The 246,432-nt window shown below is 40.0% G+C and overlaps 3 protein-coding genes across 8 annotated transcripts in view; all 3 read right to left on the bottom strand.

Moving 5' to 3' along the window:
• Positions 1–568, bottom strand: part of rasgrp3 (RAS guanyl releasing protein 3 (calcium and DAG-regulated)) — a 32,150-nt gene extending 31,582 nt beyond the window's left edge. Inside the window, exon 1 of the mRNA XM_076891940.1 lies at positions 502–568. The gene's annotated coding sequence lies outside the window, so the exon portion shown is untranslated. The remainder of the gene's footprint in view (positions 1–501) is intronic.
• Positions 569–1,457: 889 nt separating this feature from the next.
• Positions 1,458–133,511, bottom strand: ltbp1 (latent transforming growth factor beta binding protein 1). Of its 6 annotated transcripts, none has more exons than XM_012915745.5 (29): positions 132,805–133,510; positions 123,514–123,584; positions 106,728–107,112; positions 82,107–82,258; positions 68,503–68,667; positions 58,424–58,621; positions 57,728–58,005; positions 57,212–57,314; positions 51,813–51,872; positions 47,945–48,067; positions 44,380–44,544; positions 42,387–42,548; positions 38,747–38,769; positions 36,858–36,960; positions 33,039–33,125; positions 30,777–30,902; positions 28,769–28,888; positions 25,194–25,316; positions 22,605–22,730; positions 22,397–22,525; positions 19,550–19,678; positions 11,268–11,405; positions 10,258–10,419; positions 9,721–9,810; positions 9,265–9,393; positions 6,815–6,988; positions 5,643–5,795; positions 5,208–5,357; positions 1,458–5,118 (listed from the first exon to the last, which is right to left on the bottom strand). In XM_012915745.5, the coding sequence occupies exons 1-29, from the start codon at positions 133,146–133,148 to the stop codon at positions 4,946–4,948; spliced, it is 4,341 nt and encodes a 1,446-aa protein (XP_012771199.1). In that variant the 5' UTR covers positions 133,149–133,510; the 3' UTR covers positions 1,458–4,945. The 6 variants fall into 6 exon arrangements, with proteins under 6 accessions (XP_012771199.1, XP_023010626.1, XP_023010625.1 ...); XM_023154858.3 differs by having other exon boundaries at positions 38,747–38,766; positions 68,503–68,670; XM_023154857.3 differs by having other exon boundaries at positions 68,503–68,670.
• Positions 133,512–141,575: 8,064 nt separating this feature from the next.
• ttc27 (tetratricopeptide repeat domain 27) lies at positions 141,576–231,704 on the bottom strand. The gene is made up of 20 exons (XM_004574407.6): positions 231,386–231,704; positions 223,227–223,410; positions 220,745–220,868; positions 217,867–218,010; positions 213,685–213,787; positions 209,613–209,771; positions 208,220–208,359; positions 202,260–202,372; positions 194,225–194,291; positions 185,777–185,890; positions 181,171–181,266; positions 175,643–175,765; positions 169,338–169,565; positions 168,296–168,394; positions 167,154–167,206; positions 160,339–160,504; positions 154,222–154,419; positions 150,467–150,578; positions 145,744–145,844; positions 141,576–144,820 (listed from the first exon to the last, which is right to left on the bottom strand). The coding sequence occupies exons 1-20, from the start codon at positions 231,477–231,479 to the stop codon at positions 144,695–144,697; spliced, it is 2,544 nt and encodes an 847-aa protein (XP_004574464.1). The 5' UTR covers positions 231,480–231,704; the 3' UTR covers positions 141,576–144,694.
• Positions 231,705–246,432: the final 14,728 nt, after the last annotated feature.

Genomic DNA, 246,432 nt, shown 5'->3' on the forward strand with positions numbered 1-246,432 from the left:
AATTAAAAGAAATGTAAAAGTCTACACTACATCATATCTTCAATATTTCTAAGCTAAATAGCTATTTCCAAGCTGCTGATTTCTGTGTCACGTGAAGTAACGGAATATTCAATTAAATGTCTTTTTGAAATCAAAAGGACAGCTTTTAATGTGCTAGATGGAGGTCTAATGTGAAGTCACTAAGTTCCATCACAAACTACAAATAAGTGAAATAATCCAAATGGAGTCCAGATGTTTCTTTAAATCATCTGTTAAAGCAACCATGACCTGTCAGGTGCTTTGGTCATTCAAGCTCAAACTTTACCCTTGCAGAGCACAGTATGACCCCTGATTGGTGGGAAGTACTGTGTAGGAATAAAAGAAAATGTTTCAAATATGCCACATTATCCCAGAGCAAAACAATAACCTGCAATAAGACTACTTCCTAAACTAACTGCAAGCTGTATATGCGTGGTTTAAAGTAATAACCAATTATACTCACATCTTAAAATATGCACCTACCTTACTGTGAACACTGCCAGCTTACATCTGCTACAGAAATCATGATCCTATTGTTGTACTCATCAGGATAACCAGCAATATGCAGAAAACTCAAACTGCTGCAGGTTATCTTGCTACCCAAAGATTCCCCTCCCATCCTGGCTTTTTTTTTTTTTCACACACTCAGTCCAGAAATAGATTCAGAATTTACTGAAAACAAAGGGTGGTGTGCAAGACAACTCTGTCTCTATCTGTACCAAGACTACTCACTGATATTTGCAGAGGGGAGGAGCAGACTTTATCTATAAGCAAAGTGAACAGATTCTTTTGTAGCTGATTCATCAGTTTTTATTTTCTATAAAGTGTCTCATTCTGGCTTTAACTCCCTTATAGGCAGACTACAGAACCACCACTGGCAGCAATAAATAATTAAAGTAATTGTTTTCTGTATGACTTTATCAGTCTTTTTCATTTGCTTAGCAGTACCTACTAAGATGTATAAGGATGGTACTGTGACTAGTTGGCTAATCGCTAATCATCTGTTGCAGTGTTCCTATAGTTTCATTACTGAGTTTCATCAGTGATGCTATGCCCAACTTACACGGTCCATAACAGCATTCGACATGTTTCTCATTCAAAAGTTGAACAACTTGAGCAAGATGGTGTTTAACAATACACTGGAAGAAATAGATTTAGATGCAAGGTTTAATGCTAAACGATTTTTAAGTAGTGAGGTCCAGGGCTCCATCACAGACACATGCACAGGAATCTCTTTCTGTGCAAGTCAGTTTCCACTTTCAGGTCCCAGCACAGGACAAAAAAGTCTTGGAGCAGCAACAGAGCTGCTCTATGTTAAGTTCAACATGTATTATTTATTTGTATGTATGTATGTATATAAATAATACATGTTGAACTGAACATAGATATAAAATCATCTAAAAAAATTTCAACTAGTAAAAACAGACAAGCAGCTGGTGTTAAATATCACAATTTGTGGTTTATTATCAAGGGGTTTAATGTACATTGTATTATGAATTCATAGAAAAAGCTATTTATTCATGTACATATTACAAATACATCAGCTGTCTTTTGTTTAAATGTACACAAGGTTCTTCTCTCCGATCACTGCCTCATAGCAGCTTTGCAACCTGGCAAGACTTTGCAGTGAAATACAGTTAAGAGAAGTAGGAAACAAAACACATGTGAATTCAGTCCCTTCAAGACACTGAGGGAAGTACTACCAGGTAACACAACAACCTGCTTGTAAGAAACAACATATTTGTAAGAGACATGGAAGGTGGCTTTGGCTATGTTTCAGACAACCAGTAGTTCTCTAACTGCATCTGAACACCCTTACAAAAGCTTATTTCAAAGACATTAGCTACTTTCTTTAAAACAACAAGTGCATATTACATATCTGGTGATGCTGTGGTGTAGAGACAAGCTCGTTTTTTTTCAACAGATAAAGGCATGGCAATGGAGGAAGCAAAGGATTGGACAGCTGGCTTCTTCACAGAATTAAATATCCACAATCAGTTTGATTGGGTACAAAATACAACTTGATCCCCCAGCACGAGTCCATAGGGTTTGTCAGTACGATAAATGAGCAAAATGGTCTGCTATGATATACACAAAACCCCACTTAAACACAGAATTAAGCACCAGACAAGACATAGATTTTATACAGTTATGTAGTTTCTCCCCTCCACGTAGGCACCATGTTGTACATTAGGCTGAATCTTCATCTCAAGTAAATTACTGTTTGTTTCATTTAGTGTGTGTCATATACAGTGCAGAATATATGGGCTTTGATTAATGACGAGTGTGTGAGTACTTGTATTTCTATACTTTTAAGGACCAAGCATCCTCTCTGAAATCAGAAAGCGTTTTGGCAGAAGACACACTGGCTGACGTGCATTTTGTTTAAGGTTGCAAGTATGGGCTTTATCAATTGTTGGCATCAGATGTTGAGCTGGATAGAGAAATAACGGATGGCTTTTTCAAAAAAATCAATCAAACACAAAGCAGTGACAGATCAGTGACACAGCACAATAAATATGGCGGTTAAAAAAATCCGAGGGTTACTTGATGCATGTATTAGACATGCTAGCAGCAGGAGCCGAGGAAAGGAGCCACACTGTTCGCTCAGGTAACCAACTTTGGTCCAGCTTTGGGAAATACCAAAGCTACGAGATCATTTGTTGTAAAATTTGGTACAGGAATGAATTTTCTGTGCATCATGTTCCTGCTGATTTCAGTGAAGTCTTCTTTGGGTTGACCACACAGTTTGGAGTATTAGCATCTCCACACCAGAGGCCAGATTTACTAAGCACTAAATTGGTAGTCAATTTTTAGTGAACTGATAACAAAAGAAGTGCAGGTGTCACAAATTTATCGCTCCCTGGAAAGAGAATGGCCATTCAGTCCAAATGAAAGGCAGCTAAAAGAGGATCTCGATGTTCTTCTGCGAGAAGCTGATGGAAACTGCGTCGAGTTTTGGAGGCGGATCAGTACATTAATGAAGTTAGTGTGCCACATGTCTTAATGTGCAAACAGTTTTTTTTAATCTGCATATTATACGAGGCTGCAGCAATTTATTCAAGTCAAAGGAAGGGATCTGACTCTCAGACAATTCCTGCAACAATCACAAAATCCATCCTGTGATACCTGATCAACATATCAGTTTTGACTTGCTCTTATACACTTCAGCTCTGAGTTGTATTTATAGCTTTATGTGGACAGACATTTTAGCATGTTATGTAACACATGATATGGGAAAAAAGAGGCAAAACATTTGAAAGTGAAACATGTAAAGGCTTCTGTGTTCACTGTTTAGAAAAAACCCCCAATAACACCTTTACCAGAAACATCCGAGGACCGTCTCTGAACATTTGGGCTGAAGAGCTACAGGTCGAAGCTTTGCTACATCTCAGGGCACTAAACACTTACTCTGATAACTCACTTGTATCCCAGATGAACTGGCAACTACCACATCAACAAATCACAGACACATGTTAAACAGCAATGCAATTAATTGCCTGTAACCTTCCTCAAATTCCATTTACTTTACCTCTTTATTAGTAAATCTACTGGTACTGGTGCGCTGTAAATGAATGCGTGTGAAAGACAGTCCAACCCCTGGCACATGTGCCAGTCACACTGAATGTTTAGATCTTCTGGAGCTTTTCCAAACTCAGTGTTGCTGATTAGTCAAACACAATGACATTTTCAACAGTGCTAATCCAGTTAGCAAACTGGCACTGTTACACAACTGTTACATTTATGTTTTTGGAAAACCACTGGAAGTTTGGACCAGTTGGAACAGCAAAAGAGATTTTGTACAACTCTGTTTCCGTGCAACAATGAGTTTTTGCACATCAAGTTTTCAGTTATTTAATACAGAGCAGCAGAAAAGAAGCACAATTTGCCACTATCAGACTTTCTTTCTCCAGTAAAAATGATCTGTGTGTAATGGTTGTTTAGGTGTTTTTACAGCACATAACGTTTTTTGTAAATAGCAGTTTGTGTTTGTCCATATCTATCGTTTTATACATCTGGAAACTAGCTAAAAAAAACCCACCCACAATGATGCTTTAGATGATGTGTAAAAAACATTTCCCCGTAGGCTTTCTTTAAAAGATACATCTGTTCAAAACCAAAACTCAAATTCAATATTTGTGCTGGTGTTGGTAAATATTCATTAAAAACAATGGATAATAATAGGCCCTGCATTTATACCACTTACATACAATGTATAGGAGGGCTTTATTTAACAAAAACACACAAAAACAAACAGCACTAAATGAAGAAAGCCCAACAAAATGAAATGTGAGAGGAAGTGAACCATAAGGCTGTAAAGCAGGAGTGAAAAAAGATGCTGGTACAAAGCATATGACCATCATTTTGGCAGCTCAGCTGATGGCTTAGCTGACACCCATCTACTCATCCAGTTTGCTAATCACTCGGGCTTTGCCATTTCTGCTTTTTACCCCACTCACAGTTGCTATGCATCTGTAAGCTGCTTTGCAACCCACTTCCAGGCCAGCTGCTCTTTCCATGCCGTCTCTGGCTTGACCAGTGTCTTATTTGTTTTGAGTGATGTCTGCTTGGTGCTATTGATTTTGCTGCCTCTGGCTTTTCACTTTCCACGAGGAAGAGTGACAGGTTCCACACGCTGCCACAAAAAAAATTACTGCATTTCTAATTATAGTGCCCTTAAAAGAATTATGCCTCCAGAAATGTATAAAAGAAATAAAGGTACACTAACCAACACTAACTTATTCTAACTTTTGTTACTTTGGGATTGTTGCTGTATGCTACAACCAAGGCCAGCAGTTCAAATTAAGATTGCTGTTGACATTTTGAGAATGAGTGAAAGTGGTGTGAGGACGTCCTCACAAGTATAGTAATACAAGATTATGCATGTGGTTTTGGTGTCTCTTGTCGCCTCCTGGTCAGTCCACGCTCACTGTGTGTGTGTGGATGTCTGGTGTTTTTCCGCCTCCACGCAGTAGTTGGGTTTGTCAGAGGCCTTAAAGCCTGGAAGACACACACACTGGTAGGAGCCCACATTATTGATGCACCTGGCGTTTTTACACAGTGACATCCGGTTGTTTAGTTCTAAACACTCGTTAACATCTGTGGACAGATGTGACAGAAAAAGAAGGTTGGATCAAAATGTTTTCTTTGTGTTACAGTTTAGGCTGTATGCGTGTTTGCTCTCCTACCAATGCAGGTCATGCGGGACAGGTCCAGCGTATATCCATCAAAGCAGTCACACGTGTAACCCTCCTGAACCCGGACACACCGACCGTTCTCGCAGCCGTTCAGTATTCCGCACTCCTCTGCTCGCAAACCCTCAAAAGCTCTGTATGGGTCTGAGCCACGTAAAACACAGTGTTTCACTTAATATCAGAGAAGACACCATTCCTGGATGAAAGCAGCTGCCCTCTATGGCACAGGTCATACACTATATGGATGAAAGCACTGGGCTCACAATTACATTTTTTTGAAGTATGATAAAAGTGAACTTCTGGGCTTTTCAATTGCAAATGGAAGAACTTATTTGTGAAGATGTCATGAAAGTGAATATTGATAAAACAATCCTTTCTTGTAGCACTATTCTGTACTTCTGTTAACATCAAAACTGCAGAAATACTCACACTCTTCAATATCATAGTGGGGACGTGCTTCAAGTGATAGAGAATAGTCTGGTGTCACAGCATATTCATGAACTGGACCTGCAACAAGAGCGTCACGACCGTACGGCCGCCGCCCACCACTCAGAGGAAGGTTACACATGGAGGCGTAGTCCTCTGAGACGAGAGAGAGAGAGTGAGAAAAACGACAAATCACTGAGTAAGAAATGCCAGGACCTGGAGCTGTTCAATGACGCAATGATCCCTACAGACACTATTTAAGACCTTTTTTTTGCCTGGAAACAAATCCCTGTTCTTAAAAACTTTGTATTTCCCTTTAAGTCTTAAATGTAAGCTTTACTCCCATATTACAGCTCCTCCTTTACCTGGAACTCTACAAAAAACAATAAATAGGGCAAAGTCTAATATGATGGGGAAAGTAAGCAACAAACAATGCAGTTCTTTCTAAACACTCGGTACATTTGACAGAACCAATTCTTGAGTTACAACATCAGAATTCCTCAACACAAGGTCTGGAAATAATCTGGTTTCTTGGAGCTAAATCTACCACCTCTTGTATGAGAGAAACAGCACTTTTATTTTGAGTTTCCAACTTCTGTAGATCCACTAATGTAGTTGGAATATATGTAGACTTAAAGCTTATACTTCTATGTAGGTCAGGAATCTGCACCTGCAGTTTCCATTACATACATTATGTGTACATATGAATCAGGTAAATCTTATGGCAGGTACTGTTTTACCTGGGCGTTATCAGCTGACATGATGATGAAGGATTCATAACTGCATGTAAGTGATGCTAACAGTGAGATAAGCAGGCCTTGTGGAACAGTTTTTTCCAACACGTTCACATTTCAAACACATGAATTATTTAATACCCGAAGGCATTTTGTTTAAATCGCTTTGTTTTATCAGTTCTGAATTTCCACAGAAATAAACGGTAATTTAATTAAACGCCCCTACACTGAAACATTGTCAGAGATGTTGTGTAACCTAGTAATTCACAAAAACCACAAAGATAAAATGAATGTTTAAAATATTCATCTCACTTGTCATTTTTTAATTCAATGGAACAGTTGTTTGTGTCAGTTCTCATAAAGCTCCAACAGTCCCACAAAACTGACATCACTGACATATCATCTGATTTATAAATGCAACGTGTGTGTGGGTGGGTGTACCTGTGTCTCTGGAAGGACACAGGGCACATTGCATGCCCCAGGCATATCCGTGCAGACAGCAGCACTCGGTGTACGTGGTCTTCTGGTTAGGACCAAGTGGATTGATGCACATCATATTTCTGACCTCTTGCCAGCAGATGTCCCCATAGTCTATCTCCTCCGTTTCACGTTGGTCTGCAAACACACACATTGTCACCTATAAACTTTGATAAGCTTGGTGTACTTTCTAACATAAGGATAAATGTCTTGCAGCACATGGAATTTAAAATGGAAAACACACGCCACGCACAAAGTGGGGGAGAAGATGTGCTGAAAAAATGTATAAAAATAAAAATCAAGAGATTAAATGGATCTGATGAGGAGTAGGTATACGCAAAACATCACACACTTTGCTTTATCAATCTTCAGGTAATATCTACAGACTTCATGTAAAGTCTATCAGTACACATAACTGCATGTCGACACCCAGAAAGTGTTTGCAAAGCTCCTTTACAGACACTTTAAGACATTAACCCAGGGAATATTCATATTGAATTCTGTTTTTTATATACAGTATTATTTACAGTTATAGAGCTCATTTAAAAAAGATAAACAGCTGTTTTGTTTTTACTTCTAGTTGTAAGTCCACGTGAACATTAAGGAATATATTGTGTAGAATGATGTAGAGCAGTGTTTCCCAAGTGCTGTGCCGCAGGCGTGTCGTGAGAAATGATCAGGTGTGCCGTGGAAGCTTATCTGGTTCCACCTGATTGGTACTCTAAGCAATCAGCGTGAGTAATGGGCAGAACAATTACATTCTCTTCCACTAGAGGGCAGTACAACTTCCTGCTCTAAATAAATGGGTCGCCAACAGCCAATAACACAGAAGAAGATGAAGAAGAAATTACATAATAGTCATGCTATGAATTAGACAGCACAGTGTAATAACAATAGATACATTTTTGAAAGAAAAAGTGGTCAGTCTGACCCGGGTCCGGGAGAAATTCCCACCCAGATGAAGGCCCGAACATGAGTAGTGGTTAGAAGAAGCAAAAAAGGTATACTGGGGACAAACCAAGCCAATTCCACTATACCTGATGCGTGGAGAAAAATAATCAATGTGCTTTTTGTGATATTTTTTTTGGTGGTGTGCCGTGTGATTTTTCTATTGTGAAATATGTGCCGTGGCTACAGGAGGTTAAGCCGAAATGTGGCAGTAGGAAAATATGTTGTTCTCACTCAGAGAGACAAGTCAGTCATATGTCTACCACATGGATATGAAGCTGGACAACGATCCCTCATGTAGTTGTTTGTTTTCCCAACATTAAGCAACTTGAGTTAATAACATACAGTATAATACCGGTAAGAGTGCATCCTAGGAAAAAGTTCAAAGTAAATACATAACATAACATTAACACCGTTAGATAGAAAAACATTTTACAGTTTAAATAATGTCATATTAAAAATTAATATATTGTTTTGAGAAAAAAAATATGGGAAGACAAACAGGATTCTGAGTCATGATTTTTCATTCTTGAATACAGGGAGTAATCTGCAGTTTTATGTCAGTGCCAGCAGGGGTCACAATAGGACTTTAAAAAAAAATCAAAAGCTGGCTCCTGAATCAAAAGATGAGACGATGCATTCCCAAAACGGTGTGCTTTCTATTTCATGACACTGTCATTCAAAAAATGCTTTAAAGAAGTGAACAATTACATTTAATTGTGCGATAAACTGAAATGATTTTACATCAGTAGCTAAAAGTTAGTTTTGGCACTGGCGGTTAGGTTTCATAGATGACCACATGAAGAAGAATGGCGACATTTAGATTTGAAAAAACGTGACTTTTTTTTTTTTATGTAATTATGTGGTCTTGAAATGGCGAACAGAAAACTTTCCAGCCACCTCAGGATGGAAGATGCGGCGGTTCCCAATGGGGAATCGTGGGGCTTATACACAAACACATGTATGAGCCATCTGTGTTCAAACACTTCCCATCAACACACAGCGACTCATCCAGACACTCATCGACGTCTACAGTAAAGACAGGCAGAGAAAAACACCACAACTTAGAGGATGTTATGCCACGACGTGGAACAAATGCTAAATGCTGCAAATTGATTCCAGGTTCTTTTGACCTTTCATCATACAATGAAACATTTCTACAACCCTAACCCTTCAGTGCTTCTCAACCGTGTTGGTGGAGAAGGTGTATTTAGTAAGTCAGGGTGCATGAAACTGCGTCACTCTGTCAGGACTTTGTGAGCCCTTCAGCTAAATCAAGCAGAGTATAAAACACGGGACATGTAATCACACCATCCCAGGATCAAATGTGACTATGGACACACACTGCCTGTGATTTACTCTCTGTAAACTGATACTGTTAGTTGTGTCAGTAAATACCGTATTATCTGAGCAACGATAACACTTGGCTCCTTTCTCTGTGTGCACATCTGTCTGTTTTTCCTCACCTCTGCACTCCAGTTTGATGGGGTCGTAGTCCTGTCCGGTCTTGCAGTAACACTCGTAGCTACCCTCAGTATTCATGCAGAAGCCTCCTTTACACACCTCCTGACCAAACAGTGAACATTCATCTCCATCTGAAAACACACACAGTATTAATACAGTCTCCTTAATACAGGCCTTAGCCACTACACAGTACTATCTGTACAGTGAGTGCCATAAAATACTATATTAACATGTTTTACAGCTAAACTAAAGCCTGATTTGGCCTCTGCTAAGAGAAATGCATCTTTCTGCAGCATAACTACACACTGTTTCAAAGCTGTGTGAACAAGACAAAAAAATCCATTCAGTTGATTTAAAAATCTTTGCTCAGCATACTATAAAACGTTTCCTATGACTGAGTAAAAATAATCTGTGTTAGGTTTATATGCATGACATGAATGGCTGTAGACTTTTCTTACCCCTGTAGACATCAGAAGTGGGTACTCCATACAGGAAGTCTCCATTGGGAATAAAACCTCTTCCAGATGGACACATCTGGTTAAACTGGTCTGTAAGAGGACAGACACATGTTTGCAACAATCCTGTATGCACACTGGGTAAGATATAAACCCAGTATGTGTTGTGTTGTGGTTTTCATGTCAAGAAAACAGTTTCGGTGCAACTTTTTTGCACTGAAAATTGAATTGAATTTTTTCAAAGTGGGTTGTAGTATACAGCACTTTAATTGGTCAGTAAGACTAAAAAGCACTCTATAAAGCTTTCCATTTACCTCAGGACCACGAGGAGATAATATACTGAGAGGAGCTATAGGGAGACATAATGTGAAAAAAGGTGAGGAGGTTGTGTTTTTCATCCTAGTCACCTTGCTTTGGATAATGAAAAGCAACCTTTTTGTTCAAATGTGGTATGCTGGGATTTTTAAACCCTCTCAGAATACTGTGTAGGTGCCTCTGGTGAGAACACTATGTATATTTCATTATCCTCCTTGAGCTTACCTGTGCCATTGACAGGACAGGGATGCACCTCACAGTTATCACCCCAGCCAGCTCCCAGCGTGCAGCAGCACTCCTGCAGTGTAACATGGCTGGTCAGTACACTCTCACACAGGTTCTCGTCATTCAGACGGTAGTAGCACTCCTTCCGCTCCACCAACGGTGCTGAAAGACAAATGAAGGAGTTCAGTCAGCCCTACTATTCTTTTACTTTTCTGTCAAAGCACTTTGCAAACTTCATTCTTAAAGCTACAATATAAATAAAATGAGCATTATTATTATATATGTACTTGTAGTGTTGCAATGAAAAAAGCCTCCCAAAAAGCTCATGAGCATGTGCAGTGGACTGCACAACGCGACAGAAAACCTGGAGGCGAGAAAACTGTTTTGGCTTATATACTGTATATAAACTGGGCAATCTAAGAAATAAGAAAGCAACTACAAATCAGTACAATTTCTCCATTTCAAGATTTGGTACTAAGTTGGAGAAATATATAACGTATAAAGATTTCCTGCCTGTACCGTCACCAGTGCAGGAGCTATTTAAGGAGAGGAGGTTGTTCTTCTTTATCAGTGTTTAAACATTTAAACATTTAAACAGCACAATACAGACTGCTGAATGCAGACAAATAACTGTAAGAAGAACAATATCAGCTCCTGCAACATTTATGTTTCTAGCAATGAAGTTAAATGCAACTAATCGCCTCCATGATATCACAACTGGAGCAGGTCTTGGGGATTAATACATTTTAAGGATCGCTTTACTTACTTTGGTTTGACAAAAGCTTCACTGATCAGATTATTCAATAAGATGCCAGAAAAAACACAGTTGTTTATATGAAAATAAATTCTACACTTGTACAGTAATGTCTGGACGTAGTTATGGAGCCTCGTCGTTCTTTCATGTGTTGAAAGGAACCCACTGTTATTTTCATGGGACGGTGTCAATGGCAGTGTAATGAAACCAGCTGTGCATTGGTCTATCTTCAACTTATTTGTCAATCTGAAGTCACCTGTGGGAATCGGCTCGCACTTGGCGATCATGCCGTTGTATTCTTGGCCACTAGGACACTCGCACTGGAATTTACCATCCCTGTTTACGCACTGCGCCTCTCCACAGACATTGCCCAGCAGCGCACACTCATCCACATCTGTGGAAAAGTCAAAGAATGTATTAATAGAAGATTTGTTCATATTTGAATGAAGTTCATTTGCTTTGATAGTTAAGCTAAGTAGCTGATAAACACAAAACAGAAAAAAAAACCTAAATACGAAATATGTTAATCGATTGTATATAAGTGACTCAAATTTTATGTTTGAAAAGGAGTAGGAAGAGGAAGAGACTTATATGATACTACCCATTCTTCCTATATCAGGGTGGGGAACTCCAGGCCTCAAGGATCGGTGTCCTGCAGGGTTTAGATCTCACCCTAGGTCACCACACCTGAATCAAATGATTAGTTCATCACCAGGCCTCTGGAGAACTTCAAGACATGTTGAGGAGGTCATTTAGCCATTTAAATCAGCTGTGTTGGATCAAGGACACATCTGAAACCTGCAGGACACCGGCCCTTGAGGCCTGGAGTTGCCCACCCCTGGTGTATATCATTAGTGTGTTATCTGTTGAAGTTGCACAGTGAGCTGTGATCCTGCTAGCTTTAGTGATTTTTAAATACAGGCTGATTCATCTTCTGTCATTTTACATCTATTTGGATTTTAAAAAATATCTATACTCACAAATAGAGCATAGACACATTTAGACACTATTATTTACACTATTTTGCCAACTGTCTGGCACACTGCCACATGTGGAAACTGTTTCAGATAATTAGTTCACTTTGCAATCAGCCTAAGCACTATAAATAAGCTACAGGTAAGCTGTCCGTGTGGAGTACAATGGAGTGAGCAGGAAGAGTGAGAAGAGTGAGAATTAGAGGAGGCCGAGGAAGAGGACGTGGAGGTGAAGAAGTAGGACGAAGAGGATGGCAAGGACAAGGAGGTGAAGTTAGAGAAAGAGGACAAGGAGGAGCAAGAGGAGGATGAGGAGGGGGAAGATGAAGGGTAAGAAGAGTAAGAAATAGAATTACTGATGACATCAGAGCTACAATAGTGGACCATGTAATCAACCGTGGAATGACCCTGAGGGAAGCTGGCCAACGGGTTCAGCCTAACTCGAGCCGCTACACTGTAGCGAGCATCATAAGGACATCTTGAAATGAGAATCGGTGAGCACAGTCACTTTGCACTAGGATTTGTAGCACTGCCGTATGCTAATGAGGAACACGACAATACCATAGATGTAAAAATACTGAAATTGTTACTTTACAGAATTGCTAGACGAGCAGATGCTGGGGGCAGAGGAAGCATGTTCACTGCAGACCAAGAAACTCATATAGTCAATACGGTGATTGCAAATAATTCCATAAGGCTACGCAAAATTCAGCAGCGCATAATTGAGGATGATTCCACCTTCCAAAACATACAAAATGTGAGCATTTCTGTATGAGGTCGTGTACTTGCCCGCAACAGAATCCGAATGAAACAAATCTACAGAGCACCTTTTGAAAGAAACAGTGAACGTGTAAAACAGCTGCGATATGTGCAGGTAAGCTATAGTATCACTGGTACTGAATCTGGAAGTGCACACTGTAGTGCTGTGCATGTGCCTGCTGTGCTGAATTTGTTTTGTCTTGTCTAGAGAGCGATGGAGCTAGAGGCAGATGGGTCGTGAGCAGTTTTTTGTGGATGAGGCTGGTTTTCACCTCACTAAGACAAGGAGACGTGGCAGGAACATTATTGGACACCGTGCCATAATCATGTCCCAGGACAACGTGGTGGTAACACAACTATGTGTGCAGCTATAAGTCAAAATAGTGTTGCTCACCATCATGCAACCATGGGCCCATATAACAATACACACATTACATTCCTGGACACCTTACAGGACATGCTCACTAATGTTCAGAGACCAGAGCAGACCAGATACGTTATCATATGGGACAATGTTAGTTTCCATAGGGCTGCTTTGGTCCGCAACCGGTTTACAGATCACCCACTCTTCACTGTACTCAACCTCCACCCATACTCTCCATTCTTGAATCCAATTGAAGAGTTCTTCTCTGCCTGGCGCTGGAAGGTCTGTGACCGTCATCCCCATCAACGCATAGCCCTTTTACAGGCAATGGAGGAGGCATGTGGGGATATTGACCAGGCATCATGTCAGGCCTGGATGCGCCATTCCACAAGATAATTTCCCCGGTGCCTTGGACTAGAGGACATTGCATGTGATGTAGACACAATTTTGTGGCCGGACCCAGAGAGACGACACGATGTAGACTGATTTCTTTTCTTTCCTCAGTGAAATTACTATTTTGTTTTGACTTGGAAATAAACACTTGTGTTTATTTTGATGTGTGTGAATAAACACCAGTACTTGAAGTTTGGATCCCTCCATGTTTACGGACCTATGACAAAAGTATGACCTCAAACTGACATGGCCTACTTTGTGCACAGAGAAAGCAAAGGCCAGACGTGTTTTCTATTCATACCTTCAGTGTGTAGTTGGTGCATTATGTGCTTATTAATGTGATAGCTTGTGTTAACTGTTTGATACGAAAACACCATTTTTACGAAGGTTTGGAGAGTTAAGCAAGGGTTATTAGCTTTTGTAAGAAAACTTCAATGTTTTGCTGATTTGGTGAAGGGTTTTCTTATTTCTGTGTAGAGTTTTGCAAAAATAGTCAATAGTTACAAAAAATGAGCTTAAGCCATCAGAAAAAACTGTAATTCTTCAAAAACTGAATTCCTGGCAGTGTCTGCATTTCGCTGAAAATAAACTGTGTCATTCAAATACACAGTTTATTTTCTTTCTAATTCATTTATTTTCTTGTTTTAGGAGGACAGTTTCTTTTTTGGGGGGTTACAAATGTCATTATTGTTGCTGGTTTGTCACACTTTTTTTCTGTGGTGATAAAGCCTGATGTTGTTTATATACTAAAGGAATCCTGTCACCTCGACTCACTGGGTTCCCTCCATTTTCAACAAGTGGGGTTTAACTTCCAACCCTGCAATAATGATTTCATTCATCCTAGTGTCGTTTTTCCAAGTCCTCTGTTCTCTTTTCTAGGAGGTAAATTTGCTTATCCTTCTCAGCAATCTGTATCAGTAGATCCACCAATTCCAACATACTTTTCTGTTAGAGATGGACCTCTTTATGCTTCATATAGCTGATACACCTGATGGGTGCTCTTGGGACGACTTTGAGGATTTCAGTAGCTGAAGTCCAGTCTAATGGTAAATTGACTGGTTCTCTTATAGCACTTTATTCAACTTCACCCATATTCACACAAGCACTTTTTTCTCTACAGGCAAGTGCTTTCACACCCCGATGAAAGCATCACAGAGGATCTTGGGATTTAGTATTTTGTCCAAGGAAACGTCGGCATGCAGCCTGGGATGGATCCACCAATCTCCCACTTAGGAGATGGCCTACACTACATCCTAACACACAGCAACCAGAGGAGCAAATAGTCTATTCATTCAAGACAAGTATCAAGCTCTTGTGCTTGCATATTCTGATCTCCAAGGAAACAAAGTAACCTTTATTTAAAGCTTCCTTCCACTTGGAAGGTACAGTATAGTCGTGGTTAAGGGGAAGCCCCTTTTGAAAAAATGTAAACTAACTGCCAAATTCATAAGTCAGAAATAAACACATAAACTTTCTTTTAATATTCACTCTTCACTCAAGTTGCTTGATGAGTTGCTCAGGGTTTAACAGAAATATTACAGAGATTACGACAGGTATCGACAGGCCAAGCGGAATGCGGCTCGGGCAGTGGCTGAAGCAAAAACTCGGGTGTGGGAGGAGTTCGGAGAGGCCATGGAAAAAGACTTTCGGGCTGCCTCGAAGAGATTCTGGCAAACCGTCAGACGTCTCAGGAGGGGAAAGCGGTGCTCTACCTGCACTGTGTATAGTGCTGGCGGAGCGCTGCTGATGTCGACTGAGAAAATAGTCAGGCGGTGGAAGGAATACTTCGAGGACCTCCTTAATCCCACTGACACGTCTTCCGAGGAGGAAGCAGAGTCTGGGGATGAGGGGAATGACCCGCCAATTTCCGGGGGCGAGGTCACTGAGGCAGTTAAACAACTCCTTGGTGGCAGAGCCCCTGGTGTTGATGAGGTCCGCCCCGAGTTCCTGAAGGCTCTGGACGTTGTAGGGCTGTCCTGGTTGACACGCCTCTGCAATGTTGCGTGGAGATCAGGGGCAGTACCTGTGGACTGGCAGACCGGGGTGGTGGTCCCCATCTTCAAGAAAGGGGACCGGAGGGTGTGTTCCAACTACAGGGGGATCACACTCCTCAGCCTCCCTGGGAAAGTCTATGCCAGGGTGCTGGAAAGGAGAGTTCGTCCGTTAGTCGAACCTCAGATACAGGAGGAACAATGCGGTTTTCGTCCTGGTCGCGGAACACTGGACCAGCTCTTTATCCTCTCCAGGATACTTGAGGGTGCATGGGAGTTTGCCCAACCAGTCTACATGTGTTTTGTGGACTTGGAGAAGGCATTCGACCGTGTCCCTCGGGGTGTCCTGTGGGAGGTGTTGCGGGAATATGGGGTGTCTGGCCCATTGCTACGGGCCATTCGATCCCTATACAACCGTTGCAAGAGCTTGGTTCGCATTGCCGGCAATAAGTCGGACTCGTTCCCGGTGGGTGATGGGCTCCGCCAGGGCTGCCCTTTGTCTCCGGTTCATAATTTTTATGGACAGGATTTCTAGGCGCAGCCAAGTGGCGGAGGGCTTTCGCTTTGGTGGCCTCAGAATCTCATCTCTGATTTTTGCAGATGATGTGGTTCTGTTGGCTTCATCGGGTGAGGGCCTCCAGCTCGCACTGGAGCGGTTCGCAGCCGAGTGTGAAGCAGCGGGAATGAGGATCAGCACCTCCAAATCTGAGGCCATGGTTCTCAGCCGGAAAAGGGTGGAGTGCCCACTCCGGGTCGGGGATGAGTTCCTGCCCCAAGTGGAGGAGTTCAAGTATCTCGGGGTCTTGTTCGCGAGTGATGGGAGAAGGGAGCCGGAGATCGACAGACGGATTGGGGCTGCAGCTGCAGTAATGCGGACGCTGCACCGGTCCGTCGTGGTGAAGAGGGAGCTGAGTGTAAAAGCGAAGCTCTCAATTTACCGGTCGATCTACGTCCCTACCCTCACCTATGGCCACGAGCTGTGGGTAGTGACCGAAAGAACGAGATCGCGGATACAAGCGGCAGAAATGAGCTTCCTCCGAAGGGTGGCTGGCCTCTCCCTTAGAGATAGGGTGAGAAGTTCGGCCATCCGGGAGGGGCTCAGAGTAGAGCAGCTGCTGCTCCACATCGAAAGGAGCCAGCTGAGGTGGTTCGGGCATCTGACAAGGATGCCCCCTGGGCACCTCCTGGGTGAGGTGTTCCAGGCATGTCCCACCGGGAGGAGGCCCCGGGGCAGACCCAGGACACGCTGGAGAGATTATATCTCTCGGCTGGCCTGGGAACGCCTTGGTATTCCCCCGGATAAGCTGGAGGAGGTGGCTGGGGAGAGGGAGGTCTGGGCCTCTTTGCTTAGGCTGCTGCCCCCGCGACCCGGCCCCGGACAAAGCGGAAGAAGATGGATGGATGGATGGATTACAGAGATATTAAGCTCTTAGGAAAGATGACATACTAGTAATATTACAGGGAGTGCAGAATTATTAGGCAAGTTGTATTTTGAGGAATAATTTTATTATTGAACAACAACCATGTTCTCAATGAACCCAAAAAACTCATTAATATCAAAGCTGAATGTTTTTGGAAGTAGTTTTTAGTTTGTTTTTAGTTTGAGCTATTTTAGGGGGATATCTGTGTGTGCAGGTGACTATTACTGTGCATAATTATTAGGCAACTTAACAAACAACAATATATACCCATTTCAATTATTTATTTTTACCAGTGAAACCAATATAACATCTCCACATTCACAAATACACATTTCTGACATTCAAAAACAAAACAAAAACAAATCAGCGACCAATATAGCCACCTTTCTTTGCAAGGACACTCAAAAGCCTGCCATCCATGGATCCTGTCAGTGTTTTGATCTGTTCACCATCAACATTGCGTGCAGCAGCAACCACAGCCTCCCAGACACTGTTCAGAGAGGTGTACTGTTTTCCCTCCTTGTAAATCTCACATTTGATGATGGACCACAGGTTCTCAATGGGGTTCAGATCAGGTGAACAAGGAGGCCATGTCATTAGTTTTTCTTCTTTTATACCCTTTCTTGCCAGCCACGCTGTGGAGGACATGGACGCGTGTGATGGAGCATTGTCCTGCATGAAAATCATGTTTTTCTTGAAGGATGCAGACTTCTTCCTGTACCACTGCTTGAAGAAGGCGTCTTCCAGAAACTGGCAGTAGGACTGGGAGTTGAGCTTGACTCCATCCTCGACCCGAAAAGGCCCCACAAGCTCATCTTTGATGATACCAGCCCAAACCAGTACTCCACCTCCACCTTGCTGGCGTCTGAGTCGGACTGGAGCTCTCTGCCCTTTACCAATCCAGCCACGGGCCCATCCATCTGGCCCATCAAGACTCACTCTCATTTCATCAGTCCATAAAACCTTAGAAAAACCAGTCTTGAGATATTTCTTGGCCCAGTCTTGACGTTTCAGCTTGTGTGTCTTGTTCAGTGGTGGTCGTCTTTAGCCTTTCTTACCATGGCCATGTCTCTGAGTATTGCACACCTTGTGCTTTTGGGCACTCCAGTGATGTTGCAGCTCTGAAATATGGCCAAACTGGTGGCAAGTGGCATCTTGGCAGCTGCACGCTTGACTTTTCTCAGTTCATGGGCAGTTATTTTGCGCCTTGGTTTTTCCACACGCTTCTTGCGACCCTGTTGAGTATTTTGAATGAAACGCTTGATTGTTCGATGATCACGCTTCAGAAGCTTTGCAATTTTGAGACTGCTGCATCCCTCTGCAAGATATCTCACTATTTTTGACTTTTCTGAGCCTGTCAAGTCCTTCTTTTGACCCATTTTGCCAAAGGAAAGGACGTTGCCTAATAATTATGCACACCTGATATAGGGTGTTGATGTCATTAGACCACACCCCTTCTCATTACAGAGATGCACATCACCTAATATGCTTAATTGGTAGTAGGCTTTCGAGCCTCTACAGCTTGGAGTAAGACAACATGCATGAAGAGGATGATGTGGACAAAATACTCATTTGCCTAATAATTCTGCACTCCCTGTACTTCTGTAAAGTTTCCAGAATAAAAGTGATCGAAGGTTGTATATGAAAATTAAAGAAGGTGACTGTTGTTGTCATTTGACCCTGAATAAATAACTATGAATTGAACTAACTGAATTTAACATAAGAAGACAAGAGGAGAAGGAAGCCAGAGAGGAGACACACATTCTGAATGGTTAGCGGTAAACCATCACCGTTGGTTTTTAAGGAGTGTGTGTGTGTGTGTGTGTGTGTGTGTGTGTGTGTGTGTGTGTGTGTGTGTGTGTGTGTGTGTGTGTGTGTGTGTGTGTGTGTGTGTGTGTGTGTGTGTGTGAGTCCATCTTTGCTAGCCACAGCACAGTGATGGTTTGGCAGGAAAGAGGAGGCAGCTGGCCGGACTGAAAGGGTGGGACCGAGCAGTAGTGCCAAAGGACAGACGAGAAGTGTGTTTAAGTGTGTATAAAGCACATACTGTACTTTGGTAGTTCTGCTACTGTATTTTATGTTTGCTGTGCATTGGGGTTTTTATGTACCTGTATGTGAATCTTTCTGCCAGGGTTATGATAGTGGAAGTCACCTTTAACAGTAACGAGTTTGGAGTTGCATGGGCCCAGTTAGTCCTGAGAAACAACCAGCACCCATCAACACTCATGTATTTCTCATTGTGAAACACAACTAAGGCCAATAAGGGCAAGTTTTCAGTGCAAAAACAAGCAAAATCATTTATGCAAAATCTTGGTAGAAATGTGGCGCATGGGCAAATCAAGGCCCCATTACATTTTGGTCACTTCTTTCAAAAATCTGTTGAGGTGCTCTTGTAGTAAATTTGTCAGTCAAATTTGTGTTCTTGAAGGTTTTTTTCTGTTCAGTGTCTCCTTTGTATTTTCGTGATCCTTTGTATTTGACATAGTCATTATGACATATTAAGATATCTAAATCAGTTGCACAGTTTTGGATGGCAGCTTCCCATCATAGCACGTTATTAATATACAACTTGCAATCAGTATCAGCTCTAAAAGCCTTATCGATTGATTGATATACACCAAAGCTCACACACTTACCCACACAGCCTTCGCCATCCCATGACTCCTGGTAGCCCTGCTCACAGAGGCATTGGTAAGAACCCAGTCCATTCTCACAGAAGCTGTGGGGGCCACATATTGTCTCATTGAGTCCACACTCATCAATATCTGAAAACCAAATAAACAACATCAATTTTTTATTTCTTTTTCGTGACTTTCTCCAGCCTTGACTCTACATCACTCCATAAAATATTATCTTTGCTTTCTGACATCTTACTGTAGAGGCAATCATCTCATTGCAGAACAACTCCATTGTAGTTTTATGAAAATCAAATATTTCTACAATGTTTGCACTCTGACACACACACACACACACACACACACACACACACACATACACACACACACACACACACACACACACACACACACACACACACTGGCTTCATAAAAGCAGACACCCAGACACTTGAGTCTGAGCCCCCTGCATAAATCATGAGGCAAGAAGCAACACATTTCCCTCCTAGTCTAGACAGCAGGCTCAACAGCTTCCGTCTTCCGTCCACTTTTTCTCTCATGTTTCTCTTTTCTCTCTGTTTTTCTATAAGACAGCAGAAGGCATTTAAACCTCATGACCACAGAGGCCATGACTCCTGCCCCGGTGCAGAAAGTATGAAAACATGAAAAAAATTCCTCAGAGACATGGAGTTATGGACACACATAAAGAGAGCATACTTAACAACAATGGCAGTAACACTTTGAACATTGTATGTAGTTCAGTGTTGATACTGAAGCAAAGACTGAGAAGCCCACTTTAATAAACAGTCATCTGAAAGTAATGACAGCTTTGGAATTGGCTGATCTACTGTAACTGAGCAAGAAACGCATATTACAAATGTAGGTGAACAAAGGAAAATATTTATTTAACCTTTTCTCAAGTTCACAAGTACCCACCTCTCAGTTAAAGCAGGGAATACACAATCCACAACATACAACAACAGCATGTCATCTTTCATTTATCGTGTCAGGGAGACCCTCTCGCTAACAGTAGAGTTGAACTATGCAACAAGATTCATCTGTACCAGAGGAAAATACTAAAATAGACAGACTTCTAAATTATTTAAAAAAATGTAAATGCAAAATTATTCAAATGTTTACAGAACAGAAGTTAGAGGGCAGACAAGATAAAAAAATAAGCTCAGGCAGTATTACTTATTGGAGTATAGCAGGGTAGAAGCTAACAACAGTGCATCAAGTCAAGTCGGTCCAGAAAAGTTCCAGAACGTTTCTTCACGGTTAAAAACTATTGAACGCTGAAACTAGCTCACTGAAGCACATAAAAGAAAGATAAGACTGCCACCTCATACATGACCTAGGGTCCATTAGATAGATTTTGGTTGAGTTGGACTGTAGAATGAAGGAAAAGCCATCCACATATGCTCAGCATATGTGGGAACTGTAGGACATGTGTTCTGTTTGGAAACTGTTGGAAAGCCTGCATTTGATGATCTCATGAAGCTGGTTCACAGACACACACACAATATGAAAAAAGAAATGAAAGCAAAACCATGTTTGATTTTAAATTTGGCCTTTAATGGCACTTCCTTACATACTTCTAGACCGCTCCTAGATCTGTTGCTACTTTTAGAATACTTCACAGAAGTCCTATTCTGAGCACATTTGCAATTTCACCATAGACCTCAAAGTTGGACATAAAGCAAAAACCATCTGCTGGGTCAAATTAAAACACAGTATCCAAGCACAAAGGTAAGGTCAGGAGCACAATTGGAAGTGTCCTCGTTGCTTTTTACCTCCAAATTTATCCCCTGCAAGCTGACTGTCAACAAAGAGTTCAAATGCAGATACAAATTGTGTCAAATGTATCTGCAGTTTGTGTCATTGCGCTACTTGCGAGCAGATCATGCACACAGTGATCCAAATGAAGCGCAGCAGTGTGGAGGTGCACACGGAGATGATCTTGATGGGTAGATTTTGAAATCATGAAACTCTGATTCCTACAGTGACTAGAATTTGTGTGTTATGCTGGCATGGTGTGGGTCCATGTACCATTTCTGTCCCGATGGGAGTGGCTTCTTCCAGGAAAACATGGCCCCCAACCAGAGGGCATGAGTGCTCACATGAAATGTAAGATGTAAATATTATTCTATGGCCTCTACAGTCACTGGATGTAGGACTAAAAACACCTTTGGGAGTGCTGTCCACCGCCATCACCAAAACACTAAATAAGGGGAATTTATCTTTACATTTTTTTTTATAATAAAAGTATTCGGGGGCGATTGTGGCTCAAGAGTTGGGAGTTCGCCTTGTAATCGGAAGGTTGCCGGTTCGAGCCCCGGCTTGGACAGCCTTGGTCGTTGTGTCCTTGGGCAAGACACTTCACCCACTGCCTACTGGTGGTGGTCAGAGGGCCCGGTGGCGCCAGTGTCCGGCAGCCTCGCCTCTGTCAGTGCGCCCCAGGGTGGCTGTGGCTACAATGTAGCTTGCCATCACCAGTGTGTGAATGTGTGTGTGAATGGGTGGATGACTGGATATGTAAAGCGCTTTGGGGTCCTTAGGGACTAGTAAAGCGCTATATAAATACAGGCCATTTACCATTTTTACCATTATTCATTCATCACATGCCATCAGCAGCCCAACACCTAAAACATTTAATTCTGGTAATTTGGGGAAGTATGGAGAATTTACATAGGAAAACTACACTTAAACATTTATATGGAAGATATTAGTCATGGTGAATGGACTGGTTCTACCTGGGCATTTAGAGCGCTTTATGCAACAATAATCACATTCATTAAACATCTGGTTGCTTGGAAACAGCATGTTTACATCGTATATGTGTGCCTTGTCAGTGCCATTGCATCTTACCATCACAGGATGGCATGTGGAGGCTAGCAGTGAATCCACTGTCGCACACACACAGATACGATCCTTCTGTGTTGAGACATTTGCCATGAGGGGAACACAGCTCTGTGTCGTCGGCACACTCATCGACATCTGCGAACACACAGCGTGAACAGAGTTTGTGTCATTCCATACAACGAGTCTACATCCTTTGTTTAAAGAAGCAGCTTACCACTGCAGATGGTGCCATTGATCTGCCGGTACCCCTGTGGGCAGGTACAGGTGTAGGAGCCCAGATTGTTGACGCACTCTCCCACTTCCTTACATGGCCTGACTTCCTCTGTGCACTCATTCACATCTAAAACATCAATAACACAACACAGGTTTTTTGATTAAAGTGATATGTTCTGATTATTTTGACAGATTTGATCAAATCCTTATTATACATCCGTCCCGACCCGGACAGCTTATCCCTGTCAAGGTCGTGGGGGGGAGGGTGGAGCCTACCCCAGCTACCACAGGGCAATAGGCAGATTACACCCTGGACAGGTTGCCAGTCTGTCACAGAGCTAACACATAGAGACAGACAACCATTCACACTCACGGGCAATTAAGAGTTACCAATAAACCTAACCCTACTGACTGCATGACTTTGGACTGTGGGAGGAAGCCAGAGACAACCCAGGCAAGCACGCAGAGAACATGCAAACTCCACACATAAAGACCACGGTGAGGCAACAGTGCTAATCACCGCACCACCGTGCTGCCCATTGTCTATTTGAATGTTGCAGCAGCAAGTGGTAGCAGAACGGTGAACAAGCTGCCCACAGGCCAGGGCAAGAACAAAACTTTCAGGTAAATAAATCATTGTAATGATGTCTTGATGCATTCTCAATCATCCAGGAAAGTAAATCTCCAAAAGTTGAATCTGTTCATCTGGACGTAGCGTTTTGTGGGAGAAATGTTTCGTCACTCATCCAGGTGACTTCTTCAGTCTCAGCTGACTGCAGGTTTCAATCTTATAAACAGTACATTTGCATGATGACTGAAACCAGCCCACTGAAGGAACAATGGGCTGGGAGGTCAGAGAGAAGGACAACCGCTGCCCAAGCGACCCCTGTAGTGATCCCATATGTGTCAGGAGTATCGGAGCAGTTGAGACACATTTTTTCTAAACACCGGGTCTCTGTGGCTTTTAAACCCCAAAACATGCTGCACCAAAAATTGGTCCAGCCCAAGGATCAGGTCCCCCGACACAAACAGAGTAACATAGTGTACGCTGTTAAGTGCCAGGAGGATTGTCAGGATTTATACATCAGGGAAACCAAACAACCTCTGGCGAAGCGGACGGCACAACACAGAAGAGCTACCTCGTCAGGCTAGTGGACACTCTTTCAAAGATGAGGATGTACACATCCTGGACAGGGAGGAACGCTGGTTTGAGCGCGGAGTCAAGGAGGCCATTTACGTGAAAAGGGAAAGACCATCTCTGAATCGAGGAGGGGACTTAAGGGTACATCTTTCACCATCTTACAATGCTGTGATTGCAGCCATTCACCAACTCTCTGTGAATGGTACTCATGGCCATTGATCAGTGGTCTTTGATCAGTGGGTTTTGGTTAGTGGTTGTTGATCAATGGTCATGAGAATTTGCATATTAAGATTAAGGAACTGACCTCCCAGCCCATTGTTCCTTCAGTGGGCTGGGTTCAGTCATTATGCAAATGTACTGTTTATAAGATTGGGGAAACCTGCAGTCAGCTGAGACTGAAGAAGTCACTTGAATGAGTGACGAAACATTTCTCCCACAAAACGCTACGTCCAACTTTTGGAGACATTGTGATGATGTGTTCTTCAGCCATGTTATGAGACATCGAAGACAGAGTATTTATACAAAGGATCTGAAATGCTGCCAGAAGGTGGCTGGATGTTCTATCACGACAATTTCCATGACCTACCAGCTCTTTCTGTCAAATCTGGACACCTGTGACTTCTATCGTTTCCCTAAAACGAAATTAAAGCTTAAAAGATACTTTTTCAACATGGTCTAGAAGAAGCACATGCACTAAAAGTTATCACTGCACAAAGCGTCGTCAAGGGTAACGGGGGTGAAGTTTTAATCAAAAAATCAAGTAAGTACTTGGTATAACAATTTTGACCTCTATGGATAGATTCTCCATGTATAACAACTCTGCAGTTGATGATTAATAAGTCGCCCATTCGGATATTGTTATGCTATAAAGGCTCCCTTGATTGACAGTTGTGGGTCACTAATTAGCAGACATTTATGCCTCCATGTTGCATCCATACAGTTTAAGGATTCAAGGCTAACTAAGCTTGCTACTGAAAACTGTATCCTCTGATCTCTACACCAACTTCTGCCTCAAAATAAAACATCAAATCAGATTCCAAAACTACAGTACTAATGCAGAATGCATATAGTTTCACCTTATTTATTCTCCCATGAAATGGAGGGAATATGTAACTGCTTCCATTTGTTTGTCTGTCTGATTGTTAGAGGTCCTCAAAATATCATATTTAAATTTTGTTGTTATATCAGCTTGAGCTGATATATTTTTGGTGAAAATTGGGAGAAGGTCAAAAAATCAATAAAAACTTTATGTTACCCACCTGCATGCACAGATTGATATCTACAAACTTTGCAACAACATAGTAGGACTTTGGGGACCTCGGAAAAAAATCTGAAGAAACCATATTAAGCAATATAGCTTAATATCTTAAAAATCTACAGCTTATAGATGACAAAGATTTCAGCCATTTCTGCTCCAATTATATGGGTAAAGATAACAAAATATCATACCATCACACTGGTCTCCAGCTGGCGATAGTCTGAAGCCTGGCCCACACACACAGAAAAAGGAGCCTTCAGTATTCTGGCAGTGGCCTCTGACACAGACTCTCTGATCCTGGCACTCATCTATATCTGAAACAACACAAACAACAGGGTTAAACTTGCATGGATTTCTCACACAGCAGATGAACAGTGTGCTGAGGGGCTTCTCTCAATGAATAATTATTTAAGCAAACAAACTGGTTGAGACCGACTGTCTGCAGTGTTTCTTCACATACAGTGAAAACAGTGAGCGCACTGATTTATACAGGGAGTGCAGAATTATTAGGCAAGTTGTATTTTTGAGGAATAATGTTATTATTGAACAACAACCATGTTCTCAATGAACCCAAAAAACTCATTAATATCAAAGCTGAATGTTTTTGGAAGTAGTTTTTAGTTTGTTTTTAGTTTGAGCTATTTTAGGGGGATATCTGTGTGTGCAGGTGACTATTACTGTGCATAATTATTAGGCAACTTAACAGAAAACAAATATATACCCATTTCAATGATTTATTTTTACCAGTGAAACCAATATAACATCTCCACATTCACAAATATACATTTCTGACATTCAAAAACAAAACAAAAACAAATCAGCGACCAATATAGCCACCTTTCTTTGCAAGGACACTCAAAAGCCTGCCATCCATGGATTCTGTCAGTGTTTTGATCTGTTCACCATCAACATTGCGTGCAGCAGCAACCACAGCCTCCCAGACACTGTTCAGAGAGGTGTACTGTTTTCCCTCCTTGTAAATCTCACATTTGATGATGGACCACAGGTTCTCAATGGGGTTCAGATCAGGTGAACAAGGAGGCCATGTCATTAGTTTTTCTTCTTTTATACCCTTTCTTGCCAGCCACGCTGTGGAGTACTTGGACGCGTGTGATGGAGCATTGTCCTGCATGAAAATCATGTTTTTCTTGAAGGATGCAGACTTCTTCCTGTACCACTGCTTGAAGAAGGTGTCTTCCAGAAACTGGCAGTAGGACTGGGAGTTGAGCTTGACTCCATCCTCAACCCGAAAAGGCCCCACAAGCTCATCTTTGATGATACCAGCCCAAACCAGTACTCCACCTCCACCTTGCTGGCGTCTGAGTCGGACTGGAGCTCTCTGCCCTTTACCAATCCAGCCACGGGCCCATCCATCTGGCCCATCAAGACTCACTCTCATTTCATCAGTCCATAAAACCTTAGAAAAAACAGTCTTGAGATATTTCTTGGCCCAGTCTTGACGTTTCAGCTTGTGTGTCTTGTTCAGTGGTGGTCGTCTTTCAGCCTTTCTTACCTTGGCCATGTCTCTGAGTATTGCACACCTTGTGCTTTTGGGCACTCCAGTGATGTTGCAGCTCTGAAATATGGCCAAACTGGTGGCAAGTGGCATCTTGGCAGCTGCACGCTTGACTTTTCTCAGTTCATGGGCAGTTATTTTGCGCCTTGGTTTTTCCACACGCTTCTTGCGACCCTGTTGACTATTTTGAATGAAACGCTTGATTGTTCGATGATCACGCTTCAGAAGCTTTGCAATTTTGAGACTGCTGCATCCCTCTGCAAGATATCTCACTATTTTTGACTTTTCTGAGCCTGTCAAGTCCTTCTTTTGACCCATTTTGTCAAAGGAAAGGAAGTTGCCTAATAATTATGCACACCTGATAGAGGGTGTTGATGTCATTAGACCACACCCCTTCTCATTACAGAGATGCACATCACCTAATATGCTTAATTGGTAGTAGGCTTTCGAGCCTATACAGCTTGGAGTAAGACAACATGCATGAAGAGGATGATGTGGACGAAATACTCATTTGCCTAATAATTCTGCACTCCCTGTAGTGTGAGTGTTACACTAAACTTATCTGAACACTGGAACAAACACAGGCACAGTATTGGGAGTGGCCTATTATAACTAATGCATTGTTATACAATGGAAGCACGGCTTTAAATTATTAAATATGATTTTAATCATTTTTATTTACGAAAATGTCATCATTGGTTGATAAGCAGGTAATGACATCTAAATCATGCAAGCACTGGCCAAACCTAATGCATGATTAGAGGGTAAAACCTCTTTTAATGGCTCTTCTGACTGTATTTTTATAGACTTTTGGTGACCACCACAGACTAGTGCCCACCAGCTAAATCATTGTCGGTTTAAGTAAGTCGGTCTGAGTCGGATTCCATTCCAGGCTCTTCAGCATTCTGAAGCATAATGCCCAAGAAGTCAGGAATCAGCACACAAGTCCTTAATGATTATGCTCAACCGTATCTCGAAAACATCCTCCCATCATCCCGGCCGAGAACGTTGCTCTCACACTGCAGGTTCACTTGTGGTTCCTAGAGATGTATAATGGGAGGCAGAGCCAACAGCCATCAGGCCCTGTCTTGTGGAAACAGCTACCAGTTTGAGCTCAGGGGACAGACACCTTCTTTACTTTAACGTTGACTTCATACTTTCTTTTTTGATAAAGGGCTGTCTGTGGCTCAGTCTGTTAAAAGACCTCCCATGATGCACTCAGCACTCCCCTCTTTTCACTCCTGTTATTTATATATAATTTTCACTGTTGCCTTTCATGTCATTAACTTTCGTTTATTCTCTCCTGTAGTCCAAAAATGCCCTCGAACTCATGGACACACACACACATAATCTAGTTGATGTGAGTTTGGCAGTCACATGCAAACACTTGTGGCATGGTTTATTAACTTCTATGAAGGATTCTGCTCCACAGCCTAATTCTTTTCTCTCGCTGCTACCACCATTCTCTGTTGTGGCTTGGCTTGGCTGACATGGTGTGTCAAAACTTCACAGCTAACCTCGAGTCGCATTGGATACAGGAGTGGCAAAGTGCTAAAAGAGTAGAGATGGGCACACCTTTTGTGCCTGCTAGAAATAATAGCATTACCAGGAAAGCATGGGGAAATGTTGTGTATTCTTTGGCATGGTTTGCAATTTTATTTCTTGACTGGTACAGGTGTACAACTTTGCATCTGTTTCCTGGGTTGATCCCTTAATGTTTTGACCGCCAGACATACGCACTATGAGGTTAAGGGTTATCCTGAAAAATATAAGTGTTCTCTAGGCCATTAATGGCTTATACTGGAAGTTGGCGCACACAACGGTTTCCTGTTGGTTTTCTGATGATCATAGAGATTTTCATGCATCGCCAAGCTTTGCTAGCAACCAAGTGCAATATTTTAACTATGTGATCAGATGATTAAAAGAAATTTGTTAAAAATGAAAAATCAGAAACAGATGAAAACCTCCCTTGGTCTTTCTCCATGTGTTTTCAGGCAGTCACTGTAACTGTAACTCCTCCAGTCCATGATTGTGCGCCAGGCTCAAAGTAACACAACCTTTACTCTGCACTGATCAGCAACCTAGGTACAACTCAGACTTGTATTAATGCTGCACTAATATCATACATGTATTATATTACACACTGTTTAGTTTAGGCACATTATTAATTAAAACTGATTTAAAGGAGCCTTGCACTGCAGTAAGGTCCAAATACAGAGACATGTACATGTTAACAGTGTAAGGACCTACCCACACACTGGCCTCCTTGACCCAAGAAGCCAGACGGACAGGAGCCGCAGCTATAGCTACCAGGCTCATTGTAGCAGATACCAGAAGGACACACTAGCCTGTTTTCACATTCATCGACATCTGAGAACACACAAATAAGCTGTCACAACAAACATGTTCAAAAACAGTCATTCAGTATTCACTCTTCTTTTAGCTCTAGCTTTAGTCTCTACCAGCGCTCTCTGGCTCTGTAGCTGCTGAATCCTTCTCTGCATGTCTGTCTGTGGTTTGGCAGACATTCATCAGCTTCACTGTAAACAGCTGAGTCCATAAAGAGCAACATTTCTAAAGCTGGTTCAACAAAACTCAATTTTTTCCACATTACCAGCTGTTTTTCAAAGAAAAAGCATTAAAAAGCAGACAGACAGAAACTGTTTAACACTCAGAGTTCTAAGTCATCACAGGTGACACACCTAATGTTAGATTTTTGTGAAAGACAAAACTGACCTGGTAGAGACTAAAAACAACGCTAAAAGACTGCAACAAGGATCTCACGCTTGGGCAGTATCAATATCACAGGGCATTTAAAAATCACAACAAATACATTTTGTTAAAAAACAAACAAAAACATCTCCCTTAGAACAGAGTTGAGGGTGGTTGTTGCAATGTAAAAAGTACCCGTGTACAAAAGTTCACCAGTCAAATATGCATCGTAGGAAATTTTATACACCGCGGTGTCACGATTTTTACTAGAACATCTAAAACCAATACTCCTGTTTTTGTCTGCTTTGCATCAATCTTGTTAATAGACACTATGGTTGCAAACCCACATGCATATAAACCTCTCAAAGAAGTCATAATCTGATCCACGAGCCTCTGCAGCTAAGCAGAAGAGATTTTATTGCGGCTATGGAGAAATCATCATCACGCCTGTTTGCCCTCTGAGCCCTAATTCAATATCATTTTGGTGGGTGGGGAGAGCTGCATTGAAACGGCAGGAAACCACGTAATGACAGTGCATCATATTCATATCCCAATAAGGCCGATGAGCCGGGAGGAGGGTGGCGCTGATGTCGGTAACAGTGTGGTTGTTGGTCTCATCCGAGATTCCACCAGCTTAGAATTCCATTAGAATGCACTTGTTAGTTTGACCAATGCCAGATGTTATAGATGTGCACAGCATAAATACTGTCCCAGTGCCTGATTTACTTTGACTGTAAATGTTCCTCCATGTCTCACTTTTATTCCAGAACAGGATACAGCATATGGTGAATACGTTTTAAATATTTATTTGCTCTGGGGCTCCAGCCTAACAAACATATTAGTCTATAATAAATTATAGTCTAGGTTCTTAGCTCACTGACTATATTAACAAGTAGGCAGTAAGTCAGAGTAACTAAGAAGTAAGAACATAATTCATGATAACTCACAAACTTCTCTTCAGTCAAACGTACTGGTCCCTGAACTAAGATTCTTGGGTCCTGGGTCCAATCCAGCAAACCCACGCAGTGCCTACGGCTTTTAACGCAGTGGTTCTAAAACGTTTCCTTTTTTTATGCCCTAACTCGGACGCCAAAAAAAAGCTCACACTCTACACAAAAAAACTCAGGAAAAAATACAATTGTTATAAAGAAAGTAAATAAAATTTTCTAATGTGTTTGCCTTTATTCCACTAATAATTAACTTCCTTTTTCTGACAGAAGCTGGTGGAAAGATGCTGATTTGTTAGACTGTATCTAAGTCCCATGAACATTCAGACCTCATGGCTGTCTGTGATGAGGATTAAACCTTCGGACAGTAAATGAGGAAGCTGGAAACAGGTCACAAGGGAAAAAAAGAGTGCTTTAAGTTGAGAAAACAGCCATTTGCTGTTCATGTCTTTTGGACATGGGCCATTCATTTCACCTATCATATCTCAACTGCAGGACACTGATTCCATGAGCTTTGCTAAAATCATGTTGCTTTTGCTCGCACTACACATGGCGTACAAAGCTTGTTTAACTTCAACTCTGACCAATACATTCCTTACCTATGCAGGTGGTTTGGGTCTCATCCAGGTGGTATCCTTCATCACAGTGGCAGATATAGCTCTCAGCTGTGTTGTAACAAATCCCGTGGCCGCAAATATAAGGGTTGATCTGGCACTCATCTACCTCTGGGCCAGAAGAGAAACAGGAGAGCACTAATGTAGCAGCACTTTTAAGAGCTAATAATGGGTCCCATAAGTTACTATAAAGAGCTGCAAGGAACCACAGCCTACCATTAATGTACCACAAGTTAACAGCTTAATAAAAAAGCATCACAAGTTCACATAATCTACCACAAAGTAGCCGAAAGCAACTGACTGCGGAGCAGGTGACGGAATTAAAACCATATCAAACCAGACAAAGTGTTTTATTACTGGCAGTTATTCTCAGCATATTGTGAAGAAGGTCAAATAAATACCTTTTAGTACTTTGCAGTTATCCTTGTGAGCTGCTTTTCATAGTAAATCCTTTTTAGTTCATTAGTAAATGATTCGAGATGTGAGTTTGCACCACAGCAAACATCTTTGACAGTTAGCGATGTAGTTATTTTCCAACTGCGAAAGCTAAGATGTAGATTAGTTCTGCGCTAACAAGTGTTACTGGACATCAGGCAACCGTTCGAGAAGTTTCTCCAAGTTCTAAGAAGACTCTATGGACAACAACATACACACTATATATAACACGGAGTGCATCCACAAAGTGCGGAGACACATGCAGTCAGAAGTATTTGGACAGTGAAGCAATTTTGCTTCAAACAAAAGAAATCAAGATCTGATTGCAGAACTTCAGCAACATTAAACACTTTTGGAATTCCAGTCCTTTTTTTCAAAAACCTGCAAAAATCTGACTGTAGTACTAAACACAATTCTTATATTTAAAACAATTTTAACTCGTCAGTTACTTTTGAGCCTCAGAAAATGGAATATGTATAAAATGGCTGAAAGGTATAAATATTTTTCACCTGAATCACATTTATCAGATACATTTGCCTCTTCATAGATTCGTCTATATTTTAATTCTATGTACAATTTGAAAAAAAAATATAAATTTATTCTCTCAATGACTTCATGAAGTCTGGAGCCTTTCCAGCACACTTGGAACATAAAGTTCTTGGAGAAAGTCTTTTTCAAACTTTAATCTTTTAGTTCAGCATTTCACTCAATTTGAGGGAAACGTCCCCGCGCAGAACCTGTGGAACTACATAATTAAACTTCATGGGAGAAGATGATTCCTTATTTAGATAAAGAAATTGGAGTCAAGACAGATGAGCCTAGAGAAGACTTTTTAAGTAATATTTTAATTACTGCCACTCTAAGGTGGAGAGCGAAGCATCAATTAATACTAGGATTTCTTTGAGCAGTCTTGCAGAGAAGATTTGGTGAGTTTATCATGGGCACAACCCACATATATAACTCTGCTGCTCATTTTCCTTACAAACGCGGCACTGCTTCAGAGGAAATAAACAGGCTTTCAACAGTATAGGATTAATTGCCAGTAATAATTGTTACAATAAAGAAATAATCGACCCAACACAAGTTTCCTTACTTTCTGTGCTAAGTTTAGTTAGGCTAAAGGAATGCTTGGCTCAACACAGCTCTGACTTTCTGCCAGCCTGGCCACTGTGCTGAAGAGAACCCTGGGGTTTTCTTATTTTCTTCAATCAGTATAATAAGATGTCTCTGTAGATTTATGGATTGCATTTGGATTGCATCCAGGTTAAATGAAAATCTACTGAGACACTTTGTGCTCTAGCTTATGGGTTATCTACATTAAGGTCCATATTTGGGAATTGTACCAGGGAGTCAAACACTGGGCTTTCTTTGTCAGGGGAGCTGACGTACGTCAACCTGCCAGTACAAAAATTGAACAGCAACATTTAAAAGCAAGATTTAAAAATCTAGTTGGTTTTGGTATGACGAGTAACCTTCAGTAATAGTAATAAATCACACAGCAATAGTACATTCAAGTAGTTGTAAAAAGCATGATAATATATTAAGTAATCCAAATACGTTACAAAATACACTTTGGGGCATGTATTCTGTAACCTGTAGTGGAATACATTTTAAAAAGTAATCTTCCCAACATTGTTTGCAAATTACTCGAATCTTTCCTAAATTGAAATGGTTCATCTCTTACGAGGTAGACACCAACTAGCATTTACACAATTACAAAAAGCTGGTGCGAAGAAAAAGAGAAAACAGAAAAAACACACAAAAGAACAAAAAAAGTTTGCAAAGAAAGAGTGAAGAATGTTTCAGCCCTACCTGCTGCCTGAGTAGGTGCGATGTCCTGGCCTGCATTAGTTGGAAGAATCTCTACTGGTGCAGGAGGAGAAATCCTCTCAACCACTTCTGTTGAACCAAAAAAGAAAACCACAACACAAGCCATTAGTTCTAGTATGTATGTAGTTTATTCTTAATTCATTCTATTTCAACATATTCATTTTAAAAACATTCACAATTTACTTATAGCTTAACACTGAACTGTAATTAACTGTTAAACTAGACTGCCAGACTGGTGTGTCTAAGCAACAGAACACCAAAATCATATAGCAAAGTGGTACCTTGGGTTTGTATAAGAGTCTTCACAGATGGACATGCGACAGACAAAATATAATTCTCATTGTTTGGCAAGGAAAGACAATGCAGTTTACAGCAACTTTGGGTGTATTCATACAAAGCTGAAGTTATAATGAGAGGTCACAGAGGACCAGACCAAATCACACCCACAGATATGCACAGACCTCAGTATGATAGCAATGCTTAGAAATGCAACTCTGAATGCATATCTCTAATCCGATGGTTAAGACCACAGGCACTGGGGAAAACAGTTTGGAGACTGCTCCACAACATGTGTAATCAATAATCAAATGCAATCTCCTTGTAATTGAAATGGTCCCTTCAAAGATGGGAACCAAATCTAAGATGACTCACAGTCAATTGTTGTCTTTAAAACACCTTTAAGAGTGTGAGAAAAGAGAGACACAACAATTGTTAAGACTGAGGCAGTCTGCGATCAGTTTTAATTACACGGGGTCAAGTTGGCAGTGCTCTGCATGCAATAAAATCATGATTAACTCTAAAAAAGTTAGATTTGTTGTTGTCTGTTGCAAATCTGGTGCTGTCTACATTAGAGGTATACAGGTGGATCACAAACAATCTACACATCAGGCACAGACTGGGCCGGAAGTAAACACGGTAAATTTATATACTTTATACATTTATAAATAAACAGATACAACTAGTTAATTTCATTAATGGCCAGCACTGTACCAACAGCAGTGCAGATTTGCAGCTCAAAAATCAGGGAGTGAGTAATGTACTGACAGAATAAAACAGTGTAAGCATAGTTGCATTGCTCTCTGAAGACAGCATGGTAGCTCAGCTCAATCAGGCTGAAGATCAATATGTTTATGACCTAAGGGTGAATGGTTATGTTAAAATTACTCTAGATGTTTGTGGACCTCACAAATGAGTCTAAAACCTATCACAATCCCATTAATGCATGCATTTTGACAGGCATGTGTTTTGTAATAGCACCAATCAAACCAAATAAATGAATGAAAGACACGAATGTTGATATGAAATGTTTACAATGAGTACAAATGTGACTAAAACCCTGAAACACTTTAACCCACTCGGCTCACAGTAAAAAAGAGCACGAGACGCATCGTCTTATCATCTCAGGATTCTCCTTCTCCCTCCCTCTCATAGTCCATTAAGTTTATTTCAAGTCTGTTTCATTTCAATAAATGCCAGGATTACTGTGGAAAAGCAAAATGTGAAGCTCTAAACAGTGAAAAGACTTAGCCAACATTCTGGCACTGCGCTCACAACGTCCCTCCTGTTTAAATAAATCAACACTGGTAGCAGCAACCATCACACACGTCTTGCAAAACAAGAGATGCTCTTCAGTGTTGATAATCTGTCTGCTTTCATAAATTAGACGGTGCTTAATTGCAAACTTTCCCCAATCTATTTGAGAGTGAGTGCAGTCAGTCGGACAGAGAAACGTTGCCTCCAATGTGGCGACCTGCAAAAAAGTGGCTGCCCAGAGGTTGATGGTACAGCACCCTCAACCATTGGGCAACTGCTTTTTGTTGCAAGACGACTTTGTTTCAAGTACTCGTATTTGGCCCCAGACAGCCAAAAAATTCTGTGCAATCACTTGCCAACCATTTTTTCCCCTGGTTGCATGGAGGTTGTCATCCTGCTTCTACTCGTGTGTGACTGACACCTAGAAAAAGAGAGATGGGGGAACCACCAGTGGCAGGAAATACAACACTAGAGTGACTAGATTATCCACACTAGGTAACATATAAGGACAATGGAAAGGATAATATCACCTGATCTTATATTCTGCACAAATGTACTGAAGCTTTTGGTACAAACATCATGAATGACAGAATTTGATTTTTTTTTTTTTTTTTTACTAACAGAAAGGGCTCCTGCACAGGCACATTTATTTTTTGTCATAACCATCACTCATCACCTCAACCTGCTCCTGCAAAAATGTGATCATATGACCTCAACTGTTACCACTTCTTAATGTCCCAGGGAGTACCTTTGGCAAGAAGTTTAACAGGTTTAGAAAGGACAGCCTTGTGACTTTACAGAAGAGAAATTTCAGAAAACAAACAATTATTCTTGGTAAAAAGGCAGTAAACCCAGCAAAATTTACAATCAATATTACATTATAATGATTACTGCAGGCCAATACAAAAAATAAATAACCCACCCCCAACGAGCTTCTGTGGCCTACCCTCCCTGTGGAGGTATTCGATCATCATCATCTGAACAACTCTCATGTCAGCTGTCTTATACGTGGTTGTGGTTGTGTGCAGTGAAGTGCACCGAGACAGTATTCAAACGGTACAGTTTTTGAATAGTAATTAACTCAAACTTGAAATATTCCAAATAACTTACTGGTATTTATGAGATATAAGCAAAAAAAAGAAAAGATTTTAATTATTCACTTTGTATAATGAATATACAGTATACGGACAAAAATACTAGTCCAACTACACATGTGCCATGTACCTCAGCACTTAACCATCCTACTCTGTTCCTATATGGCTTTATGGCTAATTTGCTATGGTTCCTAAATAATTTCCAACAGCTCCGTCTATACTCTTTTACTTTACCCTATGATGCAAAACATATAGTTTCAACATTTTATGAGCATGAATTATAAAGGAAATTTACAGTAATGCTTTATATATATATATATATATATATATATATATATATATATATATAGCCTTATTAAGGGTTTGCTGTAGACTTTGTGACAAGATGCTACTGAAGAGCATGCTGTCAGATGTAGCCCTTGCTTGTAACATGTGGTTTAAAAAACTTCTGATATTGATGGTAAAAATGTACAAGTTGTGCCATCAAAATAGGACTTTACTCACCAATCGGTGACATTTCCGTCGCTACAACAAAACTACAGTACAATAAAACCTGTGTGCAGTTAAGACTAACAAAGTGATCTAATACTGGGTTTAGATGAGGCAATATCAAACTGATGATGCCTATCCATACCATAAATAGACATCAGGGACATAACTGATGGTTTATTTTGTGTAATCTGTGGATACCAGATGACTCGAGCAGATTGTAAGATAATGTGTTGTTAGCACTGATCTTCTGTGCCCTTCTTTTAAATTCTTACTACCTCGGTCTTATCCCTCTGTGCATCCACAGCACAGAGAATATTTTTAAAAAACAACAACAACTCACTTTTAATGTTCTGTTTGTAGGCTTTTTGGAACCCAGTACAATTAGTACCATACATACTGCTTGGGATACCACTTTGTTTCCAGTAATTACCTAGTACCTCTTTTACAGTGATATTGTGTGTTGTGAAAAACAACAAGCTATATTTATATATATAACATATCATTGTCATGTCAATAACAAGTTTTAAAATGACTCAGTAATCACCCTCACTGAAACAGCACTCTTTTCAGACCACTGGATCATATTAAACCCAAGGATTAAAAATCGCTTTGTCTGAGCCCATCATAAGCTCGATGAGCTGAGTCTGAAACTGCTTTGAAGTTTAAAGGGCAAAGCAGGAACCTGGGTAAGGTGCCTCCATCTTGATAGTGGAAACACCCGGAGATAGCTGGGGCTGGATAGGTTCAACTACTGGACTAATGCTACCCACAGGAATTACCAGCTCCTTCAATGAAAAGACACAGACAACACCAAAGACATAAAATCAACATAGCACTGTATACATATACTGCTCAAAAATATTAAAGGAACACTTCAGCGTATATAATCAAGTCAATTAACCTTGGGATATTGATCTGGTGGTTAATCAGTTTCAGCTACTTTGGCATTAATGACTTTAACTACAGGCGCACTAGAGGGGCAACAACGAAACCAACCACAAAACAGGAATGGTTTTACAACTGGAGGCCACTGACATTCATCTATTCTGACTGTTTTTTCATTTGCCTAGGGTCAGTGTCACTACCAGTAGCACAAATAGTCCGACTCCTCCAGGATGGAACATCAATACAATGCTGGACGGTTTGCAGTGTTTCCTAGCACAGTCTCAAGAGCACAGAGGAGGCCCCAGGAGACAGGCAGTTATTCTAGGAGAGCTGGACAGGGCCATAGAAGGTCCTTAACCCATCAGCAGGACCGGTATTTGCTCTTTTGTGCAAGGAGGAACAGAGCTCTACAAAATGATTTGTGTGAATGTCTCTGACAAAACAATCAGAACAATCAGACTTATGAGGATGGACTGAGGGTCTGACATCCTCTAGTGTGTCCTGTTTTCACTCCCCGACACCATGGGGTGAGACTAAAGGGTTGGCATTTGCCATAGAATACCAGAAAGTACAGTTCTAATACCAGTGAACTCTAATATCAGTGAACCAGTGAAAGGGTTACATCCAGATTAACCCTGAGCGTATGTGACAGGAGAAGCCATAGAGAATGTTATGCTGCCTGTAACATCATTCAGAATCACTGGTTTGGCTGTGGGTTAGTGATGTCCATGGAGTCATATCCATGAAGGAACGCACAGGCCCCTACATGCTAGGCAACAGCACCCTGACTGCCATTAGGTAATGGGATAAAAATCCCTCCTGGTGCACGACAATGCCCGGCCTCATGTGGCAAGAGCAGAAATTGATACCATAGACTGGCCTTGAGTTCCAGTCTTGCCTGACCTAAATCCAATAGAACACCTCTGGGAGATGATCTTTCTGTCAGGCCGATAGCATCAGCCTGTGCCTTAGACTGTTCAGTAGCTCAGTGATATCCTGATATCCTGAAATCACCTGTTATCTCATTAGGAGCATCGAGTACCACTTCAAATTGTTCAAATGAAATGTTGGCAAAACGGATTAGCCTGCCACATCCTTCTTTCACGTTGATTATGGAGGGTGTCTTTGAATTAAGTTCTCTGTCATTTTCATTTGCATCAAACAATGTGGCATCCTTTCATTCCTAACACATTACCCAGTCCATATCTGTATTGATATCCGGCAAGACTTTTCCCCCACTGAGCTCTGATGTGTTTTCAAAGTGTTCCTTTATTTTTTTGGAGCAGTGCATCTTTAGCCAAGACTCATCATTTAAGCCTCCTACTACTTACGTCATGCAATGCAGGTACTGTGCTGAGAAGCAGATTAGCATTTAGCTTGCATGGCAACTGGCTGCAATTTAATCACAGAGCAAGAATAAACAGCTTGGCAAAAGGGAGCTAGAAAAGCGTGGAGTATCCAGATCTGGGGCCATGTCAAAGATTTCAGTCTGGTTCTTAAAGTCACATCAAAGATGTAGAAATTGACTTGCTGTTCAACTGACCAGCCAAAGTCATGCAGCAATGTTGCTGATTTCATGCAAATGTGGCTTTGAAACTCTTTTGAAGGTAAGTGTATTTGCTAAGCGTATGCAGGCAAACTGCTTTTGCATTTTCACTCTAAAGAGTGAAAAGGTACCAAACCTACCTGCTCTGGTGAACTGGTTGCTACTGACCAAAAAAAAAAATACAAACAAAAACTTTGAGTGAAGGTTTGTGATAATGTAGCGTAGCTCAAACTTTTTTTTTTAAATGTCATCTGACATTTTAAAAAAAAGTTTAAAAAAAAAACTGATTAGCTTGAGTGTCTTAAATCTTTAAGACACTCAAGCTAATCAGTCAAAAACTGTTTTGACATCATAAACACTGAATACCTTCAGACTTTGCTTACTGCTTATTAGCTGTTGAAATGTAAATTCTTACCAATACTGCAAGAAAAGTAACAATTGCTTCCCCAATCACAGCATTTTGGTAACACTTTATATGAACAACACACGTATTCAGCATTAGTACGGTATTAGTTAATACTTTATTCATTAATTATAAAGCTATATGCACCTTATTTATTCTCCTTGTCATCCATCATCATCTGTCGGTCAGAAATTCACAAGAATTGTTACTTTTCTTGCAGTATTGGTAAGAATTTACAGCATTTCAACACCTAATAGGTCTTCATACAAATTATGTTCAAGGTCACATAATCACAAGAATTCCCCTTATCCAGAACAAGATTCTTCTTATTACCCTTCAAAAATAAGGCAATTGTTTTATGTGAAAAGCCTCAATTTCATCAACATCCAACCTTTGTTTAAGTAAATGCTTAGCGACATATATACAGGTCCATGTTTGATGTTGTGAAAAGATCATAAACAGCACACACCACATTTCCAGGTCTCAAGATGACAAAAGTAAAGATTTAGAAAAAAAGCAAAATATCTCCTTCTTCCACCCAGCACAGCTTTTGCTGCTTCAAAGTACCAATATGTATGGCTGCCAGGTGCCTCATTACTTTCTGGTGGTATCCAAACACTAATCTGCACAGGTTTAGGGTGGTGGAATTTTGTCCGATTGTTTTTTGCGCCCTGTCCTCTGTGCCTGGAAAACTCTGTACTCTGCTCCAGCAAAGCTAAACAGTAATTTGGTTTCTGTCTGGCTTTGGCTAAGATGTTGCAAAGTTTCTCCTTCCCTTGGTGGCTGCCAAGCATGTCCTGAATAATAACAGGAGAGGATGAGGCTCTTCTCTCAGGCAGGTTTATCTCCCCTTTGCTCTCTTTTTGATGGCTTGCGGGCTGGGCTTTTAACAGGGAATGAGCGCTCAGTCAAAGCACTTTAATCCATGTCCTCTACAAACAAATGTCACAAGAGGGATGTGTTTCTCAAAATCTGGCTTCCTAATCACATGCAAGAAGATCATAAATCAGAGTTTTTAATGTTACTTTAGAGTTTTAATTTGCAAACGTGAGATTCCCGTTTATCCCACCGTCTCGGCATTTTTCACCACGACACTGATAAATTAATACCACACTTCAAACAGGAGCAAGTGGGTGTAATTTGTTACACAGCTTGATCTTTTTCACATTTTCGGCATTCAATAAAGTGCAAAAAACATTTTCTCTCTGCTGCACTGCATAAATGCAATCCATCAGATATATTTGTTGCTTTGACAGCACATTGAGTTCAGACACTTTAAAGTGTGCCAAATAAAATACAGCTGTGGAGTATTCACATCTTAATATCTCAAGTATCTAACTGCTGCACCGCAAATTCTGCAACAGAGGGCAAGTTGATGTCTTTCTGAGAAAGACGGTGGGTTTTTTCGCCCCAGATAGAGACTATAAACACTGCATAATATTCTGTACAAACAAGTCGCACTAGGTCCATATAATGATTTATTCAAAAGTAGCAAATCAAATGTCATAAGCCACCACTTCTGTTCAACAATGGTTGTTCATAGAAGAAACCAAAGAGTCACTCCACAAACACACGGCACCTCATAGGAGAGCCACCTCAAAAGGAAAAGGCTGAATCTGCACTCAGAGGACAAAGGGCCGATTTTGGACCGAGAAGACAAAAGGTTGGAAAAATAAGTAAATGAGGCCATCTGCATCTACTGAGAACAGCCATTGTTGAACACAGACGGTGACCAGAGGTGGGACACTTCATTACCGTACTTAGAATTTTAAGCTGTCTGTAGTTTACTCCAATATTTATTTTTCTGATGACTTTTTTTCTCCGTACATTTTTACACAAATATCAATGTCACTGAGAACATGCAAACTGCACGCAGAAAGACAAACATCAGCAAACACACAAACTGTTTGTGTGCAGTTTGTCTCACAGTGTGTCTGACGGTCCAACTGCTGCATTTCACAGGAAGAGAAACGAGTGAGCAACTTTATTTAGAGATGGAGAAAGTTTAAGACAGACAGGACAGCAGAGGAGAGGAAAAAGTTGTATTTAAAGGTAAGCGCTCAGATATTGGATGTGTTTTGATAAATTAAAATAAAATAAAATAGTTTTATACTGTGTAGCATCCTGCAAGCAACAGTTTAGTGCACAAATTTGAATTTAACCTAGTGATAATTAAATTCATTTACTGAATTCCACCTATATATCAATTATATATGATCTAGTATAAAGACAGCATAAATAGAATACTGTTAGTTAGGGATGGGTACCGGTGTCCGGTGCCATGATGGCACCGGTTCTGACATAAACGGTAGTAACCAGACCGAAAAGCAGCGCACATTTCGGTGCTTTATTTCGGTGCTTTTTTTTTTCCTGAGCTGTGATACACTTTAGATTCTAGCCAATCATTTTACGTTTCCCAGGATAGTAGGCGGGGCCAGGTACGTACGTTCTGTTAGAGCAGAGCTACAGATTAAAAATGTCCAAGGCGAAGCGGTCAAAAGTCTGGCTGTACTTCACAGCAAAATATGCAAACTCAGCAGCCTGCAACAAGTGCTTTAAGCTGATACTGTGATACTGTCAAAGGAGGTAACACCTCAAATCCGATTAAACAGCTGGCGACGCATAGCATTTTTTTAAAAGCCGAGAAATGCGCCGTATTTGATAGCTTGCTGCGAGACCTCACACTGTGCACGTCGGGTCCAGTTATCGGACCCGGAGCAACATCCCCCAAAAACCCGAAGAATAGAGTCCTGGCCCCTAGCCCTGCCAGTGTAGCAGAAATGATGACAGATGATGATGGCAGCAGCAGCCGTTCTTCTCTGCGTGAGTAGCTTCATGTTGTTCGTGTATAATTTACGTTGAGTAGAGTAAACATGATCATAGCTACATGCGGCTGTCCTCTTGTTTGATGGCAGATACTCCCTTCACCCTGGACAAAAAGGCTAAAATGACCAAAGAAAAAGTGGGAAACAGTTAAACATGAGAGGTTTTTGGACAAAGTTTGTGTTTTTTCCATTGTTTAAGCACTGCTTCCAGCCAAGAGTGATGCCATATATGCCCCATAGCTGCAGAAAAGGCTAACATTGTTATATTTTTACAAAAAAAAAAAAAAGACAGCTGAACATGAGAGGTTTTTGGACAGTTTGTGTTCTCCATTCTTTAAGCACCGGTTTGAGCACCGTTTAAGCACCGGCACCGTTTCAAAAGTACCGATTTGGCACCGGTATCGGATAAAACCTAAACGATACCCATCCCTACTGTTAGTGATACAAATCAGTCAAGATACCTCAATTATTGTGGTCCCAGACACATAAAATAAATAGACTAAATCAACTAAACATGCACTGGTAATTAGCTATTAATATTGCAAGACTCACCTGGTATAATCTCTTCCGGTGTTCCAAACGCCTCCACAGGTCTCTCTGGTGTTGGTAGGGGTTGTGGTGGGTCAATGGGCTCCTGATAAATTGGCTTATTGACAGGAGGATTTGGCAGAACAGTGTAGCCCATTCCACCAGGACAGATTTCTTTGAACTTAGCTGCATGACAACACATGACATGAGTAGTTAACTCTATATCTGTATTCTTAGAATGAATACAAAAGCACCAGAATAAAAACTCAAATAAAATCCACCATTTACCAAGTAGAGGGTACTTTGAACACATCTCTGGTGAAGAGAAAAAAGCATTTTATGCTCTACCTTCACACAACTTTCCATTTTTGCTCCTTCAAATCTATATTAAGTAAATGTCCTAGTCTTATCAAGATAACTTCCACCCTTCTCTTGTATAACAATATAAAAAGAGAAATGGAATGAGATATTACAAAAAGAGGAAAAAGTGATATTTAACTAACTAAGAATAACTAAATACTATTAAGCAGTCAGTTCCCACGATGAGATAACAGAGAACCCACCGTAAAAACTGTGGACTTTTCTTTTTCACTGAATAAAACACCTTAAAATTAGTAGAAAAAACAATTTAGAAATAGAAATGCATGACAGATTTTGATTGGAGTTACACACTCAGTAATGTTTCAGAAATGAGGAAAATCCCAGGCTGGGACATGTCCATATCCAGCCGATGTATTTTAGAATCCTAACTATTTTTTAAAACAACAGTCCATCTAATATGAGTTGTATGTGTTGAAAAGAAAGGTTGAGCCTGTTTTGCGGCATCACAGGCTTCAGATTCAAGTCAGATTTGAATCCCAGCTTAAGATGTGCAGAAATTTCAGTTCCAACTTCGATTAAGTTTGATCACATGTGTGATCCTTGTACAAGGAAAGACGTTTTTACATAAACATCTTCACAGTTCATTTTTCAATCTAATGTTTCTCTTCATCTTAATTAGTAAAACACATGTGTAGCGCCTGCATAATGATATTATTTCTTAGTGTTGGTATCAGAATCCATTTGTACAACACTGCAGAGTGACGTATCACATGAATGAATAACCCTGACTCTTCTAACAGCGGACCTTGCAGCATGCAATTAAAACCGCCAGCAACGTGGCAAGACGTGTAACACGTGAAAGACACAGAGCAGCAATTTCTAGTTATTTTGTGAGCTTTGTATGACAAAATATCTGTTTTTTTCTGTAACTCGTGTTTGTTGCTTAGTTGAATATTCAAGATATAACCAGGAAAACACGCAGGACCATCACAAGGACGTCATTCTACCTGTGTAGCCTTGTTTAAATAAAGGATGTATTTGGAATGTTTCCGCATTTTGTTTGTTTCTTTTTTTGGTAAATTTACATAAAGTAAAGGTGGTCGAATGAATGAAGACAGACTTGTTTGTTACGCATGCTTTTAGACAATAGCGTGACGCTTTTCATAATTCTCAGTACAGATACATAATAGATAATCTTGAGTCATCGTCACAAAACATGAGAATTGAAAGCAACCTGAGACAGCTGTCGGATTAGTGCTATATAAACAAACTGAAATGAAAAATGAGATGTGGGTGCCTTCAACAACATAAGGGAATGCAACTACCTAGAAATACCAACCATCACTTTGTAATTAAATTCCACGAACATACTGAGATGTGTCGAAACAAAGACAAACAGGCAGGTGACATAAAACAAATTACTGCAAAAGGTTTTTCTATTCTAATCTAAAAGCAGCTATTCAGCCAAGCTGTGAAACCCATGCAGACAGAGAGTGGCAGGATAACAGACTGGGACATAAGTTCAAGCTCATCCCAAAGGACGGAGCTTTAGAGTTTGCTGATTTGCAAGGCGTAAAAGTAAATTATAAGACGGCTGAATAGTGTTTTTCATCGTGTTTCCTCCATAGAAGTCACAACAGAAGGTTTGGGGCCTTATTGGGACAGGACAACTATCTGACATTTCTCGGGACCTTACCTGTTCCTGGAGGGGGGCATTTGTCACAACGAGGGCCCCAGGCTTTGCCCACACTGCAGCAGCAAAGCTGTTTGCTCAGCTGGGCAGACACTGGGTGCAAACATTGCCTCCCCGAGCTGACCAAACGGAAGCAAGCCCCCTTCTCCTCTTGGATGGGTGTTTTGGCTGAAGAGGAGCACAGAAGGAGGGCAAAGAGGAGGGAGGAGGCGCGGGAAGTGGCACACCAAAGTGCAGGAGACCCAAACATGGAGGAAAGAGAGGATAAAGAGTAAAGAAGTCCCCTTCACCAGAGCAACCTCCCCCCCCCCCCGTCACAAACGCAGTCTAAATATATGTCTAAAACAAAACCAGAGTACATTAAAGAGAGTACATGTTTTACAACAAGAGGCTCGGCAACCACATTTTGGTACTGGTACAAATAGCTATACACACATTAAACACCAGAAAGCAAAGACCACATGATGAAGGAAAAACTTGGGGGAAAAAAATGAACATTTTCATGCCAGTGCTTCATGCACTACCAAAGTGCTGGCTGAGATGAAGGCATGCAGAGAGTTTGGCTTGGTTTAAATGTTCTACGGCAAAAATTAAACTCCACAAATAAATGCTGGAAACAGTTCTGACTGGAAAAGAGACAAACTAACGACCCCCACGGGGAACCCAGGCTGATTTCCTTTTTGCCAGAAACATTACCTGAAGTAAATCATTTCACTTAAGGGTTAAATACTTGACCTATTTTCCCAACAAATACCTTGATTAAAAACATCAGGAATGACTGAAGTAAAAGTCAGAATCAGGTTTGCACAGTTCATTCTCAAAGCTAGAAAAAGGTTTGTTTGATTTTAATATTTTTAATGCTACTTTTGATGCCATTTGAAAATTTGCACAAACCTTTAAATGACATGTATCATAGTAACATTTAACAAATAGTTTGAAGAATATGTGAGGTTGAGACTACTCGTGCCTGTGTGTGGAAATATCAAGCTGAAGTCATTTAGAAAGATGAATTCTAAGGTTTTATCTATCAGGACATAATAAACCTAATCTTCTCCTGAGCAGCTCTTAATACAGGTGAATACAAACTACATATTACACCATGTTCTTCATCAAAACTAAGCCAAAATGCTTCAAGCACAAGTGCACTATTACAACTTCAAGATGCGTCCAGGTGCTGCTAATCAAATGCACTCGACTGGCCATCAGCAAATCAGAGCACCTCTACAGAGAACACGTACGCTCCGTTTACCATGATGAGGTTAAAAAAACAACAAAGCCCTTCAGACAGGAACTGTGTCTAGGCGAAGTGTTCAGGAAAATTTCAACATTTAAAGTTCCCCGGAGCAAAATAAAATCAATTCGAATGAAATGGAAGAAGTCTGAAACCACTAAGATTCTTGCTACAGTAGGCCATCTGACCGAAATGACTTAATAGGCAAGGAGGGCCTTGGCCAGGACGGTAACTAGGAAATCAACAGCCACTGTGGGCTTTGTCTACAGAAATATTACGACCTGCCAGAATGAAAACTAACCCTGCTGCACTGCGCCGGTCTTGCCTTTATGGCAGAGTGAGCAAACGGAGCCCCTCCTCAGCAAAACGCAGATGTCACCCAAAATGCTCAAAGGGCTGTGAGAGCGTGAGAAAAATCTTTCTGTGGTTTGAGGAGACAGAAATTGGGCTATTTTGTCTAAATGGTCTGAACAGTGTTTGCCAAGAAATAGCGTGCTTGGTTCAGCATCTATTCATCATGAATATATTAGTGTGTATTCAGGATTTAGATAACAGAAGTCACAAAGCCCCGGACAACTGAGAATCTCACAGTTTAGGATACCGTATGCTTCAAACATATTGCCCACCTGTCCCCCTTACACTAAAGCAATGTAAGAATAAGTGTGAAGAAAAAGATACAGCATGAAAAACATGTAAATCATTGGGGTACTCTTTCAGTGGAGTGTAGGTTTGAGGAGCCCTCTGCTGTGCCTTTAACTCAATGAGTAGCAGTAACGAATGGACACGTGACTTTCATTAGCCACAGGAGGAAAAAAGGCACAGTCCCATGCACCAACCTATCTATCCTGGGGCTGTCAAAAAATTGATTGATTGTCAGATATTAACCGATACTGAAAGTTAATATCGATGCATCAGTATCATCATCAGTGTCATCTTTGCCTCCTCCAGTTCACACACAACTTCAGGTCCTCCCCTCACTACCAGCCTAAGTAGCTCACATTCACAATGCTAAACAACACTGTAGGAGGAATTTCAAGAGAGGTCTGTAAAGCTCCCATTTCACAATACTTAAATACTACAGTAGTAGTTACCATAAATATTAACCCGGCCCCATTTAACGATTAGCAGTTACCCAATAGCCAAATTAGCTGTCTGTTATCATCAACATAGCGGATGTAGTTAAAGATGAATAATTAATGAATCAATAATAAAGCTGAATGGGTTGCAAATGAAATATTTAGTCATGGCAGAGCGCATTACAGACACATGGAGAACTGGGTGGGTTACTGATTGCGTAGCGCGGCGGGGGAAACGTAGCTGAGTTGAGCAGAGAGTCCGGAGTGTGGAGAACTAATCCGAGCACATAAACAGCACATTTTGGAGCAGAGCAGCCAAATCAGATGGGTGTCAGGGCTGAAGAGCAGAGCTGAGGATGTACAAGCTACAGACTGAGGCAGAGCAGTGTGAATAGGTGATGAGAAAGAAAGGCTGCAGGCAGATGTGGACAACATGATAAAGTTGAACTTTTCTACCTCTACAATCGTTTATTAAAATGTCCTTCTTATCTTGTGAAAGCCAGTTGTGAGGTCAGTTGTAAAAAGCAGGCAGTAACTAGTTCAATATTTCATGGTGAGTTATTTTAGCATACCTAATACCGCACAAAACACACTGTTAATTTTTCCGCAATGTGTTTCCTCCACAAGAATCAAATAATTCTGATGTCTTTGTTTATTAGTAAGATCTAAAATACATTGAAATTATCTAAATAATTTATTAAATGAATAGAACTTATAAACTTGATATTAAATACTTATTTTGTTAAATCTAACTATATTTGGAAAAACTGGTGGAAAATACTCAATAATTGAATGTTATCAGTTATCAAGTATTTTCCTAAGTATCTGTATTGAGTTGGATAGTCTAGTTTTGTTTTCATGCTAATTTATATTACACTGCAAAAGAAAGGCAATACATGCTCATGGCATGTTTTAAAATAATAACTTTAATAATTGTGCTCAAGAAATTGCCCAACTGGCTACAATTCCCAGCATTTACCGACCTGTAATGAGATATTTCGGTTTTGGCTGTGTGTAACTCTCAGTACATGCTTTATATAACTTGAATACCATGCTTGCATGAAGATCTGAATGAAAATCTTCATGCAAGCATGGTATTCAAGTTATCTGAAGATCTGAATGTGCAAATCTGCATATCTAAGACCAGCATGCAAATGTAATGCAAGAATCTTTTGCTCAGTCTGACGCAGCTCCATTAGATCTTCTCTGTCTAGAATTATTGAACGAGCAACTGTGATGAAAAACTGATTGGAGGACTTACGTATGCACATGATGAACGTGGGGTCAGGGACATATCCAGGTTTACATGTGCACCTGTAGCTGCCCAGAGTGTTCACACAGTTTCCATTTGGACACACACCCTGTAGCTGGCACTCATCTAGATCTGTGAATTATTGAAGAGTTGACAGTTAATGAAAAGGTTTTTCAAACAATTTCTTCACCTTGCAGAACTAAACCCCCCCAAAAACACAATTAACCACACTTGTTATACCTGAATTCATATACTTCCATTAGTGCATCAAGTACTATTCATTATTACTTTTCTAGTACATGAGTTTAGAATTGCAGTGCCTAAAAAATCTGCTGCTGTTAGTCAGCTGGCATTGATGAAACTATCAGTGCTGTTTGGTGGTCCTGGCTTTTAAGGCGAGAAGGGCACAGTACACATATACACATTGTGAAAACACGTTTGGACAGTATGAATAGCAAGGGTAAGTCTGGAGGTCTGCACAGCTTTGGTAACTATTGGTGGTTCAGTGGTTAGTATTTTCCACCCTCAGCATGCCTTCAGGTTCCAGGTTCAAATCCTGGCTGGGGCCTTGCTGTGTCCCCGCAGGAGTTTCTGCTTGCTACCCAAGCTTCCTCCTACAGCCCATGTCTGTATTGGCCACGGATGGTGAGGTTTGAATGCATGGTTAAAACGTGACCTCTAAAAAAGTGAGTACATTACAACTAAAATGTCAAATGTTGTAGAACTGTGTTCTTTCCTATGCAGCTCACTGTTAAAACTTTCCTTTTTGCTAAAGCATATAGTTAGGGCTGGACCAGGTGACCCTGAATCCTCCCTTAGTTATGCTGCAATAGACGTAGGCTGCCGGGGATTCCCATGATGCATTGAGTTTTTCCTTTCCAGTCACCTTTCTCACTCACTATGTGTTAACAGACCTCTCTGCATTGAATCTGTTATTGTTATTAACCTCTGTCTCTCTTCCACAGCATGTCTTTTATCCTGTCTTCCTTCTCTCACCCCAACCGGTCGCAGCAGATGGCCCCGCCCCTCCCTGAGCCTGGTTCTGCCGGAGGTTTCTTCCTGTTAAAAGGGAGTTTTTCCTTCCCACTGTTGCCAAAGTGCTGCTCATAGGGGGTCATATGATTGTTGGGTTTTTCTCTGTATCTATGAAGCGCCTTGAGGCGACTTATGTTGTGATTTGGCGCTATATAAATAAAATTGAATTGAATTGAATTGAATTAATGCTTTAATTTCCAAGTGTGTGAGTGATTATGGTCAGTGACACCAGTGTTGGTCAAGTTACTAGTAATTAGTAACTTGCATTTTTCGATGACTTCTCCAAGAAAGTAATCCCATTACTTTACTGATTACTTATTTTCAAAAGTAACTAGTTACTCTAATACTTTATTACTTTTCAAAAACGTAATATACAAACTGAATATCTAATAAAGCAAAAGACCCCAATTCTAGATTTTCTGTTTAATCCATCATATAAAATTGAAAAAGTCTTGTTTTATCAGTTTGACTTTTTTAACTTTATGCACAATTAATTATATGCAACAGTCTCTGGCTGGAAGAAACATTTAAACCAATTTTCTGCATATTCCAGCACATCCTCTTTCAAATGGATGCAAGTAAAACACAGCAAAAAAGAAATCAAATCAAAGAATCAGCGGCACAAAGTCCCGTCACTCTTAAATCTATTTTCACCTGTTTAGCAGGAGTGGGGCGGGTGGAGGTTTGCCCGGTGCCGCACAGATCTGAAGTTTAATTTTGTACTGCAGAAAGAAATTTTCTTCCCATGCAGAGTGTACAGCGGACACAAATGCTTTTGTCACTTTTTACGGACTCAAACTAAACGATGCATAATCGTACTCTCTCCCACGCTCCATATTATCCACTGTTGATCTGCACACGTCTGTTGCTGCCATGGACGTCGCATGCGCTTACGTCATTGTCATGAGACACGGTTTAGTAATGCAGTAACGCAGCGTGCTTACGGGAAAGTGACAGTAATGTAATTACTTTTTTTGCAATAGTAATTCCTTACTTTACTCTTGAAAAAGTAATTGGATTACAGTAACGCATCAACACGTTTTCCAGTTTAATGGTGAAAAGGAGCTGTTTCAGGTAGCATGTTTTGACAGCCTTCTCGGTTGATCTTTTTACTCCTGAGGTCCTTCATGCTCCGACTAAAACAACCTTTATGCAACAACAACCTTTTATGGAAAAGGAACGGAAACATTTGCGAGTCAGCTGTTACTGATGCTAAATCTCTGTCAACTGTAATTATTTTTAAACAGGAAATCCAGATGAACTCAACTGCCACCACTACACGGGACTATTATTGAAAAACTACTATGCTTCTTGCAAACATACAAACCACATCATTACTACTAGATCAATCGTTTTTAGAAAGTCTTACCAGTGCGTGGTATCTGCAATGTACTGCAGTAGTCTGTGGTTGTGAAGAGAGGGCTCAGCATGAAGGGAACACTGTTAATTTAGCGTAGGTAGCATAGAGGCTAAGAGCTGTACGTAGTGACTAGACCCATAAGCAGTGGTATTTAGCCAGGATGACTCCTGGTTGTCTCTTTTGGTATCCCCACATGACCAGACATATAAAATGGGTGGATGGTTCAGACTGTTTGTTCTTCAGCATTCGAAGCAGATGCTTGTGAATGTGTTTGTGTCTTTATTTTATATTTTGTGCAGTACCACACTTTGAATGTCATGGAAAAAAATGACTTCCTCTCCATGTTCTGAGCAGCCAAGCAGAACAGTCTGCTGGAAAAGGTCACGCTCCTCTTTTGTGGGTTCTTGTAAAAGAGTTGGTGCCACCAAACACTGGCCCACTTCCACTTTGCAGTTAGTGGTTTCTAGACTGTCATCAGTCAGGAAACACCCTGAACAATCAATGATTAAATTTAGCCTCAGATTAACACCACCCCTACACAGCTGTAACCTAATTTAAAGTGCATGCTGCATGTGTGTCTGCGATTCTGCTTAGCCCCAGTTTAGAGTCACTGACTCGTGGTTTTTGTGGATATCATTTCAGTAGGTTCTTTTTTAACTTAGACACTGGTGGGAAGTTGCTTTGGAAGGGCCAGTTTCTTAATTTGAATATAACATAGAGATAATACTTCTCAGCTCTATTCACACTTTTTGATGCAAACTCAATCGCAGAGTTTTAGAGTATCTTTAACACTTGTCACTTACATAAACTGCTTTAAATATTTTTACAACATTTAAAAATGCTGTTCCTGCCTAGTTGTAACCACATATAGGAGGCTTCCTGTCTAAAATAAAAGTTCCCATCAAGAGGCACAGAAGGGTAAGGAGAGGCATAACTCACAAGTTTGTGGCAATTTGTGGTATTTGGTCTTAAGCATCGGTCATACTGAAATGTTGATGTTTTTAAAAGTAGTACTGCAATCGTTTTCACAGTACACCGAGAGGCGTAATGTTAGTACATTTTGTGACACCACACCCGACAGTTAAAACAGAGAAACTTAGAGAAACATAATAGTCAGGTGATCACGTTAAATAATTACACCATAAGGATGGTTTGTTTTTCTGTTACTTAAAAGAGGTAGCAGTTTATTTGCTACCTGCAATTTATTGACATTTACTTTAATTTGTTTAATTGTTTACAAAAGGTTTGAGGTGTGAAATAAACTGCACTGGAGTTAGAAAACAAAACAAGGGTGTGTGTGGTTGGACGATGTGTTTGTGCCGGGGAGGGGGGGCACAAAGAGTTTCTTGTAAAACAAAGGGGGGGTCTAGGAAAAAAAAAGTTTGTGAACCACTGAACTACAGGGAATCACACGTGTCTTTACCACATTATTATAAGCTATATAAGCATTAGGATGTTAAAAACAATAGCATCAATTCTTACCTTGGCAATGAGAACTGTTGACTCTTATGTAACCCTGAGGGCAATCTATCAGGGGGAAAGCTGATGACGGGAGCATGTGAAGAGCAAAACAAAGAGAAGGAGCACATGTTAGTCACAGTTTTGAGAGCAAATGTCTGGGTTCTTATTCTGTAATAATTCCAAAATACATTTATGAGTGTTCATTTAAAGTCTCATAAAGCAAAAAAGCATAAATCATGTTCCTGAAGGAAAGAAACGTATTCACTCTAAAATTGTAAAAAATGTTAATTATGGTCAAGTTAACAGCGTACCTTTACCGTGGTTTAAGTGAAGGTACTGTATTGCATTTTTTTATATTTATGTATTTTATTTTATTTTTTTCTATGTAACCTCAGGTTGATAGTCAAATTCAAACAGACTGTCATTGAGAATGAGAACCCAGTCAATATAAATATGTTTGTCACTATGCGAGCTGTTTTGCGTATAACTGAATTACATATTTAATCTCTGTAGTTTCAGCGTATTGCTGTAAAATGAATATAAACTATTTGTATCTTTAAACAAACAGGAGTGGTTGAAGAGTAGATACGATTTAGTTCTAAACCAAACAGACAGAAGAAAGAAAAAAATTAATCATATTAAATTATATAGAGAGATGAGCTGAGATAAAAATACATTTATTTGAGCTTCTTCACGCAATAAGATGAGCAGCAAAGCCTCTATTATCTGTAAAAATACAATGGATTCATTCATTGAAAAATGACTAAATTAAGGTAATGATAGTTAGTTAAGACAGGATACAGTGTTCAAAAAGAGTTATTAATGGAACCATGAAGGGTTGCAGGGAAGGAGGTGGACGTAGCTGCTAGAAGCTACTTAAGCAGCAACATTAGTACACAGGAAGTCAGTCTCACTGCAGTACAGCTGGACAAAGGAACCAGTGGGTAGGTGGTACCCAAATACTCAAAAGAAGATTGATATTTTGTTCTAGAACAAAACAAGGCAATGATTGTTTGACCAAGAAAGCCAGTCTATTTACCAGTTACCACAGTCTCCATCGCACAATGGACTATTTCACACCTAAATGTTTAAAAAAAGAAAAAACACCTCATGCCTCCACCATTCCTGAGGAGAGGACAGAGAGTGCAAATCTCTGGCCCTTTGGTGACTCCCACTAAAATGCTGGATATGAAAAGACTTAATCTTCCCTGTCCTGGTGTCTTATTGCATGTGTGCTAAAAGCAAGCACACATGCAATAAAAGCAAGTGTTTCAGTTCTGTTCTCTCCTATACGCTAAGAACTATATCCTGAGCAGCTCAGGTGTGCAATCAGTCTTTTTAGACTACAGATTCCGTGGTGTCCCTAACAGCTGTGTTTTACGACAAAAAAACTGCTCCTCGCTGTTTAACCAGATGTGTATGCGAGGCCCTGACAGATTAAAGGATGGATCAAAGACCTATTGTTTCTGAAACTGTTGTTTCCCTTGGTTCAATAAAAACTTCATTGCTGTTTTGTATACTTTTTTAAGACTGAACAATTAGTCAAAAGCTGCAGCAGGGAGTTCATCTTTGCAGTTTTGTATTAATATTTCCCTAAAAATAGGGAAGGCCAAGTACAGAAGAGCAGGACAGAAATCCTTTGACAATGACAAAGCTGAGGGAATGGATTGGACTGGAGTCACTGATTAATGCTGAAACTGAATCAACTCTGAAATGGGGACACAGGGAGAAGACAGGCTCAGATTTCTGATACAAGTGTAAGTTGAATACAAAAGAATGAGTGTGCACCGAGCTGAGCTACAGCGTGAGTTAAAAGACCTTTACAATACTATAACCTCAAATCTACTGAAGCAGTACATATATTTTTTGTGTCAATAACCAAAAATTTACAGAGAAATTACTTCTGCTCAGGAGAAAGGAGAAAACTTAACGTGGGCACTCCAAAAACTCAGGCTGCTCTGGACGTCTCACTGGTTTGGAAAGGTCATTTATTCAAAGAGAGTGAAAAGACTTCAAATAGAAAAATAAATAAATAAAATAAAGAGCCTAAATTCTTCAGTGGGGGACAGTGATCATGTCATCAGCTGTAAAGTATTGTAATCTTAGAAACTTTCTGAAACTTGTCACTGTTTGGACACTACAGGAGATATCAAAAATGAAGAACAGCTGAAAACGTAAAGTCTTGGGACTGATTTCAATGTTGACTTTTTTTCTCTACCTTCTGAAACAGCTGAACATTTTGATGGCTTCTGCAGCACAAAGAATACATTTTTAATGTATACTGAGTACTGTGAATTCTTAAATAGCATTCACGTTAATAATGTTCAAATTCGTGGCTCTCTAGCTTTCAAATCAGCGTTTTCGGATCTATGCTCTGCTATTAGATACTAGTTTAAATACGAATAATTAGTATCGAAATTAATTCAGCATTAGATTCGAGGAAGGACCTAATTCTTTGGGAGGGGCTCAGGTACATTATAACTTTCTGGTAATATACTGCCCCCTTCTGTTGACAGTTAAGGTTGTGTTTTTCAATCTAACAAACTGCAATAAGGTGTGAAAATCCACAATGTTTAAAACACTTACTCACAGCTATATTCCTTGCAAACACTGGATATGGATTAGGATGCTGTGAATAATACTCAATTTGCTGTTGCACACAATAACCAACATGTTGCTATCGTAACGATGAGTTTGCAAAGTGTGTTTTCACATATGGGTATTGATGGATTTACACAAAAGTACTACAGTACCACCCCTTTCCTCAGTTCAGCTGGGGATAATACACTAGAGAGCGTCTTTTCATGCTCTACATACAACAGCGCTGGCTTCAAAGACAAGTTCCACAGTTCTATAAAGGGAGTAGTGTTGAGTAGCCAGCTACTACATAAAAAGGCTGGCAATTCCATCCTCACCTCCCCCACACACTCAGTTTAGCTGGTACCACTTTAAACAGAGCTAAGAGGCAAGGGCCAGCACCACATGCTGCCTTGGCATTTAGTGCTTTTCCTCTCTGGAAGTAGCTGTTTGGGTGAAAGTCACCTGTTTGTTAAATCGACCCAGTACAAGACTCATAATGTTTCCTAGCTGCATTTTTATTTTGCTTGTCACTAGCTGAAAGTTATGGCTGCAAAAGACACATTGAGCTGTGTTGAAACATTTTTAGAGTGTGGGTTTCAAGCCAGCTGGATATTTTGCTTTGACTGCTTTTAAGGAAGCCCAGTCTGAAATTTTACACTACTTTGAAAAAATGTCTTGAGGCATCCCTCATTTCTATATATTTTGCTTCTGAGGAGCCAGACTTCGTTGTCATTTTTTTGAAAGCGGTCTCACTTTGACCGCCAGTTACTTTGGAAATTGGCTGCTTTTTCATTCATTTTGAGTCCAGTCATCAAACCTGAACATTTTCCAAGAACAGGCCTTTTGTTATCGTTTGCTTGTTTTTTAAGCGACTTAACATTGACCTTTCAAACAGCTAAGCATAAAAATCAAGGCTCAAGGTAGCTCAAGGGCTGAATAAGTGTACTGTGTAAACACAACTTAGCAAAGAACCAGTTGTGTACCAGTTTCATCTGCGTTTGCTGCCAACATTCAAAAAAGAGCTTTCAAATGTTCTTAAAGAAGCCTGGAGATCCACTCCTGAAGACAACTTAAGGAAATTACAAGAAAGCAACTATTGACTTTCCAGGTGGGATTCTGTTTTTTGTTATATACTCTATTTTCGCTGAGGTTTACACATATTATAACCGCTACAGCTATTTGCTGTTTACCTAGAAAAATATAACAAAATGAGTGTTAATTCAAGATTTTTGTGCAGTATTATATTTGAAGACAAACTAGTCTTTGCAGAATTACACTGATTATATTCTCATTAAAATATCATCTTACATGTCCTAAGACATGATATGCTGTCAGTGAGGATCTGCTGCCAAACACACAGCATGTAATATAAAAGGTTAATGAGGTTGCTAAGAAAGTTGATACAGCATTATCTCAATACCACAGTGTGAAAGGGCACTGAGATGCTCCTCCACATGTTGCTGTAAAGGTTTAGAAAAGCAGGGCATTAATATCAGGCGAGTCAGCTGGATCGTCTTTCTCATGAACTGAACTGAACCAGTGCTCTTATTTATTCATAAAACACTGCCCTCATAAGTGTCAGCGCATCACGTGTAAGCGGCTGACTTTACCAGCTCTTAAAAACCAAGTGATTGTGTATCATGTCAGTGCAAGCAGCAGCTGCCAAGGTTTCCTGGGTCACGCTAGAGAAACATCCAATCCAACGCATTTCAGTTTGACTCAATTCAGTTTTATTTACATAGCACCAAATCACTGCAACAGCAAACTCAAGACGTTTTATACTGTAAGGTAAAGACCCTAAAACAGTCAGAGACAACTTCTCTGAGCAAGCACTTTGTGACAGTGGGAAGGAAAAACTCCCTTTTGACAGGAAGAAAGAGATTAGCCAGAGATTTTTAATAACTAATGATTAAATGCAGAGTGGTGTGTAAGCACACAGAGAGTGTAATGGAAAAGTGATTCTTGCTCATTCACAGCTTTTTACACATCCTTCAATCAACACATTTTTTCTAACCCCAACAGCACAAACACAGCAGAGACAGTTGCAGACAGGGTAGAGACGTCTATCAGTTACTGCTGCCTGTGTTGATATTCACCAGTCAGCCAAAGGTGCCGCGCCATTAACACAAGAATCCAGACGAATGCGTCATAAAAAATCCAACCCCCTAAGCTGTATAAATGTTTATGTGTTAAGTGGGGAATGACTCACTTTTGGAGCTATTCTAAGTGGCCGTTAGAAGAACTGAAGTTTTTGACGCTGCATTGGATTCAGTTTGTAAAAATCTGAGGGCTGCCACTTAATTCACGCACACCATTATGTTTATTTGTGTGAGGCGCTTTCTGTGTTTGTGCTGGAGACATTGTAGCAACGACTCTAATTTTTGCTTGCTTCAAAAGCTTTTATGGTGTATAGGGCTTCTTTTTTGTTTTCAGCAATCATTATTAGAATGAAACAAATATTATTACTCTTATTAAGATATACTGTCTGTGGTTTTTCCAACTCATGGGGTACGCTCAGTAGGTGGTCAAAATCAGAGTCAAAAACTGTACTTTTCCACTATGCCATTACTTTCAAAATGCATTAAGAAGTGAAAAACTAGAAAAAATATTCTATTGGCAGCTCTGTGTTAAATTCTGTTGTTGATGGAACACAACTTAAAATACATAAACAATACCTTTAATGTTAATGATTTTCATATTTAGATTTCCATTCAAGATATGAAAGTGGGCACTGGGACTGCAGAGCCCAGACCACCTGCCGGCATTTCTTCCCCTCAACGTTAATTCCATGGCTATGAATTCACTACCACTTTTAGAAAAACATCTAGACCTGGACTTACATGGTTTCTTCGGACACTTTTGGCATTTGTGGAATCCCCACGAGGTCCCAATGGTCCCACAGCACTGCTCCAGCTTAGTTAGAATGGGCAGAGCCTTTCCACACTAACACATCGAGATGGAGAGAACAGAGAAAAGGACAAAACAGTGAGGATTAATATTTTTGCTTCTGTGTATCCTCAGAGGACAAAAATAAATGCAAACCTCCTCATAAAATATGATCTGGTAATGCAGAGAATATTAATTTTAAACTTTGAGCTATACTAACTAACAGGCATTATTTCTGTTCTGTATTTTACATCCATCGTCTTCTATAAATGTGTCTTTGGGATTAATACCACCGGTGTCATGTTTTGTAGTCTTTGTGCCTCTTATTGTTGTCCATATCTAATCAAAATATTTCCCAGACTTTTTGATTGATTGCTTTAGATTACTGAAACTGAAAGGCTTACTTGATCTAACAGATGTGTTATGACTGTAATTAAGCTCACAAACAGCAGACATGTCTGACATTGTACCTGACTGCCTGCTGTCTCCTGGAAGCAGCGGCCCAGTGCATTCTTAGAGGTGACAGGCTGGTACTGAGGAAACTGGTAGCTGTGCTGGCCCGGATAGACTATGTTGTAGCCATGGTGCTGGATCTTCTGGCTGCTTTCGCTGTGATGGTAGCTATAACTAGTGGATGAGGAGGAGCCTTTTGTTTGCTGTCCATTGTTGTTGTAATTGTCCAACTGAGACACCTGGTGGAACTGAACTGAGGCCTCTGGGGGGTGATTGATGTGGATGTTGACGATGCCTGGGCCGTACAGGAAGAAAAACACATACTGTATACAAGCATGACACTGATGTGGTGCATCACAGTAGATGATTAAGATTAACCATCTTTGTTAGGTTTATGATGTCACTAGTAAGGAGTCCAACTCTCCCCAAAAGCAAGAGACAAACAAAAATGACTTTCCTGACAAAAAAAGTAACAAATTGTGATATGCCTCAGTTACAATAAATCCTATTAATAAGTAAATAAATAAACCCAAAGCCTAATCCTATTTTGAAGAAGAGAAAAACTGATATTTTAGGAGAAGATGCACATATTTATTGATGTGCATCAACTGGATTGTTTCTCTTTGTTTCTTGATTGCCAAGGCCCGAGAGACCAATCTAATTGGATAAAACACATATGATGATTGTCTAGGCCAATGTCACATTTCACTCACCAGGTGTCTGGCCGTTGCTATAGGTCAGAGGCAGGGTGTGTGTGGAGTGGACCTGATTCTGGCTGTAGCCTCCTGATGTCTGCTGGTGTCCGTTCTGAACCGCCATCTGGCAGAACTTTCCGGTGAAGTTTGGAGGGCATTGGCATTTGTCCCTGGTGCTGCACTTACCGCCATTTATACAGGGCAGGTGACACACCACTAAGCAGAGGAAAGACCAAGCGAAAGGTGTTAATGCGCTACTGGCTCCACTTCAACACACACAAACACTCGCCAATAATGAGTTTGAAATGATCAACAAATCAGCGAGTCAGCCCAGATTTTCATTTGTGTGACTGGTTAGCACATGTCACCACGAAACAAGTAAAATGCAAGCTATTCAAGGGAAAATATTATTCTTAGAGAAGTCTACTGTTCTCACAGACCATGAACACACAGCACAGAGCAGGTTGCAGATCTGTACACATAACTTTAAGAGTGGATAGGTACAAACATCAGCGTGTACGGGTGAAGTGAGGGATACCACAAATTCACTGTTTTTCAGGCAAAAGGTTCACACTGACAGTAAACCAGGTGATACAATATATATGTAAGGACTGTTTCCTGTTTAACTGTGTAATGTAGTAGAAATTAAATACAAGATCCAAGACAAAATAAAAATGTGTTGTCAAGCTTTGACATCTCTTTCAGCTCTGACTGATTATTTTCTTGTCTCAGAGCCTGATAAAGTCAAACCAGAGGTCATCCATGAACAGGAAAATCATGTCACTCACATCTAAAAACTCCAGCCCACCACAGCAGCCGTTAATCATCACTGTCAAACATCTTTCCACACAATCACTCTACATACCTCATCAGCACAGGGCACACCACATGGAAAACGTCCTGTATACGAGCTAGTATGAAATTCACCAGTGTGTGAGCACATGTTTACACGTGCTTAATCCCTGCTTATTCCACTTTTCATTTTACTCAGTATGACTCTCAGTGACATGTATAAACTCTATAAAAGAAGTGGATGCAACTACTGCCATCTCTTAGTGTGTACATTATTATTTACAAGCCTTTTGGACTGAGAATTAACCACATTGTTGGTAACAAGGGTAGAGCAGGCTAGGACTGAGGGGTTATGTGACTGAAAGAGCAGAAGACACTTTGCACAACCATGTGGTAGTCAATCACAAAATAGCCCGACTTTAGAGTATACCACTTTTACGTTGTCTTTTTTTTGTTTTCAAACATAAACTGCTGGACAATTTAAAGTGAGATGTTTGCTAATAGAAACTATGATGCTTTTCCTTATTTTTGTCATACACTGTTGCAATGGCCAAACGCATCATTCAATCAGAGTTTCCTGACCTGCTGTCCATCTACACCAAGCGGTGCAAGACTAAAGCCAGGAATATTACGATGGACCTCTCCCATCCCAACAATGGACTCTACTCACTGTTGAGGTCTGGGAAGCGCTTCCGCTCCCTTAAGGCCAAAACAGAGAGAATGAGGAGGAGCTTCATCCCCCAGGCTAGTCGGGCCCTGAACCAGGTGCAGGACTGGACTCTCCCACACACATCGCATCACCGCACGCACTCTGTTTGCACACTTCTTATAATTTATAATTTCCTTTTCTTCATAATTTCTTTCATAAATCATTATTTCCACATTCTTTTTACTGTAAAATTAAAAGTTAAAATCTGTAAATGTTGTAGTAACCTGTAAATCTGTAAATCTTACTGTCATTTAATGGTCGGGCATTGCACAGCAATAAGCATTTCACCACATGTCACACTGTGTATGGTGCTGTGTGTGACAGATAAAATTTGAATTTGAATGTCCCGTGGGCTAAAAGCTTCAGACTGCTCTACATACTTGGGTTTTAGACAGTTTTTTTCTATTCTTGGACCTGTATGATGTCAGTAACGATGGCCCTTTAGCCCTTCGTCTCAGATAAACAGCTATAGTAATGAACACAGTTTAAAATACTTGCTGTCCAGACCTTCTGTTTCTGTGGCCCATCCAATCAGAAGGCCTTGGCTTGAAGGGAGAGGAATTAAAATAACTTCTTTCAGACAGACAGTGATCTTCGGTCCAGTATAAGATGAATATAAACAATATTTTGAATTATGGAAATCCAGTGTAGTGGAATCTAAGAATAAAAATTTGGACTTGGAAATGAGCAGAACAGGGTTTCAGTGTCCAGCTGACTCGACGCTAAAACCTTACGCGTGTTCTGTCATTGTTCTGTTACACAGCGGTTCTGTGTTTGATTTGTTGCACTATATTTAGACTTTGTTTACTGATGTTGGGCCCCAATATGCCCAAATGTCAAAGAGAAATTAAAAATGCATGGCGTGGAAGAGTTCGGGTCTTAGGAGGTTAAAGTAAAGAGTTTTAGTACAGAAGCACAGATGATATCACTGATGTGTGTCCAGAGTGAGTCACTGCTCACTATAAAATAATCAGTATAACGGTAATGTGAGTGTATTGCAGCGAGACTTTGTGTACATGAACATGAAATTTATTCTAATCAGCCAGACAGAATTGGAAATTAAAGCTGGTGTCTATTACAAACCTGTTTCAAATAAAGGCCTACTACCTTCCACAGTCGAGGTACTGTAAATACAGGGAGTCATCACTGTTTGATGAAACATTTTGTTTGTTACTCTAAATATGATTATATTTAACAAAATAAACAGCCTATACTTAACTAGCTGCTATTCCCATAAACTCCACTTCTAACTGGAGACGGTGTAGTTGCCACCTGCTGGCATACAAATAGTTTGGTATACCCAAATGTAAAAGCTTGAGAAAGAAGAAACTGCAAGACCAAAATTCAAAAATGTGTTCTCAGACCTCAGCAGACAACCTGCTGAATTTAATGTTATTATTAGAGTGAGAACTGAGGAAGACTCAAGACATCATAAACCAGAAATTATCCTTTCGAGAAGGAAGGATAATTCTTATGTGCAGAATGAGCACAAGCAAGTGTGCACACACTGTGATTTTCAAAAGCACCTCTTTGAAAATGAAATGTTGAGATCTAAGACCTCTGTTTTTCCCGTTCTCCATTTTTATACTCAGCTGACATAATAGGACAGTCACTCTCAGTGTTGGGGTTTTATATAGTAAACCTGAGTCTCATTGCTTGTGTTCTTAAAAGATTATTCACTCTCAAAGGAATTCCATTTAGCACAACACATGTACTGTATACATACCCTCTCCACAGAAGTCAACAAAGTGAATATTAAAGAGGCTATTCGCTCCAGCTTTCAGTTTCTGTAAATGGCAGTTTTAGCTAAGATCACTATAGTCAAAAGATCATTATTTCCACTTGTGGTGATTTATATTTTTTGTTATATTGAGCAGAGAGCACACCTTTCCACACTTCAAAATACAAACATGGACATCCAGCAGGACCCCCAGACCCCTCAGAAAAGGGTATGACAGCAAATAATATATTAGAGTCAGTACAAAAAGAGGAGTTGGAATGAAGGGGGTTTGCACAGTAAACAGCTTGCAGAGCATGCTCTATGTGGTATTTGACAGTTGAGTCCATGGAAGGATATCAACTGGGTACTTAAAGCACCACAGTCAAAATATTTTTTATATATTTTTAAAATAGTTTTAACATTCTATGCACTCAAACAATTTGTCTCTGACAATGTCCTCATGAAAAGCAGAGCCTAGGGACAAAGATAACAAAAGGTCCAAAGGTCAAAAACTGAATGTCCAGTTAGCATCCCCAGAAAATTTAGGACTGGTGATGAATTTCATGAAGATCCCTCAGCTGCCACAACCCTGCTTCTATACACACAAAAGTAGTTTTCCAGGATGAAATTTCAAAGTGTGAAGCCAGAGGTTTTTACCAAGTCTTCTGGAAAACGCAGGTTTTCAGCTGATGTGACTGCGAGTGGAGAAAAGGAAAGAGGAGGCACGTATTCCAAAAGCTGATGAATGTTCTGAGAGTCTTTGTCCAGAATCAGAAAGACTTCTGCTGAAAAACTCCCCATAATAACTCTGGAGATGTCGCTTCTGTTCATACATATGTGATTGATGATAAAACTGCGCACTTTGGACAATAACCACTCTGTAATAACCATGTGACTGTGTGAAGGCTAAGACAATAAAAACATGAATGATATCTGTACTGATACATGAAAGATAATTAAACTCCTGGAGGATTGTGTCCCAGCACTGTTCCAAGTGGCACCTTCACATTTAGGGAGACCGTCTGTGTCATATTTGGTTTTGGAAAGGAGCAGTGCCTGTGCAGAGAGTGCAGGATGTTTGCACACTTCTGAAAATCACCTGCTTCTGTCAGATGGTTTCAATTATAAAGAGTTTGTGCTAGGGAGCACTTCTTCAAAGATTTGTCTTCTTGTGCCTTAGAAAGATTGTGTCTATGTGGTCTCTCCAGTTATTGCAGCCTCCTTCAACTGGACATGCATGGTGTCAGGTTAACTGGTGATTCTAAACTGGACGTGAACTCTGTGTGTGTGTGTGTGTGTGTGTGTGTGTGTGTGTGTGTGTGTGTGTGTGTGTGTGTGTGTGTGTCCATCCATCCAGGGTGTACCGCCTCACAATATAACAGCTGGGATAGGCTCCAGCTCAACCATGACTGTGACTTGGACATGTGGAAACGGATGGTTGGACGGATGGATGGACTAGCTAAGAATAGCTAAACTGACTTGAACATGAAAAGTGAAACTAAATTAAAGCTGAGACTTGCTAACATGTGGTACCAGTTATTTCATTTAAAACTGAATGTGAGAATGAGCATAGCCTGAAGAACAAAAAATGTAAGTGTCTAGACTGTTTATGCAGGATTCATTGCATATAAAATGAAAGTAATGCTGAAAGAAAATGAAAGCTACTTTCCTCACCATGAACTGGTACACCTGTGTTTCTCCTTTAGGCCCTGCTGCTTTGCCTTACACACTCACACCTCCCACCAAAACTTTATTTTTTGTTAAATCCAACTGTAAGTGATTCGATGTTGTCTGGACTGCAACAAATGAGCTGGCAGCCACAGGCACCTTTAATAAAGGGAAGCAGAAGCTGAGGGCCAGAAAGCTCTTAGCACTTGGAAAGACACTGGACTCACCTGGGAGAAAATATGCCAGAGGAGCTGGAAAAACACCACTTAATTCCACTCTCCAGGGGCTGCAGTGGGCCAAATGGGATGCACATTGAAAAGACTGAACCAGAGATTTTTTTTTTTAAAACATATCCTGCTGTTTGCTATGACGTTATTGCCTGAATACTGTTGTCTATCACCAAACCCTAAGTAGCTTTTATCTAACATTTTGCCACAAATCACTAATTTTCCAATATTTGCTAAATTGACCACATTAGGGCTAAAAAATTGATTACATGGACTAACCTCACCTCTTAATCTTTGTGTTTTGGTGTTTTCTGTCCCATTGCAACAGGTGTATAAAACTAAGCATCAAACCATACAGTCTGCCTCTACTAAAAATTATAAAAGAATGGATTCTTCTAAAGAGGTGAATGAGTTTGAGTGTTGTACTACGCGTTACTCTTAATCTGTTCATCCCTCTGTGATCAGCTGTAGGTGGAAACAACCATCAAATGCTTGATATTTACCAGAGAGCCTCATGTCGCAGTTACAAACGTTCTAAATGTTGCAATCTTTGATTATTGTTGCACATGTTCAGAATTATTTCGTTTCATTACTCATCCAAGTGGCTTCTTCAGTCTCAGCTGATTGCAGGTTTCTCCAACCTTATAAACAGAACATCACATCATGAAGGCCCTGAGTAAATGTGGTTATCTCAGCTGGACTTTTGTCAGCCTATCAAATTGCTGCCATGAGCTTGGTGTCCACATTCTCACCTACAAAATGTTCAAATCAAACTGTTTAAATCTGCATTTCATCCTTTTATAAATCATTTAGCAAATCTTATCAACGCCTTCATGTGCTGTAACCACAGCGCTGTGACACTGCTGTCACAGCAGTAACAAGACTGGCCTACCGCAAATGTTTTGAACCTTCATCACCACAATAATTAGTGTGTAGCCCCAGTGGATGGAAAAATAAAATCACAAATTATTTACATCATTTCTATGTACAATATTATTACTATAGGGAAGAACCATGAACTGCAGCCAGTGAGGCTGAGACATTCACACAGATGGATGACAGACTGGGCTGATGTCCCAGTGAACATTTTTCTGCTGATTAGCTTGTGAAAAGTCTTGAGGCAGCTAAGTTATAACCAGATAGCATTTGACTGAAAATAAAGTTTATTCCACTGGGATTATTCTAAAGAGGTAATAAATTCTCCAGAACACAAGAGAATCCAAAATGGCAGGAGATGTTTAAACTTTGTAGAGCTTTAAAGTTTCTATTTTCCTCTGTTTACATGAAACTTGCTGATAAATGCATCATCAAGTTGCATCTTCTGGACATGAGATCTCAGTTAACTGGCATGAGTATAAAAACAGTATAAACACATCCACAGTTTAGGGAATCAGCGCTCGTCCCTCAACATCTATCTCATGAGGTAAGTATGATAAACAAGACGAGCATGATTTATTCGGTCTCAGTTCTTGAAGCTCACTATGGTGTGCAAGTAACTTTCATCTAGGCTCTGCCCTGCACACTGTTGCTGGAATGAGAAAGACAGAGAAAGGAAGCGCTTGAACTTTAAGGGGAGGACGAAGCAAGCTTGGACAAGCATGTGAGCTCATAGCAAATGTTACGACTGTAAACATGTTTGTGCCTGGTGCTGCCTTTTGGAGCATTTTTAATGCTCTGTGCAGTTTTGGTGTGTGAAGTTCTACTTTATTATTGGCCTGTTATTGAGCATGAGGTAGCCAATATTAGTTTCTACCAATGCATCATCCTAATCAAGTTTACTCACATTACATGATAACTGAGCACGCCACCATTCTCAACTAAATAGGCACACTTCTGGTTGCCAAAAATGGCAATTTTATCAAACAAAACAGCAAATGGTGCGTATTAAAAGTGACAGATGGACTGGTGCAGTAGTTACAGTACTGTGGATGCTATACTGGTCTCCTGTGGTGAGAGCTGGGCATGAAAGTGAAGCTGTTGATTTACTGTTTGATCTGCATTCAAACCCATAACTACAGCCACAAGCTGCACGTAGTGCCCGAAATGGAGTGTGACAACTCTAAAATCGTTGAAAGATTTAGCAACTGCAGAAGACCCATTTTGATGGATGCCTTTTTAACATATAAGAAAGCATGCAAGTTAGCTGCCACGTTAACTCTCATTTCTCTCAATCCTATGGTGGGAAGTGGTCTGATCACAGTAGGCAGAGACAGCATACCCACAATATGCCCAGATTCTATGTGTGGGACCCACATGTGGCCACACATGCATATTAGTGTATTACCACCACTAATTGATATTGAGTGAGCAGTAGATTATTGCTTAAAAAAAGCTAGTTTTATCCACTCCCTTATTCACATTATATTACACCAGATACTCTTCCTGACACAACCCTCAAGTGATTTAAGGCTCCTCCCAAGGACAAACCTTGCTCTTTTGCTTCATAGTCAGACATGTAAGGACAGGACAGGTTCCATAGGGAATCACCTGTCCTAACAAACAAACAAACAAACAAACAAACAAACAAACAAAAACACAATTCAAATCCTATCCCACTAGTCAGTCTACAGTCGTTTGCAGTTCACTTCCAAAGTTCTTTTGCAACAAGATAAGATCCAATTTAACTTCCATTTTATTGAGGTTATAAATCAGTCACCTTCTCTCAGCTTCATATATGTTCTGTGGTTTCACCAGAATATTTCCCTGTATGCTGGTTCCCTATTATAAATACAGCATACACACACATACAGGTATGGATGAATTGTGGGACTGTATGGGCAGGGCAAACCAACACTTATCCCACACAGGCCCTAAGTGAGCGTCCGGACATAGGTCTTACAGCAGATGAGTTTTCTCTATATAAAACCCATATAGAAGCCCCTACCAGCTGGGTGCAGGCACACCCAACTGAGGCCCATGTGGGATAAATGTAGGTTTGGCCTGCCCAAACAACCCCACAGTTCATCCACAGCTACCCAGTGTGGGCCCGCATGGACATGTTTGCTAGCCAATCATATGATTACTGGATTATTTAAGTAATATTCATCTCCTTTATATCTCCACTTCAGCCTCTTCAGTGCATCCCCAACCCCTCTTGAAGTTTTTCACTTTTACCACTTTTTGGTTATTGGTTACTGGCTCCAATACTAATGTCAAAGACTGGAAACATTCACCTAAAGTTATATTTATCCAATAGCCAGAAGGGAGTTCAGGCATCACTGTTAATCCATCCCAGTGCAAAAAAGAAAACCATCCTTCCGGGTCATTCACAGTTAACAGTCTGAGGCTCTTTTTCCGTGAGCTGGTGTTACTCCAGTCATACTAATTTGTTCAGCTGCGTCAGACAGGAATTCAGTGAGTTCGACTCCCCATGTTTATTCATGTGTCGCAGCCAGATACACTCATCTGCTTCTTGTAAGCACTCAGGCGGGTTAAGACACAGTCTGCTGGCTCTGTGAAACACCAAACAACACCCATGCCATGTGCTCTGTTACACAGGAGCAGTTCATGACATTCTCCAGTTTTAATCTAACTGTCTACACTAATCTTGAGGTCATTAACGCTACCTTTGGTTTTACCGTTCCCTTTTGGTTTGATTTTTTTCTCTGTATTTTGTAAATGTTGTTATGATCTGTGTAAATGTGCTTATCCATATCTTAAAAGTTGGTGGTCAAAAATCTAAATTCAAGATCACATCGCAAAAGATGTCCTTAGCTTTAATTAAAACCACCAAACATCAGATACCCATGGAGATTATTCAGGGATAAATCTGGTCAGCCAGTCATGGACTTTAAAACCTTTTGTCTCTAAATTTAGTTGAAAAGCTAAAGATGAAAAACATCAGTCTTTAAGTCCACCTAATTTCAACCATTCACCAATTAATATCACAGATTTTGCCTTTTTTTGGCCATTCATCAATAACTTTTATCAATTCATCATCAGCTGATATAGCTAACCGCTGTCTGGTCACAGTTGGCTGAATGAGACTAAGGCTGCTCTCTGATTGGTTTCTTCCATATCTACTATTAACTTGATGTTTCAGCAGCTTTTACTTGACTATGCTGTAGAAGAGTCCAGTTCTAGCGGAGATACAATAAATAACTTTTGTTGGTGTGTTGGTTACAGCTAGCACCCGAAGCACTGTATATGATACTGACTGTATATGATACTGACTGTATATGATACTGACTGTATATGATACTGACTGTATATGATACTGACTGTATATGATACTGACTATCTTTCAGATTTGTAAAATCTTTCTGTTGATACCAAGACGTGTCTCAGACATAGTGTTAGTTATCATCCGTTTATGGTCACAACAGCAGTTGCCTCAAGGCACTTTTTATTGTAAGGTAAAGATCCCACATTATGCAAAATAACATTATTAGATTTGCATAGTACATTTGTTCTAAGCTCCTTAGGCTGTGCACAGTGCTCTTTCATGTTGATATTTCCACCCAGTGACGCAAACGCAATCTGTCCAGTGCTGATTAAAAAGTTAGACAAGGTACTGGTGACAATGTGCCACTCTCATCAACTGTGTAACTGTTCTTTTTTGACATCACACATCAGCAGTTAATGACAAATAAATCACCAGAATTATTTAAGAAAATACACAACTGGAAAAATTTGGATTTGTGCATTGCTGGTCAAAAACTGCCATTAGAAAAATATATGACTGTTTAGCTATGTTCACCATGTACGTTTGTCATGAGAGTCATAAGGGACAGTAAAATTATCATCCTTAAAATCAGCATAATCATGTTAAAATACAGCAGACTCTTTTCATTACGGCACAATAATTTCACACCTGTGTACTGTTGTGAAGGAACGTGGTGATAAAATGCAAAAGATTTTCATGTCAACAACATGTTTTTCCACCAGCAGCTCTAATATGCCAGATTTGAGGCTTGTTAGTAGTAATACCACCCATCGAGATTGGTGATGTGCGCAACCAACAAAAGCCAGGATCACTTACCCACTCTGAAGTTGGGTGCTGTCAGGGTATCTGTGGCATGACCATTCTCACTGATGATGGTGGTGGTGTTTCCCCGCTCACAGTTGTTGTGACACCTGCCACCTATGCAGGTCAGTTTGCAGACAGTGGGCGTGAAGACCACCTTGATTCTTCCCGTATGGTTGCCTGCTGCCGCCAAAAATATGGCACAAAGCAAGACAAGAGGGAGGGAGAGCAGAGGAACTTCGGTTATTCTTTGAGCCACTGGAAGTGAAATTACTTTCATGTTGAAGCTTGTCTCAATCATCTGCTAAGGCTTCAGTCAAAACAACGACTAAAAAAAACAAAAAAACAAAAAATACAGCTACTATGTAATTTTCAATTTCTCAAAAACTTGTGTCTCGGCCCAACACTTCAAACTGCCTGCCTATCTATTCCTCCTCCTTCTCCAGTGCTCCTAGATCCAGGGGCGCCTCTGAAATATGAGCAGGAATAAAGAAAAAAAAATTGTGGGAGCGGGAGAAGTCAGCAAACAAAACTCTGGGATTCCTTCCAATTCGTCATCAGAAGTCTCTGAGAGGTGGATATCGGCATATCTTCCAAAACAGACAAACAGCAATTATGCCACCTTCAGCTCCAGTACAAGCATTCCTTGTGCTTCGCCTTTCTTTTCCTTCTCTCTTTCCCCTTGATTTTTACTCTTAAGGAACACTAGCACCTCAAATAAACAGCAAAATCTCCAAAAATACTTTACTATGAAGGCACCAAATCCGTAAAAAAGTTGCCCCAGTCTTACAGAGGAATGAAAGAAAAAAGCTTATCTCCCCATTCCTAAGTTCGCTAAATATTCCTTCTCCACCCTCATGAAATCCAGCCCTCAGTTATTACTGACAGGAAAAAAAGAAGGCTTCAAAGTACACAGCATGTGTAACCTACTGTTTAACACATACACCTCTTTAGTTACATGAAGCTTTTTTTCTTTAATCCATTCAATTTTCTTCGTCCCCCCACCCACCCACCCACACACACACCCACCCACACACACACACACCCACACCCACACACACAGACCCACACACACACCCACACACACAGACCCACACACACACCCACACACACAGACCCACACACACACACACACTCTTTTAATATCTCTTCCCTATGCAGTGGTTCTTGGCATCCCTGTGTCAGGTCCAAACCCCTGTCTCCAGCACTCAGTGCTTTGTCTAAGACTGTCAGCTGTTCATGCCAGCGAGTGCAGACTCGTGGAGTAAATCCAAGGAGCTGAAAAAGAGGAATCTTTTTTTTAAAACCCGAGAGCAGTGAAAACCACTGGATAAAACGCCCCAGGCTACCTAAACATTCACTAATAGGTGCAAAAATTAACTATTAAACAGGGACTTAATGTGATGTAGCGGTTACTACCCAAAGCCAATGGAAACTGGTTTTAAAAATAGTGCCAGGAGTATATATAGACGTCCAAAATTTAAAGTCCACACATGGTTTGTCCAATTCCCCTTGGAGGGAAGATTATTTCCAAAAGGAAATAAACAAGGAAAGGAGAATGGCAAAGTAACTGTGGGCAGGGGGAATGTGGGACTTCGCTTCACTAAAGGAACAAAAATATAAACAAAAGGTTCCAAAACATCCACCTGGAAACCTCCAATCTGCAAACAATTTTGAAGCTTTTTTAAAACAAACCTTCGTCTAAAGAAAATCAAACGTTAAGGTTTACTGAGCCACTGTGCTGATATATAGTATTCACCCAATTTTGTCTTTATTTTGGCTTTTTTTTTTTTTTTTTTTTTTTTTCCTACACCATATTGCTCAGAAGAAGAGTCAAATTCAAATCAGTTCAATTGTCACCACAAGACGCTTTATATTTTAAGGTAGACCCTACAATAATACATACAGAGAAACCCAACAATATTATGACCCCCTATGAGCAAGCACTTTGGCGACAGTGGGAAGAAAAAACTCCCTTTTAACAGGAAGAAACCTCCGGCAGAACCAGGCTCAGGGAGGGGAAAATGCAAATGCATCAGTTTCCCTCTTTAAATGAGAACATAAAGAGAGTCTGCTGCTGAAGATAACCTGGATAAAAAATTCAAAAGGTTGAAAGCTATGGCGTTATTTTTGTGCCACTATTCTGAGCGCACGTAAAAAAGATTTGAGCGCACGTAAAAAAATTCGCAAGTGCAAGTGTTGCATTTTGAGGAGAAATTTATTTTGAGCAAAGAAAAGCTAAATTTGAGTGAACAAAATTCATTGCTGCGTGCAAAAAATGTATTTCAGTGTTTGCTATTATCCACACACACAACAGCAGCCGCTCTCGCTCAGTTTTTGCATTTGCGCAATGTGTCGCTCGCGCTCTAAACATTTCTGCCCGTGCACGTATAAACCATTATATTTGTGCCACAAAACCAGCAAATCACAGACTTGGATGCAAAAAATCTGATTGGCTGTTTTGGTCTCCAATCAGCTTGAAATGACGAAATGCAATATCCCAGAATCCATTTCATCCAAAACTCAAACGAGGCAGTGGCGGAGTTTGAAATATTACTCTTTCTGGGTCACAAAATAAACTTTTAAGATATTTTCATGCGAGAATGGTGCTGCGTAAACTTCAAATATCTGCTTGATTTATCAAGACATCACATATTTGCATAAGTGCTCTAATGTTTTTGGAGATGCCTGTTACCCACCAGCTGACCAGGTGGTCACTCGGGTTAAACATAATATATAAGGCTGAACTGACAAAAGATCGTCCCAACTACACCGCCAGGTATTATAGGAAAAAACATAAAGCCTAAAACAAACGCTGTTGTGACAGTGATGTACACTGTCTTGTATATATTTATGATTTGTATCATCTTCATGTTTCCCTCTCACCACATATCCAAACCGATATCATGACCAGCAGCTTTTACAGCTGTGGCTCCAGCAAACATCAGCTGATACTAGAAAGTAATATTAAATAAATTCTAACAACAGCTTTTCAAGCTTGAACGTCATTTTATTTCATTTCATTGCATTTATTTATTTCACACTTGGTACAACAGTTTCCACAGTTAGTTCTTTCAGACAAACCAACCACACTTTCTATCAGTAAAGCACTGCAACCATGTGTGAAAAGGAGCAGGAAGAAGAAAATATTCTTATTAAACCCTGCCCCCTATCTACAATCCAACTTATATTGCAAGTGGGCACCAAAAATCAAGGAACAAACTAACATTAACATTTATCTCCGGTCCTAACTCAAACCAAACAACAAATTTACAATCAGAATATACCACCCCACATAGTAACAAGGAGAAAAGATAAGTAAATAAAATAAATGAGGCAAAAAAATAATGGATCCTTTTTCAATTAACTCCAATTTCATTCACATTCTTCATGTTGAGTTATTGTTTTAGACATGTAACACTTTTTAAAACAATGCAAATTTATACAAGTCTTTAAATTATAATGAAGAGAGTTCCACAGTCGTATACCCCTAACCGTTGCACTCATTAATCTTTGTGTAGTCCTAGCTAGCTGATGCTTAATATAAAATTTCCTTCTGCTGTCTTCTCCCCCCGAACACATTAAAAATACTCTTTGTAACTTAAAAGGCAAAATATTATTTTTAGCCTTAAACATAATTAATAGTATGTGTAGTTTCACTAAATCTCCTAATTTTAATTTATTTATTTATTTTTATGTTCTCTATATTTAACGTTATGAATCCTTCGTATAACTTCCTTCTGTAATAAGTTTAGAGGTTTTTTAGTATTCTCATATGTATTCCCCCAAACTTCGACACAGTAACTAAAGTATGAGGAAAACAATGAAAAATATAAAATGCGCATTGTTTTGTAGTCTAATAAATCTCTTACATTTCCCAAAATATAAATGTTTTTAACCATCTTCTTTCTAATATACTCAATATGAGATTTCCACATCAAATTTTCATCTACTATTACACCCCAAAAGTGAAATTCAGTAACTCTTTCAATCAATTCTCCATTAATTAATTGACATAATGACTTCTTCCTCCTTTTCACAATTGCCAAATATCATGAATTTCGTTTTTGTCAGATTCAAAGATAATTTATTTACATCAAACCATTTTTTTAATCTCAGAAATCCTATTTTCAACCAAATCTTTCAAATTCTCTCCAGAGCAATAAAAATTTGTGTCATCTGCAAATAAAATAAAATTTAACCTTTTTGATACGTCACAGATATCATTAATATATAAATTAAAAAGTTTAGGTCCCAAAATAGAACCTTGAGGAACGCCACATACAATCTTCAATCTTTCAGAGGTATTGCCGAGATAATGTACATATTGCGACCTATTGAACGTGCTGCTGTTGTTTAGCGCAACATCCGCTGGTTTCCTCTTTCTGGTGCAAAGTGGGCGATAAACAAACAAGAGAGACAATCAGCTGATCATTGATCAGTTTCATGATTGAAGTAGCAACAGGAGAGGGAGGGGGGAGAATGAGAGAAGAAGAGGGTTTTTGTTGATCGTGTCGAGCATATGGAAACAGAGGTAAAGGAGCATCTCTTACACAACACAGACATAATCATCTTGAAGAGAGAAAAGGTTCAGGGCGTGATTCATCCGGGCAACAAAGAAGCTGTGGCATAGCAGAGAGGAATGAGCGAGTACAGAAAGGGGGATAGTTGTTTTTCTTTCTGATGTTTTCCTTTAAGGCACAGAGGCTTTATGTGAGCCATCAAAGGGCATACAACTGTAGAGGCTTCAAAAGAAAAGTCAGGGTTCATGGAACGCATTTTTAGAGTCATCTGCAATGTTTTTGCAAACAAATGGTAAATGGCCTGCATTTGTATAGTGCTTTTCTAGTCCCTAAGGACCCCAAAGCGCTTCACACTACATTCAGTCATTCACCCACACATTCACGCACTGGCGATGGCAAGCTACATTGTAGCCACAGCTGCCCTGGGGCGCACTGACAGAGGCGAGGCTGCCACCAGGCCCTCTGACCACCTGGGTCAAACATGGGGTTAGTATCTTGCCCAAGGATATTTGGCAGCCAAGAGGCAGCCTGGGATCGAACCACCGACTTTCTGATTAGTGGCTGACCTGCTCTGCCACCTGAGCTACAGCCACCCACAAGGAACAGTAATTATTTAAAAAGAATTAATACGTACACCGATGAGCCAAACCATTAAGACCCACTGAAAGCTGAAAATTAAGGTCTGCAAAGTTGTGAGACGGAACTGCTGCCATGAAGCTCAATTGTTTCGGCACATCTGACGGCACATCCATCTAAATCCTGGTGCAGGTTTATATTCTGGGTAAGTCTATGGGAAAATGGCCCCCAGCTGCCTTGTTCTATGACCTCAATAAACACGTTCCTGGTCAGTTTTAGGGTCTCAGCCACTAGTGTCAAGTTTTAAATACAACATGATGTTCATTTTGCACATTAGTGACCCCAAGTAGAATAAAGACAAGTGGATGGATGGATAACACTGGCAAACATGTCATGTAGTTACATCTATATAGGGCTTCTTAAGTCTTCTTTCTTCTTCTTCTTTTGTCCCTAGCTGGCAGTTGGCGGGGGAGGTCATCCATGAAGCCAATACGTCGCTGTGGGTGTCGTAGGGTTTCCGTCTTGGTCAACGATGTACACCCATCGTGGGAGCAACCATCATGGCAGGCGATGGTTGCTCATGCTGCAGACGTGGCCAAACCATTGCAGTCATCGCTTCTAGATCAGCTCTTCCATCTCTAGTCTTACTCACTCAAAGTCACAAACATGACAGCAGGATGCAGGAGAGCACAGGGGAACTAGAAAAGACTGTCTCAAGCATTAGTGATGGGATTTCCGGCTCTTTTTAGAGAGCCGGCTCTTTTGGCTCGGCTCACTAAAAAGAGCCGGCTCTTTCAGCTCCAAACCGGCCCTTTAGGTTGTTTTGTTGCTTTAATTAATTTATTATTATCAATAATATAAAATTATGCACAAAAGGAATTACTAATGTAAAAAAAGTGGTTTTATTTATATATGTTTATATATAAATATATGTGGTGGCCCCTAGAGACAAAACACGTACAAACTCCAAAACATATTTCTAGCGTTAACTGAACTTCAAAACAGAGCTACTAGATCACTTAAATTACACAAGTGATCTAAATTGTATTGTTTGTGTATAAATACACAAACAATACATATGTGTATTGTTTGTGTATTTATACACAAGCACTCACATATATTCAAATAATTTAAAAAAATGTTCATTTACCTTTTACTACCACACACCAAATCCGGTCGTTGGTACTTGCTGGCTTGTGTAGCCACTAGGTAACAAAAGCTCAACACTGCGCCTAGCATCCTGGAGCACTTGTGTTGTGTTTTGTACGTGTGTCTGAGTTTTTACGTGTTTCAGAGTTCGTACGTGTTTTGAAGTTTGTATGTGCTTTGTCTCTAGGGGCCACCGTAAATATACTTTTATTTATTCACTCCACATAAAATGTAATAAATAAATCATATAATACAAAAACCAACTAGTCACAGTTCAACTTTTAACTTTTAAGTAACTTTTAAATTTTCAGCTTTTTCCTTTTAAACAAATTTAAAATGAAACAACACAAAACGCTGCAAACCACAACACAATTAAATATAAATTAAAATATGAAAACAAAAAGAAGATGCACAGTCTCTGTCATATGGGCCTGCATGAATAAACTTTCTGAATCCTTTATCATCTGCAACTGAAAATAGTTGTGGATGATTACTATACCTTTCTAATGTGACGTTGTTGTCCCTGGCTCTCTTTCTCTCTCTTTCCCTCCCGCTCTGTTCCTGTGCTCCTGCAAGTGTAACTACTGCCCCTCCCCCCTCTGCCCAGCGCAAAGCACAAGGCTGAGTGAAGCGGGAAAAAAGTGCGAGAGAGAGGGTGAGAGAAGGAAAAAAAAAAAACCCCCACGGCTCACGATAAGGAGCCGGCTCGTGTCGTTCACGTCACAGATCCGGCTCTAAGAGCAATTTCGTTCGCGACCGACACATCACTATCAAGCATACATCCTGATACCTTAACTTCTATTATGCCACTTATTAGACAGTTAGTGTTTTTTAAGTTGTTTTAGGTGGGAGTGACACATTTTTACAAAATGTTCAAATGGGAACATGACCGAGTGAATTGAGGTACTTCATTTTTAGGTCCCACGACTTGTTTATTTCAAGATTTTTAAAAGGGGCTTCGTTACAACACTAATGTCAAAACTCAGGTAATTCTTGCATAAAAGAACAACTTTATTTAGATAACATATTTTAACTTGCACCCTAAATTGACATCATTAGCAAAGATCTGACCAAGTACAGCTGAGGAGGTGGCAAAGAATTTTGTAGGGAAAACATTTGGGATTTTATAATGCAAACATATATTTTGCAAAGGCATGAGTGTAGACTGTGCAGTCTTTATATTTGTGGTTAGAGTCCTTCATGAAGCTGATGAAGTTAGTCTTAATTGTAGGAACTGGTCCTACAATTAAGCTGACCTAAGATCAACAGTTCCAGAAATCCCTACTCTGATTGTATACTATTTGTGGCATGCTTCTTTGGTCACTGTGGTGATGGTGAGGTGATCCTCCCTGACCAAACCTTCAGTCATGACCCACACTGCTAACACTTGTCTGAGGTTGCTTTGGCAGTGTGGGAGAGCTGAGGGATAGCTGAGGGGAGACGGAGAATAACTTTACCAGATGTCGCACCACAGCCAGTTGCTGACAGGCTGTCTGTCGCGTGGGACAGGGCTGACAGAGAGGCTGCAGGCTTCCTGTTTTAGAAGAGCAAACATGTCTGCTACTTTCAAAAAGTCTAGTGCTGACTGCATGCTGAGCAAAAACCAGCCATGGTATTCCCATTAAATTAGGCTCAGGGGTCTGCTATTTGTAGCTTTGCTGTGTTACACAGTAACTGGGGATATATGCTTCAGCAGGAGATCTACGTTACGCCTTAACCACAAACCACTCTGAAACCCTGCACCGTAACCCGACGTGCACTACCCAAGAAATGTGAGGTCGACAAAGCCCACACAGTTTTTTATCAATGATAAATTTATCAGTGAGAGAATAACAATCGTTGTCTCATTAATCACAATCAGAATACTTTATTATAAGGAATAATAATCATAGCATCAATAAGACTCACAAATATCACCAAGCTTCTGGAGGGGGACTGCTGAAACTATGACAACGGACATGAGGGAAGTACAAAGAAGTAAAAGAACTAACGGGACAAATGTGTTTGCCCCTAAAAAACCCAACAAATCAAAGACTGCAACGAGTGGTGACCCAGGAGGGGAAAAAAATCAATCAGTAATGTTTCTTTAATTGACAGATGCTATGACAAAATTGTCCTTTATATAAACACACAAACACTTAACCAAAAAAAGCCATCACATAAATAAATAATATGTTTACAAGTTGTGACAGCTGTCAACATGAGAATTGCTTTTCAGTCAAACTAATCAGTCATATTTTAATAATGTTTAACACAAGTTGTATGCAGGCAATGCATCCTTATTCTTGATTGCTACAGCTAGTACTCTCCCCTGCGGTCGCAGCAGATGGCCCCGCCCCTCCCTGAGCCTGGTTCTGCCGGAGGTTTCTTCGTGTTAAAAGGGAGTTTTTCCTTCCCACTGTCGCCAAGGTGCTTGCTCATAGCAGGTCATATGATTGTTGGGTTTTTCTCTGTATGTATTATTGTAGGGTCTACCTTAAAGTGCTTTGAGGCAACTGTTGTTGCGATTTGGCGCTGTATGAATTGAATTGAATTGATGTTAGGGTCATGTTAGCAGCATGCATGCTTTGACTGGCAGGGTGCGCCAACATGGGCAACTACAGCTGACAGCAGTGAGCTAGGTCTAACTTGCACTAGAGTAATTGAACTGGATCCCTCCTAACATATTTGTTGGTGCCTATTAGAGTGTTTTCAAATTGAATTGTCTGATCAATAACACAGTATGTCATCCTGTGAGGATGGAAATGAATTGAAATCTCCTGAAGTGGACTGTGTGTTCTGTGATTTTGGTGCCAGTTTATTTCTAATTATATTTATCTCTACTATTACTGGGGGGGAAACAAAATCAAAAATCATTCAGAAATCTTTCAGTTCATTAAATGAAAGTAAAACATTTGATATGGCGCGATCGTGGCTCAAGAGTTGGGAGTTCACCTTGTAATCGGAAGGTTGCCAGTTCGAGTCCCGGCTTAGACAGTCTCGGTCGTTGTGTCCTTGGGCAAGACACTTCGCCCGGTGGCGCCAGTGTCTGGCAGCCTCGCCTCTGTCAGGGTGGCTGTGGCTACAATGTAGCTTGCCATCACCTGTGTGTGAATGACTGGATGTGTAAAGTGCTTTGGGGTCCTTAGGGACTAGTAAAGCGCTATACAAATACTGGCGATTTAATAAATTATTGTCGAGTTATCTTAGTTATGTGTTTCAATAGATCTTACTTAAATCCTGTTCCATCTGGAAAAAACTGCACTGCCAAAACAAATCTTTTGAATTAGGGTCACAGGGTAACAATATACATTATATTTATAATGTGCTGACCATTACTTCCACCCCATAAAATGGCACAAAGCAATAAACTATAAAAAACTAATTAAACGCTGTGATTGCTCAGCACTTCATGTTCATGTATATCAGTTAAATTAAATAACTATCTGATCACAGAAAAAGTATAAATAACCCCAAGACAGACGGAGATCCAATTGTTAAAATTAAAAATGCCTTTACTAAAAAGGTATTTATATGCGTAACTGACAAGGAAAAAATATCCAAACATTTATACACATACAATCAAATATAAGACACACCTCGATTCTGTAGCAGTTATCTGACCCCTGATCAGTTTAGGGTTCTAATGATTTATATGAACAGTAATGCCAGATTACTCCAGCTAAAGCGTTATTCGGGTCCAGGTACATTACCACACCGGTCTGGACTTGAGGAGGGTTAAACCGGATAAGCATGGAGCCCATGGACACACAGAGATCTGCTATCCAGATAACACTGTGAGAGATGAATGAGCTGACTCTAAACCTCGTGTTGGAGCAAATTTCATCCCACAAGGGATTTGTAAAATTTATGATTGTAAATGGATTTGATGCTATATTCAGCTGCAAAATGCTATCAAACATAGTCCAAACACACAATTTACTTCAGATACTCTCGGTCTACTTTGAAGTAGACACTCACATCTATGTGGAGACTATAACTTTGTGGTTGTACCGTGTGGGAGATATCTGACACTATGTAGACAACCGACACAGGCCTGGAGTGTAATTTATAGAAGGTCATTACATTCTAGATTGTAATTATAAAAATGATGTGAGAATCTATTCTGTGTTATTTTTGTTATTTTAGCAACTCGTTTAAGTATGGTATTTGTGAAACCAGCAGCAGGCACATGTTGGCTCTATTATAAGCCCTCTTACATCTCATTCAGCAGATGAACAGGCAACGAACGGCACTTGAAATAACACTTGGTTTTGCCAAATATTTATTTAGAAGCCAAGTTTTAAAGAAAAACTCTCTCCCAGAAATGCACTGCAAAGAAATGTCAGGAAATTGCGGCCACTGCCCTCTGTCCTCTCATATGCGTCCGTGCCCCTTTTCCTTCACTGGTTTTTATGTCTGACACATTTTCTGGCATTTAGAAACTGCTAGCTGAAATTCAAATGAGCTGAGGAAATTATTTTGAAACCGGGTCTGGGTCATTGTGGCCATGCATAGGTCTGCTCAAGTCTGCAATGCTGCAAAGCCAAGCATCAACACTGCTCTGTCTGCTGACTTCCCCATTAATAACCTCAAGTCAGTCCAACCGGCTGCGGCCAGAGGCACAACCACTCGTGCCGTCTAAGGATCCTTTGAAAAATATTGGCTTATTCATAGATACATCCCAGTGAGTCTGATGTTGGAGTCCAGCCTTGAATTTATGACAAGCCACAATAACCAACCACGAGCTGCTGAATTATGGCTCTTGTTGATCTGTCAGATGTATTAGGGTCCGACTGCCAGCCAAAGTTGGTCCAAAAAAAGGATTTTTTTTTCTCTCTGAATGGTTTGGGAAGTTCAGAAATAATAAAAAAGCAAATGTCACGAAGGTATTGCACGATTGTTTCCAAGTTTACTAACTACTTCACGGTTTATCCAGAGACAGTACATGGTTTATTACTTTATGACATAGAAATACATTGTGTTTATTCTCCTCGTTGGATTTTGTTTAGGTCATTTTTAATAATAATAATAATAATGAAGCTGAAGTGAAACTGCTGTTCCTCTAAGTCCTGATAGACACTGTGAGGTAGCATAACATAAGCAGCAAGGAAAGTGATAGGAAGACAGCATCTGCAGACTGTTCAAGTTTCTTTTAAGTGTTCTTTATTTTCTGGCGTCACCTTTCAACAATTGTTTCGCAAAACATAAGACCCTCACAGTCAAAATCTCACCTGCTTTATACAGAATTTTACCCACAGCTGAAACTCATTAATCTCTACCGTTGAGAAAACAGGGTAGACTAAATAACACAGTCTAGACAAAGAAACAGGAATAAGATCATTCTTCCACTTAACAAACTCATTCACCCAACTAAACGGATTGAAAAGTCAATCTCGTCACAAAATCCGACTCATGAGGTAATTTTAAAGGAAATTAACAATTTGACACAAAAGAAACATCCCTTCATTTGGTTACACTCAACTGACATGATCAATGCATCATATCCTATATAAACAGGAAGTAACGGGGCGGCCTTTCCCATATACCAGTTTTACACATAAGACCTGCACAAAGGAACACACAATGGTACGTACAACCAAACTACATAAACAAATGAAAGATTCAAATCAACTAATAATTAAGTGGCATTTAGCTTTAAGAACATTTGCACAGATGTAATGAATGTAACCAATGCTATCCTAAACAGACCCGGGATAGTATGCAGAGCCAAGGTTACATGTGCTGTGTCTACACTAAAGCATTATGATTGACTAGAAGATAACAGAAGACATTATAACAATATATACAAGTGACAAATGGTACATGAATTCAGTCCTAGCCACTTTGTCACAGACTCCCATGCTGAAAAGCCAGACTTCAGCAATGAAATTAACACATTTACAAAGTGAGTTGAATGTTTTTATAACTCACTCACTTGAATTTCATTAAGGATAAACGGCATGTGGAAGTAGCTGGACCTTTCTATTGTGTTTGTGCTGTTTCATAATAAATAATCTGACAAATAATAAGGTCTGCTGAGCAGCACAAACCATCCAAGAAGTTTGTGTTTCAGTTTTTAGTGAAATGCTGAAGCTTTACTAAGCTGTTGTGCCGTTTGTGCACCCATACAGTTTACAGATGACAGCAAACAATATAGATACACATGACAATCTCAATATTATGCCGTGTGTAAAATATTGCAATACATTAAATCATAACCGTTTACAATTTTGCACCATCAGATTGTTATGAACTCACGGGCTAAGTGAGGAAATACAGTATATTAGATGTTTGGCACGCTGGCGTCCACTTTAAACTGTAAAGTGGGGATAATTTGTCAGGCAAGAAAGTTGAAAGGAGGATAGGTAGCAGATAGACTCAGCTGTAGGCAGCTTCCTTCCCCTCAAATCTACAGAGGCACTTGTTGTTTCAGCAAACTGACTGGTTCTCCCCAAATGACACAGTTATTTCATTCCATTCTCCAATTCGAACTCTTATACTCCCTCCCTTTGTCTGAAATTGCCCACAGAAAATGAGACTAATAATTCATTTTCGACAGCCCAGAGCAGCAAGCGATGCTTAAGTCTTTATGCCATTTACCGCTGGAGCTGCAATTTGAACAAATCCTTTTGCTGCCGAACTGCAAGCTGCACATTCTCTCCACATCCTCACAGTGTCAGACCCAATGTGATGGTTTCTGTGCGTGTATGTGCATAAAAATTACTTAATTATTATTAAGTGGTAACTTTGTAACAATGTATCAACAGGATTCTCAGTAGTTCTCCCATTAAGCAGTTTAATTTAGAAAACGGACACAGACATCATTAAAGTTACGTTTGAAATGTCTTGTGTATATTCATTCATGATTGTGGGTAATGTAGTAAATATTCTTACACTTCCCTTCACTTTTTCAGATAAGAAGAAAAAAAAAATCACACTAACTGAAAGTAGCCAAAGGAAGGCTATTATGTCACTATTGGTAGCACAGCTCTGTTTGGAGACCTCTATAAATATACATAGGAGGCACAAGATGTGGAGGGCAGAACAAAGCGGTATTAATAGTCAGATACACCATGAAATAAGTTGCTGGAGGTGAGTTACAAAGCAACTTGCAGATACACATCAAGTTGTCACAGCAGGAAAAAACAATTTACCTGAACATCGCACTGAATTAAGGTCAGCTAGATAACGTGCCATTGCACTGCAATAATACAAACATGCTACTCATCTTTGTGGATTATGCTGCTCAAGTATAGTTAAGTCACTATAAATTAAGGGTTTCAGAAATCAACACTCTCACCGACTAAAAAACACACTCTGTACCACAGTAAAACACTCATTAAGACAGAGAGAAGATGCATGAAAAGATGATTTTTAGGACTTACTCACCGTGGATAGGGTTGTGTCCCACTGTTAGGGGGATAGGCCTTTCAGGCTGGGTCTGGATGTGAGTCTGTGTGTGAGTGGTGTGCCTTTGGTAGTATTTGGGCTTTATAATATACTGCTGGCTCTGACCAGGGTGAACTGGCACAGGTCGAATTCTGAAGGAAAAGCAGAGCACAATCAAATGCAAGAAACAAATCAAATACAAAAAACACATTACAAAGACATGCATACACTAAAAATGACACTTTCATGTCTTTTGGATCAATATCAATTTTATATGTGAACAAGTCAGTTTTAATCATGCTCATAGCACTTTGTAGTTAACAGGAAAATGCCCCAACACTTTAAATCTGTGTTCACAGTAAGCGATTTCCTGTGACAGCTCACAGAAACCAGCTGCTGTCACAAAAGGGACTGGGATGCTGCCACCAGTGTCTGAAGGTTTTGGCCCATAGAGAGCACTGCAGCCTCATCTCTCTGCCCTCTGTGATTCACTGTGCATTGACCCTTTGGAAAATGTGATCTTTTCCCAACACTAAAATCTTCTGCTTCTTTGTAAAAAGAAATCTTCTTACCACTTCCTGAAATTATCACTTTGGTTTTAGGAGGTGATAATATTTAAGAGCATCTCTCTCATGACAAATTCTTTGAGTTCCTCCAGAACAGCATCATCCCCCATCGCTTCCACTTACTACCCTTTCCCTTTTCATCAGCCTTGTCCTCAAACCACTGAGATTAAAGCTTTTTTAATTCTGCTCAATGGACAGGTCGACGCTGCAGAGAATACGTCCCAAGGATGTGTCCTCTTAAGTACAGGGCAGTCAACTTGATTTCACTGACAAATGAAACAATTTTCCCCAGGAGTTGAACCCGTAGGACTATTATGATACCCTGACTGCACTATTAAGTGCAATTACTGGTTATGGGAAATATCCCTACAATTTAAGTACTGATTGCAGTTAATTTTGGTTAACACATTTTCTACAGGATCAACTGAGATGACACTCCGACTGTTCGTAAAGCACCATCATCAAGTTAAATTTTCTTCTAGTTAGTATCTCTGAGTGGATCAGCTCTACCCCCTCTGTGTCAGGGAGTCACCAAGACATTTATCAAATGTTAAGCCAAAGCAATGCAAGCAGACATGCACTAATCTTTTCCTCTTTTACAGCTCCATAAAGAATGTATACTTTATACTTTAAATCTCAGGGCCCTGTGGTATGGTGAACTCTTTTTAAGCCTTGTACTTAATAATAATAAAATAGAGATGGATCAAACTCTCACCACACTGACTAGCTGTCATATATGATTCCAGCTGAAAAAGTTGAAAAACATACAGGAACAGAGGTTTTCTGCAGATGATTATGAACATGTCCTAATACTATGGTGTGAGATACTGACTATTTACAATTTTTTCCACCTTGAAAGTAAGATTTCACAGTTTTTATATTAACAAAATACAACTGAAACAAAAACAATTCTAAAAGTGCTATTTTATACTATGCTATACTTCTCACCCAGAGCAGAGGCCCTGGTGGATCGATCCCCAGCTACCAAGCATCCGATTCATTCCAGTAAACCGGATTCACAGATTTGTTGACTTAACTGCAGGTTATCGCTGAGGGTGGCTGATTAGTGGCCAAAAAAATCAAAGTAAATTGTGATGCAAGCTAGAATCTTCAGAATATTTTTGGAATATTATTTACTTTCCAGACAACATATTGTAAATGAATGAGACAGACTGGAACCTAAAGCGATTTAGTGTCTGGGATCGCCCAGCATTCAGTCTATTGTACAGCTCTGGGATCCTGCCATGAAACAGTATTGTAAGGGCACTGTAAGCAAGTTCAAGTAAAAAAATAATACATCACAAAACACTAAATGCACCTATTGGTGCTAAAGTACAGGGTGATATTAGTGATATTAAAGCCCTGTTTGTGGCACATTAGTATATGTGAGGGGGCAAACTCCTCAAGATGGGTGGTAACCATGGTGACCATTTAGAAGTCGGCCATCTTGGATACAACTTTTGTTTTTTCAATAGGAAGAGGGCCATGTGACACATCAAACTTATTGGTAATGTCACAAGAAAAACAATGGTGTGCTTGGTTTCAACGTAACTTTATTCTTTCATGAGTTATTTACAAGTTTCTCTTTGTTCACAGCCATTGACATGTCGAAGAGGTTAACATGTGAGGAGCGGATCGAAATTGTGTTGATATCTGGTGAACGCAGTAACCGGGTCATTGCAGAAGATTTCAATGCAAGACACCCTACGAGACCACCCATCTCCAATGCTACAGTTAACAAACTGCTTGCTAAGTTTCGTGAAACTGGTTCAGTGTTGGATTTGCCAAAATGTGGACGCAAGAAAACTGTCACTAATGAAGAAACATCAGTGGCTGTCCTAGCTTCACTCAGCAAGAGCCCACAGCATAGCACTCGCCGCATGTCACTGGAGAGTGGCATTAGTCGAACATCCCTTCGGAGGATATTGGCTACTCACAAATGGCAGCCTTACAAACTCCAGCTGCTGCAGCATCTCAACGAGGATGACCCAGATCAGCGCACAGAATTTGCAGAATGGGCAAAACAAAAAGGTGTCCCGATCTGACCCCCTTAGACTTTCATCTTTGGGGTCATCTGAAGGCAATTGTCTATGGTGTGAAGATACGAGATGTGCAGCATCTGAAACTACGGATACTGGATGCCTGTGCTGGCATTTCTCCTGCGGTGTTGCTATCAGTGTGTGAAGAGTGGGAGAAGAGGGTTGCATTGACAATCCAACACAATGGGCAGCACATTGAACACATTTTATAAGTGGTCAGAAACTTGTAAATAACTCATGAAAGAATAAAGTTACATTGAAACCAAGCACACCATTGTTTTTCTTGTGACGTTACCAATAAGTTTGATGTGTCACATGGCCCTCTTCCTATTGAAAAAACAAAAGTTGTATCCAAGATGGCTGACTTCTAAATGGCCACCATGGTCACCACCCATCTTGAGGAGTTTGCTCCCTCACATATACTAATGTGCCACAAACAGGACTTTAATATCACCAACCATTCCCATTTTATCACGGTGTATCCATATAAATGGCCCACCCTGTATAATATTCTGTACTATAACTACTTCTAACAGCTAACATATAATTCAATTCAATTCAATTTTATTTATACAGTGCCAAATCACAACAACAATCACCTCAAGGTGCTTTATATTGTAAGGTAGACCCTACAATAATACTAAAAAAAAAAATAAAAACCCAACAATCATATGACCCCCTGTGGACAAGCACTTTGGCAACAGTGGGAAGGAAAAACTCCGTTTTAATAGGAAAAAAACCTCCGGCTGAACCAGGCTCAGGGAGGGGCAGCCATCTGCTGCAACTGGTATACACAGCAGCTGCTTTCCATCTACATAACCATGAACTGAAACAGCAGGTCAATCTGCCTGTCTTTAAGCAGTAACTGAGAAGAGGTACATTTTACGTTAAATTTAATCATTTGAATTAAGGATACTGTCTTGAACATTGGGTCGTTTTACACCGTAATTCATATCAATATTAGCCCTTAGTATTTGAATACTAAATTTAACACTTATTAGACTGGATATAAGCTGGCTGTCTTGACACACTGTGATTGTAGTGTTTGTGTATTCCTTCAGCACATAAAAATAGTACATCTATTGGAGCTCCCAAATGCTGGCACAGAACTATGGTAAAAATAAAGTCGGTATGAATATAGCTTAGGGCACTGATCATTGTTTGGTCAGCTGTCAGTGATCAGAGGCACTAGGCATCCTCTACATCCTTTATTATTAAAAACAATGGTGTGAATGCTCGTGTACTCCAGGCTGATACACTGTACTTCCCATTCTTTATCTTCTCAATTGACCAAACTTCACGCCGTCAACCATGTTTACTGCTTAATGAAACAAATAAATGCCTGAGCTACATTCAGACAAATGGGACATGTGCTCTTAATTGCCATCTTTTAGTCCGACATTTCGGAAGATTAGCAGCTTAGCTCAACGTTGTTACAGAGATCAATGTTTGAGATCTCAAAAAAGACAGATTGGAAGGCTGCAGATTTGAACATGAGGACTTTCTGGTGTTAACAACATATAAAAAGAGGAATAATGATTATTTCTTTTCCACATGCATTCTTGCCGCAACCAAGTCACAAGAAACTGCCCCTGTCCAGAAAATCATCTCACACACTTCCATATCGAGCATTGGCTTAAAGTGGCTGAGTGCATCAGCATTTTTTTAGTCATGTTTGAAATGCCATGAAGTCTGGAGTTTTGACTTAATTTTGTAAAGTAATCAGATGTTTTATCTCTAGAAGTCTTTCAAGTTGCCCGTACAACCATTAAGATTAGTAGTCTTCTGGAGGTACTGGTCCGTGTGTGTGGGCTACCATCAACTACTGTAGCCAACCTTTACATGGAGGAGGTGGAAAGACACGCTCTTTGCTCTTTTAAAGGGACAGTACCTAGCCACATGTTGATGACACTTGGGTCAAAATCAAAACCCAAGAAGTAGAAGCCTACACTGCTCACATCAACTCTATGGATAAAAACATAAAGTTCACCAGGGAAGACACAAAGGATAACAGTTTGCCATTCCTGGACTGTGCCATGCGTATTCAAGAGAATGGAACCTAAACATTGAAGTTTACCGGAAGCCCCACACACACAGGGACCACCACCCTCTGGAACACAAACATGGAGTAATCAGGACCCTACAACACCGGGCAGAAAATGTTCCCTCTAAGCCTGAGGGGAAAAAGAGGGAACACTCACATGTAAAGGAAGCTCTTAAAACATGGACTTCCATCAAATCAACAAAGATGCACAGAAAAGAAGATCAGACACCAACTAGGAAGGGCCAGAAAGGCAAACGCAACAATATTGTCATCCCCTATGTGACAGGTTTATCACAGAAACTCTTCTCCAAGCACAACATCCCAGTGTACTCCAGACCCAGCCACACACTCAGACAAAAAATGGTTCATTCCAAGGACAAAGCTCCTAAACACAAACTTAATGTAGTGTATGCTGTACAGTGTAGCAAGGAATGCTCAGACCTCTACATTGGAGAGACCAGACAGCCACTTCATAAACACATGGCACAACATAGAAAGCCACCTCGACAGGACAAGACTCGGCGGTCCATCTGCATCTAAAGGACAAAGATCACTCTTTCGAGAATGCCAGTGTTCATATTTTGGACAGAGAAGACATTTGGTTTGAAAGAGGAGTGAAAGAAGCCATTTATTTCCAATATGAGCGACCATTTTTGAACAGAGGGCGGGGCTTACGACACCAACTGTCTGTCTTTATTCTGATGGACCAGACATGAGATCTGTAAGTGATTTGTCAGAGCATCCTCAGTCCCAACACTTAACATACCAACAATTTGTCACGTCCCAATTAGGGCTGCCACAAACGATTATTTTGATAGTCGACTAGTCACCGATTATTTTTGCGATTAGTCGACTAATCAGATCATCATCCATTGGACGTAAAACGTACAGCTTATTGCACCAGCAGCATCTGCTCTTATATAACTATCATTAGCTTACAGCTTTAAGTGTTTACGGTATGTGCTCACTAAAAATAAAGACAAGATGATAGTTTATTAAATTTTAATGAAATTTGCAGATTCTTTCAGTGAAGTTTAATAAACTCCTTGCTATCTAAAATATAACGGGACACCGGAGTATATTCTCGAGAATCTCACACTTCTGATAATCAGTTGTTTATTCAGCTGTGTAAAAACGATAACTTTAATCTCAGCCAAACCGATTTACTCAGGAACAAATAAAATATTAAAAAAGCCAAACAATAACATTTTGAAGTTATCTAAGTGACTTATATATATTTAACCTGAGTAGCGACAGACGGCAGTGGGTTTGAAAACGATTTGCCGGGAGTCCGGTGCTCTCATGGGCTCCAGTGAGCCTTGCCCCCGGCTAGCTATCGAGCTAGTGGGCAACAGACGTCTCCGAAAATGTCGGGGCGCTTTTGAAAATATGTGGTGTCCTGATAAACTGAGCAGATATTTGAGGTTTACACAGCTACATTCTCACCTGAAAATATGTTAAACGTTTATTTTGTGACCCAGAAAGAATAATAAGAGTAATATTAAAACTAACTAGCTGCCGCCATTGTTGTAAACTGAGCTGGGCTGCGCTATGAATTCTGGGACACAGCTTCTTCTTCTTCTTCGGGGTTAACGGCAGCTGGCATCCTTGTACATGCAGTGCTGCCATCTTCTGTGTCAGGCCGTTATTACACTCTTAAATCCTTCTACTTATTCCTGCATCTTTTGTGATCTTACAAAGCTTCAAACGACGCGTCGACTATTAAATCAGTCGTCGACGATTTTGATAGTCGACATAATCGTGACTAGTCGACTAATCGTGGCAGCCCTAGTCCCGATACGTCTCATAGTAACGCAAAAGGTAACCTTCCCTATGCTATGCTCCAGATTGTGGATGGAATCCAATAGAATGATGCTCCTGGCAGTAACAGACGTTCCAGCCATGTATTCCAGCCCTAACCTTAACCACAACCTTAACCATATCAGATAGTTTTTTCCAAAGCGATTCATGATGAGAAAGCAAGATAAATTTACATGTGTAGATCCAAACAGTTCTCATGTTTCCAAACGTGTAACATACCGACGATTTGTCACATAGCGTCAGAATGTTACTTTTTGGCATGGGAACGTGTTGGATTTGTTGCTGTAATTATATTTTTTCAAACTGTGAAACAAATTGAATAACATTCATCCATCTAATGTTGGGTTTAGTGGTGGGGAACAACTTTTACTTTGTGCAGCACTCTCTCTGTGACTGTTTCACCCAGTCAGAGCAAGCAGCTTCCAAGAACCACTCGCTGAGTGGTCGGGTAATACACATTTTTATGTAGCAACTGAAGGTTGCCAGGCAGTCGATCGATCTAAGATAGCAATAATAATGACACAGAGCGAAATGTAAAAATAACATAAAAAATAGTACAGAATATTAAGCAATAACGGATAAATGAAAGGTTTTGCAGAAATTAAATTGCATTTGAACAAAAACAAAACTGTCATCAAAAAAGCAATTAAAAATAAAATAATTCTTATAAATTAAAATATGTAATATTATTAGTAATTATACAAAGTTTTGGATAACTCCTGTTGGTGGCTTTCAAAGAAAATGTCATTAATACAGTACACACAGCACATTATACTGTATGTGCAGAAGATTTAACACTAATGGAAAATGATATGTCCTTCTCCGGGACTGGAAAATGAGGGATACAAGGAGAGTGCATGGCCACAGAAAGAAGATGATAACATGGAGGGAGAGCCATTTGTCAACCAGACATATTTTCATCCCTTTCATATGATAGGCCTCCTGCCACAGTATAAATAAACAGAAAGTGATAGCCTTGTACATAGCTCAGCTATGACCCTGTAAAGTCTTAAATAGCTCTTCTGTTCAGATTATGCAGCAGGCTAATGCAGAACTGTACTGTAACTTTTCACACCTCATTGTATGAAATGTTTGCTTGTACGATGCAGTCATGAAAACATTTTGTGGTTGAAGGGTTACAATTATCTGTTAAGATAAATTTGTGTCTGTGTACTCACAGTGGACACAATAGCGTATGTAAAAAAGCTTTTGTGCATGCTTGTTTATATAAACTGACCAGCATCTAGTTTGTTATGGAGGTGACAGGTGTTGTAATCTAAATTGAGACAGGCAAGGGGAGCATATTTGACTTTGTTTACTGCTCACTCCCCTAAATGAAACCTATAAAAACATGTAACCTTTCAAATCTGCAGCCAAGAAAAGCACTGTGTGTGTAAAAAAGATTTGTGTGTGGACTTAGCCAAAAAAACCCTGCAAGTTACAAGTACGAATTTTGACCCTATTTCTCTTCCTTTCATCTGATTGGTCAATGTCATGTCAATCACAAATGTAACAATCCAATCAGAGAACAGATGGGTTTGGCTGTCGGAGGGGCGCTTTTTTGAGCTGCAGGTCCTTGAAGGGTAATACAGTTTGAAGCTAGAGGATCTCTATATAAATACCCGATAGGAGCTAGGTCCCCTAACTTTCAGCAGCTGTTGAAAGGAAAAAGTTGTGGTATATCAGTGGTTAGAAATACTTATTACTACTTATTACTTTAGGATTATTTTAACACAAAGTCAGGGCTGACCCGGGACCATTGCTGTGAGTCACAGTGCGCAGCATAAAAGTCCTTTCACATCCGACGCAGGATGTGCTGCTAATGCTAACTGCTAACTAAAAGCAAAGGATCCAGAATTTGTTGCTGGCTGCTGGGCTCTGTGGGTTTTTGCAGCAGCTCTACCTGTACTAGATGCACCTGCTCCTTGTCGTTTCTATCTCTGACTTTATGTCCTCTACAAGAGTTTCTCTTTTTTTGCTAGTTCTTCAAATGTTCAATAAAAACATGTATGCTAATTCGTAACGAAGAAAGCTTTGTAATGAAGACTGTCATTTCCAAAACACTGCCCCCCCCCCGCGGTCCGCAGCGCTGTTGAAAAGGCTGTGGAAGTCCCTGTATTAAACACATAGTCCTGTGACACAAAAATCACCAAACTTGGACGACCACAGACTGTTTTCCTTCGTGGTGATGAAGGAAAACGCTGGGTTGGCATGTAAAAGGGCATTTATTCCCTTCAAAGACCTACAAAGTACAAAATATTTATGACCACATTTTGAGCCCATAATTTTCATCCTGCCTCAAGAAAATATCATGACTGCATTCACTGGCAATGAGTGCAACAGTAAAATAAAGAAATTATTTAACAAATAAAAAAAAGACAAAAGTTTGGAGGGTGTCCAGTGATTGTTACAAAAGCCTGCTGGTCTTGAATATCAGATTGAACTATTTCCACACAAACAGATCGGTGAGTGAGGTGCGTACGTGTGTGTGCCTGTGTGTGCGTGCATGCATGTGTGTGTGTGAGTGCGCATTCATATCTTTGTGGGGACCAACAGCCCTTATGGGGACCAAAATCCTAGTGACTAACCTAATGGTTAGGTTTAGGGAAGGGGTTAGGCTTTTCATTTTTCATGGTTAGGGTTAGGGTAAACGGCTAGGGAAAGCATTATGTCCCCACAAGATATGAATAACCAACAAGTGTGTGTTTGTGTGTGAGACAGAGAGAGAGAGAGAGGAGGAAGGGCTGAATCTGTTCACTTTCGGCCTTCAATGCTGTGGCCACAATCACAATCCACTGCCGACCTCCAGAACTAGCTGTCCAAGTCTTCCCCACAAGAACTGACATACTCTGGTCTACCGAAATGAACCCGCTGAACCTCACAAGTGCCCTCACACATACTAGTGAAGGCAGTCGGACTTCAAGGAGGGAAAGCAGCAATATCTACACTGAATAAGATCTGATAAGATCAGATCAGAGTTTCAGTAATAATCTGCAAAGACTGTTTAATGAACCCTGGCAGAAAGTACAAGACAGCAGTTGAGAAATCAAGACCCGTATGCCAAATTTGGTCCTCTGTCAAAAGGATTCAGTTCCTCAATAACAGTAAAGGTTTCCACTATGATTGCTTTCACCACAACTTGCATTCTAAAAAAAATCTGCTTTCAGTTTTTCAGATTATATTTTTCCATTTGTATTCCCTAACTATGGCAGTACCATTTCTCTCTCTCTCTCTCTGCACTACATCCAACAACTTCTCTTTTGGACATGGTGGGTCTGCATGTACTTTGTAATGTGTACATGCCGCAGAAAACCTGCAAGTTTCACATGACTACATGATCAGAACTAAGAGAATTTTCCTCTGTTAGTCTCTAAAGAGCATGTGTGGGCTGTCAAATGACCACTAAATTAGTCCTAATGATCACAACAATGATTAAGAAAGGAAACCGATAGCTTATTCCCTTCAGTGCAGTTTTTCTAGAGTAGTGTGGTCACTTGACTTAATGAGCCAACACTTTGCTCAGGCACATTGTTAATGAAGGTTTTCATGAATAAATTATATAATTATATAGCGCTTTCCTACTCTACAACTTACCTCATTCATACAAGCACTTTTATTTGATGCGTAAGTGCTTTCTATCTAACATCCACACATATTCACACTCCGACTTTGGGTTTGGACATTTGGCATGCAGACTGGCGAAACCAGGGATCAGTTAGCAGATGACCTTCTATACCTCCTGGGCTACAGCCAAGCCAACTTTTCTAACATAGGTTATGAGGCTCCTAACACCATGGCTTGGTATTATTTTCACCTTGTGAGACTGTGTGTGCAACATCCTGGCAAAATGTGGTCCTGGATAGAGTTAGTGAAGCAGGGACTACTACAAAAATGGTTCTGGGTACTTTAACAGATATTTGCATGTTTATCCATTTGGACACATTTTGTCAACATCACTGCTCAAACAGGAAATCTCAGTCTTTATATGTGTTTGGTTAAAATTTATATATGTGGTCCAAGATCTCAAGTGTTCACGTTTTTTTATAAATTCCTGAAGTTCAAATTCAGTCAGTCTGAACCTGTGTTACATGTTTTAAATTGTTATGAAACTACAGTAGAAATGTAATGTTCTCAGTTGCAGTCACTCAAACTTCTATTTCTAAAGTGTAACTGTGTTCAGTTCTGGCATACTCAAAGGGTAGTGACTTGTCAGTTACACAGTGGACCAACTCTTAAGCGCGCTCTGTTTTATCGTCCTTTTGGACTCTAATAGGAACCATCATTTTAAAAAATGACCTACATGTTGTAAGATTAGCAATGAACTCACCTAAAATCTACTGGGGTCACTGATGAAGAGAGTGGAGCAGAAGGGTTTTTTCTTAGACTCCTATACAACCAGATTGTATAAATAAGAGTGCAGGTTTAAGGCACTTCCGCTTACTGAAATTTCCAGAACCGGAAACTACATCTATTAATCACACATAAACTGACTGAGGCTTTCACAGTACTAAATATGAAAGGTCTTAAAAAAACAGACACAACAAGCCCTGGCGCAGGGTGCCACCAGTGCATCGAGCCACCTGGGGGGCTCTTCAACTGGTGGGAGAGGCTATTACATCTTGCAGGAGGTCTCCTCTCTTCAGGAACTCTCTCTGCAGGAGGGGGAGATATAGGAGAGGTGGAGGAAGATCTCAGCCTGGGCGTCTATTGTCTTGTGTAGTCTGGAAGATGAGTGGATGACGGGGTGGGTGCAGTTTTCTCTGTGGTGGGGTCGGGTGGGCTGTCCCAGGCTCTGTGGGGCCAGGCGGCGCTGCCGAACTGGGCCCCGGTCTGGATGGGCCTGGGCCCCCTTTCCCTGGCGGGTCGCGGAGTATGGGGGTGCCTACTGGGGTCAGCAGGGGGAGCTGGCCCCAGGGAGGGGTCACTTGCCCCTCCCTTCCTTCCCTCTCCATCTCCAGCTGCCTCCCTCTTCCCGCTCCACCACAACCACCCACACATTCAAGGCCCATATTTAGCAAGTGAAAATAAAATAAAATAAAATAAACAATAAAAGGTGAATCAAATAGACCATTACGGCAAGGCTGGGATGGTCCATTTGGTAAATCCGTTGGGCATCTTTCTTCGCCTTTAGACAACAATTCTGATGGCAAAAGAGCCAAACGGGACAGGCAAAAAAACAAAGAAAAAAAGAATTAAATGATTCAGGTCTTTACAAAAAGAATGAGGCAATACAGTGCCATTCACCAGCTAACGTTCCAACTGAAGGCATTCTAGACAAGCGCAATATTTTGAACAATTATAAGATGGATCCTATCTGTAAACATTTCTGTTTCCACTCCAATCTTAAAACCACTAGACATTTTTCAAAAATGGAGACTTTATGCACAACACACAGCCAACTGCTTTTTGTGCCATTTATGCTGTTTTCCTATTCATCATTAGAGGGACAAAAGAACAAATACATTCACAACATTCTTGTTAACTCATTACTGAAACATTGGTTGGGAAATTACATTCAACACATCCAAGCAGCATCAAAGCCAAAAAACAAATACTGTGAACTGCAGACGTGACCCAACAAGATTTCCATGTACGCTGGACAAATTTGTATCTTTTTGAAACAAATTTTCTAACACAAGGCTTCTAACGCTTTAGCTTGGTATTAGGTTTTTGGATACAGGACTGGATTATATACTGATTATATACCATCTGGCCGGGGATTTTAGGTTTGCATGTTCTAAGTAGGCTAGACAGAGGATGAGAGTGGGGCACGGTGGGAATGCTGCTACACAAGTAATCCCAAAAGGAGGGTTTACATGAAGAGGATGTGGGACAATTCGATACCCAAAAGCAAAAAAACTAGTAGCTAGGTGTTTCTACATTTAAACGAAGCAACTGCTAGCTCAACTAGAGATTGATGAGGTACAACATAAATGCTAAAGCAAAAGGGAGTTTGGACATCAGGTCAGGGGGGAGATACCATCATCCTCACCATCGAAGATTGAGTACCATGCCCCATGAACAACTGGTGCGTTGAAGACATTGAATGTGAAAGCCCTCGGTAAGTGTAAAGATGTGAATGTAGCATTATGGACAAACCCTACTGCTACCAAGACGGAAAGCAGCCAACTCATCTACATTACAGCAGCAGTGATCACTGAGATGTTTGGCTACAAGATGAACAGCCACAAGGAGCCGTACCCTCCATGGACACGGAGACTAGAGGCCAAGATCAAGTTAGCACAGTGGGAATTTAGCCAACTATCGGAGCTGCAAAAACACATGATCAGAAAAGGGATGCCAGCTTGGCCAGCTTATTTTCCCAAAGGCACTAATCAGGGCAGCACAAGAACTAGCTCATAGCTAATATTGCATACTCCCTGTATATTATCACTGTGACAGTGTTGCAACTACTTGCACTTTAAATTCTAATTACACCCACACATAAACTACAAGTGCTACAAAGCACTTGTTTTACTAATTTATTACTTTCTTTTTAGTTGTGTGAGGAGAACCTGCAAAGTAAGAGTTTCATTGCTCTGCATAACCATCTGTGTTTTGGCATGTACATGACAATAAACTTCTCGAATCTTGATAGATAAATATATAGGGGACTATTTTTTCTTTTGCCAGGTTGAGGATGGGATTTTGGGGTGTAGGTCAGAGCATGGAGAGCTAAGGAGGGGAAGGGCTTCAGATTTAGGCGGAGCAATGTGCAGAGGCTGCAAGTTTGGTGATGTGGACGTGATGATAAACTCTATACAATAATTATTTAAAATGTGTTTCTTGCATTTCTGTAGCCAGCTGTAAGGTCAGTTTTCCAATTCAGGCAATCACCTGAAATTTAAAACTGACCTGTTTTTATTTTGTCATTATTTTAGTGCAATTAATCCTGATGTTATCCAAAAGTTATTTTCAACCTTTCAGAACGTTCTTATTCTATTTTTTTTAGATGTGTTAGTTGTCACGTTATTTGTTGTACCCTTTGTTTATCAGTTTTGATTAGAAATTATGCCTTTGCCATTATTCCTACTGTTGCAGGAGCGGTTAAAATGACCACTTCTGGAGATTTTGGAACACTAGCAGTTCTAGTGATAAGGTCTCTTGTAAATCTGAGCTTACGTTAAGTGTTTTACTTTTCTCTGTTTTTGACAGAGGCAAATGGCATACCCCCAAAACAACATAACAATCCATGTAATAATCCAGGTTGTGTATCAGTTAAAAAATGTGTAGATATGTGTAGATAAATTTGGTCAGCATTGTTGTAGAAAAAAATATTAATTATCTGTATTCCACACAAATGACCTAACAAGGAATGGGGAATTAATACTATATTTTGTATTGTACTCTATGACATAACCACTCTTCTGCTTGAACCAAAAGGAGAATAGGTCCTTGTGAGAGATAAATGCTTTCTGCAAATCAAGAACAGCTTTCGAGGACACAGGTCTGGTAGCAATTATGTGTGCCTGTGCAGGACATTAAACAAAAAACTCCTCTTAACGTTTTGCAGAGTGCATCTTAAACACTGCACACAAAATGTGTTCATTAACATACTAGAAATATTCATCTTCTAACATGCCAACATTAAGCGGACACGCTGGTCATTCTGGACATTTCCATCAACATTTTGCTGTAACACAAACCTGAAAAGGGGAAAATTGTTTTAAATCTACTTTCAACAATTGGACCAGACAAGGCATCGGGACAGTTTTTATCGTGTCTGATGCGACTGCACTTTCTCCAGTCATCTGCTATAGTGACAGGCAAACCAAACCCAAGTCTTACCCACAGCTTTAGTTAATGGCATTTCAAGTCCACATATGAAAGTGCCGGCAGAAATTTTACCTATTATTACACTGACTGCTGGAGAAGGAGAGTACTGGCCATCCAAACTGCAATAACAGTCTTCACAGTAAGCAATCCATGTTTGGAAAAACACACTGAACAGTCCATGTGTTTGTATCAGCAATACAGTTTGTTTGCAGGCCTTATCATTAACCATATCAAGGATTTCTACTAATCATCAGCAGATTATATTCGTTAGTATCTCCCGGACTCCAACTATGAGAAGTTACAAAGGAAAAAAAGCAACGGTGTCCATTGATACTTTATATCAAGACTCTCCATGCGCTCAACAATATTCCAGATGTGGAAAACAACATTGTTAGAGGCATGGGCGTGTTGCCAAGTGGGTCACTCTTGAAGTTGAAACATGGAAAAGTTGTGCAACAATCTCCTGGCATCACTTCTAAAATAGGTGAAAATAAAGCCAGAGCTGCCTTCAAATGAAACGTGAGTTTCTGACAAACGTAATGTGAAATCTTTAGAATATTTCCACTTTCAAGGTCACTGACAGCACGAGACGTTAGCCTCAACTTTAACAACACTCTAGTTTTCACACAGTCATGCTCATCCTGTACATTCCACAACATACCCACTCAACATCGCGCCTTAGACACTAGGAGGGGGGGGGGACATCTTCCTGCACCACTGTTTCTCATACCCTGTCTGAGACGGGGGTCTGCAGAAAGTTTGTCCTGGGCTTTGGCATCGTCCCGGTTTGCTGCTGGTTCAGGACGGCTTATGCTCGCTGGATGCTTCTGCCCCTCCCAGGGATGTGGGTTGCTTGTTGAGGTTGGGTGTTGTCGTGTGGTCGTTGGCCCTTTCTCTCGGTGGATTCAGGTGGCTTGGACCTCCTCCTTGTCGAAAGGGGGCTCTGCAGGACGCCTGGTGATTCGTGGGTGCCTGGGCCCCTGGGAGCCTGTTCTTGACTCGCACCGGGGTGGTCAGTATCTAGTGGAGTTTACTGCATTTCACCTTTGGTAATGTCGATTCTCACCCCATGTAGGGCGTCCCTCCCTCTCCTGCTTGGATGAATATGCAGATGTTACAGAGATGTACGGACTCAGATCTTCGGTACTCTTGGGGGCTGCAGATGGTACGGTTGTCCTGGTTCCATCTCTTTCTGCCTCTGGCTCTGGGGGACAGATATTGCGGCTTCCCACCCTGTTTATCAAGTATGTTTGTGACAAAGACACATACAGAAACACTGACTCTCAATCTCTCACTCACATCCACACTCACACAACAAGTGAAAGGTGGGACCCAAATGCAGACACGGTAGGAGACGGAACTGAGTTTTAAACAAAAGGCGAGCCATTTATTTGGCTGACAAAACATGAACACAAAAACAAAGCAAGAGTGAACAGGGCAAATCCTAACCTGAAACCCAAACTGGGAAATAACTAAACAATTATGAAAACTCTGACGAGAGACACTGATATGAAACTGAACAGGTACATGCGACTATGGAACTATGAAATAAACCAAACATAAACATAAACCTGATCAGTACAAAGAACTCTGAGACATGACATGGCTAGACATGAAAGCAAACAGACAACCTGACAAAGACTGAAAGAAAACACACAGACTAAATAGACACAGGAGGTGTGTGGGGAAACAGCTGACTAGAATGACATTATGACACCATGGGGAAAGGTAACAATAAGCACAATGAAAGACTTTCAAAATAAAGCAGGAACATAACGGGACGCAGACATGACACATGACAGGTTAAGACACATGAACCAACAAGGGACTAGGGATGGGTACCGGTATCCGGTGCCATGATGGCACCGGTTCTGACATAAACGGTAGTAACCAGACCGAAAAGCAGCGCACATTTCGGTGCTTTATTTCTGTGCTTTTTTTTCCTGAGCTGTGATACACTTTAGATTCTAGCCAATCATTTTACGTTTCCGAGGATAGTAGGCGGGGCCAGGTACGTGCGTTCTTTTAGAGCAGAGCTACAGATTAAAAATGACCAAGGCAAAGCGGTCAAAAGTCTGGCTGTACTTCACAGCAAAATATGCAAACTCAGCAGCCTGCAACAAGTGCTTTAAGCTGATACTGTGATACTGTCAAAGGAGGTAACACCTCGAATCTGATGAAACACCTGGCGACGCATAGCGTTTTTTTTAAAAGCCGAGAAATGCGCCATATTTGATAGCTTGCTGTGAGACCTCACACCGAGCACATCTACTGCGGGTGGGTTGTCTGTTATCGGACCCGGAGTTAGCAACATCCCCCAAAAACACAAAGAGGAGAGTCCTGGCCCCTAGCCCTGCCAGTGTAGCAGAAATGATGACGGATGATGATGGCAGCAGCAGCCGTTCTTCTCTGCGTGAGTAGCTTCATGTTGTTCGTGTGTAATTTACGTTGAGTAGGCTAACCACGTTATTACATTAATGCATGTAAGGTGAACTAGCAAACATCATCATAGCTACATGCGGCTGTCTTCTTGTTTGATGGCAGATACTCCCTTCACCCTGGCCAAAAAGGCTAAAATGACCAAAGAAAAAGTGGAAAACAGTTAAACATGAGAGGTTTTTGGACAAAGTTTGTGTTTTTTCCATTGTTTAAGCACTGCTTCCAGCTAAGAGTGATACCATATATGCCCCATAGCTGCAGAAAAGGCTAACATTGTTATCTTTTTACAAAAAAAACAGCTGAACATGAGAGGATTTTGGACCAATTTTGTGTTCTCCATTCTTTAAGCACCGGTTTGAGCACCGGTTTAAGCACCAGCACTGTTTCAAAAGTACCAGTTTGGCACCGGTATCGGATAAAACCTAAACGATACCCATTCCTACAAGGGACACAGGGGTGATGACATAAAGGGATCTAATAAACAAAGAACTCAAACCGAACAACCTTGGAGCTTAAGATGACTAAATAAAGTTAAACAATGAACATCACAATACACAGTGTTGGGAAGGTTACTTTTAAACTGTATTCCACTACAGATTACAGAATACAGAATACATGCCCTAAAATGTATTTTGTAACGTATTCCGTTCCTTACTCAATGAGAGTAACATATTCTGAATACTTTGGATTGCTTAATATATTATCATGCTTTTTACAACTACATGAATGTACTATTGCTGTGTGATTTATTACTATTACTGAAGGCTACTTGCTATACCAATACCAACTAGATTTTTAAATCTTAATATAAAATGAGTAACAGTAGGGTGGACGGCTGCACTTTTAGCAGCAATCTCATATAGGAAACTATTCCGTACGTATACAGGGTGGGCCATTTATATGGATACACCGTAATAAAATGGGAATGGTTGGTGATATTAAAGCCCTGTTTGTGGCACATTAGTATATGTGAGGGGGCAAACTCCTCAAGGTAGGTGGTGACCATGGTGGCCATTTAGAAGTCGGCCATCTTGGATACAACTTTTTTTTTTTTTTTTTTTTTTTTCCAATAGGAAGAGGGCCATGTGACACATCAAACTTATTGGTAATGTCACAAGAAAAACAATGGTGTGCTTGGTTTCAACGTAACTTTATTCTTTCATGAGTTATTTACAAGTTTCTCTTTGTTCACAGCCATTGACATGTCGAAGAGGTTAACATGTGAAGAGCGGATCGAAATTGTGTTGATATCTGGTGAACGCAGTAACCGGGTCATTGCAGAAGATTTCAATGCAAGACACCCTACGAGACCTCCCATCTCCCATGCTACAGTCAGCAAACTGCTTGCTAAGTTTCAGGAAACTGGTTTAGTGTTGAATTTGCCAAAATGTGAACGGAAGAAAACTGTCACTAATGAAGAAACATCAGTGGCTGTCCTAGCTTCACTCAGCAAGAGCCCACAGCATAGCACTCGCCGCATGTCACTGGAGAGTGGCATTAGTCGAACATCCCTTCGGAGGATATTGGCTACTCACAAATGGCACCCTTACAAACTCCAGCTGCTGCAGCATCTCAACGAGGACGACCCAGATCAGCGCACAGAATTTGCAGAATGGGCAAAACAAAAAGGTCTCCCGATCTGACCCCCTTAGACTTTCATCTTTGGGGTCATCTGAAGGCAATTGTCTATGGTGTGAAGATACGAGATGTGCAGCATCTGAAACTACAGATACTGGATGCCTGTGCTGGCATTTCTCCTGCGGTGTTGCTATCAGTGTGTGAAGAGTGGGAGAAGAGGGTTGCATTGACAATCCAACACAATGGGCAGCACATTGAACACATTTTATAAGTGGTCAGAAACTTGTAAATAACTCATGAAAGAATAAAGTTACATTGAAACCAAGCACACCATTGTTTTTCTTGTGACATTACCAATAAGTTTGATGTGTCACATGGCCCTCTTCCTATTGAAAAAAAAAAAAAAAAGGTTGTATCCAAGATGGCCGACTTCTAAATGGCCACCATGGTCACCACCCATCTTGAGGAGTTTGCCCCCTCACATATACTAATGTGCCACAAACAGGACTTTAATATCACCAACCATTCCCATTTTATCACGGTGTATCCATATAAATGGCCCACCCTGTATAAAACAGCTCTACAGCTCCGAACCGTAATAAAGGGACCTCTGGCTAATACGTTGGTTCCCTGTCGGGCTTGTCGCCAAAAACTAGTTTTACTTTGTTGTCTATGTCAACTGTGCTTGCGAGAGACAGAGAGAGGCATTGAAAGGCTGCTCAAACAGAACTTATTGGTTCGGAGGAAAAAACGAACACAGTGTACAGTCGAGTCTTAGTAGCTTACTTACAACTGGGCTCGTCAGGCACTCTTTTTGGCTGCAGTGGTTATTATTATATTTACATGCTTCCATCTCCCGTTTCTGGTCGGTGACAGCTCGTACTTTTCCACTCTTTTTTCTCCCTCATTTGCGCTCACAGACACATAACGGGTATGGCAGTCCATTCTCCCTGCAGCACAGACTACACTGCCCATGAAGCTACATTCTTTAGGGCTATGCCTGTAACACTTTGCCTATTGCCTTCATATTAAATAATTTTTTGAATAATAATTTTTCAAAATATTTCTTCACGTCATTATGCGGAGGTAGAAGTGACATGGGCCGCGAGATTGAGACCCAGGCATTAGAGCCTCTTAATGCGTGTTGTTTGTTTCCACCGGCGTGGAATTACCAAAAATAGAGAGGGAACAGCCTAACATATGAAACAGGAAGAGACCGCTGTATAATCCATCTATTTCAACAAAGTAACTGTATTCTGAATACCACCTTTTTAAACGGTAACTTTAAGGGAATACAGTTACTAATATTTTGTATTTTAAATATGTAACGCCGGTACATGTATTCCATTACTCCCCAACACTGACAATACAGGGAAACTCAAAACACCGGTCAGACGACCCAGGACTGTGACAGTATCTGTATTTTTGTGTTCCTTGTATATTTGTTTTTTCTTACAGGTGCGGCAGTAGGCAATACATTGTGAATTTCTATTTGTACTCTATCCTTTTATTATATTTCACCCTATTCCCCCTCCTTTTTCCCCTGTCTGTCCTGTCTTTTACACTGTAATACTATAACACGTAATAAGCAAAAGAACACAAAACACAAAAGGATAAAGAAAAATATGTTCAGCACAACAATGCATTCAGATAATAATTCTGATTGCAAAAGCTGCCAGACAGGACAGGATTCTAAACAATGAAATCCTTCAATGTGCAAATCAAACAAACATGTAGGACTGCCTTTTTCATATTGCTTAAATCAGACACATTCAATCTCAGAGTGACACTGAAAAACTATTTCATGCATTTATAACTTTTAGGCTGGACTACTGTAATTCAAGATGCTCTAAAACTTCCTGAAAAGCATTCAGCTGATCAAGAATGCTGACAGGGACTAGAAGAAGGGACCATATTTCATATATTTCATCTTCACTGGCAAAGCTTGTGGTTAGGGCTGGATGAAGTGTCCCTGAGACCTTTTATTAGTTATGCTGCTGGAGGTTTTCCATGATACACTGAGCATTACCTCTTTTGTCTCTCCTACATCACTATTAGTAATTACTAAAGTGTCTCCAACAGTTTGTCTTTTTCTCTCTTTTCTTCCCCTTACTCCTAACCGGTCATGGCAGATGGCTTCCCCTCCCCTCTGACATCACACAGGCCACACACAGCCCACTTTAATGTTAACTCTCTTTTCTATCGCTATACATGAATATAACTGCACATTTAATCCCAGAGATATCTTAACATAAGAAAAAGAAAAGCAATTACAACAGCATGTTGTTTTTCTACACAATAGAAAATTCTAATTATAGGATTAAGAAGCTGATTAAATGCTCGCGATTTGCTCAAAATGGTCCTGAAGGGAACATACCGGAGAAAGGTCCAGCTCTTCATTATGATGCTACACAGAGTTAAACAATTCCAGATGCTCAACAGAAACTTTTTGTTGAGTTTTTTTGCCTGCAGCAAATATTACAGTTTGCTCAAACTGCTGTGATTAGATGTATTTGTATTGGATTGGATTTCATTTTGTTTTAGTTCTCAAAATTTCCATGTTTATTGCTGTACATTTCATAGACAGTCTTCAATGTGCAGCTGATCTAATGAAGCCCCGAAAGGCTTCAGTCATAAATTATCAGTATAAACAATGTTGTACGTGCAAACAAATTAAAAACCTCTATCAAATCCATCAGTGCTTCTTTATTCCAAAACCTTTAAAGGTGACATTTTCCATTTCGAGGACACAGGTCTGGTAGCAATTAAACGGATAGCTTTCCTCACAATCAAATGCTTTAAAATTCTTTTCTTTAAATCTCTATTGATCCTGCATATCATGCAAATACACACACACGGCAATATCCACCTTGAAGTGGTATAAACAATGTTTTGACCAGACAAGACTACTGCTGAAATAAATCTACTTCAACCACTCCTAAAGAGGATAGTAGGGCTGCCACGATTTGTCGACTAGTCACGATTACGTCGACTATCAAAATCGTCGACGACTGATTTAATAGTCGACGCGTCGTTTGAAGCTTTGTAAGATCACAAAAGACGCAGGAATAAGTGGCAGGATTTAAGAGTGTAATACCGGACTGAAACAGAAGATGGCAGCATTGCATGTACAAGGATGTCAGCTACCGTTAAACCCCGAAGAAGAAGAAGAAGCAGCTGTGTCCCAGAATTCATAGCGCGGCCCAGCGCAGTTTCCAACAATGGCGGCAGCTAGTTAGTTTTAATGTTACTCTTATTATTCTTTCTGGGTCACAAAATAAACGTTTAACATATTTTCAGGCGAGAATGTAGCTGTGTAAACCTCAAATATCTGCTCAGTTTATCAAGACACCACATATTTTCAAAAGCGCTCCGACGTTTTCGGAGACATCTGTTACCCACTAGCTCGATAGCGAGCCGGGGGCTAGGCTCACTAGCACCGTGAGAACACCGGACTCCCCGCAAATCGTTTTCAAACCCACCGCCGTCTTTCGCTACTCAGGTTAAATATATATATGAGTCACTTAGATAACTTAAAATGTTGTTGTTTGGCTTTTTTTTAGTATTTTATTTGTTCCTGAGTAAATCAGTTTGTCTGAGATTAAAGTTATAGTTTTTACACAGCTGAATAAACGTCAAGCAGACAGCTGATTATCAGAAGTGTGAGATGCTCCAGAATTTACTCCAGTGTCCTGTTATATTTTAGATAGCAAGGAGTTTATTAAACTTCACCGAAACAATCTGCAAATTTCATTAAAATTTAATAAACTATCATCTTTTCTTTATTTTTAGTTAGCACAGACCTTAAACACTTAAAGCTGTAAGCTAATGATAGTTATATAAGAGCAGATGCTGCTGGTGCAATAAGCTGTAGTTTTACGTCCAACGGATGATGATCTGATTAGTCGACTAATCGCAAAAATAATCGGTGACTAGTCGACTATCAAAATAATCGTTTGTGGCAGCCCTAGAGGATAGCAATCATCCCAAAATGGAACTCTGTTATGAATAACAGAATAAAAGACAGAATTTTTCTTTTATTCTGAATAAAAGTATAAAAGACAAATCTCATTGTTGATGCACACATACATGATTTTTTCACTAATATCAGCAAGATTAATGTATTTCAGTAGGTTCAATGTTTTGTGTCAATAGCATGTCTTCTGTCGAGACTCTTCAGAGAAGATGTATTGACCTGGCAACCAAGAAAAGGAAAAAAGCTTTGGAAAAAAATGGCAACTGCTGTACAAAACTCCACAAAAGGAAGAATGACTCTTCCTTTACAGGGAGTGCAGAATTATTAGGCAAATGAGTATTTTGTCCACATCATCCTCTTCATGCATGTTGTCTTACTCCAAGCTGTAGAGGCTCGAAAGCCTACTACCAATTAAGCATATTAGGTGATGTGCATCTCTGTAATGAGAAGGGGTGTGGTCTAATGACATCAACACCCTATATCAGGTGTGCATAATTATTAGGCAGCGTCCTTTCCTTTGGCAAAATGGGTCAAAAGAAGGACTTGACAGGCTCAGAAAAGTCAAAAATAGTCAGATATCTTGCAGAGGGATGCAGCAGTCTCAAAATTGCAAAGCGTCTGAAGCGTGATCATCGAACAATCAAGCGTTTCATTCAAAATACTCAACAGGGTCGCAAGAAGCGTGTGGAAAAACCAAGGCGCAAAATAACTGCCCATGAACTGAGAAAGGTCAAGCGTGCAGCTGCCAAGATGCCACTTGCCACCAGTTTGGCCATATTTCAGAGCTGCAACATCACTGGAGTGCCCAAAAGCACAAGGTGTGCAATACTCAGAGACATGGCCAAGGTAAGAAAGGCTGAAAGACGACCACCACTGAACAAGACACACAAGCTGAAACGTCAAGACTGGGCCAAGAAATGTCTCAAGACTGGTTTTTCTAAGGTTTTATGGACTGATGAAATGAGAGTGAGTCTTGATGGGCCAGATGGATGGGCCCGTGGCTGGATTGGTAAAGGGCAGAGAGCTCCAGTCCGACTCAGACGCCAGCAAGGTGGAGGTGGAGTACTGGTTTGGGCTGCTATCATCAAAGATGAGCTTGTGGGGCCTTTTCGGGTTGAGGATGGAGTCAAGCTCAACTCCCAGTCCTACTGCCAGTTTCTGGAAGACACCTTCTTCAAGCAGTGGTACAGGAAGAAGTCTGCATCCTTCAAGAAAAACATGATTTTCATGCAGGACAATGCTCCATCACACGCGTCCAAGTACTCCACAGCGTGGCTGGCAAGAAAGGGTATAAAAGAAGAAAAACTAATGACATGGCCTCCTTGTTCACCTGATCTGAACCCCATTGAGAACCTGTGGTCCATCATCAAATGTGAGATTTACAAGGAGGGAAAACAGTACACCTCTCTGAACAGTGTCTGGGAGGCTGTGGTTGCTGCTGCACGCAATGTTGATGGTGAACAGATCAAAACACTGACAGAATCCATGGATGGCAGGCTTTTGAGTGTCCTTGCAAAGAAAGGTGGCTATATTGGTCGCTGATTTGTTTTTGTTTTGTTTTTGAATGTCAGAAATGTATATTTGTGAATGTGGAGATGTTATATTGGTTTCACTGGTGAAAATAAATCATTGAAATAGGTATATATTTGTTTTTTGTTAAGTTGCCTAATAATTATGCACAGTAATAGTCACCTGCACACACAGATATCCCCCTAAAATAGCTAAAACTAAAAACAAACTAAAAACTACTTCCAAAAACATTCAGCTTTGATATTAATGAGTTTTTTGGGTTCATTGAGAACATGGTTGTTGTTCAATAATAACATTATTCCTCAAAAATACAACTTGCCTAATAATTCTGCACTCCCTGTATACCACCAACTGGTGGAGGTATAGCATCTACATAAGATAGGAGGAGAACATCCGTTTTTGGAAAACTTGTAACCTGTAAGTACAAACTGAGTATCATTTAATCATCGCCACCTACCTGACTGTTCTTGCTGAAACCTTGATGACCACAGAGTACATGTCTACTTTCTGAAGGATAACACCCCATGTAACAAAGCTCAGACTGATTTTATAATATAAATTTACTAAATGGCCTCCATAATCAGCAGAGCTCAATCCAACAGAAGATCTCTGGGATGTGATGAGAGAATTTCATCATGAAAATGCTGCCTACAAATCTGACACAAATGCATAAATGCATTTTTGGTTTTGTTATTTTTTTTTATGTGGTTTATGACTTCCAGAAGCTTGTCTATCACAGGAGCTATATGTGGGAAACAAATTAATGTTTATTACCAAAGCAAATTAGGGATGTGGCGGTGTGAAGACGTTTCATGGAAAAATGTATTGAAAGATTGAATCAAAGATACTTACTGCTGTTGGATGTGTTGCTGTATGTAATGTGGCCGCACAAACTGCGGGGCTGGCTTGACAGTTAGTTTCATCTGGCCCATGTTGTTAGATGGAGAGGGGCCAGAGCCATAACCATTAGGAGGCACTTGCTGAGGTATTGGCCGCTGGGGTACCACACTGTGTACATTGGTGTTGCCAGAAGTGTGTCCATTAGTATGACCAGTGGTGTGCCCGCTTGTGTGACCAGTGTTGTGCCCGTTGGTGGGTCCGTTCCCAGGCCGCGGTGGAAAGGAGTGTGTGGGTACAGTCTTCTGTTCGCATGCCTTCCCCTCTGAGCCAGGTTTGCAGACACAGTGCTGAGGCCTGAGGCACATTCCTCCATTATGGCACTGAGGGATGCAGTTGGCTAGGACACCACATGAAGTCCAGGGTACAGAGAAAGAGGAAAACAGAAAGACAGATTGAGAATAAGTGATGATAGAAAGATGTCACCCATACAAAAAAGGAACATCAAAGCATATGGATATAACAGACTTGGATTTTCTTCATTTTAAATGTACTTCTATTGTTCAGAGATTCTGTAAAGCATTTAAATGTCTCTGCTCAGTGTTAGTATAGACAGCGGTTACACATGGCAAACGGTTCAGTTAGAGCTGCCTTTTGTCTTAATTATATATTCTCAGAGTTTTTACAGCAATTTATGAATCCAGTTAGAAAAAATAATTCCAGAACCAATGTATTTATTATGCACGCAGCTGCTATAGGAGACCCAAAACATCACCCCTACAGCAGGACTGGTGAACAGGTCATTACATATCTATTCTGACAACGCATTGAGGGGCACAGTTTGACACAGCAGTCCAGGAGTGTACGCTGAAATGTTTTTGTTCCTCTCTTTTAGTCTCTTTATAATTAAGCAAATGTATCCTTGCTTGCTTGCTTGCAAATGTATCCCCCCAAATTATTTTTATTTGACCCATTATTTCTTTATTTAGCCTATGCTTTGCCTTAAGATGGACTCTCAGTTCATAAACTGTCTGAAACAAGTCATCTTATGACTCTTACCCTGTCATGAAGCATGGGCCTGAGAAACACAGGACAGTTAACTCAAAATGCACCTTTTAATAAAGTTGTGGAAACAGTCCAAGAAGTACAAAACCCACAAGGCAAAGGAACCCAGGCTTTACCGGGAACTCGTACGCGCAGATGCTGAGACAAACACTGAGGAGAAAACACCTCTATACACTCAGGCAGGTATGGGAAGTGGAAGGGAACACAGCTGGGTAACAAAACACGGGTGATAATAATAAGACAAAGAAAAAAAATGTGAGAAACAGCATTTGGCCTAAACTGTTGCTAACAGGGATTATTTTGACTACATAAATGTCCTGCACATATAATGTGCTTTTCAGTATCCCAAGTGAAATACACATCACATGCACATTTGGTTTGTATTAGCAATTTTCTGTGATACCAACGAATTTGACCCATGAACATGCTTAAAAAGTAATTTGAAACAAATTAATTTAAAAGTGGATTTTTTTTGTATTTCCTCTTTCTAACTGAGAAACCATTATTCCAAAAACAAGGTACTAGGGGTGCAACGATACTTGTATCGATATTGAACCGTTCGATACAGTGCTTTCGGTTCGGTACGCATATGTATCGAACAATACAAAATTTGTAATTTATTTTATCAACTTTCCTTCTGACGATGCTGTCTGTGTTGAGCGCTCAGTGAATCTGCGTTCGATTACTCCGCCTAGGCTGCACTGTCGAGCGCAGATCCACTGAGCGCTCAACACAGGCTGTATCCCAATTCAGGGTCTGCAGCCTTAAAGGCCGCATTTCAAGACCGATTACGTCACAGCGGCGCGCCGAAGGCTGTCCCAATTCAAAGGCTGCTCGAAATGCGGCCCTGAACTGCGTCCTTCATTTCCCTGAATTTTAAGGCTGTGGCAGTGTAGACTTCGTGGCCCAACATATCCCAGAATGCATAGCGCAGCGGTGCGTGTGGATAAATTTGCCGGAAAAAAAAAAACGGCGGATGAGGGGCGCCCGAAGAGTAAACTTTAAGTAAGTACTGAATATTATGTCACTTATTTATGTGCAAATGTTTAATAACGAAGAACATTAAAACATTACTGTTGGCCACATGTCGGCAAAGTTATGTGACATTAGTGACGTTTGTACTAACTTGGTTTTAAAGCCTTTACTTTAAAATATACGCCGTTCAATAGCTGAGCTTAATCCTACAGAGAATGATCAAAGCTCATGTAGAAAGAAACAAACAAATGAACAAAAGATTTTCTCCTTCATTTCTGTCAAACAAAGCTGTACGACACGTTTCCAGCTGTTAGTATCATGGTTGCTAGGCAACCTGGGCAGCGCAACGGAGGCTAGACCGTCCCATTTCACAAGCCTCGCACTTCCGGCCTTAGCGGTCTTTAAGTATGCGGCCCTTGAGGATCGTTGAGGCTGCGTACTTTAAGGCTGCAGAATCTGAATTGGGATACAGCCACAGACAGCATCGTCAGAAGGAAGAGCGAAGGGCAAGCTAGCGAGACAGAAGTTAAGCTCTCCTTGCAACATGGCAAATTGAACCTCCCCCACCCTCATTCAGATCTGGCGTTTGGAATTATTTTGGTTTTCATGTGAAGTATGACCCTGAAGGTAAGCGCGTCATGGACTAAAGTAAAACAGTATGTTGGATGTGCCACGCAATGCTCAATTACATTGGTGTGAACTAGTGTGTTAGCGCAGTTAGCTCGTTAACGTGTTGGCCGTCTAGCCCCACGCACAGGCGATCAGGGGTAGCTCGTTAACGGAGATTTGCCGTGTTGTGGCGTTAACGTCATTTCAACGAGATTAATGCTGACAGCACTAGTGGGAACACAACGAATATGACTGCTAATTTACGCCGACATCATCCTAGTGCAAAGACAAGTGGAAGCAGACAAAACAACAAGCATGCATGCTACAAACTTTACCCGAGTCATTTAGACAGCCATTAGCACATGATTCTTCTTATGGGGACCTGATATGTTTAATATTGTGGCGAGCTCAGACAAGGAGGAGACGGAGGTATCGTTTGGTCTTGCTTCCCGTGAGCTAGCCAGGGAGCACAGCCGTTTATTGACATCTGCAGAAGAACACTGCCGCTAGCTAACTGCTCAGCGCGGCAACCGCACAGCAACAACAACAACAACAACACACAGGGCGCCCTCTGACCCCGGAAGGACACACCGTCGCAGCGAGAGGGCGTCACCCGTCACTATGGCAACATAAACAAAACATAACTGTACAAACAGAACCCCGAACAGCCCTGGCCCGCTACAATATGCTGCTGAGAATATAGCCCAGAAGAAGCGGATAGTATAGCTTTTATTTTGGAAAGAGCCATTTCTCTGTAATAAACTCTCTTTTCCAAAGATGAGTGATTCCTCAATCAGATACAGGGCTCGCAAAATCGCCTGCCTGACGTCCCAGGGCTAGCGATTTTTTCAGTCGGGCTACCAAAATCTATCTCTGCCCTGCCCGTCGGGCTATTGTAGGAAGGAAAAATATATGTCAATGCTTTTGCATTCTTTCGGAAATGTAGCTGGGTAATTATGTCATTGGCGGTGAGCCACTGTCAATATGTGACATATTGAAATCGCGTTTGAATTTGCGCTTGTTTTTTGCTTTCACTTTGCAATCGTGCGAACTGTGTATAGAGAGCGACAGCACTGATTGGTGAGTGACGATCATTTGCGCACCAATTCCTCTGACATCGTCTTATTAATCGTTAGCTTACTATGCAAACATGACAAGTGAAATCTCCCGCAGCTTAAACATGTGAGAGGTTGATCGCGCAGAGAATCGCTGACCGTTATGTGTGCGTGTGTAAAAGCAGCAGGATATATATTTTAGTTCTGCTGAGCCAAATAAGACAGGTCAGGGTGAAGAAGTGACAGCCAAAGAAAAGCTTACCACAAAACAGAAAAGTTATGACAAATCAGACTATAAGGCAAAAAGAAAGTGCAGCGTTATGGTTTCATGAACAAAATAATTTCTGTGGCTGCAATATGACGAGCTATATAACCAGGGCTGCACATAAGTGGTCCGCAGGTGCGCATTCGCTGTCAAAAAAAAAAAAAAAAAAAAAAACGCGCACAAGATATGAAGTTGCAACGCGTGTTTGCATACATAGGATTTTCTGGAGGAGGACAGACATTTGTTTAGAACTCTTAAAGATGTCGAAGAAGCTCCTTTAAGCAATTACTTTGGTGTTCCTCCACCTCCAAAGAAATGTCAGCAGGCTGAACCACAAAAGAAGCGTGTATTCTCGGAAAAGTGGTTGCAGGAGGTGAGCTGGCTTCAAACAAATGATGAACGCACAGAGATGTGGTGCAGAATGTGCCGTGAAAATCCCACTCTAGGACAAAAACACTGCTTTTTATATGGACGCAAACGCGCGCTGCAACTTCTTATCTGGTGCTCGTCTTTTATTTTGACAGCGAATGCGCACATGCGGACCACTTATGTGCACCCGTGTAAATAACATAATGTTCTGCCGGGTGTGTTGTTGGTTTTCCCTCGATTTCTGAGTCGACAAGCGCCTTTGTTACTGGGACCAGTCATATTAAGAAAGGCCCACATTAGAACGCATGAGAAATGCAAGAAATGCATTATTGCTCAGTCTGCAATATCTTTCCCAGAACAAACACCAATTGCAAATAACATACTAAAAATAAACCCGAAAAATCTGTTTAGAACAGCTACTATGTTGCAAAGAGTGAACTACCACTGGCACAATTTAGCAGTCTTTGCAAACTTCAAAAAGCAAATGGCCTCGATCTTGGTTCCACTTGCCTCTTACCCGTAACTTCAGTGGAAATTTCAAATTCAGGATCTGACACAGACTGATTCATGTCCTACACAGTTCTTACAAGTTCATAGACATTTCTGTTCAATTAGAACCAAGTATTTGAGTTGATGATTGTAATTTTTATACAATGTTGTAATTTGTTTTTCAACAATTTTTTGATTAATGTTTTGTTTCCTTTACAATATTATACTTTAATGTATAATATTGTAAAGGAAACAAAACATTAATCAAAAAATTGCTCCCTTTTTTATTCGGGCTACTTAAATTTATTTTGGGCTACCAAAAACGGAAGAGTCCCTGCCCGAAGGGCTACCAGGGATTTTGAAATTTTGAGAGCCCTGAGATTTTTATTTTTTTTTTAATTACTTTTGTTTCAGCAACATTAAATTTAAAAACTGTACTTTTGAGTTAAAATATATATTTATAATTTTAATAAATGACAAATTAAAAAGGCATGAACATTTTTTTTGTATCGAAAAAATATCGAACCGTGATACCAAAGTATCGAACCGAACCGTGAATTTTGTGTATCGTTGCACCCCTACAAGGTACATATCAAACTGGGAATTCTGTGTAAAGGCATGTATCCAAAACTACAAAATCAAAAGTACTTGAGCATACCACAGAACATGTGGGTACATCTGACCAGCTGTTAATGTGAAATTAATGTGAAATGTCACTTAACAACTGATATTTTCAGGAGACAGTTTAGAAATACTTTTCGTCTATATACTTGACCTAATTATGAAATTGTAAGTGTGTGTGTGTGTGTGTGTGTGTGTGTGTGTGTGTGTGTGTGTGTGTGTGTGTGTGTGTGTGTGTGTGCGCGCTTAAAGGTCTTTGTGTATGTTTATAAAGGAGACCAGCCAAAAGCATGTAATTAGACAAGGCACTATTCTTGCCGAGCAGATGATAGGGGCATCCATCTATCAACTACAAAGCCCGTCTCACAGGCAGCATAGCAGAAGTTTACATACTGTACTCAAACACACATGCACATACATGCATAGATATGTTTGGATAAACCATACAAAGGAAACTGACTGAAGATAAGCCACACATCTGGACCTCCATCTGACTATTCACTGCCCAACTTAAAAAGAAAACCTTAGTTCCACATTCTAACCCTAAACTAAATAACTTTAATTAAATTCTGTCTATAAAGTCAAAAATTCTACTGCTTCTGTGTGTTTGTGTGTTTGTGTGTGTGCGTGTGTGTGTGTGTGTGTGTGTGTGTGTCAGCAGCAGGAGAAATGACTCAGAAAGAGTCCCTCTTTTTCTCCCCATGGGCCCTGAGGGTGTGTCACCTCCTCACTAAGCTTGTTAGACTAATTGGCAGTTTTGAGGTTGGTGAAAATGATTAATGAAAGGAAACTAAATGATGGCTGAAAGACATCTCCTGCAACAAGGACAACATACACCCTGTGTGGTCATCCACGTGGCTCACGACAATGCTAATATACTGAGTGAGATCTGTACACATTTCCTCCTCACATGATGGATATGATGCAGTTTCACTGATGACATACAGTTTGAAGTCGCTTTTTTGGGAATACTTCGTTACACTTTCTACATTGTTCAGCCGTGCAACAGCAAGCACTCTTTTGCTTTCACCCTCACAAACCGTCTGAAAAGCTCCAATGCAAGTTAGTAATGCAAGTCCCCCCTTATGGTCACCCCTTGTGGAAGGATTTAAAATTGTCTTTCACAACACTGGACAGCCACACCCCAAACTTAATTAAATGCAAGACTTACTTTTAGCTGCAATGAACGAGACTGTTATTTTAAAATCAACAGATTGTTCTGTGATCAAGCTCTGATCATCTGTACATATACTGATTACTTCTACACTCTTATTTTAGCCCTAACACTAAAAAAGTTAAAGTTGAAAGATGTATCGTTTTAGGTTAAGCACAAACTTTAGCAGCACTGAAATGCACTAAATCCAGGATATCCACAATACATTTATACTCCAACAACCACAGCCCAAAGAAGTGTGGACTCCCTTTCACCATATAATATCAGTCGAGTTACACCCATCTTCTATAAAGTGATTACCTCACAGATTACATCATTGCTGTCCTTTCTCCCCTGAAGCTGAATTATGTTAGTATTTTGAAACAACCCCACAGTTAATTTTCCAGTTTGGGTGAAGCTTTTTGCTTTCTTTTCTGACTAGCATAAATAGTTTTCATTTCCCCCACCCCTCACTGGCCTGGAGCAAAGGCTGCCATCTGTTCTGCAAATAGTTTTCTCTCTCGCTCTTTCTCTGAGGTCAGCTACATGAGAGCAGCGGTCTGTGACAAGAGTGACGGAATAAGTGATGGTAATTTACTCGTTAGCTGGGGACAGGAAATAGTCATGCTGATGTCCTCACCCTTTTGATCAAACCACGCTGGGCCTGGTGTTCAGAGAGCCCCTTCATATCCTCGCCGGGGTCTGTAAGAGTAGAAATTATTCGTTGTGTGTGCTGCTGTTTTCATGTTGTATGGTTTCAAGGTGAGAGGCAGAAACTGTGAGGCATAATGACTTTCTTTGTGTCTCTGCCTTGATGCAGGAACTACAAATTCCCAAGTGAAAAAAAAAATGCTGAGATTTTATGGGTAAGTGCTAGAGCCTGTTTAACCTTGTATGTGGCTGGGACAGATGTTCACTGAATTCAGAAGCAGGTAGCAGTGGAAAGATATGACATCGATATATGAGATATTGAATTCCACATTATCTGAGTCACTGCTGGCCCTCAAATTCAGATTAGCTCAGATAAGAGTGTCTGCTGAGAATCTATTGGCCTCTCTAATCCCTATCTTTCTGTTGGCCAACAATAACACTAAAGAATCCCTGTTATATTAACAATCCGAATAAGTTAGCGTAATGCACTAAATGCACTTTGGTTTGATGTAACACTAACAGAAAGCAATTCTAACCTACAGCTGTTTAGTGGGTGTTGATAGCCATGTTACCATGTGAACAAAGCCAGCTAGGGATCTCTGGGTACAAATGGTGGTTGTACCCTAATCGCTCAACATTGTGCTATACAGAATCCTGTCAGTACGAAAACACACAACCTTTTCTAGGAATCCCCTGCAGGTGTCTGTCTTAGAAGATACACTTGAGAAAATAAGGATTCAGTGCAGTCAGATCAAAGTGCTACCACAATAAGTTTAAGTCTGTGTCATAAGACATTGGGCCATTATACAAACCTAAAAGTCAGGTGTGTATTGCAAATCAGCTATCTAGGCAGATCGCTCACACGAACTTAATGTGTAATGTGACATGTTCGAAAGACAGCCTTCAAAAATTTCCTGACATGATTCTTCTGAAAATGTTACAAATTCACACGTAAAAACAGCCTTGCTCATCAGGTCAGGTCAGTCATTTCTGGTAACAAAGGGTTTCGTTTTTGCTGAAACTGAAATCCTGCAGGTTCACAAACATAAATGGTTGTTTGGTCTGAAACAGGATAAACACAACGTGCTAGCTAATACTGTCAGATTAGCTACATCTTTGCTTACACATAGACTTGTCAAAAACACAAAGTAATTCTACATGCATGTTTCAAGAGCACCATATAATGAACATTCAACACAGAAGGAACAGTCACTTTACTTTTTCAAGCAGATGCAAGATCAATATGCTTCTTGGGAAAAGGCAAAGATATTCATAAAGCTAAGGAACAATTCATTAGCTCTTGGCTGACTTGTACTTGTAGGCTGCCCTCTGCTAGGTACAATTACCAATATATTAATATCAAAGTTTAGAAAATAGGGATCAGAGAATATGCCAAATGGCACATGAAATATTCCATAAGTTAAAACAGCACTCTTTCTGTTAAAAGCTAAAGTTATCCCATATGACAACCGAACCTTATCAGGGGACCAGTTCCTCCTACCCAGGATAGAGTTACCAGTGCCAACCCGTGGATCTTAAGGGAGAGCACCTGATTGCAAGGTCTTAGCCCAATGGAGGAGACATAAGCTTGCTCTCCTATAGGCCCATCACATGCACGGGGGGCCGGAAGAGGCTTTGGTTGCAAAGCATTTCAAGAGGCAGTCAAAGGTGGAGGTCCTGGTGGTGCATGAGGTCGAGAGACACTGATCAGATACAGTCAGGCTCACCTCAATGCACAGTTTGGAGTCTGGTGGAGAGAGGCTGGACTGTTCCAATCTGGAGTTGCAGGGGGCATGGGTGGGTATTTTTGTATACCCCAGTTCGCTGAGTGTATGTTTGGGTTTTTTCCAGTGGATGAAGCTGCTAGAGCAGTTAGCTGCTACTGCGATTGAAAGCAGAAATGGGAATAAAAAAATGACAAATTGAAAGCCCTTCCATCAGTGGGAAGAAGAAATCACCTGTGTGAAAAGACCTGAAAACACTCCTCATTTCCATGACTGTGGACTTGCCCACTGCAGTGGTGCTTGTGAGATACTCCTCAATAAATATAGGAAGAGTGAATAGAGGGTAATGGCTAAAATAGTTATTTATACATTTTAAATAAAAAAAACATTTTATCTTGATCTTTGTAAATATCTAATATGTCTTAATTGAAATAAAACACCACTTATTTTTTCTTACAGTGAAGCCACAAGCGTTCTGTTAATGCATACTGATTGGGCCATTAAGTATTTATGAGAGGGAACACAACAGTTAATACCAAGATGCTGCTGCTACAAATTCTCTACTGCTACTTGCTTCATGCCTGAAATCAAAATGCAGTAAAGTGATGCTGTGACATTCCTAATAAAGTATTGTGTTGCAATCAGTCAATTAGAATTTATACTGCAATCAAGACCTACAATTCTTCTTAACTGTTTTCTCAACCCTTTCCATTAAAATAAAAACACAATGACAAATGAGGAAAATGTTCACCCCAAGATTTTGTTTTAACAGGGCCCCATTTATTCTGGACATCCGGACATGTTGCACTCTGTCTTAATAGGCAATACAAACATGACAACAGATACATTTCATTTTAACCTGCTATCAGCATACTTTAACACAAAGTCAAGTACCCACTATTTACCCTCATGTCTGGCTGCTATCTTCCAGAAAGTAAACTAAGCAGTTCTAAAATTTTGCAAAGCTATTTTCTGAATGAGGTAATCGTAACATGTTTACTTCAAGCAGACTTGACAAAGCACTATTCTGCCCTGCAATTCAATAATCTGCAGACATTTGTTTTCATCCAGAGAGGAAGACTAATCGGAATGTCTCCTGATAATTCCGCCTGAATCAGATGATTCCTGTGTAGCAGAATCACATGTTGTCAGCCACGAATGCCAAAGAGACAAAGAGAAACACTGCTCTGCAGCAGTAACTAAATACCCAACATTCGTGTTTGTCCAATTTCTGTCACTTATTGGAAGCAAGGAAGAACACAAGGAACTGACTGATAATTATTGGGGTTACATGGTTGTTTGGTGGCTTCTTTAATGTATAGCATAATTTTTTTTTAAATTGAACTTTCTTGACTCTTACAGTTGCCTCAGTTGGATGGTGGAAGGATTTTCCACTAAAAAATAAAATTGAAGAACAAATTTCTTAGATTATCTGACTAATAAGTCATGGCATCTTCCCTTCCATTAATAACATCAACAGTGTCCCTAAAGAACAGAGTCTCTCAGTAAGAACAACAAAACAAGGAATCGTAGCTTCAGATATTATAATATATAATAATAATATTTTTAGTAGTAACATTGTTAGATAGCAAGCAAGCTAAGGTTAGCCAGCTTCCTGCCTACTAAGAAGGGACGGGGATCCAAACCTGAACGGTCTTTTTTATGGCTAGTATTAGCTAACACTAGTGTGCCTGCTAACACTGATAAATTCCAAGCACAGGAAATTACAATCTTGAGTAGATAACATCAGATAATATAACAAAACTCTTAGGGAAGATGTGACATGTCTGGGTTTCTAACACTACCATATGTCTGAGTGGGGTTTGTCAGACAAATTTGCCAGCAGATAGGAACTATGATAGTAATTTATGTTAGTATCAGTGTTGATTTTAACTGACAGTTAACCAAAACAAAGCTAACGTTACACTAGCTTTGTAAAGTAATACGCAATGGGGTTAGCTGTAGTTAACCACATAAACGTATCCAGCTTTGGTAGCTTTGTTGCATCCAAGTCTGTTTTGTTGAGTATACAGTGCACACTCAGGTGTACCTACAATGATCACCCTGTTTTTGTAAGACACCTGGCATACAGTAGTTATAGTTTTGCCAGATTAAAATGCACAGCAGTCTTCCATATGTCATCATTGATTTAACCAATGCTAACTTGCTCAAGGTAGGTGAGCAAACACAAACATCAAAAACAGAATGCTGACTTTCATTCAGCAAACAGCCAAAAGTGGTAATAGTAACACTTTTCTAAGCATTCACAGAGCTTCTTTGTCATGTCAACATGAAATAACTCCATTTACATGACATAAATAGTCCTGCTCAGAATATGAAAGGAGAGGAGAAGCATCCAAATGAAAATTAAGCCATAATTTAAAAGAAAGGTGCGTAATACCTTCATACATTACAGGCTGTATTCAGCCACAGAGTAGTAAGCAGATCCAGAGGCGACACTTTAAATGTCACACGTATTACTGTGTGGTTGCTTTGGGGGTGGGAGGGCATTTGCATAATGTTTTCGCCCTGTCTGCCATATGAATGAGAATGTGAAGCTACGATCTAAAGAGCGACCCTCCTCTCTGAACCCAACCCTACTGGCCACAAATAAACTGTGGCTGTTGCACAAGGCATGCACAGCTATAAAAAATATTGATTCAGCTGGTGCAAACTATTTAAACCATGTATTTAATAAATGGGAATTGTATTCCACAGTTGCTCCAAATCTAAAAGAAGGAAATGTATGCCTCACAGCCTATCTCAGTATAGAAACGGAGAAAAAATACAGCAAAACAAATCACTACTTACCAACTACAATATCCTGCACAGGCAGAAAAACATTAAAGTTTGCTTTGAGGTGGGTATTATCAATCCAAAGATAAACTATTGCTTTGTCAATTGCATCATAACTTCAGCATGTGATTATGAGACCTCCTATGAACAGATTACAGAGACTGCATACCAAACCACCAGAGGAATGTCCCCTATTGGTCATTGTGCTGTGGGTTTGCAGTGTTTCCTGTGCCTGTATAAACAAAAGCAGTCTCTCCACCCACATGCTGCAACTCTTCAAGTCCAAGCTGATATAAGCTGTTAAGCCCAACGCAGACACATCACTGGCAAGCAAACAAATCGTATCCTTTTGATGGGAATAAAAGCAGTAAAAAAAATTGAAAGACTGGTACTAAAGAGACGGTAACATCAACATCCCTCATCTTGGCCATACCCCTTTACCACCATGCAGTGCAGGGCAGCGAGTCGCCTGCTTCTTCTGGGTACAGTGCGAGTGGCTGTCTGGGCCTATTAATACAGTATTTTTGCAGTATTTCTTTTATACAAAACAGAAAAGCTGCCAGCTCAATGAGATACTAGGAGAAGAAGACCAAGAGGTCCTTAAAACCATCAAGGACTACAGATTTTATGGATATAAGATTGTTGTTGTTGTTTTTAATATCAACATCACAGCACACTGAACAAATAGAAATAATAACACTGTGACAGTTCCAAATGATTAGAATATATTTTCTAGTGCCTTTAAAAGGGATCCTGAACTGCTCCCATATCCCCTTCTATTCAGTCTCAGTGAGGTGGTAATCACAGAAGCTTTTTTTTCTGAAAAGACCTCAACAACCTGCCTGAGATAGGGACTCAAACATTCTGGGAAAAACAAATTTAAGTCTCTCGTAGCAATTACCTTTTTAATCTTATTTTTTCATCTTTATCCATCTCATAATCAAGTTAGGACTGCAATGAGTCCTCTTAGTTTTATTCAAGCTAAAGTCAACCTTCAAATTTTCCTTATAGTTACTTGAAATTTTAACTAATAAAAAAGCAATAACATGATTTTTAAAAACTCATCATTAATGTTTTGGCTATCACCAAAAACGATACTTTTTTCCCTCAAAGTAACTGTATCAAAAGAGGGGATCCATCCAACCATTCTCTTCTGCTTATCCTTTTCAGGGTCACGGGAGTGTGATGTGCTATTGTCAGAAGGTGTGCTGTGCCTCCCAGCACAGCCTCAAGAGCATCATAGAGCTGTTTTTAACCCATTACAAGGACTGTTATCTGCTCCTTTGTGCAAGAAGGAATGTCCTGTCCTTACAAATTGACTTCTAACAGGCAACTGGTGTGAATCCAATCAGAAACAGACTTCATGAGGATGTCCTGCAGCCCTCTTGTAGGCCCTGTGCTCCCTGCCCGGGACGGTAGAGCAAGACTGGCATTGGACATGAAACACCAGAGTTGGCAGGTCCACCACCCTGTGCTTTTTACAGATGAGAGCAGGCTCACCCTGAGCACATGTGTAAGATATGAAAAGGTGTGGAGAAAGTTATGCTGCCTGCAGCATCATTCAGCATGACTGGTTTTGGTGGTGGGTCAGTGACGCTCTGGGGAGGCATCTCCACTGAGAGCAACAAAGACCTCTACAGGCTAGTCAACGGCACCCTGACTGCCATTACATATTAAGATAAAATCCTGGGACCCAGGGTCAAACCTTACGCTAGTGCAGTAGGTCCTGGTTTCCTCCTGGTGTATGAAAATGCCTTGTCTCATGTGGCATGAGAATGCAGGCAGTTCCTGGAGGATTAAGGAAGTGATGCCATGGTCTGGTCCCATGCTCATCTTACGTAAATCCAACGGAAGATGTTTTGGGTGTCTTTGAATTCAGCCCTCTGTAGGTTGATCATTTTCATCAGACAATTTGTGTTTGGTATCCTTTCACTCCTTTCACATTACTTAGTCTGTATCAGTATAGATATCCAGCATGATTGCTTCCCCATTAAGATCTGATCTGTTTTTTATGTTTGTAACAGTGTTTGGGCACAAACAGCCCAAACACTGTGGATGGGTCTGGTTCAGTCATTTTTATTAGCAAAGGGGAAGCAGATGGATTTGGGTAGATCCACATCCACAATCAACAAAGGTTAGCATCAGTCTCTCTGGCACAGGCAACCAGGACGTGTTGCATCCAACTTGGGTTTGTTTTGTGTGGCAGCTGTGAAGTTAAATGCAGAAGTTTTCCAACAAGAGTCCACAAAACAATACAGACAATACAAAGTTCTCTTTACAGCAACTCTCTTCTACATTTACACCAGCATTTTGTCTCATTATAGTTAATCTCTCTGTGCTGTCAAGCGTCATTTGTACAGAACCCTCCACAATGTTTAGGACAAAGATGTAATTCTTGTGGCTTTGACTTTCAGCTTTAATTCAAGGGGTTTTAAAATATTTTTGCATGAACTGTTTAAGAATTACACCAATTTTTTATAAACAATCGCCCATTTTCATTGGTTCAAAATTAACAGCACAACTGACTAAGGAGCAGTTTCATGACAAACAAAGCAGGAATAATATTAGTTGATTCAAAGTGTTGTATTTTATAGCTGTTTTATAGCTTTTTACTGTACTTTTTAATGCAATTTAAAATAAAAGACTCAAAGAGATGTTAGTGAGAGATGTCATCATGAGGCTGAAAAACCCAAATAGACCTATAAGAGAGAGTAAAAACTTTAGAAGTGGCCAAGTCAACAATCTAGTGCATTGTGGAAAAAATGAATAAATGCATTGATTAGCTCAGCAACACCAAAAGGCCTGAAAGAAGACACACAGAAGACAGAAGTGCATGACGAACAATTATTTCCCTGGTTATAAAAAAAAACAAAAAACTTTTAACCAAGTCAAGAAAGCTCATGAGGAGGCACGTGTACCGGAGTCTACGATCACGAGATGAGCAGAAATACAGAGGCTTACAACAAGGTGCAAACTACTGGTTACATCCGGAACTGAAAGGTCAGATTAGACTTCAACCGTAAAACATTTAAGAGCCGTCAGAGTTCTGTAAAAAAAAAAAAAAAAAAAAAAAGTAGAACAAAACCAGGCGACTAGTGTTCATCAATGGTGTCCGTGTGTTGTAGACTTGAGGCACTAGCTGCAAAGTCAATTTAACCCTTTCTCACATTGCGGTCACTACAGTGGACAGCTATTCAAAGGCAGTTTTCTTGTCTTTGTGTCAGTGTTGATGGTATACTTGCAGATAAACCACTACATATGTCACTCCATACTCTGCCATCCGCTGGTCGTTTAATGTTACTATAGATGTATGACGTGTTTCATTGTAATTATTGTTATTTAACCCTTTCATGCATGAATTATGATAACCTCAATCAGGATTTTTTCTTAAGTATTTTATTAATCTTTTCATGCCTAAAGATTAATAAAAATACTTAAGAAAAAAAATCCTGATTGCGGTTGTCATAAATTCTCATCTCAGCATGTCACGTAAGGCCATTTGTCACATGCTGCCTACGTCTCACCATTAAGCACAACTGCTCTTTAAACATCTGGACCACAGCAATGCTGGCTGCTGATAGAAGAACTTTCCCATTTTAGAGGCCTAAAGATAGTTTTAGGTTGGTTGGTATTAGGAAGTTTGTGGGGAAATTGTGGCATTAGTCACAAGTTCATCAGCCAGGAGAGTGTGGTTTGCCTCCCACTTGGACCTTTGTGTTATGCTCTTGGTTTTGCTTTTTCCCCACTTATTGATTAGTTTCTATTTATTTATATATTTTTTATTTTGCTTTAACTTGCTTTTTAGTTTTAGGCACTAACAAATAGTAGTAGGCACTTAAAGGTCAGGGTTAAGAAAAGGGTTAGGGACCACAGCCCCCCACAACAGTAGCATTGCACTTTGAAAAATGACGAGTTGTCAAAGCTTCATAGGTAATCCACTGCTGCCAAAAGACACGTTGTCTGTTTTGTCAAAAAGCAGAAGCTTTGACAGTATGTCTTAAAGGAAGCCAGAGGCAAACACAGGGAGAGCCGTTCAACGGGACCACATGGCGATGCTCTACAGAGAAAACAACCTTCTTTCCCAACTACAACTGATGGGCACAACACTGGAGAAAAGCTGTTTACTTCCTGAATAGCAAGTGAGTTACCCAAATAAGAAAACAGCCTGAACAATGTTTCTGAGCCAAGAGACACAGTCCATTTCAAATCTGTTTCTCTTTCACTCTGACTCATGTTCTCCCCAGTTGGACGGTACAATAATAACCTCCTCATGACTCTGCAGACAGCAATTTAAAAATGTAAAACATCCAGACACTACGACTCATTCACGAGACGCATGTTCTCCTTGGGAAAAGAATTAAACGAGAAGCCGGCAGATAAAAGATGGAGAGGATTGCAGAGGAAAAACAATGCATGGATGGATGGAAACAATAATGGGAGCTGCTGCAACTGACTGCTAGCGATATGGGAAAAAATACAAGGCACACTGTTAACTGGGAGATCTTCCTCGCTACCACCAAGTACTTGCTCATCAGGCAGTGGTTTCGATTTCTTTCCTGGCCACGTTCCTCGACCACACAATTGTTTATACCATAAAAGCACCAAATGAGGGAATATCTTTTAGAATAATGGTATTATTTTACACCAGAGCTCCATTTAATCAAAGAATCCATGTCAAGATACCCTGAAGCTTTTCTGGTGACTTTTTCTAACACTGCAAACGGGTATATTTTCATAACTCTGAGTATACGTAGGAAAAACACACTTTATATTGTCTTTGCTTTAAAATGTTGCCCATCTGTAGTTCATCTACACAATGCCCATCTACACAATTACAGAACATCAGTTTTTGCTTTGTTAAGTATCCCATTTTTGTGAAAGAAAATGATTTTAGAACTTCTGCAGGAGCCGAACCAGAAGAAGAATGAGAGACAGTTGCAACACAGCATCTAGTGCTCTTACGTAGCCTGGAGTAGCAGTTTTAATGTAAAGGTGCTGTTGTGCTGAAAGGTGTTCAGTGCAAACTTACGCATCGTGCACCGCTGTGATCCCTGAGATTTACTCCAGCCGTGACAGCACTGCCCTCCACAGACATTCACCCTGCAAACACCAAACAAGAAAAGGCAGATAAAACAACTAGAACCATAGAAAGCCAGTTAACGTACATGCTGGCACATAACTTGATGCTATCCCAGCATCACCTCTTTTTCTACATTCTTGCACCTAAACACGTGTGTAATTTGGCAGTCTGGTTTCGTCTTCAAATTTCTTCAGCGTAGGTTTTAAATAAAGAAATGGAACATATTAATGTTTATTTGAATTTTTAACACCTAAAAGTTTGATCTTCATGCACATGTTCCATCATAGTTAGGCAGACGTTTTCCAGACTTGAATGCTCACAGAGGGCTTGAGATGTGGTTTGGCCTCGTGACATTAAGTATGACTGGAAAGGCAAGATTTGTCTGTAAAACAGTGTTTATTGTGGTAAGTTTGTTACACTTAAAAAGCGAACTTGAATCTTAAAGAGATTCACACAGACTTGGTTAAGTTAAACTGTAGGAGCTGGATCAGCTAGAGTTTCCAACAAACATCATCAACAAAGAGAGTGGTTAGGTGATGAAGTTAGTCTTAACCTCTTGAGGAGTTTGAGACACATGGCAGAAGCTTGTAAGACACGGGTCTGTTCAAAACAGGATCAAACTGCACTGAGCCATATATATTTGACAGCTGTAATTTCATACACAGATGAATTACTATTCACCCTTTGAGGTGCAAGCCTTGACTGACGATAAGTAATCCTTACCCTAAAGCTATTAGGGTTTTAAAGAAAAATAAAAAAGACATTTTAGGAAAAAAACTGCAATAATTTCATAGAAAAAAACTCAAGTTTTTTGTGTTTTATAACGTTTTAAATGTACGTGTCATAACTAATGCTGACTTTAAACTTATAGGAACTCAGAGATAGACAGGAGATAGACACCATATCTCTGTTCTATCATCACAGACGATATGACATAGCAGGACAATAAGATTGCACAAGCTAACTGCCATAGTAACAAATTGAGTGCATTAATTAACAATGATGTTTTCACTACCTTAACTGCTACTTTCAGATATTTGGACCAGACTACAGTAATTCTATGAACAGAAGAAATGAGGCCAACAAATGGCACAACTCTGATCTCTTTACTGTGAAGGAACATTTCCAAAGTCAGTCAGTCTTCTAGGCTGTTTACATCCCTCTCTCTGCTAACTAACTGCATACATCATCTTGCTGTAACTGACGACTATCCTGCAACTAGGAAATAATTTGTACTTCCTGACCTCGCTTTCTGTCATTTGTGGAAAATGTATTTGAACCTGTTGACATCAATGCAACAATTTGTTGGGAGAGAGTGAGATAGTGTGTTTGCTCAGGGATGACGTGGCAGAAAGGGCCCAAAAAATATCTGCACTGAGGTCACTCCAGTCTATGAGTGTGCAGTGTCGATCTTTGTTTTTTTACTGAAAATCACGCAATTACGTCAATACCAATAAAACACCTGATGAGGTTTATTTGCTTGTTGTGTATTATGTGAAGGCGACATGTCTTTTTTTATTTTGCAAGTGTATTCATTAGTTTTCTCCTTTGCAATGGAGAGTCTTTTCCAGCTGACTGCGTTAGCAGTTCTGCGGGAATCCCAGAGGAGGCATGGAGGAGACGCTGGGATTTCAGAGCAAGAGCAGTTCCCGTGACAGTCATGGGGTAACTCTTCACTGATAACTCGTCTCTAGTATCCAGGGAAGAGATACCAGATGACATGGAGAGTGCAGCTTCAGTGCTGAAGGAAACTGTCAAGAAGGTGTTCGATATATCCTCTGGACAGAGAAAAGAGGATAAGAAGAGGTGGTAGTGGAATGAAGAAGTGTAGGAAAGTATCCAAATTAAATGATTAGGAAAAAAAGTGGGGAGATGAAGAAAGTAGACAAGAGAACTGGGAGGGTAGGTATATGCCAAAGAGAGAGTTTTAAAGACAGATGGAAAGATGAACATTTAAGGAATAGAGATAGTCAAGATAGATGAGTTAAATTACCCAGAGGTTAAAAGAGTGCAGGCAGGGTGGAGTGGGCCAAGACGAGTCTCAGCTGATTTTTGACATAAGGACAGCAGCAAAGGGGAACAGGAAGATTTACAAGATGGTAATGAGACCTGTTGTTATTAGAGGTGGGAATCACCATACATCCCACGATACGATATTATTGCAATTTTTAAAAATATTTTGCGATATTCAGATTCTGTACATAAAGGTAAACTTTATCAATATTCATTTTATCTAATATCAAAGTCTCACACTCAGTCTTTCTCTCATTTCAGTTTTATTGTTGACAAACTGAACGGTTTGTATTACAGTCTAGTCCAACTTAACTGAATGCAACCATCTGGCACAATTATAGCTATTCTGAACTATGCAATTTATGAAAACTATGCAGCCCCTTCAGCAACTGAAGAATTTGAAAGTAAATTAAAACAAAATATAATTTTACATTAAATAAAAAAGTTTTAAACTTAATTAAAATAAAACATGTCTTAAATTAAAATAAGTAAACTGTCATGTTTATTGCTGCCAAAAAACAAGTTAAACACATTTGGACAGTGTCAGGATTCTTGCTCAGAAAAAGGATCGACATGCTCTGAAGTCGGAGCACAAAAACCTTTGTTGTAACAAAATATCGATTTCTGCTGTCCCTGTATCGATACATTATTAGCAAACAAAATATCACGATGCTACACAGTATCGATTTTTTCCCCCACCCCTAGTTGTTATGTATGTTTTGGAGTTGGTGGCACTGACAAAACAACAGGAGGCCAAGCTGGAGGTGGTAGAGTTGAAGATGTTATGATTTCCTTTGTGAGTGAGTAGAAGCGACAGGATTAGATACAAGTACATCAGATGAACAGCTCAGGTTCAGCAAAGTTAAACAGGCAAGGTTAAGATGGTTTGGAATGAGGGGTATACTGGTTATACTGGACAAGAATTTTGAATATGGAAGTGCCAGGCAGGAGAAAAAAGGAAGATCTCAGAGGATGTAGTGGAGGAGGACATACAGAGGGCTGTGTGACAGAGGAGTCACGGGGATAGGATGAGATGGAGGTTTGTGATCTCTTATTCTTTTTTCACACTCTTTTCCCTCCTCTGGGGGAGACGTAGCCATCGAGGACAGCAGAGGGTTTTTAAGTTCAGCTGAAAAGTCCCGACCCATTCACACATACTGCCAGTGCTGTTTTGCCTTGCATCACATTGTCAGTGATTGCAGACTAATGTGTGTGAAAACTATAACCACTCTTTGCAGTAATTGACCCCAGAGAATGGGGGAGGGGTTTTCATGCGCTCTTAAGAAGCTCCAACATATGAGTCAGCTCTGAAAGAGCTCTGCTTAAGCATTAGTCTATTCTTCCCCATAATTTAGTCAAAAACAGTTTTCAAATCTATCAACACACACTCATGTATAGCACAGGAACAAGGCGTTCACCAGGAAAAGCATGCTGTAAATTATAACTGCAGGAACAGAAACACACTTACAGACTTATTTTGTAACCAAATCAGGTTATGGAGACACTTCGTACTTTGACACACACTTGCAGCCTTGTGTATTCTGGTAAAAATTCAGACTCTTTTCCTTTTGGTAGGGGTGACAGAAATTCACAGCTGAATTTTATTCACTGATTACACATCCCAACATTTTGCCAGGCCACAGAGTGAGCAGCTGAAGCCAGGCGGCGAGACCACACACAGACTGGTGGATTTGTGTTCCCGTACTGGTCGCTTTCCCTCTTTTCATTCTAACCAAAGATTCCTGAGGACACAACTAAACTACTCGACATGTTTAAGCCAACAAACAAACAGATTGAAATCAGCTCCTTCAGCCACTGGTCTGCAGTTTTAATGACTCACGCTTGGCTGGAAACACGCAAGCTTAACGTTGTAGTTTACTCTGCATGTATTTGTGCAACGTTTTGTTGTTTAATTCACAAATCTGCTTTTCAAACTGTGGTTTGACTTTACTGATTACCTGAAGTTCAGTTCACACACCAAGCTGCTGGAATGCACGCAGAATGTGGTTTTGGCAGTGTCCTGTTAAAAGTCCTTCCCTGAAAGAGACACTGTACAGATGGCAGCACCTGTCCTAATGACCCCCAAACCATCAATACCACCATAGAAGATGGATATTTTACACTGATAGCAACTTCCAGTTACCACTAATTTTCTGCCTGTTGTCTAAAGATCCTCCAGTGCTGATTTTCATTCTTGTCCTTTGCACATAAAGATTTCTTCAGTTTCTCTAAAAGACATGAAATCCCTAAATGCTTTTCAGTTTTATGTTGTTTGCACTTACAATCTTTCACAGAGTGGTGATCAGAGATGGGCAGTAACGCGTTACTTGTAAAGCGTTACCGCGTTACTGTAATCCAATTACTTTTTTCAAGCAACGAGTAAAGTAAGGGATTACTATTGCAAAAACGGTAATTAGATTACCGTTACTTTCCCGTAGGAACGCTGCCTTACTGCGTTACTAAAACCGTGATTTTTTTGCGAGAATGTCTCACGACAGTGACGTAAGCGAGTGCGACGTTTGTGACAACAGCTGTGTGCAGATCAACAATGGATCACATATCGAGTGCGGGAGAGAGTATGAGCGTGCAGCGTTTAAAGCGTGGAAGTACTGACCTTACTTTGAGTTTGGTTCCATAAAAAGTGACAAAAACATTAGCGTCCATCGTGCGTGGGAAGAAAACTTCTTTTTACAGCGAAAAAAAACCCTAAACTTCCAAACAAGCACCGAGTGCGCAACGACGTGATGGGAAACTCACAGAGAAACTCGCGGATTCTTCCACTGACCGCTGCACACCTGCACCAGGGTAAACCTCCGCCTACCTACTCCTGCTTTACAGGTGAAAATAGAGCAACAGGACCGCTGAGTCTTTGATTTTATTTATTTTCTGCTGTGTTTTACTTGCATCTATTTGAAAGACTGAGTGTAAACACACACAAAAATATATTTTATGTGCTGGAATGTGCAGAAAATAGGTTTAAACGTTAAACAAATTTCTTCCAGTCAGTGAATGTTGCATATAATTAAATTTTTGCTTGATGCATAAAGTTAAAAGGTTAAAACTGATAAAACAAGTTAAAAAAAGAGACTTTTCCATTTGATTACATTTTGTATGATGGATTATGCAGAAAAAGTAGAATTGGGCTGAAAGATCTATCGCTTTATCACCTCTTCAGGTTGTAAATCCTGTTTTTAAAAAGTAACTAAGTAATTAATTACTTTTGAAAATAAGTAATCAGTAAAGTAACAGGATTATTTTTGGGGGCGGTAATCAGTAATTAGTTACTGATTACTTTTTTCAAGTAACTTGACCAACACTGGTGGTGATACCCTTGCAAACTGTTTTCTGAAAGACTGGATGAATTATCTTTTTACAGCCTGTAAAAACCTGCTGCTGGAAGGCTACTGCAGGGGCCCAGGCTTGAATTTGCCCTGGGCTTCCCGTGTGTTGTTTCCCTTGCACTCCCTCCCTGCTTTCCCGTCTGTTCTACTGTCCTGTCCAAAATAAAGCCATGTTTAGTGCAACCTGTTGCTAGCTTCAACGTCAAAAGAGGGACATTTGTTTCTTTCACCACTGTGGATCCTGTCACTCTCACCAAGTGACAGCCGGGACAGACTCCAACCCCCTGCTACCCTGTACTGGATGGATGTTCTTACAGGTTAATTTGTCACTCATTTTGTGTGTTGTAGTAAAAAATGTTAAGATTTGGTACTACACTCTAGAGATCAATTTCATTTCAATTCAAATCAGTTCAATGTTATTTATATAACAGCAAATCACAATAACAGTGGCCTCAAAGTGCTTTCTAAGGTCAAGACCCTACAATATCCTGGTACTCGGTGAATAACAAGAACACTGTCCTTTGGAAAATAAGATACAGACCACATCCAGGTCCCATTTAGATGGCACTACTTAAAAATCCCCACACAGAAATGGGCAGGGTCTACATAAATGTATGAACATTTTGTTGTTCATGCTAAATCAGCCCCAGGAGTCAAGCATTAAAAGGCCATCAGTCATGGTACAGACTAATTAGACCCAGTCCACAAAGACCCACAGTTTTATCCGGACAAAGAATGACAACAATATGAGGTATTATGAGAAGCACATCCAAGGGCACAACTCCCCTTGCTCACTAGCAAAGTCCAATCAGAACAGATGTTGGCAGACATGAATACAGCACGGAAAGTGAGCGCTCAGGTTTCACTGACAGTAATCTTAGAAGCACCTGGGTATAAAATCAAGAATGGATGATGAGAACGCTCCAACATGGAGAAGAAGCCTGGAAGCCAGAATCACGAGATTCTGATGAGACTCAAAATGAGAGACGGGTCCTGAATGAATAAGAGGCACAACAAGTTGTACAAAAAGGCAGACCCAACTAGAACTGAAACTGAGCAACACTGGAAGAATATCTGTGAGAAAGGAATTACACACGACCAACACAAAGTGCTTGGTGGACCTAGGAGCAGACCACAGCAACCTCCCAGAACAAGAAGTGGTCAACATCACAATAGCAGACATCCGACAAAGAGACTCCAGATCAACACCAGGGCACAGCTCAGAAGGGCAATGGGAGTAATTGCAGTGTGTCAAAGCACCAGTAATTGGTTGATAGAGCAATACAGCAGAACTTTAACACCTGATTTGAATTGGCTCCAAGAAACCCTACGACTCAACGCCCTGCTCGTGGATCCTGGAGAGCTTGTGTTAAAAACATTCATCAGGTGTTCAGTGGAACTGTGGAAAACAACACTGATTCCAAGGCACACAAGTCACCATCAAGCTTGGAATATACACACTTGATGGTGACTTGATGGCCCACTGCTGTTCTGCATAGAACTAAGCCAGCTCATCACTAAGAGTGGATACAGAGGTAGGCATCATGTAGTGGCCATCAGCCACCTCCTGTACCTATAGGTACCTGTATAGGTATCCCCTTAGAAGGACTGTTTACTAGAGAGCCACCAAGTGTATTTCTTTTAACCAAATCCAATTTCCAATTTTTTGCTGACTGTGTGAATAGTGATTTTTGTAGATTCTGAGTTTTTCTCTAAGAACTCTAATTGACGGCATATACAAACAAAAAACAACTTTTCATTAATATGAAATATAATTGTCATTAAAAAAATATTCAACTTTACATTTTATTTCTCCTAAACAGCAGTAGGTCACAGGATCTTCCCTCACTAATAAAAAACTGAAAATCTATTTCTCTGGTACTGGGAGGAGCTACAAATAGTTACCTGTGAAGGTGACTGTACATCCACTATGAGCTCATATAGTTAACCTTACAAAACAATACCAGGAACAACAGATTTATATCACAAAACAAATGTCCATTACTTACATCAGGACCTTTTCTCTTTTTCACTGGTCTCCAAAAATTTCTGAATAACTGCTTTGATTTTTTGCTCATAATAAGACTGCTAGCTTGTGGCTTCTGGCCTTCATGGTTAGCAGATCTCAAACCCACTGAAACCTCATGGAGGCTGTAGCAGGTCACCTATGAATGTACAAGTTGTGAAAAGCACTTTGAATGTTCATATAGAGTAGAAAAGCGCTTTATAAGAACGAGTTCATTTACCGTTTTCAAATAGTAATTAAGAAATTGCCTCTATGTCTCTACCACCATCAAAACATCACATGAAGGAAAAGACTTGTAAGAGAAACTTGGAGTGTCAATACTAAGATACAGCAAATGGACTGGTTCTCATACAGTATTGGGCTTTTCTAGTCTACCTGAGCACTCACTTTACTACATGCCTTAGTCACACATTCACTTCTTTCTATGCTTAAATGCTTTCTATCTAACATTTACACTCCAGTGGATGTATCAGAAAGCAACGGATATTTGGCCTGCAGAGCAGCCTGAGATCAAACCACCAACCTGCTCTACCTCCTCAGCTACAGCCACCCCAAGTAGCATTGAATCTGCTCTTGCAGCACATGCTCAACGCCATACAAACATGTATGTTCATTGTACCTTTAGTTGTGTCAGTTTTATACTGAAAAACAATTACTACAAAATTGCTTTGTGATTCTGTTGGAATACTGCATCATTAGTGCAGGCAGGCCGAGAAGTCGAACTCAGCCACAATCTCAGATCTCTATGCGAGTCCACATTCAGTGTTTGCTCAGCTGATACCCTTCTACAACTGGTAAATCTCATAGTGCATGCTATTTAGGCAGCTTTAGCCTGGCCATAGTTGCTTTGAATGTGCAAGCCACTTTCCAACCCCCTCTTCCATTTCCTGCTGGTTCAGACATAATCAGTGTCATCACTGTTGTAAGTGGTGCCTGCTCTGTTCTGTGCTAATGCTCTTCTCCTTGGATGCAATCCAGATATTCAGCTGTAATAGCAGGCAAGTCAATGAAGAGTGCCATACCACCAAATACAAATTACTGTGGATAAATACTGTCCTACAACTTACCTGAAATTCATTTAAACTAATCGTGACCTATTAAACAGTTAATACAAATGAGTAGGTCTAGTGTAGCTAAGACAACTCTTGTTCTTATTTAGTATTGTTATTCAATAACAACCTTTACAACCTTGATTAAAGAGTCACAAAGAAATTATATGAGGTCGCTGCCAATAAGAATGATGAGAAAGTGCAACTTGTCTGCTGTTGCGGGTAAAGCAAACTAACAGGACCAGGGTCAGTCAACTTCACCCTGAAGAGGAGAGGCATGACTGGAAGAAACACACCTGTGTGGATATTCCAAGAGGATACTAAGCCTTTGCAACAACGCAGGCCTACACTTAGAGTAACAAAGTGCAGCACGGATTCAGTCACATTCTAACTCTGGAAATAGTCTCAGTTACTGTTATCTGTCTGAAGAGTCGTGTGTTAGCCAGCTAATTTTATTGGGCAATCATCACTGGCCTACTTGGTCCATTAGGCGGGTTAGACGATGTTTGACCTGCGCATTAAGAGAGCAACCAAACTCAAATACACACTGTCAGCTCCTGATAGCGTCAAACAAAAGTCAGCACCTGATGATTGCGGTGTGCTCCTGTGCGCAGGAGAGAGCCGCTTCATGCACAATTGCACAATAAAGTTATGCATACCACTCAGATAGCGCTGTAATATAACCTATAGGTGTCTCGATTTTCTGCTTTTCTAAACTATTTGCTTTAACATAAAAGTTTACAAAAAGTCATGAAATCCATTCCCCGCTAGCAAACCCTGTTTCCCTCTTGACACGGTGCCAGTCTCTTACCCGGACAGCTTCAGGAGCTGCTTCTGGCTCTGTTCCTGCCGGACTGCCGGCTGCTGCGGGGCTGACGCCGCTTGCTTCCCCATCCTGCGGCTCCGGACCTGGCCGCCAAAGTTGGCTGTGAGCTCCACATTATACGTGTGCGGTTGCCCCGACAGGCCGTGAAGACTCGAGATGGAGCTGACTCGCACCCCGCCGTTGGCTCCGGCCGTCCCGGGCCCCGGCCCGGGCTGCAGTACGTACAGCCTCCTGAAGCCGCTCTGGCTCTGCTGCCGCTCCGGTGACACACAAAGCGTGAAGAGAAACATCCCAAAGGAAAGGAAAAACCCCAAATATATCCGAGCCATATCCACACACAATGAAGAAGTAAAGATAAAAGTTTGCAAGGGGGGAAAAGGGTCCAGATTCTGTTCTGTAAAAAAAACCTCCTCACTTCTTACGAGTAAGAAAAACGTGTGTATTCCTCAACATATTCTTGTAGATACGGAATTCCAACCATCAGAATGAGCTAACTTAGCCCTGACAAATTAAAGAGAAATTGTAACGTTGCAGTGTTCCTCGGCTGTAGACGAGCCCGTCGCCCTCCTCTGTCTGCCTGTAGCGCCGAGGCTGTGCGGGCTGCAGCGGGTTTCTCTCAGCCTGTTTGACTTGAGCCAGGAGAGCCCGAGAACTCCAAAAAGTTCCTCCGTTGGAGGTGAACGGTGTCAGCAGCGCGAGCAGCCTGCCTCCAGACGTGACGTCAGGAGGGGGGGAGTCTACACGCCAACCCCGAGAACGTTTGCTTCGAGTTTCTCGGGCCCAAGTTTGTCAGGGGACTCAAACCGAAGCCCCCACCCACACAGACTCACTGACTGACCCACCTCAACACCCACACACATTCTCCAGTTAGGCCTCTCTAAGAACATAATGACTTCCAGTTTAAATGACTAAACTCTAAAATAAATAAGCAGACTGTGTTCAACAAATATTACACATGTTAACTGAGTCATCTCTCAGCAGGTGGCACTGATGGAGACCAGATTAGTAATTATTAAAATATTTTTATATCTTTCAGTGTTTCTCACTTGATTAGCTCCATGACCAAGTCGTAAAAAATGTAGTCTGGATAAATCTGGATTTGGAAATCCCCTCTTTGTGCTGTCCATGATCAAATAAGCTGTTACTTTCACACTGTGTTCCCCCCCAACAACACACACACACTGTGTAGGTTAAAGAATAATATATAGAACATATAATAACATATACAATAATTATTATATCTAACATTACTAGTTTTTCTCTCTCTACACTAAATGATACACATGTTGTATTGGTTGACCAGTCTAAATATTAATTATCATTTAATTAATATTGATACTATATATACAGCAGACTAGGTCCTAGTGTACTTGGAGATGTAAACTGCAATTTTGTGGTGCAGTCCCACAACAAATTGTATTTGGTTTACTTCACTTGTATACTGGCTTATGTAAAAGCAGTGTCTGTAAAACATATGCAGCTGATGTGCAGACTAACACTCACCTCACTAATGGTTAAAAAACAAAAAACAACACTTTCATTACTAACATAAACCAAATCAAATCTCCTGTGGAGGCACATTCCAAACTTTGGTGTTTGATGCGTGATTTTTAACTGTGAATCATTAGTTGATTCCCTAACGTGAACCTCAGACATCAAACCTTTGAGACTCATAATGGACTGCTGGACTGAGGAAAATATTTCCAAGAAGAACTCACAGGAAAACAGCACAAAGGATATCTTCTTGTTTCTTTGTTCCTGTGCAGCTTTTAATGCGGGGATAAAATACATGGAAAATGTGATCCACGTGATAGCCTGGTTCTAGAACCAGAGCTTTTTTTGTTGTTGGAAAGCAGATTCCTAAAGACGAATATTGAGGCTACAACCAAGCTTAGCCCTGGCTGTCGGGAACCTCTGTGTACTGGTCTGTTCCCATCTTAGAAATATAAGCAATCCTCACAATTTTTGTACATTTATTCAAGCTTAATGCTTCTTCACATCCTGCAACAACAATTTTGGCAATAAAAAATACTGTTGTCTGGCTGTAAAGTTTAATTCTGAATTTGTTAATGTAGACTTGAATATGTCATGTCAGTCATAGTTACTGTGTATTGCTATTTATGACACATAAAAGAAACTTTTTTGTTACAGGTCATGAAAAATATAGTCAAGTCAACATTGTCAGCCACCAGTAGGTGGCCTCTCTTTCTGTTGCCCCACCCAGTGTTGTGTCCAGTGTCGTTTCCACATTTTCAGTGTCTTCTCTTTTTACTTCAGGTGGTCTTTTAGAACAAGGCTCTGTACACACTACACATCTGTAGCCAAAAGCTTCCCTTGCTTCTCCATTGTTCAAATCTTTTTGTTCTTGTAAATTTCCACCAGGAGCATCACAAAAAAACATTATCCATCTAACGTTTTAGCCTTGAAAGGCTAAAACTAGTTGTAGCCTTTCAAGAGCCTAGTCTTCAAATCATTTGACTAAAAACACGATTTATGACACACTTTTTTTTATGTGAGAGGGTGTCTGACTGTTTATGGTCTTTTTGTCTATGGGAGGCATTATTGTCAAATCTACTCATTTCCATGCAAATATATCCATCCATCCAACCATCCATGCAAATATAAAACATTAAATGCATGTCAATTCCTGACTGGTTGAAGACTTTAATAATTTTCCCAGTATCTGCTTTCTTAGGTAACGTCCTAAAGTGTACCTAAGCCTTGTATGGTGTGTGACTTGTTCTATACTTTGCATCTGTAAAAGCTGTGTGACATCACCTGCAGACATTAGCTTCATGAAAAAATGTAGAAAGACTCAGACAGTTGCACCAGACCTAACAAAACACATGTGCTCTGCTGTGGATCAAGGTAATGGACACGTTCCATAAAGAGAAAAGTGAACATCAGCAGACACACATCTGGTTTGGAGAAATTCCATGCACATAGCTGTCTGACAGGTGTAATGCTGTAAATTCAGATATATTCCAAATGTTGTTATCAACTCCTTCTATGCACATGTAGTAGATCATATCTGGATTCAGTCCACCTACTGTGATCTTTGAGTCAGAAAGTATGTGTGTGTTTGAACAAAAAAAAGACTTGCTTATCGAGCAGTCTCTTTTTATACTAACAGCTGCATTAGTCAGCTTATATTTAACCTGGCATAATTTGTATTCATTCTGTCAAGATAAATATTGTCCTTAACAATGTTGTGGGGATGATCTCTTTTCCACAGAATGCTGGATGAAAGTGACAGCATTTATTTCTCCCAGTTTGTCTCCATGATGGCATTTCTGTCTGACTGTTACAATAAATGATCCCAACCATAACATATGATGCAGAAACAACTGAGCATCACGTTGGGGCAGAAAAGCATCCCCCAAATGAAAATGCATTTTGTCTGTCACAACAGTAATAATATACACTGGTCAAAAAATGAAAGGGAAACGTTGTAATTGTGTAAACTTCTGTGATATTAAACTGGTCCGTTAAGTAGCAGAGGCGTTGTTAATCGGTTTTGTGACCATGCTAGCTTGTTTTTAGCACTCTAGTGCCAGAACTCACTAACATGCTTACTGGATAATAACATGTTGTTCAGAAAGACCTGACACATATAATTGGACAAGTTTTCTATATTCCTGCTACAATAAAAATCTCTGTGCTGTCTTTAAGCTGGCCTTTTAAGATAAGATAAGATAAGATAAGATAAGATAAGATAAGATAAGATAAGATAAGATAAGATAAGATAAGATAAGATAAGATAAGATAAGATAAGATAGAACTTTATTAATCCCTCGGGTGGGTTCCTCTGGGAAATTCGGTTTCCAAAAAAGCACAGCAACGACCGAAGTTACAGTTACAGAATGTTATATATATATATATATATATATATACACACACACACACATATAAATACAGAGACAAATATAAATAAAATATACGAAGGGGACAAATAGAATAAATAGGAATAAAAAATAAAAATGAATTGCACATTTCAAGTATTGAGGTCTATTGCACCGTTGACTATTTACAAAGGTATTGCACAGTGAGGTGAAGAGGCACTACAGCTTAGTTGTTCCCCCCTCCTTTGTCCTCCTGTTTCCCCTCCCTCTCCCCTCCAGAGAGGAGTTAAACAGTCTGATGGCGTGTGGGACAAAGGAGTTTTTAAGTCTGTTAGTTCTTGTCTTGGGGAGAAGCAACCTGTCACTGAACAGACTCTTCTGGTTGTTAATGGCCGTGTGCAGAGGATGCCCAGCATTGTTCATAATGTCCAGCAGTTTTTTTAGTGTCCTTTTCTCTGCCACTGTCACCAGAGTGTCCAGCTTCATGCCAACCACAGAGCTAGCCTTCCTGATTTTCCAGCCACTGCAAGGATTTCTTGTTGACAGCCAGTGCGACGCACTGAGGCTTCCGCCCCAAACTCAGCACTCTGAGGCTATGAAAGGATTTCAGACAGTAAATGAACTGAGGGGCTGCACCAAGGCCCGATATACTTTGGTAGATTCCAGGAATTAAAATATTTAACCCAAAGCTAGAAGAATATATTCCCCTTGAAGGCACAAGGGGGAATTAATTTATTTCATGTGCACAAATCCCCACAACCACTCCCTTAAGTGCACCATTTTCCACCACATCACGCCAGTGGACACACAAAGTTGTGGGTGTAACATGATTTCATTATTAACTGATTCCACAAAAATTATAGCAAGGCTGATTTCTTTCATCTATTGCTACATTTGATTGCAGACGTCTTCTGCTTGCTTTGGTGGCATGAGAAAGTTTCACACATTTTACCAAAAGATTTTCCACAACACTGAAAGGTGATACTCAACAGAACCCAGAAACACATGTTTGAGAAAGAGGGTGGAGGCCATACTGTAGAAGTTGTTTGCCGAAACCAGTGGAAAAGGTTTGAGTGATGAGTTCTAGCCATGATTTCATGATAATCATAGATGATGGTGATGCAGTGTTTTCAGATCTTTTTCATCCAAATACTGTTTTCTTAGTTCCTTCTCGCAAGGATGTGACAGAAAGATCTGAGGAAGGGATGCAAGGACAACCATTCAACTTCATCCAGATGTCTGTTGAGTGGAGGTGGGGAGGTCATTTTTGATTATTATCACCATGGAAACACATGCAGTAACAGGTTCATTTTAACTTATCTCTTACGGCCTCACAACGATGGACTGATTCTTATATAGTGCTTTTCTACTCTCCCGCAGCACTCAAAGCGCTCTATACAACATGCCACATTCACTGACTCTAAACTGAGTGCTTTTCTAACAACATTCACACTCTGATGGATGCATCGTAGAGCAACTTGGTATCGAAGTCAGCCCATGCAGACTGGAGGAGCCACCAACCTTCCGATCAGTAGGTGACCTGCGCTACCTCCTGAGCTACAGCCACACCACTGTAGTACATGTACTATAGTTAGGCTGCCATAAACCCAATGTGTATTTAGCCTTGCTAAACATAAAGACAACTGCAATGTGTATAAGAATGGAACAAACAGCCCATCAAGCACATGTCCTAGCAGACTGACCAGACAGGGTCAGCATACCAAACAAGCACACTCATTTACAGAATTTCTAAAACCACAATTGTTTCCAGTTGACCAGAAAATAGATATATCACACATGCATATTAGAGTGAGAGAGCACATTTTCACATAAATGTTAACGATGTTTCAACACTTTACAAAAAACCCCACAAACTACTCACCCATCAAAACTTGGTCTTTTGGGCCTCCTGCTCAACAAAGACATTAACAACAGTTCTCTGGTGCAAATTCCTGGCGATATATACATGCTCCCTCCTCTTTTGAATACCACTTTTGTTTGATTGTGCATAATTTATAATGCCACTCTGCTTACGAACTACTCTGTAAGAGCTTGCCAAAAAAGCAAATTGTTAAATAATTGTTGTCAACATGTTCACGCGCATTTTCCACCAAATACAAAGAGGAATGCCAGGAAGAACAACTGATGTACTTCCCAGCATGTCCCACATCCCTCACCTCTACCCCTGCCATCAAAACCTTTCAGAAGGTCGCCTATTTTAAATTAGTTCAATGGAAAAATGATGTTGAGGATATATCTGCAAAGGATGTGCACTCCTCAAAAAAACAAACAGCATGCATGCTTTTAAAGGAATTAAGGAATTGACCGACCTCCACACTTGCCTGTTATAAATCCAATAGAACACCTCTGGGATGTTAATATTTGGTCTATCCGACACCACCAGGCTGCACCTCCAATTGCTCAGGAGTTCACTGATGTCTGAGTCTAAATGTGGGAGGAGAACCATGTAATGACACAACCATTCGTTGTCTCATTAGGCCAATGCCCTGATGTTGTCAGTCATGCATACAAATGTGTGGGGGCCATACAAACTGCTCAGTACCATTATGAGTGGCTGCAATGAAATTTCTAGACAAAGGACTAGTGTAAAACAAAAAATTTTTACTTTGGGTTTCAAGAAGTCTTTGAATTTGGCTCTCTGTAGGCTGACCATTTTTATTTCCATCAAAAATATGCCCCCCAACATTCGTGAGATCTGATATGTTTTCAAATTGTCCCTTTAATTTTTTTGCTTAAAAAGTAAATGGACAGTGTGTTTCTTCATTCATCAGTTATCCAACCAGGTTGACTGGTTGGATAACTGAAGTTAACAACCATCAATATTACAACCTTTTAATTAAAACATAGGTTTACAATCAATCAAGTTAACTGTGTCTTCCCGCTAACCTTTGTTGAAAATGTGATTTATGTGATGCTGAGCAGGTTATCTCAAGTATGTGGCTTATTTTGGTGACACTGTTGAGCTAATGTGATTAAATTATAAATATATTGTAATTTAATCACAATTTAATATATTGTGATTAAACTATCATGCATTGGTGTGTAGGGCTGTTATATGCCTTATGGGGATACTGCTGACACATGACAAATTGTTGTGTTTATATATCAACCTTTTAGCCTGTGACAAAGTGGATGAGCAGTTGTAATACTCTCCACTTGTCCAGAAGTGCTGACTTTTTGCACATTATGCACATTATTCTCTCTGTCTTTTTATTTGCTATCATTTGCTATTGTCAAATTAACATTGCTGCACTTACTATCCCGGCTTTGTTTGTGTAAGCCTCCTGTTGCTGGCAAAACAAACATTCAGCAAATTAAAGCAAATGCTGGAGCCTGGATCTCCTTCATCTGAGCATTCATGCCCTGGAGGACGGGGCTATGGCTCCCCACAACTCTAGCAGATACATGTAGGAACCTTTTAAAAACAAGCGTGTCCATGCTCACAGGTGTACACACAGGTGCTCACAGACACAAACTACACCCTTTTTGGCTCCTACCTCAAAGCACACTGTGCGCCGTCAATTCTACGTGCTGCACAATAATATACAATATTTAGTATTTACTTTTATATTCACATAGATCATCGCGATGATGTTGTTTATTATATTGCTTTTTTTTTTTGCTTGTTTTTACCACCGTTCCTCTTCCCCGCTGTTTTTCTTTCCCTATACCTCTCTTTCTTTCCCCCTTTTCTTTCCCCCAGTCATGTCTGTCCCGTGTGTAGCAAGTGAAACTAAAATAAAATAAACAATAAAAGCAAAGGTGAATCAAATAGACCAATACGGCAAGGCTGTAAATCTGTTGGGCATCTTTCTTTGCCTTTAGAAAATAATTCTGATGGCAAAAGAACCAAACGGGACAGGAAAAAAAAAAAGGATACAAAGGGATTTGCAAAATATTTTTTCTTATATAGAGCCATTTAGTTGCGTAAATGTGTTAATCAGAAGAGTGGGGAGCTTTAGGTAATTCATTCAGTTGTGTTGAGTTTTAAATTCTAGCTAGTGGTACTGGCTAGACTAACTGAAGGGAAATTGATAGCTCTATTTAAAGTCTCTGCTTGATTCACGAGAGGTGAGCTGTGTTACCAAATCCATGTGTTGTTGAGTTTTGTTAATTAAGTTGATTCAGGGGAAGTTTTGTTAAATTTCACATATGTGAAACTTGTGTATCTTATATGTGTGTATGTATGTGTATATATATATATTTATATATGTGTGTGTGTGTGTGTGTGTGTGTGTGTGTATATATATATATATATGATGGGGGTATCATATAATCACATAGGAGAAGAATAAAAAGCCTGATGACCTTCTCTACAAAAACAGTTAAACGTTATGATTGAATCATATCTGTTATTAATCTCTGTCTCTGTTCCACAGCACGTCTTTATCCTGTCTTCCTTCTCTCTCCCCAACTGGTTGTGGCAGATGGCCCCGCCCCTCCCTGAGCCTGGTTCTGCCTTCCTGTTAAAAGGGAGTTTTTCCTCCCCGCTGTCGCCAAAGTGCTTGGTCACAGGGGGTCATATGACTGTTGGGTTTTTCTCTGCATGTATTATTGTAGGGTCTACCTTACAATATAAAGTGCCTTGAAGCGACTGTTGTTGTGATTTGGTGCTGCATAAATAAAATTGAATTGAATGCTACTGTAATTCTAAACTGCTTATAATGCAACTATTTAATTCTATTAATTTTATCTACTTTATATTGCTTTGAATTTATGAATGTATTGCTTTTTTAAACATCTGTTCTTTTCAGTTATCAGCTTGTTTAATAATTAGTGAAGCAATTCGAACTGCACTAGCTTGAATGAAGGGTTCTGTACAAAAAAGTTTTAGAACTTTTCTGAATTATTAATCAAACATGATACAAAAGACAGAACAATAATATCACTACACTGGATCAAATTGCAATTTAATATTTAGTAGAGAAACACCATATAAGAACCAGTTGATTTACACAATTTCAAGAAAACAATACCTTCTGGGATGCTGTAAACATTTGTTTTTCAAGTGCAAGTGACAGATTTTGTTGTTGCTTCTTTTGAGAAGAGATTTTGTCCAACTGAAATAAAATCCCTGCCGCATGAACTAAAGTGTGAGGTAATGGGAGTTTTGTGAATGCTGACATCAGCTTTGCAGCCCCTGCTGAGAAATACCAGGAATTCTGGGAGCGTAAGTCTGGCACGAAACAATCAAACTTGTGTTTTCTTTTATCAAAGCTGTCCTCTGGGTGATGACAGAACAGCAGCAAATCACTCTTGTGGACTTTATCTAATAATAGCATTTGGTAAATTTACAATCATATTAGGAAGATTAGTCACCAGTGCTGAGAGATCCTGTGGGTGTGATATAATGTGGTCATGAATGATGATCCAGAGCCTAAAATAGGTCATTTCTTCTTGCCATTTTTATTTAATAACTGGAGTGAGGCTGGAAATGTGGATTCAAACATGAATATTAGCTCAGAGAATTTACCATGAAGACAACTGTCAAAGTGCAATCATCAACATTTTACATTGTCACAGTGCTCCACTCCCTCATGCGAGATCATCCATTTATAGGGGCCTTTAAGTCCTTACCCATATGGAAAAGATATATATAAATCTTATAAAGTTTGTATCTGTCTTGTGTGAAACTTGTATGAAAAGCATATAAAGTGAAAACAGATATAAGATCCCTTGAAAAATTATATAATGAAACTTGTATGTTTTGGGTACTTACTAAAACAATGTATGAAAGTAATGAGAAAGTGGCCACTTTCATGAGTAAATCATGTAAGCCTTATATGATGATTTATATCACATATAAGTTTTTACTATTTCTTTTCCGTATGGGTATCGCTGTGGTAATACTTTCAAAACAGAGGTTCTGGCTCTTGTGACAAATGGGCAGAGAAAAATAAAACACGAGCTCCAATACAGTGAAAAAAGAAGGGAGATAAAAAACCTGAGCAATGTCAAGGTCATTTTCCTTCTAGTTGAGGAAACAAATGGTGGTCTCCTCCCTGTATGAACTGCAGGGCAATGGGATGCGTGTGTGTGTGCTCACCATGTCGGATGAGTTGGGAAATGATCTCGCAGAGCATCAGAGCATGGCTCATGGTTTTTAATAGCCTTTTTATTAGTGAGAACACAATGAGTGGAGGTGGTGTTCGAGAGCTGAGTACTAAACTTAGGTAGTTAGGAGATTAAAGGGAAAGGTAAGTCTGCTTCTCTAGTATACAATTCTTCTTTATGCAACCAATTCTTTAAGAGATAAGACTTGGTGTTAGGAATTTCATTTAAATATTCATGAAGGACGGAAAAAGTCAATCATTTTGAGTTATTCTAGAAAGAACTTACACTGCAGCTACAATATCAAAACAACTCCGATATAATAAAACATTCTGCTTGGATGTTTTTTTAATTGCTGCCATTTATGTATCTATCACTTTGTTGCTGACATAAGCACCTTAATAGCAGCCTCGCCTTTCTTAATATGAGTCACTGTACTGTTGTGCTACTGTTGTGCCTTTTGGATCATTTCTTTAATGTAAATCTATAGAAAATAATTTGACTTCAGCTTTGATGTGTACATTTATAGTACTTTACTAATCTGTTAGTTACTATTGTATAAAGCGCTTTGAGTGCTCGAGTAGAAAAGCGCTATATAACCAGTCTATTTTCCATTTACCAACTAGCATGTAAAGTTTATGTATGCAAGTTGTTAAGCTAGTGGCAGTTTATAAAATAGCACACAACTACCTCATACAAATCTAGTCTTAGCAACTATTTGGATACATACATGTGTTATTGGCTGAAAGGGGAAGACAAGACAAACACCAATACATCCGTTTGTTTATTCCAGGCTGGTTAAGATCAGTGCCATTTCCTAGTTGACTATAAAATTATTTTAGCACAAATAGAGCTATATTGGCTTCCCTTCATTTATTCAAAATCCTGCTCCTCACATACAAGGTCTTGAATAACCAGCCCCCATCTTATCTTAATGACCTTATAGTATCATATCACCCCATTAGTGCACTTCCCTCTCGAACTGCGGATTTACTTCAGATGAGGTAGGGCTGGATCAGGAGACCCTGAATCCTTCCTTATTTATGCTGCAATAGGTGTAGCCTGCTGGGGAATCAGTCACCTTTCTCACTCACTGTGTGTTAATAGACCTCTCTGCACTGAATCGTCACTTGTTATTAATCTCTGGCTCTCTTCCCTGTCTTCCTCCCCTCACCCAAACTGGTCGTGGTGGACGGCCATCCCTCCCTGAGGCTGGTTCTGCTGGAGGTTTCTTCCTGTTAAAAGGGAGTTTTTCTTTCCCACTGTCGTGTTTCCCAGTGCTTGCTGATAGTGGGTATAAGTACAATGAAACTGAACTAAATGGGTATAAAAAAAACGAAAGAGCCTAGATTTAATATTTTTAGAGTATGCATTTTGAAATATGTCCGACAAAGAAGTTGGAATAGAGGCTCGATTTTTCTTCCATGTTCTGTTCTGCAGAAATTACCACAATGGGTACAGTAACCTACTGTATCAATCACATTTTTACAATCTAGGTCTATTTCTTTTACTACATTTACATGTGTCTCTTCAGTGGATGAGAGAGGGATCTAAATATTTACAGATACAGATGACCTAAAGCTGCATCCTGTCCCGAGAGCCTATTCTGTATGGATGCAGCTTCAAAATCTGTCAACTGATCACTTTATCACAGATAAAGGTGATTTTATCACTTCATTTACAACAACAAAAAAATCAAAGCAAGCATTCAAATTTTTAACACTGTATTTTAAGATGCCACCCAGTGAGTGTTTACATTTCAAAGTGGACATAAAGGTATGAAAATAGGATTACAAATTCAGTCCTTTGGCTTGCTTTATTTAACAGGTTCAGTAATACACTGTGATGATAAATGCAGGTGTAGAGCTGGTTTGGGTCTTTATTACTCAGTCTTACTGAGGACCCCTGAGAACCAAAGGTTGTCTCTTTTGCCACAAAAGGGGCATATTAGAGATGGATGGTCACTGTGACTGGTTACGCAGCTTCCCACTCAGATCTTGCAGCTCGGTGATGACTTGCTCCACAGCAGTAACGCCGTCCTGCAGCTCAGCATGGATCCTCCCTGTGGCCACGTCTGTGTGGATTTGCTGGAAGACGATATACAATGGAAGAGTCAAGTATAAAGTCATTAATGTTAACTTATACCACTGAGAAGAACGACTTAACAACCCAAACGCCTGTGTCTAAATCTTCACGTCTGACATTTGTCTTGATCGCCTGCTGGAGGAGTTTGTTCAGGCAGAACAGATGCTTTGAATGGTGTCACAACCTGGTAAAGACTTTGTGTCAGGCTGCATGCTGACAACATCTGCATGAGCATGTGCTGCCGTCATCACTTACTGAGTGAAGACCACGAGCTAAAGAGGTTCCAGATACCTTATTGTTATTTTGCAGTTTAAAATAATCCTTATTTATCTTATACTTAGACTTCACCCTGTGTCTGATGAAAGTAATTTAGTCTTGCCCCCTTTAAGGTCTGCATTTCTTCAAGCCAACTTTTCTTCTGATTGGCTGCCCATGGTGAAGTGAGGCAGGAAGGTGTGGCTTTCTTGCTCATAGCCAAAGCTGTACACCTAAAATGACCATATAAGGATGCCCATTCTTACTAATATCATGGAGAGCCAAGAACAGAAAGAAAATGAATCAGTGATCATAGCACTCCTAAACCTAAGCTTTTACTTATATGGATGGTATGAAAATGTACTTATCTTTTAATATCAGCGTTGGTATACAACATACATTAAATGTCCGTAAACAAAGGGAAATGCAAAATAGGTGCAAACAAGGTTTAGTGTTTAATTTTTCAGGGCAGGTCAGAAGTACTTGACAAGCAGTAGGAACAACCCGAAAACATCACTGAAAGAGGTCCTATAGGAGCAATTGCTACAGTAAGAACACACACAGTAGGACAGGCTAAACTCAATCCTCCTCCTAGTTCCTGATCAGGAAAACTGTCTATAAAGTGAGGCAGATATCTGCTTCGTGCTAAGTGGGGGTCTCTTAATGTTACCTTGGCTTTGGTGGCCAGACTCCTGAGACTGAGGCGTGTAGAGGAGAGTATCTGAAGAGCTTCTGCTGGATTACTCTTCTTCACACTGCAACTGAGTGCCACTGTGATGCAGAGAAAGAGAGACTTAGAGAATGCAGGGAAAAGCTTCTGCATCTGCAGAAGCAGCATTTAGAAAGTCAGAAATCAGATTTATTACCATGGTAGTTAATTCTTTGGGACAACCGTGCACAAGCGCAAATATCAAATATAGGAATCCTAAAGGTGTCTTCCAAAACCCTCAAAAGTGTTGCATTTCATTGCTTGTGTGAGCTGTATCACTGGAGGGTGTTTGGACCATTTTGCAACCCACAAGTATGCCCCCAACATGGAGGGGATTAGGAGGAGATTAAAGGGATTAGAAAGAGTTCAACCAAGACCTGTAGTCGAGTAACAGCAACACATTTTCTAAACTCACTAGGAAGTACTATTTTGCTATCTTTTCTCTAAGCCCTCTCCATTTATTCTTCTGTCTTTAAACAAAATCAAAATCTAATCCTACAGATGGTAACACTCGAGTTATTCTCCATTTCAGATTGATTGGGCATTTCTTTTTTTTTCTTTTCTTTTTTTTTAATAAATAGGACAGGGGGAATGAATGAGAGAAAGAGGGGGAGAGAAAGAAAGAAAACCAAAGGGGAGAAGAGACGGTGAGAAGGGGGGGGAAGAGAGAGAAAAAAAAAAGAACTCCTGGGTCACCTGTATGGAGAAAAAAAAACAAACAAACAAAAAAAACAAACAGAGGAGACAGCAAACAACAAAGAGCAACATAATAATAGAGAAAACAAAGCACCATCACAATAAACTAGCTAGTCATAGATATCAATATTTACTAAATAATAAACGATATTGTGCAGCACGCAAGATAGACAGCGCACAGTGTGCTTTGAGGTAGCAGTCAAGAAAGCTTTAGTCCGCGTCTGTGAATACCCATGTGTGCATACCTGTGTGGATCAGCATGCTTGCATTCCAAAGGTTTCTCCATGTAATGATCTGCTAGGGAGTGTGGGGGGGCCACAGCCCCGTCCTCCAGGGTGTGAAGCAGGTATGGAGGAGATCAAAACTCCAGACATCCAGAGGTCCCCAGAACACAAGAGACCAAGGAAGACCAACAGAGGGGCAGCCGCGCCACTGTCCCAGTAAGAGCTGAGGAGAGTCCCAGATGAGGGCTCACTCAGCAGCCGCGGAGCAGAAGTCAGGGGGAGTTGCAGTGACGCGCCCGTGAGCTCCGCCGGCCCCCAGCTGTGCCTGAGTGACCGAGCCCCAGGCCAAGAGGCCGGGGGCACCCCACCTCCAAAGGGGCCCGAGCGAGCCCCAGGCCCCAGGCCCTGATTGTCATACAGTAGAAATGCCCAGTGTCCAGCTCATTTTTTGGCGAATGTTTACCTCTATTTGAGTATTTCATAGAGTGTGTATATAATCAACTCCTAACCTTTTAGTACTTTGGAGGTGCTGATTCTCATTCCCACTGCTAGGATTCCCCAAATCTGAGGCCATGGTCCTCAGCTGGAAAACGATGGATTCCCCACCCCGGGTCAGAGACGAGTTCCTGCCCCAAGTGGAGCAATTTAAATATCTTGGGGTCTTGTTGACGAGTGACGGGAACAGACGAATTGGTGCTGCGGCTGCAGTGATGCGGATGTTGTACTGGTCCAGTTTGGGGAAGAGAGCGCTTAGTGTAAAAGCGAAGATCTCAATTTACTAGTCGATCGACATCCCTACCATCACATATGCCCACGAGCCGTGACTGAAAGAACGTGATCGTGGATACAAGCGGTGGAAATGGGCTTTGTCCGAAGGGTGTCTGGCCTCTCCCTTAGTGATAGGGTGAGGAATTAGGGGCTCAGAGCAGAACCACTCTGCTTAGGTTGCTGCCCCTGCGACCTGGCCACGGATAGTGGAAGAAGATAGATGGATGGAATCCTAGATTCAAGTGTGGCTGATGTTTGTAGCTTTCCCAAAATGTTTTGTAATTTTTAAGTGTCCCAGAAGCCATTTTCTGTACTCAAACACTATTAAACAATGTGTACTTGGACTTAGGCTGTATAGCTTCCGCTTAAACATAAAAGCGTCTGGTTGATAAAACTCTTGATCACCTCCCTGATTAAAGCTGCTGTTGTTCAGTGGTTCAGTTTGGACGCTTTCATTTAACAGTAATTGTTCCACCCCTTTTCCATTAGTGGACACTATAAGAATTTATGCTAGCCAATTTCAGGGGGTTTTCCTTGAAATTTAAATTTTTTACATCATTGAGTGTTTTTTTTAATTTCACAGATTTTAAATCAGGTCAGGGGGAGATACCAGCATGTCCAACTGTGAGATTAGGTATCAATCCCAAAGGACAGGTAATGCATCGAACGCACTGAATGCTTCTCCACCTAAAAGAGAAGCTCATGACAAAGATCTGCTCCTCCATGCCCAACTGCCAATACTACATGAAGTAACAGGCCCCATCTTACTTAGAACTCATACTACCACATCACCTCAATACAACACTTTACTCTCAGTTTACTTGTGAGAGCAAAAAACTATATTAATGTGGAGTTTTGTAACACTATCAGTTTTACGTGGGTGAAAATCACCTGACATTAGTGTTTTAGGGTTAACAGTAGAATGGGAGGTAGAGGCTTCAAGTTTCTCTGTGGAACCAGCGCCCAGTTTGTATTTGGGAGACAAACTGGGCGCTTACATTTTTTTAAAGGTTATTGGCAGGAATAGATCAGGTGACCCTGAACGCTTACCCAATACATCACAAAAGTATTCTCAGCACTTTACTTGTTTGTCGTTTTGTCAAGTAAGGGAGGTGATCAAGAGTTTTATCAACCAGATGTTTTTGTGTTTAAGCAGAAGCTATACAGCCTAACTCCAAATGTTGCATGTTAAAGCCTCAAGTCTAACTATTTTTGAACAGGTTCTTCCATTCTTCTTTGCAGAACCTCTCGAGCTGCATCAGGTTAGATGCAGAGCGTCATTGCACAGCCATTTTCAGATCGCTCCAGATATGATCACTTGGGTCGGGGCTCTGGTCCTGAAGCCACTCCACTGTTATCTTGGCTGTGTGCTCTTGGCATATAAACCTTCGGTCAAGTCCGGCCTAGTGAGCACTCTGGAGCAGGTTATCATCAAGGCTCTCTGTACATGACTGCATTCATTTTTCCCTTGATCTCACATCCTCACAGCATGTGGATGTGTGCCAGCGATGGTATTGGCCAGATGATGAGCCCAATTTCCTTGAGAGAGGACACTTTGCATTTAGGCCAAAGAGTTCACTCGTTGTGGCTGGGTGGGGCAGTGCCAGGAAGCCTAGCAGGGCAGCTGGGTCTGATCAGGCTCTCCCTATATCAGGCTGCACAGCACCCCAAAAACTAAAAGCACTCTAAGTAAAAAGTCACCAATCCCGCAATATTGTGTACGTGAATTAAAACTGAACGTATTTCCATTTTGAAATAAGGGTGTAACGTGACAAAATGTGGAACAAGTGTTGTGGATACTTTCCAGATGCACTGCATGTATAATTTACCCTTTTGGTATTTGGAATAATTCATTTGCTGTTTTTATCTTAGAGGATGTAATGGTTCCTCTTTCAGATAATAAAACATTGTAAGTAAAATTTATTTATACAGCACTTTTTAAAACAGGAAGTTATTTCAAAGTGCTTCACAAGGGAATAAAAGCAAACCAAACGAAAAATAAAACACTATAAAGAGGGTATAATAGCATATCCACTAAAACAGTACACTACACATGAATATTACCTAAATGCCTGTCTAAACAGATGTGTTTTGAGTTGTTTTTTAAAAGTAGCTACAGAGTTGATGGTGCGTAGGGGGGGAGGTAAACTGTTCCATAATATTCGAGCCAAGGTTTGAAAAGCGGGATCCCCCTTTGTTTTCAAACGAATCAGTGGATCTAAGGATCTGGTTTGGAGAGTAGGGTTGGAGAAGCTCAGTGATATAAGTGGGGGCCTCACCTTGTAGGGACATGAATGTAAAAGTGAGGATTTTAAACTGATATCTATACTCAACCGGAAGCCAGTGCAAGGATTTTAACACAGGGGTGATATGGGAGAATTTTGGTTTGAACATTGGTTTGAAGAGAGCTTGCAGATGAGCAGATGGTACTGTGATCCTGGTAGAATCAGATGATCAGAAGTACCTCTATAATGCTGCATCACAGACAGCATACAAAAAAACCCACAGACTATATGTAGCATGAGGCATTGATCGTTACTATTATTATACTGAATACAAATATTAACTAAACTAATGTAGACATGTACAAAAATCCAGTCTTATTCACTGACAATCAAATCTAACACACAAGTATTTAAAAGTATCTAAAGTATTTAAAAGTGAAGGGATTTGAATTGTGTTTTAAAGAACCCAAACATCACACCCAGGAACATGGCTAACATTAGTTGAGGGAGGAAGGATAAACTGATGGAGAATGCAAACACATTTAATACCTCACAGCATTATTATTATTTTTTCAAAGTCACTTCTGATTGCCTCTCCAGTGTTTAACTCTATGAATCTGTCTTACTGTAATGAAAACATCAAAGGTTTGAGGAGATTATCATCTAAACTGTAATCAGATATCGCTTTTCCATCTCATTGCCATCCTTTCATCTTCTCTGTTCCTCTGAGAAATGGCTGTGAGGGCATACAGAGCTGGGTGGTGAGCTAACCTTCTCCCATGTGGACAGCTTGTTTGATCACCTCCTTGAAGAGAGCAGGTTCTTTCTCCCAACCGCCTCCCTGAACCTCACAGCGATGGGCCTTGGACAGGAACTGCAGTGCCTAGAAAAACAAAACAAAACAAAACACAGAAGCTGCAGTACCATTCTGGTAGTCAAATGCAGCCCCCACTTTTACCCTTGACTTGTTTTAAATTTCCAAACAAGGAGACTGTTGGAAACCAAAAGTAGTGAATAATTGATGGTGATTCACTCGAGTGCTCAAGGAATCCGGTTGTTCAGTGATGACGCGACGAATCCTACTTCCGGGCCTAAAGTAGTCTGCGTTTAATATGGCTTTTGTGTTGTTAACATGTTTAATGTTATGTATTTTCTTCTATTTGATCTCAAAAAGCTCCTAAAACAGTCAGTGATCACTGTTGACCTCCCTCGGCTTTTATTACCGCTAATCATTTATTTAAGCTCAGTTTTTAAAACCTTAGGATGTAACTACAGCCCAGCCCATGCAGCAGTATATGAATGACTAACCTCGTATTGTGGATGGATTATCTCAGTTGTTCTCCTGGCTGAAGTTTGGTCCTTTTACAGCATCCTGCCATGCGATTACATTTGTTCCTGACCACCGAGAACACTCACGTTAACTTTTATCGAGTGGAAAAAAGTTAGCTTGTTTATATTATGCTAACATAGCTGTGTCGCTAGCGGTCATGTAGCACATCATCATATACCAGCTAGCCCAACTTCAGTAACCCTACAAACATCACTGCTGTTTAGTTTCCTGTCTTCATTTATGCTGGAAGTGATAACAGAGCTGTACGTTTTAATTTGTTTCCAAAACCCCGCAGTCAGGACATGCTATATTGTATTTATATAGAAGCTAGCGAGCTAACTCCCTGCTAACTTCTAACTCCGTTAAATGTCATAAATCCCGTTTTCATGGATGCCTGGATGTTAAACTCAATTGTTACACCTGGTAGAGCAGAACGCTGATCATTTTATTAAAGATGAAAGACTTTAGACAGTTTTTCAACTCTCAGTAATGCCATAGTGATCGTTTGATATATGGACCTGCAGCGGAGTTTAGACCCAGACACGGCTAGTGACGTCAGACTGAACAACCGGATAGAGGATTTATACGAGACCTTCTGTTAACAGATGGATCATTAGGCATCCAAACCTACAAACGGGTGTTTTCAAAGCCATCTATTGCCACTTTGTGTGGCTCAACTAAATACATGATTCAAGCAGCAAAGTTAAACAACAGGGATTACACTACAGATTTGACTTGTGAGGCCATCATGGTAACATTTTTCCACCATATGAGGTTTGTAAATGTTATTTTAATGTTCAAATGTGTTTTATGCGGTATATTACATCAGTCAGTGGCATTCTGTTAGTACAAGGAACTTTGTATTATTTCATTTTGTAAAACAAAATAAATTTAAGTATAAATAAAAATTGAAGGAAAAAAAAAGCTCCACACCAGTCTGCATCTATCCTTTATATTACTCTGATCTTGTGGCATGAATGTAAAGGACAACAGGCTATTGTTGCTGAAAGCTGCGCTTGTTTCATACTGATATATATACTGTGGCAGTCTCCATTTATGGGTGTGTTCGTCTCACTTTGTTAATGACTGGAACTGGACAAACAGAGAGCAGTAGCTTTTTTCTAATGATTTGCACATACACGCCACACAATGCTCAAGCCTTTTAATTTAGCTGATTTTTTTGATTAATGTACATTTCAAAATCAAGATTTAGCCTGTTTCTGAGCTCAGCAACAACCTTTCCCCCCCCCCCAGAGATGTGTGGTCCTTAAAAGATTAAACGATTGACATATGATTTAAAGAATAAGAATTTACAATTCTTTAGTCAGGAAGGAGTGCAGAAAGCTGAAGATGTCTAAGCAGAGTGCTGAAAGGCACAAATGTAATTCAATACAATGTATTTATATTAGAGGTGGACCGGTCCGATACTGACGTAAATTACTGGATCGGATATCGGAGAGAAATAAAAAATGTAATCCGATCCATTAAATATCAAAAAAGCACATCAAAAAACTTGCGACATGGCGTAACTCGGCTCATAACCGTAGCACGTCGGAGCAGTGTGCTCACATGATAGAGCGGCTGTGTGTATTTGTAGCCTCGCTACCAAACCAGCATTTCATCTCAGAGGAAGTTATCTCACAGAGAGGAATAAAGCAAATGTGTAAGTTCATCTCTGAATGTTTGTAAAGCATTTCCACGTTAAGCTTAACAACCGATACATGGAGTGACTGCCTCTTCTCCCTCCCTCTCCTGCTGCTACTTCCATGTGAAACTGATTAATGATCAGCTGATCGGCTTTTCTGTCGCGAGTCCGTCTCTCTTCTTTGTTTATCGCCCACTTTGCACCAGAAAGAGGAAACCAGCGGCTGAACAACAGCAGCACGTTTAAGCTTGATAATCTGTTGTTAGAATTGATTTAATATCACTTTCTACACCAGGATCCTTTTCTACAGCTGACGGCTGGTAACTGTGCAGGGGCGGATCTAGCAAAGTTTAGCCAGGGGGCCGATAGGGCATGAACAGGGAAAAGGGGCACAAAGACATACTTTTCTTTCTTATTCTCATTTAAAATGTCGAGCTTTTAATAAATAATTATCCGAATCTTACACCCAAAGTTTTAATCTGATGTAAAATGTATAGAAGTCCATTACTGTATATAGTAACTGTTAAGTCTAATATACCCTAGTAAGCTATAGTAATTTTCCTTTGGGAAGGTACCATCTGTGCAGTCTGCAATTCTGTTGAAGAAAGATGTTGAATCTATTTAATTATTCCTGAAAAATAATTGATTTCTGTGCATTTTTTTCACACTGCATCAAATTAAAGTTGATTACGTCGATTAAGCATCATGAGGTGGAGGGTGGGGGGTGGTTCCCTATTTTTTTATTTTTTTGCTGGGAGTTTTAGAGCCCTATTGGTTAGGTTGCTTACTCTTTAAAATACCAGAATAGGGAGGATGGAGCAGGTTTAACTTTATTAGATTGATCAGTATTGCTGAACTATGAAATATTTTGGGTGCAGTGTATGTTTTGCATACAGGTATAACAGAATAGCTTTAGTGTTGTTGTTTATTTAAACTTGAGTATAAACTTATACAAAAAGCAGCAAGATATTAAAAAAACAGTTTTATTGATTAAAACACACTATATTTGATTCATATCGGTATCGGCCGATATCCAAATTTATGATATCGGTATCGGACATAAAAAAGTGGTATCGTGCCATCTCTAATTTATATAGCACCAAATCACAACAACAGTTGCCTCAAGGTGTTTTATAATGTAAGCTAAAGACAGTACATTAATAGAAAGAAAAACAAATGGTATGCTTTAATTTGATCAAATTTATCTAAGATGATGACAAATGTTTGTGTTGAGGATTATCTTTCTGTAAAAGTCACCGCACACCACTGATTTAAGTGCATTTAGTTTTTATTAATGTTTAGGTGCCTTTACTTTGGTTTTTTATATAAACAAGAGGCAGATGAAAATGAACTTGTATGTGAAGTTGTTTCCTGCAGATTTCTGCATTACCTGTTAGGAAACAAACCGTTTGGAATCACATGCTTTGAATGAAGAGCTGGTCTGACCCTTTGTATAGTTGTAAAGTAGAAACTGGCAGATCCAAGACTTGTTAGAATAAAAAAAAACAACAAAAACAAACAAACAAAGACATGCGAGTGCATGTTACTGACCTTGTCGTCGTTTTCTGGGTTGGAGCTGTGGCCGTCACCATACAGCAGGGCATACTGTCGCCATATCTCAGCGTCACTGCTGTGGCGAGAACTGACCCGACCTAGGAGCTCCTTCAGTTTGGACTGGAGGGCTCCTGCCTGCTCACCCTGGCTGTCTGTCAAGTTCTCAACAACTGCTTTCACCAAGATCTGCAGAATCTGATGGGGAAAAAAACAAGTTTAAACATCATCATGGAAGATCTGATTTACTGATTTAAATGTGTTGCTACAACCTTAATCACTGTTAATCCAACCAGCAACGTTGCTCAAGACCATTAAAACCCCAATGACTGAGAGGCTGGATGGAAAATAATGGGCTTATGGGAAATGTGGTTTTCAGTTTTTATTTTTAAACTTGAATTTGTGATGGTATTACAGAAGTCTTTAAATAAATAGAGTTACTAGTCTGCTCATAATTATGCCAGTTTGCCACAGTTAGTACAGTTATTAGTACAATAAATAAATAATACAGTCAAAAAATAAATAAATGAAAAACAAATAACACAAGGAAGGAAACTTCTGCATGTAATACGTCAGCTTACTATTGGAACACAGATGAGTAATCAGAGGCCAATTGCACCAATAGAGTTTCGGTCTGATCATAAACTAAGCCAATCATGACTTTTTAAGTCATTCTAAGTCTGTTGCAACATCTAGGTTTAAGCCGCCTTCTTGGTATGACTGGGTGTAAATCTTATGGCTAGCCAGGAGCCAAAGTCAAAATTAGTACCGACATTAGGCATCACATGTTGACTTTACAACAAGCAAAGGTGGTAAGGACAAAAGCCATCAGCTGGACATATACAAACATGAGGAGATTACAGGTTTCAATAGCTGTCATGGTCAGGTCCCATCTTATCTTAAACACTTTTATAATACCGTATCAACCCATTAGAGCACTTTGCTCTGAGACTGCAGGCTTACTTATGAGTATATAAAAGGAGAATGGTACCCCTTTTCTGTGGAAGCAGTTTGGATTCAGGAGACAGACACCTTCTCTACTTTTAAGATTACGGTAGGCTTAAAATGCTCCTTTTGTTAAATAGTTAGGGTTGGATGAGGTGACCCTGAATCCTCCATCAGTTACTTTGCAATAAACTTGGCGGTGGCTATCATGGAAGATATGATTTACTGATTTGTGTTGCTGCACCCGTTAATGTACCGGTACCACTTTGCATGTAGGGCCTTTACCTTACAATAATAAGAGCCTTGAGGTGAATGTTTGGGGCTTTCTAGATAAAAACTGACTTGAAATTGATTAAGCCTGGTTCTGTCGCAGATTTCTTGCTTTTAAAAGGGATTAAGATTCGTGTTGAAGTGTCAGGGTGTGAAATTAGGTGCAATAGTACTAATTTCTGTGTTGAGAGAAAACAAGAATAACAGGCAAAAAGTTTCTAGGAAGTTCATTTCAAGTTCTATCCAAAAATGGAAAAGAAAATCTCCTCCCTGTGAACAGTAGCTGTAAGGAAATGAATGCATGTGCAACTATAGCCCCCATTAAACCCCATGAAGCACATTCTGCTGTAGATTTCTTGCTGTTAAAAGAGTGTTTCCTTTCCAGCATCAAGTGCTTGCTTATAGGCATTTTGTCTAATTGTTGGGGTTTTCTCTGTATATACAGAGTCTTTACCATCCATCCATTCGCTTCAACTGATCTTTTTCAGGGTCACGGGAAGCGCTGGGGCCTATCCCAGCTGTCACAGGGCGAAAGGCGGGGTCCACCCTGGACAGGTCGCCAGTCTGTCGCAGGGCCAACACACAGAGACAGACAACCATTCACACCTATGGGCAATTTAGAATAATCAATTAACCTATCCCCACAACTGTTAGGTAAAAACCCTGTGGGGTCTTTACCTAACAGTATAAAGAGCCTTGAGGCAATGGTTGCTTTGGTTTGTTGCTGTATGAATAAAACTAAAATTAAAATCAAACACTGTCTGATATATCTCTCTGACCTTACTGAAGCGCCATCTCTGCACTGTAGTTTGTGTTGCACCACAACTCAGCCCCTGATTTTTTTAAGCTGACAAAACTGTATTCATTTTGAATTTTTATTTCTTTGTACAGTGTGACTCAGTGTGTTGTCCTGCCATGAGCCTGGCAGAGTCTAATGCATAACTTTATGCTAACCTTACCGGAACAAATGCATAGCATTTCCTTTATCCGTTTCCCTGTGATTGGCACTCGTAAGCTTCGTAAGCATCAGGTGTCAGATCATATTCTCAAAAATGTTCTGAAACCCAGTAGCAGAAACCCTGACTGGCATTATTCTCATCCATGGACATGTGGAGATTTTCCAAGTTTTCCACCTCAGTGGGCAACAGAGTGCAGTGTCAGCATCAGTCTGAAGACATTTTGTCTTTCTGGTCATTCATTTGTCATTTTTGCCTCATTCCCCTGAGTCTTATCTACCATTTGCTTTCGTTATGATTGACTTTGAGTTCTAATAAATATGGCTCACTATCAAAATGTAATGACTTGTGGCTATAATAGAACCTAGGTCACAATAACTGGACCATGTTCTGGATTCGAACCCCGACCTGTTAATAGAATTTGACAGACCATTTCTCATATTGACAGTAACATTACTTTAATCTACACAGCATCTGCCTTTTTGTCTTTACAGACACTGTGTGTCAGAAGGTTGCCGGTTCGAGCCCCAGCTCCGACAGTCTCAGTCATTGTGTCCTTGGGCAAGACACTTCACCCATTGCCTACTGGTGGGGGTCAGAGAGCCCGGTGGCACTAGTGCTCAGCATCCTCGCCTCTGTCAGTGCGCCCCAGGGCAGCTGTGGCTACATTGTAGCTGCCATCACGTGTGTGTGAATGGGTGGATGACTGGATGTGTAAAGCGCTTTGGGGTCCTTAGGCACTAAGTAAAGCGCTAGACAAATACAGGCCATTTACCATTTATTTCTGCCATCTACCAGTTCTCCAACCCCCACCAGTTAGTGAACCATCTGCCAGGTTGCACTGCAGTCACAATTAAGATAAATCAAGTGCAAGGCTATGGAGCAGAGACTGTAACATCATGTTAGACATCCTGCAAAACACCTCAGAGGTGTGCTGACGGACACATCCTCTACATCTGTTCAAACTCCAACACACTAAGTGTGATTTTAAGAGGGTAATCTGTAGTTCAGTCCGTTTGATGGGATTTTCCAGTGAATTCTTGTGAATGTGGCAGTGCAAGTACATCTGTAAGTATTAGTTTTGTATTTTGGTATTTATCACTCTGGTGAAAAGTGATATTTAAAGGAAAAAACTAAATGAATCGATTAAGATTCCTGTTGAAGTGTCAGGGTGTTAAATTAGGTGGAAAAGTACTAATTTCTGTGTTGAGAGAAAACAAGAAAAACATGGATAACAGGCAAAGAGTTTCTAGGAAGTTCATTTCTACCCAAAAATGGAAAAGAAAATCTCCTCCCTGTGCATAGTAACTGTAAGGAAATGAATGCATGTGCGTCTATATCCCCCATTTAACCCCATGAGGCACAAAAGCTGAGTCATGTGACCACCAGCTCCTCTTGTCAGTAGCCCTTTCCACATTCCATAGGACAGCAATCCTTGGTGGCCCCTCCCACCTTCTGAGCCTGCGATGAAAAACTAACACAAAAAGCACATAAAATGAAATAAGGCAAAAACGTTGCTTCTAAATTTGTTACTGTGATCTAAGGAAATTAACATAGTCTGTCACCACCAGTTATGCAAAGCAGCATTTTAAGGTGAATCGAAGTAAAAACAGACGGGTAAAAATAGAACAGCTATTTAAAGTACAGACTTTCAAGCTTTGACAGACTTTTCGGTGATGAACTTAGGGGACAGTACTACATTTTATTAAAGTAGTCATATAAAAATATTTAATCATCTCATACACGCCAGCACACACGGGCCTGGCTGTCGCAAATCGGCATTCAACATCGCTAGTGCTGTTGAAATGACCCAGTCCAAAGTCAGGTGCCGCTGACTTTGGACTGGTTTTAATCGCGTTCCCTTGATGATGATCTGCACGAGTTTGACATCTACATTATACAAAATACAGAAGACTGCAACATCAGCCATTGGTTTCTGAACTTTACCCTTTAAAGCCTTATTTGCTTTTATTATTCAAATGTTTTTATTACATAAAAAGCACCTTGAATTAATTGGAATAATTTAACAAGAAAAAAGATCGAGTAGAGGATTAAAGCAGGAAAAAAGCCAGAAGTTGAAAATGCCACAAATGAAGAGGGATGGCTGTCAGAAGCTACTCTTAAGGAAGGGAAACAATCAGGACAGGCAGGTGTATGCCAAATTACACAGGAACTGGACTGAATATCAAAAGCAGCAGCCATCTGTGAAACACAGTGGAGCTTCTGTCAAGGTTTGGTGCAGCACTTCAGGCAGTGGTAATGGCGAGCTTGTCAAAATTGAACAAGTTCTATGTTCACTGAATTATAAACACAGAAAAGTACAGTGAGATTCTGATCCACCAGTACCATCTGTAATCCAGGCCAAACAGATTGACCTGGATTTAAAACAAAGTTGAACACACATGTGGGCAGTGGGCCGGTCGCGGCTGGCCTTTGCAGAGCCTGAATCTCAACATTATTGGAGCAGTGTGGGGTTATCTAGACAGAGAACAGAACAAAAGGCAGGCAAGATTCAAGGAAGAGCTTTGGGCCATCGTTGTAGAAGCCTGGAGTCTGAGTCAGACTGCAGCTGTTCGGGGACCGAATTCTAACACACAAAAAAGTGGTTGCTATGACTACTTGCAATCTGTTGCTTGATATTTTAAAAAAATACAATTCCCAATTTTTCCTAGTTGCAAGGAGGTTGTAGTTTTGTTCTCACTCTAGTGTGACTGAGCTATCATTAGTCACAGTTGATATTACTAAACACTCCTTTTACAGCACTCCTTAAATGTGCAATTTCATGCTCTTTTCCATGAAAGGGCTTTGGTGTTAGGTTGTCTGTAGGAGATTGTCGGCCATTAATAAACTGTTCAAGAAAACTGTGTTCTGAGAAGATATTTAAAAATGAGGAGGAGGCAAGCAGAGAACTAAAGACTGAGTGAGCTGCTCTGAAGCTGCTGCTGCTGACCTTTTCAACCGGTGTGCTTTTACATCTGCCAACCTTATTGATGAGGCTGACCAGGACACAACCTGCATAAATGACCATTTTGGTTGTTTGAAACAGAGACGACAAAGAGGGACACAACAAAAGAGAGAAAAGAAGAAGATCATGTATTGTGGGATAAATGTGACTGTTTGTATATTTAATTCCGAGGCCCACAGGATCTCTGAGTCAGAGCTGTGATTTTATCCATTCCCATTAGGCTGGAAGACGTCTTCTTCAAAGTTAATTGCTCAAAACTATGTGAGTAAAATGACTGCAGGGCTGAAGCAGACCATTAACAATGGAAATACTACCACTGGCTGTCTCGCCTTGTTTATTCAAAGCTGATGGTTAATTTCTTATTTAGAATGCATCAGTTGCTGTGGAATTAATGAGCTGTGACTACAAGAGGCTTTTCCTTCAGAGTTTCTAAATGACTCGGCATGAGTGACCACAGTGATAAAGATTAACAGTTTCACCTGCTCGGTGTGTTGTGATTGGACAACAAATCACGTTTCCCCGTCTCACAAAGCTCTGAGACTTTGCACAGAGTAGAAGAGGTGGATAAAGCCAAAACGCTGAACTTGAGCCAAGTATTCCAGAATTTAGAGAAATGTATATCTTTTGTTTCAAAAGTTCTTCCTTTCAACACAGACAAAGCTTCATTTACAGAAAGTCAGTTAATTGGTGCAACTTATTAGGAGCACTGCAAGGTGAAAGAAATACAGAGAGCAAAGGGACCAATTCCTGCTTCACAGCTCTGTCTCATGTGTTCAAGTCAGACATTTTTATTTGTTATTTTTGACCATGGTGAGCTAAACCTAACAGATTTCAGGAGACATAGATTGCCCCTGAGAAGCTTTATCCAGCCAGGTATAGTTTATTGTTTGCCAAGCTGTGTCTCATTAGACACGCAGCCTAGAATAAATGTTTTCCCCATTCTACATGGAACAAAAGAAGAGACTAAGTGCAGTCATGTACCTGGATGTCCTTGTAGTTCTCCCTCAGGTCCATAAGACGGTGGTATGCCTTGATGGCTTCAGCAAAATCTCCGATGTCAGTGCTAACAACAATGAAGTTCTCCCAGATCTGCCAGTGTTCGTAATTACACTTAAGGGCTTCCTGCAGGGTTCGAAAAGCCTTATTTCTGCCAATGACAAAAAGGAGAGACAAGTTAGAAGTAGATCATTAAATGTGTTGAACAGAGTTCTAGGAAGTTCTAGGCTTGGTTCATTTCAAAACTGCTTGAGCTTAACTGGCAGTAGAACTAACCAGGTATTAATTAAAAACTCGCCTGCTTTGCTTCGGTTTCAGGCCCGAACGGACAGAAGGCTGCTGTCAAGGGCTAAAAGTCTACCTCTGTATCTGAAAAGCCCCCACAGCCAGAAATTACAAAAAAAACAAAAAACACAGAGACACGAACATGGGCTGGAATGAAGAACTTCACATATTTTTATTTGGAGTATTTTTATTGTTTGTTTGTTTATCTGTACATTATAAATACATAAATAAATATCTGAACACTGTCTGGATGGTTACAAAGTTCTGGGAAGTTCTGATGCTTGTAACGACTGCTGTGAAGACTGTCTCAGCAGGCAGGCAGAGATGACTGTAAACTGGGACAGGCGAGATACTATTTTACAGCAAAGCTTAAGAATGCACTGGATTTACTTCTGAATGACTAAATGACAGCATGGGACACCCTGAATGAGAGCGACTTCACTCATCTGTAATGGCAAGTTTGTCATACAGTTCAATTCAGAATTACTTTGGTCTAAATTCCTTTTATAGACATTAGGGAAGAAAGACAATGGTTGAATATTAATAAATTCCATTCCACTAAGCTGTTTCCCCCCCACACAGATTTAACGATGAAGCTAGATCAAAAAGAAGCTCACAGTTCGCACGCAGTCCTCCACAGTAAGCAGACACTGACACCAGCTGAGGACTGTCTACACTAACTACAGATGAACAACAGCCTCCGTTTTAAAGCAGTTACTGCTGACAACAAAAACAGTTAACTTCTGCTCTGTTTCATGAAAGTCTCAGTATATTGAGAAGCAATAATTAGGGTTTCCCCCTAAAACCTCAGCATGATGACTAAGTGAAGAGCTTTAGGACAGAGCAAGTTTTGGCGATACAAACTTTTGAGCTGCAAAGCACACCAAGTGCAGACTGCACACTTATTCAGAAAACATCTCCCTCTACTAAAAACCAACACTCCTAGCAGTAACTATCACAACTACAACAGGCATAAGACGTGATTTTTGTTCACAGATTTTATGCAATATGCAGTAAATTCAGTACAACTGATTCATTTAAATACTCTTTTCCTGAAAGGGAAACTCTTTATGCCACAAGGCTGCAAAAACACTCTTGTCCCAAACTATCAGCCACAGAAATGACCCTCTTTAATACATCCAGTAGCTTTTTAGTGTCAAGAGAAGGCTTTTCACTGCTGTCCACAGTGTGTTCTTTTGTTGTGTCTCTCATAACATCTGCAGATGGCCGCCCCTCCCTGATCTGCCAGAGGTTTCTTCCTGTTGAAAGGGATTTTTTCCTTACCACTGTTGCCAGGTGCTTGCTCAAAGAGGTTTGTGTAACTGTTGGGGTTTTGTCTGTATTATATAGCAGCGGTCCCCAACCCTCGGGCCACGGACTGGTACCGGTCTGTGAGTCGTTTAGTACCAGGCTGCGAGAGGTGAGGCTCGGGTGTGAAATTTATGTTTTTTGGGGTTTTTATCGTTTTTTTATCTTTATTTTTTATCGTTTTTATCGATAACTTGGTTTCTCCTGGTTCTTTTCACGTGTTTTATGAATATATTTTCTTGTTTTTTGGTACCGGTACTGGTTTTATTTTGTTGTATTTATCCACGACACCTTAAAGGCCGGTCTGTGAAAATATTGTCGGACATAAACCAGTCCGTGGCGCAAAAAAGGTTGGGAACCGCTGTTATATAGGGTCTCTACCTTACAATATAAGGGGTCTTGAGGCAATGGTTGCTTTGGTTTGTTGCTGTATAAATAAAACTAAAATTAAAATGAACTACTGTCTGAAATATCTCTCTGAACTTACTGAAGCGCCATCTCTGCACTTTCAGTTTGTGTTGCACCACAACTCAGCATCTAATCTGTACTGTTTGACCACTAATTGACCTTCCATTCAAGCCCAATGACATGCATGTTGGTTAAATTAATTAAAAGCTTTACCCATATGTGCATTCATGTTACAATGCTTAAGTTGGGAAGGTTCAAGTCCATTCGTAAGACTGGTCTTAACATTAAACAACTTTCCAGTTAAATCGCTGATTTTTTTAAGCTGACAAAACTGTATTCATTTTGAATTTTTATTTCTTTGTACAGTGTGACTCAGTGTGTTGTCCTGTCATGAGCCTGGCAGAGTCTAATGCATAACTTTATGCTAACCTTACCGGAACAAATGCATAGCATTTCCTTTATCCGTTTCCCTGTGATTGGCACTCGTAAGCTTCGTAAGCATCAGGTGTCAGATCATATTCTCAAAAATGTTCTGAAACCCAGTAGCAGAAACCCTGACTGGCATTATTCTCATCCATGGACATGTGGAGATTTTCCAAGTTTTCCACCTCAGTGGGCAACAGAGTGCAGTGTCAGCATCAGTCTGAAGACATTTTGTCTTTCTGGTCATTCATTTGTCATTTTTGCCTCATTCCCCTGAGTCTTATCTACCATTTGCTTTCGTTATGATTGACTTTGAGTTCTAATAAATATGGCTCACTATCAAAATGTAATGACTTGTGGCTATAATAGAACCTAGGTCACAATAACTGGACCATGTTCTGGATTCGAACCCCGACCTGTTAATAGAATTTGACAGACCATTTCTCATATTGACAGTAACATTACTTTAATCTACACAGCATCTGCCTTTTTGTCTTTACAAAGGCTACTAATTCCTATAGGTGTTCCAACTTTTCTGGATTACTTACAGCCCCCTCTGTCTGCATAAAAGCAGTGTTGGAACACACTGTGGTGCCATAGCCTCGTGAGCATCAGTTGAACAGTATTGACTACAGAAAGTAGTGTGTTGCTACAAAAATGTTGAGAGAAAGGTAATTAACAATGGAAGAGAGACAGACCATCATGACACTTAAAAATGCAGTCCGTTCCTACAGAGAAATCACAAATAAAGTCAAGATGTCAGTGAGCACAGTTTCCTTCACCATCAAAAGGGACTCAGAAACTCTGACAGGAAGAGGTCTGGCAGACCCAACGCCACAAATGAATCTGAGGACACGTTTCTGAGAGTTCACGGGACAATGGCTTCAAGTACAGCTTAGTCTCAGTTTCAACTGTGAAGAGAAGACTTTGAGCTGCAGGTTTGTCTCTTTGTCAGAATAAGACAAAGAGGCTTGGCTGGGCCATGGAACACCGCCATAGGACTACTGAAGTCTGGAGAAGGTATTATGCACTGATGAATCAAAATTTGAAATCTTCGGTTCTTCACGCAGGATCTCTGTAGGCGAAGGGATGGCTCCATACTGTGTGGCATCAACTGTCAAACATGGAGGAGGAAGTGTGTTGTTCTACCACAGCATTCTGCAGCACCATGCAAAACCCTCTGATCTGCCTAGCTGGTCAGGGGTTCATCCTACAGCAAGATAATGACCCAAAACGTACATCCAAGCTGTGCCAGAACTACCTCAGAAGAACAAGATGGTAAGCTTGAAAACATGGAGTGGCCAGCACAGTCTCCAGACTCAAACCCCATCGAGCTGGTTTGGGATGAACTGGACAGAAGAGTGATAGCAAAGCAACCTACAAGTGTCACACATTTATAGAAACTGGAAACGGATATGAGAAGAACTTTCTGAACAATATTTGATTTCTATTGTAGAAAGAATGCCCGGGTGTGTTCAGCTGTTATATCTGCCAAAGGTGGCTACTTTGAGAAGTTTAAGATACATTTTGATTCCATGATTTCTTTGATAATTCCAATTGATTATTTGTATTGTGCTTTCTTTTCAGAGTGGAATGAGCAGTGCCGTAGCTCCGCAAACGCACATAACGCACACTGCGTAGGGCACCAAATGGCCGGTAGGGCACCAAAAAAATCAGGGTCGTAAAAAAAAAAAGTAAACCATATTAATACTATAAATATCATATGCATTAATATGGTTAAACAATACAAAAGCAACATAAAACAATTTTCCCGAGAAAAGGGGTGAATCTGCTTTGTGCCCTGTCTCCAGTCTCCTCCTGGTGCCCCCCCACTCCCAGTGGTCTGTTCTATAATTGGTAAACACCTGTTTGAACATGGCCTCGAAACGGCAACAGGAGTCGGGAGCGGAGAAAAGAAAGAAGAAGAGGAAGCGTGATGAAACTCAGGCGTCGCTTGCCGGTAAGGCAATGTTTAAATAATAATAATAAAAAAAAGTTCATTATTGTAGCCCTTGCTTGCACGCTCATGTCCGTCAACTCTGTGATAGCTCCTGTTAGCAGTGTTCATACTGTGTTAACAAATGTTGCAAATGATTGATGTTGAGTAGTTTGTTTACGTTGTGGATATGAATATAGAATGGACTACTAAAAGCAACTCATCATGGTCACTCAATTGACGGTTTTCAGATAACGTTAGCAATCGTGACTCACGATTGCTAACGTTATCGTGATTCGTGAGACTAGCATTTCCCTCCTCAGGTTGCTAGCTGGCTAACGTCATGCATGCTACTGATTAACCTTAACTTTGGGATAGGTCAGTGATGCAGTCAAGTATTATTATCAGATTAGACAAGATTACTTTGTATGTTGCTGCATTTCAGGATATCTATAAAGACGCATATCTTATTTATGCCATTGACGTCTGAACACATAAATAGTTCTCGTCTTTCTTTAGGTTCATAGATCAAGGGCGACATCTGTTGGTGAAACTGTAATATGAAACCTATATCTTCCAGTAATATAGATTTCCTACTTGCGCATTTATATCAAATTATGTACAGCATGTTTATATTGCCATTTGCCATTATGAAAATCTATACATGTAAAATATAGTTAGTAATTTTTAAATGTACCAGTGACTTACTTAATTTATTAGTCTTATAATGCAATCTTTCGTAGGCCTACTGTAGATTCAAAATTGTATTTCTGTAAAATCCCTGAATATTTTCTCTTGTATGCAGAGAAAGCTTGAGGTCACATTTTTCAATTGTGTTGTGGACTCTGCTTTAATCTCCCTACAGGAGAGGTTTGAGACCATGAATCAAGTGAAGGAGAAATATGGAGTGCTGCTTGATTTCAGCAAAGTGAATGGGATGTCCAAGGAGGATTTAAAAAAACACTGCACTGAAGTACAGAAGACACTGACAGATAAGGGAGTAGCTGACATTGATGGACCTGAGATGATGCAGGAAATCATCAACCTTCCTCAGCTGCCACCACAGACGTCTGCTTTGGAAATGCTGTCATTTTTACATGACAATCAGCTTCAAGAGGTATATCCCAATCTGTGGATTGCTCTGCGTATTGCACTGACCCTGCCTGTCACAGTTGCCTCTGCTGAGCGAAGCTTTTCAAAGCTCAAACTCATTAAAACGTACCTGCGTTCATCAATGGGGCAGGAACGTTTAAGTGGTCTGGCTGTTATCAGCATCAATGGTGACGTGGCTCAGAAGCTATCATATGATGACCTTATAGCTGATTTTGCAACCAGAAAATGCAGGCGTGTGCCTCTCTAGGCCCTAGAGAGGCACACGCCTGCATTTTCTGGTTGTCAGAGTATGCCCTAGAGTCTAGGGCATACTCTGACAACGAATTGTAAAAATGTTTAACATAGTTACTTAAGGAATGTGGCTTTTGTGTTCAAATTCTTATTTTTCTTATTTAAGTTTCTTATTTAAATTCTATTGTGAAACTATTTGTAAATATATTAATAATAATACTATTATATTATATATATTATTTTTTTATAAAAAAAATTACACATTATTGCCAGGCTCTTTGTTCTTGTTCCAATGTTCAATTTTTGTTTCAGTATTTATTTGTAACAGTATTTTTAACCTCCTTTAACCTTATTTATTTGTTTAACTGTCATGTTTGTTGTTATTTAATTAAACAAATTCCACTGAGAAATTCAAAAGTATTAATGTTTTTTTTTTTTTTTTTTCCAGTGGCGGGGGGGGGGGGGGGGGGAGGGCACCATAAAGCATTTGTGCTTAGGGCACCCAAATGGCTAGCAACGGCCCTGGGAATGAGGCATCAAACTGCATAATTTTCAATAAAAAAAAATGGAAAAATGGGGTGTGTTCTAAAACTTTTGACCAGTAGAGTACGTTGAGCACGTTTTGTAGTCAGTCTGCACATTGTAGTTTCAATAAGGTGGACATCCAGCGTCATATTGAAAGAAGACTAGTGTAAAATAAGAAGCATAAGGAAGAACCTTAGGAATGCTCCCAGAGACTGTAGTTTAGAAATCTGAAGAGATAACTAAGGTGGGAGGTAAAATCCACTACATGGAGGTGTATGTCATTCTGTTTTAGAAACTAAATACCATCAATAGCAATTTAGAGAGATATGGACAAACTTAGATGCAGTTGACCTCTGACCTTTCTGTCATCATCACCTTTGGGCACATTTATCCTGCCCAAGTTATTTTGAAAGACTACTGGAGCGTTTTCCAGTCTGCTGGGTGTGGATGGTTTCAAACACTTTGCTGCTTACGGCAGAAATCCTATTGGACAAAAGTCAACCCATTCTATTACCTGGCACACACGTTCTTACACCAACAAGTTTCCAATATGCACTACACTCATACTCACTTCATTTGGAGGCGAATGTAAGCTGTAGAAAGGTTGTTCCATGCTTCTGCATTCTGGGTGAAGGTGGGGTAGGGGGTTGGGCGAGACACAGGTCAGTGAGGGAAAGAAGACAGTGGGGAAAAGGAAGTAAAGAATAACAAAAAAATCCTACAAGACACAATTTTCAGGTTTATGCACATAAAGAAAAGCTGGAGTGACTATTAAACCCTCACCAAATGAGTTGAAATGAGAGACGGCTAGCGTCTATATATTTGCTGTGCACTAACTGTGTGCTATGAACATAAATTTATTGAAACGTTCACTTTGGGAGGACCAAGCAGAAACAACCTCCGAGACTGAAAAATAATCACAACTGCCACAAACTGCGTTAGCTCAGTTAGCACTTCAGGCTGTCTAGAGACTCCCACAAACTTCACTTCATTAAAAAGCATGTTTACAGCCTGTTTAAAACATTTTTTCCAGTGGTCTACAGAAAATCTCCCCTTCGTAACAGTTGTCTGCAGGGTGCCCTTTTTCCATTACGCAAGGCGTAAAGTGAGCCATGTAGTTCCTTTGACATCTATACACATGCAACAGTAGTTGATTGTTGTCTACTAGCTTCACATCTACTTGTTCTACTCACTGTACTTGACATCTCCATGTCTGTCACTAAAATAATGTTATGTAATATGTAATTTAATATGGCCCTCTGCTTGGTACAACCATCCAAGAAGTGAAATTTGAGTATTTTATTAGTCTGTCAGTCCTGCAAGCTTACCAGCATTAGGACAAAACACTAAGGCTGCTGTGGAGCTCAAAACAAATAGGTGCTGTTACAGTGGCAATGTCCACTGTACAGTGGTACATGCCAACCTGTGGTGTCACCCACACCAACACAACTCTATGAACCACCTGCCAGATTTGCCTCCCTTTGACTTTGTCCAGTTCCCAAAAGTGAAAGATGCAGCATAAAGCTGTAGTTGATGCTTTGGACATTACTGAAATAAACTGCATGATTTATTTGTGTTAAAGAAATCTCCATGCACTAGCAGCCTCAAGCAAACCCACATTACTTGGCCTTTAAAACTAAGGATGGACTTGGAGAAAAGACATTATGTCAAAGAGTGTCCCTAAAAAGAAAGACTGTGTGTGTAGGTACTCACGTCTGGCTCCAGTCCCACACACCTCTGGAAAGCCTTAGCAGCTCCCTCATAGCCCTCCAGGGCAAAGTAGGCACAACCAAGAGAAAACCACACACCGAGCTACACACACACACACACACACACACACACACACACAAAAAAGGTTTGTATTGAAGTGTTAAATTAAGGCACAGATATTTCCCTGAAATGAAAGTGTGTGTTAACAAAGCAAAGAAAGATTAAAATCCTGACCAGGCTGAGAATCTATCCCAGCTGCTCTGTTAATATGTACTTATGCATAGAGGTGTTTTAATTAAATATCAGTGATCCCACTTACACTGATGGGTTTAATTGTCTTGTATCTTGTACCTGATGTCTAAAAATCTGAACATGTAACTACATTTTGAACAAATTAAATTCATGACTAAATCTGGTTGCTGTGCCTGTGGCTCGTGCCATGCTTGCTCTAACTAGGTAACGCATGGCTGTATAATGGTGACCTTGTACATGTCTATTATCCAGTTCCACTGCTCAAAGGTTTCAGACAGTGTTTCTCCACCAGCTGGATCACTAGGTTGTAGTGTTCTTTGACATCCTTCAGGTGCTTTCACAAAGAAGATCTTGTGCTAGCAGTTAGACATACTTTACTGAGTTGGACTGCAACTAGTACAAAACTTCTGTTATGTCACCAGTTGCATTGCACTCTAACAGCCTCCTTAACAGGAATACAGTCACCAACCACAGTCCAGGATGGTGGAGTTGAAATTCATCTGCAGGATTCTAGACTCACTGAATTTACACCTCAGCCAAACTAAATCTGTGGAAAACACTGAAAGGTGAACAGGGACCAGTGTAGAGACTACAGAACGGGCCCAGCATTTTAACCACCTGTAGGTCTGACCCATTCTTACACATGTAATAGTGATCACTGGCACACTCAACTTTTAGTACAGTTGAGAAAATAATTCATTCTTGTGCACTGCTGAACATGAAAAAAGTTTAAAAGAGTAAATTATTATTAAACTTTATAGACAAATGTGAGAGAATGATGATTTGCTTGTACCTGCATGCTGTTGATTTTGAGCGACTGCTCAAAGCAGTTGACGCACTGCTGGAACTCCTTGTGGCGGAGGTGTAGCAGGGCTTTGGAGCGCATAGCTCTGGCGCTGCGCTGACCTGACAGCTCCCATGCACGGTCGTAATACTGATGCTCCCTCAAGATGTCTCCTAGTAGACAGTACAGACTAGGTGTCTCCTTCTTCTCCAGCTCCCTGCACACAATCTCCTCGGCCTGAGCACAAACAGAGAAGAACAAAGGTGAGTTCAGATGAGACATGCGAAACTGCATTCAGCTCCCATGTTTGTTGGATTTTAGGTGGAATTTAACTGATTTCATTTCCAAACATAGCAACATGAACACTAATATCTACCTGTGTTAGATGTTAGGACATACGGAATATACCTCAGCGTCGACCTTTTTGAATGCCTCCAACTTCATCTACAATTTAATACAATCTTAGAAACAGTGCATTTTTCTTTTCAATATAGGTACTTGCTTACATAAGTTAACTAATCAGGTCAACCATTAATAGCTTAATTTAATGTCAGGATGGCCAGCCTAAAACAAAGATGAACTTTTGTGATATATCATATTAATCATGCATGTAACAGCAAAATATGTTCTACCTTATAAAACCCTTGTCGTGATTTCTTGGAGCACCAAAAAGCAAAACAAATATTTGGCATTTTATATGAGGATAGGTCAGAGGCAGCTGACACACATCTCACCAGCTCAGACTAGGCTTGTGAGTGTTTTACATGTAGTACATAAGCATGTCTCAAATACATGTGAATGATCCCCAAGAGTCGCCCTAGATATCATGTGGTGTTAAATAGGTTCATAGTGTCTTTATTTGTTTTAGGGGCATTTTTACACTGTCCATTTTAGTTGACATCCTACCGGAATAGCACCTCTTGCTACTTCCTGCCTGCCTTTGCTACCTTTTAAGCCAACACAGTCTGTTAGTTGGCAGTAATGTTGTATTTTACTATTGTGTGTTTGGCACTAGCTGCCGTGAGTTGCTTGTAATAGTTTGTACAAGTGAGTTCACCTAAAGATGTGCTGTATCAGACATTAGCCTAGACGCTAATTAGCCATTAGCTTATTTCGTTGTGCTTCAATTTATATGGTAAGGAAGTATAGCCTATGATGCTTAAAGGTCACAGCATTTTCTAATTGTAAAAGAATGTTTACGCATATCAGATCACACATGATATTTTGTGTCTTATTTACAGTTTTACAATTTATTCTTTCATCAAAATCCATGCTATGTATCCAACTGGACATAAACGACCACAAAAGAACAACGGTGTGGTTTTTATTCGTGTGACGATTGTTATCTACCTGCCTAGTTAAGTGCAGGGGAAGAATAATAACCAAGTGACATAAAACTGCAACACTTAGTAAAACTTAATGATAATCAGATTGATTATATTTCTTTACGCTGCAAATTTAACACCTACCATCAATTGATGGCAAATTTCAGATATTCTGAGGACCTTTTGAAAAATTGTCATTTCACATTTTCTAAGACTTTTTAATGACTTGTAAGAGCTCTATTAAAAGATCTCCTCTTCACCGCTCCTCAGGAGATATGAATACCTTATCCTACCCATCTACTCATAGGCAGGACATAGTTTAACACTACGAGAAGCAAAAAAAAACCCCAAACCAAAACAAAAGTATCAAAACACAGGCTGAGATCTAGGAATGAAGTCTGACAGAAAAACAAAATTAACATAGGGATTATGTTACAAGTATAGTAGCTGTCAAATTACCTGTGGACATTTGCACTCGGTGCACTTTGTCTTGCCACTACATGTTTTGGATTGCAGCTCACGCACTTGTGAGGGTGGAATAATGAGATTGTTTTCTCTTTCCAAATCCCTCTGTCTTGATTTAGGTTGTGAAGAGTGCCAATCTAACCACTGCTAGCGAGCCGAGGGCCTCTGAGGTTTGACAGAGCCTTAGGTTCACTGCATTCCTTTGCTGTCATGGGGCTGATGCTGGGCCAACAGCCCAGCCCGATTAGGAACGAGAAACCCCATCATACTTATCTAAACTACACAACGCTGAGCAGGTTGTACCCCATGCAACATTCCCTAATTAAAGATAATACGGTAACACAGACACACACACCTATTAAGACCATTACTCAAACATGGAAAACAAATTCATCTGATCTGTCTGAAGTTAAATGTCGCTCCCAGACTCGAGCGGGTGCGTCTCAGATTAATTTAGTATTTGCATATTACATATTAATGCGTGAGGCTGATAATGACTGTAGTCATACTGTTTTCTGAGAAAATTCAACAGTGCATAAAACATTATGAGGATAACTTCAGGTCATTTTAGTTTTAAGGTTGAACAAATTTATTCTGAAAAGTACCCCCAGAAGTGCAGATCAATCACGTGGACTTGAAGGATGGTGGCTGAGCAAGAAGACACTGTGAAATGCAGTATACCAAGGGTAATTGCTATTCCTGTGCTAACTGCTTTTCTATGAAAACAAATGTTGTTAAAAAGACTGGGACCTACTGGGATCTATGGAGGAGAGAAGTCCAACTTCTGAAACATCAGTACCAAGACATCCAGACTGAAGTCTCAGTTTTTAATATAGATCTTTTGAACCCGTTTTTGCTGTTGGTGTTTTTAAAGTAATTTAATGGAAATATCTCATAAATAAATTGTCAATTCTTGACATCTGTGCTTCATTTCTGATGACTGGATTTCTACTTGTTTATTAGTTGGCATAATTAGCAGGTATCTCCCTGCAGACTGCAGAATACAGTCATTAGTTAAGAGCATAGCACTTCACCCTCTTTTCCAAATATGGTCATTTTAGGCTCAGAAAAAACAACATGCCAGTGGCTGAAATACTGTTTTATCTGTTAATATTTAGGAAAAATGTGGAGTTTAGAAACTAATGGGATGGTTTCCACATGCTTGCTAGTAAGAAAAAAAAAACAAAGAACAAAACAAAGTGACATTTTAACAGCAATGAAGATGTAACGTAACCACTAAACATCCAAGTGTTCAGCCTGCAACTTCTACTGCAGCTGGGCAAATGCAATGCAAACATTTAGTTAAACAGAGACGAGCTGTGAGCCATGCTGAACACAGCAGTCTCTTTCATTATTTATGTCCGACATTACATTACGTCATGAAACAATGTCATTATGACAGAGCAAAAAGGGAGTGTAGGGGATAACGGAGAAGCAGTGCTGGACAGAATCCCAACCACTCCAGACAAGTGGATCGGCCTTGTTATTTTGGATCTCAGTGAGTACATAACACAGACTATTGGCTGGAATTACCACAGCACATGGTTTAAGACTAGAGAAGGGCACTGCACTTTTTATTAGCAAAAAGCAACCTGACTAATCAAATCAGACACAATAGACACTGTAACTGACAAACAAAGAACTGACAGGCTGTTAGAGTCCTGCTGAGAGCTCTTCACAAACAGACAGGTTAAATGTTCAGGTCAATGCTCAACATCCACACACATCATTTATGCACATCTGCATTTCATAACCGAGTTGGATTTGAGTACTGGGTATGTTAAACACATAATTGGCGCAATCTAGTGTTTGATCCGTTACCTAGACCCAGTAGGAATTTAATTTCATCTTTCTAGGTTTTTGCCTTATGAACAGTCTAAATCAGTATGGAGAAAACAGCATTTGGCCTCTCAATTTCCCCCAGTTCTTCCACTTTTTGCTGTGATTTTGCATCTTTTTGTGTTTCATTCTGTTTCTCTCTGATCTTTTTGCATTTCACTGTGGTGATCGTTCCTGTTGTTGTCATTTTGCATCTGTGTTAACTGTTTGTTTTTAGCTCTTTGTTTATTGTTTTGTGTCTCCCTGTAATTACTTTTTTGTATTTGTTGCCATTTTGTATCCCTGTGTGCTCATTTTGCATCTGTTTGTGATTGTTTTGAATTTTTCCGTCATTTTGCATCTTTTTGCAGTAATGTCATTGACTTTCCAACAAGAAACGTTACCCGAGCAGTCATGGGCCCTGTGTCTGCTAGGTCTGTTAAGTAGTCCATCCATCATATTAAACTGAAAAGAAAACATTTGTCATCTGGTGTTTCTGCTGCAAATGTGTTTACCAGCACTAAATCAGTGTCATGTTTGTTTTGGCTTTGCTTATTAGTGTCATATATACATTATACATGTATGCATATATAATGCATACATAAATATGTTGCTAGTTTTGCACTAATGCTTCTCTGTGCATGCATATAGGAGATAAGAGGAATATTAGTAGTGTACACACAGCTGCAGACAGCATACGTGCTGACATCTGCTTTTAACCGTCTCTGTAGTTGTACTGGGTCTCTGTCCACACTTCTGCATGGCTGACTAAAATCATCGGAGTTAAAACTATCTGATGCAATAGTGATCAAAACTTAGTAATGTTATGACTGAGTGAATGACTGAATTATTTCTAAACACGGTCCTCACTGGATGTCTTTGGAATTAAACTCAAACCTAAATCTAAACGCCGAGATCACTTCTCGCAGCACAATCACAGCAAGAATTGTGTTGTACTCTTGACAGGCAGGTAAGAATGTCCTTGGTGAGTGCTGGCCTATGAATTGGTTATACTCCCAGACTGATAATGCTTTTATGAATATAACAATCTCTTTGTTCAGCTGGAGGGTGGAGAATGCGCCCTCCTTAAAAGAACATGAAGTAATAGGACTTGGTTAGGAGCCACATGGTGATGTTCAGGCATCAGAGCTTTTCCTCCGCGACTCCCTTTGTGGTTTGTGGCTATGTGTAAGTGGAGATCTCTGACAGATCCAGAGCCTACAGGGGACATTACCCCTTTAGTTTAAAAACAATACAAAGTTAGTCACGGTCAGCATTTGCAGCTGCAGTACAAGTTCAGATAAATTAAATACTTTACAATTTTTTTACCTTACAATGTAAAGCAACTTGAGGCAACTGCTGTTGTGATTTGGTGCTATTTAAATAAAATGGTATTGAAGTGAAGTGAACCGTAATCCTAGCATCATGCTATGAGAAGAACATTTTTTGGCAAGGGATTAAAAATCACATGCTCCAGTCTTGGAAGTCTGTAATCCTGATGGCTAATCCAAGGGAGTTCTAACAAAAGGTAAACAAGCTAACAAATGAGGCTCATGTTGTAGTGAAAGTCAACATTATACTTCCTGTTTACATTCCCGAAGGATTATGACAAAGTTATCAGTAAAACAAAATTAAGACCAAGAAGATACACAAAATCCAGTTTTTCAGATTAATCAGAATCCATTAATACCCTTTTCACTGTAAGATATCAATATTTCTGTTACTCTTATATGCTGAAGTAAAGTAATTAAGGATATGTCTTCTGCGTTGAAACTATGAATAAAAAGTCATTGCAATTTTGAATAATGACCAAGGGAAAGATGAGTGGAAGTGCAGTTATCCTGATTTTTGACTTTTTCCCCCCGATCGCTTCATCACTAATTACTGACAACCTCTAATTTGGCCTTGACAACCAGTTTAAAATACCGATCTGCCAAATGAGCATCAAATCATTTAGTTTGAAATCTACAATTGACATGTAAATCACACCATCTGTGCTGCTGTGAACAGAGATCTGCAGAGAGTTAACCACAGCTTGGAATAGACAAAAGTTTTCCAGTCTTATTATAGGATTAAAATCTTTTTCTGACTCTTTTTTTCCTGATAAGATAAGAAATATTGTAGCTATCCCATAGCCAGGAAATTCTTCAAATATCATGGAAACCTTTAATGTTTTTCCTAGATGTGAAAAGGTTTCTCTATTACACGAGATAAGAGAATCTAGAATTCAATAAAGATGATTTAATCCAACAAAACCCCAGATAGAAGGAAAAGAACAGATAGTGACTGTGGGGGTTGTGATTAAAAAATATGTGTCATTTATGATTTCTACCAAAGTAACTAGGGTCTGTTTAAGAGAAAATGAAACATTTAATTTGATTTTACATTACTCTTGCCTACATACAGTAAGTGTTACACTATTTATGTGAATAAAGAAACCATGAAGTATTAAAACAAATTCATATCAACTCAAAATATAGTTAAAAAATGTTAAACTAAGCACTATTGCTTTTAGATGATTTTGATTATTCAAACAGCAAGCTGCTGGAAAAACCTCTTCTAATAATACAACTTAGAAATGTTGTCTAGATTAAGTGAAGGATTTAGGGAATAAGAAAAATTGTATGAACATTAAAACGACTTCATTTACATAGATTAGTGGTTTAATATTCAGTTAAGTTCAGGAATGTTAAGATCAGCGTGTACCTTTCCGTGTTGGCCGAGTCTCTCGTAGCAGATAATTGCATCTTCCCAGAGCTCCAGCCTTTCATAAATGAGTACAGCTGAACTGATGCAGCCGAGATCCATCAGAAGGCTGGCCAGCTGTTTCTGTACACAGGGAGAGAATAAAGCGAAGACGTCTGAACCATGTTGAGGCTGCTGGCATGCTAAGGTGCTCACTATGACAACGCTAATAGAGTGACAGAAGAGGCACATTTTATATTAGCATGCTAGAAAGCTAACATTCATGCAAAATACTGTTTGCAGATCTTTAACAACTTCTATAACCATGAAGGCATATAAATGCATCTGATGACGAAATCAGATAAAACTTGCTCTGACTGATATGGAACAAAATATTCTATACCAATAATTTATAATTTATGTCCATCCATTTGTTGTATATATATATATATATATATATATACATACATACATACATACATATACACACACACACACACACATATATATGCATGTATGTGTGTGTATATAAATAAATAATCTATCTACATTCAATTTCACTGTGTTAGTTAGTTCTGTGTGACCTGTGTTAGCGTTAGCATGGAGAAATATAATATCAAAGTGCTTCTAGCAGTTGTAGACTTATGGGAAAGAAGACAGGAAGACTCTATTGTTTTATTCTCATTTATGATGAATAGTTATCGTAATTTACAAAACGACAGTTATACTGATAAACTGAACAGGAAAATATTTGCTATGGTCACAGACCAGCCACATGCTGATTTTTTATATATTTTTTTTTAAAGAAAAATGCAAGTTTTAAGACATTTTTACGCCGGGTTCAGACATTTGGGTGTCTGCAATTTTTTTGTAACCATCCACACTCATCTGTAAGACATTACAATAGTATGATGCGCCAACTACTGTACATCCATCAGGCAGGCTTGAAAACAGTGTAAAAGACATGAGTGAAGATCCAACCTCACCACTGTAAGAAATCACAAGTTTTTAAAGTACCATGAAATTAATGGAAATCAGTGAAACATAGGGAAGCAACTGATGGCATGCTTTAGAAACTGGTTAGTAGCAATGTAAAATATACACTACCTGATGTGTGGTTATTGACCAGAAATGTGCAAAACCAGCTGTAAGTAAACTATAAAAATGGCCTCACCCTAAAGGCATAAAAATGAAATGGCTTGTCATGAAAACGAAGTGTGAGACGGAAAAAGCAGAAAGCCACCCCCGGCAGAAAAATGCATTGCAGTACCTGCTGCAATCCTCCTCCTTGACAGACTTTCAGCTCCCCAGACGGTAATACAGACTCTTCAATTCCAACTTCATTGCTGTTATCAGTTATTACCGGCTGCCTGTGTGATGTTTCCTCCCAAACTGATTTCTCCCTTTCTCCAACACTCCTCCTACTTCAATCTTTCTATTACTGCCTATTCAACCTCTTCTCTTTCCTTACCCTACCTGGGACAACACTGCTGGCAATAATGTCAGCTGGATCTGGCTGATCACTTGCTTAATGGTGCAACATAGACACAAAGAGGCAAAGATTTTATCAAAATATGTCACAGCTAGTTTCTCCTTTTCAGGTGCAATTTATTTATCAAAATGTGGCCAATTTGCCCAGCTGGGCCACTCTGATGTGGAGTTTTCCCTGTGACTGAGTGGGCTTCCTCCGAGTCCTCTGGCCTCCTCTGAACTCCATCCTCCCACAGCCTAATGACATGCACGTTAAGTAAACTATTGATTCTAAATTGGCCATGGATGCAAGGCAGATAAAGTGCTTAAGGTGTACAGGTGTGGTTAAGGTGTGAACTCCAGAGGTCAACTATCAATCTAGTATAAAATTCCCATACACATAAAGTGCTTCTACATCCAGTAACTCGCTATAACTTTACAATGGGATTAAAGGTGACATTAGAGTTTTTGATACAGATATGGGGGCAACTTTTGTTACTCTAGCAAACAAGAAACCTTAAACAGTGGTATGCAACACTCCTTTCTAGTTCTATTATGGAAGAACTAACGTAATATAGGTAATATCATGCTTATTCCTTAACCTGACATCTCGGAGTTCTAATGTTTTTTTTTTATCTGAATTGAGCATCACAGTATGTATGCAGCCAAAAAAGTTATTTACATACACGGTTTTTAAGTATGTAAGTTAGATGAACGTTTTTACAACAATCAAGCTGTTGTCACTCGGTGCTTTTCTGTTTTTGTCATGTTCTCTATGAAATAAAATCATCATATCATTACAAGTAGCTGATGTTCTCTTTAAGACTGTAGAGCGGATGTGTACGTTAGCAAACTGGAAATCTTAACAGACAATGTGGCAGCAAGGAGTGGATTTTCTTTTAAAATTTAATCCAGTATAATAACAATTATGTCACATGCGCTGAGTAAGCAGAGAAGAACTTCAGGGTGATAAAGTTTGTTCTTGAGAGAGTCAGAATTTAAATTAGGAGAGTGCTGCTGAGAGGTGCCCCTCCATTAGAAATGCAGATGAATAGAAGCTCTGACCGCAGAATCAAATATTATCACAAACATTTCTCAATAGCCAAAAAAACGTATGAGATCTCATGAGAACTATATAAGCTAAGGATGACCTGCCAGAGAGGTGGAAAGATTTGTCTCAGACAATGATAAATATTTGTCTACATTACATTTTAACAGAGGTGTGGACTCGAGTCACATGACTTGGACTCGAGTCAGACTCGAGTCATTAATTTTATGACTTTAGACTTGACTTGAAAAAATGTTCTAAGACTTGTGACTTGACTTGGACTTTTACACCAATGACTTGGGACTTGAATTGGACTTGAACCGGTTTACTTGAAAAGACTTGATATTTTACCCCAAATATAAAATTTAACATGCATATTATATAGAGATTGAAAATGTGACGTCATTCACGGGTAGAACCGCAAAGGATTCTGGGAACTCGTGGCAAGCGGTACTAGCGCACACAGACTTTCAATTGAAATCAGTTATACAGCGATAAAAAGAAACACAAAAATGTCAAGAAGCTGTTGTATTATTAACTGCAATAGCCGGTCGCATGACAGCCACGGGAAGCCGACGGGTAAAGAGATCGGTTGTTATCAGATTACGTCGTTGAAGAGAAATTGTTCGAGCCATGTTTCCGAAGTAACAAAGAGCCGACGGATGGCCTGGATTGCAGCCATTCAAAGACCAAATATAACGTCCCAGAACACTCCAGCTCACAGGTTAGTCTGCTCCAAGCATTTACACGAAGGTCAGTGTTTTTTAGTAGTTAATACGTCATTTTTCATAAAATAATTGGTGATATAGGTTACAAGCAAGTCTGGCGCTGAACAGAAATTGTCGCGCTATGCTCCTTTATTTATTGTGCATAAATAGTGAATTGTCCTGACACAATATTGCGTTTCGCTTCTGTTATTATGGTACATTGACAAAAACATATACTTTTATTCACAGGATAAAACAGGTTTTTTGTATCACTAATTGTCCAGTACGATTACAGCATACAGTATTATTGTCACTGCTACATTTCTGTGATGCTACCAGAAATTATTTCCACTACTAATTAATTACTGTTGAGCTCAAAGGTCCTATTAATAAACGGTTAACGAATGTGTATTTATGACGACGATTTGTGAGACTGGTAAACTTATGATACGTACGATGGTCTTTCGTTCTACACGGTGCATTTCAAGGTCCTGTACCCATCCGTCGGTAAACTGTACCTGGGCTTGTTGCAGTGACCTGAAGTTACTAAACTTCATGAGTGTGTGCACTCACTCCAAGAACCGTATGATTATAAATATGCATATAAATATGCTACGATGAGATAGTTGACTTCATCTAACTAGCAAATGTTGTCCAGGCTACGTTGGTGATGCAGTTTTTTTTTAATGTGTATGATATTTTTGTCATGCGATTTTAAAGCCGGTCCTACAACCGCATCCAAGAATAACATGCAGCTTATCTCAGAACTGTCGGTGAAAATTATTCTTGGAGCTAGGTTTAATTGAGCTGCATTTTAAAGAGGTGCAATTTCACAATTTGTGTATATTTTCTAAGTTCACTATTTTGTCATGTGTTGAGAAAAACACAGATTTAAAAATTACATGGTCTAATATTTACATTTAGCATATAACTGCAACATGCTTTTTTTCGTTTTTTTGAATGACTCGAAAGGACTTGAAATTCAAAGTTTCAGACTTGTGACTTGACTCGGACTTTTACACCAGTGACTTGAGACTCGACTCTGACTTGCCTGACATTACTTGAGACTTGACTTGAGACTTGAGGATAAAGACTTGAGACTTACTTGAGACTTGCAAAACAATGACTTGGTCCCACCTCTGCATTTTAATGCCTTAACGTGCTGGCCAAGAGGAAATTGGCTTATTGACCAGATATCTGCCTTGGTTGAATTATGTAAACAGATGATGTCATGTAAGAGACTTTGTGGTTAAATGTAACTATGCCATGAGAATTAAGGCACTTGAATTCTTATTAAAGGCAAAGAATCTTCATTATAAATAACAGCTGAACTGTCTTGTGTTTAGTGTTTTCTTTGAACATTGTGCCAGCAGTGACCAGTACCAGTGTTCTAGTGGTACACCCACCAGAATCATAAGGTGATGTAAGCTATTTGTTACTGGTGACCAAAAATGTTCCAAGCATGCCAAAAGAATGGCAACGATAAAGCCAACAGAGCTGATTGTTGCATTGCTCTTCGTTCTGTTAGCCAAGAACAAACAGCAGTTAAGCATTATTGATTATAACCTTTGACAAGGCTGCTACTTGAAGAATGCAGCACGTGGGCAAGCACTAGAACAGCTGCTCTTTTCCCCTACACCCCGCCCTGGAGGCCTTTTGTCGTATTGTTCTGTCCCTGTTACGGGCATGACACCGCTTGATTTCAATCCAAATGTAATATTAATTTTAATCTAATTTGCCATTCACTTATCTATGCTTAAAGAGTTAACTTAATTATAACTTTGGTTATCTCTACTTTTTCTTTAGTTTATTTTGAAACAAAAAAGGAATTTAGAATAGGACAAGACAAGGTATGATAACAACAACATTAAGTATACAAGCTATGAGCTCTGGAATGAAAGAGGATGAAGTCAGCCCTGTGACAACATTCACAGTATTTAGAAAGTAGCTCTCAAACCCTTAACAGCAAGCCTAAGGGGCGTGTCAGCGGTTTAGTGAATTCTTGTTTTAAGGACAGCAGACGCTTTTTCTTATGGTAGAACAATCAAGGCAAGGTTTATGACCAAATAACAGCAAAAATGTTATTGTATTCCATCTCAGGTGCACTTATGTGACATTAATGCGAATTATTCAATCTATGCTTAACCGAGACATTATCGTTTCGTATCATCAGTGACATTATTAGTCTCTGTCCAAAAGATCTTTTTAATGATAAATTTTAAAAAACACAGACTCTCACAGTCAAAGTGAATAAAGTGCTAGTTAATTTCCTTTTAGTTTACCAGACGGAACGTTTTGGAAAAAAACAGAAAGGGACCTAATACCTGGACAGCCCATCTGGGTGGTGCTTGGCAGCAGTAAAAGACTTTGAGGCGCTCCGTCACAGGACAACTCTTGTCTTCAAAGTGGTCTACTATTGCCTGGAAAAGAAAGAAACTCAAATAAAGAAGGAAACCACAAAATGTGCTGCAGAGTCTGTAACAACAGAGTTCATCCCCCAAAATGACTGAGTATTACTTCCATCAGTTGAAGATGTAACCAGTATCTTTACTGCTAGCAGTGCAAATATATGTATATATTCTGTGCCATTGACAGGGTTACAGGGTCATTAGGCATGAAATGGGCAATGAGAGGGAACATTCATGGAGATAAAGAGCAAATAGTGAACACAACTCTTGTAGCCTACAGCTGTTCGTTCTCCTTTTATGATTTTGAATTAAATAAAATGCAAGGAGGAACAAACAGACACGTTTTGTGGTTTCCTTCTGCCACCATCCTTGCAGAATCTTGGCATCTTTTCCAAAGGGTCAAAACTGATCAGATGAGCAAATTAAAATCATTGAGACACGTTTTAAATGTCCCCCCCATACAAAAAACGTGGTTTATCTCCAATGGTACACATATGGGGCGATCGTGGCTCAAGAGTTAGGAGTTCGCCTTGTAATCGGAAGGTTGCCGGTTCGAGCCCCGGCTCGGACAGTCTCGGTCGTTGTGTCCTTGGGCAAGACACTTCACCTGTTGCCTACTGGTGGTGGTCAGAGGGCCCGGTGGCGCCAGTGTCCGGCAGCCTCGCCTCTGTCAGTGCGCCCCAGGGTGGCTGTGGTTACAATGTAGCTTGCCATCACCAGTGTGCGAATGTGTGTGTGAATGGGTGGATGACTGGATATGTAAAGCGCTTTGGGGTCCTTAGGGACTAGTAAAGCGCTATATAAATACAGGCCATTTACCATTTACCATATAAAAAACACAAAAGTAAAGAGGAATGTTTTTGTAAACACAGAGTTGTTGCTAATAAATTAGAAAATGGCAGTGGAAAGCCAACTTTATTAAATTAAATAATTGATTGCTCGTTTTGGGTTGTGGGAGAGTTGCTGCCCCATCCGAGGGAGTTGAAGCACAGCATCTGCTGTGATGAGGACATTGTGGTACAGATAAACATGAGCTAGAATACGAAGCCCTCAATTTACCGCTTGATCTACGTTCCAACTCTCAGTTATGTTCTTAAGCTCTGCGTAGTGGCCAAAAGGATGAGGCTGTGGATAAAAGCTGTCAAAATAAGCTCCCTGGGCTCAGCCTTTAGAGGCAGGATGAGGAGCTCGCACATTTGGAGGGAGTACAGCTACTGCCGCTTTGCACTGATAGAAACAGCTGAGGAGGTCAAGGCATCTGATCAGGATGCTTTGTGGATTCTTCACTTTGTAGGAGGCAGACCGAACAGTCAGGAGCCTCTAAGGGTAGTCCCATAACCTTCTGGAGAGATCATTTCTCTCTCATCCAGGATCCTCCATAAAAAAGCCAAAAACCATTTTATCTGAGAGACCCTGTTAGCCTGCTTTCAAAGAGAAATTATCTCAGAGCGGACTGATGGGCAGACTGATGGATGATCCTTATCTTGAGAACTGGAATTATTTATCCAAAATCAAGCAAAACAACGTAGAACAACACTACATGCCAAATTGATTTAGATGCATGTCATCATATAGAATGAAATAGAAACCAAGTGCATTTTATTTGCTCAATAAGCTTGAGACCTTTATAGGAAACCAATCCAACTACACAAAATCACAAAATACATCTTAAAAAATGACATTCACTGCTTACAACTTTACTCTCTACCAGCCCAGGCTGTGGCAGCTAAAACAGCCTCGTTTTACTTCTGTAAGGAAGACTTGTCTGCAAACTATGTCCTCGAGTCCTCCGTTTGCGGCTTTTTTTTTTTTTTTAATAAACCCATAATGCACCTTGTGCTCACTCTTTCAGGGATGTTATTGATCAACATCCACAGTAACATTTGGAGCTGTGCAGCATTAATGGTTTGGTTTGTGCTCAGGGTTGTTTGGAGAGAAAAAGAACAAGGTTACTCAATAACTCACTGGGACTGTGAGTCTGCAGAGCTCTGCGGCTCTTAACTTTGTTTGTGGTCACACTAATTTTCTTATTCTGTAACATGATGGCGAAACCATTCACAGATGGGCAGATACGATTACACACAAAATGAAAACACAGCAACAAACAGTATCCTTGGATGGACTTGCACTAGAGCAAAAACCACTCATGAAATCAAGGCTGCAGAACTTCTAGAAGCTTCTGCCATGATACGCGAATTGTCTTCAAAAACAAAACAAGAAAACTAGCTTCCTTCATTTCAAGCAGTTCAGATTAATACTCAAAGTTCAATTAGATAATTGAACTTTGATAAACCTTTATGATTATTAACTTTTTTTAATGGGCTGTGATTTAATTATCCAAATCTGGGCAGGGCAGATAAGGAAAGCATGTGCATCCGCAGAGTACTGTGGAAAACCTGGCCTTTGATTTTCCTGCTATGGTTTTCACTAACATACCACTCCCCAAAGGTGATCAGGTGACCAAAGAGGCCACTTATATCCACTGTCACATTTATGAAACAAGCCTTTAGAAGATGCTGCACTCTGCCCACAACCAAGTGAATACAGCACACAAAAAACTGACGAATTGAGATTCAACCAGTGATTTGTTATTATTTAGGTGTATGAAGAATGGCAAGAAAACATTCAACATATCACAGCAGCAGCCTGGACTTTCTCCATGAATTCATGGAGCCTCAATTTTGGATATCAGAAATACGGGTTCATTAATCCATGTTTGCAGTTTTCTATTCTCCAGTTTTGCTCCAGTGCCCTGTGCCCACTACAGGTGCAGATTTCTGCTCTTTGCTGATTGGAAATTATTTCTGTTATTGACAGCTCATTGCATAGCCCATGATGAGCAGCACTCATCATTCCAGATGTGCAGCTGATTGTGAGTCAATCAAAAATCATGACTCAGACGACTGTTACCAGGTGTTATCTCCTGACAGCAGGTAGCACACTACTAACTTACATACGTTTTTGGAATGACATTCATTTTTCTGATAGATGCAGTTACAATACAAACTATCCAAAATAAACAAGTCACAAGAACAATGTTTTTACCAATTCCAAGACGATTCATGTCCCCGTCTGCCTCCTTGGGACTGGAGGTGGAATGTTTGTACTTACAGACCCTTTCCAAAAAATGTGAATATCATGGAAAAGTTTATTTATTTCCATAATTCCATTCAAAACATTAAACTTTCATAGATGATAGATTCAGGGCCCACAACTTAAACGATTTCAAGTACTTAGTTGTTTATTTGTACATAATTTGAGCTTAGAGCTCATGAAACCCACGAAAACAGGCAGACAGAAGATTCAAGAATCTGGCAGAGATCCAGAAAGAGTGAAACGAGGCAGGAGTCAAAGCTTCAAAACCACTTCTGAGTCTGAGCCAACGTCGGAAGCGACTCAACTGGGACAAGGAGAAGATAGACTGGACTGTTAGCCAGTGGTCAAAGGTCCTCTTTTCCGATGAAAATAAAGAGTGCCTTTCATTCGGGAATCAAGGTCCAAGTGTTTGGAGGAAGACAGGTGAGGAACAGAACCCAAGCTGCTTGAGGTCCAGTGTGAAATATCCGCAGTCAGTTATGATTTGGGGTGCAATGTCCAGTGCAGGTGTTGGTAAACTCTGCTTTCTTAAATCCAAGGTCACCGCAACAGTCTACCAGAATGTTTTACAGGGCTTCATGATTCCTTCTGCTCAGGATCTGTATGGAGATGCAGATTTCATCTTCCAGCAGTACCTGGCCCCTGTCCATACCGCCAGAAACACCAAAACTTGGTTTGCTGGCCATGCCATCACAGTGCTTGACTGGCCAGCCAACTCACCAGACCTAAACCCCATTGAGAATATATGGGGTATCAAGAGGGAAATGAGGTCCACCAGACCCAAAAACAAAGAAGAGCTGACAGCAAGCATCAAGGAAATCTGGGCTTCCATAACTACCGGGCAATGCCACAGGCTGATTGCCTCAATGCCACGGCGCATCGAGGTAATGATTAACGCAAAGGGATTCCCAACCAAGTATTGAAGATGTACTTTCAAAATTATAAGTCAAACATTTTGATTGATTTGATGTGATCCTAATTTCTATCTTTTCTTTCTGCAAAAACTGAGAAGTAAATGGTGATGTCTTCACAGTATTCTAATTTTTTGAAATCCTGTTTTTGTGGGTTTTATGAGCAGGAAGCCCAAATGATGTACAAATAAACAACTAAGTACTTGAAATCGTTTAAGTTGTGGGCCCTGAATCAAAATGTATGAAAGTTTAACGTTTTAAATGGAATTTTGGAAATAAATAAACTTTTCTGTGATATTTTAATTTTTTGGAAAGGGTCTGTATAGCAGTGACTGGCATTATTTTTGACATATGGTGTGATAGGTGGTGGTGCTGGAAGAGACTCTGAATCTTATTTCAACAGGGCGACTTGTATGGCCATTTCTACAATAAGCTGGATTGATTAAGGCAGGCAGACGCTTGCACACACTCTGCTTTCTGTTTATTTTGACCTTCCACCCCGAGTAGATATTTACCTGGGTTTGCATCATGGCTCTTTCTACACATCGGGATTTTCCTTTTTCCAGTTTCGTCCTGAGGCAAAGTGCTGACACTTGCACTGGCCAAAACTTGGGTTCGGACAAAACACACTGCGGAACAATAAAAGAAAAATAGAGGGTCAAAGATAACACTTTATTCACATCATCAAGGAACACATGATTGTGTGCAACAACAGTATCATTCTGGTGACAAAAGCCAAGGAGCTCAGGAAATAGTGCCTCATCCTCTAATCAGAAGGTGGCTCAATCCAAAGGTCCGAAGGATAGAATTGAAGGGATGCATTTAAGTATGTATGGCCGAATGAAACGTGACTTGTACGTAAAAAGTATTTTTCTTTATTTTCTACTAACTATTAAACCCTTAAAAGCAAACGCAAGCAGATCAATCCAGATTCATAGTCCATAAAACCAATTACATTACACAAAAAAGAAGCAAATGAAAAAGCAAACCTGGCATTACCTTCCCACAAACATAGAACTATACAAGAGCTTTATATACCTGACAATACAAAGATTGTTGTATTAACAAATCTGTGTGTGTGTGTTTTATTTATTGGTGAATATGGAACATGACACACTCATTCAGCACTTCAAATTACCGACATCCTTCTGAACAAGAAGTAAATTGATGCATAACCAAGTTTTCTTTTAAACACAAGCATAAGTTAAAGGATGCTTTGCCCCAAAAATCATAGCTTGCAGATGACAAATGAAGTATAGTACTCATGATTTTAGTATAAACAGTATAAAACAGTACAGAGACAAATAATAACATTAATAACCTAACATTATTAGGTCAGAATTGTCTTTTTTTTCCTTATCAAATTCTGCAGCTTTAATAATAAGCTCAGAATGCATCCATATGCACTACTAAAATAGATAAGACAGGGATTGAATTGTAAACTATAAACTGATCTGTGTTGGTCTGTTTCAAAATAAAGTGGATTATACAATATTTGTTCCTCCAGTATTCAAGTTATTACTGTTACATGTTGTGTATATAAATGTGCACAACTTTAAAGGTTGTCACAGATGGATCTCGCTTCTGATTCTGGGTGTAAGTATTAAACTAGACGATGATCAAAGTGAAGATTAGACATCAGTATATAGTTTGGCAGCTAAACCCAAAAAAGATCTCTTTGCTTTTAGGTTTTTCAGTCTGTGCAAGTATTGTCCCAGTATCATTCCAGTTTAGAATATTCTCCAAAAGCTGCCTTGCACTGAGCCATGCTGCAGAAACAAAAGTACAGTCATAATTGAATGCACTGTGAATGCACAGTGTGCTACATAAACAATAATAGGTTCACCTTTTTGACCTTTACAGCATATACTATATTATTCTGGTGGAACCTGAACTTTAGGTCTAATTGCAATCTTATTAATCAAGTAGTATTTTGGTAAGCTTAGTTTTTGTTACCGCATCCCTTCAGATCTTTTGTTTTTATTTTTATTTTCAGTTGGGACTGTATGGGCGGGGATGCACTGCTTACGAGTTTGTTTTGTTATGGTTATACATGGGGAGGGCGGTGGGGGGTGAGGGTTGGGGCCCATATCTTGACTGCAGAAGTATGGAGAGCACCAGAATTAAGCCGCCTTAATTTATTCAAATGCAAGACAATGGAAATGGAAATGAAAAGAGTGTGGATCTGACCTTTTGTACATGGAATGTTAAAGGTGTAAATGAGCCTGTTAAGAGAGGCAAAGTGTTATCACACTTGAAATCTCTTAAAGCGGATATTATCTTTTTACAAGAAACTCATCTGAAAAATGCTGCTCATAATAAACTTGGGTGTAGATGGATTAATCAGGTGTATTACTCAACATTTTCTGCTAAAACCAGAGGGGTAGCTATATTAATTAAGAAAGATACTCCGTTCAGGCACACTTCCACTATAGCTGATAAGAATGGTAGATATGTATTAGTGACCGGGGAGCTGCACGCCATTCCGATTATTCTACTGAACATTTATGGACCTAACCATGATGACCCAGAGTTTTATAGAAAGGTTTTCAGCTTAATTCCAGATATACCTAATAATAATTTAATAATTGGAGGTGATTTTGATTTAGTGTTAGACCCATACTTAGATAAATCCCTCTCCAAAAAGGAAAAAAAAAAACAAAAAAAAAAAACACATTGTGTAAAGGTAGCAACTTTATTAAAACATATATGAACAATATGAATATTTGTGATGTGTGGAGAACTTTAAATCCATCAGGTAGAGTATTCTTTCCACTCTTCTGCACATAACGTTTATTCAAGGATTGACTATTTTCTGGTAGATGGAGAAATGCTCTCCCTTGTTCGTAACATAACCTATCACAATATTATTATCTCTGATCATTGCCCTGTCACCTGCTCCTTTGCACTTAGCAACTTCACAAAAGCATATAGGAATTGGAGATTTGACCCACAACTACTGAGCGATTTAAAATTTCAACAGTATATAAACTCTCAGACCTCTTTATTTTTCGATATAAACGATAATGCCGAAATCTCACCTGATATATTATAGGAAACGTTTAAAGCCTATATCAGGGGGTGCATAATATCATATCAGGCCTCACAGAATAAAAATAATAAACTAGAACAGTTAAAATTAGAAGAAAATGATCCACGATTTGGACGCCAATAATGCAAGGGCTCCCTCTTTAGATAAGTACAACACTATTTGTGCACTAAAATATGAACTAAATCAAATACTAACCAGCAACATTAATAGAGTGTTCACCTTTGTAAGACAGAAGTACTTTGAATTTGGGGACAAGCCACATAAGTTGTTAGCTAGACAGCTAACAACTTATGTGGCTGTCTAGCTAACATAAGTTGTTAGCTAACAGGGCTAGCTAACAACTAGCCCTGTTAGTTAACAGCTAACAACTAACAGAATGATTCACAAAATTAGATCACGCAATGGAAACCTGGTTACATCACATAAAGACATTAATGATAACTTTAGACAGTTTTATGAATCTCTCTATACTTCTCATTCCACTGCAGGGCCTAAAGATATGCAGGACTTTTTAGATAAGTGTGACCTCCCTGTGTTAGATCAGGTGGGTCGCAAGATTTTGAATGCCAAGATTACAAAGGAAGAAATTATTAAATCTATTGGTTTATTAAAAAATGGTAAGAGTCCAGGCCCAGATGGGTTAGGGAATGAATTTTACAAACAGTTCAAGATTAAACTTGTTCCATATCTTGATTAATGTTTCAAGTAGGAAACAGTGACAGGAAAACTGAAGAATAAAAAGCTTTAAAAAAAAAAAAATGGAGTAATTCAATCAATACTTGAAAATTTATTGTATAATTAATCAGTCTATATTCGAAGCTGCCATCCAAGCTTCTTTCGGACAAGATTTATTTCTCTGTTGGAAAGTGGAAGGACTTTATTATTACATGGTCTGTGATTTTAATCCAGTCCACACTGTGTGAGTATTAATGGTGCTATTCTCTTTTGAGTGCCATTTTTGACTTGTATTTTTTTGGCACTTACTTAGCATTAAAAGTTAGTTACTGAATCAGATGGATGTACAGAGTGAGATTCTAAGAAGACTAAAACTTAATGAAATATGATGATTTCTAAGCAAGACTTAGAAGCTCATGTTCAGCACCATCATAAAATAAGAGCTGCTCTCCATGAACACTAAATATTTCGGTGCATACCTTTCGTCTATATTTGCATAGATTTTAGACATTATAATCTCAACATAAAAAAGCCCACCTGTTAACAGTCAGAGGTACAGTTAGCAGCTATATGCTGTTAATAAAGTCTGTAACACAATAGAAGTACAAAGTAATCCAGAAAAATCTGAACACACCACGCTATCCTTCAAAATTAGTACGTCATTAGTATTTATGAATATATGAATAAATTAACAAATTTTAAAAAATAAATTAATTGAAACAGAATGCAATGATCTGCAAATCTCGTAAACACATTTTCCCTTACAATAGAAGACCGAAACCATACCAAACATTTGAACTGAGAGAGTTTACCATTATTGGAAAAATACCTTCTTTTTATAAAAGCTTTCCAGCAGCTGCTCTGAAATGTTGTCAGATTCTAGTCTGACGAAAGATTTTACCTGCTCAACAATCCTGGGTCGTCTCACGGCGCTTTTTTATTTCATGATGCCCAAATGGTTTGGTGCAGTTAAGCCAGTTCAGCAGTCAGACTCTTTTACTATGAAGCCATGATGTTGTTATAGATGCTGTGTTTAGCATTGTATTGATTAAATATGCAAGACCTTCCCCAGATGGGAGCATGTGTTACTTCGAGCTTTGGCCCAGAGAAGAGGGCAGCATTTCTGGATCATGTTCACATCTGGTTTGTTATTTGCATGATAGAGCTTTTGGATGGCACCGACGATACCTTCTGGAAGGGTTCGTGAACACATGCAGTGTCTGCATAGCAGGATGATGTTTTTCTTCCTAATGCAGTGCTGCCTGAGGACCCAAAGATCATGGGCAGCCACTGATTTTTAGATATTCTCATTTATTTATTTTTTTAATACAGACACTCTGAATATCTGATGATCTATCATATATGATGACATAAAAATTTAAAGTCTTCTTTATTATGTTGAATGACATTCTGAAATGAATTCCCAATCTGTAGATACAGGTTCTTCTGCTCATTCATAAATACAGCCTCTCTAAACTGCAAACACACCAGTGACCTGTTGTCAGTTAACCTACTTACATCTGAACACCTCTCAAACGTAACACATTTTAAACATTTAATATATTTCTAATGCTCTATTATAGAATATATATGCTCTGCAAATTGTTGCAGTTTTAAAAAACATTTTAATTCCCAAATTATTTGGCGTTGCGGTTGTACCGCAGCACTGTGGAAATGCACACAAGAGTAACTTTCTTTTTCCTCTTCTTCTGTAGCTGAAATAAGCACAGGGCTCGCCTGTCTGCTGTGCACTGTAGTGGGAAATCAAGCAGCAAGCTTTAGTGAGAACACCTAATTATTAAAACCTATTACAGCCACAAAGTCTTTATCTGTGTGCTGTGGTGATAATCTGCTGTATAATAGCTGGCACAGCTTAGTGGTTTAGCTTTAGATGAGCTGATTAAAGGGAAAGCGGGGAGGGTGTGTTCAGCAGATTTACTGGTAGGTAGATGTCAGAGAGAGACGACTGAAGCTTTTCATCTGAATTCATGTCTCGACTCATCTTTAATCAGAACAAGTTATACAACAGTAACTTTCTACACACTGTATATTTATGACAATGGAAATGCGTGATAAAAGAGATACATGGTTCGAGGTGAGATAAACAAACACTAATGATCTTTGTGGATGCTTAGCAAGTCTTGCTGGAGTCATTAATGCAACAGTAAATTGTCCTAATTATGCAGTTATTCCTCTACCAACATCAATCGTTGAGCAATTAAAAAAAAAATCAAACGATAAAGCATCCAAAGCGTTTGTCATGTCGCTCCTGACGCAAATGGGTGTTTCTTAACAGCAACGAGAAGACAGAGGAAGTTTTGATGGTGACGACTAAATCCACTTATTATATTGATTATTTTCTGTTATGTTTGACTGAATGCTTTGGAGTAACAGAAAAAAAGCTTAGAAAAAATGTTGCATACTTCATAATTACAAGTAGTAAAACCCGTCCAAACTCGATGCTTTTTAGAACCTTAAAGATGCGTACAAACTGAAAGCAGTGTCCTTGTTGCATATCATTACTACATATCATTCACTCCTATTGTGCATAAACAAATACCCACAATGAAATGAAGAGGGGGTCAAAATTACAATACAACAATTTGAGAGACTGATGAAGTCCGATAGGGACAGATTCAATACAGCAGACAGCTGTCGACAAGAAACTGAGACTCTGTTATGAGGAGACAGGTTTGCTTGGGAGCAGGTTATACTTATACTAAATTTATGTATTTATTTTTGTAGGTACTGAGTATGGTGATCAAAACTGAGTTAATGTGAGAGGCATTTAGGACAGTGTGTAATGCTGCAAAGAGTAGACTGGGGCTGAACAAACATCTGGATGTGAGAGGAGACATCAGGCTGTGTCACATGGGAATAAGACCTGTGTGAGTTTTTACTGCAACCCTGAGATGAGGTTCAATTTATTCATTAACTGCAGAATACCATGAACTCTTATTGTGGGCCAGGCTTTCACCTTCTTCAGTTGCAAAGGGAGTCAGGCCAATTTACCCTTCTTCCAGCATAATTCATGTCCTGCAAACGCATCGATCTGCATAAAGATTTCTGTTCGGATGGTAGGGCAGAGCCTTGTCACCTACCGTACACGTGCTTTGGTACAGTTCTCCAAAATTAACAGATTTATTGAATTAAAGCCAGGGCAATAAATAAATCCGTATTGCTACATTTACGGTCTCTTTTTGTTTTTGAAGATCATGGTTTTTCTTAAAAAAATAATAAAAAAAACCTGACATATTTACTATGCAGTGTTCTGATGTACGAGTGGTGCAGAAATAGAGATCAGACAGAGAGATCTGTGAGGAAGCATGTTTGCAGAGATGAAAGGGATATAGATATAATGGTCCTAACTGGAACCTAGACACAAGTCAGATCCTTAAATCCTCTTTGTTGGGTTTCCAGCAGCTGGTAGTTTGCTGAGGTGCATCATCAATCCCTGTGATACTGCTGCCTGAACCCTACACAAGCTGCCAAAGTCTCATAAGCTTCTCTCTAGAATGAATTCAAAGTTTCACTGCAGAGATGAAACAACTCGGTTGATTTTTGTGCAGCTTATTATTAGTGCCTGTAATATTCCCTGTTACACTCAAATCATGGGCGAAAAGCTCCTGTAATAACTGACACATTAGCAGTGCTGAGAGATGTTCTTCTAGTAAGGTGATAGGATTCAGGTATCGACGAAGACAGCCAGACATGTGACAACCATCTAACCAGCCTGCAGATTCCTGGATCTACATGTAGGCTGGGAAGATGCCTGCCCACAGAGCCAGCAGCTGCTTGCAGCAGCATTTCCAGCCAACGCAGTGAGACACAGATATGCTGCCATCTTATTTTGTATACACAGCTGGCTTCATAATAACTACTGCTCAACTTCAAAGAAAAGTGATGAACAGAGAATAACCACTGGCATAGTACAAATGTACCCACAAATATATTTGTTTCCAATTGGATAGCACCAATAAACATGGACACGCAGACTTGCATATTGCCTTATCTTGTTAGGATTTCAGGTAATGCACCAGGATTAAAAATGTAGGTACAGGACAAAGTAATTAACATTTTTCAAAGAAATACAGAGCAGCTGTTCTGATCTGACTTTGACTGCCACATACTCTTCTTTCTAGTATTTCCAATTTACTTTCTTTGCAAAACAAAGTCTTACATATCATGAGCTCAAAAAGTTACAACCACTCATATCCTAAGTGTAAATAACAGTGCTGTGTCAATTTACAGCCATAGTGACAAAGACTGAATCATTATATTAGGACCAGTGGTGAGAATGTGACAATGTGTCATTTTAACAATCAAATCTAATGTGTTCCAAGACCTCATGAAAGGAAACAAAAGCGTTATTATCAGGCTTAAGCAAGCCAGAACAACTAGTAGGACACACTGAACTATTCAATAATCCCACCAGTACAGTATTTGTTGCTTCTTTTTGCCAAGTACAAATTTAAAGTGCATCCTAGTGGCTAACCAAATAATTACAGCAAAGCTAAGGTTTGAAGTTTTGAAGACGTGCATGCTCTCCAGAGTGAATTATGGTGACAATATTCATCTCAAATACAGCTTTATTTAAAAAGGGATTTTTAGGTTATTTAATTAAACAATTATGTTGTACTCATGAATATACATTGATTAGCGTGTAATTATATCTTCCAACTAACATCATCATAACGATAAAATCGTAGTAGTGGTCCCACTACAGTTTGTCTGCCACTACAAAAAGTTCCATTAAAGTTTTCAGGAATTGCCTTCATAAAAATTACTGGTTGTTTTTGGGAGTGTCCCTAAAGATTTATGGTTACGTTTCCCTCAACATGAGCTCAGCTTTCTTACTGCTCACCTTTGGGTGAGCCATTTCATCATTTTTGTATTGTGGCTTATGTTTGTATGTCCACTTCAATTTGCTGGTACGACGATATTTTCAGCACTCTGCTGAAAAACTTACATTTAGGATGTTTACCAATCTAACTGCAAGTCTGGTTGTACATATCTTATTTATTGCCTGTATAAGCAAGATGAATGAGGCCCAAATAGTGATTTATACACTGCTGCATTATTTTTCATTTTGTTAATTCTAAGTTTCACTGTTAATCAGAGGAGTGTATGTGTCGGCTGGGTTAAAAAAGGCAAGGCATACTACCAAAGTCATTTCTCTTTAGTATTACAGGGAAAACTTACAATGCTGGTCATAAAAAAGTAAACAATGACTTACAGACGTGAAGGCCAGGAGTTCTTCTTCTGTTAGTTTGTGCACAGGGTTATTCTTCTGGAAGTCAGTGCTGCAGACAAAAATATTTGTGAATAAATAGTGGAAAGATTAATACAAATATCCTATTTAACAAGTAAAACAACTGGTAACTTGAGCTTTAATTAACCAGATCCCCTCGGTGTGTCAGGGAATTTGGGTCGTTGACCCGGTGTTTTCGGCTTTGCCCCCGTTTAGTTTCCCATGCCTATTTCCTGTTTTATTTTTGATAACCTTTTGTTATCAGAGTCCCAGCAGAGAGGCAGAGCACCCCCAGAACCCCAAGTCTCCAAGCTTGCCCCAGACCCACCCTGGGGCAGCTAGGCTACCAGGCCAGTGTCCTACGTCCACCAAAACAGACCCTCCAGGCAGCCGCCAGAAAAACACCATCCAAGAGCCACCAGAGCCCCATCCGGGTCATGAACACAGCCCGAGGTTGAGCCCCCCAAGAAATCTGTCCCTAGAGAATCCCCAGACACCCCAAGCCCGTACCTACCCCCGCATCAACCACAGTAATGAAAGCGGAACACCCCCCCCCCCCCCCCCCATCCCCACTAGGCGATGGAGCCGACTAAAGGAGCCCAGAAGGATTGATCTATAGTGGTGGAAGAGGCTGTATTCAAAACTAATATGATCTATCTGACAGTCTCTATATTGGTTAGAATTAAGATTATTTTTATTTTTCCAGTTCATGAGTACAATCTTATTCATCTCAGTAGTGATGTCATCCAAGTTGACCAACAAGCAAACTAGGGGGGAGGCTGGATTGTTACATTTCGGACCACCGATTTCCAAGATCAAAAATGGTCTTTTACACAACTCTTGAGCCAATGTGGATAACATCAGCCAACCATGCAAGCGCCTGGGAATGATTTATGATTTGTTACAATCAATAAAGGGTAGACCGTTAGAAATTGTTTTAATTATTATATATAAGTCAGCGTGGGAATTAATCAGAATCCACAGTGAGCTTTAAAAGTACTTTTTCTAAGAGGTAAATTTCAGATCTGCCAAGAGCTCAAGAGGGAGAAAAGAGAAACCAGACAAGGTCACATTCCCAGAGTTAAAGGGACCATGGAGAATTCATAACCAGAGTCTCTGCTGTTTAAGCCCTTGGCAAGGAATTAATAAATACTGATTATGTCCTGGGATTAGCACTCATTAATACAAAAAGCAGTGACAATAAAGACAAGTTATTAAAATGTTTAAATATACTATACAGGGCTCGCAAAATCGCTAGCCCGACGTCCCGGAGCTAGCGATATCTATATTTTCTCAAGGTTTCTATACTAGGTTGAGTGTCTTAATTTTTGAATAAATGTGGTCTGCTAACACTCTGGAAGACACACACTATACAAGAGACTTGTTCTTAACACTGTTTTGTAGTGGTATCAGGGTGTACAGATCTTCCTTTAATTTAAACAGACCTGCTGCTCATCAATCATCTCCTAGCAATCTCACTGACTGCTCCACTGACCTTCAGTTGGCCCATTCAGTTCCAGCACCAGCATAGAAAATTAATCACCAGGTTACTGTGAAGATAACTATTTTTATATATTACATTTTAGTCTCTATTTTGTTTATCCCTTTGCCTGGATTAAACCACCAGGACAAACACGTTCACAAATAACAGTCACTCAGCTATAAATTTAGAGAAAACTACAGGTCACAAAAAAAAGAAAGGGTTGGGTAAAAGAAGTGTTGATGAACTCTAAACTTTACATAGAAAAACATACAACTTATTAACTGACTCTGGAAAAATGTTTGTGCAGGTGGTAAATGTACACAGTCACACATTCAGTTTAGTACCCACTGCACTATATTCCAGTGACTGTCATCTAAGACCAGAGCACAGCCCTTAGTACACCACTGATAGACATAATTAAATCTTAAGAATCAGGGAATTCGATCCATTGACGGACCTTTGTTTGGTTTTGATGCTGACCCCATATTGGCTTTTTTCTGGTTTATGTAAGTTAATACTGCTCTGCCTGGTAACCAGGCAGAATTAGGGGTTAGGGTATGTAACATAGCAAAACAGTTGGGACGACATCAGCTAACTCATGCAAACTCCTGGGGCTTACTGGCTGAAAAACTGCCTGGGGTGTCACATATTTATGAAATATAAAAAATCATGAGGTTCCCTCACCCCCAGAGCTGACAGGGGGTGAGGGCCAGGTTAGCAAAAGAGAGAAGAAGTGATAAAGAGATAAATAGAAGAAGGAAGAGGAAAAAAGAGAGACTTAAAAACAGTAAAGACGAGTGGGGAGCGTATAGCACAGGTTATCCTCCACCCGCGACAATCATGTCCCACAAGGGCCAAAGTCCAGTGCCAGATAGTCATGGGCTATCTATTAAGGTGTCTTGTTTGGTAACACACTTGCTCAATTTTTTTTTTTTTTTCTGCCTGTCCCGTTTGGCTCTTTTGCCATCAGAATTGTTGTCTAAAGGCGAAGAAAGATGCCCAACGGATTTACTTTACCAAATTGACCATCCCAGCCTTGCCGTAATGGTCCAGTTGATTCACCTTTTATTGTTTATTTTATTTTCACTTACTGAATACGGGACAGACTTGACTGGGGGAAAGAAGGGGAGAAAGAAAGAGGGAAAGAGAAACAGCTGAGAAGAGGGACGGGGGAGAAGGGCAAAAGACAAAAACCAACAGAACGGGCAGAGAAAAAAAAAAAAAAAGAAATAAAAAATGCATATATCAATCACCTGGGTCACCTGCTGAGAAAGAAAAAAGAAAACAAGCAGAAGAGAACAAGAGTAATAGAATAAACAACATCACAATGATATATGGGAATATGACAGTAAATACTAAATATTAAAGATTATTGTGCAGCACATAAGATCAACAGAACACAGTGTGCTTTGAGGTAGGAGCCAAAAGGGTGTAGTTTGTGGGTGTGATCACCCGTGTGTACACCTGTGAGCATGGACGCGCTTGTTATTTTAAAAGGTTCCTTCATGTAATGATCTGCTAGAGGGTGTGGGGGGGCCACAGCCCCGTCCTCCAGGGCATGAAGCAGGTATGGAGGAGATCAAAACTCCAGACATCCAGAGGCCCCCAGAACACAAGAGACCAAGGAAGACCAACAGAGGGGCAGCCGTGCCACTGTCCCAGTAAGAGCTGAGGAGAGTCCCAGATGAGGGCTCACTCAGCAGCCGCGGAGCAGAAGCCAGGGGGAGTTGCAGTGACTCGCCCGTGAGCTCCGCCGGCAGCCAGTCGTGCCTGAGTGACCGAGCCCCAGGCCGAGAGGCCGGGGGCACCCCACCTCCGAAGTGGCCCGAGCGAGCCCCAGGCTCCAGGCCCCGATAAGCGGCCGCCAAGGAGTGAGCCGGTGTGTACCCGAACGCCCACCCCCAGACACAAAGAACCACCAACGCACCGATGTCTGAGGGAGTCCGCCACTGGCAGGGGAAGTGGTGGTGGGGGGAGATAGGCCTCCAAACCTTGGAGGGCCTGAGATGTCCCCAGAGAGGTGGCGTCTGATACCCAACCTGACATATAGACACAGACATACAGGCACACACAGACACAAACATCCATTCCCACCCTCATGCTCTCATATGCACTCACTCCACACTCAACCAACGTGGAGACAGACATAAAGAGACGCTGTACTAGGGCTGCTCAATTAATCGAATTTTAATCACGATTACGATCTGGGCTTTCAACGATCATTAAAAATGACTGAGCCGATTATTAGCCCCTCCCTCATTTATCCGCGACACCTAAAGGCCGGTCCGTGAAAATATTGTCGGGCATAAACCGGTCCGTGGCACAAAAAAGGTTGGAGACCGCTGATTAAGAGGACCCGAGGGAAGCCCGGAAAGCTAAGCAGAAGTTATTTGGAGAGGAGAGTGACTGCTGTTGGTTGAAAAGAGAGGTAAAAAAAAAAACTTCAGTGGTGTTGCACACTATTTTATATTATTTTTTAAAGTCATTATTCAATACATTGTTATTGTTAACCCTTTAAAGCCGGTCAGAGCAGCACGCTCCGTTTTGCGTAACTATTTTTAAATCCCTGTAGAACCTGAACCGTGTAAGCTAGCGCAATAATTTGTTTTGCATATGAAACCGGAGGAGTTGTACTTACATCTGATGCCATCAGCTTGTCCTCGGTCACGGTTTCCTTCCACATATAGCTTTGCAAAAATTGCATAAAAAGCGCTTGCAGGAACAAAAACATAATATTCCAGAAACACGCTTTGCCGATCCGATCAGCTGTTCGTAACACTTCCCACAGTGAAACAGACGTCAGCGCGAACTGTCGCATGTCCGCCATTTCCTGGCCGAAACCGGAAGTGACGTCATTTTCGCGGAAAATGTATTTTTTTTTACTTGTACGCCTTAAAAACCTATACTGGTCATGTTTGACTTTTCTGAATAGTTTCTGGGATGCTTAGAACTCGAATTGCACTGCTGGAAATAGTTTATTTTGATGCACCTGCTGTTTTCTTTGCAAATTTGCATCATAGGATTGTTTTTTTGTTTTTCCTGCAGTATATAAAAATTGCTGTATCTCCAAAATAAAACTATGAAGACACTCAAAATAAATTTCCTGTTGTTGTAAACTATTTTTTGCAACTTTTTTGTATTTAAAGTTTTGAGGGATAAACCTCTTAAATTTCTCCAAGTAGAAATATATGTAAAAAACAAAAACGATTTTCAATTTTTTTGTAGTTTATTGCACTTTTTTGCAATTAATGTAGTTACTATGGACTTAATGCATACATATTATTAAAATATGGGCTATAACAGTTGCATAGCAACTTGAAATGCTCCCACAAACGGCACTACAACATGTAAAACCGTTTCTTCGCCCGCTTTGAGACGACCAAGCCCTCAGCTGCCACACCACTTCCACCCGCCCCCAGCACTGGCACACTAACACTTAGGGAGCACCAAGTGAGGTGTGTTCTAAGGTCAGTGAATCCCAGGAAGGCGGCAGGTCCTGATGGAATACATGGAAAGGTTCTCAGAGCATGTGCTGACGAACTGACCAGAGTCTTCACTAAAATCTTCAACCTTTCCTTGTCATCAAACAACGTCCTGCCCTGCCTCAAAACCTCCACCATCATCCCCATCGCCAAGAAGACAGCTGTGGCCAGCCCAAATGACTACAGGCCTGTTGCACTTACGCCTGTAGTGATGAAGTGCTTTGAGAGACTGGTCTGTCAGCACATCAGGGCCGGTCTGCCTCCCACTCTGGACCCCCACCAATTTGCCTACAGGACAAATCATTCCACCGAGGATGCTATCACCATAGCGCTCCACACTGCGCTGAGTCACCTGGAGCACCGAGGAAGCTATGTGAGAATGCTCTTTCTGGACTTCAGCTCAGCATTCAATCATATCATCCCGGAGATCCTGGTCCAGAAACTGTCTCACCTGGGACTCTCCACCCCCATCTGCCTCTGGATCAAGGACTTCCTGACAAATAGACCAGTCTGTCAGACTCCTGTCAGTCCCCTCCTGTTTACGCTCTACACATCCGACTGCTCCCCTACCCATCTCTCAAACACCATCATAAAGTTCGCGGATGACACCACAGTGGTTGGACTCATCTCAAGGGGGGAGGAGTCGGACTACAGAGATGAGGTCAACAGACTGACTGAGTGGTGTTCAGTTAACAACCTCCAACTGAACACCACGAAAACTAAAGAACTTATCTTGGACTTCAGGAAGGGCAGAGCAGACCCGGCCCCACTTTACATTCACGGGAGCTGTGTGGAGAGGGTACACTCCATGAGGTTTCTGGGCGTGCAGATCTCTGATGACCTCTCCTGGACTGCAAATACTACAGCGGTGGTTAAAAAGGCCCAGCAGCGTCTCCACTTTCTGAGAGTGCTCAGGAGGAACAACCTGGAGGAGAGGCTGCTGGTGACATTTTACAGAGCCACCATAGAGAGCATCCTAACGTACGGCATAACAACATGGTATGCAGGGTGCTCAGCTGCAGACAGGAAAGTACTGCAGAGGGTCATCAACACAGCCCAGAAGATCACTGGCTGCTCTCTGCCCAGCCTGGAGGTCACTGCAAACTCTCGGTACCTCAGCAGAGCTGGCAATATCATCAAGGACTACTCTCACCCCAGCAACCAACTGTTTGAACTATTACCGTCAGGCCGACGGTACAGGTCACATAAAACCAGGACAAACAGATTCAGGGATAGCTTCTTTCCCAGAGCTATCACCGTAGTGAATAAGCACAAAAAACAATTGAACCTATTCCATACCGTCACTGTCATTATATTATGCTGCTATTCATACTGTCATTATATTAATGCTGCTATCCTGTATATATTGTACATACTATTGTTTGAGTACTTACGATTGTTTTTTTTGTACTTTTTATATTTTACATTTATATTTATTATTGAAACTTGCACCAAGGGAGTGGCACTCCAATTTCGTTGTACTCTGTACAATGACAATAAAGGCTATTCTATTCTATTCTATTCTATTCTAAAAAAATAATATAAGCTCTGGCGGACTTGGTTCTATGGTGGGTCTTAAAGGGTTAAATAAATATCGTCAAATAATCGCGATCTCAATTTCAGTGAAAATAATCGTGATTATCATTTTTGCCATAATCGAGCAGCCCTACGCTGTACACACGATCACACTCCCCAAGCGTACTCTACGAACCGGGTCTAGGTACCCTTGCCCCTGGAGGGGGGAACTGCACCCAGACCCAGGTGGTGTTACCCTTTTCCCTGCGGTGGGGGGGCAGACCGCCCCGACTCCACAGCAGCAGGGAGGCCCCACACTCCAGACCGCAGTCGGACGGCCAACCTATCCTCCTACACCCTCCCGCTCCAGCAGGTCGCAGAGAATGGGGGTGAGAGAAGACTCCAAACCTCCCTCCACCCGCTCATTGTAGTGTTGATGCATGTGTGTTCTACGGTGCATTTAAAACCCAGGAGGGCATGGAGCTACCTGCCAGAGAGCAGCAGGTAAGCGCATGGTCCCTCCTGCTAGCCCTCAATGTCTAAGTGTATTTAAAATTGAGAGGTGGGCAACGACGCCAGGGGTGAGGTTGTACACCCTGATGGTAATTTGGAGTCCATGTAGCGTGCCCACCCCCAAGATCCTATATGTATGTGTAATGAGAGTGTGAGTAATGTGAATGTCTAAGTTGTGGGATAAAATTGAGGCAGACAGAAGGGGGGGGGGGGGGGGGGGTAGCCTCCTCCTCTTATTTGGAGAGGAGAGGATAATGGCTGCTGAAGAAAGAATGCCGCTGGTTGAAAAGAGAGGTAAAAGAGCTTCAGTGGTGTGGAAACATTATGGGTTCGCGGAGTCAGACGTGGATCAAGACAGTGTGTAAACTTTGCTACGGTGTCGTAGCTGCACCACAGAGCCGGTGCTCACACGGTAAATCGACATACCTCAATGTCAGTTTGATGCAATTGTACACTGTGTGGCTACACAGCTTGCCTTGATGTTTGGTTATTTGTATGCATAAATATTATGGAGTATTTTGAAGTTCACTAAACACAGATGTTTACATTTTTCATTTATTTTTTATATTGCAAACATTTGCACTGTTATCAGTATTTGCACACTATTTTATATTATTTTTTGACCATCTTTTAAGCCATTATTCAACACATTGTTATTGTTAAATAAATATCGTCAAATAATCGAGATCTGAATTTCAGTGAAAATAATCGTGATTATCATTTTTGCCATAATCGAGCAGCCCTAGAATATGGCATATATTCATGCAGGGGCAAACTGAACTGAGGGGATCATTAGATCTAAATAGATGTGCAGGATGGTGAGAAATTATTTCAGTCTTCAGGCCTGAGACACAATTTCTTCTGACATCCAACAGATGAACTATTAACCCAATGTTCCTTATGAGGCTACCGTCGTCGTTATGTATTACAATATACCTGCACTCTTAGTGGTTTTCCCACTGTTTTAAACAATTCTAACTGCAATTTTACGCACAGCTACAGTTCAGCTCTGAGGCAGCAGACTTACCAGATACCCAGGATGACGGCCTGTTCTTCAGCAGTTAGGTCAGGCAAGTGGTACTGATCTGGCTCTGCTAAATTGATTTTATCCAGTAGTGTGTCATCCCCCAGACTATAGTCCTGTAGGCAAAGAAACACAATGTGTACAATCAGCAGCCATAAACCACTGAATATGAAGACTATAAGGTTCTGCCAAGCGACTAAGCATACATTTTTGAATGTAGCATTACTTTTCAGAAATTGCTTGGAGCTACAATGTTAAGAAGGGTAAGGGTTTTAAATTTGAAGACTGTCTCAAACATGCTGCTACTTGGGGCCATCACTTCAATATGGATATTAGCAAGAAAATAACTCGTTTTACTGAGCATTCAAAGATAAGCTAAACAATCAAGATTTCAGTTAACTGCTGGTAACTAGTGATTCTGTTAATATGGTCACATAGATTGGAGGTAGAGGTAGGTTGCCACACAGTGGCTGCAAATTAGGACTTCCATATTTTAGGCCTCAATTTTCTCAGGTTTCTGTGCCAAACTGAGGTCTGTTGTGGTAAAGACAGCTGAGTATGAAGTCAAGGCTGATTTACTGCCCAAGCCACATGCAGTGGATTATGACTGAAAGAGTGTCTGGAATTCCTCTAAAGACGATAAAGTGATATGTCATTCAGGAACGACCCATAGTATCTCTGCATCAAGAGAAATGTTCTCTTGCACCTCACCTATTCTTAAAGAGCTTTAGAATATAAGGTATATTAAACCATACATTAATGCTTTAACGTATAAACTTTATGCATTTCTGATCAACCTCATTGCTAAAAGAAAAATCACCAAACAACCAATACTCCATCTTTTTGCCCAGAGAGGGTGTGCTTTACTCAAATGGACTAGCAGTTCTCACTGGACCAATCAAATCAAATCAAAATTTATTTATATAGCACATATTAAAACAACAGTGTTGACCAATAACTGGAATGAAATACCAACCATACAACTATAAGCCTATTGCATGTAATAGCTTGGATCTTTGAAAGATCTTAGAAATGAATTGATTTAAAAGACCTGTTTAACTGCGGAATATATTTAAAAAGAGATGCTGTTTGATGGCTAAGAGGGTAATGTTCAGAGGTGATTAGTACTGGTTTAATAATATTTAGCTTGGTATTCCCCAGAAACAAAACAAAACTTCTAAGGTGCAAGTTCCACTTCCAAAGCTTTCAAAGCTGAATTTGAGTTTGTTACACTGCTGATTGCACAGTCACATTTGATTAAACCATGTCAGATGTCACTCACACGTATCAGAAATAAAGGCACAAAAATCAGTATATGTAATTCTGCCTTTTTTTTCTAAAGATGTTTTTGGTAATTGAGGTGCTTCATTAAGACAGACTGCCTTGCACCTACCAACCAACAAGCTAATGGGTAGGCCTATATGGATAGATTATTCAGACATAACACACATAACATCTTTAACCTTCACCTACACGTGTACACACTCAGTTTGAATTTTTAGAGTCCTGCATAAGAACACCATGCAGTCAGGATGAGCTAAGGCTCAAACTACTTTACCAATTATGAGGTATTCAAAAATTCTGGACTTAATGATCAGTAACTGTCAGTGACAGGCAAGTGCATTCCTCTGGTCTGAGCAAACTCAATCAAATCCTCTGTTGTGATAATGTGGTTTGGCATCAGCAAAAAAACAGAAGCCCTGGATCTGACTTCTAAGTCCACTCAGACCCACAGCAACAGAAATGGCCCCGTTTCCCGGTTGGCACTAGGTTTGATTGGCCAGTGATAAACAGTCCCTACTCCTTGCCTCTCTACTTTCCTTCTATCCACTTGAGATGGGGAGACTGTGTGCTCTAGTTAATGACAGCTTTGATTGAGCCAATTTACTCCCCTCCACCAGTAATGAGGGTATTAGTGGTTTGAACATAGCACAAGGAACTGGACCTGAGCCATGGCTACAAGACTAAGAGCTCTATGGGCGCACTACAGGTAAGGCTCGAAAGATTTCAGAAAATGTTTGTAAGCTAGAACCAGTGTCTCATTCCTAAATTCTTTAGCACCGACTACCAGTATCTTGGAATGTACATGGACTGAACTACATAGCTAATAAGGTTTTTGTTAGCATGATAATAAAAAAAAAAAAAAAAAAAAAAAAAAAAACACAACAAAATGTCCCTGACAGCTTTCAGTGAAATGTTAGCCCCTAGATCAAGGAAAAGTTCCACCTTTGTAATTGTGTTTTGCCACTGCTACGGTTAAATGTTAGATTAGCTTGAAATATGTGATTAGCTGGAAACAAAAACACTTAGTAAGTGAAATATTTGGGAAACTGATGGGGAAAAAAGAACTATTGCAATTATTACAAATCAGAAACAGAGTTTTTTGGCTTGGCTACTTCTGAATGGCAGATGACTAACTGGGGAATTATGCTTCAATAGGAACTGCAAACCACTCTGAAACCTAATCCTCCCCCCCCCCCCCAGAAGAGTGAATGCACATCTGGTTGATGCAGTCTGCAACTATTGCTATTAGCCTGCTGAGTACCATTGATTCCTCCTGTGAATTTCCAGCAAATATTTTGGAAAAGATTTTGAATTTATTAGATCAGATCAATAAAAAAGAAAATATGAATCATTGTCCATCAAGGGGGACAAATCAGGTCTTACACCTGATTTAGACCTCTGTGGTCTAAATCTGGCTTAATATCGGTTTAGGTCACAGGTTATAGTAAGTAGTTTAAGAGGGGTGTGGTTCCAATGTCACCATAGCTTGGATTTACAGATGAAGGATAAATCCCCAGTGAGAAAGCTAGAGAGACGGTTCTGTCCATTGTGACTTTTTCTAGGTCTTAACAAGCTAGACAACGTATATAATCTCTTACCATGTTCTTGATCTGATTAACAATCTCATACCAGTTACACATGATAGGAAAAACCACCAGAGGCAGACACTTTATCAGATACCAGACAGACAGAGTGGCTCCTTTTAATGCAAAGGAAGTTGTAGCATGAATCCTGAATATCTAAGCTTTTTATCCTAAGTCGAAGGCTCAGCCTAGCCACCCTGTGCTCCAAAACAATGTTAACATGGACAATAAAACTCTAGCAAAAAAAAAAGTGGAGGGTTTTGGTGTCACTTTTAGATTAGAAAAGGGGTTTTCATTTCCTTATCCAATTATACAGACTAGATGCCTGAATCTCTGGATACTAAGCAGGATTACTATCACAACAACAACACATTTCCAGCAGGGTACAACCACCCTGCCTCACATTTGTACAATCCACTTTACATCCAGTTCACAAGAGGACACGGATCTGCTTAACATGTAACAAATCAAGACCATCACTGTGAATAAAATGTGTTACAGTGATTGTTTTCGCTTGATTAACTTGCTTTTAATGTTAATGTTTTAAGTCAAATTCCTGTCTGAAAATGAAATGAATCACCCAGCCCGAGCTCACTGCCAGACTACACAGCATCCAGCAGTGTGAGGTAAATAAACCACCTCCATGTAAGCACACAATGCTGGCAAAAAGAACAAAAGGAGTCAGCCAGAGAGAGTGATTGACTGTGTAGGGACCTAAAACCAAACCTGCGTAGCGTAAGGATGAATGGGAGACTTACCAGGTATGATGGAGGGAAATTAGACAGTCATTGTGCAGTGTGTGTGGGAGATCGTTTAAATCTCTGTGCTTTACAGACCATTTAAAAGCAAGTTTCTCTCTGCCTGGAGAGCATAATGAAACATTTAGACAGTAACCATTCTTCTCTTTTCTGCTTGTTGGTGTTTTTGTGCGAGAGTGTGTGTGTCAGCACACTGTGGTGGGCATCTGACCAGTACTTCATCATGAAGTGGCTGACACATTTGAGCACTAGAGATCTGACTGTGCAACTTTGGGAAACACCAGAGAGGGAATTTAGGGAAGCAAAGTGATATTTTAGTTTTCATAGACACCAGGAAAATAGGTTGTCACACACCAAGATCTCTTTCGTACACACAAACTAAACTTAATATAAATGTAAAGAGGACCGAACTAAGGAGGACAATCTGATTTTGGCAGAGTGGATAGCAAAGGATTGTTTTGTCAGCCGATTTACGCAAAAAGTCAGACAAATCTATACCAGAGGTATGAAAACCACATGAGAGGTAGCTCTTAGAAGCCGTTACCTTTTAAAGTCAAGTTTAATCTAGAACTAGACCCAGGATGTTTGAGTAATTGTACAAATACATATCAAATAGAAACAAGGATAATTGACATTCTTCTGACATTCTCAAAAAAACCCAGCAAAAATCAATCTGGATCATAATATCTTTGCTCTTGTTTAGTTTATTAACAGTTGTTGTAAAAAGGTTTTATATGAGGATATCAGCATGCAGTTCCTGTCAAATGTGGCCAAAATAAAGACAGAAAAAAAAGTCTGGGCTTTTACAGGTTCTCCTCTCTATAAATAAAAGTTCTTAACCATTTACAAAAACTTGGGTCACAGCAAAACCAATACAGTTTTAAAACAAGGTTAAATTTTATATTCACCTCAAGAAAAAAAAGAAATAATAAGAACAGTGTGGACGGACACCATGAAGGAAACAGTGGGTGGTACATTGGTTCAGATGTTCAACTCAGATGATGATAGCTCCCACTTCAAACTCTAAACTATTCATGTGAGGTTAAAAAGAAAGTAGTTGAAGCACTCTGAGTGATCAGTAAGACTAGAAAAAAAGTGCTAAATAAATGTGAGTTCATTACATTATACAATGTGTCATGGTACATTTTAGAGCATTTCTAAGACAATGTTCATTGGGCACTAATATTAACTTTTCCTAAAATTTTAGAAGAACAGTGTGCAAAAACAAACAAAACCCGTCATTGTGACACAAATGCATAGTGGTGGGAACTCCACTTATCAACATCATGGTTTAAGGTTGCTTTGCTACTTCAGGTTCTGGTTACCTACCAAACAATCAGATTCATAAGCCACTGTCAGTTATCATTCACTTGGTTAAGTAGGCAACCTATATGCCAAAAGGCTACAGGGACCGGGTTTGATGCAGCCTAAACCATGCCTCTCTATAAAGACTTACGTATGCATGACTATGTGCATGTATGTCAATAATCAAAAATATTATGACAACACCTGCCTGATATGCTGTTGGTCTTGCACATGCAAAGTATTAGAGGTAGAATATGAATTTTAACTGCACTCCAGCATAAAAATTTTCATTTCTTTTCCCATTTCAGGAGAAAGATTGAGTTAAAGGCCTATATATTGAGAACTTGTAACTTGTAACAGAGAACTAACAGGGTCAACAGTATCAACAGGTTTCACAGGGTATTATAAAAGGTCCAGAAGTAGACACCCCCCTCTGCTGATGATGGTGGGTATTAAAAAGCATTTGCACCTCTGTAAATTTTGGCTAGCAGAAAAGGTTAAATGGGCAGACTGTTGCCAAGTCAACGAGACAGCTTCCATAAGCTATCCATTTTTAGAGGAGTCAAGGTTAGACTCTTGTCTGTTTATAGTATGGCCCCTGCCATTAAAGATTTTCTCCTAGTAAACTCAAACATACCCATTTTAAGTCACACATCAAACTTCAAATACTTATGCAATCACAAAACTGAATAAGAGAGGAGACAGTTCAAGTACAAATGGTCTTAGAGTGTATAAAGGCAAAATAAAAAGGTTAATTCAAGTTAACCAAGAATATAAATACCAACAATAAACACATAGGTTTCATGGAATCTCTCTCAGTTTTGAAAGGTAAATTGTGAGTGTGTGGACATTAGCTTAAAGGTGGAAAAGACGATGTGTTATCAATGTGTGTGTAAGTGGGTTAACTTAAGGGACATGTTGCAAGTTACCGAACTTTAAATAAATGTGTCTGAAACATAGAAGATAGAGGCTCAACAGTCAGTCAGCCGAACAACCAAAGTGCGCTGGGAAGAAGACAAACAGACGCTCATACCTTGGGAAGACTAGCCTGAGGTGTAGGGGTGGGAGTTTCCTCATCATTGATCTGACAAGGCTGGTCCTGCTTTCTTTTGACTTCAAGGATGAGCTGAGCCAAGTAGTTCTGCTGGAACCGGGTACGTTTGCCAAGGGCACCTACAGATGAAATCAGCTTAAAAGGTTTAGATATACTATGGTTAAATTTGGACATTTTATTCAGCATCACCACTGGTAACTACATTTGCATTATTCAACAAATAATGCAATAATGCAACATGTTGTCAGTCCAGCTTAGAATGTTGGACAACTATTGCTCTGTCCATACTTCAACACACCCAAATCTGAAATCAAGGATATCAAGGATTTATGAGGTTATGCTGAATATAAAGTTAGCAAAAAGCTAGCTAGCTACAGCAGCTGACATCTAAAGATCTCTTGAATATCTCTGAATATCAATTTCTTACAAAAAAAAAAAAAAAAAAAAAAAAAAAAAAAAAAAATCACACATCAACTCTATAACTTTTGAAATGAAAGTTGATTGAATGATTGAAAAATGCCGGTGAGAAAGATAATAGTTATGTTCGTTTATATAAAAAGATCTTACTAGTGTAGACACTGCAGCAAAAATAACATATCTGAGAAGTTTAATTTATGGGCTAAATTGTTCTTAATAAAAGATAATGGTAAAAGGGGTGGCTGTAGCTCAGGTGGCAGAGCAGGTCACCTACTAATCAGAAGGTTGGTGGTGCTCCAGTCTGCATGCCAAATATCCTTGGGCAAGATACTAACCCCGTGTGTGAACACATGTGAACCCCATGTTAGTGCTACTTACATAGAAAGAACATAGAAAAAAAAAAAGCGCTGTGTGGATGAGCGCTTTGAGTGCTCAGAGTAGAAAAGCGCTATAAAAGAACCAGCCCATTTACCAAAACGGGAACTAAAATATAAAAATACAGCATAAGTATTTAAAAACTTATTTTTTCCAATAAAAAGCTGCACGGGTGTAAAATGATAACTGGACAGTACTTCATAGAGTCCTATAATACAGCGCTGCAGCACACTGGAAAGATGAGCCACAGCCAGGGCACAAGGTTAATGTTACTTTATCACTTAAGAAGCTAATAGTTTATACTTTATCCTGTTTGTAGAATTCGAGAAATAACGAGTCACTGACTAAAACTAAAGCTCCTTCCTAAACAATAAGATCTCCAAGAGTTCAACATAGGCTAAACTACTGGAGACCTAATTCTGCAGCTCTAGTAGCTTTGGGTTTGCTAATAATAATTTGTTAAACTGTCAAATTGTGTTTCATGTAGAACTCCCTTTTGTCAACTCTCCCTGATTATACAGGCCTCCTATGGTTATCTGTCAATTCAGCATTCTTTTCTCCAGGTGTGTACTTCAGTTACCAGTCATGTTGATGGTGAGCCCCGAAAGCTCCCGAGCCTTCTCGATGTGTTCCTTGGCACGCTGGTACTCATAGTAGGTGAGACTAGTGTAGACGCACTCGAGGTGGAATTGAATAGCCAGGTTTCTGTGTTGTGATAACACAGACTGGCATTTGAGCACTGTAAAAGGAAAGGGAAGAACATTCCAGTGAGGATGAACATGAAACACAGATTAGCCATCTTACATTGTGATTTTGCAGTTAAAATGTTCAGAGATTGTCAAAGTAGCCGAGAAAACACCAGGGGTCCAGTTTCTTTTCTATGCATGAACCAAATATATCTATGCTCCTTACAACCCTGCTCGAAGAACTCAGGCCCTGAAATGAGACATTAAAAAGACACACTGAGCATGGAGTCGATGGGAATGGACAGAGGAAAGCGCAGTCTCATTCCCTCATTCTTTTATTTTGACAGCGAATGCGCACCTGCGGACCACTTATGTGCAGCCCTGCTTATATTTATGCCTGGCCAACATTCTTATCATTTAAGGTACCCCACCTTTCCAAATAGACAAGACTAACATTAACAAATCAAATATAACCCTCGATAAATATATTTGTAGTGCATTCTTTTGAAGACTGCAAATGAATTGCATTTTTTATTTTTAAACACATATCAACATCATTCGACAATTAAACCTCAACAACAGAAGTACACCTTTGTTTAATCTCTTTATTTGCTTTTGTTACAGTAAAATGACAAAAATCTCTAATTATTGAGAAAACCTTTGAACACAGTTTGGGAGTAACTTGTTTTTTGCTTAAACATCATTTTCATTACTTTAAAAACACCAAATCGTTCACTTTCATTATGTGTGACCTTAGAAACATTGCCTCAGTGTGATCATAACCAGTCTTATTAATGACTCGGATTACTCTTTTTTTTTTTTTGTAATATAAGTATTGAATTTATTATTGTTTTAAAAGCCGACTCCCACAACTCCACACAAGAAAAAAATACAAGTGAACAGGAAATTATATGTAAAGCTCTAATAGATGCTTAGTGTTATAAAGAACACATAATAACTTTGACATTTTCCCTATAATATAATGAAAATGTTGTTCATAGGATTTTACATCACTGACTGTTTTAATTTTGGTATTAAAAACCTTTAATTCAATATTTTCTTTACATCCTTTTTTGGTCACAAAAAGCATGAATTGAGTTTTCTTAAGGGACAATCTGTTGATATCAAACCACATGTTAAGAATGTCATACTCACGTTCTTTTGCACACAAAATATCCTTTAAATCTTTAAATCATCTGCAAAAATAACAAATTTAAACAATTTACTCATTTTAGTAAATTGTTTATATCATTAATGTAAAGTCTAAAGAGTTTTAGACCGATCACTGATCATAGAGGTAACCCCACATTGAACCTTTCTAAATTCAAACAGTTTTGTTAATTTGCACACACTGTTGTCTATTTTTCAAATGAGCTTTAACCAGGAACAGGCTATTCCTCTTATTCCACATCTCTCTAATTTCCTTAATAACTGACAATAATCTACTGTATCAAACACTTTCTGTAGGCCAAGATAAATACCGACATCATTTGCAATGGCTTCTGTTAAAAAAACAAACAAAATTTGGAAGTTTACTAACAGAAGCAATGCAAAGCAAAGCCAACCATATCAGCTGGCTAGCAGGATCATTTGTAACAGGTGTTACTGCGCTGTCGCCGGTTGGCTATTTGCACGTTAACTAAAGCGAGCACATCGTGTTAACAGTTATATACTACAGTTTGATTCACAGAAGCAAATAAACATGCAGCGTTCATACTGATTTGCTTACTTATATGGTAAATCTCTGCAAAACATACACATCACAAATGTTTCTAGCTTCATGGGACTTCTTTTAACATTTTTGGTACAAACTGTGAGCCATCAAAGTACTGGGTGCCTAAAGCTGCCGATTTTGTTCTTTCCAAGTGACAATAACCTCAACCTTTCATATTAAAATAGACTTATATGTAAAATATGTCTCACACACACCCTTTGTAGATATTTATAGGTGTGTTTTTTTCCATTCTAACCCAACAACTACTCTGATCAGCTAAGCTGTGACAATATCAGTGGGCACCTTCAAACATGCAGACACTTTGACTTTGCAGCTCAGAGTAAGTCTCAAAGAATGTCCTTACAGAAAAAAAACCTGTTATAATTAAAGGCAACTGGCCAACAGTAAAAATGTTCAGGACATTAATTCAGCAAAAATATTCCTGTTGCGCACCAAACAAAAGGAAATCAAGCCAGACATGGCAGCACCTCCATGGGCAGAAAACAGATGTGCATGCTTGTCACAGCATCACCTTTCTGCTCACACCACTCGTAAAAGCATCGTGTCCAACTGCTCCTCTGGAATACGGATCAGTATGTTTTGTAGTATGTGCAGTCGGCTCGCCCTTCACACTCTGTTAACTGCCACACAACAGACTGCGCTCCAACAAACCCACTGCCTTTAAAAAACAAACTCCAGCAAGCAGCCATTTGGAAAGGCTGTGGAAAAAACCCAACAATAATTACATAAACAATCCAAATGCTGATAAAAGCTCTGCTGGGACGATGGGAAAGGGAGAGTAGCTTTGCTTTACGCAGAACAGTTATTTCACATACTGATATTTTCTCCACTCTAATTCCATTACAGGAACACAGTGTGATTAAACAACTGCTTATAAACAAAGAACGTTTCTTCAGTGCACTGGTACCCACATGTCAGTTTGGGTAGTGGTCCTCTAAGAAACCAGTGCGTGCTTCATGTTCTATATGCCAGAGACATTTTTGAAAGGAGTATGCATATGTATGAAATGGGCCATGCCTTCCCAGAAAACCTCTCAGTACAAAATGAAATCCAAGTCATAGACACACATATAGAGACAACAAAATAAGATTCATGAATAAGATTTATCTTATAAAAGTGCACAAGACTACTCAAAGTCTTTAATATGGATGTTTGTCTAATGCAGGAATAATGTTTAATAATGTTTTTGACTTCATAAATGGTTGTCATAACTGAGGAGGACTGTGGGAGTCAGACTTTTATGTGGAAATGCTGCAAAGAAACCTCTACTGACAGAGACGAAGAGGAAAACAGGACCTGCTTAACCCAAGGAATACACATAATGGATGCAAGACCAGTGTTGATCACATAGGTCACAGTGTACTACGAAGCCAGATTAATGGCTTTTTTGAGCTTAAAGTGAGACTCTTTTTGCGTGGCTAAACCGCTGTGGTAATAAATAATGCGGTTGGGAGTAAGTTATATTTGGAGTTTTGGTTTCAAAGCAAAGCAATCTGTGAATCAGTCAAAAAGAGTCCAGTTTTGACTGATTCTTTTACTTAAAGCATGTTTTAATCACAAAATAGAATATAATTACTAAAGCCAATGAATGAAGCACAAACTATGTGTCGCATATCATATTAATGTGGGAATGCAGAACATATATAAGCTTACTACTTGACTATAATCTGCTGCTAAGTCTATTTTACACTGCAGGAATTGCAGCCATGAAGAACACCTATCCAATCAATAAAATTAATTTGAATTTGATCTGCCAACAAACTAAAGCCTGTCACCCTGAGGCTGTTTGTGTCCTCCCAGCCTCTATATAGTTTTGGCATTTATTAAATTTTCTGCCTCAACCAACCTTAAAACATTTTGCGATAATTCACGATTTGTTTTTTTCGTTTCATGTACGCAATAAATGTGCATTAATTTCATCAGCCAGTTTAACAGTTAAATAAGATACTGATACATATCAGCAGCACAGCAGCTCAGAGTGAACTGCTGACTATGGTGTAGTCCAAATGGACCACAAAGAATTCACTACTTCTGACACCACAGACGTAGCTGGAAACAACTCTATCGTCAATTTGTCCAAACTGTAGCACACACAGCGCGAATACACTGAAACGGCTGATGCTTGACGTGGTAAACTGGCTAAATGCTCACTTAGGTTTGAAATATTCTTTCCCACATACACTCACGAGCATATAACACAACACAATAACAATAACAAAAAACAAACAGACCTTTGTCCATGCTGATCTGGGCCAAGCTGAAGAGTTGTGGGGAACGGGCCTCTAGAATTTGCTGGTGTAGGTTAATGTAGCGAAGGGTCCAGCAGGGCAGCAGCTGCATGTACATGTGAACAAAGTGAGTCAAGTTTTTATTAAACGAAAGCCACGACCCAACTTCTCTGACAACAGGGTTGTAGCTTATTACCATTTCATCTGATTTAATACAGAGATGAGATCATTTGTGCTTAAGCTTCTTACACGCTTCAGTTTCTTGCTTGTTAGTCTGAAGACCACAAATACCATCTAAAATAATGCAATTAAAATATTGATAGGCAAGACTGAGGCCATGATACAAACAGTATTGTGTCACAGTTCCAGCCTGTGTGCCTGGTAATCTACTGAAAAGCTGGAATGTTTAAAGATCAACATATCTGGAAACTACATCACAATAATGTTTTGATTTTCTTTTTTATTTCTACATTATCAGTTTGTTGTGTTTTTGGTTAGTGAGGGTGTTTTTACACAGCAACGTGTGTTTAAAGGGAAGACATTTTTACTCTGTTCTTAATGTTATAACAAGCACTCCCCTCAGAGCATAGGTGAATAAATAAACACATAATGCTGATCTCAAGGCGCCTTCAGGACAAATACAACACCAGCATTTAGAGTGCTGCATCCTGGAGCTAAGTGCTGAGCATGCACTAAAAACAGCTCACTCGTTAGCTTTTTGCATCTGAACAGAACAGAAAGTGGCAGAGAGAGAGGAGGAGTGTTTTATTTCCCCTTACACCAAAACCTCCTTACACCTTGCAACCTCCCATTCTTGTCACACACTGGTAGAGTGCAAGTGAACCATGTTAAAATCTTACTCGTGTGTTAGCGAGGATGCACAGTCACATGGAGATTTAATTGCCCGTCTCAATGAATCAGTATGCACTCACATTTTTTTCCTTCAAACCTTATGCTAAAGAGAAATTAAGTCCACTCAGTGTGAATAATGATGGGCCTTGATGGATAGCAAGGAACATGATCTGTACCACTAGGATCTAAATCAATGACGTAAAACAAATATTTTCAAACTACTACTGTTGGGTCTGTGTTTCCACAAGCCCTGCTAGTTTAGAGACTTATTCATCATGAAGAAAACAAGACATAACAGAACATCTTCAACCGGTTTTTCACTCGCTAACGAGGAAAGTTTTTGGTCAAGAACCAGCTCTTGGAGCTCACGCTCCTAACCTGTCTCATGCCCAAAATCCTTCAAAGAGCAGCTGTCCCCGTAGCTATTTATTGACATGACAGTTACAACAGGCACGTGCGGGGGGGGGGGGCTTGAGCGCCCGCCCCTTTCCTGATGGGTGCCCAAAGTGCCCTTTTGTTCATTTATTTTTTTATGTGTGTGTGCGTGCGGAGTCCTGTCTGTGCCCCTCAACAATAATATTTAACTATTAATCACAGTTTTGCTAAATAAAAGGATCTGGCTTGCATCAGTCACATGATCACATTTAACCAATGATCGCCCTTGACGGCAGAACGCGCTGGTTACGAGCTCACAAAGAGCACGCGCATTTTTTGCGGTCCGGAGCTGTAGGAGAAACACAAGTTAACTCAGAGACACAGACTGATGCGACACAACCAGTAAGTAGGTGTACAGCGTACACTGTAGTGTGTAGCACCCAGGAGTAGCTTATTACGTACACGTTGGTAAGCTGTCTTGTTGCAACTGACGAACTGAAACAAACGAGCGTGCTGTGTGTGCAACAGCGCGACAAACATTACCTGTCCTTTTATTAACTGCACAAGTAGTGCTGGTCATAGCTGCTGGCTACCTGTGCAAGGCTGTCATGGGTCTGTAGCTCTGTCACCGTTTTAGGGAACATATTTAGTTTTAAAGTAAGTTTCCGGGCTTTTCCTGCCTTTCTGGAGGAATTATATTTCACTAAAAACGATCTAATATGCATGTCCACATAATTATGCATTATAATATTTTAAAAAACACACTGTAACACAAGCAGATTATATTAGATTTATATTTTAAATAAGACAAAATTTTGATTTTACAGCAGTAAAATGATTGTATCTCTACAGTTTAAAAATGTAATAAGCTTTGCCCTGCACAGAGTGGATAGTGAAACAAATGGAATCATCATAAATACATTATTTCATATTTATTACTTCCCCCTCCTCATTGCTTTATTATTGTAGCTCTAGTAATAAATAATAATGTAAGGATTCTGGATCAGCACACTGATGCCCATAGTATATACAGTATTCTGAAGAAGGTCTAAAATGTCACTGTGTGTGTGTGCATGTGTTTGTTTTATGTGTATGGATTTTTTTTAATTATTACTCAGGATATAACATTGTCCAGACATGCCTGGTAAGGACATGAGGAGGAAACAGCAGGACCTGTGTGAGGCTACTAAAGGCAGGGCTATAACATTTTTCTGTCATCATTTAGATTAAGTGCAGGAGTTGTTAGGTGTGGATAATTAGATTATAGTTTATTGCAATAGCAAGTTGTGCCTTGTTCTCACATAGACAGCAAGTGGAGAGTGATATATGAAATGATGGGATGGAAGGAAGAAGAGAAGCAAAGAGTGATTCACAGGCAGAGCCTAAATTATTTCTCACAGTTTTTTGTTGCCTTATGGTTCCAAGTGCTGTCACCAATCTTTGCATTTTGTTATTATCTCATGACACTTGTTTAATCAGCTACCATCTCTCCTGTGGACTTTTTACTGTCTACAGTCTCAGATCAACACAGCCCTGCCCTCCAGCACTATCAGCAGCAGGAGCAGCAGCAACCCCTCAACAGCAACATTGCACCCATCAGGTAAAACATCGGCTACATTTGCTTTGCCTTGTCGCCACCTCACAACAGTGATATAGTATGATGCGATCCCATATTAAGATTCTTGATGAATGTGTGTTGTTGTTATTCAGCCTGGTTCAATGTGCCCCTTTTTAACTTTGAGCACCTGCCCCTTTAAACGTCACTGCACGGCCCTGAGTTACAATATGCAATACAACACAAGCACCTCCCACCGTAAACCCCCCCCCCAATGGTTCTAAGGCTACGTCCACACGTACACGGGTATTTTTGAAAACGGAGATTTTCCGTTTTCGTTTTAAAAAATAATCCCGTCCACACATAAACGCAGAAATGAAGGAAAACGCTGCTATGAACATGCCATATATTCCTAACCGTGCAGAAATGTTGGCCAATCAGAAGTCTAGAAGCCTTGGTGGGAAAAAGTAAACAAAGCTGGGGCATAGAAGCAGAACCGAGTCGTATGTGTGGAGGGACAGTAACTGTGTGTATATGTAAGCATTTAAACACTGCAGAGAGTAGAATTAACAGTAACAGTATTGAAGAAATTCATTTCACCGAAACAATAACGTGGCGCACAGTGTGACGTCAAAAAAATGCACACACCTTTGACGCTGCGTTTTCTCCGTTCTTCTCGTCCACACGTAAATGCAAAAACTGAGTTTTCAAAAATATCCACCCTGGTGGGAGTTTTTAAAAATCTCTGTTTTCAGTGACCGAAAACGCCGTTTACGTGTGGACGAAAGGTGCAAACGCATAGAAAAATCTGCATTTTCAAAAATACCCGGGTACGTGTGGACGTAGCCTAAGACAAGGCACTGTGTGTGTGTGTGTGTGTGTGTGTGTGTGTGTGTGTGTGTGTGACCTCCTGCTGACCAAAAGGATCATAAAAGCAGGAAGCTTACAACACAAGAAACAGATCTTTCAGATAGCATGAATCTGCAGTAGAACCTCCCCCAGCACAGAGTGGCTGGAGAGGTGGTCAGGAACAAAGGAATAGCTTTGATCCTACTGCTTGAACCAAGACTGTACAAATTTAAGAAACCCAATGACAACATTCAACAATTAGACTTAACAATTACAAACACACATCCTATTGATGTAGTGACCGTAAAATTTATGAAGTAGATGTGAGTTGGTCTCCAGTTTTCATCTCTGGTGTAGATTGTGTCATCAAGCATATATTTTTGGATGGATTCGTTATGTATGGAAACAACACAATGACTTGTAAAATTGATTTAAAAAGATTCTGCAGGCCACGAGTAAACATCAATGAAAATTATTATTATAATGCATATATTTATAATGAATACATAAGTTCAGATAATTCTACGATCATTGTAACAGAAAGACTGACTTACCTGAAGCCTATCCATCTTGGGGAAGCATTTGGTGACAATTACCCTGGCCAACAGTAGGAGAAAGGGGTTGGCCACCTGGCTATACACCGATTCCCCATCCAGGAGCAGGCTGGAGTGGATGGCATCAACCAGCATCTGAGGCTCCTAGTCAGGAAATTAGGATTAAGTCCTCACACTGACAAATGGCTGACTTAAATGAAGGTCTGACATTAGGACTGCTTTCTTACTATTGCTGAGTCGCCGCTGCTGCTTCAGCCTAGCTCTGCAAATCAACTTTGTTGATTAGAAGCCTAAAGGCACATTAAGGCACATTAAGGCACAAAAAGGACCTGCCTATACTGCAAACACTAAGTTAGATGGCATTTCAACATGTTTTGTCAAAATCGTTTAGCTAGATCTGAGTTCAGCTTTTACTGAAGTTTCCCAGTTTTACAGCATGTTCTCTTCTCAGGTGATTGTGCCAAGCATACATGCAGAATCATTTCAGTTACTTAAATTCATTGTGTCATCCTCTCCGTCACACTCTCTCGTCTCACTAACATGAATGAGAGATGAAATCCAGGCTCCCCTTCACAACAACAGTGCAAGAAAAACTCATTTCACAGCAGGTGCTCAAACTTGTAGGAAAACAGTGTGTTTATTACCATCACATTAAGAGTTGTTCTATTCAAGTGTCCTAGCAGCCCATGACTAAAACGGATTTTTAGATGAGTTTTTTTAACCCTTCTCCCTAGTTTGTTTGTTTGTTGTCACAATTCATTTGAAAAAGATCATCTACATTAATCGGACTCAGAAGTGCATTTAACTTCTTTTTTTTTTTTTTTTTTTTTTATCAGAATTAATTCCACACGATTATGGCTCTGCCATGTTTGTCCTCCCTTTCACGCATGCTGCCACGCATGTATGGGTGACCTGCTTCATACCGCAGCCTCCTTCATGTGACAGCAGAGATAAATCACTGACACCAAAGAAATTACTTTGATAAAAGGATTGGTCCTCTCTTCTGGTGTTATGGCAGGGTGAAATGCTCTATTGTGCTCACAGTATCGCAGTGCCAGGGGGAAGCAATCTCCTAAACCCAAGTAATTAGGACTCCAGAGATGCTTCAGTACTGAGCTCTAGTCCACAGAGCTCCGTCTGGCTCTGCTCGATTCAGGTCACTTTATACACCAACTTAAAAGGAAGCTTTGACCACTTTGACAAGACTATGATTCCTTGATATATTTTATAATATGCTAACTTACAAATCAGTAGGAATTGGGATGTTATTTAGATTGTAATTTAAAGTACCTTACTCCTTCAAATAATAACTTAGTCAATTAAAAGTCTGCTCTCATAATTCCACTATATTGCTAAAAGTATTCACTTCAATATGAACTCGAGTGACATCGCATTCTTATTCGATAGAGTTTAATATGATCTCAGCCCATTCTTTGCAGCTATAACAGCTATAGCTTTTCTGGCAAGTGTGGGAGTGCGTTTATGGGAATTTTTGATCATTCTTCCAGAAGCACATGTAAGGTCAGGAAATGAACGAGAAGGCCTGGATCGCAGCTTCTGCTCCAATTCATCCCAAATCTAAATCCTGACTCTATCAGGTCTTTATGGACCTAGCTTTGTGCACTGGTAATGTTGGAGCACAAAGGTGCCATCCACCAAACTGTTCCCACAAATTTACAAACATGAAATTGTCTGAAATGTCTTGGTATGTTGAAGCATTAAGTTCCAGTTCCTGTCACTGGAACCGAAGGACTGAGCTCAGCTCCTGAAAATCAAGCCTATAATCTTTACACTTTGACAGTGAAGTCACACAAGTACTTTCCTCCTGGCAACTGGCAAACTCAGACTCGTCCATCAGATTGCCAGACAAAGAAGAGTCCAGTGGTGGCATGCATTACACCACTCCACCTGCCTAGGTGATGCAAGGCTTGGACGCAGCTGCTCGGCCATGGAAGCTCTTTCACGAAGCTCTTTACACTGCTAATCTGAAGGCCACATGAAGGCCTGTAGTGACTGACATCAGCACATTATACACCTTAGTGTTTGCTGACCCTGCTCTGTGATTTTACATGGCCTACCACTTTGTGGCCAAGTTGTTTTCGTTTCCAAATGCTTAGCAGTATTATAGCTCTTCCACTGCTCAGAGCTGACCGGATAAACAGATTAAACAGATGTTAAACAGATAGTTTAGCATCCTATCACATTACCGGTGGAATTCACTCAGATCCTGAAAGTGCCATTCTTTCACAAATGTTTGCTTTGTACTTGATTTTTTACACCTGTAGAAGCAACTGGAACACCTGAATCCAATAGATTGTGTGTGTGTGTGTGTGTGTGTGTGTGTGTGTGTGTGTGTGTGTGTGTGTGTGTGTGTGTGTTCTAATACAAAAGCACAAATCTTAAGTTGATTTGGTTCTTTAGGATTTCTGTTAAACAGCAGTGATGCTGTATGGCAGACTTGAAATTTACACATCTTTACTTTGTCTCCAAAGCATTTTTTTTTCATTTCAGAGATTTTGCTGTGTAAATTCTGCTTTGAAATTCAATAATGCAATAACCTTTATACAATCAACAAGGTCAATCAACCTCAAACAACCTGCATCCCCAAACATGAAGAAAATCACACATATCTGTTTCAGTTTAGCTGACACTCAGCTCCTTTGCTTCTCCCAAAAGACTATTCAAGTTTCCTCTATTACAGTTTCACCGTTTAACTTCTAAGCTAACTGACTTAATTCCAATATATGTTGACATTTACTGATAAGCCCATGGAAAAAAAATATCAACAAAACCTTGACAAAGGTCGGTTCAAATTTTCGCCAGCCTATAAATCACTGCAGAACGGACAGGATGATGAAGGAGAAGGAAGAAATCATACCTGAGATGACAACAGGGCTGGGGTCAGCAGATCACAGATATCGAAGGAGACCGGAGGACCGGTCCAGTTACTCTGGGCAAACATGTGGAGACATGAGACAGCCAAGGCCAAAACTGCCAACTCCCTGCAGCCAGAAGGACAAGACACACAGCAGATTTACTGCACAGAAATATTGCAGAGAGATTTTTCAACAATACTTTTCAGAAGTGAGGAAAAACAAGTGAACTTTTTTTGAGAGATGCTCACTCAGGTCTTTAGGAAAAAACAGACTACAGCCAGTAACTCTGGCAATGGAAGGGACAACCATCGACATGTTTTGCTGCATTTCAATTAGGATGAGAAAATGATGGAGGGTGATGGAAGAGACAAAAAATTATGAGGGGTGAAGGAGGACGAGAAGGAACGAGAGCTGGATTCAACATTTACTCACGTACAGTTCTGCCCTGAGAATGAGAAGTGAGAGATGTTAACCTGAACTTATTAAAGAATTAATATTTCATGCCAAAAGGAATATTGGGGGTGAATGGAGAGAAAGAAACAATGATGTACACTGTCCATCTCTGGGCCACCATGGACATCTTGGTGTCCTCAATTCAGAAAACTCACTTTTTTAGTTTACAAAAGTAACAACAGAGATACTCGTTGACTCTTCAAGCTCTAAGCTGCCATGTTGGTGCTCAGGCTTGATTGACACATTAATACTGCAAGGTAATAGAAACAGATTTTCCCTGGTACCCATTGCTTACAAGGAAAGGGCAGGCTTTTTAATATTAGCATTAAAAATAGAAGAACCACAACTTAATTACTTTGTCAAAATAGGAAAGTGTTAATATGTGGTTTAAAGTAGCTGTGCCTAGTGCGACTGTGCCCTGAAAGTCTAGTTCTTGACATGAGTATACTCGGATGTAGGAAGATTAGGTAACAGCCACAAAAGGCTCACCTGTAAAAACAGGTGATAGTGTTTGTCTTTATGAACAAAACTCAGTTTTTGTACTTTGCTGAATTTACAGCAAATGTAAAAAATAACTGAAGTTAACATGCATCATCTTAATTTATTTTTAGTGCAGCTCAAACAAAAGCCACCCAGACCAGATATATGCTAAACACATATTACCAGCACAGTATATTTGCTGTTAAGTGATTCATGTAGAAATGAATGACTGAAGGGAGCTTGGCTCACTACTGTTGTGCAACTCCCCTTAAACTCTACATCTAATTTAGCATGAACCATATCAGCCAGATTAAATGGGAAAGGTCTTTAAAAGCCCCACAGTAGTAATTTACAGTAGTTTTTGCAAATACTGATATTTATAAATGCAAATAATTGAATTATTTAATTATTATTTTGGTTGGCATAGCCATAGAGTTTAGAAAAGTCTATGAGATTCACATAAGTCATACTATTCCCAGTGAAATAAAATCCAGCCATGTGGTGTGTGGATTTCACATGGAATCCAAGAAGTCACTTGGGTGAGTGACGAAATGTTTATCAACGTCCAGATCAACACAATCTGCGATTTCCTTACCTGGATAATTGAGCATGCATCAATAAAGTTTGCAAAATGCCAGTAATACACAATAGCAATTTTCCGATTCAAATCGATTTTAGTTTGAATAATGCAATACTAAATGTTGAATCGATTTTAAATATAAATATATTTTGCCAGAAACGCCAGAATCTCAGTTTAAAGGTCATGAAACATTTCAAAAACTGCCAAAGAGTTAAAACACCAAACAACTGAAAAAGCAGGTCAATGGATTCCGATCAAAGATGCAAACACAAAGCACGACCCAGCTGCACATACACGGACAGTGCTGAAAGCCGACAACTCAAAGATTCTGAAGCTGCAGGTTTTGTCACTCGGACCAGAATTTGCTGAACCAGCAGCAAAAGAAGATCAAAACTACGCTTCCCATTTGAAAAACATGTCATGAATTCTCTCTTACTTTTGCTGTTTTGCATCCATCACGGTTAAAAATCACACTTCCTGCACAGTGCTCTCTCGCTCAGTGTACTTCAAGACCAGTTTGCCATCAAAAATCTGTTTTCTGTATTATTCGTTCACTTATTATGCACCAGTCTGTGTTCACTGCTGGGGTTTTTTAAATGATGGATATGACTTTGTGGGGATAGGTTAATTGACAAATCTAAATTGCCCATAGGTGTGAATGCGGGAGTGAATGTGAGTGCGAATGGTTGTCTGTCCCTGTGTGTTAACCCTGCGACAGACTGGCAACCTGTCCAGGGTGTGCCCCGCCTCTCGCCCCATGACAGCTGGGATAGGCTCCAGCACCCCCCGCGACCCTGAAAAGGATAAGCGGAAGCGAATGGATGGATGGATATGTACTGATAAACGATTAGAATTATAATATTTCTGACTGAGTCAAAATTGAATTCCACTTGGAGATCGAATTGAATCAGGACCTTGTGAATCAGAATTGAATCGGTTATAGACATCAAGTGACCCAGCCCTAATAGTACCTGCTGGTCTGGTTATCATTGGTGCCATCGGTCAGGTACAGTAGTAAACGTCTCTCCAGGTAGGACTCGATGTTCTCCCCTTCGTGGTAGTCGCCATGTCCGTTGAGCAGATCTGTCACTCCCGTGCTCAGCAGAACTGCTTCAAAGTCCCCTTCCATAAGGGACTCCAGCAGAGGGCCTGCCTCTGGAAGACAATGTTTGGAGAAGTGAAGTTTACCGTTTGGTTTCTGTAACTAAAAAAAAATAATGCTGTGTACTGCAGTTAAGGAAATTTGGATCAAGTACATGAATGACGATCCCAATATTGCCAGGAAATATCATACATTGCTTTAATACAGCATGTTGTGAATAAGAACAGACTTTTGTTTACTGCCAAAAGAAAAGAACATGTTTAGTGTCGCTGCTTCTTAGTCTAGAAAAGACTCATTTGCACTCATACGGAAAACCCTCATACCCCAAGGACCAAAGAACATTATACCAACACAGGATTGACCATCTCATAACAATTACATTGTTTCAATGTTTACAAAAAAAGCCTAGTGACTGGTGCAATCATAGACAGGCAAAAAAGGAGTGTGTGTGTGTGTGTGTGTGTGTGTGTGTGTGTGTGCGCGCGCGCGCGCTAGAACAAGTCTTTAGCAGTAATTGCAGTTCTAGAGTTTCAGATGTCTGTAAAACATCTGAACTGCCATCTTCGGGTCTTTCCATCAGTGTTCTGTGGCGCTGAGTCCGTGTTTTGACGGAGTCCGTTGCAAACTTCTGCTGAAGAAGCTCCATTGTGGTTCTGGCAATTTGCTATGTGGTGTTGAACTCTAAACCATCACGCCAGCCTTTGGTAACTGGTTAGACCTGAAAGATCAATGCCTTGGACACTCACTGGTCAAAAGGATATTCCAACGTATAAGAGGTTTTTTTTTTAGGCCGGTACTGATATTAACTCATTCACTGCCATTGACGTCTATAGCCGTCAATTGCAGTGAATGAGTCAATGGGTTTAACTCATTCACTGCCAATGGCTGGCAGTGAATGAGTTAATACTTGCAGTTGTCAAGCTGTCAGATGATGTCAAACACTGTTTGACTTCTTTTGCAGCAAACAAAGAAACAGGTAACACCTTTTATGCAATGGCAATTTTATTTATGAGTTGCATTTCATGACACACAAATTCACTGTACTTAACATAAATGACAGAAACAAAACTATGTAGATCTGCTATACCCAAATGCAAAAAACAAAAAAACAATTGCTACAAAGAAAGTGTAGTTTAAGTTTGTGTGTAAAGCTGAATCGATTGGTCTGATTTTTTGTTTTTAAATCCTGTCTGGTCTGGCAGCTTTTGCAATCAGAACTGTGATCTGACTGCACTGTGGCACCAAACACATTGTGCTCTCTATAATGAGTCTTTTCTTTAAACCCCTTAAAAGAACAAGAAAGCTTTGCTTTGCAAAATCTAGCTGTATAACAATGTAAACAGGGACAAAGTTTGATGTTGAAACAATGACCAAGCCCAAGTTGACATCAGTGGTGCTAATGCACTTATTTCCACTGTAGCCTTATTCTGCTATAAACAATCCCCTACCTATACTGCATACAGTGTGTATTTACCTTGCTCATGCTCCAAAACCACCGTACACTTGTGAGATAAAGAGGACATGCTGAAAAGGCTGATACCGAGATGATGAGAAATGTCGATTTATTGAAAGACAGAGGGCAGCTGCTGGGCCACCGCTTGCCAACAAGAAATAATTGTGTTGCCCGAGTGCTCCGTTCAACATCTCCCCGTCTTTCATTAGCTTTTTATTTGAGCGGGGAGACTGGCTTGGCTCATTAGCATTGATTACTTTGTGTTACCCTGGTGGAGGGAATAGAGGGGAGGAAGTAGATTGTGCTCTGAGCTGCATAACAAAGCCTGGCCAAGTTGAGAAACAGACAAGATTGTCTCCATCACAAACCAGGTGTGGACAACAAATAACCTAAACACTAATAACAGACGTGTCATGTCAGAGAACCTGTGCCAGCTTCACTGCTCTCTACAACCATTTTTCTTTCTTTTCTTTTTTAAATTAAAAATAAATAAATAAAATATCTCTATATCCAAAAGAGGTTTGCTTAGTTGATTTCCAGACAGCTGTTAGAAACAATAAGACAATGCATCCCCCTTACCAATGACACGCATCCTTGAATCCAAACACCATAGTTTTGTCAAAGATGGAAAACTATTTTCATGTAGGAGTGTGAGCCTATCCCACATGCCCACATCCACAGGTCAGTCACATGGTCGCTCAACTGTCCACTTGGCTTTAATAAATGCTTGCAGTGTGACTGGTGCTGTAAAAGAGGTGTGGAGATTTTCATCTGACTGCCGATCTAATGAAACCCAGGGGCTGCCATAGTAACGCAGTGAGGTGGGAGGGAGAAGACGGGAGGAGGAAGGCTCTGGCTTTATGAGGGGAAAATGAAAGCCTGAGGTATGGCCACATGTTTAATGACATTTCAACTACTCTTCAGGTCTACTGTTGAAATGGCAGCAATTATGGAAAACAAGGCAGGGGCCCTCAAATTAGTCCATAATTCATAAATGTTCAGGCATTGAGCTGCAGTTAATAAGGAAATGGTGAATAGAATTTGCAAAAGCGTACAGGGCTGAGAAGCCATATAGATTCAAGATGAAAGATCAGGAATAGCTCACATGGGAACCCCAATTTCTCTGTGAAACACTAAAAAATGCACACAGTCACGGGCTGCTTGTCTTTCTTGAAGCAGGGCTGTCCATACAGCTTCGATAATCTGCATAAAAGCTCAATCAGCTGCATTAGCCTGGCTTTAATTCTGAGTGTTATGTTCTACGATCATCTACACCCTACACCACCTCTGATACGACACACTTTTGGGAAATAATGCAGAAGAAGATGTCAGTTCATCATAAATCTTGCCACAACACTTCCATGGTAATAGGTCCAGGGGATATAAGAACAATGGTTTATGAAAGATTACCTGCCAAGAAAGTCAAACAATCTCATTTGGCTCGACACAAGCGGTGTCAAATTAACTTACTCCCATAAATTCTCACATAAAAAACAATCTAATGCTTCAGATGAAACCAAGATTGACCAAGAGTGGTGAAAAGTATGGAGTAGCTACACAAGTTTGGAAAAGGGAAGGGAGAGCTTACCATTTGTCATCTGGCAAAGTTATTGCATGGACATGTATGTCTGCCAATGGAGCCAGGCCAGTAGTGTTTCTTGCTGATACGACTGTTGATAGCCGGATGAATTCTGAAGTACAAAGGGCTATGCTCTCTAATGAGATTTAGCCAACTGCTGCAAAACTGATTGGATGCCACCTCACAGTGCAGATAGATAATGAACCAGAACATATTGCAAAAGCAACCCTAGAGTTTCTCAGGGCAAAGAAATGGGATATTCTTCACTGGCCAAGTCAGTTAGCTAATCTCAGAAACTAAAGACGGCTGCAGTCTTTAGTTTCTGCCTGCTAGAGCTATCCAAATCTTGCAGTAAGTTATTTTTCAAATGATGTTATTTTGTCCAATTAATTTTATCACCCTGTGAATGGAGGACGATGCATAAAACTGTTAAAAATACAATACTTTGGCTTAACCCCTTGAATTAAAGATGAAACCATATATGTATAGGCTTTCATTTCAAATTCACTGTATTAGTATTAAGCATTCTTTTGTTGAACTGTGATTTACATGGTTTTGCAACTGATTAATTGCCAATAGGTCTTGTTTATTCATCCAAACCAATAAATGACACCAAACATGAGCCAACAGAGTAGCCAATTTCACATTGGCAAGTTTTTCTTAAGTTAGCAGAGTTGATTTTTTCATTTTTAGTTGTGCTGCACATGCATTTTCCTTACTACGGGGAAACACGCAGGGTTTCCAGCAGTATATGATTTACTGCCAAGAAGCATTGTTACAACAAAGACATAATTAACCAAACACAAATTTCCTTACTTTTTGTGCTAAGTTTATAAAGAAATCAGGGGTGGCTCAAGATTTATGCACAGTATTGTAGGTTGCAAACTATTTGGCAAACATCTTAAACTGTTAGATGAACATGTTAGCTAAATGTAGCTGCTATGTTCATTTCTTCTTATAGTTCTCTCTTTCTCTTATATTAAAAATAATAACACTATGGTCGGACATGCGACTGTTTTACGTTCGGTTTGTTAGCAACAACGACGTTAAAACCATTGTGTGGCTCCGCCGTCCACTTGTTTATTTTCCGCATCAACCTTTCACAATAAAGCTCAACAACCTGTTGAGACTAGGGCTGAACGATTATGGAAAATAATCTAATTGCGATTTTTTGCCCCAATATTGCGATTGCGATGCGATATGCGATTATTTTTTAAGGTCTTTGTCTTCTGTATTATTAAACAAAGACAAGCAATATATCATATAGTATGGCCAATACTATATTACATTAATTTTAAACTGTTCTTTCCTGGAAGACAGACCTCTGTTATGATGACATGAGGTGATGCATGAATTGATGACTGACATTTTTATTTAACTTCTTCAATCACAACAGTATATTTGAACATACACAATAGTTTATTTTTAGCTTACAAACATCTGAGCATAAAGTGCTGACAAGGAACCCTGGTGTAAACATTAAAATGAAAGTCAGTACAATGTGCAGATTGCAGAAATATACATAAACAAAATCAGTGGCTTTACCACACTCAGTTTTTCGACATCTGTGAACTACTAGACAGTCATTCAATTAAAAAATAATATTAAATAAATAAAACTAATAAATAAAAAATACACACATCTTACTGATCTCTGCAGTCAGTAACATTACACATAAAGTGCAAACATAATAGCAATTGTATAAACACACACACAAACACGCCTTTAAAGTTTAAAGGCGTGAAATTGGACGGTCGTTCTGATTAGCGTCACCGCTGTCTCGGTGGAGTTTAATAAACTCGGCCGTCTGCTTCTTGCTATCTAAAATATAACCAGACACTGGTGTAAATTCTCGACTGTCTCATACTTCTGTTTAATAAGTTTTCTGTTTGACGTTTAGTCAGCTGTGTGAAAACCAAGGAGGAACCCACCCGGGGGATTAATAAAGTTTTATTTTATCTAATCTAATAACTTTAATCTCAGCCAAACCGATTTACTCACGAACAAACAAAACACTGAAAAAAGCCCAACAATAACATTTTTAGGTTGTCTAAGTGACTTATATATTACGTTTAACCCGAGCAGCGAAACTCCGCGGTGATCTGAAAATGATGTGCCGGGAGTTGTGCCGTTCTCGGCCGCATCAGTAACCCTCGAGCTCCCGGCTAGCTGTCGAGCTGGTGGGTAGCAGACGCCTCTGAAAACGTCGAAGCACTTTTGCAAATATGGGATATCTTGATAAACCGAGCAGATATTTGATGTTTACACAACTACTTTCTCGCCTGAAAATATGTTAAAAGTTTATTTTGTGACCCAGAAAGATTAGTATGAGTAATTTTAAAACTTAGTAGCGGCCGCCATTGCTGGAAACTGGAGTTTGGCTGGGCCGCGCTATGAATTCTGGGATATGGTAGTAATTTGGACAGCCTTCGGCGCGTCGCTGTGACGTAATCGGTCTACAAATGCGGCCTCAGGAGGATGCAGCCCATGAATTTGGACATGTCCAGAGTATAATCGCAGCCTTTGCGGTTAGAAAATTGCACTTGATCATGTCGCGATATTATCGCAAATGCGATATATCGTTCAGCCCTAGTTGAGACTTTCCAAAATAAACTGAAATGATAACAATATACATTATTCTCAAACATCAAATTTCATCAAAAAAATTACCTCAAATGAAAACATGAAGTAACTACAAACAGCACTTACACTAAACATAACTGATAATGTAGTTGTTGAATAAAAGTATGCAGTTTCAATTTAAAGTATCAAAGAGTGGCAGTTAAACTTAGGTAAGAGTACAAAAAACTGTTACCTGAATACCTGTACAATAAAACAGTGGATCGGGTAAACAGAAAGACCTCTCGATCCGATACGAATAACAAGTTTTTAAGAACAAATTTTTAACAAGTCCATCTGTACAAGTACGTACATCAAATGAAGCACATCAAATAAAAAAAGAGAGCAGTGCCTGCGGTTTTTTGCACCAAATTAATTACATCTTCAAATGTGATTCATCACATGAAACCATCGACAGACTTTTCTTACCAACAGCATGAACACATCTCGCAATGACAGTGCAGGAAGGAAACTGTTTTTTTGTATTCATACCTGGATAACATATAAAGATCATGACAAACAAATTTGTGGCACTGATGCAGTTTTTCAGCTACATTTACTGATTTTCCATCCATGTTTTTTTGTGTGAAAAAACCCAAAATAAACTGCATACAGATGCAATGGTGTACAGAGGACTTTTCATTCTTTGTACTGTAGAGCACCTTAGATGCAGCAAACTACAAAACTCTAGAGCCAGCTATGAAGAAAAGGTGTCTGATGACGTTAAATGGAGAGAGAAAAAGTATCTCTTTCAAGGATAAAACAGAAACCAGTATGACTGTTTCGGGATCTTGCAAAAGATCACAGCACTTAACCATGCCACTCAACCAACAAAGCCCATAAGAAGACAGTGTGGATGTCAGAGAGATGGACCATGCCTGCACACATCCTGGCACATAGAGCACCTTAGCAGAGCGCATCGAACCATTTACAGCCCGAGAACAACAGTGGTGTCACTCACTGTGAGCTGTGTCCAATTTAAAGACATATCTGTTTCATTGTCAACATAGAAAACGTGTCACACCGAAATCAAATGAGGTACAGGTCATTAAGTACTTACCTGGCTACAGTGGGACCCTGTAATAAAGAGCCATCTCTCGTTTCCTTCATTGTTTTAGGCTACTTTATTCTACAGCCTCAGCCTTCCAGTATAACAGAGCATCTGGGGTAAAGTCTGACTATTGCTATGCAGTCCAAAGCTAATGCTTTCCTAAATATTTCAATCTGGCCATTTTATTTATTTCAACAGAAAAAAATGACTATCATGTTACCTTTAAACTGACAGTGAAAGGCTCTTTCATTCTTATAAGAAATTGTCTTCCAAGAACTGGATAATAGATTTACAGCTAGTTGCTGAATATTGTGCTTTAAGACTGCAATTTTCGTCCCTACCTTAAGTTTCTTTCATATCTCCACTGACAAATCTCTCCAGTTTAATTAAATGCTAATGCACTGTCAATTACTGCGGCAGAAATAAGACGTGGTCTAGGAACAAACCGTACTGAAGTCACACTAGAGACGGGTTATCCAGCAGGAATCTCGCAGTCTGGCCATTTAAAGCCTGCTGGTAACAAAGAGAGCCCCAGTTAAACAGACAGCACTGTTTAATACAGGATGTCTACCATTGGGGCTTTCTGGCAGTTGTGGATTAGTTTCAGGGTTCTAAACGCAGCTGACAGATGCGGCTCGAGTCGACTGGACGCAGGTGTATGGACAGAAGACGTCATGCTAGACTCTAATGATAAAACCTACCAGGAAAAAAAACAACCACGCTAGCTGTAGTTCATAGCTTTTCAACATAACCATCTAGTTTCCGTCCAGCTACGTCTCCGGTGAACATTGGGACAACTGGGCGAACTAAAGCTAACGTTAGCTAATGTTTAATTTCTTTTAAATCGACTTCATCATTTACTGAAAATCAATCCCAGTATAAGATTAACGCCGAATAGCATAGTTACATACCACATTTTAAATCGCTTTACAATATTACAAGACGCAATAGCTACCGCTGCCCACAAGCAATGCAAGTTTTTACTGCCAAAAAAATAAACGGGATTTGGTGTGACATCCACCAGAGCGCGAATGACACGTACCGTAGCTAAGTTTGCTTAGCAGACATTACATGAACATGAATTCATTTAGACTGTTGCTCTAGCACTCAACACTTTTATTAAGACAACACAGGAAGTCCTGTCAATACCGTTAAAGACTTGACCAGAGCTGTTACCGTCAAATGCTTCTACATTTTAAATGCGCCTTCGCTTGGCAGGCGAGCACAACCTGACAGCTTTGAGAACCTGAGACAAAACTAACCTCGTTATGACAGTGTCAATAGCTACGTGGTGAATAAAGGAGCAGAATCAAGCGGCTGCCTCACCTGCAATACTGAAAATGTTCTGCTTCCATTCCGCTGTTTCACCGGCAGTTAAAAACCCTCGGAGTGCTGCGATCTCCACGTCTAGCGGCGGCATGACTGAACGGATTTGGTTCTTGCCAAAGTCAAGCTGGAGCTGCTGCCTTCAGTCAGGACGGTCCCAGATAAAAGCCAGCTATAAAGCGCTGTGCTAACGAGCCGATTCAGAGCGTCTCAATCAGTGATAAAATGTTTATTTCTGCCCATGTGGAGCAAGCGGAATCAGTGAGCAGCCATGACAGATCCCCGTTGCATTGTGGGAAAATTAATCAAGGCGCGCACACAGAGATGCAGAGCATTTCCAGTCTGCACATGGCCCGGGGATGTGGAGGAGTATGGGGGGTTTTTGTTGTTGTTTTTTCAGGATATTAGTAGATGCTACGACATTCTTTGGTCCTTTCGTGCTGTTCGCAAACTGATTAACCTAATCACACTGACAACAATGAAATAACATAAAATAATAAAATACAGGATAAGGATGGGGCTTATTGTATGTTTATAAACAGGAAAATTAATTTACATCTATGAATGATTACGTCAACCATCGACTGTCTTAAAATAAGTGTGCTATACTGCACTCCTCAACCAAACATGGTCCGCCCCCTTTGAGTAAATTTGTATTTAAGAATATAGTTAATCAAATATCATTCCCACAGTAAAGAAGGTTTCACAACTTTCACTGTGGTTGGATACTTACTTTTTTACCTATACACGTATATGATGTGCACCTAACAAAAACGCAAAAAATGACATTCGGAAAAGAGGTGAATTTGTAGGCTCAACTAATTCACCTGGCTTGAAATCCCATTACTTGAGTAGATTTAGCCGACATTAAACTTTGATATAGTCCATAAATACAGTAAACTTGACTTCATAAGTTAATGTGTCAATAGTTAAGTGTCAATTTAGTAATATAAGATTGATATTGTAAACATCATAATTTGGAAATATCAAAAATAATTATATTTCATCTTTACAAATTAGATGTTATTATGGTGAAATTAATTATCCCTTATACACCAGGTGTTACAGATGCATGGATACAAAAAAAACATCAAAAAATTATATTTTGTACCTGTCAAACTGTCTTGTCTTGGCATTTACATGTATTCAACTAAAGAAATAAGAATAAATTGTTTAGAATAAATGAATTATTTATTAAGTTGTCAAACATTTAAAGAACAGAATTGTACAATAACTCAACTCACAATATCTCACAACAAATCATCTCAATACTTTTTTTAAATAAAAATAAATAAAATTATAGTCTATAAAGGATGTCACACTGGTGCCAAAAAATAAGGAGAAAAATGTGTTTTTAAGTATAATTTTATTTTTTAATAAAAATGTAAATGTCCTACCTGTGCAGATAGATCCATGGATATATGCATTATTCCATTTATGTATTGCTATTAACCACTTCTCTGTTTTAATCTGGTTTTAGGTTTGCGTAAAAGCATCTGGTTAGATGACTGACTTGATGTTGCTAAGACAGTTTAACAGAGGTCTCCATGGATCTCTGCTGTTCAGCTGAATGAGCATACACACCCGGAGGTCAAGATCAAAGCAGTGGAAAGAAATACTTTGTTTTCTAAAGATAGAACCTAGAGGCAAGTTATACAATGAAAAGAAGTGGGCCCAGAATGGACCTTTGAGTCACTCCACAAGTGAGTGGTGCTGTTGTAGAAGTGCAGAGAAACTTCTGTTCGTCAGGTATGATTTGAACCAAGTCTGAACTGTGCCTTGGATTCCACCTTCGTGTTCTAGATGAAACAGAAGGATCTTGTGGTCCACAGTCTCAAAGGCAGCTGACAGACAGAAGCACTAGAACTGCAGGGCTAGTAGAGTAAACGATTTAAAGAAGATCATTAAAAACTCTCAAAACAAGCAGTCTCTGTTCTGTGCTATGATATGATCTAGAACCTGTAAGCTTGAAAATTAATTTATTTGGTTTAAAACAACTTTTTCAAGAACCTTAGACAGAAATGATAATTTAGATATAGGTCTGTAGTTTGAAAGATCAGCAGGGTCTAGGTTCTTCTTTTTAATAAGTGATTGCAAAACAACATGTTTAAAGGCAGCTGGAATACAACCAGATGCAAGAGAATTGTTTATCAGAGCAAGTATAGTTGGTCCTGTTGAGTCAAAAGGCGAACACAGTCTGATAGAGAATATAAAGATCTTACATCTTTTTTCCACAAAAAATTTGCAAAAAGAGTTTTCACAAAGTGCAGGACAGAGCACAGCATCACAGCGGGATTAACTATTGAATTCAACACTTTAAAGAGAAAATGAGGCCCATATCTGACAAGTAAACAGACTTTGCATATTTGACTGATTACTGATACTTTGAAAATAATATAATACGTAGGCTTTCTAATGAGACCCAGAGCTTGTCCTTTTTTTACGAGTTTGGAGACAAGCAAAGGATTTTTCTTGTATTACAGTATGATACCTTTTCCTGCATGAGAATCTTTTCTCCGCAGCTTCCACAAAAGTCATGTTATTTTCCAAAAACTATCAAAGACCGTGATTATGTACTGTTATGGAAATTATGACAACCACCTGCAACACACCCAGTGATTGTAATTTGAAGTGGGTTTAATAAACATATTGCAATGTGGAGAGAAAAATGCTAGCCAAACACTAGGATCATCTCTGAAATTTGGCCACCGCCCTCACATCTTATATACCCACACAGACATTCAAACAAAGAACATTCCACAGCACATCACGTATCCCTACACCTTCAGTCCAGCCCATCCTTGACCCCCTCCCACTCTAAGAAAAGTTACGACCACCGATCACCTCCCTTGAGCAGGGTACCTGGATGTCTTCAACTTACTATAGGCTCTCTGTGAAGGTGCAATAACATTTCAGGCCCACTTGTGATAACATTCTACATGCATGCATACAACTGGTGAAAGGAGTGATCTTGCTGTACTAAAGTGAGGAAGTGGTGGAATAGAATAGAATAGAATAGAATAGAATAGAATAGAATGTCTTTATTGTCACTATACAGTTGTACAATGAGATACAGAGCATCTCCAACTCAATGCAAACATCATGTACATCATGTACAGATATATAATCCGGTGTAAAAAAGTAAATATGTAAATAAATAGTGTTATGTATAATACAGTACGGGTTATTGCTCACAGAATTTGGTATTACACAGTGTTGATGCCTCGGCATCTCAACTCAACTCTCTCCTGCTTACTCTACCGCTCCTTCACTGACACACACACACTTTTGAAATGTGCTTTAGCACAACCAAAGTCTAGTTTAAGCATATTTAGTTACCCTACAGACAGCCAAGTGTGAGTATGCCCAGAGTAGAGAGTCCAGCACATGAAGTGCAAACCAAAAAGCCTGTTAAAGTGGAAATGGGTATCCCCTTAATGCCTGGTGTATCATATTTGATATTCACAGTTTTCTGCATGAGCTGTGTGTTTTTCTCCCCTGAAAAACCAAAATAAATTTCACAATACATTTTAAGCAATTTTTAAAAATGGCGGATGTAGCAAATATGATACAAATTAAAATTTTTATATGGAAATTAAAATGTTACGTCCTTGGTGGCAGAGCCCCTGGTGTGGATGAGGTCCGCCCCGAGTTCCTGAAGGCTCTGGACGTTATAGGGCTGTCCTGGTTGACACGCCTCTGCAATGTTGCGTGGAGATCAGGGGCAGTACCCCTGGACTGGCAGACTGGGGTGGTGGTCCCCACCTTTAAGAAGGGGGACCAGAGGGTGTGTTCCAACTACAGGGGGATCACACTCCTCAGCCTCCCTGGGAAAGTCTATGCCAGGGTGCTGGAAAGGAGAGTTTGTCCGCTAGTCGAACCTCAGATACAGGAGGAACAATGCGGTTTTCGTCCTGGTCGCGGAACACTGGACCAGCTCTTTATCCTCTCCAGGATACTTGAGGGTGCATGGGAGTTTGCCCAACCAGTCTACATGTGTTTTGTGGACTTGGAGAAGGCATTCGACCGTGTCCCTCAGGGTGTCCTGTGGGAGGTGCTACGGGAGTATCGGGTGTCTGGCCCATTGCTATGGGCCATTCGATCCCTATACAACCGTTGCAAGAGCTTGGTTCGCATTGCCGGGAATAAGTCGGACTCGTTCCCGGTGGGTGATAGGCTCCGCCAGGGCTGCCCCTTGTCACCGTTTCTGTTCATAATTATTATGGACAGGATTTCTAGGCGCAGCCAAGTGGCGGAGGGCTTTCGCTTTGGTGGCCTCAGAATCTCATCTCTGATTTTTGCAGATGATGTGGTTCTGTTGGCTTCATCGGGTGAGGGCCTCCAGCTCGCACTGGAACGGTTCGCAGCCGAGTGTGAAGCAGCGGGAATGAGGATCAGCAGGCCATGGTTCTCAGCCGGAAAAGGGTGGAGTGCCCACTCCGGGTCAGGGATGAGTTCCTGCCCCAAGTGGAGGAGTTCAAGTATCTCGGGGTCTTGTTCGCGAGTGATAGGAGAAGGGAGGGGAGGGGGCTCAGAGTAGAGCCGCTGCTCCTCCACATCAAAAGGAGCCAGTTGAGGTGGTTTGGGCATCTGACAAGGGGCAGACCGAGGACACACTGGAGAGATTATATCTCTCGGCTGGCCTGGGAACGCCTTGGTATTCCCCCGGATAAGCTGGAGGAGGTGGCTGGGGAGAGGGAGGTCTTGGCTTCTCTGCTTAGGCTGCTGCCCCTGCGACTCGGCCCCGGATAAAGCGGAAGAAGATGGATGGATGGAAAATGTTATTAATTTTTAAAACAAATTCATCTGATGGTTCGATAAACTCTCCATTTTTAGAAAATAAGAATAAGAAAATAAGCAATCATTTAATGATTCAGGCTTTAAAGTGCTATAAAACCTAGAATTACCAAGACTATACTGATGCAGGCATTTTGTTATAAATGATAACAACAAAGATCAAAAACAAACAAAAAAATAAATGGGAGAATTGAAAGAAATAGGAAAGTTTTCCAAAAAGTAATGGATAAAAATGCATCCACCTGTGGGTGGTTGTAGCTTAGGAGGTGGAGCGGGTATCTACTAAGGTTGGTTGTTCGACTACTGGCTGCTCAAGTCTGCATGCTTAAGTATTCTTGGGCAAGATACCGAACCCCAAATTGTTCTCCAATGTGCTCATTGGAGTGTGAATGTTAAATAAAAAGCATTTAAGTGTAGAAAATAGTGTTTGGATGAGTAGAGCAAGTTGTATAAAGCACTGTGAGTGCTTGAGTAAAATAGCAAATAAGAACCAGTCTTTTTACCATCTTCTTGTTTCCATCAGAGAAAGGAGAGTGCAGCCTAATTCCACCCCATGAGATATTTGCAGCAGCAAAAGTATGACTACACAAATTTAGATTCTTCACCAAGTGGGAAAGGGTAGAAGATGCACTGAAACTGGCCCTCAGTTCCTCCAGCGTGTCTTGGGTTTTTAACCAGGTTCACTCCTGGCACCACATTTCAGAAACATGTCATAGATCATCATCACTGGCAGCACAATTTTGATCCTTTCACCTGTTTCTTTGCTTTAATTTTATTGTATAATTTTCTTCCCCATACTAAACTGGAGTATCACAGTTTTTGGTCATTCCTGCAGAAATATGACATGTAAAATTAGCTGTTTTTTTCCAAGTGTTAGCAACCTAATTGTCTTAATCCTAGCAAGTCTTAAAACAATGCTTGAAACACAAACAAACAAAGACTCTCTGTTCAGTTACTCAAACAAGGAGAAGCACATATTTCCTTTATAAGACCAACTAAAGCAGTTCAGTTGCAAAAGTCAGCAATTAAGTGGTGATTACCACAGAAATCTTTAAACTTGCATTCACTGAATTCAGTCTATTTTTATAAAATAACACAGGCCAGTGTCTATGTTTTAAAAACTGTGCTGTGACAGATATGGAAATAAGCAGGACACAGAGATATAAATAGCCCTTTGACTGATATTTATTCTTGGCAGCCTAATTATGTCACATCATTGGAGCCAAATGCAGCTTTTTGATGTGGGTGTGTTATGAACAAAGCAGTGTTCAGCTTTGTGTACAACCACCTCAAACAGACAACTGACAGATGAACATTTTTTGATAGATACTACTCGTAACAGCACACTGATACGATGCAAAATAACGTGTTACTGATGTTATTTTAGGGGTGCAATTTAGAAGTTTTAGGATATACATATAATACGTATGACTGTGCAATTCCATAATTTTCTGTAATGGCCTGCATTTGTATAGCGCTTTTCTAGTCACTAAGGACCCCAAAGCGCTTCACACTACATTCAGTCATTCACCCATTCATTCACACACAGGCGATGGCAGCTACATTGTAGCCACAGCTGCCCGGGGCGCACTGACAGAGGCGAGGCTGCCGGACACTGGCGCCACCGGGCCCTCTGACCACCAACAGTAGGCAAACACGGAGTTAGTACCTTGCCCAAGGATATTTGGCACGCACTCAACAACACTCAATGAAATCAACAGAACCACGTCATCTGCAAAAAGCAGAGCTGAGGTCCTGAGGCCACTAAAGTAGAAGCTTTCTGGCCCTTGGCTATGCCTAGAACTTCTATCTGTAAAAATTCTATGCAAAATCAGTGACAAAGGGCAGCCCCGGCAAAGTCCAGCACCCACTGCGAATGAGCATGATTTATTGCGCGCAATGGGGAGTGAGTTCTCACTGCAGTGGCACAGGGACCAAATGGTTTGCAATGATGGGCAAGATATCCCATACTCCCGAAGTACCTCCCACAGAATACCTGATTTTATCCTCTCCAGTACCCTGGCATAGGCCTTCCCAGGGAGGCTGAATAGTGTGATTCCCATCTAATTGAAGCACACCCTTCAGGCCTCCTTCCTAAAAATAGGAAACCACTACCGCAGTCTACCAATCCAGAAGCACCCCCTCATATCCCTACATGCCGTTGCAGAGGAATGTCAACCAAGACAGCTCTACAAAATCCAGAGCCTTTAGGAGCTCCAAGTGAATCTTACCCAACCTAGGGGACCTTCCACCAAGGACCTGTTTAGCTGAGTCAGTGCACTTGCTCTAGTGATGTACGAGTCATCCCTCTCAGCCAGCAGTTTTATTATTAAAGTGCAATTCGAAAATGTTTTTTGAAATGAAGACTTAAAAAGCATTTTAAAAGTCAGTTTATTAAATTGGAATTCAAAAATGAATTTACAAATGCAGATTTTATTCTACAATTCATTAATTAAGCACAGAATTTTTTATTTCGATGCGCGTGGCTCTTGTGGTCCTCCATACTTGTCTCCCCAGAAACACTTCCCTTGTGCTTTTGGAGATCTGTTTTTTCCTATTTCCGTTGTGTTTCGTGTGCTTTTGCAGTGTTTTTCTTATTGCTGGCGTTTTCTTAAATTGCAGTCCATTTGGCCTCTCAGGGCCTCCGTAAAATTGGCGTTCTAAGTCCTATTATGCTAAACTGAGAAAGAAATAATTTTTTCACGCAGATACGCTTTGAGAGATTCTCATAATACTAAGTGAGAAACTGAACCGGTATGAAAGCACATTGGTGGTGTTAAGGCGTTGCCTTCAGTCTCTGGAGACTTGAAGAAACTCTGCTTTCTTGACTTGTGGTGACCATTTGGCATCTACTCTTGAATTTCCTTCATCTGCATGACCACTGAAGGGTTGGGCTCACTTTTGAGTTCTCACTCTCAACTATCAAAGTATATATCATGCTTAAGTATCAGAGATTACTTTGGATATCAACATTAAGCATGAAAAAGACTAATAGAGTAAAAGAAGAAAAAACATGGAGGGACCACACGATCTGTTGCTCAAAGGTGAGAAAGTCACCGCACTAAAAAAACCCAATCCAGATTCTCCTGCATCTTTGGGCTTCTGCCCACAGTCATGTACATTAAAAATGTAATATAAGATAAGATAAAATACAATATTATCATTATTAGTAGTAATAATTTTAAAGATTGTTTAAACTTTTTGAAACGCATCATTTATTTGTATGCATCAGCTGAAGAAAGCATCATCTAGCAAATAGACTATTAACAAATATAGGTACTAATATACTGATGAATCACTACTTTGTATGTGTAACATTTGTACACACCATGTACATACAGATTTGTGCATACACACAGTTATATGAATGAGGTCCATTGTCTCTGAAACTGAGACCTTAGTAATCCCAGGCATTTTTTTAGTCATCACAACTCTAGTATTCTGAACTTCAACAAACAAAATCGACTCAAAATCTGGATATTTGTGACCCTTGACTGTCAGTCATGCTGTCAGGCTCAAAAGAGACCCCTTTTGGAACATCTTTTGTCCTGTATTGTGCATTGTATGGAGAGTTTTGTATTGTATGAGTTGTAAGTTGGGGCTTTAGACGGGTACTTGAAAGTACTTGAACAGATTTGTGTCCAGAGGTTTTGATCTGGATTAATGGAAAGATCTCACTCTCACTTTGTGGTTGGGAGGGGGATTGAATTCTCAATTTTTAACAGTAACTTATACATTTTATACAGGTCTTTATATTAAGGCTCTAAAAGCAATTATGATACTTAATACCGCTGCTTATAAAAGGCAGATTAGAGAATTTTGTGTTTCCACAGAATACTTGCTCTAGGTCCAGCCATGGGCTGTCTAGCGAGCTTGATTTAATTAATTTTGAAATATATAGCAGTCTATAAAATAAGAAATAGTAATAGAAATTTGGTAGTTCTAGACGACCACTGAGTTTTCAAACTTATTTGTGACGGTTTATTTTTCTATAAAAATTTAGAGATTTTTTAGTCTAGTGACTTAAACCAGGCAGCAGAGGGTTTATTGGGGATCACAGAAAATAAGTAGTTTATTTTAGGCAGAACCATCATTTCAACTATGGCCTCTCTTCCCATGAGTGATGTAGGTACTGCAATATGTAAGATCATCTTCTACTATTTTTAGTGGAGAAATATAAGGTCATTCGTACCAAGTCTGAGAGTCCGTAGGAAAAATTTAATATCTAATGTCTAATTTGCAGTTCAGCAGCAGAACTGTTCATTTACTTACCAGAGCAGTCTGACATGGATGAGAACTTATCCATGAAAGCGGGCAGCCCCGTCTGGTTCTTCTGTTTAGACTGAAGTTTTGGGAAGGAAGAACATTTGTCCTAGCACATGCATTTGGAGAGCTGGAAAACCTTTTGATCCAATTTATGAAGAACGAACCAGATTTGTGTAGAACTGCTAATAGAAATGTCCAGTTTACTGGGTCAAATTCTGTCTCCCAAAGAGACAACTGTGGTTTATAATTTGTGGATGGAGCAAGAATCTATCACATTTACTAGTCTGCATGTATTGCTGGCTGAGTGTCGACCCTTGATAAAACCTGTTTGATCGGGGTGTGTCGATGGAGTGATTTTTTTCTTATGCTCTGGCAATGGCTTTGCAGAGTATTTTAGGGTCTACATTTATGAATGAGATTGGGCAGGAGGTGGATGGGAGTGTAGGATCCTTCCCTGGTTTTAGAAGTATTTGTAATAATGGCAGAGTTCATGTTTGAAGATCGTGTGTCCTCATTCTGAATTTGAGTTGCCATTTAAAAAAAAACCTGTCATAGCGTACTAGCATAAACCAGCGTAGACCAAAATTCTTTGTAAAACTCTTCTGGAAAGCCACCTGGATGTGGGGCTTAACTGTTTCAGAAATGTTGCAGGGCTTTGTGAATCTGTTTTATCTGGATATCTGTGATGACTATAAAGCTTCGTAAAAGTCTTTATTTATTGATTTGTTGTGGATCATGAGTAATGCTCCCAGTCAATCTTTAGAATAAATAGCTGTTTTTTCTATATTTAGTTTTAACTGGTTAGCAAGGATTTTCTTTTAGATTTGTTGCCATGTCCAAAGTTTGACATCGTGTTTTCTTCTTAAATATTTCAATTAATTCTAGTTTTAGTTTTCTCAGGGTGTTAATTCATGTGGTGAGGAAGCATAGGCAGATACTAATAATTGTTTACTAAGTAATTTTTCTTTATTTTTTCTTAAGAGAAAATTAAGATATTTTAAGATATGCTGGTGTGACTCTTTTCTGTCACAGAGGTGCATGATCGGTCTTAGTGATAGAATGAGTGTCCGTAATATCCCTCAGTATCGGTGTTGATGTCTGCAACACTGGCCCTGCATTTACTTGGTATTGGATTGAGATGAAAGTTTGCAGTATTGCACGCCAATAATTGAAATTTCCTTGTTCTGTTTTGGTTTTTAAACAGTCTTCCACAAACATTAGGTGCATTAACACCACCTTCTGGCTGCAAGCACATTACATTTGGTAAAAAGTGTTAACAGTATATAGTGCAAGAACTGAGCTTGTATTAATAATTTAATGAAAATTAGAAAAGTGATAACATTTTCTACTATACGCCCATCATTAATGTAAATAAAACATAAGTACACTGTAAAATATAACTTGTTGTTTCAACTTAAAAATATGATGTAAAGGGCTGCTTAAATTTTTAAGTTAAGTCAAGAAATAAAGTTTGTTCTTGTAACACAACCAAATGTCATGTTGATGAAAAATCACATGTTGTCTAAACTTTCGTCTTAGTTGACTGAGATTTGTTAGTCAGTTCAACTGCTTTAATTGTCATTTTTACTTGGGAAAACTCTTTCAGCTAAATTAAAATAATCTATTGTTTAAACTCTTGTCCTAGTTCAGTTGACTTGGGTTTTTTAGTTAATTCAAATACTTTAGTAGTTCTTTTAACTTAGGAATCTATTTTAGCTTAACTAACGTAATCTGTTAGCCAAGTTGATTTAAGTTTATTAACTCATTCACTGCCATTGACGTCTATAGCCGTCAATGGCAGTGAATGAGTTAAACCCATTGACTCATTCACTGCCATTGACGTCTATAGCCGTCAATTGCAGTGAATGAGTCAATGGGTTTAATTCATTCACTGCCAATGGCTGGCAGTGAATGAGTTAATTAACTGAGCTCCTTAAGGTATCTGAGTGAACTCGTGAATCATTTTCATTTTAATTATCAGAGTTGATTGACTGGATGTAAAGAAAAATGTGTATTGAACATCTTAAGTTTTTTTTTTTTTTTTTTTTAGCTTTCCAACATCTATTTCAGCAAAACTACTTGTTAGGATTATCTTAGATCTCAGGTTTAAACATCTACATTCCTTTAAAATTTCTGTTGTTTACAGAAAAAAATTAAAACCCACAGATGCTATTAAAAGTGTATCTGATCAATTCATGCAGAAAGTTTGTTTTAAAAACATGACAATTACTCAGGAGCACCCAACATTCAACATTTATTGCGCCATCTTAGTCATCTGAGAAACAGAAAAATCAGTGACGCAACTCATCAGGCTCACAATCCATCAAAACTCAAAAGTTGCTGGCTGTGAAACAATAAATTTGAACTTGGTCTTGAGCCCAGTTTGGGGGAAGATTAAATTCTGACCAATACTCTGGAGCAGGAGGGATTCTTGTGAATTGTGGACAGCTGGTCAACAGAACCCTCACCATGGCATGAGCTTATCAGACTTTCAACAAGATGAGATAAATACTGCTGTGTTAAAAGTAACAACATAAAGTCTGCGTTATTGTAATGTATCAACGGGACACTTGCTATTTTACAAAAGTTATTCTTTACATTTGCAAAATTTTTAAACTTCATTGTGCTCAGTCACACCTGTTAGCATAAAACTTGAAATATTAAAATAGTACAAAACCTTTGATAAGTGACAGTAAAGATCAGTTTATAACAACTAAGACATCAAACTCTTGTATTTGTCTTTGTTTACAATTGCAACAAATTCCACAGAACCAACAGCTCTGAAAATGAGTGCATGCTCCTGAAACATTTGATAATATGAATATTTCAGAAACATCAGTTTCAGTCGGCTCAATTGCAAAACAAAGGAAAAACTACTGACTTGCATGAGATAAGCATCTGCAGAGTCCACCATTATATTGTTGTTCACAGACGTTTCTTAAACCATGAACAAATGAGTGATTGTCTAATCTGGAATGTAAAGTGTAGTCATTTAGTGACATACAAAAGTGAGAATGAGAACTTGCAAGTATCAAAAAAACAAACAGTAAAATAAAAACTGTCCTTAATAACGCTAAGGCAATTGTATGCTGTGAGCATACAATTACAGTTCTGTATGGCTTTCTGCAAGAGTCTGTTTCTTGGACCATGCACTAGTGAGACGCACTGCCTTCCACCAATGTTCACGAGGACGTTCTGAATGACTTCAAAGATGCCCTTAAGTTCCTTTGGATAGTCTATGTTGAAGGCAAAAAGAAGGCCCATCAGCATGGAAATGGCACTTGAGACATCCCTCAGATTAGACAGGATTACTGCCGCCTCAAGGACAACCAACACATGGATGATGTCTTCTTCTTTCACCAACACAATGCCAACTTTCATCCTCTTAGTAAATGTGTCTTCAATACCTGTCGGCTATAAAAGGGTTCAAAGACAAGTCCCCTAAGGACTCCAAAGCGCTTTACACATCCAGTCATTCACACACATGGGTGGATGACTGAATCGTGGCTCAGGAGTTGACAGTTCGTCTTATAATCGGAAGGTTGCCGGTTCGAGCCCCGGCTCCAACAATCTCGGTCGTTGTGTCCTTGGGCAAGACACTTCACCTGCTGCCTGCTGGTGGTGGTCAGAGGGCCCGGTGGCGCCAGTGTCCGGCAGCCTCGCCTCTGTCAGTGCGCCCCAGGGTGGCTGTGGCTACAATGTAGCTGCCATCACCAGTGTGTGAATTTAAATTTACTTTTGCTAAATATTGGCTGTGCTCTAAACCAAATGTGGCTGAGAATACACGAAATGTGCAAACTGCAGCTACACTACAGGATCAGATTGTGGCTCCACAGACCATGCTTCTTTAATCAGTAAAGAGTTTATTTTTTCCTCTTATATTAACAGCATGAAAAAAGAGCATATAGACATGGCTGGACACGTTGCATAACTGGCACTGAATATCAACATCTGCTTTTACCCAGCTGCCCAATGACTCTGGGCCAGTAACCTTTAATTGCTTACCCAGTCTACACAGTCTCTTTCCAGGGTCCAGGACACTTCACCAAAGTATTGCCCCCCACAGCTGTAGCAGTGCAGCCCCTTAAATATCCTAATATCTCTGCCATTACTATATACAATATGAGAAATCAAACGTAAAGCTGAAGTGAACAGTACAGCAGCGAAATGTCAAAGACCCTGGGGAAGACATGAATAAACACAAGACACTAATAATATCAATGCTAGCTTGCCAGTTTGTTTTTCTGAAACCCAGACCATCTGCAGTGTCAAAGATCTTGTAATAATACATTTGGTGAGGAAGAAGTACACGTTATCATGTGGCATCTATTGTTTCATTTAAAATCCACTGTGGTGCTGTCATTATTAAATTTACTAAAATAAACAATGCTAACCTTCACAGTCTTGAGAGTGTGTGAGGGATCTTCCTTTAGAAGATGAGGCCCTCTGTCTTCTTCCTTTGTGTAGTCAAAGGTCAAAGAAGTCAAAAAGAAAACAAAAACACTTTTTAAACAGTGTTTATGAAGTTCACAGCTTTTTGATACATAATTCCATCAATAATATCAGGACATTCAAGTAGAATATGATATCCAACCTACCACCAATATACACAGATTCTGTAAAAGTTACCACACTAAATGTCCAGTTGTGAAATATGATGACAGACTTATCAGCTTTCTTTCAATGAGTTCATCAGTTGAACTGGATAACCTGAAACTTAAACAAAGGATTAGATTTCGCAGTTGAACACTTACATCATCACCGAAGCATTTTATGAGCCTAGTCAGCCCTCCTATGCCGCTCTTGATTTTGTACAGCTCCGTGAACCTCTCCATATTGGTCAAGCACAGCAAAAAGGAACCCTTTCAGGTCAACAGATGTAAGACGGGCAAATTCTGCTTCAGCCTGAGCAACAGAAGAAGAGGGGTGGGGAGCACAGGCAGAATTTTAAAAAATGCTTTGAGACCCAAATTTAAGCAAACCGTCATCTGAGGCCCATTAGAGAAAACACAAACGCACAAAAGCAAACAAACAAAAAGATGCACGTTACCTGCCGTTCAGCAAACAAGGAAGTTCAGAGAACAATAAGCTCTGTCTTGAAATCTTTTAAAGTAGAATGATTGTGAAAATGACTTATGTGATGTAAAACTTTAGTAAACGTGTGATTAAAAGAACACTGAGTAAAAGGACAAGTAACAATTTCCTTATTCCTCAGATGTTTACCTTGATGAGCAACACTGCTTTAGTCCAACTGCCTCATTAAAGTTACACAACAGGCTTTTTACATTAAAGCCAGCGAGTCCATTACATACTCGCTTTTTATATCTGAAATACTGTGCACATTCTGTGTATATGTAGTGGACAGCAATTTACCCAAGAGTCCACCTCACTTAAATGACAAAGACAGATGTGATCATCTAGACCTCTGAAAAAAAATGAATGACAAACCTGCAGTTATGGATGTTATTACAACCACAAGAGCCTAAACAGTCTGCTCCACTGCTTTGTTAATGAATCATTTGTTGGTAGCACGTCTGAATATTTAGTTTATGCCACCTGCATGCGATCATCAATATTACTTCTTTAGAAGGACCCTGACACTACAATCTTTATATCATTTGTTCTACAGAGCTATTAAGCTACAATATAATCTGTGTTGTTTCCAGTATGACAAAATGCACAAATTGTAACTTACCATTTGACTCCACTGACAAAAATAAATCCCCAGCAAGTGTCCTGAGAGGACAGATGGTTTGAAAGAGGAGTGAAAGAAGCCATCTATGTCCACTGTGAGCGACCATCTTTGAACAGAGGCGGGGGTTTACGACACCAACTCTCTGCCATCTATAATCCAGTTTTGAGATCCCTTCCCAGACGCCTTAACGCCCACTCACATCCTGGGCCATCTGATCTCAGGAATTCGCATGATAAGGTGGGGCCAGGTGTCACAGTGAACTCACCCAAAACTCTGGCTGATTGGGACC

The sequence above is a fragment of the Maylandia zebra genome, linkage group LG13 (assembly GCF_041146795.1).
Source record: "Maylandia zebra isolate NMK-2024a linkage group LG13, Mzebra_GT3a, whole genome shotgun sequence".
In the NCBI taxonomy this organism is placed as follows: Eukaryota; Metazoa; Chordata; class Actinopteri; order Cichliformes; family Cichlidae; genus Maylandia; species Maylandia zebra.

What these genes read in the sequence shown, in the direction of transcription:
- ltbp1 (XM_023154857.3), bottom strand. Translation starts at nt 133,148, where the DNA reads ATGGCTCGGATATATTTGGGGTTTTTCCTTTCCTTTGGGATGTTTCTC. An exon ending in CAACAGTTCTCATTGCCAAG is followed by an intron (nt 48,068 to 51,812) that starts GTAAGAATTGAT and finishes AATAATTCACAG; the next exon opens with ATCTAGATGAGTGCCAGCTA. An exon ending in GTGTCCTTCCAGAGACACAG is followed by an intron (nt 5,796 to 6,814) that starts GTACACCCACCC and finishes CTCTCGTCTCAG; the next exon opens with AGGACTACGCCTCCATGTGT.
- ttc27 (XM_004574407.6), bottom strand. Translation starts at nt 231,479, where the DNA reads ATGCCGCCGCTAGACGTGGAGATCGCAGCACTCCGAGGGTTTTTAACT. An exon ending in CCAAGATGGATAGGCTTCAG is followed by an intron (nt 213,788 to 217,866) that starts GTAAGTCAGTCT and finishes ATGTACATGCAG; the next exon opens with CTGCTGCCCTGCTGGACCCT. An exon ending in GAGCCATGATGCAAACCCAG is followed by an intron (nt 181,267 to 185,776) that starts GTAAATATCTAC and finishes TTTCTTTTCCAG; the next exon opens with GCAATAGTAGACCACTTTGA.